The following is a 288358-nucleotide window of genomic DNA, read 5'->3' as shown; positions in this document are numbered from 1 at the left end:
ATTTGGTAAAATTCAATGGGGTCTCAGGATTAGTTACTATTATTAATGTTAATTTCCTGATTTTGATTATTGTATTGTGACTATGAAATAGAATGTCCTATACAAACCTCTGAACTATTTGGGGGCAATGGGGCATCAGGTTAGCAACTTACTCCCAAAGTGAAAGTCACTCAGTTGTGTCCGACTCTTGCAACCCCATGGACTGTAGCCCACCAGGCTCCTCTGTCCGTGGAATTTTTCAGGCAAGAGTACTGGAGTAGAAACTAGAGTTTCCTACTCCAATACTCCCAAATGGTTTAAGATAAAATGTTGTCTGCACTGTACTTTTAGTTTTCCTGTAAATTTCAGATCACTTTTTTAATTAATAAATTTTATTTTTTAGAGTAGGTTCACAGCAATGTTGAGCAGAAGGTACAGAAAGTTACCACATATACCCCTGTTCTCTTTCACACATGGGCAACATATCCCTCCTTTATCACCATCCCCCACAGAAGTGGTCCATTTTTTACAACTGATGAACCTCCTCAGACACATTATTATCACCGAGAGTCCATAGTTTACATTTCACTGTTCATTTGGCTTTGACAGATGGTATCCCTCATTATAGTCTCATAGAGAATAGTTTCACAGACCTAAAATTCCTCTGTGTTCCTACCTATTCATCCGTTTTAGCTTCACAACCCGTGGCAACCACTGATCTTTTTATGTATCTGTACTTTTGCCTTTTCTAGAATGTCATGTGGTTGGAATCATACAGCATGTAGCCTTTTCTAAATTCTTTCTGAATGAAGTTAAACTTGTCAAAAACTAGATGTCTTTCTCTAGAAGGGCACAGACTCCAGTGGCCAGTTTTTTCTGTCTCGTATAGAGTAGCATATAATAAGTAAAACTGTGACTATAGATATAAGTACATCATTTCCCACAGAAATCCAGGATAATCTGGGCCAGGTCTGTATTCCCTTACCTGTGCTGCCATCACCTGGTACAGTGTCACACGGCTCCCGTGTGACACAGAGCATCACGTTCCCAGGACCCTGCTGGCTAACTCAAATGGCAGAGAACACACCAGATCACTCGGTCCAAAGCCAAACTAGTGATTAGAAACAGGCACAGACCTTGATGGAGGTGAGGAAGAAGAATCAGTAAAACACTGGCCAATGGCTCTCCCTTTTTTAAGTAAATATTTTATTCTGAGGTCCTGGAGGCCTTATCCTGCCCACAAAGCTCACAGAAATCTCCCTATTCTCAGATCCCTTCTTTGGCTTGTGTCTGACTGGCCTTTGAATAAAGTAAGAAGTGCTGAAGCAGTTTCAGAATTTCAACTTACTTCACTAACTTTATCTTTAAAAACTAGGAGAGGACTTCCCTGGTGATGCAGGGGTTAAGATTCTGTGCTCCCAGTGCAGGGGCCTGGGTTTGATCCCTGGTCAGAGAACTAGATCCCACAAGCTGTAACTAAGAGTTCTCCAGCCGCAACTAAAGATTCATCAACAAAGATCGAAGATCCTGCATGTAGGAACTAAGACCTGATGCAGCCAAATAAATACATAAATATTTAGAAAAAAAAAAACCTAAGGAAGAAGCAAGAGGGGTTTTCAAAGTGTTCACATTTTGAAACTGTGTAGTCCAACTGGGATCAAAAACAGCATGATTTTCAAACTATTCCTGCACAGAGTAGTAAAATGAATGACGACACAGAAGGCACTCAGGTGCTACTGGTTCACAGTGAGCATTTCAGGGGTTTTCGGGAGCTGGCTGGATGCTCCTCTCAGGGGCAGGAGTATGGGGCCATATGAGCATCTCCTCAATGCAGAGTCTACTCCTTGAGTCCTGGGGGACACAGGCATGGTCCAGCTCAATGAGTAGTTCAGTCTTGTTGAATCTCTGGGTCAGCTGGGAACTGGCCAGTTTTAACTGGGCAGGGATGAATAGGTCTGATAACCCCAGCTGACCTTGATATATGTCTCAAGGTTACCTGGGGATGAGCTGACCTGTGCTGATCTGGGCAGTGCTGCCGACCTTGGCTAGATGTGCTCACGTGCCTTGGGGTCATCAGAGGGAGGGTGCATTGGGCTAGACTAACTCAATGTATCTCCGAGTCAGCTGGGAATAAGCTGATGTAGACTGGACCCTGCCGTGCACTGGGCTCTACTCTTACTGTTCCTCATCTTCCTCCTAGAATGGCAGAAAAGCCCAGTCACATCTTCCCTTGGCAACAGCAGAGGCAGAAGAACTCTTTGCATTTTAAGAAGTTTCCTCTGGCTGTGAGATAGCAACAACTGTTTTGATGGTCTTTTCTTTCCATAAAGTCTTCATCCTCAGGGAAACTGTTTGGAACTGGGATGTACAGTAAGAGCAGCTGTGGTTGCCCACCTCCTCTTTTTTCTACAGTTCCCTTCACCAGCTCCAAAACCACCATTGCTAGGATCTGCAGCGGCAAAATGCACACCCTGAACTCTTCCTCTTAGCACATAGAACTCCATTCGGAAACAAAGTTTTGAGTCTGGCTAGCAGAATTTATACCACATGTCTGCACCCTAACAAGGAGGAAAGTGGGGAAAGGAAAATGGTTCCACACTGAGAAGGCAGGATTTCTACTGTGAAGAATTGTGATTATGCAGACAGAATGATCAGAAGGTTTTGGGCAGCCATGAATTACAGATGCCCATTACAATTGTCATATTGGGTCATGTGACCTGGCTATTCAGGACATAACAGTTCATCTAAAGACTAAACATAAGGGAAATATTTACTCTTTGAAGTGGTTTATAGGACTCTAATAGGTACACCATGATAAACATAACCCTGTCTCAGGGAATCTGTGTAAGACATACAAAGAGATGAGCAGTTAGCAAACAGAGAAAAGTGAGGTTACAAGAACAGAGAGAGAGAAGAGCAGGGAACAGAGAGCCATACCACCAGCATCAGAGGTGATTTTTGCAGAAGCCATTGTGGTATTACCTGATTTGCCACAATGTCTGAACTAATGTTCTAATTCTAAATGGAGCCTGACATAATCACATCCCAAGAGAAAACATCTCTGAACACATCTCTCTGCTCCTGCAATCTGAAATGTGCAGTCTCCTGAACCCCTCCTCTCCAAGGTAGAGCAAATTCCAAGTGTCCCAATGGTTGCCCATTAGATTTGAGCTCCTAAGGGACCCATGTCAGGTTAATTTCATCCCAAAGCATCTACTATTTATGGCAAGTGCTCAGGAGATGTTTGTTGAAAATTGAACTGAGGGTGTAAGCTGTAAGTGCTGTACGATTCAGAATAGAAAGCAATCGCCCTTCAAAGGCCAGTGTTCGAGGTGCTCTGGGTTGGTCCTCTCACCAGAGATTCATTATCTGCTCTTCTCTGCCCCACTTTCTGTGCCTTAGAAGGATGACCTCCAAGGACCTCATGCCCTGTACTCCCTTATCCTGTGGCTTTCCCCTGGGAATTGCCAAGAGAAGCACTGCTCCTGATAGTGGGAGGGAGGGAAGAAGATATGGGAGCGTAGTGCCCACAACACTGCGGGGTTCTAGCAGAGGTCATGTTATGTTCTGGCCGCAACTACTGCCAAGTGGCCTCTCTCCATGGTTCCCTCCCTGGGTCTCTAGTGATACTGCTCACTTCCCTTGCCTTTCCAGACCTATGGTGGTAACAGCTCTCAGCTGTTGCTAATCCCTGGGAGCATCACCAGTATTTTGTTGTGTCCCTTAACTCTGCTCACGCCTCTGACAATAGTCCTTGCTTAAACTCTTTGGCTAAACCTGCTGAATGTGCCATTTCTTTCCAGCCAGCATGCTGACTGCAACATTATATTCATATTCTAGAAAGGAGGAGATAGTACTGTACTTGTTCCCAAGTAGTCTTACTGTTTGGAGACAGGTCAAGTTCACACAGAAAGAATGTGCAAAATAGCCTTTAATAAAAGTACTGGAGATACAGGAGTGACTCCTCTGTTTTCTTATATCAGTTTCCACTCCCCAAATTCTTTCATGGGACCCAGACCTCAACCTCTCCCCTCCCCAACCTCCTTATCAGAGAAGCCTCCTCTCCTATAGCTACAAAGTTTTTGTTTTTCATTCTCCCTTTCCCTGACTTCAGGAACCCATTGCTTCTGTGCCAAATGTCAGTTTTTTGACCTAGTCAAGTCCCTTGGGGTTTCCAACCCTGGAGACTCAAGACAGAAAAAGAAAAAAGAGAACTTAGTGGACTGCACTCAGGTTGTGGTATCTATAAGATAATCAGATCATCCATGGATATGGTTAAAAATCCTGTAGGTGTTTCCTGCACTTGCTAGAAGGTTTACTAAAGGGCTGGATGTCTTCTATAAGGCTAGCCTGACATGTATCTAACTCTGGGAGAGAAAGGGAAGAACTGGAGAGAGACCTCTATCCTACCACCCTAAAAACTATGTCTTCGAGGAAGCAGAACTTGAGCTTACCTTTAAGGGAGAAACAACATTAAACAACTGATAAGAAAGAGGGTATTTCAGAGAGTGGAGAAGGATGTGAGCAAAGAAGATATAAATGTGGCAATTGGGAAGAAATTAGTACACCACACATTGTTGTTTGATGTAAAGAAGTACCAATTTGGGAGGCCTTAAATGCCAGGACATGACTGAGCGACTTCACTTTCACTTTTCACTTTCATGCATTGGAGAAGGAAATGGCAACCCACTCCAGTGTTCTTGCCTGGAGAATCCCAGGGATGGGGGAGCCTGGTGGGCTGCCGTCTATGGGGTCACACAGAACCGGACACGACTGAAGTGACTTAGCAGCAGCAGCAGCAAATGCCAGGATAAAGGCTTTAAGGAGTCTTCTTAGCAAGAGACAGTATTTCAGAAGTCACATATAAAATAGATTGGAGGTATAGAGACAGGATGACCAGTTAGAAAATAAATGTAGTTATCCAGATGTGAGCTTATAAAGGCCTGTGCCAGGTAGTTGTCCTTGAAACATCACAAAGGAAGAAACTACACTTTGACTATGAGGTAGTGGTAGTTTAGTCAATAAGTTGTGTCCTACTCTTGGGACCCCATGGACTATAGCCCACCAAGCCCCTCTGTCCTTGGGATTTCCAAGGCCAAAACACTGCAGTTGGTTGCCATTTCCTTCTCCAGGGGATCTTCCCAGCCCAGGGATCGAAATTATGTCTCCTGCATTGCAGATTGATTCTTTACCGCTGAACTACCAGGGAAGCCTATTCAGAGGGTACAGGAGGTAGGAAAGGGAAAGTAGAACATAAAGATGACAAATTGTGGAATTGAGAGAGAGAGTATGATGGTGCAGAGGCAAAAACAGAAAACCTTCTAAGAGAGAGCTAGTTTTAGATGAAAATTTAATTAAGTTTTAGATACATTGCATTTAAGTATCGCCGTGACTCCCAGTAGAGATGGAAATGGAGGCATGAAACAAAAAGAGACAACTGAAGAGATGACTTGAAATCATAAAAGTAAGCAGCACCTCTGAGAAAGGCTTCGTATTAAATCAGGGCCCCAGGGCTAAACAGTAGGACATGCTGATCTTTAGGGAGTTAGAAGAGAAAATAAACTAAAGGAGTCAGTACAGAAACAATATGAAAACTGGACAGAGAAAAAGGTGGGGAAATGAAATAGCATAAGAAAAACATGGATGGAACTTCCCAGGTGGTCCAGTGGTTAAGACGCCACTCTTCCACTGCAGGGGGCACAGGTTCCATCCCTGGTCGGGAAACTAAGATCCTGCCTGCTGCAAGGTGTGGCCAAACAAAACCCCACAAAAACAAAAATAACAACAAGAAGAAAATCAAGGAATGATTCCAGAAAAGATACATTTGAATTGTATCACAGACATCTCAGCCTTTGCAGAAGGATCCTTCAAGATTGTTTTTTTCCTTCCAGGTTTTGAAAATAGAACAACAAGTTCAACAATATGAACAAGTTTTGTTAAATTAGGACTTCCAGTCAAAAATACTTCCCTGTAAGTGTTGATCTACACAATTGGATAGGATATAATCCTGAAGCCATTGGAAGGTATATTAGTAAAGATGTCTTTGGAGGCAGATAACAGGAAATCCAATTCAAATTAGCTTAACTAATATAACTGAAATCTTGTTGGTTAGTTTCCAGAAAAGACACTAGTTGGGCAGGCTTTATGTTGGTGCAAACTGAAGGAAAATACCATTTTCCTTCATTTCTCTTGGTTTACTCTATAGTCCACAAGCCAGCTATATCCTCACCCTGGTTTAGCAAAATCTACCTGTTTCTGTGTTTACATCTAAGATTACATCCTTCTCTCCTGGTGGCTCAGCAGTAAAATCTTTGGCTTGCAATGCAGGAGATGCGGGTGCCATCCTTGGATCGGGAAGATCCTCTGGAAAAGGAAATGGCAACCCACTACAGTATTCTCCTCTGAAAAATTCCATGGACAGAGAAGCCTGGCAGGCTACAGCCCAGGGGGTCACAAAAGTCAGACACAATTTAGCAACTAAACCACCACCACCCAAAAATCGCAGTATTTGTGTCATGCCTGAACCAGCCCCTGGGGCTAGGGGAAAGGCATAAATTGATTGACTTAGGTGATCATCACTGAACCAATCACACTTACCACTGCACATTGAAATAACACAGATTGACAGGTAATCAGTCATGAGCCCTCTGGATATGAGGGGTGTGGTCAATCTTGCTCAACTGCTGGGCAGGTTCCTAAGGTCAGAAGGCTTAAATGAATGTTAGGAAGACAACTAGGATTCCACAGATGAATACTGAATTTGTATGTGATTGGGCAAGTATCATTGGCTTAAACAAGGTAGAATTTCTCTCTCTCCCTGCTAAAAGTCTGGAACTTTGTACCACAAGCTTAGTCAGCAGCTCTGCTCCATAATCTCCTTGGGACCCAGAAGTCTCAAGCTAAAGAGCTCACCACCCTAATAACATTCCTAGGGTATAGGCTTAATCCTCATTATCCTAGGGAAGATCTCTGCCGCAGGCAGCAGCATAGAGGAAGTGACAAACAAAAATGGGCAAAGGGGCACATTTGAAGGAAGGTTTCTAGAAGCTGTCACACATGGCTACCTTAATCACATGACTATACCTACCTGCCAGCTGGGCTCCCTTGGTGGATCAGTGGTAAAGAATCTACTTGCAGTGCAGGAGACATGGGTTCCATCTGTGGGTGGGGAAGATCCCCTGAAGGAGAAAATGGCAACCCAGTCCAGTATTCTTGCCTTGTCCCAAGGACCAGGAGCCTGTCAGGCTACAGTCCAAGGGGTCGCAAGAGTCAGACACAACTTAGCGACTGAACTACCACTACCATGTGCCAACTAGGCTAGGAAATGAACTTTATTCTAGGTAGCCATTTTTCTGGTACTGTAGAATGAGGGGGAAATTAATGTGGGGGACAAACACCCTCTGCCACTCTGAAAAAATGAGATCTGCTAGGGTTGACTCAATGATCTCAGGCTAAGTAGTAAACTACTTGGGAAAGTTAGTTATCTATTTGTAATCTGGCAAACAGGACAGGAGTGAGATAAGAGAAAAATCCCAGTTCAGAGGGATGAAACAGTCATTCCTCCCAAGTCAGAGGAATGAAATAGTGAAAAGGAGTTTACATCCCATTTTTACCACCTAATAGTTGGGCAACCCTTAATAGGTTGCATAACCTCTAAAAGCCTGTGATCATATCTGTAAAATGGAGATAATATCATCTACTCTACAGAGCTAGGAAAAGATTGAGATAATAGTTTTTAAGGGCTTTGTAACACAAGGGTCCGTCTAGTCAAGGCTATGGTTTTTCCAGTGGTCATGTATGGATGTGAGAGTTGGACTGTGAAGAAAGCTGAGCCAAAGAATTGATGCTTTTGAACTGTGGTGTTGGAGAAGACTCTTGAGAGTCCCTTGGACTGCAAGGAGATCCAACCAGTCCATCCTAAAGGAGATCAGTCCTGAATATTCATCGGAAGGACTGATGTTGAAGCTGAAACTCCAATACTTTGGCCACCTGATGCTAAGAGCTGACTCATTTGAAAATACCCTGATGCTGGAAAAGATTGAAGGCAGGAGGAGAAGGGGACAACAGAGGATGAGATGGCTGGATGGCATCACTGACTCGATGGACATGGGTTTGGGTGGACTCTGGGAGTTGGTGATGGACAGGGAGGCCTGGCGTGCTATGGTTCATGGGGTTGCCAAGAGTTGGACATGACTGAGAGACTGAACTGAACTGAACTGAAGCAATAATGCTCATACAGATAAAAGTTTTTGTCTGCAAACAATAACTATTACTTATGACAAAGCCTACAATAGCATTGTTTATATTTAGGAATACATTAATTAAATGTATTTAATGAATTGAATGAATTAAATTTGCATTTGCTTTTTTTTTTTTTTTTTTTCCTTTTGGCCATGAAACAGGGCATGCAGGATCCTAGTTTCCCTGACCAGAGATAGAACCTATGCCCCCTGCAGAGTCTTAACCACTGAACTGCTGGGTAAGTCTCTGTGTTAGCTTTTTTAAGATCAGTTTTTCAATTCGAGAAGTGAGTTTTGTGACTAACTGAATTTTTAAAAATTTTTCACTGTATTTCTTTCCTGCTGGTCAAGTCTCATCTATCAGCTTGTTTGATGTATACCCAGAAAGCCGTTGAGCAAATATTCTCACCATGTAATAAAAAGCCCAAAATGAAAAACTTCAGATAAGAAAATTTGAGCCACAGTATTTATGACATTGATTTCTACCATAAAATGAATTTTTCAAATTATAATAAATTATATAAGTAGAGTCCCAAGTTTCACATATTCTCTCTTTTGCATACAGAATAGGAATGAGTTGAGAAAAAGTATCTCATTTGCTTTGTTTAATGTAATTCACAACTTATGTGGGAAGAGCAGTGGGGCTGGCCCGTTGGGACAGGCTCATTTCTACTACACAGTGGCCTCAATGGAGGGTGATGTGTCAGTCTGCTATTAGGTCAGGAGATTGATGGCAAACAGGATGGTTATGTAAGTAGACCAAACTAGTGGGAGCTAGACTTCTCAATGTGGAAAGGAAGAAAACTAGGCCTGGAAGAAGTGATCCCCTAGAAGTAATGAGCACTTCTAGCAGCCAAAGTGTAGCTTCTGAATATCTTTCTCCACTAAATTGATCCAAAACTCCTTGAAGAAATGGTTGAATTCGGGGCTAGGACAGGCAAAGTACAATATGTTCCTGGAACATCTTGTGGAACATAAAAATAAGGAAGTACTCAAAAATGATGATGAGTTATTAGAAAAGAGTCAAACTGCAGAGTTCCCGTTACTAAATCTGGGATGATTTAAACTTAAAATGAATGATGGTAGCAACAGATTATGACATTGGATAAAATAGGAATCCTGGGTCTATCCTGATATAAACATATATAAATAAATAAATGGGAATGAATAGAAGCTTTATTTTATAGTAGAACAGTGCAAAATAATGAATATAGAAGGAATGATGGAATTAGAATATCACCATTTGTCAGTCATTATAGTAATCACTTGTTTAGGGAAGAACCAACAATGGCCATTAAAACCAGGATACTTACATAATATCAAAGTAGCTCTTCATAAAATACTGCTTAATAACACATTAATTAACAAGTACAAGATGTTAATTTTACAATGAAGAAGTTTGGCAGACATTGTCTTAATGAATGATAATAGCCAACACTATTAGAAATGGGACAAATTAACATGTGTTCATTTGCCTCCTGATAATGCATTGAGAAGAATGTAGCATCATGCCTGTGGTACTTCTCCAAAAAGATGAATAATCTGAATCCAATCATAATAAGTAAAAGGCAAATTCAAACTGAGAGATGTTTTACAAAATAACTGGCCTATTCTCTTTTAAAAACTTGATATCATGAAAGACATGGAAAAACTGAGGAAATCCTCCAAGAAGGAGTCTAAAGGCATATAAAACTGGGTACAACACAGGATGATGGATGAGAAGGGATCTGGGATTAGAAGGGAACTTTAGGTACATTTGGAGAAGGCAATGGCACCCCTCTCCAGTACTCTTGCCTGGAAAATCCCATGGATGGAGGAGCCTGGTAGGCTGCAGTCCATGGGGTCTCTGAAAGTCAGACATGATTGAGCGACTTCAGTTTCACTTTTCACTTTCATGCATTGGAGAAGGAAATGGCAACCCACTCCAGTGTTCTTGCCTGGAGAATCCCAGGGACAGAGGAGCCTGGTGGGCTGCCATTCATGGGGTCGCACAGAGTTGGACACAACTGAAGTGACTTAGCAGCAGTAGGTACATTACTACTTTTGAATGCAGGCCATGGAGTGGATGGTAGTTTTGTATCAGTTTTAATTTCTTGATTTTTACTGGATTTACTATATATATAAAATAATTGAGAGAGAAAGAGATAAAAGAATAAGACAAACCAGCAAAATATTAACAGCTGACTAGAGAACCTGGGCAAAGGGCAAACTAAAATTTTTTGTTCTGGTCTTAACAAATTTCTGTAAGGTTGAAATGATTTTAGAGTAGTTATTTTGAAAAAACAAAATGTGTAATATAAAAATAATTAAATTTCAGTTCATGGAAAGTTATATTGGGCTTCTAGGAAGTAATAGCATAGTTTTTGAATCTTCTTAAAACCCTAATATAAACAGAGAAATTGGAAAGCAAAATTAAAAACCCATGGATAATGTTTACAACAAAACAAGATAATAAGATATTCCTACAAAATACAAAGTATACGCAGGTGGGGCCAAATCACCTAAAACTCAAGACCACAATATTAGAGTCTATGCAAGAGAATAAAGGGAATCAGTCAGATATTTGATGGACCAGAGAACTGGACAATCCCAAAGAAACAGGCATTTTGCTGGAAAATGAAATCTGAGAATAGCAACTGAAACTGGTTTTATCCATTCCAATAACAGACGAGTGCAACGAAGTCCTGGTAAGACCTGAAAGGGTGGCAACAGTCTCACCCATATGAATTCTCAGTGCTGACCAACAAAACCTCCCTTCCAGGACATAGCTCTGAGGAGAAACCTCTGGCTTTGGAATAAAAATTGATCAGGATAGTGACAATGATGATGAAGTAAAAAGATTCAGATAAAAATGGTTGAGGGGAACAGGGTCAGGAAATCCCAGAAAGCAGTCAAATTTTTTAAACATTACATAAACACAGGAAGAAGCACCACTGTCAGGTTAGATATTAATAGCTTTTTATTTTTTTTTAGTAATTGATGACAATATTAGTAATATTAAAATCAGTATTACTACTGGTATTCTGAGACAACTAGTATTGTTATTCTGGGACTGTTGTTGGTATTATGTTCAGTTCAGTTCAGTTGCTCAGTCATGTCCAACTCTTTGTGACACCATGGACTGCAGCATACCAGGCCTCCCTGTCCATCTCCAACTCCTGGAGTTTACTCAAACTCATGTCCATTGAGTTGGTTATGCCATCCAACCATCTCATCCTCTGTCATCCTCTTCTCCTCCTGCCTTCAATCTTTCCCAACACCAGGGTCTTTTCCAATGAGTCAGTTCTCAGCATCAGGTGGCCAAAGTCTTGGAGTTTCAGCTTCAGCATCAGTCCTTCCAATAAATATTCAGGACTGATTTCCTTTAGGATGGACTGGTTGGATCTCCTTGCAGTCCAAGGTGGGAAAAAGTAAATGAAAACTATGGAATATTCTAACTCTATCATCCCCTGTTACCTTGAGAATCAGGGTTCTTTGTGTGGAAGATAGAAGACACAGTTGTAATATAGAAGAGTTTTTCAGTTCATGGGGTCGCTAAGAGTCGGACACGACTGAGTGACTTCACTTTCACTTTTCACTTTCACGCTTTGGAGAAGGAAATAGCAACCTACTCCAGTGTTCTTGCCTGGAGAATCCCAGGGACGGGGGAGCCTGGTGGGATACCGTCTATGGGGTTGCACAGAGTCCGACACAACTGAAGCGACTTAGCAGCAGCAGCAGCAGCAGGCAAAAACTACGTTGTTCTGAATTTAAAATAGAAATATGAATGCAAATATGTAAGGTAATATATGTTTTACCAATGAGGCTTAGAAATAGCAACTACGTTGTGGTCTTGAAACATTTCCCATTCAAGAAACTAAGAGTCCATAGGAAAAAGGCTGATTCCAGGGTTTGAGGTCTAGGGCAGAAAATGGAACATCTTGACATACTAGCCAGCAAAAAAACTATTGAAAACTATTAGGATCTTGTTCAAGGAGCCAATTTGAAGATTTCCACAGTCAAACACTAGACAATTGGAGCTTCAAAAAGGAGGCATGCTAAGTCGCCTCCGACTTTTGTGACCCTATGGACTATAGCCTGCCAGGCTCCTCTGTCTACGGGATGCTCCAGGCAAGAATACTGGAGTGGGTTGCCATTTCCTCCTCCAGGAGATCTTCCCGACCCGGGGATCCAACCGGCAACTCCTGTGTCTGTTGCTTTGGCAGGCGAGTTCTTTAACACTAGCGCCACCTGGGAAACCCTGGAAAGAGGATAAGAGTTGGGAACTTCCCTGACAATCCAGTGGTTAGGACTCGGTACTTTCATTAAATGGGGCACAGGTTTGATCCCTGGCTGGGAAATTAGGATCCTACAAACTGTGAAGCACAGCCAAAATTAAAAAAAGAGAGAAAGAGAGAGGAGAGAGAGAAATGTTTGGTAGTTTAGTGGTTAAGACTCCACACTTCCAATGCAGGGGGCATGGGTTGAATCCCTGGTGGGGAACTAAGGTGCCACACTGTGCGGCCTTAAAAATAAATGGGCAAGAGTTGCAATAAACTGAAATCTCTTAAATGGGTTTAGGTTCATTATACTATTTTTAAAATCTCATTGAAAATTTAAAACCATAATAGAGAATCAATTCATTGTACCCAAAACTGGGGAAGTAAAAGGGAAGACTCAAACATTTGTCCTACCTTTTTCTGGAAAATCCATTCCATTGGATAACCAAATAGTATCAAAAGATGAAGGAAAGCATCTTATGATACAATCATGTATCTAAAGTAATATATGAAAGAAACATTGTAGAAGTAGAATATCATCCTTTTGATTACATGGAGGATTAATACAAGGAGTTCAACATTCATCTTACGGAATTCCAAAAAGAGGAAGAATAGATGGAATGAAATAAATAATAGAAGAGTATTTCCAAGCACTAAAGAAAGACAAGCCTTTAGATAATCTGCTAGATAGCACAGGGAGCACAGCCCAGTGCTCTGTGATGACCTAGAGGGGTGGGATCGGATGGGATGGGGAGGGAGGGGATATGTATATATCTATAACTGATTCACTTTGTTATATAGTAGAAACTAACACAACATTGTAAAGCTACTATATTCCAGTTAAAAAATAAATAAAAAATTTAAAAATATATCTTTTTTTTTTTTGCAACTCTCAACAAATTAATAAATCTAAACATTGAGTGGGGTTTCCCAGGTGGTGCTAGTGGTAAAGAACTCGCCTGACAAAGCAATAGACACCGGAGTTGCTGGTTCAGTTCCTGGGTTGGGAAGATCTCCTGGAGGAGGAAGTGGCAACCCGCTCCAGTATTCTTGCCCGGAGAATCCCACAGACAGAGGAGCCTGGTGGGCTACAGTCCATGGGGTCACAAAGAGTCAGACACGACTTAGTGATTGAGCATACATTATATGTCAAACAGACTGAGTTTATAACAGACAAAATATTAAGGAAAAGAAAGGATAGAGGAAGAACCCGCAGATTAAAAGAGATTAAAAAGACATAACAAGGTGGGGTTTTTCCCTTTTTAAATGAGAAAAACTAGACTATTGTGTAAAGGAATGCAAGAAAGGGACTTCCCTGGCGGTCCAGTGGTCCGCACTCCCAATGCAGGGGGCAATGAAAGATCATGCATGCCCCAGTGAAGTTCAAAGATCCTAAGTGCTGCAACTAAGACCCAGCACAGCCAAATAAATAAATATTTTTTGGAAATGCAAGAAAGAGATCACTATAAAAGTCAGAAGAATGATTATTTTGGAGGAAGAGAAGGGACTGTGAATTGCAAGTGGCACAGGAGATGACCAGAAAAGTTCTATTTCTTGACCTGGATGGTGGGTACAAGGTGTTTATCGTATAGTCACTAAGCTCTACTTTTTAAAAGTTATAGTGATCTACAGAGCTGAACCAACCTGGAAAAGGTAAGAAAAAATGTAAGTACAATAGATTTCATTGTCATGTAATTGATTATCACTGTGCATATGAGCTAGTGCAGGTCCATTTTTGTCTTCCAAAACTTAACCATATAAAATAAAACTAAGACTGATATAGAATCAGAAAACTTACAAACTAATACTATACATAAAATAGACAAGCAACAAGGATTTACTGTATAGCACAGGGAACTACACAGAAAAATACTCAAGAACTGTACAAAAAAGATCTTCATGACCCAGGTAATCACGATGCTGTGATCACTCACCCAGAGCCAGACATCCTGGAATGTGAAGTCAAGTGGCCTTAGAAAGCATCACTACGAACAAAGCTAGTGGAGGTGATGGAATTCCACTTGAGCTATTTCAAATCCTGAAAGATGATGCTGTGAAAGTACTGACCTCAATATGCCAGTAAATTTGGGAAATTCAGCAGTGGCCACAGGACTGGAAAAGGTCAGTTTTCATTCCAATCCCAAAGAAAGGCAACGCCGAAGAATGCTCAAACTACCGCACAATTGCACTCATCTCACACGCTAGTAAAGTAATGCTCAAAAGTCTCCAAGCCAGGCTTCAGCAATATGTGAACCGTGAACTTCCTGATGTTCAAGCTGGTTTTAGAAAAGGCAGAGGAACCAGAGATCAAATTGCCAACATCCGCTGGATCATGGAAAAAGCAAGAGAGTTCCAGAAAAACATCTATTTCTGCTTTATTGACTATGCCAAAGCCTTTGTGTGGATCACAATAAACTGTGGAAAATTCTGAAAGAGAGGGGAACACCAGACCACCTGACCTGCCTCTTGAGAAACCTATATGCAGGTCAGAAAGCAACAGTTAGAACTGGACATGGAACAACAGACTGGTTCCAAATAGGAAAAGAAGTATATCAAGGCTGTATATTGTCACCCTGCTTATTTAACTTATATGCAGAGTACATCATGAGAAACACTGGGATGGAAGAAGCACAAGCTGGAATCAAGATTGGCGGGAGAAATATCAATAACCTCAGATATGCAGATGACACCACCCTTATGGCAGAAAGTGAAGAGGAACTAAAAAGCCTCTTGATGAAAGTGAAAGAGGAGAGTGAAAAAGTTGGCTTAAAGCTCAACATTCAGAAAACGAAGATCATGGCATCTGGTCCCATCACTTCATGGGAAATAGATGGGGAAACAGTGGAAACAGTGTCAGACTTTATTTAGGGGGGCTCCAAAATCACTGCAGATGGTGATTGCAGCCATGAAATTAAAAGATGCTTACTCCTTGCAAGGAAAGTTAGGGCCAACCTAGATAGCATATTCAAAAGCAGAGACATTACTTTGCCAACAAAGGTCCATCTAGTCAAGGCTATGGTTTTTCCTGTGATCATGTATGGATGTGAGAGTTGGACTGTGAAGAAGGCTGAACGCTGAAGAATTGATGCTTTTGAACTGTGGTGTTGGAGAAGACTCTTGAGAGTCCCTTGGACTGCAAGGAGATCCAACCAGTCCATCCTGAAGGAGATCAGCCCTGGGATTTCTTTGGAAGGAATGATGCTAAAGCTGAAACTCCAATACTTTGGCCACCTCATGCGAAGAGTTGACTCATTGGAAAAGACCCTGATTCTGGGAGGGATTGGGGGCAGGAGGAGAAGGGGACGACAGAGGATGAGATGGCTGGATGGCATCACTGACTCGATGGATGTGAGTTTGAGTGAACTCCTGGATCTGGTGATGGACAGGGAGGCCTGGCGTGCTGCAATTCATGAGGTTGCAAAGAGTCGGACACGACTGAGTGACTGAACTGAACTGTACAGGGAACTACATTCAACATCTTACAATAACCTATAATGGAAAATAATCTGGAAATATATATATATATATAACTGCATGATTTTGCTCTGCATCTGAAACTAATACAATATTGTACATAAACTATAATTTTTAAAAAAGAATCATAGAACATACATTTAAAAACAAAAACTATACAAAGAGCTCTTACGGTTCAGTATTTTCTAAAACTGGCTTCCTTGGAAGGTACATTTCACAGAAGGTTAATAAGTGCTATCCTTCCTCTCCCCAAATAAAAAAGCTTAAATGGTCAAATAAGTCAGGAAAAATGGAGTTAAAGGGTTTCTTTTATTGTCTAATGTCTTAGGGGTTTTAATAAACCAGTGTGTAACTTGAAGCATTAAGAAGAAACTATAGTTGCATTATTTCCCAAACTTATTTTACCATAGTTTCTTTTCTTTTCTTCTCTAAGGACACAAATATTGCAACTTTATTAAATAGATTAATGCCTATCTCTAATAACAGCAAATAAAAATTTTATTATATTTATTGCTTCATAGTACCCTGTTCTCAATGAGATCAGGGACTTGGTTCTATTTATAACTTTTCCCAGTGCCTAAAACAGTGCCTGACACTCAATAGGTGCTCAAAACTACATATGAAAGAATGAATAATTTTTCAACATGGCAAACAGATAGGATTAAAGATCTATTTTGTAGAAAATCAAATTTATTGGTAGATTTTGTAGAAAATCTAAGAATTCTGGCCTGATGAACAGATCTGGTGTCATCTCAGGGATCTAATGTGCTTCTTTCCCATAACTGTTGCTTCCACCAATAAATTCACAGAGATGATTATTTAAAGAACTCTGTCATAATCAAATGCTAAGTCTTTTTATGAATAACATTTAAATTAACTGTTTCTAGATATTCACCTAAACTTTAATTTTATTGTCTTAACATTTGCCATTGCACCTTATGCCTCTGAGAAGGCAGTACATATCATAGTTAATTAAGATCACAGGCTTTGGAGTTAAGCTGTGACACCCCATTCTACTTATTTCCTTCTATTCTTACAGGAGGAAATTTTAGTACCACAACATACGCTGACATCATACTAGAAAAGGAACCAAAGATCGTCAGTTGAATTAACATATCAGCCACAGACTCTGCTGCAGTTGCTGTATTTCCATGCTGTTCTACTCTCCTATTTATTTCAGTTTGGCATTTTGACAGAAAAAAAAAAAATGATCTCATGAGTACAGCCTTGAACTAAAATTAGAGTACTATTTTTCATTCCAGTGCTACCTCTGATAAGCCCTATTACTAACGGAAAGTTATTTAACTTAAGCGCATTTATTCCTTCATGACAAAATTCTGATCTTCAGGGAAGCAGATAAGATGATAACAAATAGCTAATGTGCTATTTTTTTATCTCAGCATACTAAGGAAGCAGCAGGGTGTGGTGGAAACTATAGTGGGCTGGACGAAAATTTTGAATTCTAGTTGTGATATGTCACTAGATGGCCGGGTAGTCTTGTACACATTACTTAACCCCTGTGGGTGAGAATCTAGCTGCTAGATGATCTCTGGAATCCTTTCCAATTTCTGAAAAACAGTCTAAGATCCTAGTCATTACTTTGGGGATTACTATTGTGCATGTCTAAAACTTGTCTGTAAATTATCCCTTCTACTGTGTCATGCTGGGGTCTTTAAAATGACCAAAGGCTACCACCCCCTCTTCCCTGTCTTAATTCTGAGCCAATTGAGGAATAATATAGAGTCCAAGGCATTAGTGGCTGGGATGAGTCTAAATATCACTTTTATTATTAATAATGACTAGGGTGGATAATATGGCATCTATCCATAGGTAAATAAATGTCTTATAACTGAATCTCACAGTCTCTCTTATAATACAGTCTCACCCAGGTCCAGACATTGGATTATCCCTGGATGCTGCACAAAATCAGGTGTGAGTAAAATTTTTGGAATAGAAGAACAAAAGAAGGTGTGGACTCCCAAGAGAGTTTTTTGTAGATGTTCTTTACTAGGTTGAGGAAGTTCCTTTCTATTCCTGGTTTGTTTACTTTTTTTAAAGAAAAAATTATTTGTTTTTGATTGAAGGATAATTGCTTTACAATATTGTGTTGGTTTCTGCCATAGGTCAACATGAACCAGCCATAGGTATACAAATGTTCCCTCCCTCTTTAACCTCTCTCCCACCTCCCACCCTATTGAATGCTTTTAACATGAAGGGGCATTGGATTTTATCCAATGCTTTTTCTATATCTAGTGAAATAATTATATGGTTTTGTCCTTTATTCTACTGGTAAAGTATATTACATTAATTCACTTCAGGTATTAAACCAACTTTGCATTTCTGGAACAATAAATCTCTTGATTATGGTATATACTTCTTTTTACATATTCCTGGATTCAGTTTGCTAGTATTTTGCTGGGGATTTTTATGTCTCTATTCCTATGAGATATTGCTCTCTAATTTTCTTCTCTTGTGATGTTTTTGGTTTTAACATGGTAATATTGATCTCATAGAGTAAATTGGGAAGTGTTTCCTCCTCTTCTATATTTTAGAAGTGTTTGCAAAGCATTGGCATTAATTCTTTAAATGTTTCATAAAATTCACCAGTGAAACTAGCTGGGCCTGGATTAAGTTCTCTTTTAAAAGTATTCCAATTGATTAAGTCAGGGCTACTCAGGATAATCTCATTCTGCATTAATTTATAGTCAACTAACTAGGGATTTTAATTACAATTGCAAAATCTTTTCACAATAGCACCTAAGTTACATTTGATTGAATAACTGGGAGAAGGTGTATTTATGCTGCAAAATAGCTGCTTCTTCCCTTTTCTCCTCTGACTTGCAAGAAATCTGTCATCCACTTTAATGGGAAGCATACTAGAAAAGAAATTCTGGAGATTATAGTTCAGAGTAGTCAAGCTGACACATCATAGAGTCATCAGTTTCCAAACCCATAACTGCATCAGTATCATCGAGGACTTATTACAAAATACAGATTTGGGAGGACCATGTTCCAATCTACTGAATGAGAATCTCTAGAAAACTTTTGTCCTGTGTAGAGGATTTCAATGCAACCAATCCATATAGACTGGGATTTGTGAATCATTGCCTAATAATCAGTATAATATTGCAAGTAATAACTAACATATATTTAATGCATACTGTGCGCCATGTACCAGGTTGAGTACTTTCTATTAATACTCTCATATACTCTTTACAGGGCTTCCCAGGTGGCTCAGTGGGGAAAGAATCTGCCTGCAATGCAGGAGACGCAGGAGTGGCAGGTTCCATCCCCAGGTCAGGGAGATCCCCTGGAGGAGGGTATGGCAACCCACTTCAGTATTCTTGCTTGGAGAATCCCATGGACAAAGGAGCCTGGCAGGCTACAGTCCACAAAGAGCCAGACAGGCTACAGTCCACAGGGTCACAAAGAGCCAGGCATAACTGAAGTGACTGAGCACACACACATGCATGTACTGTTATTATTCTCATTTTATAAATGAGGAAACTAACATTTACATAGGTCAGGTTGTGTGCTTAAGGTCACATGGTGGTACATGAGCTTACAAAACAGGGGAACAGGTTTTCCTTTCTACCTCTAATCGCCAATTATAAACCAAGGACAAAGGACTGTGTTAAAGGACACCAAGGGAATTCAATCAGAAAAATCTAGAATATAGGAAATTCTACAAGACTAATGATTTGTTTTCTTCCAATAATTTTATTCAGTTCAGTTCAGTTCAGTCGCTCAGTCATGTTTGACTCTTTGTGACCCAGTGGACTGCAGCATGCCAGGCTTCCCCGTCCATCAACATCTCCCAGAGCTTGTTCAAACTCACGTCCATTGAGTCAGTGATGCCATCCAACCATCTCATCCTCTGTCGTCCCCTTCTCCTCCTGCCCTCAATCTTCACCCCCATCAGGGTCTTTTCTAATGAGTCAGTTCTTCGCATCAGGTGGCCAAAGTATTAGAGCTTCAGCTTCAACATCAGTCCTTCCAATGCATATTCAGGACTGATTTCCTTTAGGATGGACTGGTTTGATCTCCTTGCAGTCATAGAACAGAGAGGAAAGAGAGACTTATAGATCAACTCTGTCCCATAATACTTATGCAATGATGGAGAAGTTCTATATCTGCACTGGTGGCTCAGATGGTAAAGAATATCCTGCAATTTCTGAGACCTGGTTCCATCCCTGGGTTGGGAAGATCCCCTGGAGAAGGAAATGGCAATCTATTCCAGTATCCTTGCCTGGAGAATTCCATGGACAGAGGAGCCTGGTGGGCTACAGTCCATGGGATCGCAAAGAGTCAAACTTGACTGACTAACACACACACATACATCCATATAGCTATTTGGCACTTGAAATGTGGTGATTGCTACTGAGGAATGGAATTTTTACTTTTATTTAATTTTAATTAATTTATGTTCAAATTTAAACAGTCACATATGGCTAGGGGCTACCACATTGAACAGTTATAGATTAAAGAATGATTATAGAACAATTGTAGATTAAAGACAGGCCATCCAAATGCTATGTAGCCCTTATTTAGATCCTAAGTCAAACAAAATAATTGTAGAAAAATGATATAATTGGGGTAATGCACAATGACTGGATATTAGTTAAATTTAAAAATATGATAATGGTTTTATAGTTATGCTTTTTTAAAAAAGAGAAATGTTTAAGGATGGAAATACAATATCTGGAATTTGTTTTATAATATTGGGGAAAGAGGGTGGCACTGAATGGAGCATAGATGAACATCACTGAGCAAATGCCTGAGTACTGAAGCAGGGTGATGGGTACATCAGGGTATGAACCTCTTCTCTCAGTCTTAGAATATGTTTGAAATTTTCAATAATCAAAAAAATTTTTTAAGGTTTTTGAGTTATTCCCATGTTTTATCTCATCTAACCATCATAACTGTATTATAAAATAACTGAAATGCCTTTGTTTAACTGATGAAGAATCTCAGGCTCAGAGAGTCAGACAATTTGCCTGAGGTCACACAGCTAAATCAGAGGCCTGGACTCAACTCCAAGCAAACTCCTCCAAACCCCCATGTTATTCTACCACCCCATACTCTCTATGACAAGATATATAATCATCATGCATTGATTTATGGACGATAAAGTGAGCAGGATCAGAGAAACAAATTAAATGCTACTGCTCTCATTCAGAATGATATGTGAGCATGTGCTTCTCTAATTAGAAAGAGATTAATACCAACCATCAGCTGCTGTGAGTTTATTAGTGAGCACAGAGAGATGCATGCAACCAAGCAGGATTGATTTATAAGTTCCCAATGTGAAAGATAGGATCTATTAATTTTTTCTATATATATCATTGAAGATGACAGTAAAAGCAATTTAAGGCATTAAATACATCTTAAATACATTAATACATATGAGTTTCCCCTTTTCACCTGAGAGCTGAAGTCGACGGAAGGTCAGGAATCAGACAGAAGGAAAATGAAATGAAAAGCATAGATTTATGAAACAGTGAGTTCCAAGATTTAAATATTCAAAAGATAATACATAAGTCCTGATGTAGGACCTGACATAGCAAGGACTGATGCTCCAATACTTTGGCCACCTGATGGGAAGAGCTGACTCATTGGAAAAGACCCTGATGTTGGGAAAGATTGAGGACGGGTGGAGAAGGGGGTGACAAAGGACAAGATGGTTGGATGGCATCACTGACTCAATGGACATGAGTTTGAGCAAACTCTGGGAGATAGTAAAGGACAGGGAAGACCAACATGCTGCAGTCCATGGGGACGCAAAAAGTTGGACACGACAAATACTACTTGTAACCAAGAGCGCCCTCCAGTTTGCTGTAGAAAGGATAGGATTCTGAATGTCTTACTGAAAGGGTCTGGGAAGACTTTGTAAACTAGGGATGTCTTTCCATGTGTTTTGAGTGAAGATTTGTTTTCTTTCAACTCGCACTAAAGAAACAAAGACGAAAAAACCCACGTCTGGACAGATGGGCTTAAAGACCTTGCCACCTCCTAAAAACCATGAAATAGTAAAAAGCAAAATGATTTTCCTTGTGCAAGACTTCAACTTTTATAAAGTAGTTAGACTGTCTTCAAAGAAAACTTCACGCATAATTTTGAGGAATGAACATCTTGAGGCAAAAATACTTCATTTAGGAATATTTAGATAGAGAAAGAAAGCAACCTCCCCAGTCCCCCGCTCCTAGTGATAATGTGATAAAGTGTTGTTAGATTTTATATTGTTATGAAACAGTGTTTCACACACAAAAAAAGATTGAGTGTGTAAAATAAGAAAATGCCTCTGATTACTCCAGAAGAAGTAAAAATGTCATCAGTTTGTGTCAAAAAGCCATTCCTGATTTACTACATCTGATATATAGTCCTTGTTCACTCTGATTTATCGCTTATTTATACAGGACAGCTCAGCACATGTCACATCTGGTTATCCCACAGGTTTGTAGTTTTAGTTTATTTTTAGCTGGGATGGTATAAGAAAGTTTAGTGCCTTGAATGAGCTTACACTGCAAAAAGTTTTAAACTGAACTTTGTGACATCTAGAACTTTCCTGAAACATTATGACTGACCTGAAAAGGAAGAGAAAGTGAACACTACTCAAAAAAATTAAGATGAGGAAGAGAAGGGAAAGAAACATCAGTTCTGGAACCCTACAGATTAGCTATTCACCATGGACCTGGTACAGTTATTAATACTGCATTAGATAAGCCGGTTCTATGCAGTGAGCAAAAACCTTTCCATGAAAAATGTCGTTATTATATATCATGTTCAGCAGAGTTTTCAAATCACAGTTCTCTGAATTTAATTTAATTTTACTGTTAGCCCCTTAATATTTGTCGGGCAAGGAACTGTACAGTCTGGAAAGAATCATGATGCAGGGTTACCAAATTTCTGGACCATTAGCGCTATTCTTTTTTAATTTCATCATATAAAACAAAATGAAAAACAGCAAAAGTATATTTGAAAGTTAGCTGCAATAGCTACAAAAACTAAACATGACTAAAAAACCCACAAAAAGCCAGAAGACATATGGTACTGGCACAAAAACAGAAGTATAGACCAATGCAACAAGATAGAAAGCTCAGAGATAAACCCATGCACCTATGAGCATCTTATCTTTGACAAAGAAGGCAAGAATATATAATAGACAAAAGTCTGCCTCTTCAATAAGTGTTGCTGGGAAAGCTGAACAGCTACATCTAAAAGAATGAAACTAGAATACTACCTAACACCATACACAAAATTAAACCCAAAATATATTAAAGACTTAAATGTTAGGCCAGAAACTATAAAGCTCTTAGAGAAAGACATAGGCAGTACATTCCTTGACATAAATCACAGCAAGATCCTCTATGACCCACCTCCTAGAGTAATGGAAATAAGAACAAAAATAAACAAATGGGACCTAATTAAACTTAAAAGCTTTTGGACAGAAAAGGAAACTATAAACAAGGTGAAGAAGCAACCCTTAGAATGGGAAAAAATAATAGCAAATGAAACAACTGGCAAGGATTAATCTCTAAAATACTCAACAGCTCATACAGCTCAATACCAGAAAAAAGAACAACCTAATCAAAAAATGGGCAGAAGAACTAAGTAGATATTTCTCCAAAGAAGACATACAGATGGCTAATAAGCATATGAAAAGATGCTCAACATTGCTCATTATTAGAGCAATGCAAACCAAACCTACAATGAAGTATCAACTCACACTCACAGAATGGCCATCATCAAAAAATCTGGAAATAATACATTCTGGAGAGGGTGTGGAGAGAAGGGAACCCTCTTGCACTGTTGGTGGGGATGTGAATTGCTACAGCCACTATGGAGAACAGTGTGGAGATTCCCTAAAAAACTAGAAACAAAACTACCAAATGACCCAATAATCCCATTACTGGGCATATACCCAGAGGAAACCACAATTGAAAAAGACACATGTATCCCAAAGCTCACTGCAGCACTATTTACAATAGCTAGGACATGGAAGCAACCTAGATGGCCATCGACAGATGAATAGAAAAAGAAGCTGTGGTACATGTATACAATGGAATATTACTCACCATAAAAGGAATGCATTTGAATCAATTCTAATGAGATGGATGAACCCAGAGCCTATTATATGGAGTGAAGTAAGTCAGTAAGAGAAAAATATCGTACATTAACACATATTTATGGAATCTAGAAAGATGGTATGGATAAATCTATTTGCAGGGCAGCGAAGGAGATGCAGACATAGAGAACAGACTTGCGGACACAGTGAGGGAAGGAGAGGGTGAGACGCAAAGACAGAGTAGCATTTAAACATATGTATTACCATGTGTAAAACAGACAGCCAATGTGAATTTGCTATATAAAGCAAGGAGTTCAAATCAGGTGCTCTGTGACACCCTAGACCAGTAGAATGGGGTGGGATGGGGTGGGATGTGGTGGGAAGTGCGAGGGACGTTCAAGAGGGAGAGGACATATGTATGCCTATGCCTGATTCATGTTGATGTATGGCGGAAAACAACACAATATTGTAAAGCAATTATCCTTCAATTAAAAATAAATTAATTTGAAAAAGAAAGCCTACCCATTCCCTTCTCCAGGGGTTCTTCCTGACCCAGGGATCAAACTCAGGTGTCCTGCATTGCAGGCGAATTCTTTACCATTTAAGCCACCAGGGAAGCCCAGAAGACAAAAACTACCCTCTAAACATGACAACTCATACATAGACACAGAAGCTATAAGTCAGTAAGCTATAAGACAGCTGTAAGACAGTAGCTTGATAAAATATACTTCTATTAAAATTATACAACTCCAAAATAAAAATACCAGAGACAGAAAGGATATGGGTAAATAGGAACCTTCATTTACTGCCAGGGAAAATAGAAGTTGTATGATACAACCATTTGGAAGAAGAGTTTGACAGTATCTAGTTCTGCAGGGGTGTGGAAGTCAAAGCAGCAGTTTCACTTGGAGTCCGATGAACTAGAGAAATTCCCAGACATGTGCACAAGAAGATATATTCAATCCAGCACTGTTTTTACTAGAAGAAAAAAGAATCTAAATGTTTATTAATTTTAAGATAGAAAATAAAACTCACAAATATAATACTATTTAATAGGTAAAATGAATCAACTCAATCTATTAATACATGTATCAACACGGACAAATTTTGAAGTCATCCTGAAAACCACAATGAGCTGCAGAAGGATATGCACAGTATGTGCAATTTATATGAACTTTTCACAATTTTATAAACTTATATATATATATTTAAAAGAGATCTGTGAAAAAATAAAAGTATAGAAGTATGATGTTTAAGACGCTTGTCAAAATAACAGGTGTCTCCCTTGTTTATGATAAGCATAATTTGGGCTTATTTATATGTTTATTTTTGCCTGTGCTTGTGGGATCATATTTTCCAGACCAGGAATCAAAACTGGTCCTGGCAGTGAAAGTGCAGCATCCTAACCCCTGGATCACCAGGGAACTCCCCACAGGTTGTTTTAAAAATAAGCAATTAGATAGAAGTTTCAGAATATTTTCAAAAGACTAGAGATTATTCAGGTTTTTTTAAAACTGTCTTTTAATTCTTTCCGCAAAAATGTTCAGACATGAATACATTGGTTTCATTACTCTATTTATGAAATGCCTTCTTTTCATATATCCGAGTGAGTCTAAACACCCCAGCCTCCATAACCATTACCATTTATATAGTAGGCTTTGACCCCAATTAACATATGCTTCAAAGTGGTCAAGAAGAGTACTACGGCCATTTGAAAAGTGACCTCTCATGAGGTTAAAATAAATAATAGAATTATATAAATATATGCAATCATAACCTCATTTGAGGCAAGTTTGATGGGTAGATTCTTTGCTGTTCTTTATCAGCAACATTAACCAGAAGCCTGGCATATTTGTAAAAGGTTTCTCATGGGAACTTTGCAAGTCTTGCATGCTGCTTAGTCACTCAGTCATGTCCGACTCTTTGTGACCCCATGGCCTGTAGTCCACAAGGCTCCTCTGTCCAACGACTTCTCCAGGCAAGAAAACTGAAGTGGGTTGCCATTTCCTCCTCCAGGGGATCTTCCTGATCCAGGGATCGAACCCTTGTCTCCTGCATTGGCAGGCAGATTCTTTACCACTGAGCCACCTGGGAAGCCCTTTGCAAGCCCTGCTGTTGCAATATTGTGAAATTAATCTTAGAAAATATACTGCAGATCCCTGATGTGACTAACTTAAGAACAACTGTTGACAGTTTGTTATTGCTGTCCTTCCCCCTGCCCTTTTTTATTTAAATGACATAGGAAAATATTTAAAATTTTGGTGCACAAGAGAGGGTTTTCAAGTATATAAAGGGTCTTCAAAAATACGTGGACATCACCTTCAAGCTGACAATTACCTCTGGGGAGGGGTGGAGAGTTACAGGATCAGTGAGAATATAAAAAGAAGTTTTGATGTATCTGTGACATTTTATTCTTTTTGTTTTTAAAAGTGAAGCAAAACTGCAGAATGATAATATTTTAAAGCTAAATGGTGAGCATATAAGTGCTCATTATATAATTCTCTCATGTTTTCTATATGTTTGAAATGTTATACTTAAGAATGAAGAAAGAAAAAGAAAGGAAGGAAGGAATGCTGAAGGACAAATAAACTTGGAAAAATATATTCAAACCATGTGTGAGAAAAGGGTCTAGTTGACAAACCAATGAGGAAGACACATGACCCAAGAGAAAAACTGGCCAAAGACATGAATGGGAAATTTATAGGAAAATGGTGAATTTATAAAACAGCCTAAGTATATGTAGGTCTCTCCATGTGTGTTGTATGTGTTATACATGTATTAAATAAATGTATATCAAGAAAACAATTCTGATTTTCATTGTCATCTTGGTAAATTTCCTGCAGTTTCACAAAACACAGTGTTAGCAATGGTAAGTAGAAACTCTGTTTTTGAGAAGACTATGAATCAGTGTAATCATACTGGAGGGCAAATTTTGTAATGTACATTCCCTTTGAAAGAAGATTTCCATTTCTAGAATTTTTTATAGTTGCATAAATGCACAAAGACATTAGTATAAAGGTATTATTTATCAAAGCAAAAATTGAGGAAAAATTAATTTCTATCAGTGGAAGACATTAAATTGATGATTATATATTTATAGGTTATTCTGCATCAACAAATGAAGATATCCCCAATACAACATAAGATTAAAACAAGCAAATGGTGGAACACAATCCTATTTACATGAAAAGTAAACAAATGTCTGAAAGAAATGTAACAGTGATTATCTTCAGGGGATAAAATGAGGTTGGGGAATAGGAGAGAAATCTTTTGTTTCCTCTTAGACTTTTATTGTATCAGTTAGGACTCTATGGCTGCAAATGATAGAAAACCAAAACTCAAATTGTCCTTAAAAATGAATGAATTGAGGGAATTCCCGGTGGTCTTGTGCTTAAGCCTCAAGGTTTCAATGCTATGGGCCTGGGTTCTATTCCTACTCAGGAAACAAAGATCCCACAGCTGCATGGAGAGGCAGAAAAAGAAAAAAGAAAGAAATATACTGGCTCAATTTAACTAAAATGTCTGTGAGGAGTTTCAGTTCATTTTGAATCACGGCTCCAGTATCACTAGGATGATTTTCTGGGAGTTGACTTCATCTTTTGGATATGTAATTGATGCCATCTGGCGGCGTATACCTGATACTCTTGATGGTCCGGACGGCTTCTCTCAAACCAGCAACATAGTGGAGGGGACCAAAGGCAAAAGGGAATGCTTCACTTTTCCCAGAAGCCTCTCAGTTCAGTTCAGTCACTCAGTTGTGTCTAGCTCTTTTCAACCCCATGAACCGCAGCACGCCAGGCCTCCCTGTCCATCACCAACTCCCAGAGTCTACCCAAACCCATATCCATTGAGTCAGTGATGCCACCCAGCCATCTCATCCTCTGTCATCCCCTTCTCCTCCTGCCCCCAATCCCTCCCAGCATCAGAGTCTTTTCCAATGAGTCAGCTCTTCGTATGAGGTGGCCAAAGTATTGGAGTTTCAGCTTCAACATCAGACCTTCCAATAAACACCCAGGACTGATCTCCTTTAGAATGGACTGGTTGGATCTCCTTGCAGTCCAAGGGACTCTCAAGAGTCTTCTCCAACACCACAGTTCAAAAGCATCAATTCTTCGGCGCTCAGCTTTCTTCACAGTCCAACTCTTACATCCATACATGACCACTGGAAAAACTATAGCCTTGACTAGACAGACCTTTGTTGACAAAATAATGTCTCTACTTTTGAATATGCTATCTAGGTTGGTCATAACTTTCCTTCCAAGGAGTAAGCGTCTTTTAATTTCATGGCTGTAGTCATCATCTGCAGTGATTTTGGAGGCCCAAAAAATAAAGTCAGCCACTGTTTCCACTATTTCCCCATCTATTTGCCATGAAGTGATGGGACCGAATGCCATGATCTTAGTTTTCTGAGAAACCTCAACTAATGTCTTTTAGGGATCCATTCGTTCTGATTAGATTATTTTCCCATCCTTGAATCAGTCATCATCAATTGTGGTCATGGTTGTTGTTTTTTAGTCACTAAGTCATGTCTAACTCTTTGCAACCCCCTGGACTGCAGCACGCCAAGCTCTTCTGTCCTCCACTGTCTCCCAGAATTCAGTCAGTGATGCTATCTAACCGTCTCTTCCTCTATCGTGCCCTATTTCTCCTGCCCACAATCTTTCTCAGTGTCAGGGTCTTCTCCAATGAGTTGGCTCCTTGCATCAGGTGACCAAAGTATTGGAGCTTCAGCTTCAGTATCAGTCCTGCCAATTCAAGGGTGATTTCTTTTAGGATTGACTGGTTTGATCTTGCAGTCCAAGGGACTCTTAAGAGTCTTCTCCAGCACTACAATTTGAAAGCATGTGGTCATGGGCTTGGGGTCAATTCAAATACATGGAATTGGGTTTGGTGATTTCCCAAAAGAAAGAGGAATGCTGGCCAGAAAACAGCAGATTATCTACTATTGCTAGATAATGTTTTCCCTAGTGCACATAATTATCTATCTATCCATCCATCTGTCTGTCTATCTATCATCAGCTTACAGTCCTTTAGGGCCTAGACTCTGAGCTTTGCAGGAAGACACTTTCTGTGCCATTCATTATCCTGTCCTTTGGGTCTCAGATGAGTTCCTGGCACATGATGAGCTGTCAGAGAATATTTGTAGAATAAAAACAAAACAACTTCCCTTGCAATTTCACACTCTTACTAGTCATAGTCTATGAATTAGAAAAACTTTAGACACAGAATGAGCATCAATGAGATTATCTTCCATGATATCTTTAACCAAAATCATCAGAAGAGATGATGATGCAGTGAGAGATATGCAAGTTTTAGCAGAAATACTGATGGCTCTTTTAAATAGCTGCTGGTATTGCTTTTCTTTGGTAGAAATCATTCAATAGCTTATGTCATTTCATTATTTCCGAACTGTTGCAATAATGGTTAAACTCAGCAAATGAATCACTCTGTTTTCCACATAGGGGTTTAGAATCAGGCTAATTTATTTTAAGACTTTGTTTCCTCCTCTTTCCTTTTCTTTGATCCTCCTCTGGGTACACTCAGTGAGCCACTGAGAACTGCTTCTGCCTGTGTAACTTGCCATGTAATTAGTGTTGCCACCACATAATTAGTGTTGCCAGATTAAGTATAGGATGCTCAATAATATGTGAATTTCAGATAAACAATGAATTATTTTTAAACATGCTGCTGCTGCTGCTAAGTCACTTCAGTTGTGTCCGACTCTGTGCAACCCGATAGATGGCAGCCCACCAGGCTTCCCCGTCCCTGAGATTCTCCACGCAAGAACACTGGAGTGGGTTGCCATTTCCTTCTCCAATGCATGAAAGTGAAAATGAAGTCACTCAGTCGTGTCTGACTTCGAGACCCCATGGACTGCAACCTACCAGGCTCCTCCGTCCATGGAATTTTCCAGGCAAGAGTACTAGAGTGGGTTGCCATTGCTTTCTGACTTTAACCATGAGTGTGTTCCAAATACTGCATGGGATCAAATATTACATGGGGATATGCTGTTAAGTAGCTTCAGTCGTGTCTGACTCTGTGCAACCCCATAGACAGCAGCCCACCAGGCTCCCCCGTCCCTGGGATTCTCCAGGCAAGAACACTGGAGTGGGTTGCCATTTCCTTCTCCAACATGGGGATATACTGATCCTAAAAAATTAGTCAATGTTTACTAGAAATTCAGGGCTTCCCAGGTGGCTCAGCGGTAAAGAATCTGCCTGCCATTGCAGGGGATGAGGGTCTGATGCCTGGAGATGAAAATGGCAACCCACTCCAGTATTCTTGCCTGGGAAGTCCCATGGACAGAGGAGCATGGTAGGGTACAGGCCACTGGGTCACAAAAGAGTCAGACACCACTTAGCAATTATACAACAGCTAGAAATCCACCTTGAGCTTCTGGATTGTTATTTACTATGTATACTGCATGCTCAGTCACTCAGCTGTGTCCAACTCTTTGCGACCCCATGGACTGTAGCCCACCATGCTCCTCTGTCCGTGGGATTCTCCAGGCAAGAATACTGGAGTGGGTTGCCATTTCCTCCTCCAGGGGATCTTCCTGACCCAGGGATTGAACCTGTGTCTCCTGCATTTCTGCATCAGCAGGTAGCTTCTTTACCACTCAGCCACCAGCCAGCTTCCCTATAGCTATTTGCTATAGTTTCTTATTTTTATTTGCTAAATCTGCCAACCCTACATGTAATGTCACGTGTTTGTGAATACTTTCAGTTTGCCAGAGGATAAACCCCTGAGCTTTCTGAACTATAAAATACCTGGTTTGGGGATTTTTACTTTATATCTGCCTCTTTTACACTTTAAGAGAAAATGTAAAGCAAACCTCCGTGGAACCTCCACCCAGGTGAAGAAACATAGCAGAATGATGCCAAGACCTTTGAAGCTGTCTGTGTTGTTCTCTGCAGATGGCATCCTCCTCTTACCCCTCAAGGAGTAACCACTATGCTGAATTTTATAATCATGCTGGTACTTCTTTAGGTTTACCTACTTATGCATGTGTAAGTATGCATGTATACTTTTGTATACATAAACAATGTAGCTACTTATGTATACATAAACAACATAGCTTATTTTGACTATTTTTGAACTTTATATAAAAGTTTATATATTAAGTGATCTTTGTGACTTGTTTGGTTCGCCTAACTTTGTGTTGTGAGTTATCCATGTTGATGCATTTAGCTGTGCTTCCCTAATTCACCTTTCTGAATAATGTTCCAATATTTGAGTATATCCATGATTTGTCCATCCACTGTATTGTTAGGCTGTGGATGATCCAGTTTTAAACACAACTGACAGTTTTTAATGCAAAGATGGGCTCAATAAAGAACAGAAATGGTATGGACCTGACAGAAGCAGAAGATATTAAGAAGAGGTGGCAAGAATACACAGAAGATCTGTACAAAAAAGAGCTTCATGACCCAGTTAATCACGATGGTGTGATCACTCACCTAGAGCCAGACATCCCAGAATGTGAAGTTCAGTGGGCCTTAGGAAGCATCACTACAAACAAAGCTAGTGGAGGTGATGGAATTCCAGTTGAGCTATTTCAAATCCTATAAGATGATGCTGTGAAAGTGCTGGCCTCAATATGCCAACAAATTTGGAAAACTCAGCAGTGGCCACAAGACTGGAAAAGGTCAGTTTTCATTCCAATCCCAAAGAAAGGCAATGCCAAAGAATGCTCAAACTACCGCACAATTGCACTCATCTCACACGCTAGTAAAGTAATGCTCAAAATTCTCCAAGCCAGTCTTCAACAGTACATGAACCATGAACTTCCAGATGTTCAGCTGATTTTAGAAAAGGCAGAGGAACCAGAGATCAACTTGCCAACATCCGCTGGATCATGGAAAAAACAAGAGAGTTCCAGAAAAACATCTATTTCTGCTTTATTGACTATGCCAAAGCCTTTGACTGTGGGGATCACAATAAACTGTGGAAAATTCTGAAAGAGATGGGAACACCAGACGACCTGCCCTGCCTCTTGAGAAACCTATATGCAGGTCAAGAAGCAACAGTTAGAACTGGACATGGAACAACAGGCTGGTTCCAAATAGGAAAAGAAGTACGTCAGGTGTATATTGTCACCCTGCTTATTTAACTTATATGCAGAGTACATCATGAGAAACACTGGGATGGAAGAAGCACAAGCTGGAATCAAGATTGCAGGGAGAAATATCAACAACCTCAGATACGCAGATGACACCACCCTATGGCAGAAAATGAAGAAGAACTAATGAGCCTCTTGATGAAAGTGAAAGAGGAGAGTGAAAAAGTTGGCTTAAAGCTCAACATTCAGAAAACAAAGATCATGGCATCTGGTCTCATCACTTCATGGCAAATAGATGGGGAAACTGTGGAAACAGTGGTAGGCTTTATTTTGGGGGGCTCCAAAATCACTGCAGATGGTGACTGCAGCCATGAAATTAAAAGACGCTTACTCCTTGGAAGGAAAGTTATGACCAACCTAGACAGCATATTAAAAAGCAGATACATTACTTTGCCAACAAAAGTCTGTCTAGTTAAGGCTATGGTTTTTCCAGTGGTCACGTATGGATGTGAGAGTTGGACTATAAAGAAAGCTGAGCGATGAAGAATTGATGCTTTTGAACTGTGGTGTTGGAGAAGACTCTTGAGAGTCCCTTGGACTGCAAGGAGATCCAACCAGTCCATCCTAAAGGAGATCAGTCCTGGGTGTTTATTGGAAGGTCTGATGTTGAAGCCGAAATTCCAATACTTTGGCCACCTGATGCGAAGAGCTGACTCATTTGAAAAGACCCTGATGCTGGGAAAGATTGAAGGCATGAGGAGAAGGGGATGACAGAGGATGAGATAGTTAGATGGCATCACCGACTCAATGGACATGAGTTTGGGTAGGCTCCGGGAGTTGGTGATGGACAGGGAGGCCTGGCGTGCTATGGTTCATGGGGTCGCAAAGAGTTGGACAAGACTGAGTGACTGAACTGAACTTAACTGAATGTTCTAAGTTTCATAATGTTTTAAATTTATTGCAATAAATTAAAATATAACTATTATTAGTTTCATACTGTTTAGGGAAATTGTTATTACATAGCATTTCCTCTGAAATTTTTTGTTGTTGTGTTCAGATCAGATCAGTCGCTCAGTCGTGTCCGACTCTTTGCGACCCCATGAATCCCAGCATGCCAAGCCTCCCTGTCCATCACCAACTCCCGGAGTTCACTGAGACTCACGTCTATCGAGTCAGTGATGCCATCCAACCATCTCATCCTCTGTCGTCTCCTTCTCCCCTTGCCCCCAATCCCTCCCAGCATCAGAGTCTTTTCCAATGAGTTGTTGTGTTCAGTAATAGGGAAAACTTTAAGAAGGTTTATATAAAATGTGTTTCATTTATTATCACTTAAAACTTTTTATCAAGGTGTAGTATTCATGCAAGCTAAATTGCTTCAGTCATGTCCAACTCTTTGCAACCCTATGGACTGTAGCCTGCCAGGCTCTTCTGTCTATGGGATTCTCCAGGCATTAATACTAAAGTGGGTTGCCATGCCCTCCTCCAGGGGATCTTCTCAACCCAGGGATCGAACCCGGGTCTCTAACATCTCTTGCATTGGCAGGCAGGATCTTTATCACTAGTGCCACCTAGGAAGTCCAGGGTATAGTATACTGCTATTACTGCTAAGTCGCTTCAGTCGTGTCTGACTCTGTGTGACCCCATAGATGGCAGCCCACCAGGCTCCCCCGTCCCTGCGATTCTTCAGGCAAGAACACTGGAGTGGGTTGCCATTTCCTTCTCCAATGCATGAAAGTGAAAAGTGAAAGTGAAGTCGCTCAGTTGTGTCCGACCCTCAGCGACCCCATGGACTGCAGCCTTCCAGGCTCCTCCATCCATGGGATTTTCCAGGCAGGAGTACTGGAGCGGGGTGCCATTGCCTTCTCCGGGGTATAGTATACATATGGTAAAATGCACAAATCTTAGATATATAGCTTGATGAATTTTTACATATGTATATACCTGTGTAACTACAATTCTGATAAAGCTACAGAACATTTTTAACATCTTTTATTATGACTGTTTCACAGCTGTTTCTTGTTGCTACCTACAAGACAGTTGTCTGCCTAAATTTTTAGATACAGGCCTGATATGTCTGTGTGATGCTGATTTCTGGGCTTTTGGGTGCCACCACATGGTAAGTCTGCTGTACTGCAACTGATCCTTTGAAGAAGGACTCCCAACTATTAGTTTCCAAAATGAAAAATGATAATACAGATTCTGATGCAGCTAACAAAGAAGGTGAACTAATGCTCCTATTAAAGAAGAAAAAGAATTTATCTTCCAAAACGAGGATTTAAGATGAGGTAGATAATGACATCACACATATTTATAATTAAATTGAATATATAACTTTCTGCTTGTGTATTTGTGTCCGACTCTTTGTGACCCCATGGTCTGTAAGCTTGCCAGGCTCTACTATCCATTGAGTTTTCCAGGTAAGAATACTGGAGTGGGTTGCCATTTCCTACTCCAGGGGATCTTCCTGACCCAGGGATTAAACCCATGTCTCCTGCATTGGCAGGCAGATTCTTTACCACTGCGCCACCTGGGAAGCCCTTGTGTATTTGGCCTATAAATAAAAAATGACTTATTGCAAGTACTATCAGCTGCTAGTTGTAAAGTTCCTTAGAACTGGTAATGTACAGAAAGTATAAGAATAAAATTATATACAAGTAATTTACTCAAACCTTTGAACTTATTCACTTTTTAAAATTACTATACTATATTCTGACTACAGATTCTATAATTCCCCTTGGAATTATGCATTCTATAATGACTATATAACAGCAACATGTCTTAAAATGCATGCTGAAATTTTTGAAAACTCACTAGTGATACCTCATTAAAATAGCTCTTTCCAGTATTTCACATTTTCTAATAGTTTACATTTGTGGGGTAATAAAAGAACTCAAACAATGAGAATTTTAATGAATACTAAGGAAAAGTATACAGACGATAAATGATTTCGTGTACATATGTAATGCATGTTGGAGAATAAAGAAGGGAAGAGGAAAGTGGACAGACAGTGAACAATGTTTTATTCTTATAAATGTGGTGGTTATTAAGAATCTCTAGGAAAGATTTCAGGTCAAGGTGTAGACTGTGACACATGATTAACCCCATACCCATCCACCTGCCACGGGAACCTCAAGACAGATTTTTTTTTCCATGACAGATACTTTTTTAAAACACAAAACTATATCAGTAAAAAATGATTAGAGGATCATCAGTGTACCAGAAAATTTGAGGACTACCTGGAAAATAGAAAGCAAATGGTATTGAATTTTGTGAAAGAAATCAAAAGGGAATTAATTGTATCTTAGGACACCAAAAGCAAGCCAGGTTCTTTCTAAGAGGCTCAGCAGCAGCAAATTCTAAGAGAGGAGCTGTTTGTGAAGCAACCTTCAGGGCAATTCATGAAGGATGCTTTCTAGTGAGATTTTTGGGACCTCAGAGAAAAGTCAAAGTCGGATTTGTAGTAACTTCAGAATTTGGGCCAAAAAAGCATTAAACAAGATACTTTACTGTATCAAAGGGGAAATTTACAGTGGAGATATAAAATCTATGCACCAAAGATCATAGTATCAATATTCATAAAGCAAAAATCATAGATGATACAAGGAGAAATAAAAACACACAAGAAATAGAGGATCTAATTCACTTCTCTTACTCTCTGGCTGGACAAAATGTAAATAGTGCCTTCCAAGATCTAAGGGAAGATTTTATTAAGTTTAACTTTATTAAATAAGCATGAGGACAAAATAAATATATCTGGGAATTCAAAATTTACCATTCACATTCTATACATGAAAAAAAATTACTTGAAGAAGCGCTTCAGCACAAAAATAGAAATCCAAGGGATCAGGCTGTACAACATGGTGGCAACTAAGCAGAAACAGAAAAAATTAAGCAAAGATTTAAGCAGCACACTTTTAATGTCACAAGACTCAGTTTCTTTCTAAATCAGCCCAAGCCCAATATTTGGTTCACTATGAATAATGCTCATCAGCATTTGTGCTATCTATTAGTTTTTACTTTGGGGTATTAAACAATGCCCAAAGTACAGAAGGGTTAATGATTATATTACAGAGGTACAAATACATGTCATAAATCATGACAATTTAAAAATTATGTGGCAGGGGATAAATCTCAGGCAACACATTCAAGTATGTATGAAATATCACTTTATTGTCTACACTTTAATTGTTACCTCTTGAAAATACTCCCTTTCTCTTCCCACCTCCCCCATAAGCTCTGATTGATGGGAAAGGTAAACACAGACATTCTTAGGGTTTCTCTGACCTCCTGGGTCCCATCAAAGCACACAGCTACCAAAGCAGCAGAGAGAAGGGGGACCTTCCAGTCATTAGTCATCTGTACGTCCAGGTGATTGAGAGCCTCAGTAAGTGATTGTTTCCTATGCAGCCGGTCTCTGCTCCTTTGAGGTCCCATGTGTGGCATGGGATTCTTGGCGGAGGTTGGGATCCTGTGCTAGGGTCCTCCCTTCCCCAGATACCTGACACTGCTACCTCGTCTGAGCCTTGCCTGCTCCTCAACACTCCACCATGGAACAGGTTTGAGTCTCATACAGCTTATCACCACCACCCAACCCTCTTGGAGGGGGGAGAAGCCTCTCCCATCTCCCCCTTTTCCAGGTCAACATGCTGCCTGCCTCAAATCCTAAGCTCTTCAGTGAGCGTAAGCTTGTGGAATTAACAAAAGCCAGGACAAATTTTACAGGCTAATTCTGCTTCTCTCCCTGTCTTATACCTCCCCTGAAGTGATAAAATTCAGAGCCTGTTACTTGTTTGAATGGAGAAATGGGAAAGGGAAAATAGAATTATTCAGACACATATGAATACAACTAAGAAAAACTAAGAGGTAGATAAAGGTAGAAACAAGGGTATTAGTCTCATTTTTCATTGAGGGTACCCAAGCCATACTAAATTTGGTAAATCAAGACCTAAATATTTAAATATGTAATTTAAAGTAAATAAGGCAGCCACTGGAAAATAAAAATATAAAAAATAAGCAATAAAATCCAGAGATGAAAAAGTAGCTAGATCATGATAAATTCTTAATCTTACATAGTAGAATATCAATAGATTCTGTAAAATTTGAAGAAATATGAAGCAGAAACTGTTAACAGAGGTGATTTCTGAAAGTCAAATTAGGGGCTGAGGAGAAGTGATAGCCGGGAAGAGGAAGGAGACTTCTTTATTTTCATTTTAACTTTTAACTTTTAATTTTATGTAATGTAATTCTTTTCTAAAAAATTAGATTAACTAACAATAAATAAATAAGACTATGTTAAACTACCACCTGACTAATATTTATGAGATAAATTTAATAAAGAACTCACACACTAAAATATACCTTGGGTACTAGGACTTTACTCTAAAAATTTACTATTAAATTCCTTCCCATATTATGAACACAGGCCAAAATAGCCACACTGAGAAACAAATCTTCTTAGCTTTATACAGATGAACAAACAATTTACCCCAAAAGAAACACTTGGAAAACAATTAGAGGGAACACTAACACAAAATAACAAGAGTTACTATTAACAGAGCAATGTGAAGGAGCATGCAGTCTTTCAACGGAGGAAACCATTCAAATCATTCATTTACGTGATCAAAGTCACAAAAATGATTACATCCTTTGATCCAGTAAAACGATTTTAGAGAATATTTTCCAGCACTCTGTTAAATCACAGTTCGTATATATATTCTCTATCAATATAAATCACATGATATATTTAGTCACGAAATCTAAACTTCATATAACAAATACACATAATTCCTGAATAAAAGAAAGTATAAGATACAATAGTTGTTAAGCACATAGAGTCAGCATAGATGTCACAGGGCAAATTCCTTCAGGAACAGGGCAAATTCCTTCATGTCTAGCTCTCATTTTTCTTCTTTATAAAATTCTTACTTATCTACTGAATGCTATTGTCCAAAGAATGTATTATCAGTTCTCTTAGATACCAAACTTTCATCTGACATATTAATTGCAAGCGTTTCCCCATTGCAGGGCTTCCCTGGTGGCTCAGTGGTAAAGCATCTGCCTGCCAAGCAGGAGTCTTGAGTTCGATCCCTGGGTCAGGCAGATCCCCTGGAGAAGGAAATGGCAACCCATTCCAGTATTCTTGTCTGGAAAATTCCATGGACAGAGGAGTCTGGTGGGCTATAGTCCATGGGGTCACAAAAGAGTAGGACACAACTTAGTGACTAAACAACAACCACCCTATTTCATTTGTTTCCTTTTGTGCAACTATTTATTATGTATGTATATATATATGAATATATATTGTATATGTGTAGTATTTGAATTTTCTGTTTTGCCACCAATTGTTTCCTTTACTGTTTCTTGAATTTCTATTTTAGACAATTTTAAGGATTACTTTCCATTTATAGTTATTACAAAATACTGGCTACACTCCCCATGCTCTATGCTTGAATCTATCTTACACCCAATAGTTTGTATCTCGCACACCCCGACTCTTATGTTTCCCCTTCCCCCACAAAGGTAACCACTAGTTTTAACAGAGCAGTATCTCGAGTCTGCTTCTTTTTTGCCATATTCACTAGTTTGATTTTTTAAGATTCAACATGTGATATTATCACTGTTCCTATCATTTCTATGTTATTTGATCCTTTATTACTCAGTAATGCCCTATCTGAGATGCTCTCCTTAGAAGTGATCAGGAATTTGAATACACTGAAAGGGTCACATGTAGATGGAGATAGCAGTGATGGGAGTGACAGGTGGGGTGGGGGTGGGGTAAATGTATATATTTTGCACTATTTGACAGGTATTTTTACTTCTTTCAGTTTAAAAAAAATGGCTTTTAAAAAAATTATACCACTCTCCTCTAGCATTATAAAAACTAGGAAATAAAGAAACAATTTTGTGATATGAAAAAATTTGACCAAAAATTGACATTTTAAAAGGTGCTAATTTTAAAGGATTATTTATAACAGGAAACAAAATAGCTTAAATAGCTAATAAGAATAGAATGATTTGTAATGTATAAAACTTAATAAGTTATGCAGCAATTAATTAAACCATTTTCTTTTTAAGAAAGATGTGTTATTTTAAATAACTAAAAAATTGAACATTTAATCAGATCCTCAGGGACATAGATTCAGCTATTTGCACGGATTTTAAAGCTATTATTTATTGTACAAAAGCTATTATTATAACACTAGTTAGAAATTAAAATACAAGAAAAGTGCACACAATTTTGCATTTCCTTTCAGACTTTGTCAATGAAATTTGAAATCTTTGCAATCTGTCAGTTCTGTATTTACATATTTTCAGATATGATTTTGGAGATGTGTGCTTAAATTCTACAGAGCTTATTTTAAAAGTGTTTTTAATCATATTTTATGAGTTCACAGCACCATAAAAATGAAATATTTGTCAGTTTATATAAAGCATCTACAGATAAAATTTTCAATCAACCTATTAAGTGCATTTCTGTTATATTTTCTCAGACAGTTTCTGAGTAAAGAATTATCAATAAATTTTAATGATTGTGGGGAAAAAAAACAGCAATAACTAGAATAAGAAAAGTTTGAATGAGTCTTTTTTTTTTAAATTTCAAAATGGCATCTGGCGGAAAACACTGATCCAAAGCAATGGCTTACAGTGTAAAGAATAAAGTGAAATGTTACCCACCCTTACAGGCTACCCAGGTGGTGCCAGTGGTAAAGAATCTACCTGCCAATGCAGGAGATACAAGAGATGTGAGTTGGATCCCTGGTTTGGGAAGATCCCCTGGAGTAGGAAATGGCATCCCACTCCAATATTCTTGCTTGGAAAATTCCATGGGCAGAGGAACCTGCCAGGTCCCAGTCCATCGGGCTGCAAAGAGTCACACACAACAGCATAGTACCCACACTTAAGCAAGTAAGACTGATTGGGAAACATCTCTTATGCTTGTTTTCCAGAAAGACTTTGCCGGTTTATAGTTACAACCAAGGGTTTGTCCAGTGGTCATGTATGGATGTGAGCGTTGGACTGTGAAGAAAGCTGAGCCCCGAGGAATTGATGCTTTTGAACTGTGGTGTTGGAGAAGACTCTTGAGAGTCCCTTGGACTGCAAGGAGATCCAACCAGTCCATTCTGAAGATCAGCCCTGGGATTTCTTTGGAAGGAATGATGCTAAAGCTGAAACTCCAGTACTTTGACCACCTCATGCGAAGAGTTGACTCATTGGAAAAGATTCTGATGCTGGGAGGGATTGGGGGTAGGAGGAGAAGGGGACAACAGAGGATGAGATGGCTGGGTGGCATCACTGACTCGATGGACGTGAGTCTGAGTGAACTCCGGGAGTTGGTGATGGACAGGGAGGCCTGGCGTGCTGCGATTCATGGGGTCGCAAAACTGAGCAACTGAACTGAACTGAACTGAATGCCAATTTTGTCGTTCCTACTTATTTTTGATAGCAACGTGTCTTGCATTTTATTTCTCAGTATTATAATTAAAAGTGGTCTATGTTTTCGATGCTGGTAAAAAAGCAGTTGATCATTCCAAAGGAAAGGAGCTGTATCGCCTGGGGAGAAACGCTGTTTACATGGCCTTGGCCTCCAGCTGAACACATTTTTCAAAGTTCTGTTAGGAATATTCTAGTCTGATCACCTGTTTCTTTGGAAACTGCCAGTTACAAACCTCTTTTCTGAAGCTCTGGGTTGGAAATTGAGGTTGCTTCCCTCTATTGAAGTAACTCACAGGAGTGAGACATTCCATTCTCCTTGATATTTAAAATGGAGAAGTTTCTCAGAAACTATGACAGCATTTTCCAATAGAAATGTGATATGAGCCACATACACCATTTAAATATTTCTAATAGCCACATTGAAAAGAAACTGGTGAGTGGCAAGGCCTTGGTGGGACAAGCAGAGCTGTGCCTGCTCACAGACCAGCAGACCAGCAGTTGGCCTTACTCTCAGCCTGGGGCCTTGAAGCCAGAGGGCCACGAAGCCATGGGCCGTGCCCAGAGCGCCTAGCATGCAGGAGGTGGCCATTAGGCAGCATGGCTGCTGCCAGAATCATTTCTCCAGCATTCAGAGTATTATTATTTTGCGAATTTCAGGTGGGGGGAGGGTCTGGCTCGTGCTCAGGAGCATAGTCTTATCAGACTTTTGCAACCCTATGGACTGTAGCCTGTCAGGCTCCTCTGTCCATGGGGGCAGGGAAGGGATACTTTAAATATTTTTCAGTAAGGCCGGAGTCTCAAGTTTGGTCCACTGGCCCTGCAGAAAGAGACCCACTAAAAGGCCCCTCAGGCAATGGTACCAGTGGGCTGCCTGTAGAGTGGGAGTGCCAGGACTAGCCAGTGTCCTGCTTCGGGGCTATGGGGAGATGGGCAGGATCTCAGGCCAGCCTCCTCCAGCTTGTGGCACTTTTTGGCCTTTCCTGAGGAGCAGATGGGATTCTCCTATTCAGCAGCCCCCAGGTGTTCCATAGGGAAGCCCTGGAGTCAGCCTTTAAGCCAACAAGATGCACCTGGGCTTAAGCGGAAAAAACTTCGGAGCTGGAGAAGAGAGGCCTGGACCAGCCTGATGGGAATCCCCCCCACCACTTCCCCTCTGCAGCTGACCCCTAGGACTGTGCCCCAGGCGTGGAGTGACCAACTTGGCAGCTGTTCTTGTTTTAGCAATGAGACTGCCAGGTCCTTGGTTTCTGCCTTTAGCCTGGACCACAAGAAAGTGAGGCTCAAGGACCTCCCCCAGGCTGAAGCAGCCATCCTGGAAGCAATAAAGCTCTTTCTTGAAAGAAAATAAATAAAAAGAAACAGGTGAAATTAAGTTTAGTAATGTATTTTAACTCAATGGATCCACAGTTTATCTAAAATATTATTTCAACACAGAATCAATATAAAAAAATGTTAGACACCTTACTTTCTGTTTTTATACCAAGGCTTCAAATCCAGTATAGCAGATCTCTATTTTGATTTTAGATTTTCATTGAAATTTTGTTGTTGTTTAGTCACTAGGTCATGTCTGACTCTTTTTGACCCTATGGACGGTAGCCTGCCAGGCTCCTCTGTCCATGGGATTCTCCAGGCAAGAATACTGGAGTGGGTTGCCATGCCCTCCTCCAGGGGATTTTCTCGACCCAGGGATCAAGCTTACTCTCTTGGGGCTCTGCATTTCAGGCAGATTCTTTACCACTGAGCCACCAGGGAAACCCTAAGACCCAGTTCAGCCAAATAAATAAATAAAACTAAATATTTTTTTAAAAAAAAGAAGCCAAAGAGAAACTGTATGGTATGGTATTTTGAGAGGCAGCCTGGTATTCCAGAAAGAGCATAAACACTGAAGTCAGGGAGATGTGGATTCAAATCTATAGCCAAATAGTCAAGGCATTAAGAAGTAGTATCCCCAGTGGAGACACAGACATAGAGAACAGACATAGGGCACAGTGGGGGAAGGAGAGGGTGGGATGAATTGAGAGAGTAGCACGGAAACATATACCTTGCTAATGCTGCTGCTGTTAAGTCACTTCAGTCGTGTCCGACTCTGTGCAACCCCATAGACAGCAGCCCACCAGGCTCCTCTGTCCCTGGGATTCTCCAGGCAAGAATACTGGAGTGGGTTGCCATTTCCTTCTCCAAACCATATACCTTACCATACATAAAACACAATAGCCAATGGGAATTTGCTGTATGATGCTGGGAGCTCAAACCCAGTGCTCTGTGACAACCTAGAGGGGTTGGAGGTGGGAGGGAAGTTCAAGAGGGGGGGACATATGTATGCATATGACTGATTCACATTGATGTATGGCAGAAACTAACATGATATTGTAAAGCAATTATCCTTCAATTAAAAATAAAACACACAAAGAAGTGCTATTCCTTTAGATATGGGCCAGTAGTGGTTCTTTATAGTGGGGACTTAAGAAACCAGCTACCATATAGCAGTCCTGCTGATTCTGCAGTGTTCTTTCTTTAGATCAGAATTGGATTAATATGTACACATTCTTCATTCTGGAGAAGTTTTGTGAAAAATTTAAATAGCGTATATTCCCATGGGAGAGTATATGCATGAAATAGGGTCCAACTGTAATCCTAAGGTTTTTTTACACTCACTGAAAGGAACATTCTGATTTTGTCTATGCACTTCCTAAGTAAATTCATTTCCCCATTCAAGCTATGAGAAAATGTCATCAAATAGTCAATGCTAATGCTTTTTGCATGCTCATTGAAATATATTCACTTTTAGCACTCCGCTTACTATATTTTGAGCAATTTCATGGATTCTAAAACTTGAAGATCTTATTTTTAAACACTTATGATTACAAAACAATTTAGGTTCATTGCAAAAAAAAATAAAATAGGAAAATACATAACCAAAGAAGAAAATGAAAATGATCTATTCTCTAGACCTAAGAATTAGTAAAATTTTTATATTTCCTTCAAATGTTTTTTGTTTACTTTCTATGTGTGATCTGGAGGAGGTTACTGAAGGCAAAGTACTTACGCTCTCTGTATCTCAGTTTCCTAACCTTAACCACTTTATTACGTTCTTGTGAGGATTAAATGGGTAAACCGCTTTCAGGACAGTGTCTGGCACAAAAGAAAGAAAGTGAAAGTTACCCAGGCGTGTCTGACTCTTTGTGAGTGGACCATATAGTCCATGGAATTCTCCAGACCAGAATATTGGAGTGGATAACTGTTCCCTTCTCCAAGGGATCTTCCCAACCCAGGGATCGAACCCAGTGTTCCCGCTTGCAGGTGGATTCTTTACCAGAGCCACCAGGGAAGCCCAAGAATACTGGAGTGGGTGGCCTATCCCTTCTCCAGCAGATCCTCCCAACCCAGGAATCAAACAGGGGATTCCTGCATTGCGGGTGGATTTGTTACCAGCTGAGCTACAGGGAAGCAAGATTGTATTAACTATTAACAATTATTATAATTAGATATAAATATTTGTACTTTCTAAAACTGGATTAAAACAATGTTATAACTTGTATTCTGCTTTCTTTTAAAACATATTACTTTGATGGTACTTTCCCATTTCATTCAGTTTTTTTCCTTATGTGAGTATTTTTTAAAGCCTCATTGATAAGGTTATTGCTCCAGATAGAAGCAGAATCCTCTTCTTAGAAGAATGGAGGTTCTTATGGAGGGCACAATTCATCAGTATCCAACTGAGACTGTACTCATTTAAAAGTAAAACAAAACAAAACAAAACAATATCATTTAAAAAACTGAAAATAGCACAACATTCAGAGGTTATTAGTGTTCATTAAAATTTCAGTAATTTTAGTTTAGTCATTAATAGAAGGCATTCAATAAGCAGTTGCTGGTTAGCTGATTAAGTGATTGTTTAGATTAAAAAGTTGATTAAAACTCTATGGGGTCACAGAGCTTCTCTGGGTTTAATACAAGATATTCATTTACAAATTTACCATTTGAAAGAGGGCTTAAATTCACCATTAAAGAAACTATTGAAGACAAGAACTGTATCTTATTCATCTAGTTGTTGTTATGCTTAAATAGTACTAAGAGCTCGATGAATGTGGAATCAAACTCCGCAGAAAGAATTAAATATTAGATAACTAGTTATCTAAGTTAGGTTCTATAACTAATTTAAAAAATAGGTAAGTGAATAAATACAAATTAATGCTACAATTTGGTTAATTGTGGGTTCTATCCCACTGTCCCTCAACGCTTTATCATCTGCAAGTATACTAAAAACTGCTATATGAAATTGGAATAGAAAAGTCAATGCCCCACTTTTCAAAATATATAAACATATTGAGATCTTATAATCCCCAAGTCTCCAAATAATTATTGAACATGTCTAAGATTTGCAATCATTGTCCTATGCTTTTTTTTTCCTGGCCATGCCCCACTGTGTGTGGGATCTTAGTTCCCCAACCAGGGATTGAACCCAAGCCCTTGGCAGTGAAAGCACAAAGTCTTAACCATTGGACCACCAGGGAATTACCCTCTAAATTTTTCTATGTGGTTGTTTGGCTTTCACAGTTATGTTTTTTAGTGATTGCATAATAACCGTCACGTAGATTAGACTCTTAACTACCACATTCCTCTATTGTTGACATTTAAATAGCTTCCGGTTTTTCATTTTCAGGGAACTGGTGAATGTATTTAGGCATGATTTTGTGGTAAACCATCAGATGTGGCATTTTAGGGTCAAAAAGGCTCTGAAGATTTTGCGGCTCTTGGTACATACTGCCAAAATGCTTTTCCCCAAAATTATATTAATTTACAGTGTCACCAGTTAAAAATAATTCTCCATGCACATACCTGAATTCATTGTTTTAAATATGATCTTGGCCTAATTTCCCTGCCACATAGAAAACTACCAATTTATTTACAGCATTCCTTCTTCTATGCATATTCATTTACCCTAGAATACATACTAATAGAATTTTGATATATTTTTAAGTGGCACTGTGACTCTTTTCCACAACCTCTTGACAGTTTTTTATTTTAGGGTTTCTACAATTACAATAACTGCTTATTGATTAATTTTCAGCACTAAGTTACCATTCTGAATTTAGGTCAACATTATTTTACGTTGAATGTATCATAAGTGTTGCAAAGTTTAAGTTTATAGAAAGGACAAGAATTTTGCAGACTTGTACTTACTTAAAAATGTTTCTGAAACTGGGAAGAACGTGTCCTTCTGATGGCAAAAATCTCAGCTAAAAGAACTTGCTGCCTTGGCTAATTCCTAACTGTTAAGAAACTTATATTTCCAAAGGCCTCTATCAGAAGAGCCTAATAAGTAATTTTCAAAAAATAGCATAAATTGACTGCCACTTGTAAACATCATTTCCTTCTTTTTCCCGATTAAAAATACTTTAACAATAACATCAGGTTTTATGTATACAGACTTTGGAATTTTTGGAACATTTTCACATGTATTATTTTCATTTCATCCTTAACACAACTCTGGCAAGTATGTATGTAGATAGATATCATTCCTGTGGTTTACATGTGGGAGAACTAATGTTTTTAGCCACCATTTCCCCAAAATAAACATGAACATGTCTAAGATTTGGAATCATTGTCCTATGCTTTTTTTTTGGCCATGACCCATTGCGTGTGGAAATCTTAGTTCCCCAACCAGGGATTGAACCCAGGCTCTTGGCAGTGAAGGCATGGAATCCGGGTATGGTTTAAGACTGAAATCCAGCTTTAACTCTTGGCCAGGAATTTTCCATTTTACTGTAATGAAATGAGATGGTATTACACACCTGAACCCCTCTCCCCTGACTACATATGTACATTTTTCTTAAGTACTGAGATTGTTATGTTGTCTGAAAATATGATTATCCTGTTGATGTTGAAAGAGTAAAGCCACATCTCCATTTAGATTGCCTTCTCTGAATGAATCATCTCACATACCCCAGGAAGAAATGGCTCTTTTACCAGGAAACTAGAACTGTGCAGGAGTTCTCTAGAAAAGTACTCAAGTCTTGTCTAGGACTGTAGGAGCAGTCATGCTGGGTGGCGGGCTTAAATGATATGCCCCCAATACAAAGGGAGACAAGAAGGCAAAGATGGAAAAACTACGCAAGATCCCTTTATTTCTGGATTCCCTTGGGTCTGCTGCAAATGTTTGCCATGTCTGCAGCAAATCAGATTACCTCCTGTGCTTTGCACACTAGAAAACACCTAATCACAAGAAAATTATGGGGCTTCCTCCTGGAGCATCTACCTTTGCTGAAGAATTTTGAGGATAAAACACTAAATAAATTCAATATAGACTTCACAATTTAGGGGGGAAATGCATCAAGATGATTTTTTAAGGAAAAATATGAAAGTTTGACAATTTTAGAATGAAATGGACCACTTTGGGCTGCTTCTTCAGACCACTGGAGACTATGAACTCTCTGCTACCCTTGCGTCTATGCAACAGAAAATGTTTTAAGAAATACAGTATGACAGGCATTTTCCTTCATAATACCCTGGCATTTAAAATAAAGTCCTGTTTGAACATAAACCAGACTTGTTTCAGTTACAAGTAATCAATGGACTGACCATGTGGGCTAAAGATCCTAAAAAGTTGGTATATTTCAGAGAAATTTAGTTACTGCTATCACTTACAGTGGGAAAATTGTAGGGTTTTTATTTTATTTTTAGTAAGGAAAATGGCATTTTTTTATGCAAGCTTTCTTTCTTTTATTGAATTTACCATAAACTGAGTTGGAGGAGGAATCTGTTAGATGGAGCTTATCTGTAAAACCATTTGGGCCTGCTGTTTTCTTTATGGGAACATATGTAACCACAGTTTTCACTTCTTTAATTGGTTACAGGAATATTTAAGCTTTCTATTGAATATATTCATTAAGTTCTCAAAATTGGCATATTGGTCTTAATGGTATTCTCTTCTTGTCTTCTTAGAACTTTATCTGTAATTATGCTTTTCTGGAGAATGTTAAAACTGGCTTCCAATGAATTGTTCCTCCCTGTGTCCACTCTCCTTTGAACATGACTTTTCTACCCTTCCCATAAGATTGAACCTCCTTGAATCTGGGCTGGCCTTGTGACTTTGCTTTGACCAGTAGAATAAGGTAGAAGTGGCATTCTTGGACTTCAAAACCTAGATCTTAAGAGGTCTTCTACATTTGCTGAGAAGGAATTCAGCTGCCATGTACAGAAGTCCAAAATTGTCTGCTGGAGAAAGAGACCAAATGAAGAATGTGCTGGAGAATAAGAGAATAACCATGTAGAAAGAGTGGCTCCAGCTGATGGTCAGCAACAAGACCCCCACACAGGTGGGCAAGACCATCTTGAAGCCTCTTGCTCTATTAGGAAAGCAAGATGAGAGAATGAAAAGAGAGACTCTATCCATCCTTGCCAGCACCTAACCAAGCCATCCCAGCTGTAACCACAGACATGAAGCAAAGATGAACTTTCCCATGAATATCTGCTGGAATTCCTGATCCATGGGATCAAGAACAAGTAATATGGTTGTCATTGTATGCTACATATTTAAGGACAATTTGTTACACAGTAATAGATAATGTGTATCCTCATTCATGATAATATTTTTCTTTTTGAATTAGTTTTGCTAGAGTTTTATCTATTTTAATTTTTAAAAAGAATTAAGTTTTAACTTGGTTGATTTTAGACAGTAAAGAATCTGCCTCCAATGCAGGAGACCTGAGTTCAACCCCTGGGTCAGGAAGCTCCCCTAGAGAAAGCAATGGCGACCCACTCCAGTATTCTTGCCTGGAGAATCTCATGGACAGAGGCTACAGTCCATGGGGTCACAAAGAGTTGGACAAGACTGAGTGACTAACACTTTTGCTTTTTTTATGCGTGTCTCAACGCTGCTCTAGCCTGGTGAACAGAATCTTTTATTAGTCCACCATGATCTTCTCCATTCTTAACAATGTACCAGCTTTCTACTGGTTAGTTTTTGCATGACATAGTATATGTGGTGGTGGTGGTGGCAGTGTTTTGCTTTGTATGTCATAATGTACTAAAATGTTTTAGTTTTAAACTCCGAAATATGACCCAAGGCTTTTGCAGGGGGATCTTTTCCACAAACAGCCATACATACGAATTTTATTTATATGTGATATTGGACAATGTATTTAAAAAGTTAGAAAAGATTGGAGATACCACACACAAATTAGTTCAAGATGAATCACAGATCTAAGCATCAGAGCTAAAACTATCAAGTTTTGAGAAGAAAACATAGGAGAAAACTTTATGACCTTGTGTTAGGCAAACAGTTCTCAGAGAGGAAACAAAGCATTAAAGATAAAAGAAAAAATTTATAAATTAGACTTCATAAAATTTAAACCCTCTACTCACCAATGACACTAAGAAAATGTAAAGGCAACCAATAGAGCCAGGTTTCCTACTGTAAGGGTGGGAGATTACAGATAAGCAAGGGGAGGAGGCTAGAATGATCCATGTGGTGATGGATTAGAGTTGGAGACATCAGCATGAACTCATGATTAGCTTAATATATACAGATGCTTACATGTAGAAATACTTACAGATACATATATACATATGTTAGTCTAGACAGGTATATTCCTTCATTCTATCACCTGAGAAACTCCCTAGTAGCAAAGAGTATACCTACTGCCCAGATCTTGGTTTCTTGTACAATGCTCCAGTCAGAGGAAACAGTGTTCCTTAGAGAAATGGTTGATTCCAGCAGTGGGCAAGGAATATATAAGATGAACGTGGAGCATCTTATGGGCTTCCCAGTTGGCTCAGTGGTAAAGAATCCACCTGCCAATGCAAGAGATACAGGTTCAATCCCTGGGTCAGGAACATCCCCTGGAGAAGGAAATAGCAACCCACTCTAGTATTTTTGCCTGGAAAATCCCATGGACAGAGGAGCCTGATGAGCTACCGTCCACAAGAGTTGCACAGAGTCAGACATGACTGAGTGACTGAGTACACGTGCACAGGGCATCTTCTGGAGTCAGAAAGTAAAGTAATACTAAAACAAACAAAAACAGACAAACAACAGACAAAAACACTCAACGATGGGGACATGTTCCAAGTGATGGAGGACCAAACTGAAAAGGCTACCAATGGCTGAAATTATAACAATGTGAGCAACAAAATAAAGTATATAACCCAAAGCATAAAATAAATGACCACAAGCTCTAAGGTAAATGATTGCCTAAACAAATAATCGGAGAGAAGAGACAAATTTCCCATGTAGAACAGTTTCAAACAATTTATGTTCATAGTTTGTACTCAAGAAGCATAACTTCCCAGTCCTTAAATGTGGTCTGTTCATACTTCCTTCCAAGGAGTATAATATGGAAAGGGGGAAAGAGAATAACTTTACATTGGAGAAATCTGACAAGCACTACCTCAACCAAATAATCAAGGTTAACATTAACAGTAATAAGTCATGTAGATACTATATACTCACTGTGATATGATGTGAAAGGTACTTCACCTCTATGGTACTTTTCCCAAAGCCATAATCCCAGTCTAAGTATAGGAAAAACATCAGACAAATTCCTATTAAGGGTCATTCTACAAAATATCTGACCAGTACTCCTCAAGATTGTCAAGGTTACCAAAAATAAGGAAAAGTATGAGAAGCTGTTATAGTCTAAGAAGTCTAATGCAACGTGATGACCAAATGTAATATGGTATCTTGGAACAGAAAAAGACCAGTGGATAAAAACTAAGGATATCTGAATAAAATATGGACTTTAGTTAACAGACTTCAGTTAATAATAATGTATCAGTATCATTTCATTAATTGTAACAAATATACCATACTAGTATAATAGGGAGAAATGGATATGGGGCATATGAGAACTCACCTTACTATCTTTGTAATTTTTCTGTTAATATAAAGCTATTCTAAAATTAAAGGTTTGTTATTTTAAAAGGTTAACCTTTTAAAAAAAGGGAAAATTATTAAAAATACATGTATCTGAAAAAAGACTTGGACTCAGAATAGATAAAACTTCTATAATTGAATACTAAAAAGACAATTAAATTTTAAAAGTTAATCCTCAATTTTAAAAACATAGGCAAAAGACTTGAATAGGAATTTCAAAAAACAAGATGCAAAAGTACTCAATAAGCACATGAAAAAATGCTCATCATCATTAGTTATCGGGGAACTACAAAATGAGAATGAGATACCATTTTATACCCACTAGAAGGGTTAAAATTAAAAAGCGATAACTCAAAATATTGGCAAGCATGTGGAACAATGGGAGCTCTTAAACATCATTAGTGAGAGTGTAAAATGGTACAGAGGAACCAGAGATCAAATTGCCAACATCCACTGGATATGGAAAAAGCAAGAGAGTTCCAGAAAAACATCTATTTCTGCTGTATTGACTATGCCAAAGCCTTTGACTGTGAGGATCGCAATAAACTGTGGAAAATTCTGAAAGATATGGGAATACCAGACCACTTGACCTGCCTCTTGAGAAACCTATATGCAGGTCAGGAAGCAACAGTTAGAAGTGGACATGGAACAACAGACTGGTTCCAAATTGGAAAAGGAGTACGTCAAGGCTCTATATTGTCACCCTGCTTATTTAACTTCTATGCAGAGTACATCATGAGAAATGCTGGGCTGGAAGAAGCACAAGCCGGAATCAAGATTGGCGGGAGAAATATCAATAACCTCAGATATGCAGATGACACCACCCTTATGGCAGAAAGTGAAGAGGAACTCAAAAGCCTCTTGATGAAAGTGAAAGAGGAGAGTGAAAAAGTTGGCTTAAAGCTCAACATTCAGAAAACGAAGATCATGGCATCCGGTCCCATCACTTCATGGGAAATAGATGGGGAAACAGTGGAAACAGTGTCAGACTTTATTTAGGGGGGCTCCAAGATCACTGCAGATGGTGACTGCAGCCATGAAATTAAAAGACGCTTACTCCTTGGAAGGAAAGTTATGACCAACCTAGATAGCATATTCAAAAGCACAGACATTACTTTGCCAACAAAGGTCCGTCTAGTCAAGGCTATGGTTTTTCCTGTGGTCATGTATGGATGTGAGAGTTGGACTGTGAAGAAAGTTGAGTGCCGAAGAATTGATGCTTTTGAACTGTGGTGTTGGAGAAGAGTCTTGAGAGTCCCCTGGACTGCAAGGAGATCCAACCAGTCCATTCTAAAGGAGATCAGTCCTGGGTGTTCTTTGGAAGGACTGATGCTAAAGCTGAAACTCCAATACTTTGGCCACCTCATGTGAAGAGTTGACTCATCAGAAAAGACTCTGATGCTGGGAGGGATTGGGAGTGGGAGGGATTGGGAGCAGGAGTGGATTACAACCACTTTCGAAGACTGCTTGGCAATTTTTTATAAGTTAAGCATACCCAGAATGACCCAGACAGCACATCTGTATTTCCCCAAGAGAAATAAAACATATTCACAGACAGACTTGTACAAGAATGTTTATAGAAACTTTATTCATAATTAAAAGGTAGTCAAAGCAAACTTAAAAAAGAAAAATAAAGCTGGAGGCATCACACTCCTAGACTTGAAATTATACTACAAAGTTACAGTAATCAAAATAGTAAGGTACTAGCACAAAAACAGACACATAGATCAATGGAACAGAATAGAGAGCCCAGAAACAAATCCATGCTTATATGGTGAATTAATTTATAAGGGAGGCAAGAATGGGGAGTGTAGAACAATAATGGGGAAATAATAGTCTCAATAAACAGTGTTGGGAAAAGTGGACAACCTCTTGCAAAAAAATGAAATTGGGCCACTTTTTTACACCATATAAGAAAATAAACTCAGAATGGGACTCACCTGGTGGTACAGTGGTTAAGATTCTATGCTTCCAACCCAGGGGGTACAGGTTTGATTCCTGGTCAGGGAGCTAAGATTCCACATGCCACATGATGTGGCCAAAACATAGAAATAAATAAATAAACTTAGAATGGATTAAAGATTTCAATGTAAAACCTGAAACCACAAAACTCCTAGAAGAAAACACAGGTAGTAACCTTTTTGACTTTCTTCTTAGCAATGTTTTTTGAATATGTCTTCTCAGGCAAGGTTAATAAAAACAAAAATAAATAAAGGGGACCTCATCAAACTAAAAATCTGTAGAGTGAAAGAAACCAACAAAACAAAACAGCAACCTAATGAATGGGAGAAGATACTTGCAAAAGATAAACCAAAATGGGATTGATAGCCAAAATATATAAAGGAATCACAACTCAACATCAAAAAAACAAATAACCTGATTAAACAAGAAGATATGAATAGATATTTTCCCAAAGAAGACATACAGATGACCAATAGGCACATGAAAAGGTGTTTAGCACCCCCATCATCTGGGACATACAAATCAAAAGCACAGAGAACTACTTCCTTACACCTGTTGGAATGGCTATTATCAAAAGTATAAGAAATAACAAGTGTTGGCAAGTATGCAGAGAATAGGGACCCCTTTTGCATCATTAGTTGAAATGTAAATTATTGCAGTCACTATGGAAAACTGTACCAAGTTTCCTCAAAAAACTAAAAATAGACTACCATATGATCTCACAATTTCACTTCTGGGTATTCATTTGAAGAAAATGAAAACATAATTTGAAATGACAGGTATGCCTATGTTTGCTGTTGTTAGTCACTAAATCATGTCTGACTCCTTGCAATCCCATGGACTGTAGTCTGTCAGGCTCCTCTTTCCATGGGATTTTTCCAGGCAAGAATACTGGAGCGGGTTGCCATTTCCTTCTCCAGGGATCTTCCTGACCCAGGGACGGAACTCGTATCTCCTGCTTGGCGGGTGGATACTTCACCACTGAGCCACCAGGGAAGCCCTACCACTATGTCCACTGCAATATGTAGCTAATTTATAATAGCCAAGATATGGAAGCAACCTAAATGTCCATTGATGGTTGAGTGGGTATAGTAAGGTGTGGTATACATATGTACAATGGAATATTACTCAACCATTAAAAAGGAATGAAATCTTGCCATTTGTGGCAACATGGATGGACAATATGCCAAGTTAAATTAATCAGACAGAAAAACAAATAACATACAATTTCATTTATATGTGTAATCTAAAAAAACAAAACAAGTGAATAAACAAAACAGAAACAGACTCATAAATACAGAGAACAAACTGTTGGTTGTTAGGAGAGGGAGTGGGGGTAATGGACCACATTGGTGAAAGGGATTAAGAGGTACAAATTTTCAACTATAAAACAAACATCACAGACTATAGTAAATAATAACAATGTTGTATGGTGATTGATGGTAGCTGGATTTATTGTAGTGATCATTCCATAATGTATAAAATATTGAGTCACTATGCTGTTCACTTGAAACTATGTTAATTATAACTCAGTATTTTTAAAAATTCCACATTTATATTTCTCTAAGATAAATAAAGCATGCCCACAAAAAGACTTGTACAAGATTGTTTACAGCCACTTTATTCATAATAGCTGAAAACTGGAACAATCCAAATATCCATCAACAGGAGAATGGATGGCAAATTATTCAATGGAACACTTCAGTTTAGTTCAGTCACTCAGTCGTGTCCGACTCTTTGTGACCCCACTGACTGCTGCACTCCAGGCCTCCCCACCCATCACCAACTCCTGGAGTTTACTCAAATTTATGTCCATTACGTTGGTGATGCCATCCAACCACCTCATCCTCTGTCGTCCCCTTCTCTTCCCGCCTTTACTCTTTCCCAGCATCAGGGTCTTTTCAAATGAGTCAGCTCTTCGCATCAGGTGGCCAAAGTATTGGAGCTTCAGCTTCAGTATCAGTCCTTCCAATGGATATTCAGGGCTGATTTCCTTTAGGATGGCCTGGTTGGATCTCCTTGCAGTCTAAGGGACTCTCAAGTCTTCTCTGACACCACAGTTCAAAAGCATCAATTCTTCGGCGCTCAGCTTTCTTTAGAGTCCAACTTTCTCATCCATACATGACTACTGGAAAAACAATAGCTTTGACTAGATGGACCTTTGTTGGCAAAGTAATGTCTGTGCTTTTGAATATGCTGTCTAGGTTGGTCATATCTTTTCTTCCAAGGAGCAAGCATCTTTTAATTTCATGGCTGTAGTCACCATCTGCAGTGATTTTGGAGCCCCCCCCCAAAATAAAATCTGTCACTGTTTCCACAGTTTCCCCATCTATTTGCCATGAAGTGATTTGAAGAAAGTAGGGAAAACCACTAGACCATTCAGATATGACCTAAATCAAATCCCTTATGATTATACAGTGGAAGTGAGAAATAGATTTAAGGGCCTAGATCTGATAGATAGAGTGCCTGATGAACTATGGAATGAGGTTCCTGACATTGTACAGGACACAGGGATCAAGACCATCCCCATGGAAAAGAAATGCAAAAAAGCAAAATGGCTGTCTGGGGAGGCCTTACAAATAGCTGTGAAAAGAAGAGAAGCGAAAAGCAAAGGGAAAAAGGGAAGATATACACATCTGAATGCAGAGTTCCAAAGAACAGCAAGAAGAGATAAGAAAGCCTTCTTCAGTGATCAATGCAAAGAAATAGAGGAAAACAACAGAATGGGAAAGACTAGGGATCTCTTCAAGAAAATCAGAGATACCAAAGGAATATTTCATGCAGAGATGGGCTCGATAAAGGACAGAAATGGTATGGACCTAACAGAAGCAGAAGATATGAAGAAGAAATGGCAAGAATACACAGAAGAATTGTACAAAAAAGATCTTCACGACCCAGATAATCACGATGGTGTGATCACTGACCTAGAGCCGGACATCCGGGAATGTGAAGTTAAGTGGGCCTTAGAAAGCATCACTACGAACAAAGCTAGTGGAGGTGATGGTATTCCAGTTGAGCTATTCCAAATCCTGAAAGATGATACTGTGAAAGTGCTACACTCAATATGCCAGCAAATTTGGAAAACTCAGCAGTGGCCACAGGACTGGAAAAGGTCAGTTTTCATTCCAATCCCAAAGAAAGGCAATGCCAAAGAATGCTCAAACTACCGCACAATTGCACTCATCTCACACGCTAGTAAAGAAATGCTCAAAAGTCTCCAAGCCAGGCTTCAGCAATATGTGAACCGTGAACTTCCTGATGTTCAAGCTGGTTTTAGAAAAGGCAGAGGAACCAGAGATCAAATTGCCAACATCCGCTGGATCATAGAAAAAGCAAGAGAGTTCCAGAAAAACATCTATTTCTGCTTTATTGACTATGCCAAAGCCTTTGACTGTGTGGATCACAATAAACTGTGGAAAATTCTGAAAGAGAGGGGAATACCAGACCACCTGATCTGCCTCTTGAGAAATTTGTATGCAGGTCAGGAAACAACAGTTAGAAGTGGACATGGAACAACAGACTGGTTCCAAATAGGAAAAGGAGTTCGTCAAGGCTGTATCTTGTCACCCTGTTTATTTAACTTATATGCAGAGTACATCAAACGCTGGACTGGAAGAAACACAAGCTGGAATCAAGATTGCCGGGAGAAATATCAATCACCTCAGATATGCAGATGACACCACCCTTATGCAAAAAGTGAAGAGGAACTAAAAAGCCTCTTGATGAAAGTGAAAGTGGAAAGTGAAAAAGTCGGCTTAAAGCTCAACATTCAGAAAACGAAGATCATGGCATCCGGTCCCATCACTTCATGGGAAATAGATGGGGAAACAGTGGAAACAGTGTCAGACTTTATTTTCTGGGGCTCCAAAATCACTGCAGATGGTGACTGCAGCCATGAAATTAAAAGACGCTTACTCCTTGGAAGGAAAGTTATGACCAACCTAGATAGCATATTCAAAAGCAGAGACATTATTTTGCCAACAAAGGTCCATCTAGTCAAGGCTATGGTTTTTCCTGTGATCATGTATGGATGTGAGAGTTGGACTGTGAAGAAGGCTGAGCGCTGAAGAATTGATGCTTTTGAACTGTGGTGTTGGAGAAGACTCTTGAGAGTCCCTTGGACTGCAAGGAGATCTAACCAGTCCATCCTAAAGGAGATCAGTCCTGGGTGTTCATTGGAAGGACTGATATTGAAGCTGAAACTCCAATACTTTGGCTACCTGATGCGAAGAGCTGACTCATTTGAAAAGACTCTGATGCTGGGAAAGACTGAGGGCAGGAGGAGAAAGGGACGACAGAGGATGAGATGGTTGGATGGCATCACTGACTCAGTGGACATGAGTTTGGGTAAACTCTGGGAGTTGTTGATGGACAGGGAGGACTGGTGTGCTGTGGTTCATGGGGTTGCAAAGAGTCAGCCATGACTGAGGAACTGAAATGATACTGATACTGAGATGAGTGCAATTGTGCGGTAGTTTGAGCATTCTTTGGCATTGCCTTTCTTTGGGATTGGAATGAAAACTGACCTTTTCCAGTCCTGTGGCCACTGCTGAGTTTTCCAAATTAGCTGGCATACTGGGTGCACCACTTGCACAGCATCATCTTTTAGGTTTTGAAATAGCTCAACTGGAATTCCATCATATCACTAGTTTGTTCCTAGTGATGCTTCCTAAGGCCCACTTGACTTCACATTCCAGGACGTCTGGCTCTAGGTGAGTGATCATACCATCGTATTCAGCAATAAAAACAACAGGGCTGATTCATGCAAAGGTAAGGATGGATCTTGCAAACAATACACTGAGAGAAAGGCAAACAGGAGAGTACCTACCACTCCTATTTTTAAAGTGACAGAAATCAAAAGAGTGAGCACCTAAACGCTGGGAGATTTAGAATGGGGCTTGAGGAACTCAAAAGTTATGAAAATGCTCTCATATCCTGACTGGGTGGTGGTTACACAGCTGATTACATTTAGCAAAACTCATCAGATTATACACTCAAAAAACCTATGCTTCTGAATGTAATTACTTTATATCTATTTTTTAATGTAGATGAGAAAAAAAAGACAAGTAACAAGTAATAAAACTAATCATGATTTAACGAGCAATTTGGTGCGATAATAAAACTTCCTTTAAAACTTTAAGCGAAGAAAATATTTCATTAAGTTCAGCTGATTTATGTAATTAAACAAGGACATTAAAAAGTCCTGCAAATAAAAAACAACAACAAAAAGCCCTGCAAACTCTGACGCCCTTCTCCTTCATCCTGTCCTTTCTCTGATACCAGCGAGGGCCAGGTAGCTGCCGAGCGGACGCAAGCGTAGCCCACGGTCAACCACCGGCCACTCCCGCTCCTAGCCGGCCCAGACCTTCCACCGCTCCGCCCTTCGTCAATATAGCATCCCGGACACGCCCAAAGAGCCCGCTCACACCTACCCTTTGAATGGTCCGTTAACCTTTCAATCAATTCAAATACGGCAAGGAGCGAGCTAATAGCGCGCCTCGTCGAGGGGAAGAGGCGGGCACTTTTACCGGAAGTGTTGGTTAAAATACCTCCAATCAGCGGCTCTGTGCGGGAAGTTTGAATTTTGTCGATTCTTGCTGTAGACGTTCCTTCTTCGGAGGCGCGGTGGTCTTCCAGGACCAGAGAGTTCCTTTTAGTTTGGTTGAAGTTTAACGCTAGAAACTGCCTCAGGTAGGTAGTTGCTGGGTAGCTGGAGGAGGACACGGTTGGCTTCTTTCTAGAAGTTATAAAAGGGTCCGAGGACTGGCGGCAACGCTCTGAACTTCGCCTGGGGGAAGCTTCTTCTAGGACCTCATTACCTCTCCTTCCGGAAGCTGTTGACTCAGTCCTCCGGAAGAGTTAATATTTTTTGAGAAGACCTGTGTAGCAGCAGCATTTCGCCACCGGGGTGTAATTGGCATTTGGCCCCAACTATATTCCAGTAGCTCCTTACAGATTATGTGACAACTAAAAACGCTTGGGTTGACAATCCCTAGGCAAGCAAGACTAAGTAAGGCGTTCTAGACTTTCAGGCTGGAAGAAACTCCAGTCAAGGGTAGAGAACTTAAATGTGTGTGAAGAGCCGGGCTGCGGGGCTGGGGATTTCAGCTCCACTACCTTTTAACAGTGCTTATGTGGGCAGTTAATTTACCTCATCTGTATAAGGGTAGTTATACTACCTTTTAGGATTTAGATGATAATAAAATATGCCTTCAGTGTTAGCCCTTTCTCGCTTTGCTGTGTACAATACAGTGCTATGCCGTATTTTAAATAACTAATACATAATTTTAATTTTTTCTTTAATAACTGCTTAATATTGTTGCAGGAAAAGCCAATTTTGACTCCAGGTTGGAACTGTTTCTTTGACTTGCTTTTCCGTTGCTTTTGTTATTATATATAATCATACAGAATGGCCTGCCTCAGAGAATCCTACCCCTCTGCTTGACTTTTAAACTAAAATGCCTTTGTTCAGAACCCTAGACATTAGTGTGCCATCTTCTTGGTCAGCTCTGGGGAATAAAGTCCTTGCCTCTACACTTCGTCTCCCCTTCATTGGCCTGCTGTGCAGCAAGGAGAGCAAGTGTTCCATAGTATTTGTGAGAAGTGGTAAAAAAAAATAGTAGAGGAGAGTTCTTGATAAAAAGCACAGTTCTTTATCACTTCCTCTGGACCCTTAAAGGAGAATGTTTTTAGCATTCAGTTCAGTCGCTCAGTCCTGTCGGACTCTTTGTGACCCCATGGACTGCATCTTGTGAGGTTTTTCTGTCCATCACCAACTCCTGGAGCTTGCTCAAACTCATGTCCATCGAGTTAGTGATACTGTCCGACCATCTCATCCTCTGTCGTTCGCTTCTCCTGCCTTCAATCTTTCCCAGCATCAGGGTGTTTTCTAATGAGTCATTCAGGTCAGATGAATTCTCATATTTTATACTCTGTTGATTGCTTGAAATAGCATTTTAATTTGCCTCACTTCTTATGCAGATTTTTATGTGCAGTTTTCTAGGGTACTTTCTTTGTTATTCTTGTTGAAGAGCACTGTGTGCTTATGTATTTTTAAAATTCCTAGTGACAGACGTTCCATCCTTCCCTCCCCCCCCGTTTTCTTTTAAATTGGCAAGACTCTTTGGAGAATTGGTCCTTTTTCTCCAGTTTGGCTTAGTTGTTCTCTCCACTAGTTGTTTAGGTGAGGCTCTTAGATTTTCCAGTTTCCTTTATTCTCTTCCTCAGTTGGAGCCTGGTAGGCTACAGTTGATGGGGTCTCAAAAAGTCTGACAGGACTGAGTGACTTCACTTTCACTTTCATTTGGATCCACAGTTTCTTAGAACCCATGACATCATCTTTCTTGTTCTCTCTTGTTTTACTTCAATACATTCTCAGGGATCTTTCTAAGAAAAGAGTATATGCCAAATAAACTATATGACTTCTTGTATGGCTAAAAGAATTTTATTCTGTCTCACCAAAGCAAGCATATGGTTATCCTTCTAATCATTATGGTACTTCTGGAAACCCTTTTTTCTCAATCTCATATTTGACTGCCTATTTATCTTCTCTAACTATATAATATGCATCTTGTGGGTTTTTTTTTTTTTTTTTTGTCTTCTGGTTGAGAAAAAGTGCCAGGCTGCCTGCATTCATCATCGGATCAGATCAGATCAGTCGCTCAGTCGTGTCCAACTCTTTTCGACCCCATGAATCACAGCATGCCAGGCCTCCCTGTCCATCACCATCTCCTGGAGTTCACTCAAACTCACGTCCATCGAGTTGATGATGCCATCCAGCCATCTCATCCTCTGTTGTCCCCTTCTCCTCTTGCCCCCAATGCCTCCCAGCATCAGAGTCTTTTCCAGTGAGTCAACTCTTTGCATGAGGTGGCCAAAGTACTGGAGTTTCAGCTTTAGCATCATTCCTTCCAAAGAAATCCCAGGGCTGATCTCCTTCAGAATGGACTGGTTGGATCTCCTTGCAGTCTAAGGGACTCTCAAGAGTCTTCTCCAACACCACAGTTCAAAAGCATCAATTCTTCGGCGCTCAGCCGCCTTCACAGTCCAACTCTCACATCCATACATGACCACTGGAAAAACCATAGCCTTGACTAGACGGACCTTTGTTGGCAAAGTAATGTCTCTGCTTTTGAATATGCTATCTAGGTTGGTCATAACTTTCCTTCCAAGGAGTAAGCGTCTTTTAATTTCATGGCTGCAGTCACCATCTGCAGTGATTTTGGAGCCCAAAAAAATAAAGTCTGACACTGTTTCCACTGTTTCCCCGTCTATTTCCCATGAAGTGATGGGACCAGATGCCATGATCTTAGTTTTCTGAATGTTGAGCTTTAAGCCAACTTTTTCACTCTCCACTTTCACTTTCATCAAGAGGCTTTTGAGTTCCTCTTCACTTTCTGCCATAAGGGTGGTGTCATCTGCATATCTGAGGTGATTGATATTTCTCCCGGCAATCTTGATTCCAGCTTGTGTTTCTTCCAGTCCAGCGTTTCTCATGATGTACCCTGCATATAAGTTAAATAAACAGGGTGACAAGATACAGCCTTGACGAACTCCTTTTCCTATTTGGAACCAGTCTGTTGTTCCATGTCCACTTCTAACTGTTGTTTCCTGACCTGCATACAAATTTCTCAAGAGGCAGATCAGGTGGTCTGGTATTCCCCTCTCTTTCAGAATTTTCCACAGTTTATTGTGATCCACACAGTCAAAGGCTTTGGCATAGTCAATAAAGCAGAAATAGATGTTTTTCTGGAACTTTCTTGCTTTTTCTATGATCCAGCGGATGTTGGCAATTTGATCTCTGGTTCCTCTGCCTTTTCTAAAACCAGCTTGAACATCAGGAAGTTCACGGTTCACATATTGCTGAAGCCTGGCTTGGAGAATTTTGAGCATTCATCATCAGGGGAAGGTTAAGGCAACTATTCTGTATACTGTCCTTCACTTACTTTTCCCTATTTTCACCTTTACTTCATACATTTTGCAGTGTTCTCTATGGTAAGCCTAGAATCTCTTGTTTATATTCCAGACCTTGGCTTCCTGGACTTCACTTCACCTGTCAAACAGGTTCCTATTCAGAACCCCAAAATAGTTTGTAGTATCTTCTCTTTTGATAACTTTCTTCCCACTCTTAACTCACATGTATATTCCATTTTGTATTTTAACATTTTTATTTCAGAAAGCTCTGAAGTGGTGTAGGAAGTGAACTGGAATCTTAAGTTTTTAAAATATAAAATGAAATTCCACGTAAGTTGGTCTTTCTCTCTTTTTCCTGACAGGATGTCTTCATCACATTTTGCCAGTCGGCACAGAAAGGATTTAAGTACTGACATGATTAGAACTAAAATTGCTCATAGAAAATCACTGTCTCAGAAAGAAAACAGACATAAGGAATATGAACGAAATAGACACTTTGGTTTGAAAGATGTCAACATTCCAACCTTGGAAAGTAGAAGTCTTCTTGAATTAGATGAGACATCTCAAGAGCTTGTTCCAGAAAAGGCCAGTATCAAGCCAAGTAAGTAGAGGTTGATTGTAATTTCAAGTGTTTTGAAGAGTAATATCTGAGAGTATTATTACCTCAGAAAAGTGGTTTAATATCTGAGGTTTAAAAAAACCCTGACCAGAAGAATGGAGTTTTGAAATAACATTCTAAATAACTGTGTTTTCTACAATTGCTGCTGCTGCTAAGTCACATCAGTCGTGTCCGACTCTGTGCGACCCCATAGACGGCAGCCCACCAGGCTCCCCCCTCCCTGGGATTCTCCAGGCAAGAACACTGGAGTGGGTTGCCATTTCCTTCTCCAATGCATGAAAGTGAAAAGTGAAAGTGAAGTCGCTCAGCTGTGTCTGACTCTTCTCGACCCCATGGACTGCAGCCTACCAGGCTCCTCCGTCCATGGGATTTTCCAGGCAAGAGTACTGGAGTGGGTTGCCATGGCCTTCTCCGTTTCTACAATTAAGTACTTCCTATTTCAAGCAAAGACTGAACGTCCCTATCTAGGCTAATGCCATTCACCTATGGAGTATTATAACATTTTTTACCTATATGGCCTTATAGGAATCCTAATTTCTTACTTCTAGAGCTTAGGTAAGATAAACATTAACAAGATAAGTTAATAAGGGTTATATAAAAATATAACCGATGAGAATTTGCATGCTGCAACTAAAAAAATATGGATATACTTGATTGAAGTATCCAAAAGGTAAGGATACTAAATCAAAGTATTCATCCCTGTAGTTTGCCTAGATGGATTTAGGGTGGTTAGGAGGGGAAGAACCAATTCAAAAAGAAAGGAATGATCTCAGCAAAAGATAAAGATAATAAAAATGAGTGTTAGAAGGCAAGGGATACTATAGAATAGAAGGAAGAGAACTGGAAAGTGTCATGCATTTGCAGAATGAGTCATTGGACTCCTATTTAGTTGTGTTTATATAGCAGGTACTAGGAGCTAGATTGCAGTGAAACAAAGCAAAGATAAAGTTTGAAGAAATGGCAGAGAGAGATAAAGTCTTAGAAGTTTTATAGAGAAATGAGATGTCACATTGTTCTAAGTGTTCACTGCTTCAGTTTTTATCATTTTTCCAGAACCAGTGTAATGTTTGACACGCACGAGACACTCAACATATAAAGGTTAATTGCTTCTGTAATAGGGAGGGGTGGCCTAAAACTATTTCTTCTAGATTTGTCATTTTTGTGATTCTAAAAGAAAGTGAGAGAAAAGAATTGGATTAATATATTGTAGCGTTTTTGTTTTTGAGATGAAGTGATGGTTTATGTTTGAAGATCAAAGAAAGTGGGTTGGTCGTTGAGGGGGGATAGAGTAAAGAATAACATCTGTTAGGAGTTCAGAGGAAATGAAAACTGGGTCATAGAACTGAATAAGATGGACTTTGAAGAAAACTGACATTTTCTGTGAGAAGAGGTGATGTTATTGCCTTCTGAGTTGTCTCTTTGCTTCTACTCGGACCCTCTCAAACACTTCATTCCTCGGCCAAAATCTTTCAAATTAAATTTAACTTTGTCAGTGTGCTATTAAAGTGTTTTTTATTCCTCATTTGCAAAGGCCTAGAGGTAGGAGCCAGAGAAGGCAATGGCAACACTCCAGTACTCTTGCCTGGAGAATCCCATGGGCGGAGGAGCCTGGTAGGCTGCAGTCCACGGGGTCACAAAGAGTTGGACACGACTGAACTACTTCACTTTCACTTTTCACTTTCATGCATTGGAGAAGGAAATGGCAACCCACTCCAGTGTTCTTGCCTGTAGAATCCCAGGGAGCGAGGAGCCTGGTGGGCTGCCGTCTGTGGGGTTGCACAGAGTCAGACACGACTGAAGCGACTTAGCAGCAGCAGCAGAGGTAGGGATGAGCCAGGTGTGTTCCAGAGAAGGTGAATAAGGAAGCATGGCTGGAGAAAGCAAGCAAGTTCCCATAGAGCCCTGAGGGCCATCATTATAAGGACATTGGCTTTTACTCTGAAATATGAAATGTTTAATGGATTAAAGAATGTTTCTCTGATTTACGATTTAAAGGCATCTCTTTGGCTACTGTGTTGAGAATAGATTGTGGGGTGGCAAGCATAGCCACAGAGAGACCAGCTTGAAGACTGTTGCAATAATTTAGTACATGGTTGACCACAGTGGCGAAAGTGTGAAAGTGTTAGTCTCTCAGTCATGTCCAACTCTTGGCGACCCCATGGACTATAACTCATTAGGCTCCTCTGTCCTTGGAATTCTCCAGGCAAGAATACTGGAGTGGGTTGCCATTTCCTTCTCCAGGTATCTTCCGACCCAGGGATTGAACCTGGGTCTCCTGCATTGCAGGCAGATTCTTTACCGTCTGAGCCACCAGGGAAGCCAGAGTGGTAGCAGCAAAAATAGTTGGTTGAATTCTGGATGTATTTTGAGGGTTGAACCAATATGATTTCTAAATGGATTCAATGTAGGGGTTGATGAAGAAAGAGAAGTCAAGGGAACTTCCCTGGAGGTTCAATGGTTCAAACTCCACTCTTCCACTGCAGGGGGTAAGGGTTTGATCCCTGGTAAGGGAACTAAGATCCCACATGCTGAGTGGCCAAAAAGTTAAATAAATAAATATAGATGAGTAAGAAAGAGGAATCAAGATGATTCCAAAGTTTTTGGCCTGAGCACCTAAAAATATGCAGTGGCCATTTACTAAATTGTAAAGGACTGGGGGAGTGGTAAGGTTAGAGTTCAGTGTTAGATGTAAAAGAGGAGATTTTGAAAAGGTAGTTGGATATCCAAGATGAGTTCAGAGGAGAAGTCTGAGCTAGATAAATAAATTCAGGTGTTGCCAACTTATACATGGTCTTTTGGTTTTTTAAATATTTATTTGTTTGGCAGTGCCGAGTCTTACTTATAGCACTCAATCTTCAATCTTCCTTGGGGCATGAGAGATCTTAGCTGTGGCATGTATACAGGATCTAGTTCCCTGATCAAGGTTCAAACCTGCATCCCCTGCATTGTAGGACAGATTCTTAACCACTGGAGTGCTAGGAAATACCATGGAATTTTTTTTCCTGAATATTTTCCATATGCAGTTGGATGAATCTGTGGATGTGGAACCCAGGAATATGGAGAGTCGACTGTAGAAAGGAAAGAAGTAGCATGCATTTTGTGTGCTGTTCCAGCCATATTCATTTGTGCATTGCAGGTGGAAAGTTGACATAGAGAGGCCTTTAATTGGAATTGGGATTTTGCCAGAGTGAGAGAGGGGCCAAAAAGTTGAAGTAGTGATTATGATGATAAATCATGGACTCTAAATTGGATATGAAAACACTTGATGTGAGGGAGGTGAAAGACAGTGAAAATATGATCGTAGATCAGGAGCATGTAGGTACGTCCTGGTGGAGCCAAAGAATTGTTGGAAAGATAAGATATGGTAATCAGAGAATGGATTTCTTGAAATTGGGCTTATGAAGGACATATAGTATTCATCGGTAATAATGAGGTCTCAAGTGCCTGGTTATCTCATGAATGAATACAGGTGTGACAGGAAATTGGTCCTCTGAGCCCTTGAAGTTTCTGGCAGGGCCTGGGTTGATCAGACCTCTCTCTCTTTGGCTGGTTAGTTGCATTTGACCACAAGCAGTGTGGTCTGTGAATGTTATTTTATGTGTGCCATGACACGAGAAAGGTTGAAGTACTAGTATGGGTGTGATCATGGGAATGGGTACCTGAGATACAGTGGAAGAAAGATCACTGGAAGAAAGAACACCTAAGAATCGAGAAGCTAGGGTACTGGATGAGTCATCAAGATTTGTGCAAGAACAGTGATGGAGACAATGACAGTGAGCCACGAGCTAAAGCCTTCAAGGAAGGAGAAACAAACATGGAAGAGATACTGGGTTAGATCTGATGACACAAAATGTAAAGCTGGGATCTTTAAATGAAGAAGAAATAATCAGAAACCAACAATGAGGTCATCTCTCCTCTTCAGGTGCAGTGATACTCTAGTGTGGGAGAAAAAACAGTCAGCCTCATGAGAGGACAACAAGGGAAGCAGTGACTTCAGGGGAGAGCCAGGTTTCAGTTCAATCAAGAGCTGAGGGGAACCTTCAGAGAAGTCAAAGATAAAGGGGTTTGTTGGTGACTGACCACTTGATCATCTGTGTTTTTGCATATTCTGTACTCTGCCTGGGGTTTTCTTTTATTTAACAATTTTATCAAGGTCCAATTTATATACTATAAATTTCCCTCATTTTAAGTATATACCTTTTTGTAGTAAATTTATTCAGTTATGCAGTTATGTATGGATTATTTTTAATCCTTATCCAGGGGACAAACACTTACTTATTCCTCTGAACCCTTTTTAGGTATGCTGTGTTAAGGAAGCATTTCCTGATCTCTCCAGATAGCTGTTGTACTGATTCTTTTTAATGGGCATTCTCTTTTTTAAAACTGTGTTCCCTTGAGCCCCTCAAGGGCAGACATTTTCTTACTTATTCTTCCTACTAAAAATGTCTCACACATGGTAGCCACTTATATTTTTCATATAAAAATGTTTCAACAAACATTATTGTATTAAATAAGCATTATATTGTAAGACACTTCATAGTTTAAAGAAACATAAGATTTATGTAGAAAACCTAAATTGAGCTAAACTGACAGGGAGCCTAAATATCAAAAGAAAGAAATAGTATTAGTTACCCCAAAATTCAGTGGCTTAAAACAATAAGTGTTTATTAATTTACACAGTTTTTGTGGGTCAGGAATTTAAGTGCAGCTTGGCTAGATGGTTCTGGAGACTGCAGTCAGGATGTTATGCAGGATGCATCTGAGGGCTTGACTGAGACTGGAGATCTACTTCTACATACTGTTTGATTATTGTAAAGGATTCACTTCTGAAGTGACTCATCCATGTGACCAGCAGGTCGATGCTGGCTTTTGGCAGGAGGCCTTAGTTCTTTGTCACATGGACATCTCTATGGGGCTTCCTGAGTCTCCTAACAGTTCCACGTGGCCACTGGCATCCCCCCAGAGCAAGTGATCTAAGAGTGTATGCGTATGTGCTAAGTTGCCTCGGTTGTGTCTGTTTGTGACCCTGTGGACTGGAGACTCCTGTGTCCATGGGGATTCTCCAGGCAAGAACGCTGCAGTGTGTTGCCATGCCCTCCTTCAGGGGATCTTCCCAACCCAGGATCTAACCTGCATAGTCATGGAGTTGTTCTCCATCATTTCCACAGTACTTTCTTGGTCACACAGGTCGGCCCTATTCAGATGGCAGGGATGACACAAGACATGACTGCCAGGAGGTGAGAATCACTGGACGTTAGCTTGGAGTCTGGTATCATAGAAGTTAATTAATTTAAAAGTGAACTAATACATCCCTAGACATAGCAAGCAATCAGATATTTGAACAAGTGAAGTCAAAAGAAATAGGAATATTAAAACAGAGGTGGAAATAAATTGAAGTGCTAAGGAATTAACAAGAAGTTACTAAAAGCACTTCTTAGCAACAGTTGAAGTTAGAAGTTAAGATATTTGCCTAACTTTCTATCTGAAATATTTTATATACTGTTTTTTCTTTTTTCCTACTTAGAGTCAACAAAAACTGTTGTCTTTGATCAACGAAAACAGATGCTCCAAAAATACAAAGAAGAAAAACAACTTCAAAAATTGAAAGAGCAGAGAGAGAAAACTAAACGAGGAGTATTTAAAGTGGGTCTTTATAAACCTGATATGCCTTGTTTTCTTTTCTCAAACCAGAATGCTATGAAAGCTGAGCCAAAAAAGGTTAGTATCCTAACTTGATACAGAGAAATAGTTGCTTTTAACTGGTATTTTCTTTAAGAGATTAGATGACTAAAATAATCATTTCCCTGAGTCCCCTAGTTGATAGGGGTGGGAATGACATAATAGTAACACTGAAGATGAAAACAGAGTCTCTTGATGTAACTGCTGGTAGGTTGAGATTGGATAAAACCAGGGGAGAGATTGGAAAAAACCTGGTAGAGTCAGGCTAAACAGTGAATGCTGTGCCAGAGTATTTGGTGTTTACCTTATAGGATATGCAGAGTTAAGGGAGGCTTATAAATGAGATTGTACCATTATCAAACTAATATTCAGGAAGATTACCTTGCCTTAAGGATTATAGTCTAGAAAGGCAAGCTTTTATAGATGGAAAGACCAGTTGTGAATCATATATTATGACTATTCTCTATACATAGATTAGGTGAAAAGAGATAAGTGGACTGGGCCATTGGTTTAAAAACAAGAAATAGGTTTAAGACATCTTTTTTCCTGAGATATAATTGACATTAATTTCAGGTGTGCAACATAATGAGTCATTATTTGTATAAGTTATAAGATGACCACGGTAATTAGTCTAGTTAACATCTATCACCACACATAGTTAAACAAATTTTTTTCTCGTGATGAGAACATTTAAGGTCTACTCCTGACAATGTTCAAACGTACAGTATAGTATTATTAACTGTTGTCACCATGCTGAATACTATATTCCCAGGACTGACTTATTTTTAAAACTCGAAGTTTGTACTTTTTGACTATATTCACCCTTTTTGCCCAACCTGCACCTCTGGCAACCACCAGTCTGGTTTTTGTTTGTTTTTTTAAGTTTAGTTTAATTTATTTGGCTGCACTGGGTCTTTAGTTATGGCATATGCAGGGTTGTTGATCTTTGTTGTGGCATGTGGGATCTTTAGTTGTGATATTCCAAGTCTTACCGGTAGCATGCCAGATCTAGTTCCCCGACCAGGGATCGCACCTGGGCCCTCTCCATTGGGAACACAGAGTCTTAGCCACTGCACCCTCAGGGAAGTCCCCTACCAGTCTGTCCTTTATTTAGGAGGTTGGGTTTTTTATTATTATTTGTTTAAACTTCCAAATATAAGTAAGGTCATATGGTATTTGTCTTTCTCTGGCTTATTTGTTTAAACTTCCAAATATAAGTAAGATCATACGGTATTTGTCTTTGTCTGACTTATTTCACTTAGCATAATGCCCTCAATGTCCATTCATGTTGTCACAAAAGGCAACATTTCCTTCTTTTTTCATGGCTGAATAATAATAAAAACACACACAAATGGACTATTAGTTTCTTTATTCACTCATCCATTGATGGACACTTGGCTATTATAAATAATGCTGCAGTGTACATGGGGGTACATATATCTTTTTGAGTCAGTGTTTTCATTTTCTTTGGATAAGTACCCAGAATTGGAAATGCTGGATCATATGATAGTTCTAGTTTTAATTTTTTGAGGATCTTCCATACTGTTTTCCATACAGGCTGCACCAATTTACATTAACAACAGTGTAGTAGGGCTCCCTTTTCTCCATATCCTCACCAACGCTTATTATTTCTTGTCTTTTTGATAATGGCCTTTCTAACAGGTGTCATGTAAGACATCTTAAGAGATAAATTTGACAGGACTGGTGACCTCAAGTAAGTAGTGAGGGGTAAAGGAAGTTGAAGAGTTAAAGATGACTGTTCTGAAGATAATAGTTTGAGCAATAATACAAGTTTTATAAAAGGCTCTAGGTTTGTCCACCTCAGTTCAACTAACTCAAATTCCTGTTTATTTTATGATTGAGTAATATTTCATTGTATGTAGGTACCATAACTTCTTAATCCATTCATTGTCAATGGACATCTAGGTTGCTTTCATGTCCTGGCTGTTGTAATTAAGTGCTTCAGTGAATACTGGGGTACATGTGTCTTTCTGAATTATAGTTTTCTCAGGGTATATGCCCATTAAGGGGATTGCTAGAAAAATAATACGGATGAACCTATTTTCAGGGCAGGAATAGAGATGCAGATGCAGAGAACAGACTGTGGATACAGCAGGGGAAAAGGGGGGATGAATTGAGAGAGGAGCATTGCAATATATACATTACCATGTGTGAAATAGATAGCTAGTAGGAGGTTGCTGTGTAACACAGGGAGCCAGCCTGGTGCTTGGTGAAAACTAGGGGCTGGACGGGAGAGTGGGGTGGGAGGGAGGCTTAAGAGGAAGGGGATATGCATATACATATAGCTGATTCATGTTGTATGGCAGAAACCAACACAGCAATGTAAAGCAGTTACCTTCCGATTAAAAATAAATTTTAAAGAAAGAATGTATGGGAAAACATAATATTACAAACTTTGCTACTGCTAATAGAGATGAGGAAGGCAGGAAAAGGAATAAGCGTAAGTGGGTGAATATTAATAACCTTTCAAAAAAATCCTATTTGGAAATCAGGCTAGAGATTCATACTAAGATGTGGATTTAGGATGTGATATTAGGAGTTTAAGTTGTAGGACTAAATGAAACCACTCCAGTAAGAATATGTACAATTATCTGAGTGAGGTCTAGAGAACAGGTTCAAGTGGGCAGCGATAGGTTGAAAAGGACTGATCAAATGGCAAGAGAATAAATGCTAAAGGGAGGGGTGATGTAAAGAGAATAATGAGTAAGTCAAGGATGAAGTTTGACATATACCCCAGTGTTCATTGCAGCACTATTTACAATAGGCACGACGCAACTTAGATGTCCATTGACAGATAAAGAAAATGTGGTACATGTATATACAATGAAATATTACTCAGCCATAAAAAGGGGTAGATTTGAGTCAGTGGTAGTGAGGTAACAAGAGCCTGTTATACAGAATGAAGTAAGTCAGAAAGAGAAAACATATATTAATGCATTTATATGGAATCTAGAAAAATGGTACTGATGAACCTGTTTGCTGGGCAGAATTGGAGACACAGATGTAGAGAACAGACTTGTGGACGCAGCAGGGGAAGGAGAGGCTGGGATGAATTGAGAAAGTAGCATTGACATATATACACTGTCACGTGTGAAACAGATAGCTGGTGGGGAGTTGCTGTATAACCCAGGGAGCCCAGCCAGGCGTGCTGTGATGACCTAGAGGGAGTGGCATGGGGGCAGAGAAGGGAGGCTCACGAGGGAGAGGAGATATATATATATGTGTATATATAATTAGGGTTGTTGTATGGCAGAAACCAACAACATTTGAAAGCAATTTTTCCTCCAATTAAAAAGTAAATTTAAAACTTAAACAAAAAAAGATGAAATTTGAACAGATCAGTTGGACTGTAGATTAGGTAGTCGTTGGTGGTTTGCAATTTAAAGATACATATAAATAAACTCATTGACTATATACTCATTCCTGATTTAAGTAAGAATTGAACAATATAAAGCCCCAAGATACTGCTGCTTTTTTAGGCCTCATGAATCTCAATAATTCATTTGACAGATCTTTGATTATTTACTCTGTATGATCTTAGGATAATGTAGAAGAGACCAAAATTAATAGAATGTAGTGCAAGTGGAAAGATATAGATAAATATGTTCTATATATTAGAGGAAGGAGAGACTGTTTGCATTGGAGGAACATCAGAGAGGACATCTTGGAAGGGATTAGATTCAAGCTGTCTTTTCAAGAATATATAGGATGCCATTCATTGGTCTACACCGTAAACAACTTTTAAAATATGATAAGAAATATTGTGTTAAATAGTATGATTCAGTGAGGAGTCAATAATTGTTCTTCATTTTGTTCAGGCAATAGCCATTGCTGAATTTTAATCCCTTTAAGTACTGTTAAGAAAAGCCTAATTTCTTTAGCACTAGGTTTTCATTGAGATTTGGAGAAGAAAAATGACTTCTCATCTAGAGAAGTCTGATTATGCTTCTTAAGAAATTTTATAGAGTTGATAAATACCTTATAATTTTTTAATCAGCCTTTCTCCTCAATTTTTCCCACACTTTTTGATCAGGTCTCCATTTTCTTACTGACAATGAACAGCTGTGTAATCATGAGATTTGAAGGCAAATTGTCAAAGCTAGGGAAGTAAGCTGTACAGTATCTTTTCATAAACAGAAAAAAAAAGATCCTAATACTCAAGTTTATTCATCTGTGTGCTCAGTCGCTCAGCTGTGTGCGACTCTTTATGACCCCATGGATTGTCGTCCTCCAGGCTCCTCTGTCCATGGAATTTTCCAGACAAGAACACTGGAGCAGGTTGCCATTTCCTACTCCAGGGAGTCTTCCCAGTTTGTTCATCTACCCCATTCCAAATATGTCCAGCTAATCATACTAATGAGGATCCTAATAACTTGGAAAATATGCTTTGAAATTTCTTCTCTTTCCTCATTGAAAAATATGAGTAAGTTTTGAAGCTATTAAATTAAACATATTTTAAATCAAACCAGAACCAGAAAAAAAAACAGTAATTTAGGGAGTTCCCTGGCAGTCCAGTGGTTAGAACTCAGTGCTTTCACTGCTGGAGCTGGTGAAATACAATCTCTTTTCAGGGAGCTAAGTTCCTGCAAGCTGTGCAGCATGGCCAAAAAACCCCACAAAAGTTAAAACAAAACAGTAAGTTAGCAAGTATCTTTTAGCTGTAAATGATTAATATAAAAATATAAATTTAAAATATAAATATTTTTTATTTATAACTTTAAAATGAGAACTTTGGACTTCCCTGGCAGTCCAGGGATTAAGACTCCGATCTTCCAATTCAGGAGGTGAGGGTTTGACCCCTGGTCAGGGAACTAAGATCCCACATGGCATGCTGTGCAGCCGCTCAAAAATAAATATATAAAACGGGAGCTTTATTTCATGAGACATGGAAATAAATTTTGCACTTTATTTAATATATTTTTTAAACTTTATCTTCTTTTGACTATTTTAAGGATGTTCCATCTTCTGTACGGATTACAAGGTCAAAGGCCAGAAACCAAATGGAGCTGACTAAGGTATAGTTGGTAGTTTAGTAGGTCACTGTTACTAAAATGACAAACTGTACTTTTTTTTCTGAGTAAGTAAATTTATTTTTAATTTAATATCAGCTTTAAGCAATAATGATTATTTTACCAGAGTTAATAATACCAAAATAGATGCTACTATATGATGACATAGCAGATTTGGCTATATGCCAAGGAAACAGTCGCTTAAAATATTTTGCACAGATGTCCTTTATGAGATCTATACTAAACTCTGACACATTCTTTTTTATTTACTGGGCTTTTATTATGTATCCCATGTCACCGTAAAGCACAAATAGAAATATAAAGCACATGCTATGCTATGCTAAGTCACTTCAGTCGTGTCCAACTCTGTGCGACCCCATAGACGGCAGCCCACCAGGCTCCCCCGTCCCTGGGATTCTCCAGGCAAGAACACTGGAGTGGGTTGCCATTTCCTTCTCCAATGCATGAAAGTGAAAAGTGAAAGTGAAGTCACTCAGTCGTGTCCGACTCTAGCGACCCCATGGACTGCAGCCTACCAGGCTCCTCCTTCCATGGTATTTTCTAGGCAAAAGTACTGGAGTGGGGTGCCATTGCCTTCTCCGATAAAGCACATAGGGTGAGTTTTATAAATTTTTTAAGGGTCTTCAAAACACTGCTATGGATAAAGTTACTAGGAGGATTACTAAAGTCAAGTGGTCAGGGAGAAAAGTAGTGTGCTTCTTTGTCAGGTGAGGAAGCTGTAGTTAACTGAATTTGAGTGACTGTCACATTCCTCTAGGCTCTAGGATATAATAGTGAAGAAAACAAACAAAATTTCCTGTTTTCAAGGACTCTACATAAGAGATAGTGTTAAAAAAAAAAAAAAGAACCATGTAGTGTGTCAGATGGTCAAAAGTATGGGGGAGATGAAAGAAAGAATGGAGATGGAGAGTTTTGGAGTAGCTGTAGGGGAGAATTTTGATCATGCCTCACTGAGTTGGTGGCAGTTTAAATGCAGTCTTTCAAGAAGTAGATGAGTGAGTTGTGGGGAAGAGCTGTCTTCCAGGGGAGGAATTTTCTAGATAAAAAGATACCTGTTGTGTTTAAGGAGTCTCAGAAGATTATAGTCAGTTATTTTTTTAATGGTTTTTCTAAATTCTGGGATTCTGAAAAAGTTTGTTAGGAAATTTATGTAATGGAAAACTTGTTTCTTCATCTCATTTAGGGTAGTGGATTTTTTGCTGGTTCGTTTACAGTATCAGATTTCAAATGTCAGTTTACACCTTAAAAATGTGGTGGTTTGGTTCATTATGCAGTTAAATCACCTAATTTATACCTTATCTTTTAAATAGAGTGGTAATGGGATTGATGTTCGAGCAATCCGACCTGGTCAAAGACAGACTTCTGAGAAGAAAGTGTTGGACAAAGAGAAAAAAGGTAGAAGTATTAGCAATTTTTGTAAGTTCTGATATTGCCACAATAATTTAAAACCACCAAAAGCGTTCGGTTTTATTTTTTTTCCCGCAGCTGTACAACCTGTAATGCTGCCGGTGAGAATGACTCGATCATCTACTCAAGCAGCAAAGCAGATTGTCAAAGAAATCCCGTCTACAGCAGCAAGAAAGCCAGAGTCAAGGGCTGTTAATGGTAAGAACAATTTCTTGATCAGTGACTGAACTAGGATTATGTTGTGATCCTTGAGGGTTTTTGTGTTCAGTTTTTAAGATCATTATATACTTCTTTGAATAGGACAGAAGGAAATGGGAGATTCTAACTCTTGAAGACAGGTTTTGTGCCCCGATATCCTGTCAGCACACAGTGGATGCTCAAATGTTGAAATTTTTCAAAGTGAAAAATTAATAGCCCCAATAAATTACAGTCCATCCATTTGGTGGATTGAAGTGTAATTATTTAAGAACAAGGTGTGAAAAAACACTTAATGACATGGTTAATGATATTAAGTGGGCGAAGAGAAACAGGTAAAACCCTGAACAGTATGATTGAAATTCTATAATGAAATATGTATGTGAATGTGAACTTTGGAAAAACATATTCTGAAGTGTCAACAGTGATTACCACTGAAGTAATGTAAACTTTAGAAAAATTTTTGGTTTTGTGCTTTTTATAATTTTTTCTAATTTTCTATAGTAAATATGTATTTTATATTTAGAGGCAAAAGGTAAAATACCTTAACACCTTTTGTTTTCTTTTGTTTTGTTTTGAAAACAGATGGCCTATACGTGAAACAGGAAATTTCATCTGTTTTTATCCTATTTTCTAATATGATTTTTAATCATAATGTCCCTTAAACTGTACATTTCTATTAAGCCTTTTTTCCTTTCCCAAATTACCTAGTACTTTTTTTTTTTGACTTGTACTTTTAATGCAGCATTTTTTTATCTAGTCAAAATGGGTGTCTTATTTCACTTTTATTTTAGATAATGAAGCAGACAGAAAAGCACCAAATCAAGGAAAACCTGCCAAAAAGATAGGAACAAAACCTGACAAGGTAGAGTATAAACATCTGTTTATCTCTAGATACTTTGAAAATCTCATTGCTACTTTCATAAAATGGAAATTAAGCATATAGAACTGCTTCAAGAAGTTGACTCGCCATGTGTCTTAAAACCTCCTGAACCATAAAGAAGCATCAGGAGGCTTTACTTGTTGTTTTTCAGGTGTCTTATCCTCAGAGTTTTATAGTTAGAGAAAGCATAATTTGGTTAACAGGAAATAGAGAAAAGTGATAGAAACACAGCTGACAGAAACCTTCATGTCTAAGAGAGGATGGAGTTGGGTGAACTGTATTGACTCTGAATTCAGTTAGGCCTGAGTCTGAATATTGTCCTATTAGCTATATAACCTTGGGCAAGTTATGAATTTGTTTTCCCATCTCCAACACATAATACCTACATAAGAGTAGTTTTAAGAACTAAGTACTCTAATGTTTCTGACAGTGTCTAGTGTAGTACCTTATAGGGTCTATAGAAAAGAGTCACCATTTTGAGGCCCCAGTGCCTTGGTTTATAATCAGTGCTATGGTTCCTTAACCTTAAAAAAGAAAGTTATACCGAAGTAAAGAAATGTGGCTATGTTGTACAGCAGAAACTAATACAACATTGTAAAGTAATTATACTCCAGTTAAAAATTAAAAAAAAAAAAAGAAATGTGGCTAGATTTTTAACTGAAAATTAAAAATCAGAAATGTAAAATCCTCTAAAAATTTTGCTTGTATGGGTGAGTGAAATGTGTAAAGGTTGTCAAAAGTTACAAACTTCCAGTTACAAAGTAAGTATGGTCTGGGGATGTAATAAGCAACATGGTGACTGTGGTTAATAATACTGTGTTGTATATTTGAAAGTTGCTAAGAGGATATAGGTCATAAGATTCTCATCATAAGAAAAGAAATTGTAACTATGGTGACAGATGTTCATAGGCTTATTACGTAGATCACTTTGCAATACATACAAATGTCAAATCATTATGTTGCATGCCTAAAACTAGTATCAGTTTTTTTTTTTTTTTTTAACAAAAAACCAAATAATTAAATTGACAAAATAAGCTTCACATTATATTTGGTTAATCTCACTGTGTCACACTGAAAAATATTTTTCTCATCAGTTCAGTTGAGTTGCTCAGTCGTATCCAACTCTTTGCGACCCCATGAATTGCAGCACACCAGGCCTCTCTGTCCATCACCAACTCCCGGAGTTCACTGAGACTCACGTCCATCGAGTCAGTGATGCCATCCAGCCATCTCATCCTCTGGCGTCCCCTTCTCCTCCTGCCCCCAATCCCTCCCAGCATCAGAATCTTTTCCAATGAGTCAGCTCTTTGCATGAAGTGGCCAAAGTACTGGAGTTTCAGCTTCAGCATCATTCCCTCCAAAGAAATCTGAAGGCTGATCTCCTTCAGAATGGACTGGTTGGATCTCCTTGCAGGCCAAGGGACTCTCAAGAGTCTTCTCCAACACCACAGTTCAAAAGCATCAATTCTTCGGCGCTCAGCCTTCTTCACAGTCCAACTCTCACATCCATACATGACGACAGGAAAAACCATAGCCTTGACTAGACGGACCTTTGTTGGCAAAGTAATGTCTCTGCTTTTGAATATGCTATCTAGGTTGGTCATAACTTTCCTTCCAAGGAGTAAGCGTCTTTGAATTTCATGGCTGAAATCACCATCTGCAGTGATTTTGGAGCCCCCAAAAATAAAGTCTGACACTGTTTCCACTGTTTCCCCATCTATTTCCCATGAAGTGATGGGACTGGATGCCATGATCTTAGTTTTCTTAATGTGGAGCTTTAAGCTAACTTTTTCACCCTCCACTTTCACTTTCATCAAGAGGCTTTTGAGTTCCTCTTCACTTTCTGCCATAAGGGTGGTATCATCAGCATATCTGAGGTTATTGATATTTCTCCCGGCAATCTTGATTCCAGTTTGTGTTTCTTCCAGTCCAGCGTTTCTCACGATGTACTCTGCATAGAAGTTAAATAAGCAGGGTGACAAGATACAGATCTGATAGAGTGCTTGATGAACTATGGAATGAGGTTCGTGACATTGTACAGGAGACAGGGATCCAGACCATCCCCATGGAAAAGAAATGCAGAAAAGCAAAATGGCTGTCTGGGGAGGCCTTACAAAGAGCTGTGAAAAGAAGAGAAGCGAAAAGCAAAGGAGAAAAGGAAAAATATAAACATCTGAATGCAGAGTTCCAAAGAATAGCAAGAAGAGATAAGAAAGCCTTCCTCAGCGATCAATGCAAAGAAATAGAGGAAAACAACAGAATGGGAAAGACTAGAGATCTCTTCAAGAAAATTAGAGATACCAAGGGAACATTTCATGCAAAGATGGGCTCAATAAAGGACAGAAATGGTATGGACCTAACAGAAGCAGAAGATATTAAGAAGAGGTGGCAAGAATACATAGAAGAACTGTACAAAAAAGATCTTCATGATCCAGATAATCACGATGGTGTGATCACTGACCTAGAGCCAGACATCCGGGAATGTGAAGTCCAGTGGGCCTTAGAAAGCATCACTACGAACAAAGCTAGTGGAGGTGATGGAATTCCAGTGGAGCTATTTCAAATCCTGAAAGATGATGCTGCGATTTTTCTCATAGGATAAGTTTATTTATAATCAAGGTTATTGTAAAAGAGGATTTGTTACTTGACAATAATAGTCTTCCAATAAACACTGGATTTCTGATTCTCAAATCATTGTAATTATCCACATAATTTAAATTAAAAAATGGGTATTTGTCAGTTGGGTAATTTTTCCACCTTAATTTTCATATATCTTAATTTGCCGTAATACCTAAAACCTATTATTTACTCTTTTTAATGAGGATTGGTTCTCTCTCTCTGGATCCTAACAATGGTTTAGTTAGCTGGTCTACTGATTTCATATTTACATTTAACTGTATTTATTTTTCTTTCTTAAATTATATTCATGGGACACATATCTCAAGTCTAGTATTTTCAGACCTGTAAAAATTGGCTTGACTATATCCCCAGGAGAGAAGTTCTCACTCTTTTCTGTTTCCTTCCATCCAGGTCATTTCTTTTAAAGTTGATAATGAAGAAAATACTTTGGATTCACAAACCAGTGCCACAAATGGAATGAATCCAGATGGAGTCTTATCAAAAATGGAAAATGTATCTAAGACAAACAGTGCAAAAATGAAAGGGAAAAATTCCTTTGCACCCAAAGATTTTATATTTCAGCCATTAGATGGTCTGAAGACCTATCAAGTAACACCTATGACTCCCAGAAGTGCCAATGCTTTCTTGACACCCAGTTATACCTGGACCCCGTTAAACACAGAAGTGTAAGTATTTAAAGTTAATAATGAATTCTTTGCTAAGATGGTTAACAATCACCTTTCTTAGATTTGGCATGTGCTTTTTAAAGGTTAATGTTTAGTTAGTAAATTATGTTAATTATAAATCATGAAAGTTTGGTCTTTTAAAAAAATTCTTCAGAAGGGTACAGTAATGTACTAGACAGTTTTACTATTTCCTATACATTGTTTTTATCTGTATTTTCATGGTACTCTTTGTGGCGTTTTTTTGCTTTTAATAGGTGATCTTTTTATAAAGACTTAGAAATAAATTTTTAGAAGAAAGAAACTGTAATACTGTAGCTCAGAAATGGTGGGGTTTTTTGTCTTTTTGCTAAGTGTTACTTTAGAAAAATTACTTCTAAAGACAAAAATAATTAACTTGCAAAGTGAGGGAAAATCAGTTGGAATCTTTAATAGAAACAGCATGGTTGTTTTGCAAAGACTGGCTGGTAGCAAATTTACTAGAAACTGCTCAGCAGCATGCAAGACTATAGAGTGCTTATGTTCCATGAAGAGATCTTTATAATCTTTGGATCTCGTAAGTAGTAAAGACAGACATTCCCACTATAGGTGTTTAAATATGTCCAGAAAAGACACATTTAAAAAAATTAGAAACATATTTCTATTTAATCCCAGATTTTTTAAAAGCAACATCATTTTGAAATCCTTCATATGATGCTTATGTTTTAAGAAGTATATATTTACTATTGTTTTTAGTGATAAGACTGAAGCAACAAAAGAAATCTTGGCACAAAAATGTAAAACTTTCTCTGCCAAAACAGTACCTCAAGATTCAAGTAAATCACAGTGTCCTTTGGGTTCTTTAACAGTTTGGAATAAAGGTATTAAATTTTAATTAATTTTTTACTTGCTTTTCTGAATTGTGATTTATCAGGTTTATTAGGCCCTTTTCAACATATAGCCCAGGAATGTGATCTCAGGGTCAGGAAAGATGTGAAGACATGGGGAAAGATATCTGGAGAGAGAAAGAGTTGGAATGAGGAGTATAGACTGAGAAATAAATGTAACTTTGAAGAGATGAATATTGGGAGGCACTTTAGAGATACGTGGTGAATGGAATCTTTAAGTCAGAGATAAAATTTGAAAATTCACATTGGAATAATTGGAAAATTTAAACAGATTTGTCTTGTGGGGAACATCATTTTGTGAGTGGCTGCTTTGAAATTTATATGTAATGTTTTCTTTATAGAACATGTCTCAAATAAAAATGAAACTACTAATGAAAATTCATATGGCCTTTCAGGAAAGGAAGAAGTCCCATCACTTGAAGTAAATGAAGATCAGCTTTCTCAGCCACAACATGATGTGCCGTATTTCAGGTTTGTCCATTTGTTCCTAGTATAAGAATTTTGTATTCATGTGTAGACAATTAAAACCAAGATTAAACTATTTTTAGCCTGAATGTAATAGATGAATTGGGGGAAACTGAATTCCGGTGATTTTCATTTATCTTTTAAATTTAAATTTTTTTTTTTTTCACTAACTAGTTCCCAATTCAAAAGGTAGTAAAAGATACAAGTGAGGAGTCTTTTTCCCAAATCTGTCTCATAGAGGGGATAGTTCAAACCTTCCACAGAGGCAAGTGTTATTCATTTCTTGTGAATACTTCCAGAGTTAGATAATGCATATGTAGAATAACAAACATATTTTTTCTTTTTTTTTAATATAAACAATAGCATGCTGTTTTGTTTCATGTAATGTTAACTGTAACAGACATTCCATTTTAGTACTTAAAGAGCTTTCTTATGTTATTTTGAGTATGTGTTTTCTAAAGGCCGCACTGCTGCTGCTGCTGCTAAGTCGCCTCAGTGGTGTCTCTGTGTGACCCCTTAGATGGCAGCCCACCAGGCTCCCTGGGATTCTCCAGGCAAGAACACTGGAGTGGGTTGCCATTTCCTTCTCCAATGCATGAAAGTGAAAAGTGAAAGTGAAGTCGTTCGTTGTGTCCGACTCTTAGCGACCCCATGGACTGTGGCCCACCAGGCTCCTCCATCCATGGGATTTTCCAGGCAAGAGTACTGGAGTGGGGTGCCATTGCCTTCTCCAAAGGCCGCACAGTATCCAATAATATGGATATACCACAATTTACTGAATAAGTCCCTGTTGCTGATTATTTACATTGGGTTCAATCTAGTACTATTATAATCAAGGTTGCAGAGAACAACCTTATATATATTTCAGTTCTCTCATGTGCAAATATATGAGGACCTCAGTTTGCATCCCCTCCAGCGTGGTATGGGAGTTCCTATTTTCTCATACCTCCTCACCCTCTAAAGAATCAAATTAAAGTTTATTTTAAAAAAAAGAATAGGAGGCTCAGTGGCCCGTCAACTTATGAGATAGGATTATGTTTCTCTAACTCTGAATTGAAAATTAAGTTCCTGTTTGGGGAACTTCAACATGTCACCAAATGCCGTGGAAACATATCAGAGGCGTGCATTTTGAGAAAGGCCTTTATATTCTACATCATACAGAAAATTATTGTATCTTACAATTTTTGAATGAATATAGCAAGAAAATTCCCATACCATTTCCAGTACAATATTAACAATTTTTGAACTTTACCAATCAACTAAATAAAAATATTACCTTACTCTAGTTTTATTTATTTTTTATTTATTTTTCCTTTTTTTGGCATGAGATCTTAGTTCCCTGACCAGGGATCAAACCATCAGAGTCTTGAGCACTGAGATGCCAGGCAATTCCCTTTACTCTTGTTAATATTCATTCCTCCTCTCATGAATGAGTATCTTTTTATATGTTTGGGAACCACTTCAGTTGTTTTTAGAGTATAATGTTTTGGTATTGTAAGATCTTTTAGAGGTTAACTAGTTTACTATATTGTTCAGCTGAGACATTGAGATGATAAGCAATTTACCCAATTAAATAATGTCAGATCTAAGTCGAGTCTCCTTTCTCATTTATTAAGCTGTTCTCTGTTGCCATTGATTTAAACAGCTAAATTTGTCTTCTAAGAAAAACTATCCTCAGTTTTCCTGCTCAGATGTTTTTGTAAAGAAACATACTGCTGCTGCTGCTGCTGCTAAGTCGCTTCAGTCGTGTCCGACTGTGTGACCCCAGGGTTTCTTAACCTTGGCGCTATTGACATTTTAGGCTGCATAATTTCTGTTGTGGGGTCTTCTGCATTATAGGTTGTTTTGTAGCATCCCTGGCCAGCAGCACTCCTCTATTTCATGATAACCAAAAATTATTCTAGAGAGTGCCAAATGCTGCCTGGTAGGAAAAATTGACCCCACTTGAGAATGTCACTGTCTTTCGATAAGCAAAGCCAAGGAGAATCTGTAAGCCTTTATCACTGTAATTTGGGACTTACAGTTTTTAGCTTCATCTGACTCACTCTTGGCAATTGGGTTCATCATAGTTCCATGGAAAATAACCAAGAGCAGAACTAAGGAATGTCTGATTCTTTCTGCTCAGGGGTTGAAAAATAAGAACAGAAATAACTGGAAATATTAGCTTGAAAAATGGGCTCTTAGCATTAACCATCCACTTAAGTTTTAGGTGTATAAGGATGGACATGGAATATCAATATATATTCATGGATTTTGATATATCTCAGTTCATAAAACAACTAAGCATCAGCTCTGGGAAATCACTGTTGTGTAAGTGTCATAGTGCTAATGTGTATCATCATTGTAGAAATATTCTCCGGTCAGAAACTGAGAAGTTAACTTCACACTGCCTTGAGTGGGACAGGAAACTTGACTTGGACATTCCAGATGATGGTGAGGGAACACTTATATTTTTTTAATGTCTTTGCTTTGTTTATTTTAATATGGTTGCATTTACCTGAAACATAAAAATCTAGTGTTGTCCAACTTTATAGTTTCATTGTTATTCAAAATAGCAAGAATTTTCCATATGACATGTATGTTCACTAATATCTCTGTGCTAAAATGGTACCTAACTTAAAAGATGTAAGTAGTTAGAATATTGACTATCATTCCTGAGAGTTAGACATTTGCCAATTTTATTATTAAAATTTTTTTACTATGATTCCATGAATGACAACTATGTCTGATATTGCTTAATTATACAAAAATATTTTCTGAATGAAGATTACTTAAATCAATATGGGTCAAATTTTGTGAAAATTCCATAATCTTGCCTATTCAGGAAAGCTGTTTAGAAAAAAAAGTCATTTGTGTGCTGCCAGCTCAAAGTCCTTAGATATTGATGTACAGTAAGTTGTTTAAGGTTTAATTCTTATAAAATACAAGGAGAGGTAGAATGCTTTGCTGTGTAGGTGTTGAGTATGAGAATGTATGTTGCTAATTTTTAGCAGGATTTGAAACAGATAGTAAATGCTCTATATTTGTATGACAAAGTTTTGTAGTAGATATTTTTTGTTTTGCTATAAAGTAAGAATTTGATTCTATAACTAGGATATTTAGAATGAGGTCATCTTATCAGCTGATTGGATTGAAATAAAGATCTTGTTTCATCCTTCAACTTTTAAAAACCTTGTATTTCCTCTAGCTAAAGATCTTATTCGCACAGCAGTTGGTCAAACAAGACTCCTTATGAAAGAAAGGTTTAAACAGTTTGAAGGACTGGTGGACAATTGTGAATATAAACGAGGTGAAAAGGAGACTACCTGTACAGATCTGGATGGATTTTGGGATATGGTTAGTTTTCAGGTATGTGGTCAAATATTTTGAATATATTAACTTTGAGTCTTTTTTTTTTAATGAGTTAACCGTAATATGTGCTCAGTTGGTGGATTTGGGATATGGTTAGTTTTCAGGTATGTGGTCAAATATTTTGAATATATTAACTTTGAGTCTTTTTTTTTTTAATGAGTTAACTGTAATATGTTCTCAGTTGGTAAGTAGTGTCTGACTCTTTGCAACCCCATGGACTGCGGCCTGCCAGGCTCCTCTGTCCGTGGTATTTCCCAGGCAAGAATACTGCAGTGGGTTGCCATTTCCTCCTCTCGAGGATCTTCTTGACCCAAGAATCAAACCCAAGTCTCCTACAGCTCCTGCATTGCAGGCAGATTTTTTACAACTGAGCCACTGGAGAAGCCCTTAACAGTAATATAAAAGGGTTGGTAGTAGCTTCTGGGACTAACTTGGTTGCTCAGTGGTTAAGTATCCACCTGCCAGTGCAGGAGACATGGATTCAGTCCTTGATCTGGGAAGATCCCACATGCCTTGGAGCAACTAAGCCCATGTGCCACAACTATTGAGCCTGTGCCCTAGAGCCTGGGAGCCCCAACTACGTGCCCAAACTTCTGAAGCCCTTCTGCCTTAGAGCCCATGAACCTCAACAAGAGAAGCCACTGCAATGAGAAGCCTGCACACCACAACTGGAGAGTAGCCTCTGCTTGCCACAACTAGAGAAAAACCTGTGTGGCAATGAGGATCCAGCACAGCCAAAAATAAATAAAGTTAAGAAAAAAGAAAAGTAGCTTCTTATGTACCTGTAATATTATTGGGTTGGTGCAAACATAATTGTGGTTTTTCCGTTGTTGAAATTTGCTGTTTGATATCGGAATACATTCTTAATAAATATGGTTAAGTTAGACATCATTTTTAATGCACATTTCTCACTTTATGTTTTTTGCTGACTTATTACTTGCTGTTTATTTTATATTTATTCTGGACTATGGAGATGATGTTTGACAAAAGGCGAATTTGAGCGATTTCTTTTTTATTCAAATTCAAAATGGGTCGTAAAACAGTGGACACAACTCGCAACATCAACAATGCATTTGGCCCCAGGAACTGCTAATGAATGTATAGTGCAGTGGTGGTTCAAGAAGTTTTGCAAAGGAGACAGAGCCTTGAAGATGAGGAGCACAGTGGCCAGCCGTTAGAAGTTGACAAGAACCAAATGAGAGCAATCATCAAAGCTGATTCTCTTAAAACTACAGGAGAAGTTGCTGAAGAACTCAGTGATGACCGTTCTATGGCTGTTTGAAGCACATTGGAAAGGTGAAAAAGCTCAATAAGTGGGTGCCTCAATAGCTGACCACAAATCAAAAATATCATCGTTTTTAAGTGTTGTCTTCTCTTAGAATTCTATGCAATGATGAACCATTTCTCAACCAGACTGTGACATGCAACCAAAAGTGGATTTTATACAACTGGTGATGACCGGCTCAGTGGTTGGAACAAGAAGTTGCAAAGCACTTCCCAAAGCCAGACTCGCACATGGTCACTGTTTGGTGGTCTGCTGCTGGTCTGATCCACTACAGCTTTCTGAATCCTGGCGAAACCATTACATCTGAGAAGTATGCTCAGCAAATTGATGAGATGCACCAAAAACGGCAATGCCTGCAGCTGTCATTGGTCAACAGAAAGGGCCCAGTTCTTCTCCACAACAATGCCCGACCATACATTGCACAACCAGTGCTTTAGAAGTTGAACAAATTGGGCTATGGAATTTTGCCTCATCCACCATATTTGCCTGACTTCAGTAGTCATCTACGGGTGTGAGAGTTGAACCATAAAGAAGGCTGAATGTTGAAGAATTTCAAACTGTGGTACTAGAGAAGACTTTTGAGAGTCCCTCGAACAGCAAGAAGATCAAACCAGTCAATTCTAAAGGAAATCAACACTGAATATTCATTGGAAGGACTGATGCTGAAGCTGAAACTCCAATACTTTGGCCACCTTGTGGTGGCCAAAGAGCCGACTTAATAGAAAAGACCCTGATGCTGGGAAAGATTGAAGGCAGGAAGAGAAGGGGAGACTAGAGGATGAGATGGTTGGATGGCATCACCGACTCAATGGACATGAGTTTGAGCAAGCTCAGAGAGATGGTGAAGGACAGAGAAGCCTGGTGTTCTGCAGTCCATGGGGATGCAAAGAGTCGGACATGACCTAGCAACTGAACAACAAGCATATTCACCCAACCTCTTGCCAACCAACTACTACTTCTTCAAGCATCTTGACAACTTTTTGCAGGGAAAATGCTTCCACAATCATCAGAATGCAGAAAATGCTTTGCAAGGGTTCATCAAATCCCAAAGCACATATTTTTATGCTACAGGAATAAGCAAACTTATTTCTTGTTGGCAAAAATGTGTTGATTGTAATGGTTCCTATTTTGATTAATAAAGATGTGTTTGAGCTAGTTATAATGATTTAAAATTCACAGTCTGAAGCCACACTTTTGCACCAACCTAATAAATGAGATGTTAGTACCTTTGTAAACTGTAAAGTGCTGTCAAAATGTGATGACCGATTTCTTCTCCCCCTATAATCAGTATTTTCTATTTGGGTTGGAAATTGAGTTATATTCAACAGTTGAATAATCTGTAATGCTTCTACATGTGAGAAAATGAAATCTGTTCTTTAGTAGTTGAGTTCATCTAGCAGTTACTGAGTTCCTGTATGTGCTAGACATTGTACTAGGAGTTGATAAAATAAGGCACATTTTCTGCCCCAGAGGAATTCCAATCTAATGTAAAAAGTGCTATAAGAGAGGGAATCACTAGGAAGATTAGTAAAGGCATGGGAGGAGATGATAGTTTCCAGCTTCTTGGGCATGTTTTAGTAATAAGTATATAAAAAGCCATTTCAAGAACCTATAGCCAACAACTATTAGACATTGCAAGAAAGCCTCAAACCTGAAAGAAAGAAGCCAAGAAAAACATAAGAAAGGTATTTGGATGGAGGAAGTGGACCAATCTAGGAGGTATAGTATCCAAATAATAGGGATTCTAGAAAAAGAGTACAGAAAAACTGGGAAATCAGTGAAGTGGTTTAAAAATTTCCTCAGAACTGGAGGACATGAATTCCAGATTGAAGGTGCCTATTGGGTGCCCAGCACTGTGAATCAGAATAGACCCACACCAGCGCACTTCTTTAAGTGTAACTATATAACTCTTGTGATGAAGAGAAAACTCTAGAAGCTTCCAGAGAGAAAACAAGTTTCATATTAAGGGTCAAAGATCAGAATAGCCTTGGATTTCTCCACTGCAACATTTAAAACTGGGAAAACAATGCCCTCAAAATTCTAAGGGAAATAATTTCCCAACCTGGAGTTCTGTAGCCAACCAATCAAGTGGATGGGCATTCTCCAAGCACAACAGTCTCAGATACTACCTCTGAAGCACTCTTTTTCAGGAAGCTAAATGAGAAAGTATCTCAGAAAAATGAGGGAGTGAACCAAGAATGGGGTAGAAGATGAGTTTGATCCCCAGAAAGAGACCAAGAGAATTGAGGCCAGGGGGAGCCAAGAATGTGTGCAGCAAGCTTATGAAGTAGCAGTTCCCAGCAGAGCAGGCGGCCTCGGGCTCCTCCAGACCTAATTCTGGAAAGTGAAACTGAGTAAAATACTTGATTTGTTTTTTAAATTGCATTAAGAGGAGATTTATGGAGAAGGCAATGGCACCCCACTCCAATACTCTTGCCTGGAAAATCCCATGGACGGAGGAGCCTGGGGGGCTGCAGTCCATGGGGTCGCTAAGAGTCGGACACGACTGAGTGACTTTCACTTTCACTTTTCACTTTCATGCATTGGAGAAGGAAATGGCAACCCACTCCAGTATTCTTGCCTGGAGAATCCCAGAGCCTAGGGAGCCTGATGAGCTGCTGTCTATGGGGTCGCACAGAGTCAGACACGACTGAAACAACTTAGCAGCAGCAGCAAGAGGAGATTTATACTTACTGTGCAGAGTTTCGGAGAAAGCAATGGCACCCCACTCCAGTACTCTTGCCTGGAGAATCCCATGGATGGAGGAGCCTGGTAGGCTGCAGTCCATGGGGTTGCTAAAAGTTGGACACGACTGAGCAACTTCACTTTCACTTTTCACTTTCATGCATTGGAGAAGGAAATGGCAACCCACTCCAGTGTTCTTGCCTGGAGAATCCCAGGGAGGGGGGAGCCTGGTGGGCTGCCGTCTATGGGTTTGCACAGAGTCAGACACGACTGAAGTGACTTAGCAGCAACAGCAGCAGCAGAGTTTAGAATGAATCAATGATAGATATCATACATGAACAACTAAGCAAGTAAAAAGCAAAACAAGGGGACTTCCCTGGTGGTCCAGTGGCTGGGACTCTGTGCTCCCAATGCAGGGGGCCCAGGTTTGGTCCCTCGTTGGGGAGATACATCCCTCATGCCACAGCTAGGTGTTTGCATGCCACAGCTAAAGATCTACTTGCTGCAGTGAAGGTCCTGTGTGCTGCAACTGAGATGCAGTGCAGCCAAATAAATAAATAATAATAAGTATTAAAACACAAGTCTAGAGAAAAAAATGAGTAAAGGAACATAATTGTCTCAATAACTATATGACTCAGATGTGAATTGTGTTTTGTTCTTTTTTTTTTTTTAATGTGGGCCATTTTTAAAGTCTTTTTTGAATTTATTACAGTATTGCTTCTGTTTTATGTTTTGGTTTTTTGGCTATGGGATATGTGGGATCTAAGCTCCCAGGCCAGGGATCAAACCCACACCCCCTGCATTGGAAGGCGAAGTCCTAACCTTTGGACTGCCAGGGGAGTCCTATGAATAGTGTTTATGTAATCATACTGAAAGCATTACTTTGTGACCAGTTTTTATATATCTGACAATTTTCACGTTGATAAGTTGGTTCACTAGTATACTGCAATGGCGATCAATTAATTTTGTTTCCTAGTATTGTTATTAATTTATAGGTTTAAAGATACTGGATGTGTTTTCATTGTTTATAGTTATCATCTTTATTGATGCTCATTTCTCAACTTTGGCCATTGGGAGCCTCTTCAACAAATTGGCTGTTGGGACCTTTTTTTTTAAAGAGTTGTATTGAAGTATAATCTACATATCATAAAATTAGCCCGTTTCAAGTGTTCGGTTCAATGATTTTCAATAAATGTACAGAGTTGTACAACCATCACCGTGATCCAAATTTAGAACATTTTTATTATTTAAACATTTTTTATTTGGCCTTACCACTCAGCATGTGGGATCTTAGACCCCTGTACAGGGATTGAACCCAGGCCCCAGCAGTGAAAGCACTGGGTCCTAACTATTGGACCACCAGGGAATTCCCAAGAATACTTTTATCACCACAAAAAGGTCCTCTTTGCCGATCTGCAAATCAATCCACATTCCCACTCCTAGTCCCCAGGCAACCACTAATCTTGCTGTCTTTGTAGATTTGCCTTTTGTGAACATTTCATATTAAGTAGACTAATACAGTACGTGGTCTTTTGTATGTGACTTTTCACTTAGCATGACGTTTTTGAGGTTCATCCATGTTGTAGATTGTATCTGAACTTTAACCAACTGTTGGATGTTTGGATTGTTTCCACTCTTTGGTGATTATGAAGTCATGATGAATATTCATATATTGTGTGGATTTATGTTTTTATCTATCTCAGGTAGATATGTGGAATATTGCTGGATCATATAGTAAATTTATGTTTAACTTTTAAAGAAACTGCCAAACTATTTCCCAAAGTGATTACAGCATTTTTCTTACCAGCAATTGGTGTGTTCCTTTTTTACCATATTCATACTTGTTATTGTCTGTGGTTTTTAGAATAACCATCCTAGTGGGTGAGAAGTTTCCCATTATATAATAGTTTTGATCTGTGTGTCCCTAATGATAATGATGTTAAGCATCTTTTCATGTGCTTATTAGCTGTTCATATTTTTTTTGGCAAAATATCTAGTGAAATATTTTGCCCATTTTTACATTGGTTTGCCTTTATTATGGAGTGGTAGGTGTTTTCAATATATCATGGACACAAGTCCTTTATCAGAAGTATTATTTGCAAATATTTTCTCCCAATTTGTGGCTTGTCTTGTAATTTTCTAAATAATTTCTTTTGAAGTGCAGATATTTTTAATTTTGATGAAGTTCAATTTATCAATTTTTTCTTTTATGTTGTGATAATATCTAAGAACTCTTTTTGCTTAACCACAAATCACAAAGATTGTTTTCTTCTGTTTTTTTCTAAAAGTGTTATAGTTTTAGCTCTTACAGCTAGGTCTTGGAGCCATTTGGAATTTTTGGTGTGTGTATGGTGTAGGTAAAAGTCTAAATTCATCTATTTTCTTGAGGATATAAAATTTTCCCAGTACTGTTTCTTAAAAGACTGTCTTTTCTTCATTGAACTGCAGTGGCACCTTGTTGAAAATCAGTAATCATAAAGGTAATCCTGAGTCATTTTGACATTTAAATTTTTCTTTGAGAGAGAGGTTGAGAGTACTTATGAATATAAATACATAGTCAGGGCACTTGAAGCAAATTTACCAAACTGTTGACAGTGGGTACCTCTTTGGAGGAGATTGGAAATATCAAAAGGATGGGGATATTACTTTTAATTTTTTAAAGTGAGATTGTGAGAAGGCAAACCACAGACTAGAAGAAAAATATTTGCAAATTATATATCTGATGTTTGATACAGACATATCTGCATCAAAATATACAAAGAATCCTTAAAACCACCTTTAAAGTGGTTTTAAAGTGGAGAAAAGACCTGAGCAGACACCTTGCCAAAGAAGATATACAGATGGCAAATAAGCATTTGAAAAGATAAAGCTCAGCATCATAGATCACTAAGGAAATGCCAGTTAAAACTACAATGAGGTGCCACTGCATGCCTATGAGAATGGCAAAAATCCAAACCACTGACAGCATCAGGAACTCTAACTCATTGCTGGTGGGAGTGCAAAATGGTACAGCCACTTTGGAAGGCAGTTTGGCAGTTTCTCACAGAGCTAGGTACGCTCTTATCATATAATCCATGATTGAAAACATATGTCTGCACAAAAACGTGTACACAGATGTTTATAACGTCTTTATTCATAACTGCCAAAACTTGGAAGCAGCTAAGATGTCCTTCAGTAAGAGAATGGATAAATAAACTGTAAAAAAGAGAGAGAAAGATTGTGTTCAGATTGTGTAATGTAGGAAACAAAAACATTTAGGATATCTTTCTTAGCATTTTAGTGATCAAAAATAATTTAGGAGAGTTATTCATATATGACATCCATTATGCAGATTTTGGAGGTTTATAAGACAAAAAATAACAATAAACAATTTTACCATAAGAATTTTTTACTTGAATACTAAGTTGAGAATGATTTAGTCTAATTTTATGTTGCCATTCTCAATTTTTTTTAAGCTTCAGTTTATTAGTTTGTAATTTTAATGTGGTTTTTCATTGATCTGATAAACTTGTGCTTTATTTATTAACAGATAGAAGATGTAAACCAAAAATTCAGCAATCTGACCAAACTTGAGGAATCTGGATGGCAAAACAATAACAATACAAGCAAAAAAGTTTTTCGGGTAAGTCTGTGGGTTTCTAATATAGACTCTTCTACTCTAAAGAATTTTTATTTTCCAGCTTCAGAAACATTTAGCTTCAGATTTTTTTTATCATTTTATAAAATAAGTCTATTGCTTACAATGTCCTGATTGTCTTTGAAGAAAGAATAAGGAAATGAACAACACGAAATTCAGGATGATTGTTTCTGGAGGGAGGAATGACAGTGGCTGTGATGGAATTGGGGCACCCCAGGAGCTTCTGAGGTGCTTAACAGTGTGTATGTGTTATTCTTTAAATTGTGTTTATACATAGTAGAAGTAAATACTTTATAGAATCCTTAGTATAGATGTTGTTCCAAGTACTTAACATGTTTTAACTCATTTAATCATCAACAATCCTGTTGAGGTGGTACTGTTATCTGGGATGTGAGGCCCAGAATAGATTAAGTTACTTGCCCAAGGTGGAGCTAGGTTTCAGGCCAGACTTGCTCATTCCAGAATCCCTGTTTTTATCCAGTACAGTGGATTGTGTGTCTCTTTTGAGTGATACATTTCAAAATGAAAGAATTTTAAATAGAAAAGAGGAACAATGACTCTTTAGAATGTCTGTCTTCTTCCCTACATTTTATTTTGTAAAATTTCCTATTACTTCTCTCTGAGAAATTCACTTTATCATGATAGATTCCATTGTTATATATTTGTAGGTTTTTTTCCCCTAATAATGTTTATTTATTTATTTGGCTGTAATGGGTCTTCACTGCTCTGTGAACTTTTCTCTAGTTGCGGTGAGTGGGGCACTACTCCGGTTGCAGTCTGCTGGTTTCTTTGTTGCAGAGCACAGGCTCTAGGGTATGTGGGTGGGCTTCAGTAGTTGTGGCACATGGTCTCAATAGTGGTGGCTTCCAGGCTCTAGAGCACAGGCTCGATAGTGTGGCGCACAAGCATAGTTACTCCATGGCATGTGGGATTGTCCTGGATCAGAGGTCGAACCTGTGTCTCCTCCGTTGGCAGGCGGATTCTTTACCACTGAGCCCCAGGGAGGCCTTCTAGTAATGTTTTAAACTCGTTGGTTCAGATGGGCACTTTTCAAACCTCCAGTTTTCCTTTCGGATTTTAGAAAAATGCCTGTGGTTATAAAATTAGGCTTCCAGATTGGTACTTTATTATGCTGTGTAATCCAGATAAAAATCTGTTTTGACTCCTTAGGAATTTAAGATGTTAGAGTATTAAAGAAAGCTTTTAATAAAATTATTTTGCTAATTGTTATGACAAGGACTCTAAGGACACTGACAAAATTAAACAAATGAGTTTTAAATATACTAAACAGTGAAGGATGCTTGAACATTTGGAAGCTACTGTGGATATTTCTTATTGAGTACTTAGTCCTGGAAACATCAATATCATCAGTGATGCAAATAATGGCTGTAGCAATATGGCAGAGCCTTGTAATTCTGCATTTTATCACCAGGTGTCTCTCTCCTCCTACTTTATTTATAAGCTACTATTAAGCTATGGAACAAATAAGATTTATCTTTTACCTATACTTTGATACTGTTCCCTTCTGATTCCTATTTATTGACTTCTCATTCTATCACTTAGCCTTATTTTCTACCTTTCCCTCTTTTTTCCATCTGTTTTTAGATATATTTAAGTGTCTTATCTTTGTTTACATTAGAAAAAACAAAAATAACTAAACCAATGAGGGCCATATCTCCCTCTAGTTATTTGTACCTTCCCTTTCTCATTCCCATTCCTTTCTTCCCAGTCACAAAGTTCTCTATACTCTGTCTTTACTGTTTTGATTCCCATTTACCTCTCCAACTCAAAAATTCAGCTTCACCCTCTCCAGGCCTCTACAACAGTTATAACCAAGGTTATTGACCCACTGGTTCTGCAGTTAGTAGACAGTTAATTATAAAATCTAGTCCCTCTGCATTATTACATATAGTCTACTTCCTCTTTCTTGAAATTATATTCTACTGATCTTCCTCCTACCTCTATATCCATTCTTCGGTCATGTTTGCAAGTTTCTGTTTCCACTTGTCCCTTAAGTATTTATGATACTCAAGTTTCTACTTCAGCTCTCTTCCCTCCTTCCTTTCTTCATGTGCAGTTGTATCCACCCTGCAATGATTCCCAAATCTATATTTCAAACCACACTTACTGCTGACACAGTAATACTTTAAGTATTAAGTATTAAGGTATATATAAGCTATATATCCCAAACTGAAATCATCTGCACACACACTGATGTTTCCCTGTTCCAGAGAATGGTGGTACCATCCCTCCAGGGGCCCAAGATGGAAACCTGGTTATCTTCTGTGATCTGTTCTGGTTTTCACCACTTCACCATTGCATTTCTAAGAGATTGCTAAGTCCTCTCAATTCTTCCTCTTAAACATCTCTTGAATCTGTTTACTTTTTTCCATTTTTTTCCCCTCCTTAACCTCAACTACTGGCATCTTTTCCCAGTGTCACTGCGGAAGTCTCCTTCCTAACTGGCTCGTCACCCTCCAGCCTGTTCTCCAGGCTGGACAGAGTGAGTGACCTTTCTAAAAGGCAAATTCGGTAATGCTAACCTCCTGCTTAAAAATCATAGGTAATCTCTATTCTTTCATCCTCTGCGTAAATGGCCACACGTGAAGGATTCTGATGAGCTGTGCTCACCTCATGCCAACTCCTCTGTGCTTTTTCACTTCTGGTTTTGCAAACATGCTATTCTTTCTGCCTATCCCTTTCCTTACCCCATCTTATAGCTCACCTATCTCTGATTTCAGCTTAAGTGTGACTTCCTAAAAGCCTTTCTTGGTGCCTCTGAAGGTTGATTAATTCATAAATTGAGCCCTCTGAATTTAGTTTTAACATGACATTTATTCTTCTCAGTGTCTTTATCTAGCTCTTCTACCATGAGGCTGAGAGCTCTTTGAAAGCAGGAACTTGGTCCGTTAACTTTTGGCCCCAGCATTTTAGCACATACTGGGAGCTTGATAAGTATATATTGAACATGTTAAATATTTTACATATGCTTTATTCGTTTTTCTTATAAATAATAATGTGTAGAAGTATTAATTGCTCAGTCATGTCCAACTTTTTGTGATCCCATGGACTGTAGCCCGCCAGGCTCCTCTGTCCATCGAATTCTCCAAGCAAGAGTACTGGAGTGGATAGCCATTCCTTTCTCCAGAAGATATTCCCAACCCAGGGGTCAAACCTGGATCTTCTGCATTGCAGGCAGATTCTTTAGATGGTAATGAGTAGCTTTAATAAATGTTATAATTTCTCTTCACAGAAAAAAGTTGTCTCAGGTATAGCAAGTAAACCCAAACAGGATGATGGTGGAAGAATTGCTGCTAGAAATCGCCTTGCTGCCATAAAAAATGCAATGAGAGAGAGAATTAAGCAGGAGGAACAGGCTGAGGCAGCAACCTCTGTAATGCCAAAGGAAGTGGATAAAATAGTGTTTGATGCTGGATTTTTCAGAATTGAAAGTCCCATTAAATCATTCTCAGGTTAGTTTTTTCTGCTGAGACTACTTAAGGGAAATACTTGGGTTGGATGGACACTTGTGTAAGAGTTGAAAAACAGTTTTCATGTGAAGATTTATGTGTTCCAAATAGCTTATGGAAGATAAGTTTGGTTTCATTTTCATTTGGAGTGAAAATTTTCCTCCAATGTTTTTGAAATGTAATGAAAGTACCAATTCCCTGATTTAAAAATACTGCCATGTAACCAGCTCTTAATACTTTAGGAAGTCATTCTTTCTTATGATTTTCTAACTCTGGTTGTGTTTTTCAGTACCTGTTTTTCATAGGCTATCTTTATTAGTTTGAATTTATTTACTTAGATTGAAATTAAATATAAGCCATAAATGAGAGGTCATAGTTGAAGTAATCTGTTCCTTAAATCTTGGTAGACACTTCTATTAATGCTTTAAGTGCTAGATGTTTATTTCCAAGGAGAAACAGACCAAGTCCTCTTTAAGTACTAATTAGCAGAAAGGATTTTTTTTTTTTTTCCCTATTATCTTACTGTGTCCGCTAGGAAGATTTCTGACAATAAATTTGAGTTGCTATCTAATATTTACTTTCAAATGTAAATTTATCACCAAGTATTTTATAACCTCCCAGTCAATTTAGGTATCACACCTAGTGTGTGGTTTTGATATGTTTCCTTTATTCTAATCAGCTATGCTCCCTGGATGCCCAGGAATTGCCTCACTGCTAATGACATGGCTCCTTGTTACTTACTTTCCAAGGATCCTAGTAGTTTGCAGGACTCTGGGTTCACTGCTGTATGTTCTTTCATGTCCCATCTTGGCACTTATGATTAGAGAGATCAAGGTTTTTGACCAAAATTTATCTTTTTGAAATTGAGTTTTAATTATAGAACACATAGGTTATATGAGGTTTGTTATAAAACAGAAGTCCCCCAAAAAGCCCCTATTTGTTATGTCCTCAAGGCCACCACTTCAGTGCTTAGAGGAATCTTTGGGTATTATTTATGGCCTTTTCTAAATAAAGTGTAGATTTTTTTCTTGAATTATTTCTTTGATATACTTTCCTTGGTTCTCTCCGATCTTTCTTCCAGAAGCATATATCTTTCTCCTTGTAGTAGACTATCATTCTTTCCTGTACTTGTCATTTTCTTCTACTTCCTGAATTTCTTCAACTTTCCTGTTGACAATGTTTTTAATTCCTAAGAGCTCTTTATCATTCTTTGGATGTTCCGTTTTATAACATTCTGTACTTGTTTCTTAAGTGTGTTGTCTTATCTTTCTGCAGACATTAATGATAACTTTTATGTATTCTTCTCCTGGAGAGTCAATATTTGTCCCAAAATACTCTTATCTGTTGGGTTTGGTTTCTGTCTCTTGTATCAGAGGCTTCCCTTGGGTGTCTAATGGTGGTTCACTGCCTGCTCACGGCTATGAGCAGGGCTCTGCACGGCAGCACATGGGTGGTAGGGTCTTTACTCTGGGATGATTTAGCTGCATTGTTATGCTGTATTTAAGTCTTTTTTCATGGGCTAGTCAGATTCTCAGACTCTTAGTGACCCACTTTCACTTTTCACTTTCATGCATTGGAGAAGGAAATGGCAGACCACTCCAGTGTTCTTGCCTGGAGAATCCCAGGGACGGTGGAGCCTGATGGGATGCTGTCCATTGGGTCGCACAGAGTCGGACACAACTGAAGCGACTTAGCAGCAACCGCAGTCAGATTCTCCAGAGATCTTTCCAACCTGCTGCCTGGAGGGTGTAATTCTGGCTGCCAGTCTTTCAGGAGCTACATGGAGGGAGGAAAACTGAGTGTATCAACAGTTTTAAAAATACTCATTTCAATCCCCCCTTTTCCATATAGTACTCATCTTTCAATTGTATCCCCTAAACCAGAGACCCTCTATTTCAACTTTTTTGGGGAAATAAGCCTCTAGTTTTTTTTTTTTATCTTGATGGTGGGAGGGGATTTTTCAAAGCTGCCCAGCTGTGCATAATGAGGAAAGGAGTCTGGACTCTTAATTGTTTTTTAAACTGACTTTGAACCAATCTTCCTGTTTTTACCTCCGCTCCTAATGATTCTTGACGCCACCAATTCTTTTTGAGGAGTACTGTGGTATAAACTGGGCTGATTCACATCTTTCCTGACTGGTGGCTTAGGATTTATTTTCTCAGGTTTACTAGGAAATACACTACTCATCCATCTGTATTGCACTTCGAAAATTTCCTGAGTTTTGTTGTCTCTTTGTTTCGTCTGTCCTTGAAAATTATATTACAAATTTTAAAAGTCACTGACCTTAAAAAAAGAGGATGCTTTGTCCTTGTAGTGTTCTCCCTTTTAAGATCATCTCTTTACTGTTTATAGTAGTGAAATGTTAAGAGGAAGCCGTTAGTGTGTGTGTTCAGTATCATCTTTAACTGAAAGTCTCAGACATTTGACTTTAACAAACATTATTTTATAGGAGAAAGAGGCTAGTTGGTAGGGGAATAGGAAGAATTGGCACTGTCTCTCTAACTATAGTGAAAAATGAATGAAAGAGCTTTTTGGTATTGAGATGATTTCTTTCATCTTCTAGGACTTTCTTCTGAATGTCTTTCTCAAAGACTTAAAACACCTCAGTCTGTCAGCAAAACTGTGTCTGAGACCAGGGCTGAGATGGGCCTTATAAGACAAACTACATCACCAGAGAATCCTGGTCCTCAGGGTGCCAAAAGTGAACATGTTGATAAGACTTTGATTTCATATATTCCTGGAAACAGGTATTTCTTTAATGTGTTATAACTAAGAGTTTAACAGATGTAGACATTAAATACCATTTCCAATTGTTAACCTGTTAAGTATGCAACACATATATTTTTAAATTTCACAATGACCATAACATATAGGCAATATTTCTATTTTATAAAGGAGGAAATTAAGGCTTCAGATTTCAGATTTGGAAATGGTCATATTAAGAAGAAAAGAAACAATATAGTGTTCTTTGGTGCTAAACAGTGTAATGTTCTTTTGTATGCAGTTTTGGTACTTGACACATCTGAGCTCAAAACCAGTCATATGATATACTATGAAACTTCAGGTCAAGTTTAATTAACTCAGCTTCAGTTTCATCATGTATAAAGTAGTGCTGTTATGTCCCTGCAGGGTCATTAAGAGGTACGCACTTTTGTACCAGCCTTTATGGAAAGTACCTTGGGAATCCTGACTTGACAGATGGCAGAGCAGACAAGGGGGAGCTAATATGTACTGAACAATTATTATGGGCTGGACATGGTTCTAGGTTCCTATCACATAGTATCTCATTCAGTCCTCAAAACAACCAAATAGGGTACTAAATCCCCATTTTTCAAAAATGAGAAAATTTGGAAAGTGAGTAAGTTAGCCAAATTCATCTTGAGAAACACCCTATAACTTGAAATGGGAGAAACAAATGAAAGTTTTTCTTCGTAAGTATTTCATGGAACAAGTTGTAAAATTTCTAGTTTTTAATGTAAGCCACAGTATATTTAGCATTTATGGCAGTTAAAATACTTTAGATGCTTTAAAAATCTGTGGATTATAAGATACCAATTTATTGTCATTTCTTATCCTGCAGTTCATTTTCTTGTACTAAGAAGATCCAAAATTGTATTTAAGTGATATTACAAGTGCTGTTTAGGACTTCTCTTTACTTTTTAATTTCTAAAAATAGTCTCAAAAGAGCCTTTTTACAAACAACTTTGTACAATGAAGGCAAAGTGAAGCTGAAAACCAGAAAAATAGAGTATACTTAAAAAAAAACTCCAAGAGATTGAGACAGATGTTTCTAATAAAATGTGAGTTAAGAACTTCAGGATTTGAATGTTTTGTGCTGTAGCTAACAAGTAAATGTAGCCAACTCCAGCTATACAATACTTGCATGTTGCTTCCATCCCCTAGAAGTAAGCTTTAGCTTACCCTTCCCTAGTATGTGGCTCTGGATTTGGCTGAGGTTCAAAAGATTTCCAATAGACTGATGAGCATGGTCAAAGGCTTGCAAGCATTCTGGGGAAAATGTATTTGGTTTCTAAGGCCATCCTGTAGTAGCTATCATCCAAAACTAATCTATTTGGATCAGGCCTGATCTTAGATGAGGGCCCAACTCTGACCCATAAAGGATAGTCTCAAAACAAGTCAAGACAGCAATATGTTTAATTTTCTGAGTACAGTGCTTCTTTTTTTCTTTTTTAGGAACAGCATAGGAGAAGATGCTAAGTGTCTTGGATTACAAGATTTAATTGAAATAAACCATGTAAGTCCTGTTCCGATACATTAGGTAGCCCAGGATGTTATCTATTTGTATCAATATATATAGTAACTCCATAAACAACCCCCAGAATTTCCACTGGAAATTTTAATCAGTCATATGAAATGATAGTTCTTATTTCAAAGACCTTTGGCTTGTTTGAGACCATAGTGCCAATTTGTATTTCAGCTTACATCAAGATTATTTTTGTAAATAAAGTTTTATTGTACTACAGCCACTGTCATTCATTTATGTATTTGGCTGCTTTCAAAACACAATGATTGAGTGTTCAGTGTTTGTGGCAGAGTCTGGCTTACAAAGCCTAAAATATTTATAGTTGACTCTTGAACAGAGGGCTTTCCAGGTGGTGTGGTGGTAAAGAATCTGGAGACTTGGGTTCTAGCCCTGGATCGAGAAGATTCTTTGGAGTAGGAAATGGCAACTGAACTCCAGTATTCTTGCCTAGAGAATTCCATGGACAGAGGAGACTGGCAGGCTGCAGTCCTTGGGGTCACAAAGAGTTGGATACAGCTGAGCACACATACACTTGAACGACAGCAGGAGGGGTGTGCCATCCCTCTGCACAGTTGAAAATCCACATAAAACTTACGTTGGCCCACTCCTTATACTTGGTTCTTCCATGTTAGTAGTTTCGCATCTGTGGATTCAACAACTGCAGATCCTATAGTATTTACCACTGAACAGATTCTAAGTGGACCCTTGCAGTTCAAATACGTATTGTTCAAGAGTCCATCATACACCTGACCCTTCACATAGAATGTTTGTCAATCTCTGAACCGGGATATTGGTACTTGCTGAGAAACTTTCCTTCAGTTATACTATTGCTGTAATATTATCTGATCTCATTGTTCAAGAAGCAAGATAGTAGGATGGATTTATAGTGTTCTTTAGCTTGTGCTCAGAATGTCATCACTCTATTATTATTTTAAATAGTGACAAGACTTTTTATGTTTATTTAACTTTTGGGTAATTAAATGTAAAAATCATTTTTACTTCCAGGGTATAAATAAAATAAACTTTGAGATAGATTGTTTATCTAGTGAAAGAATGAATTCAGCTCTCCATGCTGGCAAAGTAGCAGATGATATTAATACTAACAAAAAGGAAGAAATTTCAGATATTGTGGAAGGAATGGAACTAAATTCAGTTACAACACAGGATGTTTTGATGATTAGCCCTGAAAAAAATATACAATCACAAAATAACATCTCATGGGAAGAAGAAACGAAAACTTCTCAGCCAGGTAAGGTCTTTTTAATGCATTTAAATAAGATTTCGTTAAATAAATGAACTTGTCCTAAAGTATAGATTATTGTAAACACTTCCGGATATAGTTTCCAAGAATAAAGGTGGAGAAACTGGACACTTGCTGTAAATATCTAATGAGAATTAGTTCTCATTGTGGTACCCCACTCTCTACCCCAAATCTTTTGAGACAGACTTGTTAAAAATCAACAACAGATACTAATCCACGTTGGATGGCAGGAGCACTTTTGATTAGACCTTACTATCTGGGGTCCTTTGTTGTTTGTGAAGGCTCAGAATTAGAAAAATTCCCTTAAACTTTTTTTAGTTCTCTTCTTTTCCATCAAAGAACCTCAAACCTTTCTTTAAAATGTCCTTTTTTCTGCCCTAATACCTTTTCTTACCTATTTTGTTGCGATTGTTCTTCAATAGGAAATGGCTCTTGTGTTTATGTTATAATGTAATGTGTGATGGTTTCACCTCCTGTTTTTACCTGTTACCCTATGGTGCTGTTCTGGTTGGGGCCTAAGGTAAAATAAACATTATGACATTGAGCAGACACTTAATGCACTTCTGCTATGTTCTTATAGCGTCTTTTGGGTACCTTTAAATTACAAGCATGAGATTTATTTAGAGAAGACTTAGTATACTGAAATTAAGGATGAGAATTTTACAAAGAAATTTAACTACATTTAAAAAGATATTATAGCATAAGATGGCGCATATTTTTCTTCGCCTTTGATATTTGGAAGTTTTCATATCTTTTAAGTCTGTCCATTTCTAACAACCCTTAACTGCAAGAATATTCTTTAAAAAGTTAAAAATTCTTTTTTTTTTTTTTTTCAGTATTATGTGATAATAAAAGTCTCACTACTGAATGCCATCTTCTTGATTCAGTAAGTTTTCAATTTATTTGAAAAGTTCTTTGTATTTTAGATATGTTTTATAAAATGAGTGTTATTTTTCAGTTTATATGCACAGTTTAAAATGTACATCCTGTCACTATTTACTCTGAAGTCCTTTTTTGTTCATTTTTTTCTCAAAATGGGAAAAATTTTTTCATATACTTTATAGTATGCTTTAGTATTAAACTGAAGATTTAATTCTTTTTACGGTTTATGTATCAAATTTGTTGTGACAGATTGGTTGAATACTTGAATATCTAGTATGCTCAGTATTTCTCAGTGATGCAAGAAAAAGATAATGCAAGATTTATACCCTTTTAAAGTGTATAGTTGAGAAGAAAATGTCTATCCTATCTTCAGTCATCAATGCTTATTTTCATTGTAATTCTTTTAGATTGCTATTTTTATGTCCTGTTATTTTATTTGGAAGCCCCCCGACCTTTACTTTTTAGTGACCTCTTGCCTCTAAGTCTACTCCAAACATTTGCCTGTCTGTGAAGCCTTCCTGTAAAAGCTCTCACCTCTCACATGTTTCTCTGTAGACAAAGGCATACAGTACATGCAGTACACACATTTAATCTCTTTTTGAGAGTTTAATATGAATAAACTATTGCATTCGTAAAACATATGATGCTTTCAGGAATCTATTTCCCTTATTAACTGTAAGCTTCTCTTTGGGCAGAGAAACTGATTCCTATTCCCGGATGCTGGCACTGAACAGTAGGACATAAATGGAAGAGTCTCTCTTGCCTACTGAGTGTCTGCAGCGTTGGTTTTCAGCCATACTCCCGGATATTTTTATTTCAGTGATCTGGTTTTGGATGTTCACCAGGCAATTTATGTAGCCAGGGTCAGCAACTCTGGTTTACAGCCTTACCTTGAAATTTTCCAGGAACAATTGTTAAAATGAGTCAGGGAATGGGCTTTTTTTGCTAATCTTCAATCTCAGAATATAAAAAATTCATTAAGGCAAATGTAGGATAAAACAGCAACAATTTTTGTTAGTCTCACAAAGCCTGACAAATGCTTGGCTTTCTTAAGCCACTAATTCCTTAAGGACCTCTGACTATGTTGACTTTTATTATCTTTCAAAGCTGACTTCTCCATATTCAGCCTCTGGGCTCGCTGCATCTCAGGAGCAGAATGGTTCCTGTGACATGCGCTGTTCATTCTTGGTTTCAGCCTTCTTTACTCAGAGGCTGACACCTCGGCGGACAGGGATTTCAGCATGAGGCCAGTTTATAGAACCCTGATTTAATCTCGTCCCCAGTTCTCAACTCTAAATGATTGGTTCTGATAATATATGATATTATAAATAAGTCTAGAAGTTAATCATAACATTCTGTTTTTGATATATTATTAGTAATATAATTAAAATTGCTTCACAGTTATACATTTTCTTGTTGATAAATCTTAGTATCTTATAACTTAGTCTCCATGTGAGTTATTTTCCATTCCCATAAATATTAGGATTTATATTCTAGGATTTTTTTTAATAGGTATACCTTTAGACTCACATTATTACCAGCTCTGTGCATAATTTAAACCTGAAGTAGGGCTTGAGGGAGAACAAAGAGAAGGATCCTGGCAGGATCACACCAGTAAAAGATCTGTTAATTACAATGATGTGGACTAGGATGTGTGGAATCTGCATAAGTGGCCTCAGTTTTATTCTTCCTGCATATGTTACTGAAGTCTGTCACCTTTTAAGGCATGTATTCCTTTTTAAAAAATTTTATTTTTTTTTACTTTATTTTTAACTGGAGGATAATTGCTTTCCAATGTTGTGTTGGTTTCTGCCACACAAAAGCATGAATCAGCCATAAGTATACATATGTCCTTTCCTTCTTGAATCTCCCCCTCACCTCCCACCACATCCCACCCCTCCAGGTTGTCACAGAACACCAGGTTGAGCTCCCTGGGTTATGCAGCAACTTCCCACTAGCGAGCTGTTTTATATGTGATAATCTGTGTTTCAGTACTTCTCAATTTGTCCCACCCTCTCCCTCCTCCACTGTATCCAGAAGTCTGTTGTCTATGTCTGCATCTCTGTTCCTGCCTTGCAAATAGGTTCATCAGTACCATTTTTTTAGGTTCCATATATCAGGTATATATTCCTAATATACTTTTCAATTAAAAAAAAAACTATATTTTGAAATTAGATCCATGGGGGGAAGCATAACATTATGTTACTACGAATTTTATCATTGTGTACAAAAAATGTCATTTATATTATTAATTAATCCACTACTAATTTGAAAGATTGAACACTCACTTGGTAAAACTCTTGATACTTACTTTAGTGGCTTCTCTAAATTTCTTCTCTAGCCAGGCCTAAACTACAGTAATACATTCATTCAGGTGGAGAGAAGACATCAAGAACAGACCAGACACATTTCCTTTGGTGGTAACCTGATTTCCTTTTCACCTCTGAGGCCTCTCAGTGGAGAACAACCAGAAGAATTTTAAATTTAAAAATAAATCCAGACATTTTTCTTCATGTTATCAGTGCTATGTTCTTAGAATATTGAAAAGTTGAAGAGTGTTTGTGTTCACTGCTGTTCAAGCCACTTGTAGACTGTTGGCCCTCCTTAGGTGGATGCAGAACCTGTGGATACTGAGGGCCTGCTGTTAAGAGATGTAAGCATCCTTGAATTTTGGTATCTGTGTGTGTGTGAGGAGAGGGGGTGATCCTGGGATCAATCCAGCCACCCGTCTCAGGATTCTGAGGAATGATTGTGTAATATTTTAATATTCAGTGTTCATCAAAGTGTATTTTAGATATGATACTATTTCTCAAGGGGAGTGGGGATATGCTGTATATTAACCAATGCAGAATAAAAATGTACTGTGCCTTGCCTCTCTTGTTTAAAATGTATAAGCTTAAGTTAAGTATACCTACTCAGAGCTTACTAACATTCTTCAGTTTAATTGAAATATAATGTTAAACTTTGACAAATATTTGCATTCTTTTATACTTTATTCTTAATTTGAACTCTTAAATTTGTTGATATTGAACAGCTTGCATATTGCATTTTCAGGGTATGTTGAGTTTCTTTAGATATCAATCAGTATATTTGAAATACTTTCTCCTTTATAAAACTCTTGACTATAGGATTGTAGAAGACAGGGCCATCAGTACAACAGAGCACTAAGATGACTCATAGTAGCGAAAGCTTGCCATCAGACCTGGGGCCAGTTATTTCTGTTTGCAAATGAGGTGAGTGTTGGAGGTATTCACCAAACAAGCAGCAACTTTATGGATAATTCTTTAAGATGAGGGCCTTCCAAACAAGAAAGGAAAAGCACATCCACTTTTGTTAGAGGAAGTTGTGTTGGGCTTGTAGAAAAGACAGTATTATCAAAGTTGGGAGTTTTCTAAGGGTCCAGGGCCATGAACATGTAAAAGAGATGAGTACAGAGCAACCCTAGACTTAGAACATATACAAAGCAATATGTAATATAACAATAAGATAATATTTGCCCTCAAGGATAGAGTCAGTGTGTGCATGCTCAGTTGTGTCTAACTCTTTGCAACCCTGTGGACTGAAGCCTGCCAGGCTCCTCTGTCCATGAGATTTTCCAGGCAAGAATACTGGAGTGGGTTGCCATTGATAAAGTAGATGAGAATAAAACAGTATCAGTCAGTAAACATGATTTTTTTTTAGGTTTAATAAGATGTACTGTTGAATCACTTAGAAAACTTTTGGCTGTTAAGTAACAATGCAGTGAACTCCAATTGGCTTAACAATAAGGAAGTTCATTATTATAATGTTGTCATGGTGATTTCAGGCACTTTACAGTCAACAGCTCAATGATGCATCAAGGTCTAACATCTGTTCACAGTTCATTCTGGCGTCCTTGGTGTCAGCATCTCTAACGCTGGGTCCTTTGGGGTGATAAGATGGCTGCTAGTGGTACTCAGAGCTATGTCCTTCCCTTTAGTTTGGTTAGGCCAACTAATGCCACATCTCCATCTGCATCTCATTTGGGGTTTACTTAATAAGGATTCCCTGTTTTACCTGGGATTATACCTGGGTAAAACCAGGACTGTTAGGTAGCAGGGAATGAGTCAGGTAGGCAGCCATCAATATGCCCTACAACTAGATGGAGTGTCCTTGGGCTACTGGATTCTAGACTTACGAGGTATTAAGAAAACCTTTAAAGACAAAATGAAAGAAAACTGGGTAGAACCAGAGCTTTTCCAAAAATGAAAAAAGAAATGGGATGAAGTGAAAATATGAAGGCCTGTCCCCCTCTTAACAATGCTAAAGGATCATCCCAGCTCAGAGTCCCTGTAGGGTAGACTGAGGCGTGGATGCTCCACTTCTCTCTCTGCCCAGTCGTGTACATTCTTGTCTTCACAGCTGTTGAGAGAAAGAGCATATACTCCCTCATAAACCTCCTGCATTCTGATCTCTGCAGGAGATCATGGTTGAGAAGATGGTACTGTAGAAACAGCAACAGATCAAATAATATTTTGGTTTTCTATAAAATGAAGTGGTCTGAGCATATCCTAGTTTTGAAATTATATTAATCTTTGACCCTCCTGGTAATGAAGAAGGTTAGAAAGGCATGGTTGATAGAGCATTGACAATGGGATTTTCAAATAAAAACCTACTTTTTTCCTTCTACAAATCGAGATTTCATAAAACCAAAAGAACCCATAGGAAGATCGATATTGGTATAAATTAATGATTTGAAACCGTGAAGTATAGTTTAGAGGATAAAATAGTTACAAGAAGTCCAAAAGGTCATATGTATGTAAACTTTGCTTTTCTTATTTCCTGAATATGTTTCCTTAAGTAAGACAGTAGGAGAATGGTTTTTTTTTTGTAGTATCTATTGGTTTTTACCAAACTCTAGAAGAGAGAGGTTAATTTTGTGGTAGTATTTACTCCTGATTTCTTTTTAAAAATATAGTTTCAAATATTGGAAACTGGGAGACTCTAATGCAGTATTAACATTGCCACATATTTCTTTTTCCTTTAAGTCCATTGTGTATTATCAACAATAAATTGCCCCAATTAAATTACATATAAAGACAAGTAACTCTTAGAATATTTATTAAATCAGTGATTTACAAGAAGGACATTGATCAATAAAGGTAAAATTTTTCACTCAACATGAACCTTTTAAATGTGTAAGGTTTACGTTCAAATTCATTTCTTTAAAAAAGTATCTGCCCATTTAAGATTATATCATAGTGTGCGAAGCACTGGTCAGAGTTATGTCACCAGAAATTCCCAGCGTGCTGATTTCCCCGAAATTTTTCACCCGATGATTGTACTGCAACAAGTGAGCATCATTGACTGCAACCTTGAAATGGTCAGGTTCAACCAGCACTTGTATCTGAAATGGCACATACACAAAACTGTTAGAAATGCCCATTCCTTTTAAAACCAGTCTGGCCTAACCTCAGGGTGTCTAAAATTTCATCTTTCTGATCACTTGTTAGAACTAATCAAAGTCAGAAATGCTAACTTTCTAGAAAAAAATAAATTCCAAATTATTCAAAGATTTAAATGGAACAAAATGATAAATTGTTAAAAGGATATATAATTGAAGCCACAGAGGAAAAGATTAATCATTCCTCTACATAAAAACTTAAAGCTTTTGTATGGTCTCAAACACTGAAAGAAAAATTAAAAATAAATGCTAAAGTAGGAATTCTCTGTTTAGAGAAGTGAATGTTATGAAGATGGATAATAACCAGTTTTGGCAAGAGTAAGAGAAACATAATCTACCAGTAGTTAGAGGATGCATTAATTCTAACATCATTTTGGAAGCAGCACTTTGGCAATATCTTCATCTTAATTTTAAACATATATATATTTTGAATAAAATTACTCTTCTAGGAAGCAAAGATGTATTAGGATAGTTATCACAGTATTTTAGTAAAATAAATAAAGCTTTCCAGGTTTTGTCTGTTTGTAATATTTCCATACTCCAAATTTTCATCAGTAGGGTACTGGTTGAGTTACTGCATATCTAAACAATGAAGTATTATTAGGTGACAATGTTCTGAGAAGGAAAGATGTCCACCAAATGTAGAATATAGACCCTGTTAGTCCCTGTCCCTGAGGAGCTGATGGTCTAGCTGTTTTATTGCCCACTGTATAGTCAACCCTAACCCAACATTGTGGACCTAATATTTGTTGAAGCCATGCTTAAAAATAAAAAATGTGTTGCTTGTCATAAGAAAACACTGGAAAGATAACTCAAGTTGTAACTTTTGTGAGGATGGGAGAAGGGTAAAGGATGGAGGACTTTTTAGTAAAAAAAAAAAAAATCTAAATTTTTCTTTTCATAAACAAGCATGAATTAATTTTAGAGTTTACAAAATTTAGTTTTGATTGCCATGCTAACCATGCAGTTTTAAGGAATGAAATCTCAGCACAACTATATCATAAAGACTTTTTAGGGGACTTCCCTGGCAAGTAGTTAAGACTCCTTGCTTCCACTGCAGGGGGAGCAGATTTGCCCCACAGGCCTCACATTACAGCCAAAAAAAGAGAGATTTTCTGCCTTTTAAATTAAAGATGCTATGTTTCTCATTTCCAGAAAATCAGTTTAGGGTTGACAAAACTCAGAGGGCTGGTAACAGGGACAATGGTGAGGTGCCTAAATGGAGTTGAGGAATGTGCCACTATTTCTGAGACCATTCCCCTGGGATGGGGAGCAGATGTACTAGTTAGGTGTCCCAGGACAACTGATGAAAATTAATTTCCAGTGTGTTGTGGTTTAAGCTTGATTCCCCATGAGAAATATACATTGTCAACATATAATAGCAATAACTTACTTTGAAAGGTTTACCACTTTCAAATGGGAAAACCATTTGTCTTTCTTCCTTTCCCCAGTTATTATTCAGCTTTGAATTGCAAACAATGACTCTCCTGTTGTCCTCATTGAAGCGTGGGTTAAAGTGGAAGGCGACATCATTCCCTCTCTTGAAATCTAAAGCAAGTCTGTTTTAAGTCAAAAGTCAGAGTTAGTAAAATGATTCGAGTTGTACATTTGTATCAAGTGAAGAACATATACTTTTCTAAAGAGCAAGTCATTTATAAAGTACAGGAAAATTTTCTAAACAGAAAGCAAATAAACCATAGAATGGGTTCAAACTGGAAAGTACACTGGGCCAAGTCCAGTAATTCTACCTCATGTGTGGGATGTGTGTTCCAAGACCCACAGTGGATGGCTGAAACCACGAATAGTATTGAACCAAATTATCTGTCCAACTATACACACATACTTTTTCCTATAAAGTTTAATTTATAAACTAGGTACAGTAAGAGATTAACAACTAATAAAATAGAAAAACTATAGCAATATATTGCAAAAGTCATGGTCTCTCTCTCTCAAAATATTGTATACATTTAATACCTTTCCCATCTGAATTAAACATTTATGCACTGGGGTCATAATTTCTACAGTTTGAGATATGACAAAAAAAAAAAAAGCATGAGTTTCGTTTTCCTTTCTCACAATTTCATGGGCAAAGGATTTGTACTTACTGTAGATCTTAGCAACCTCAGTGTATAATTGTTTTCTTTCCTTATTGAGTACTGACCCCTTTTCACTTCAAGAGAGCCCTTTACAGCTTCTCTTTGGCATATGTGAATTGCCAGCATCACTGCCCTTGCTTTTGGGGCCGTTATTATGTAAAATAAGGGCCATGTGGACACAGCACTGGGGTACCATGACAGTGGATCTGATAACTAATAGACCAGATATGCAGCAGAAGGGATGGTTTCACAGCCTGGGCAGGATGGGGCTGGACAGCATGAGATTTCACCATGCTGTGTACAATGTTGGCAACTTAAAACTTATGAGTTGTTTGTTTCTGGAATTTTCCATTTAATATTTTCAGACTGTGATTGACCTTGGGTAACTGAGACTGTGGAAAGCAAAACCTCAGATTAGGGGCAGTACTATATTCGACATACTACCACAGTATCCCACGGTAAACAAGACAATACGTGCTGAGTTTTTAGCCTTGTCTTTGGTTATATCCTATTTACCTGTATTTCCCTTTTTACTATCTCTACATATAAACATGATCAAGGTTTCCTTGCAGAGGTTTGGGGCCACTTTGAGGGCACTTTATACCTGACATTATGGAAATACGGCTACCTCTTTCCTGCCCTGACAGGTTACTTTCAATCCCTGTTAAAAGTAAACCAGTCACATAAAGTACTATCAAATCCCTGGCTTCCTCATAGTTAACTGGAAAACCTGGTCCTAAAACAGCAAGAATGATATAACATAGTTAATGTTCAGTATCCTGTTGCTGAGTTGTAAAGTCATAATAATAAATGTGTTAAATATTCTGTGATGTGAAGTGGAATTAATGGAAGTGCTGGATAAACTTTCTATCCTGATCTCTCTCCTTGGATGTTAATACAAACACAAGTTCTCTGGCTGTTAAAGCACTACACTTTGCACACGGTTTCTCAAAAGTGTGCTCCCCAGAGCACTAATATCAGAAGCAGCTGGTCCTGTTAAAAAAGCAGCTCTTGTTTTAAAGCAAGGTCTGCATTCTAGACCTATTAACAATGATCCTTTGGGTGTTTTCATTCACCCAGTAACAGATACACACACCCATCAATGATTAAATTCACAGAAAAAGAACCATATAGTCAAATGGCAGTAGAACTTGTATTTGACTTAATATGCAATGCGTGTACTTTCTCAGCAGTGAAAAGGTAATTGTCATCTCTACCACTTCCAGGATTTTTCTTCTTTCATGCGATTCCTCACATAGATTTTGCAGCTCAAAGCAATACATTTCTCAGTTTACTACCGCTCTAATCATTTCAACCAAAATTGGTTTTAACCTACCACAGTCTCTAACCTTTCTAGTGGTGGTGGTGGTGGTTTAGTTCATAAGTCATGTTAGACTCTTTGTGACCCCATGGACTGTAGCCTGCCAGGCTCCTCTGTCCATGGGATTTCCCAGGCAAGAATACTGGAGTAGGTAGCCATTTCCTCCTCCAGGAGATCTTCCTGACTCAGGATTAGAGCCCGTGTCTCCTGTGTGGCAGGCAGATTCTTTACCACTGAGCCACCTGGGAAGCCCAACCTTTCTAGTGTGATAGTCCTAAGTAAAGCAAAGATGGCATTGTGGTTCTGCTTAACAGCAGCTGCCTCAGGAGAGCCGATATTACCTAATCATGAGTGCTGCCTGCACAGGATCAGGGCTCTGGGTCCTGTGTTATTTTGGGAGGCAAGGTGGATGAGGATACAGGCAGAAGATATATTGAGTATATGTTTTGTAACTTGCTGTGAGACCAGTTTGACTGTGTAGGGAAGTACTGTGCTGAGAGAAGCTGTCTAGGCTGTGTGGAAGGAAGAGCTAGCTTAAGATAGTGACTACCACGTAGAACAAGAGGAGGCTGGCTGGAGGTGGAGTGAACTGGTTGGCTGAATGTAAAATGATCCGATCAGAACTTGTCCACCTCCTGGTAACAGAGGAGGTTGCTCCCGCTGATTCACCAGGATCAGAGTGACAGGTACTCACAGAGGCTATTTACAGAATTAAATAAACCTGTGTACACAGCTTGGCGAAGGAAATGGCAATCCACTCCAGTGTTCTTGCCTGGAGAATCCCAGGGACAGAGGAGCCTGGTGGGCTGCCATCTCTGGAGTCACACAGAGTCGGACACGACTAAAGTGACGCAGCAGCAGCAGCAGTGTACACAGCTTGAATTTCTACCTTTTGTGTATTGTCTATAAGACCCAGAAACAGATTAATTAATGGCTGTAGGAGCTTTAATGGTACCACCAACCTCAAGGACAGACATACTGAACACCTTCAGGATATATGTAAATATAACCAGTGGTGATAACCAGAGTCTGGTGTCCCAAGGCAGCTGTAAATCAGCATGGATTTTCTGAATTGAACTCAAAATCTTAGCCCCTTCTAGTTCACCTCAACCAAAGCAGTACCAATGGTGAAGACTGATTTATTTTGACCAATTACTTTGTCAAGTTAAAACTTTAACTTGTAAAGTTTTTTCAAACCTTTTAAGTAAATAGTGTCTATTCAGATCACTGGGGTTCCCCACCTTGTCACTTATCACCTGTAGACCAGGCCAATAGTATGAACACGGAAAAGGCAACCAAGCTCACAAATCTGAGAGTGTATCATGACCGTCACAGCTACAGGGAGATTGTACCAATATGAGGACAGGAGGTATAATATTTAAGCTCTCAGATCAACTAGGCATCTTTTTCTTTTTGACCCAAGACTTAGCAAGGGATTTGTCCTCTTGGTGAGATTGATTACAGATCACCCTTTATTCCAAAATCAATCAATATGTTAGACTTGCTAATTTTGCTCTTTACCTGTTCGCATTGGGCTTTACTGTACCCAGGATTGTTATCAGCATGCGAGGCCTGATTCCTCCAGGAAAAGGCAGGTCATAAGGCACATTCTGAGAATTAAAAAATGCATATATATCAATAAAGAGTCATGTTCCGGGGGACTTTCCTGGCAGCCCAGTGGTTAAGATGCTATGCTTTTGCTGCAGGGGGTGTGAGTTCAGCCTAGTTCACCCCAGTCAGTGAACTAAGATCCCACATGCCATGCAGCTACCCAATCTCCACCCCCCTCCAAAAAGAGAGTCATGTTTTCTTGAGGGAAGAAAGAAAAAGACATTGCTAGAGTTCAACCACTATTAATATATGTGAATAACATGTAACCCTACTTTAAGCCATCTTTCAGACTCTCAGGCCACCTTGTCCAGGGCCTGAAGAGCAATGGCTCCCTACACAACTACAACAATCAAGAAAAAGGCCATCAGTTAATTAGTGCCAAAGACAATATGTTCCCTTCTGGAGACTGTATCGCTCATGATAAGGACCATCCTAATCTATAACTCATCCATGGAGCCTGTGTTTTGGAAAGGCTTAAGCTAGACCTTGCAATCATTTCTGTGCCACCCTTAAGATCCTTGTCATATGACATGTTCATCCCGGAGCTCTGCTCCCTGCAGGCAAACACCGTGGCACCTTCCCGGCCTCTGAGGTGCTCTGATGTTTAATTCACACACGCCCCGTGTGGTGCTTTGAAGGTGGCAGGTACTCAATGTTTGTCGAATGGGAACTTTCCAGTTAATACCTTCCCCAGGTCATTCGACAAATATTTACTGACCGTCTATGTTCAAGGCGTTATAAATATTTCCACTGCTCTATCTTGGCTTCTTCTGTTTTTCCTTTAAGATTGTTTCCCCCTGGGTTCAACCATTGCCCAAGTCTTTTTCTCTCTAGCTCTGATCTGATCTGTTTTAGTCTTGTGCTTCTTCCCATCTGGCTTTGCTACTGGTGCCACAAATCCAACCAGTGTGAACTGCAGTGGTCTCCCCTGCCTCTCCCCGATCTGATCCCCTTCCTGAGTTCCTGGTTTGGGCTGACCCTTGGCTGGCATTCTCCTTGTCCAGCCTTGAAAAGCCAGAGTCGTTTCTTGACTCTTTGTTGTTGGTGTTTAGTCACGGAGTCATGTCTGACTCTTTGACGACCCCATGGACTGTAACCTGTCACGCTCCTCTCTCCATGGGATTTCCTAGGCAAGAAGACTGGAGTAGATTACCATTTCCTTCTCCAGAGGACCTTCCTCACCCAGGGATCGAACCCGTGCCTCCTGAATTGGCAGGTGGATTTTTCACCACTGTTAAAGTGCTGTACTCAATATGTCAGAAAATTTGGAAAAGTAAGCAATGACCACAGGACTGGAAAAGGAACGTTTTCATCCCAATTCCAAAGAAAGGTAATGCCAAAGAATGTTCAAACTACCATACAATTGTACTCTTTTCACATGCTAGCAAGGAAATGCTCAAAATCCTTCAAGCTAGACTTCAACAGTATGTGAGCTAAGAACTTCCAGATGTATAAGCTGAATTTAGAAAAGAGGAACAAGAAGTCAAATTGCCAACATCTGTGAATCATAGAAAATGCAAGAGGATTCCAGAAAAATGTCCACTTCTGCTTCATTTGACTACGTGAAAGCCTTTGACTGTGGATCACAACAAATGAAAATCCTTAAAGAGATGGGAATACCAGGCTACCTTACCTGCCTTCTGAGCAATCTGCATTTAGGTCAAGAAGCAACACAATGAACTGGTTCAAAATTGCAAAAGAACTGGTTCAAAATTGCAAGAGGAGTATGTCAACGCTGCATATTGTGACCCTGCTTATTTAACTTCTGTACAGAGTACATCATGTGAAATGCTGGACTGAATGAAGATTGTTAGGCGAAATATCAACAACCTCAGATATATAGATGATACCACTCTAATGGCAGAGAGTGAAGAGGAACTAAAGAGCCTCTTGATAAGGATGAGAGAGGAGAGTGAAAAAGCTGGCTAAAACTCAACAATCAAAAAAACTAAATCATGGCATCTGGTCCCATCACTTCATGGCAAATAGATGAGGAAAAAGTGGGAAACGCAGATTTTATTTTCTTGGACTCCAAAATCACTGCAGATAGTGACTGCAGTCACAAAATCAGAAGACCCTTGCTCTTTGGAAGAAAAGCTATGACAAACCTAGACAGTGTATTAAAAAGCAGAGACATCACTTTGATTCCAAAGGTCTGTATAGTCAAAGCTGTGGTTTTTACAGTAGTCATATACAAATGTAAGAGTTGGACCATAAAGAAAGCTGAGCACCAAAGAATTGATGCTTTTTAATTTTTGGTGCTGGAGAAGACTCTTGAGAGTCCCTTGGACAGCAAGGAGACCAAACCAGTCAATCCTAAAGAAAATCAACCCTGAATATTCATTGGAAGGACTGATGCTGAAGCTGACATTCCAGTACTTTGGCCACCTGATGTGAAGAGCTTACTCATTAGAAAAGACCCTGATGCTGGGAAAGACTGACGGCAGGAGGAGAAGGGGGTGACAAGGGATGAGATGGTTGGATGGCATCAACAACTCAATGAACATGAGTTTGAGAAAACCCCAAGAGATAGGGAAGGACAGGGAAGCCTGGTGTGCTGCAGTCCATGGGGTCACCGAGAATCAGACTCGACTTAGCGACTGAACAAAAACAAGACTTAACCACTAGATTCTGGGGTTCCTGCTCTTTAATCTCTTTCCCACTGCCTCTTCCTTCCAGAATTTCCATATTCCTGTCTCAACTGACTACCTGTATGTGGTCCAGGTCCTGCACATCACCTCTCATGCGCCTAATGCTGTCTCTCTGCTCTCCTCTAAGCTGACCAGTAAGCAGAGCAAATACTCCCTGTGCCATCACACTCTTGAAAGGGGCTGATCTCACACTGCTATTGAACTCTTTTCTCATAGCTAGACTGCTTCAAGATGTGTCTGGAGCCCCCAGAGTTGGGTTTTATGGTTAGAATTCATTTATTAAAATGAATTTTAATATAAATGAAAATTCAATCCTTAGATCACAAAATTATCTTTAGAAGGTTTTTAAAAACCAGATTACTGTGGTTGCCCCAAATTTCCCCTCTCTGACCATGGGAAGGTTGTATAACCCTGCCCTATTTCCTTATTTGCAAAGTGGCGATAATAACAGTATCTTACAGGGTGCTTATGGAGTTGAATGAGAGCATCCATGTCGAAGCACACAGCTGACACATGTTATATATTCAGTGTTTATCAGTAATAACAGCCATTACCATGATCTTGATTTATGTTAAAGCTGCTTTACAGATGCCTTCAAAACACACATTGGCTTCCCTTTAAACTAACAGTACATACACTAAACACCGGAAACGAATTTTTCTATTGGACCAACATACACTGTGCCTGGTCCTTGCAAAATGGCTCTAAGCAGTCAGTTTCAAGCTTCAGGTCTCCTGAAGCCTGATGACACTACCGCTCCAGACAATTACCATTTTCCTTCTTTCTTTTTTTTTTTAATATTTATTTATTTGGCTGTGCTGGGTCTTAGTTGTGGCATGTGGGATCCAGTTCCCTGATCAGGGGTCGAACCCAGGCCCCCTGCACTGGGAGCACGGAGTCTTAGCCACTGGACTGCTAGGGAAGTCCCAGCCGTGTTCTTTATTAACGTGGTCCTGATCACGTTGAAGTTTACTAAATGATTCACTCCATCTTACCAGTGGTCCGGAAGGGATGCCGTAGGGACCGGCAGCAGGGTAGGCTCCAGGAGCACTTGGCTGTGCCGGAGGTGGGTAGGCCCCAGGTCCGGGGTAGGCACTCGGTGCAGTTGGCCCAGGATAAGCAGGTGCTGTTGGGCCAGGGTAGGCCCCAGGAGGTCCCTGTCCAGGGTAGGCCCCAGGAGGTCCCTGTCCAGGGTAGGCCCCAGGAGGTCCTTGTCCAGGGTAGGGGCCAGGAGGGGCCTGTCCAGGGTAGGCCCCAGAATAGGCCACTCCTGGGTAGCCTCCTGCCCCAGCAGGCTGGTTTCCCCATGAACCAGGCCAACCTTGGGGGTTTGGTTTTCCAGACCCAGATAAGGCATCATTAAGCTGGAAAAAGAGACATTAAAAAAATTATAGGATGAAAAACAATCACAACAGAATTTTCAGGAATATGTGATCTAAGAACGAGAGGGATGTGGTGAAGATATGAAATTCATATCAATAAAGTTTTTCCTACCTTTTAGTTTTGAGTTCCTAAGACTAAAATTTGACTATGGTATTACACATGCTTTATCACTTTACTCTTGCCTCCCATCATCTCAGATCATTGAGGGTTGCCTTTTTGTAATTTGCAAAAGTCAGGAGCTAGCCATTCTCTATGTAAAAGCACATACTTTCTAACTGACATGAAAAAAAAAAAAATCACAAAACTCAGTATACTCTTGGGCTGCAAAACCTGCCACCGAGCTGGTCCTGGTTGCGCTGGCCTTCGCTTTGCAGGATGTCTACTGCACTTTGGGTTCGCCAGGTAAGTTACCACTTGGTGGCATCCAGGCTAGTACCAGAGAGGCTGCCTTGTACACAGGGAGAAGCCTGCGATGTGGAGTCAGAAGGTTTGGTTTAAAATTCAGTGCCATCCATCAAGAAATCCAGTGTTATCCATCAAGAGCTCCAGAATTTCAGAGCCATCATGTCACCTGTTTCGGACTTAGTGTATTTGCTTGTAAAATGGGGATAATGATCTATTTCATACGATGGTTGTGACAAACAAGTGAGGCAGCGTTTGGGACGGCTCTTTACAGACTGCGAGACCGTGCCAGTGTTGGACTGTGTCCTTTCTCTCCAGGAAGAGACTGCTTTCTCCCTGCCTGTTTTATACAGTATTTAGCACACTGCCAGGTGGTACATGGAAGAGGTCCAGTAAAGACTTCTACGTTGACCGAATATGATCTGCCAGGATTGTCTTTGATGCATTGGGAACACAACCCTAGATCTGGTGTTGGGGCAACACAGTGAGGCTGTGAAGGGAGCCCATGTGGCCTGGGGGAGGGAGAGAGAAACAGAGGGCTCTGTGATGATGGAAAGCAAACTGGATTTAGAAAACAAACCTGAGCAGAGCTCGTGGCTCTAGGTGACGTGTCAGTCCATTAGGAAATTTGGGAATACATAAGCATACTAATAGGAATTTGTTTTGGCTGCTTCTTACTCCAGCATTTGGGAAGGGAGAAGGAGTTGAGGGCACTTTAGGATTAAAAAAAGTCTGGTTGCTCAGAATGAACCACACTGCCCTTTGCTCAGCTGGCTTCTCAGCTCCCACCGGCAGAATCCATCAGCTTCTGTCCTAGGCCTTTGGTAAAAGGGTTACTGTTAGTGAGGCCTCTCTCTGCCTGGCTTTCTTCCCAAACCTGTTGCTGCAAAAACAAGACTCCACCTAACAAGCCCTCATTGGATAGATGAGGCCAGAGGAAGCCACGTGGTGGGAGAGTTAAACAGGAAACTTGAGTGGTTAAAAAACAAACAAAAAAACCCTCATCCTGCATGAATGTATATATATTAAGGTAGGAAAACAGACATAAAACACTTACCGAAAAACCGTCTGCCATTTTCCTGAAAGGAGAAAAAAAAACAGGGGTTATCATTTGATCTTAAAAGATTTCACTGGTTTCTGTATGAACATCACAAACAGCTCATTGCACAGGTCAAGTACAGGCATTCTCTAAACACAAGTCCATTCTCCAAATATGCCAAAATCAATGGTGGGGAACCACAAAAATGTCTCAAAGGGTGAATGTCTCCACCTGAATCACCAGGCCCTATTTAACTCATAGCTGAACTCTAATCACACTATTTTGTGGCTGAATCCTGGAAGTAACAGGCTATACAGTGCAAGTGGCAGAGCAGGAAGTACAGTACTCTGCCGTTTCCTAGGTAACAAATGTAAACAGTCCTGGTTTGTCTTTGGTTCTCCTTCACCTACCTTCCTGTGCTTTTTTTTTCCACCACCACATAAAAAGTGTTCATCAAATGAATCTTGCCCACCTCTCCTCAGGTTCCCACTAATAGCCCCACACCCTCTTCCGGGTTTTAGAAAGAGGCCATTGGTTCTTCCTCCTAGTGTTTGAAAGACAGTCTCTGCCTTACCCACCCCAGTGCCCAAGACATAGCTGCTACTGCCCACTTATTTCTTCATTTGCACAAATGTGTGCCTGTTCTGCGCCAGGCCATAGGCGGGCTCAGGTCTGGGTTTGAAGATGGAATTGGCTAAGATGTATCATCAAAGGGTCCAGAGGCCAGAAAGGGTCACAAGTAATGGGTGCTATGAGCCAGAATATGTGCTACAGGAAGTCACAACTGGAAAGAAGACTTCTAACAGGGACAGTGTTGAGCGAAACGTTGAAAGAAAGGTGAGACTGGGGATATGAAGCAATAGCGAAGAAAGGCGAGCACAAGATGTACTGTTTTTTTTTTTTTTAAGGTGTTTGTTATTCCACATGAAAATATGTGGCAGTATAACAAACCAAGGTTTAAAAAAAAAATGTCAGACAATTTGGAGGAAAATATTTTGGGGTAGGATGCTACCAAAGAGGGCTGGCCTTGCCCAAAGCTGCCTCAGTGGGTGGCCATGAGTCCATCATTCCTGCTTCTCTGGCTCCTCCCTCAGTGCCAGTTCCCAACAAACAAGATGTTCTACACTTGCTCCCGGAGCTGGTGCTCTGGCGATGAGGAGAGGAGGGCAGCTTGGGACTCCTCAGGCCTGGGTTATTTTCTCCACCCAGAATCACCTGTGCTATGGTCAAAGTTACCTGGATCTTCAATAATCAGAATCTTTTTCCTTAAGTTGTCTACATGTGTGTGCTGAGTCACTTCAGTCATGTCGGACTCTTTGCTACCCTATGGACCATAGCCCACCAGGCTCCTCTGTCCTTAGGATTCTCTAGGCAAGAAAACGAGTGGGTTGCCATGCCCTCCTGCAGGGGATCTTCCTGACCCAGGGATCAAACCCACATCTCTTACATCTCCTGCACTGGCTGGTGGGTTCTTCACCACCAGCACCACCTGGGAAGCCGTAAGGTGCCTACTTGTTGAAGTTATTCAATTATTCTAAGAAATGATCCCTTAAATGGTGGCTACTTGATAGGTCCTAAAAATACAAAATACTAGACTTTTTGGTAAAACAAAAGCAGACAAAAAGTCCTCCTAGAACTTAATGTATGCTTCACTTATACACCAGATATTTTATCTTACTCTGCTGTTACTTATAATACAGTTCAATATTACCTTCTATTAATTTTTTATTTTTGCACATCTCTTTTTAAATCTGGACATTCTCAAACATATTTGGATACACTCAGGTTATCACTGTGCCCATCTTCCAACTTGGAAACTGCAAGTGATCTAATTGGGAAGTCACAGTGACTTTCCCAGGGCTTGTTTCACTGCGTTTAGTATATAATATTCGACTCTTTAACGCAAAAGTTGGTTCTCCTCTATACCCTTCCCCAAAAGACTGCCACTGCCTAGAGAAGTGTGCTGCTACCACAGGGGGAACTTAAGAGTTGTTACAGGGACTTCCTTGGCCATCCCGTGGTTAAGGCTTCCGCTTCCAATACAGGGGGAGCAGGTCTGATCCCTGGTTGGGGAACTAAGATCCCACATGCCTGGTGGCCAAAAAACCAAAACATAAAATAATATTGTAACAAATTCAATAAAGATTTTTAAAAGAGTGTAAAGAGTTCTTACAGAAAAGGGAAAGAAAGGACTTTTTTTTTTTTTTTTGGCTATGCCGTGAGGCATGTGGGATCTTAGTTCCCCAACCAGGGATGGAACCCATACCCCCTGCAGTAGAAGCACAGAGTCTTAACCACTGGACTGCCAGTGAAGTCGTTTGAAAGGATATTTCTTAAGTCAAGAGCTTTGGATGCCAGAAAGAAACAATTTTGGACTTCATAATAGGCAGAAAGTTTAGTTCTTTTGATTACACAAACTCTTCCATTCCTGAGCAACATAGCAATGACTTAGCAATAACTTTTTAAGTGTTTTGACTTCTTTTAAATATCCCCATTGTGCTGGAGCTTATCCCTGACCTCAGCATCACTGACATTTCAGGTGGGATACTTCGCAGGGACGGGCTCTTCTATGCATCATGTGCATCCCCGGCTTCAACACACAAGACGACAGCGGCAAACCCCCTCCCCCCATGCCTGCACTGTGATAACCTAGAATGTCTCACGATGTTTCGAAATAACCCTGGGGAAGCAAAAGGATGGCAAAATTGTGTCTGGTTTGAGAACCACTGGCCTGAGCTAATGAGGATATGTATCCTCAGATAAAAGTACCCATTCAGGTCAATAAAAAACAGAAAGGCAGTTTCAGTTGTTAAAACTAGTTAAAGCTGTACCTCTGGCCTCATAAAGTGTCATTAATATGTGTGCTTAGTTGCTCAGTCATGTCCTACTCTTTGCGACCCCATGGACTGTAGCCCACCAGGCTCTTCTGTCCATGGGGATTCTCCAGGCAAGAATACTGGAGTGGGTTGCCACTCGCTCCTCCAGGGGATCTTCCCAACCCAGGGATCAAACGCAGGTCTCCCACATTACAGGCTGAGCCACCAGGGAAGCCCATCTTATTAATATAAATCCAGTTAAACTTAGATATGTTTAAAGGCTGATCACAACCAGAAACTCATGCGAAGACAGCTAGCCCAAAATGTAACATTTATTCTTTTCCAAGTCTCTGTTCAAACATATTCAGTTTATTTTGGATTGGAGTGGAGTGGGTTGCGGTCTCCCTCTCCAGCGGGTTTTTTGACCCAGGGATTGAACCTGGGTCTCCTGTATTGCAGGCAGATCCTTTACCATCTGAGCCACCTGGGAAGCCCCATTTTCCAGCTAGACCAAAACAACTGGAGAAGCCAAGCAGACCCCACTCTGTTTCCGCTGTGTTTCAGGTAACACCAAGGGGGACGGTTTGGGTTGTGCTCTGACACATGAGAAGCCCATTAGAACAATGACACCCCGTATCTGTGTGATGTTTTCAGTTTATAAAGCACTTTCACACACCTTTCTTATTTTGATTCTGATAATAATCTTATGAGATTGACAGGGAAAAGTTAACATCCTTACTTCAGAGGTGAGGAAACTGAGTCTCAGAGAGTTAACATGGTGGCCCAGAGTCATTCTGTCATTGGCAGGCAGGGACCTGAGTCCAAACGCCCTGACTCCTAAGTCTGACTGATTTTATACTAGTAGCAAACCTCACACTTTGACATTTTAAAGTATAGTCCTTTGGAAGTATTAGTTACTTCATTTAGAAATTAATTCTCTGGCTTACTCATTTGGAACTGCATAAACATGCTGAAATTGTAAACAAAAAAAGAGATCACGTTTTTGTCAGAAACTAGCTGGGTGACTCATGCAGCGTGCAGTGATACTGAATATAAGGATGCCATTCTGCACAGTCACTTTGCTAATTATAACCACATTTAAACTGATAAAGCTTGCTTTCCTAAAAGTTGGGTATGCATTGTTTTGATTATATCAACTCCCAACCATCAGCGCTCTGATGGAAAGGTTTCTAACCAATGTTCTTTTTAAATCAAGGTTAGCAACCTTAGAACGTAAAAGGAGAACCAAAAAACAATTTTAAAAAATCTATTTGGATAAACATCTTCCTACTTGCCTGGAAAATTTCTTTCTTTTTAGATGAGTAGCCTATATAAAGAGACAATCAAATGTTAAAAAGAAAAGGGGGAAAAAAAAACTTCCCACTGTACAGATACTATAGGTATGTGAACTCTGGCATTCCCAGAATCAGAGAATTTTGAAGTCAGATAAGAAACACCACATCAAAGGCAAAAACATTTAAAAAATACTATCTGAATCGTCACATTTGGAAAAACCTACAGGAATTAGTTCAGTATCACTTTGGAACAAGGAATTTAAACATGAGTCAGAATGCAGGCCACTTTTAATCTGCTGTTAATTGCAGCTTTGCCCTTTAATAAAGAGTTGCTATCCACTGTACTATGTTATTCTAGACCCATGTAGCAATTAATTCAGTTGCCTGGATTCCCAGGAGGACTTCTGAAATTTCTGCCCACAAAGGGCCCCAACTTTTATAAAAGCTGTAAAGGAAGTAAATCATAAACTATTTCCTCAGAACCCCAAGCACTGCCCACACTCCTCTCCAAAGAACACAGGAGAGGCGGGCTACTTTCTGGTCTTACTGAAACATGGAACAAGGCTTCAAAAATGCTTATTTGCAAAGCCAAATTCAGAGATGCTAGTTAGGATAAAGGAAACTGGTCCTTTCCTAGGATTTCTTTTTCATCACAGTTCCTCAGCCATAAGGAAGTTAAAGTTACTTTGTACCTCTCAGTTACTGATTTTTTTTTTTTTCCCCATATGGAAAAGCTGAATATCAGTCAAGAGAGAACACATGATACTTAGTCAGCGGCAAACTGGAATTACTGCCCTGGCAGGCTTACCACTCAGAATTTAATGAGAAGAATTCATTCAGGCACCAGACACAAAATGTTAACTAGCTGTCCTCAGCAGAAGCCTCTGTCCCAAACTAACAGGAAAGAGAGGCTAAGTTTTTGATCAGTTACCATGAGTCTCAGGTACAAGAAGTTTACAAGCCAACTGGTATTTTAGGTAACATAAGCACCTCAAATTTTATTATATGAACATAGATCTCTACTAGGGATAACATTTAGAGTCTGACTGAAGAGAGTTCTAGGCAAACAGTATCTATAGGTGAGACCAATAACGGCCTTTTGAACTCACTAGCAATAAGTAATGGAGAAGGCAATGGCACCCCACTCCAGTGTTCTTGCCTGGAGAATCCCAGGGACGGGGGAGCCTGGTGGGCTGCGGTCTATGGGGTTGCACAGAGTCGGACATGACTGAAGCGACTTAGCAGCAGCAGCAATAAGTAAAAAGTCTTTTTATAAAGCTCTTCTGTGTATTTGTAGCATAGCAAAATATCATTGACTAAAGACCTGTCAACAGAGCGAGACTAGCCTACTACATTTTAAAAAATGAGCTGGGGTCAATCTATCAAACAGTGCTCCTCCTCTTCTGCTTCTTATGTAACTTGGTGAGGCATCCACCTAATATTTCTAAGCTCAAAACATTCAAGACCCGTCATCAAACTTCTCCCCAGAATATGGAGACAATGCTGATTTTAAGCAAAAGCCCCCCACATGATTAATTTAGGCAGCTCCAATTTCCCATAGATTAAGGGTGAGGCACAGTCATCAAAGGGATGGATGACACGACTCTAGGGATTCAAAGACAATGTCTAAAAAGGACATTCTTGTGGGACAATGAATTTTATTACTGAACTTTTATGGAAACACAATTTCCTAGCATGAAAGATCAACTTTGTAAACTTGGGGCAAGTGAATCAGAATTTTGGAAGTTGGTGAAAATTTTTTCTCATGCTCTGTGCCAAGTGGTCAATTCTTATTGCCACCGTTTTCTGCAGAACAAAATGAGCCTCTCTTCCATTCCTTTTCCAGAATCCTAGAAACAGACAGGGTCACTGAAGTCAAACCGTCCTCATTGTCCAGCAACCCAACTCCCAGGAGTCACTTTACAAATATTCCAGGTATCTGAAATCAGGATCGCTAAGGGCAGGGCATGAAGCCTAAGGCAAAACCTCAACCCCAGTGTCCCAGAGCTCCTACTCTTCAAAGCGCAGGCATGTTTGTGCTTTGATATGAGCAACTCACAATTTAGAATATATTCTCAAACATGTTTTAAAAGCAACCCCTCCCCACCTCAACTAGGGCTCTGCACACTCGGACCAACATTCAATTCTGCCACACCCCACACGTCCCCAGCACAGGTCTGAGATCGTTAATGCTCAAATCTGGACTGGGATTTGCCAAAACTGAGGGTGTGCGGTCTTTGCCAAGCCAGGCACATGCCCACTCAGCCTTGGGGCAGCACCATTTTCTGCGAGGTCAGCATGCAGAGAGCGGCTGCAGCCCCGGACTGTTGACCTGTAGCAGAACACATCCCCATCCCACAGCCAAGCTAAGAGGCGAGGAACCGCCCACAGAGTGCCGGGGCAGTCTCCACCGTGGACGGAGGCAGGGGCACCTGGTTCCTCCCGCCCAGCTGAAGCAGGCAGCTGGGAGGATGCGCGCGCGCCCACCACTCACCACGGGCCACCTGGGGCGCGGGGCGCGAAGCCCGGGCTGAGCCTCCCAGTCGCCACAGAGGGTGACACACCCGTCCATCGCGAAGAAATTAAGGTGAGTTTTTTTAAGTCGTTGCTAACTTTCCTCGAGTCTCAGACTCCTCTTTTGAGGGCTCGAAGCCAAGGAACCTGGGCCCAGAACGCGCGGTTCCCCGGGGAAGCCAAGCCCCGATCTCCGGCTCCCGCCCAGCCCGGCAAAGGGGGCCGCGCACCGAGCAGCGCCCGGGCACCCTGGCCTTGCAGCAGGCGGGTGTGCACTCCCGTCCCGGCGCCCCCGCCACTTACCCGACGCCTCTGCACTGGCTCGCGCGTCGCGGGGGAGGCTCGGGCAGAGGCGGTGTGGTCCTGCCGGGGCGGCGGCCGGCTCTGCGCCTCAAATACGCCCGGCCCGGCACGCCTCTCCCGGGGCGGGGCCGCCACCCCGGCCGCCCTCGGCCTCTCCGTGCGAACTAGGCTGGGCGAGTCCTGGCCCCGCTGGATACCCGGGCGCCCAGGCGCCGCGGATCCAGGACGCAGAGGAGACGCCTGACTCAGGACGGCGGTGGGTGGGACCCGCGGCCTCCATCCCTTCAACGTCCAGTCGGTCCCCTCCGCAGCCGCCAGAGGTGGGGTTCACCGCCCTCTCCTTAGATTCACCTGCTAAGGCCTCAGACCAAGACAGGGAGAGTCTGCGAAGCTTTTAGTGACGGGGAGGGTCCTGTCACGTTTTCTGAGATGCTGGGTGAGAAGCTCCGTATCTTGTTTTATTCCCCTTCTGCACTGTGATGTGGGTGCACACCTCTCAGACCAGGAGCCCTAGATTGTTTTGCTGTTTGCTTCCCACTTCCTCCTCAACATCTGCACTGTGTTTGGTAGGTCCTCAGTAAACTGGTTAAATTTGTTTAGTAAATGAATGATTAAAATAGTGAATCACTTCCTAGGAAGTCTGTTTTCTCAAAGATTGGAAAGAGTCCTGATGGAGGGGAGAGTTAAATACAAATGTACCTTTGAGAAAGGTAGGAAAAAAATAAAGCTATGACCTTAAGAAGGGCTTGGCTGGTAGCTCAGCTGGTAAAGAATCCACCTGCAATGCACGAGGCCCCGGTTTGATTCCTGGGTGGGGAAGACTCGTGAAGGGATAGGTTACCACTCCAGTATTCTTGGGCTTCCCTGGTGGCTCAGAATAAAGTAAGAATAAAATAAAGTAAAATAAAGAATCCGCCTGCAATGCGGGAGACCTAGGTTTGATCTCTGGGTTGGGAAGATCCCCTGAAGGAGGGCATGGCAACCCACTCCAGTATTCTTGCCTGGAGAATCCCCATGGACATAGGCGCCTGGGCTGCAGTCCGTGTGATCACAAAGAGTCTGACCTGACTCAGCAACTAAGCACAGTACAACATGTCTCTAAGAAAGATTGTTACAAGTAGTGATGTTTCCAAGAGAAGTGGTGTTTGTCGGTTGCATTTCACTGGGTAATAGCTGAGTGAAATGACTAAGGATGTCTTAGATACATATGTTTTTTAATTCAAATAGCCACTCACAAAAGTTAACACACAGACATAGAAAATAAATTTATGATTATCAACATGATAGTGAGAGGAAAGAACAAATTAGTAATTTGGGATTAACAGATACATACTCCTAGACAAATAAGATATAAATAATAGACAAATAACAAGGACCTACTGTGTAGCACAGGGAACTATATTGAGTATCTTGTAATACCTATAATGGAAAAGAATCTGAAAAATAATGTGTGACTGAATCACTTTGCTGTATGCCTGAAATATTGTAAATCAACAATACTTCAATTTTAAAAATGAACTCAAAATGGATTAGAGACCTAAATGTATGACCTGAAACTATAAAGCTCCTAGAAGAAAACAGAGAAAGAGCTCCTTGACATTGATTTTAGCAATAATCATTTGGATATGACACCAAAAGCACAAGCATTAAAAGCTTAAAGTAAACAAGTGGGACCTACATCAGACTAAACAGCTTCTGCACAGCAAAGGAAACCATCAACAAAATAAAAAGGCAGCCTACAGAATTGGAAAAAATATTTGCAAATCATATATCCAAATAAGAGTCTAATATCCAAAATATATAAGGAACTCATTCATACAACTCAATTGCAAAAAAAAAAAAAAAAAAATGGGCAGAGGAACCAAATGTTTCCAAAGAAGATATACAAATGGCCAACAGGTGCTCAGTGTCATGAAAAGGTGCTCAGTGTCACTAATTGTCAGGGAAATGCAAATCAAAAACACAATGAAATATCACCTTATGCCTGTTACAATGGCTACTGTCCAAAGACAAGAGATAAGTGTTGGAGAGAATGTAGAGAAAAGAGAACCTTTGTGTACCATTGGTAGGAATGTAAATTGGTGCATCCATTGTGGAAATGGTTTTGAAGTTCCTCAAAAACTTAAAACCAGAACTACCATATGACCCATATGGTATGTACTTCTGGGTACATATCCAAAGGAAATGAGATCACTATCTTGAAGAGATATCTGCTCCGCCATGCTCATTGCAGAATTATGTGTAATAGCCAAGACCTGGAAACAACCCAAGTGTCCACTGATGGATGAACAAGATAAAGAAAATGAGAGCTTTGTATCTATGGCCTTGTGCTGTGCTCTGCTTAGTCGCTTCAGTCATTCCTGACTCTTTGTGACCCTATGCAGCATAGCCTACTAGGATCCTCTATCCATGGGATTCTCCAGGCAAGAATTCTAGAGTGGATTGCCATGTCCTCCTCCAGGGGATCTTCCTGATCCAGGGATCGAACCCGAGTGTCTTATATCTCCTGCATTGGTGGGCAGGTTCTTTACCACTAGTGCCGCTCGGGAAGCCCATCTACAGCTATATACTATGTCTGTATCTGTACACATTCACACACACACACACATGTTGACTTAAAAAAAATGCACAACGTGAGAGTTGCAAGTTAAGTTTTATTTGGGGCAATGTGGGGGCTGCAGCCCAGGAGACAGCACCTCGGATAGCTCTGAGAAACTCTTCCAAGGAGATGAGTGGAAGGACAGCATATGTGATTTTGGTAAAAGGGGGAGTACATGCAGTCAAGCGCATTTATTTTTTTAGAAAGTTTCTGTTGGTCTCATGAAGCTTCTGCTAGTCATGAGAAACAGTCATCACCATGAAGGATTTTAGTGCTTTTCTAGATATGAGGTGATACATGAATTGGACTCATAAAATCAGCTCCTGAGAATAACCATCTGAAGACCTGTCCTGCCAGTTTCCAGGAGCACAAAGTGCCTCCCTCCAGCTCTCCACCCTGAACTCCTTCAGCGGGGTGTTGGAGGTCAGCAGCTAACAGCAGCATATGATTTAATTCTTGTAGCAATAGATGGCAAGTGCCCATGGAAAGTGCCAATTTGTGGTTAACATACACAATGAAATATTATTCAGTCATTAAAATGGCAGGAAGGAAATCCTGCCATTTGTGACAGCATGGATGAAACCTAAGGGCATTAGGCTCAGTGAAGTAAATCAGAAAAAAACAAATACCAAAATAATCTCACTTATATATGGAGTCTAAAAGTCAAGCTCATAGAAACAGAAATGTAGAAACATAATTTCGTTGCCAGAGGTTAGGAGATGAGAGAAGTGGGGAGACGTTGGTCAAAGAGCATAAACTTCCAGTTAGTTACAAGATGAATAAATTCTGGGATCTAATGTATAGTATGGTGATTATAGTTAACAATACTACAGTTAACAAGGGCTTCCCTTGTGGCTCAGCTGGTAAAGAATCTGCCTGCAATGTGGGAGACCTGGGTTCAATCCCTGGGTTGGGAAGATCCCCTGGAGAAAGGAAAAGCTACCCCCTCTAGTATTCTGGCCTGGACAATTCCAAACTGTATAGTCCATGGAGTTCCAAAGAGTCGGACATGACTGAGCGACTTAAAAAAAAAAAAAAGTTAACAATACTTGGAAGTTGCTAAGACAGTAGATCTTAAGTATTCTCATCACATACACACAAAAGTAACTGTGAGTGATGGATATGGAAACTATTGTGGTAATTGTTTCATATATATGTATATATATTTATTATATACAGATATATCTCATTTTATATGTATGTATAACCAAAGTTTCAGATAATGTTGAATTGGCCAAAATCATTCAAATGGACTTTTTGGCCAGCCCAATATTAACAGCTACTATTCATCAAGCACTTATTATGTGCTTTTGTATTTTTTGTTTTTTATATTTATTTATTTGGCTGCATTGTGTCTTTAGTTGAGGCATGCGAACTCTTAGCTGTGGCATGAGGGATCTAGTTCCCTGACCAGGGATCAAACCTGGGCCCCCTGAATTGGCAGCATGGAGTCTTAGCCACTGGACCACCAGAGAAGTCCCTGTTTATTTCTGTTTATTGTTGGTTCCCTCTGACTTTCTTTTACTTCCTTCCCTGACTGCACAGTTCTTTGCTGTATGAATGATGAATCCAAGAGGGATATAATAGGCACTCAGTATTTGCTAAGTAAATAAATTCATAGTGTGGGCCCTGGAGAAAAATCCTGAGGCTGTTTGATTTGATTACTTTCAATGCTTTTCACTTGTAGTTAACTATTTAATGCCTCTTAAAATGATTAAAAATTTAAGAATGAAGCACTCAATACGTTGTGTATGCTTCCTAATAGGTTTGCTATGTTTGTAAAATACAAAAAATGAAAAACAAAAAATTGTTAAAATGTCTTTTCTCCGGGGAACTAAAAGCTGACCACTTATTTCAGATAAATAAACCTATTCTCAAAACAACTCCACAACTCAGTGATGAAGCAGTTATTAGCCAACTCTTTAGTACATTTTTACAGGAAAGTTAAATTATGTATATCTACTCCTGCGGGCAGGAACCCCTAAGAAGAAATGGAGTAGCCATCATGGTCAACAAAAGAGTTCGAAATGCAGTACTTGGATGCAGTCTCAAAAACAACAGAATGATCTCTGTTCGTTTCCAAAGCAAACCATTCAATATCACAATAATCCAAGTCTATGCCCCAAACAGTAACGCTGAAGAAGCTGAAAGTGAATGGTTCTTTGAAGACCTACAATACCTTTTAGAACTAACACCCCAAAAAGATGTCCTTTTCATTATAGGGGACTGGAATGCAAAAGTAGGAAGTCAAGAAACACCTGGAGTAACAGGCAAATGTGGCCTTGGAATACGGAATGAAGCAGGGCAAAGACTAATAGCGTTTTGCCAAGAAAATGCACTGGTCATAACAAACACCCTCTTCCAACAACACAAGAGAAGACTCTACACATGGACATCACCAGATGGTCAACACCAAAATCAGTTTGATTATATTCTTTGCAGCCAAAGATGGAGAAGCTCTATACAGTCAGCAAAAACAAGACCAGGAGCTGACTATGGCTCAGATCATGAACTCCTTATTGCCAAATTCAGACTTAAATTGAAGAAAGTAGGGAAAACCACGAGACCATTCAGGTATGACCTAAATCAAATCCCTTATGATTATATAGCGTAAGTGAGAAATAGATTTAAGGGCCTAGATCTGATAGATAGAGTGCCTGATGAACTATGGAATGAGGTTCGTGACATTGTACAGGAGACAGGGCTCAAGACCATCCCCATGGAAAAGAAATACAAAAAAGCAAAATGGCTGGGAAGACCTTACAAATAGCTGTGAAAGGAAGAGAAATGAAAAGCAAAGGAGAAAAGGAAAGATATAAGCATCTGAATGCAGAGTTCCAAAGAATAGCAAGAAGAGATAAGAAAGCCTTCCTCAGCGATCAATGCAGAGAAATAGAGGAAAACAACAGAATGGGAAAGACTAGAGATCTCTTCAAGAAAATTAGAGATACCAAGGGAACATCTCATGCAAAGATGGGCTCGATAAAGGACAGAAATGGTATGGACCTAACAGAAGCAGAAGATATTAAGAAGAGGTGGCAAGAATACACAGAAGAACTGTACAAAAAAGATCTTCATGACCCAAGATAATCATGATGGTGTGATCACTGACCTAGAGCCAGACATCCTGGAATGTGAAGTCCAGTGGGCCTTAGAAAGCATCACTACGAACAAAGCTAGTGGAGGTGATGGAATTCCAGTGGAGCTATTTCAAATCCTGAAAGATGATGCTGTGAAAGTGCTGCACTCAATATGCCAGCAAATTTGGAAAACTCAGCAGTGGCCACAGGACTGGAAAAGGTCAGTTTTCATTCCAATCCCAAAGAAAGGCAGTGCCAAAGAATGCTCAAACTACCGCACAATTGCACTCATCTCACACGCTAGTGAAGTAATGCTCAAAATTCTCCAAGCCAGGCTTCAGCAAAATGTGAACCATGAACTTCCTGATGTTTAAGCTGGTTTTAGAAAAGGCAGAGGAACCAGAGATCAAATTGCCAACATCCGCTGGATCATGGAAAAAGCAAGGGAGTTCCAGAAAAACATCTATTTCTGCTTTATTGACTATGCCAAAGCCTTTGACTGTGTGGATCACAATAAACTGTGGAAAATTCTGAAAGAGATGGGAATACCAGACCACCTGATTTGCCTTTTGAGAAACCTATATGCAGGTCAGGAAGCAACAGTTAGAACTGGACATGGAACAACAGACTGGTTCCAAATAGGAAAAGGAGTTCGTCAAGGCTGTATATTGTCATCCTGCTTATGTAACTTCTGTGCAGAGTACATCATGAGAAACGCTGGACTGGAAGAAGCACAAGCTGGAATCAAGATTGGCGGGAGAAAGATCAATAACCTCAGATATGCAGATGACACCACCTTTATGGCAGAAAGTGAAGAGGAACTCAAAAGCCTCTTGATGAGGGTGAAAGAAGAGAGTGAAAAAGTTGGCTTAAAGCTCCACATTCAGAAAACTAAGATCATGGCATCTGGTCCCATCACTTCATGGGAAATAGATGGGGAAACAGGGGAAACAGTGTCAGACTTTATTTTTTGGGGCTCCAAAATCACTGCAGATGGTGACCGCAGCCATGAAATTAAAAGACGCTTACTCCTTGGAAGGAAAGTTATGACCAACCTAGATAGCATATTCAAAAGCAGAGACATTACTTTGCCAACAAAGGTCCATCTAGTCAAGGCTATGGTTTTTTCAGTGGTCATGTATGGATGTGAGAGTTGGACTGTGAAGAAAGCTGAGCACTGAAGAATTGATGCTTTTGAACTGTGGTGTTGAAGAAGACTCTTGAGAGTCCCTTGGACTGCAAGGAGATCCAACCAGTCCATTCTGAAGGAGATCAGTCCTGGGCTTTCTTTGGAATGATGCTAAAGCTGAAACTCCAGTACTTTGGCCACCTCATGTGAAGAGTTGACTCATTGGAAAAGACTCTGATGCTGGGAGGGATTGGGGGCAGGAGGAGAAGGGGACGACAGAGGATGAGATGGCTGGATGGCATCACTGACTTGATGGACATGAGTCTCAGTGAACTCAGGGAGTTGGTGATGGACAGGGAGGCCTGGTGTGCTGCGATTCGTGGGGTTGCAAAGAGTCGGACACGACTGAGTGACTAAACTGAACTGAACTAGTGGTTGGTACTGTTCTTGCATTGCTGGCCGCTTAGGTTTACACATAGAAGTCACTGTATGCTGGGGATTGTTTATGAAAATAGACCCCTTCTCTGAAGAGGGTACCTGGCAACCAATTTACGCAACAGAATAATTCATGGTAAATGACTCATCTATGAGTATTCAAAAGGAGTTACCCATAGGAATGACCTTCGCCTCTTCAGAAAATGCTGTAAATCTTAAGACTTTGAGTCATGAGGCCACAGGGCCAGGAGTGGCATTGCTTAAAGGGCTAACCTCTGGTAATAAGAAAAAGGGATGGCCAACTGGTTGTTATGGAGACAAGGGATGAGTCACCCTCTTGTCTTTCTTTCCAGTGATCTTCCGGGATAGATACAGCTCATGCCCTTGCTACTTAGTGGGCTTGCTTATGCTAATCATGTGCTAAGAAATCTTTTTGGCTTCACTTCCTTAATTGCACATCCCCATGCAACACTCTTTGGTATCAGATTCATGCCCCTTAAGCTAACAGAAGGGCTTTGCTATGATCCAGGTGTGTCTAGGAATTTATAATTTGTACACATGCAATAAATGGCTTAGTAGTACCCAACCCAAAGCCTATAAAACTCTTCCAAGATAAGTGTGTAAAGCAATCTAATAACATTGATAAAAACACCATTGAGTAACTTCTGTATACAAATCACTATGTTATTTGAAATAAGGGGTAAGCCCAGCATTAGCCCTCAAGCAATAGTTTTGCTGATTTCTACTGATAACAGATTTTTAGGACCTTGATATGAAAGCAAGGACCCTGGGAGAGGCATGTCACCAGGATGGAGAGGAGGAGCTTTGAGGAAGCTGGTGGCATGCCAGAAGATCCAGAGGGCATCTGGACAAGGGGAACTTTTGTTAGAGAGTGCCAGGAGAGAGTAGCAGATGAAGAGGAGAGCAAAGAGTGAATTTCCTAGGGTGAGTAGAGAAGAGAGAATAAAATAAGTGGAGGAGAAAGCAGAACCAAATTTTAATAGGAAAATAGAACTGGGGACTTCTCTGGCAGTCCAGTAGTTAAGATTCTGTGCTTGCAATGCATGGGGTGAGAGTTTGATCCCTGGTCAAACTGACTTATGGCCCAGCCAAAAATAAAAGTAGAATTGGAGAGGACTATAGAGAGGATAAGACTTCCCTGGTGGCTCAGACGGTAAAGCATCTGTCTACAATGCGGGAGACCCGGGTTTGATCCCTGGGTCAGGAAGATCCCCTGGAGAAGGAAATGGCAATCCACTCTAGTACTATTGCCTGGAAAATCCCATGGACAGAGGAGCCTGGTAGGCTACAGTCCATGGGGTCACAAAGAGTCAGACATGACTGAGTGACTTCACTCTCATTCACATAGAGAGGACAGTAGGAAAATTATGGACAAATAAAAAGTGTGAGTGAGCTGAAACAAGGCAGAAAAGAATTGATGAAAAACTACCCAGAAACCAGCATGACCCTGGGGCCAAATAAGGAAAGAATGTCTGACAAAAGATGAAGCTCTTATGAGACATAAACAAAAATATGTTGATCATAAGTATAGGCAACAGAATGCAGGAAAGCCAGATAAGGGAAAACAAACAGATCTTTCCAGTTTTCATATTTGGACCCTGGGGAATCCATGGCAAGTTTGGCAAATCTGTGTCCAAGGGGTATTAACGTACAAGTGACAAGTGAGAAGTGGAGTTGGGCACTGGGACATTTGGTCTGTCTCATGCCAATAACTGGATTCTGAACTTGGAATTTTGTGGAACATGTGGCTGCCAGATGGAGGGACTGAGGGGCTACTAGTGTTATGAGGAACAAAATACATCCTGTGAAGCAGAGAAATTTCCAGATCCAGGACAAAGTGATTGTGTCTGTGTGTGCTATTTCAATTCCTGGTTGTTTGCACATACTCCCTTCATTTTAGAGGTATTTAATGGGAGTCTAATATATGCCTCAACCATTTTGCAAAATTCAAGTCTTGAGGGAGTTCTTCAAAGCCTGATAATCAAGTGAGAAGGGATCAGTGGCAGTGACAAGCTCAGTGCTGGTTTGCAAGGTCCCCTGTTATACCCTAAGTAGAACTCCTCAGGAGTACAGTGGAAGCCGTAGCCTTCTTTGAAGGGAGACCCCACCCCTTCTTGGATGGGAAAGACAGTATCACCAGCAAAAAGGTCTCCTGGCACCACAGCAGGTAGAAAGGGCCTTCTCCAGCTTGTATCGGCCTGGCCATCTCAGTGATGCCTGCCCTGGAGCCTGACACTAGGCCTGGCTTCTTCCCAGCTACCACCCAAACCCCCATGCCTGCCACAGCCACTTCTCTCGATAACTGGGCTTCTGGAACATCCAGCAGGCCCTGTCACAGCTGCTGCCATTATTGTTGAGAAAGCCAGAACGAGGGTCTGTGCATCAACCACTATCTGAACTGCCTCTTTACTTACTGATTTTTTTTTTTTTTTCCCTTTTTGGCTGCACAAGCCTTTCATTGCAGTGCGCAGGCTTATTTGCTCCATGACATGTGGGATCTTAGTTCTCCCACGAGGGATCAAACCCTCATCCCTTGCACTGGAAGCTAAATTCTTAACCAGTGGACTACCAGGGAAGTCCCTCTAAGCTGCCTCTTTGAGGAAGCATCAAACTAGGAAAAGGATAGAGAATATATTCACTTGCTAGGGCTACTGAGACAAAGTTCTACAGGCTTGGTGGCTTCAACCACCCAGATGTATTTTCTCACAGTTCAGGAGGCTGGAAGTCTGAGATCAAGGTGTCAGCAGGGCTGGTTTCTTCTCAGCCTCTGTCCGTGGCTTGCAAATGGCCACTTTCTCCCTGTGGCCTCACATGGTCTTTCCTCTATACATATTTTTGTCCAAATTTCCTCTTCTTATAAGGACATCAGACTTCCCTGGTGGCTCAGATGGTAAAGCATCTGCCTACAATGTGGGAGACCTGGGTTCAATCCCTGGGTTGGAAAAATCCTCTGGAGAAGGAAATGGCAACCCACTACAGTACTCTTGCCTGGAAAATCCCATGGATGGAGGAACATGGTAGGCTACAGTCCATGGGGTCACAAAGAGTCGGACAGGACTAAGCGACTTCACTTTTATAAGGACATCAGTATATTGAATTAGGGCCCACCCTAATGACTTAATTTTAACCCTCTTTAAAGACCTTGTCTCTAAATACAGTCACATTCTGAGGTACAGGGTGTTAGAACTTCAACACATGGATTTGGAGGACACAATTCAGTTCACAACAGAGAAAGAATGGGAAGGAGTGGGGAGGGGGTGACCGTTATTTCAGCTGGTGTGATCAGGGATCCTGTCTCCAGGGAGGTGATAACTGAGCTGAGATGTAAACAATGAGGAGGGACCAGCATGAACAGCTGAGAGCAGCAGCAGGGACAGGTGACAGGGCAGACACCTACTTGGCGTCTTCTCTGGCCCATTTCTCTCAGAAGCCCCTTCCCGGCATCTGAGCAGGAGAGGCTCCCAGCAGCCATGTTGGCACCACCTCTCACCCCACAGGAGTCGATGGAATCAGGAGCAAACTCGAAACAAGCTGAGCGTTTGGATTCTGTCACCTGGGAGCTTGCACGTGGGCCTCTGAGAGACTGTCAGTCAGTCGGTACACGTGGCTGCATCTGTACCATGTGAACTCGGGAGCCACACGAAGTGAAGAGCAGAGAAAGCTGAAGAGATGAATCAAGAAGCCTCAAGGAGAGAAGAGACAAGACACACAGAGCATTCTGACATATTTAAATGTCTGGTTCCAGGCCTTTTCAGAGCCCAAGTCTCATTTCTGCATTTGGATTTTATGGGTCACTCTTGCCCACCACCCCTAACAGCCCACCTTAAAAAAACATCCTTTTTCTGCTTAGGTTTGCTAAAGCTGATTTCTGTCATTTGCCATCAAGGAGCCCTAATATAGAACCCAGGCCCTTGTAGGACTTCACTGAAGTCCATGTAACTTGTGAATGGCTGGGTCATCTGTGTGTGCGTGCATGCTACTTAAGATCTGAACCAGAAAAGAAAAGAGAAAAAAAAAAAAAAAAAATTGAGGGAGTGGTTGGGATTTTGGGCTTTCACCACCATGGCCTGGGTTCAGTCCCCGTGTGGGGAACTGAGATCTTGCAAGCTACGTAGCACAGCCAAAAAGAATAAAGAAAGACTTGAATCAGAGAGAACTGGCTTTCAGTGTTGTTGCCATAGCTACCGCTATGTGACTCATGTTCCAGGATTTCTACACTGAATCTTAACACTGTCCATCCACAACTCAGGGACCTAGGAGAACCCCGCTCTTGGGAAGTCTTTTCTGGGAACTTGGCATTGGGCAATACCTTCTCTACTAGGTGGTCTGTCCACTGTCAGCCCCATCTTGCTTAAATCCACAATTTTCTGATCTTTGTCCCCAACAATCACTCATGAGTGCTGGCCTCTACCTTGCTGCATTCTCCAGGATGTCATTCTGCTCCTCACGTGCTCCTCGGTGGATTCTATCCTCTTCTTCCTCCCCAAATCATACACACACCCCCCCAAGTCATGCAAACCCCTCTCCCCACACCGCAGAATCACATAGGCTTGCTTAACATGGATTTCCCTCAGCCTGTTGCTAACACTGGAGCGCTTGAAACACTCCCTGGGTGTGTCTTCTCCAACCTGCTGGTCTGTTAGGTTAGGAGAAATGGAGAGGAGGAAACCAGCTGGAAAGCATGTCAGCCGCTATAGATAAGCATCGCCTCCACAGAGCTACTGCGCTTTCAGTGCAAACAGAACTCTGGACACTGCCAAGCCCGAGGCAGGGTGGGGTGGAGCAGGATTGACGGACTCCCACCGGGAGATCAGTCCAATCTGCATACAGGCACCATGCTGTGCACATTTTCATCGCATCTGTTGGTCAGCAAGTGTAAATATCTCCATGGAATGAACTGGGAGATCTGTTTTGTGTAGAAAATAGGAGAATATGGAGGAAGATTCCCTCCTCTGCACATTTGAAGGGCATGCCATGTGCTCTGAACCCACAAGGGCAGAACCAAGGTCATAAATCTCAAAGAGAAGCTGAGAGGCACACAGGTAAACTGAGAGGTTGTTTACTGTGGAAATCTATTGCCTAGAAAAGTACATTCTGAATCATACCCAGAGCATGAGGCAGGGATAAGTGGTAAGTACTTTTCAGAGGAGGCCCTTTTCTTTCTAATCCAGGTTGTAAATCAGAGCTCTCCAAACCTCTTGTTATCATTAGCTGTCAGATTAGAGCTGGATTGACAAGCTCCTGATATCATGATCATGGGACCCTGAGAACTACTTGCCCATGATCCCAGCAAGAGTAAAAGTCAATGGCCTTACAGTCCAATAGGAATTGGTCTTACAGCCCAATTTCTGTTTGGGCTAAATCTAGCATAGAATTGGAGGTGGGGGTGGAATTGGGCCATGGAAAGTGAAGTTCATGTTTATAGAGTTGAAAATGAGTACTCTAACATTTAAGTTAATAAAAGCCCTTTCTGGGGGCAAGGGAAAAGTCAGAGCATGGTAATTGATTCCTGGTGATATACTATCATAAAAGTAAGAACAAATGTACCTGCTACTAGTATAAGATTCCAATAGATTAACTGTTATTTATTATCTCCCTGTAGGTAAACCACAGATTCCACTATAATCATTATCACTAGAAAAGAAAGAAAGTGAAGTCACTCAGTCATGTCCGACTCATTGCGACCCCATAAACTGTAGCTCACCAGCTCCTCCATCCGTGGGATTTTCCAGGCAAGGGTACTGGAGTGGGTTGCCATTTCCTTCTCCAGGGGATCTTTCTGACCCAGGGATTGAACACGGCTCTCCCACATTGTAGGCAGATGCTTCACTGTCTGAGCCACCAGGGATGTCCACCTGGTGCCCATTTGGCCTCTGCCAATTCATTTCTTCCTTCAATCATCATGTTGTCATTCAGACATAATTATGTCTACTATTCTCCAGACACCATGGTAGAAGAGGACATAAAAGTAAATAAGACACCCTGCCATCCAGTTCTAAACTTTCTTGCATGAACCTTTCCTGTTCAAGGGAAGCCCCCAACTGGGTCAGGAGCCCCCAGCTACTGGGTCAGGCACACACATAATAAACTAAGTACAGGGACTTCCTTGGCGGGCCAGTGGTTAAGACTCTGCATGTCCACTGCACAGGGCGTGGGTTCCATCCCTGGCTGGGGAACTAAGATCTTACACTCTGTGCTCAGCCAAACAAAAAACCCCAACTAGGTACTATACACTGTGATAACCGCTGGAGTAGAGGAGTATGACACGTTGTAGGGGAGGGCAGAGCAAAGAACAATGTATTCTTCCTGGGAGTGGGAAAAGGTGGAGCAGGGCCAATGGAGACAGCTCGACCAAAGTCACTGAGGGTAGGTGTGCCCGGCGTGGTAGCAGTGATAGGGGTCAAGGTTTAATTGGGTTTATTACCTGCCAAGAGCCAGGTAGGATTGTTCTTCTCATCTTGCTGATGAGGACACTGAAACACAGAGTCAAATAACACAGAGTCAAATAGCTCAGGGTCACACAACCATGGCAGAACTGAAGTCTGAAACCAGGGCAGGTTGGTCTCAAGTCTATGCAGTGAACCACAATGCTATACCATCTGCTCTGGGAGGTACTGGGCACATGGTGAAAGGTGTGCTGCAGTCAGATTCTAAATGGCCTTTAATGCCATATGCTTTATCCTAGGGTGAGGGAGCCTTTCCAAACAGGCATGAATAAATAATAAATAAACAGACATAGATGTTTGCTTTGGGGGGATAAAACAAGGGCTGGATGACTGATGAAGAAGAGAGAGACTGAAAGGAGGCAACCCACAGAGACTATTGTAATACTTTAAAGAGAATATCCAGACAGAGCAGGGGTAATGGGAACAGGAGACGGTTATCTCATTAAATCACCGAGGAAGGCTTGGAGCTTGATGTCAAATACCTGGCACGCGTGCCACCACTTGAAGCAGAGCTGATACTGATCACTGTACTTTTTCTTGGTGAGGTCACATGCGGCCTCAGCATCCTTCTCAACACAGTGGTGCTCCAGACACCGACTGCTAATTGGTTAGAGTTGGCACCTTAGATGAAACCTGTTCGCCATCCCTGTTGGTATAGATATTCTAGATGTGGAATTCAGTGGAAGACAGAGGCCTGGAAAGTGAATGGCATCTCCCAGCTTGTACAGAAGACAGAGGAGGCTGAGGATGGAACCCTGGGAATACCAGTCACTCAGCTGTGTAAGGAGAGCACTGCCCGGTAGGGAAGAATGCTGCCAGGTGGAGACAGTCAGGTGTGTTAGGTACTGGGAGAGTCTGAGGGCCACAGTGAAGCTGCCATAAGGGTTCCTAATGGGGGGAATCCTCACTGCCAGTCTGGAGAGGATAGTTCAGTAGTGTGGGGTGACCAGGAACCAACTTACATGGTTTGGCAGCTGAAAAGAAGGTGAAGAATATAGAACTATTCTGTCATGATGCTTAGAGGCAGGGTTAAAGGGAAGAACCACAGCATGTTGCTGACAGGAAAGGAGGTGAACAGGATGAGACTGATGTTGGAGAAAGGAAAGCAGCTGGGATACAAGGAGGCAAAAGGGACGAAATAAGAACAAGGAGGATGTCTTCTTGGAAAGATAAACACTTATCACAGAGTGTAATTTACCACTGTAGGCTTTCCAGGGGGTGCAGTGGTAAAGAATCTGCTTGTCAATGCAGGAGATGCAAGAGATACGGGTTTGATCCCTGGGTCAGTAAGATCCCCTGGAAGAGGAAACGGCAACCCACTTCAGTATTCTTGCCTGGAAAATTCCACGAACAGAGGAGCCTGGCAGGCTACAACTCATGAGGTCACCAGGAAAACACCAGGCACTGAATGAACACATGTTGAATAAAGTGACTAAATAGTTGAATGGCATCCCCTTTTCTTAGACATAAAGGAAGGAGTAATTAGGACTAATGTTCTTGATAGCAGTGGGTGGAGAAAATAATTTTTAACTGATGATAAATGTGGTGAAGGGACTTCGTTGGTGGTTCAGTGACTAAGACTCTGTGCTCCCAATGCAGGGGACCTGGATCAGGGAGCTAGATCCCACACACAGCAACTAAGAGTTTGCATGCCACTACCAAAAAATCCTGCATGTCACAATGAAGATCAAAGCTCCTTTGTGGCAACTAAGACCTAACACAGCCAAATAAATAAAAAGAAGGTAGTGAAGAGTGAAGGTGTGAGCAGAGAAAGTGGTGGGCTAGTAAGGTCAAATCCACCAGAATTCGTGTAAAAACTATACAGAATTTCCACTCTTAAAGTCAAAGAAAGGAAGGCAACAGTCAATATTTCCTTTCGAAACACACACTGAAAGTCATGTGACTAAGGGTTTCTAGTAAGTGATTAATGCTGGATATGGTACTTCCTTTATACTTTTATTTTAAGAGATAACACCCAAGACAAACACAGAGTAACCAGCTCTGTCTTCTAGACTTTTGCTGATGTGCAGAAGCTTTCTAAAATAAATAGAAGTACACTAGTTTTACAAATTTAAGTGTGATCGAGTATGGGGAAATGTTTCTTCCACTTGTCTTTTTTTTCCCCTTGGGAACTAAAAAAAAAAAAAGTTTTAAAAAAATGTTTTCCCTTTGCCATAGCCTGTGAGAAAACAAAAATTACATAGCTGTTTGCCAAAAAACACAGTTCTGGCAGCCACATGATCATATTTGTACCTCTTTATAATTAAGATGAGGCTTGAAAAAATACTTTTATTCCTTTAATGATACTATAGAGTCTAGGTTATTCTTTCTGCTCTTTCTCATCTGCTTATATGATTTTTCTGAAGGGTAGGCACTTTTACAGATCAATGATTTCCAGGTTACTAAGAACTTTAGACAGCTCTCTCTAACCATGTCATTCCATGTCGCACTTCTTGAAGAGACAGAACCCGTTTATATGGGGACTCTACCGATGGATTGCCAACTCCTTAATTCTCTCCAAACAGATGTGAGATTCTTAGATCTGAGCAAGGAAAATCCAACAAGGTTTTGACTCAGAGGTCAGTTGGCCTTGTAGTAGCCCCCAGAGTGGGTTTTGCAGAGCTGGAGAAAAGGCAGACTCAGACATCCCAAGGATATGGGTCCTTCTGACCATCGTTCTCTAAAGCCTAAATCTTACAGAGTAGACGTGTTAATGTTTTGGGTTAGGTTCCTTTGGCTTTTTTAAAAAGAGGGTACTGCTGCTGCTAAGTCACTTCAGTCGTGTCCGACTCTGTGCAACCCCACAGACGGCAGCCCACCAGGCTCCCCCATCCCTGGGATTCTCCAGGCAAGAACACTGGAGTGGGTTGCCATTTCCTTCTCCAATGCATGAAAGTGAAAAGTGAAAGTGAAGTCGCTCAATCGTGTCCAACTCTTCACGACCCCATGAACTACAGCCTACCAGGCTCCTCTGTCCATGGGATTTTCCAGGCAAGAGTACTGGAGTGGGGTGCCATTGCCTTCTCTGAAAGAGGGTGCTGGTGTTTCCTTGTTTGATCACAATGGCATCAAGTCATGTGCTTCTGTGTTTGGACATCAGGGTACCTCCTATTCCTGGCTAAGTGGGTTTAGAGGCAGGTGTCACGTGCCCAAGCAAAAGAATCTCTGGGGAACCCCTGCTTTTCCTGTTGCTGCAGATGATTGTGTCCAAACATTTAGAAATAGGGCGTCCTCACAGCGTAAGTGCTTGTGAGGAAGTCATAGATAGAACTCAAGCCAAGTAGCATGATTTATTGGGTGAGTTGGCAGTAAAGGTTCTCACGATCCAGGAGACTGGCTTCAGACAAGGACAGAAAGATCCTTACATCTGGGTGGAGCCCCTCAGGACAGCTCAAAGCTCCAGGCTGGACTTGAATCAAAGGAAGCCTCTGCATCGAATGGAAACAGTGGAGAGTCTGATGTTAGTCAAAGCAATAATGAGCTGTGGTTCAGTCCTCTCTGCATCAGGACCTGGTAGGGAACAAAGTGGGAGGCCTGGGGAGTTAGGGGCAAAAGATCCAGTCCTCATATTCACAAAGAGCCTCAAATTTGGACTTCTGCCCTACCTACAAATGAGGTTATGAATTCAGACACAAAATTGTAGTTACAAGAGGGAAAAAAGATAGTATTCATCATATAATTTTAATTTCAAAAACACATTAAAATATAGTATGGTTTTGAAATTTTGCTTAGCCTTTTGTTTATTTTTTTAAATAGGAGCCTCAAAAGGGCTTCCCTGGTAGCTCAGCTGGTAAAGAATCCACCTGCCATGTGGGAGACCTGGGTTTGATCCCTAAGTTGGGGAAGATCCCCTGGAGGACGGCATGGCAACTCACTGCAGTATTCTTGCCTGGAGAATCCCCATGGACAAAGGAGGTGGGCTACAGACCATGGGGTCACAAAGAGTTGGACACGACTGAGCAACTAAGCACAGCACAGCACTGGAGCCTCAGAAGCGCAATAAACCTGTCTTCCCTCTGCTTTCCTGTTAGCAGAGGGGCATTTAGGAAATAAATGTTTTTTAGTGAGTAAATTTATTTGGCTGTGCAGGGTCTTAGTTGCAGTGTGTGAGATCTAGCTCCCCAACCCGGGTCAGAGTCTTGGCCACTGGACCACCAGGGAAATCCCATAATAAGTATTGACTGAATAACTCGGAGCCAGGGAGTATGAATAATACATGGTTATGGAGAGTTTACCAAGAAAAACAATTCTACACCCTTTTCCTGGCTGTCGGCGTTCCCTGTTCACCCCCAGGGTGGCTAGCTCCCACCTCATGGGGGCCCCACGCAGAGCCCGCAGCGCCCACACAGAGCCCTCAGCACCCACACATTCTCAGCTTCCTCCAATCCTGGCTGCTCCTTGAGTGGCTCCTCCCCTCTCCTGAACACCTTGGGCACATGAAAACAGAACATGAAAACACATGAAAAGAGACAGGTTTCTCCCCCTGCCTGAGGGGAAACAAATCTCACGGTGATGTCCAGTTCAGGTTTTGCTGCAGAGCCGAGCTCTCTCTGCCCACCCCACCCCCACCCCAAGGCCTTGGGATGAAAGACAGCACCAACGCTCATTTCTCCATTAGCTGTTCACACACACCATCAGTCGTGGAAGCCACACCTGAAGCCTTTCATCTAGAAATGTGTTGTTTAATCGCCAAGTCATGCCTGACTCTTTTGCAACCCCATGGACTGTTGGGGTTCCTCTGTCCATGGGATTTCCCAGGTAAAAATACTGGGGTGGGTTGCCATTTCCTCTTCCAGGGGATCTTCTCTACCCAGGGATTGAACCTGTGTCTCCTGCATCTCCTGCATTGGCAGGTGGATTCTTTACCACTGAGCCACCTGGGAAACTCATTTAGAAATTGCAACCTCATGAACTGCACCCTCTGTCCATGGAATTCCCCAGGCAGTAATAGTGGAGTGGGTTGCCATTCCCTTTTCCAGGGAATATTTTTGACCCAGGGACTGAACTTGGTCTCCCTCATTGCAGGCAGATTCTTTACCATCTGTGCCACCAGGGAAGCCCAGATTAATGAATTCAGAGTATCAGTATAATCAGTCACAGAGCTTTAGTATTTGAGCTCTTTCAGCTAAACAGTATAAGGCCCAGGACACCAAGAATCACGAGTGCAGACAAACAGGCAGCAATTATCTGTGGGGTGACAGGAATGATGATCTCTTTTCAATTTGATTCAACAAATATTTATCAGTTCAGTTCAGTTCAGTCGCTCAGTCATGTCGGACTCTTTGCAACCCCATGAATTGCAGCACGCCAGGCCTCCCTGTCCATCACCAACTTCTGGAGTTCACTCAGACTCACGTCCATCGAGTCAGTGATGCCATCCAGCCATCTCATCCTCTGTCGTCCCCTTCTCCTCTTGCCCCCAATCCCTCCCAGCATCAGAGTCTTTTTCCAATGAGTCAACTCTTTGTATGAGGTGGCCAAAGTACTGGAGTTTCAGCTTTAGCATCATTCCTTCCAAAGAAATCCCAGGGCTAATCTCCTTCAGAATGGACTGGTTGGATCTCCTTGCAGTCCAAGGGACTCTCAAGAGTCTTCTCCAACACCACAGTTCAAAAGCATCAATTCTTCAGCGCTCAGCCTTCTTCACAGTCCAACTCTCACATCCATACATGACCACAGGAAAAACCATAGCCTTGACTAGATGGACCTTTGTTGGCAAAGTAATGTCTCTGCTTTTCAATATGCTATCTAGGTTGGTCATAACTTTCCTTCCAAGGAGTAAGCGTCTTTTAATTTCATGACTGCAGTCACCATCTGCAGTGATTTTGGAGCCCCAAAAAATAAAGTCTGACACTGTTTCCACTGTTTCCCCATCTATTTCCCATGAAGTGATGGGACCGGATGCCATGATCTTTGTTTTCTGAATGTTGAGCTTTAAGCCAACTTTTCCACCCTCCACTTTCACTTTTATCAAGAGGCTTTTTAGTTCCTCTTCACTTTCTGCTGTAAGGGTGGTGTCATCTGCATATCTGAGGTTATTGATCTTTCTCCCGCCAATCTTGATTCCAGCTTGTGCTTCTTCCAGTCCAGCATTTCTCATGATGTACTCTGCATATACGTTAAATAAACAGGGTGACAACATACAGCCTTGACATACTCCTTTTCCTATTTGGAATCAGTCTGTTGTTCCATGTCCAGTTCTAACTGTTGCTTCCTGACCTGCATACAGATTTCTCAAGAGGCAGGTCAAGTGGTCTGGTATTCCCCTCTCTTTCAGAATTTTCCACAGTTTATTGTGATCCACACAGTCAAAGGCTTTGGTATAGTCAGTAAAGCAGAAATAGATGTTTTTCCGGAACTCTCTTGCTTTTTCCATGATCCAGTGGATGTTAGCAATCTGATCTCTGGTTCCTCTGCCTTTTCTAAAACCAGTTTGAACATCAGGAAGTTCACGGTTCATGTATTGCTGAAGCCTGGCTTGGAGAATTTTGAGCATTACTTTACTAGTGTGTGAGATGAGTGCAATTGTGCAGTAGTTTGAGCATTCTTTGGCATTGCCTTTCTTTGGATAAGCACTATGCCAGGTTTCAGGAGGAGAGAGAATCTGCTTCTTGTCCTCAGAGACCTTGGAAGCAGTTGGGTGTCATTCAGACTTCAGGCTTGGGAGTCAGATAGATCAATATGCAACACTGCTTGGCAAAGAAACTGTCTTATGCGTTTGAGTAAAGGGTATGGTTCCTAAGGATCTGAGTAAAGGGTATGGTTCCTAAGCTCTGCTCTCAGCAGCCCTGTCAAGGACCAGCCCCCTAGCCCTGAGTCCTCATCCTGGCTGGGCCCCTGCACTGTGTTGCCAGAGTTGGCAGAAGCCAGGCACCTTCTTGTCCCTCTGCTCGAGTCGGCTTCTTATAACTTGTCAATATATTCCATCTGCTCTCCAGAATGCTTATCTGTGGCCAGAGCTGAACCTCCATGGTGGTGCCTGCCTGAATTTATAGGATCCATCCATGACCTGGCCTCTCATGAGACCACCTTCATCTGGGCTATGTCAGTTTTACTACTGAAATAACCTCTGTTGCCCCAGCTCCAAGTAGATCAGTTTTCTTAAACCTCACCTTTAGCTATATCACCTGTTCAGAAACTCTCAGTGACTCCCCGTGACCTCTAAATTAAGATGAAATCTCAGCCTGAGAGCCTGAGTTTGGCATAATCTCACCTACCCTACTTCTTTAGTTTCATCTTCCCATCTGTGTGTAACATACCAGGCTGAGTGGCTTCACCCTCAGTACACTAATTGAATTGCTTAAGTATTTTCTAACCTTTTATTCCTATGTCCTTTGCCTTTGCTGAACTTTGATGGGATTTCAACATAGGAGAATAGAGATGGAGGACGATGGCTAAATGGAGCAATGGGAAACGATGACACAGGTATAGGAAGTGTGCAAAGACCACAGAGGAGATATGTTTGGTGACTGGATAGTGGGCACATACACTCCCAGAATCATAGCCCTTAAAGAGGAAGCTAAATGCATCATCTGATCTACCCCTGGCCTTCATGCTGGGGAAATATTGTTGTTCCTCTTCTCTATATTAGATCACTAAAGCTCAGAGAGGTAAAAATGACATAAATGCTTAGACCGACAAATCAAGGTCATCGTATCAAAGCCTTTAAATGCCAGGTTAAACAACCTGTACTGACTTCAGTCAATGATGGGGACTGTTGACAACTTTCACTGGGGTAGTGACACGATTAAATCTGTTGTGGGGGCAGTACTTTCAAACTGTGAGATATGATCTGTTAGTGGGTCACAAAGTCAATTTCATGAGTCTCATGATAAAAAAAAAAAAGCAGAGTGCAATGGTTCTTTCTGTGTTTTGTATGTGTGTACTGCGGAGAAGGCAATGGCACCCCACTCCAGTACTTTTGCCTGGAAAATCCCATGGAAGGTGGAGCCTGGTAGGCTGCAGTCCATGGGGTCGCTAGAGTCGGACACGACTGAGTGACTTCACTTTCACTTTTCACTTTCATGCACTGGGGAAGGAAATGGCAACCCACTCCAGTGTTCTTGCCTGGAGAATTCCAGGGATGGGGAAGCATGGTGGGCTGCTGTCTATGGGGTCGCACAGATTCGGACACAACTGAAGCGACTTAGCATGTGTGTACTGGGTAGTAAAGTAAAATATGTTTCCTACTGTGAGTCACGGCCAAAAAATTTTGAAAGCCCCAGAGTTAGGAAGATTAATCTGACAATAAATCATAGGCTGAATGAAGGGTGCAGAGGAGGAAACTGAAGCCTAGGAATCTAGCTAGGATGCTCTCTCCCCAGCCCAAGTGGGCAGTAAGAAGAATCTGAATGGAAAGGAGAAGCCATGGGAAAGGAGATGAGGGGGAGGACATGAGGTATTCTGTGGGGGTAGGAATGTAGAGTCTCAGGACGTTGGATTGTGGGGGCTCAGGGAGAGGGAAGAACCAGTCACACTTGAATGCTTGGGAAAATGCTGGTGCCCAAAGCCAAGGATGGGGAGCAAGTCGGAAGAAGGGGCTGGTTTGAGGACCAGCACAAAAGACTGATGGAAAGATACACAACCACCATCAGTACTGGATCAGTCAGGGCCCCAGTAGGGGAAGGACTCCACTAACACGGTTTCAATGTAGAGACCGAAGGAAGGGAGGATTTCCAGAGCTGTGGGCAGGCTTAAGGGCACCAACCTGGGTTGATGAGATGCCCAGAGATTAACCACGGTAGGAAGCTCTGCCTCTCTGATTCTGCTGGACACCAATCCTATAGGGCAGCACTCCCAACTTCTACTCTTCCATCCCTGAAACATGCACCTGACTGCCACTTGGTTTGTCACTATCATTATTCCTACTGCTACTATTATTTCTAGCTTTACCATCACAACTGGCAAATGTTTATTGAACCCTTACCCTGTGCCAGGGTCTTTACATGCTTGATACTTTGGGGGGGCCTGCCATGCAACATGTGGGATCCTAATTCCCTGACCAGGGATCAAACCCACCACCCCTGCATCTGAAAAGTGGAGTCCTTAACCACTGCACCACCAGGGAAGTCCCTAAATGCATGATTTCATTTAATCATGTTATGTGTTCTTTCTGTCAGTAGTTCAACTTTACAGATAAAGGAGTAGAAACTCAGGGACATTTAAAAAGCTTGCCTTACCACACAGATAATAAGTGACGAAGCTAAAGTAATGAAAGCAGGCAGTCTGATTTCTTGACCAGTCTTCATCCCTGAAATGCATTCCTAATTCTTGAGAAATAGAAGACAACAAAGGGAGCAAATGATGGGGCAGTTAACCACAGCAAGACTTAGAATAAGTCAGTAGTGATGTGAGACTTTAAATTTTATACAAGAGGAACCAGGCATCTTGTGGTTCCGCTTTCCTAATTCTTTTTCAAAGCTCTAGTGGGACTTGTCAGTCTAGGCTTTATCTAGAATATCATCCTCCCACTCACCCACTACCCACAGAGTCAGCTGCTAGAGTCGTGATCTCCAGTTGAAGCTGGGGGGGGGGGGGGGGCGGGGCGGGGATTGGTTTGCCCTAGTTGCCTGGCCATGGACACTGCAACCTCTTTCCAAACCTCCTTCTCAGTCTTCCTTCTGGATAGGGCCTCTTAGTTGCCCCTTGACCACCTTCTCTGCAATTGCTTGCGTCACGTGCAGGTTGGGAGCCCCATGATTCTTCTCAGGGCCTGGAGCCGCTACACTGATTGTAGAGTTGTCCCCTTCTGCTCCTTCTGCCCTCTTCCACTGCCCATCTTGGAAGTGCTGCCTTTTCCAACGATCTAGTTCACATCCCTATGCAGGGTGCCTGAGGTGTGTGTTATCTGACCAAGTGGTAAGGCTCTGTCTAGCCTAAGTCCACATTCACACAGTCCAAGCAACCCTGTGAGCCTCATTTTACTCCTTGGAAGAAATGTTATGACCAACCTAGATGGCATATTCAAAAGCGGAGACATTACTTTACCAACAAAGGTCCATATAGTCAAGGCTATGGTTTTTCCAGTAGTCATGTACGGATATGAGAGTTGGACTATAAAGAAAGCTGAACGCCAAAAAATTGATGCTTTTGAACTGTGGTGTTGGAGAAGACTTTTGAGAGTCCCATGGACTGCAAGGAGATCCAACCAATCCATCCTAAAGGAAATCAGTCCTGAATATTCATTGAAAGGATTAATGTTGAAACTGAAACTCCAATACTTTCACTATCTGATTCTCTGGTGGCTCAGATGGTAAAGCGTCTGCCTGCAATGCAGGAGACCTGGGTTCTATCTCTGGGTCAGGAAGATCCCCTGGAGAAGGTAATGGCAATCAACTCCAGTACTCTTGCCTGGAGAATTCCATGGACAAAGGAGCCTGGTGGGCTACAGTCCATGGGGTCGCAAAGAGTCAGACACGACTGAGTGACTTCACATTCACACATCTGATGTGAAGAACTGACTCATTGGAAAAGACTCTGATGCTGGGAAAGATTAAAGGCAGGAGGAGAGGGGGACAACAGAGGATGAGATGGTTGAGTGGCATCACCAACTCAGGAGGCCCTATCCAGAAGGAAGACTGAGAAGGAGGTTTGGAAAGACGTTGCAGTGTCCATGGCCAGGCAACTAGGGCAAACCAATTCCACCCCCAGCTTCAACTGGAGATCACGACTCTAGCAGCTGACTCAGTGGGTAGTGGGTGAGTGGGTGACGGGGACGTCGGCATTCCTTTCGAGATGAAGCAGGGGAATCGACCCAAATCTCAAGTTGAGGAGGGGAAAACGGGGCTCTTCTTGAGTTGTGGCAGGAAATTGAGTGTTCCTCTCAAGGAGGGACGGGTATCTCGGGAAGCTTATGAGATGGCTGGATGGCATCACTGACTCAATGGACATGAGTTTGAATAAACTCTAGGAGTTGGTGATGGACAGGGAGGCCTGGCATGCTGCAGACCTGGGGTCACAAAGAGTTGGACATGACTGAGCGACTGAACTGAACTGAACTGAATTGAAGTGGCCCCCGCCAAAATCCCGGGACCAGTCTGTCTGTCTGCCTTCCCCCTGAACCTCCAGCTGTCCACCACCCTGTACATCAGTACACTCTGGACCTCTCACAATGCCCTCTTCTCACATATGAAGGGCTCAATACCCTGCTCAGCTCGCTAATCTGAGAGGCCTGTGGAAGATTGAGCAGGGCTCCCCCAGCTCACGCCTGTAGCCTCGTGCTCCCTCCAGGCTGCCTTCTGATGACTCACTGCCCTCACACTTGTGCCTTCCCTCCCCTCTTTATTTCAGGAAATGACTTTTGAAAATGATCTCTCCACCTTCTCTCCTTGTAAATTGGATTAACTGCACCGGGTCTTAGTGGTAGCATGTGGAATCTAGTTCCCTGACCAGGGATCAAACCCAGGCCCCCTGCATTGGCAGTGTAGAGTCTTAACCACTAGACCATCGGGGAGGTCCCCCTCATTTTTTAAACAGTAGAAAAATACATACAGAGAATAAGAACAACAATCTCTGATGCTGTTAGTAACACACATGGACACATAGGCACACATGAGTGCGTGCATGTGCACACACACGTATATACACTCTCCAAAGAAACTTTTAAAAACCAGGTTTATAGGGAAAGGGACTGTGGGCTCTCCTGGTGAAGGCAGTAGAACGTTAACTACCTTGTTTCCATTGCTACCACAGATAAAGAAATTGCTTTGAACTGGAGAGGAAAAGAATAAGGCAGTCCAGAAGAATGTAAGCCTGAGATAAACTGCATGTCAAGAAGGAAAATTCAGCTACTTTAACAGCTCAGTCTCTATGTCCAGACAAATTATGTCCTAGGATGCTGGTTGCAAACTTTTTAGTATTAGAACTTTTTCAGACAAATCTTATATAAACTCTAATTTTTAAAAAAATGTTTAAATAATTTTTGTATACGTTTTAAGTTAAAACGTATTTAGCATTCACTTCTTATAAAGTTAATCTATGAGGAAAAATGACTGTCTTGATGAATTCCAAATTTGGAACAATTAATTTAGGTAAAACCATTGCAATCTTCTGTGCATTTAATTTACTTTTATATTATTTTAGTCACAAAGAGTAAACAAATATTTTAAAAAAAAAATAATAAGGGACTTCCCTGGTGGTCCAATGGTTTAAAATCTGCCTTGCAATCCAGGGGACATGGGTTCAATCCCTGGTCAAGGATCTGAGATCCCACATGCCTTAGGACAGCCTGTGTGCCAAAACTAACATCCAACACAACCAAATAAATAAAATACTAAACACACACACAACAGCTTGCCTAGTCACTTGTATGTTCTTTAAACTGATCCAGAAGTTTGAAAAATGGAATACCAGAACACTTAAAAATTTCCAAATAATCCTAATTAATACTATTGAATTTCTTATTTTGGATGCAAAAGTCAGACATGAACTACCCAACATCTTTTATAAGCAGTAGAGCCATGTGGCAGGTTGCGCATTCACTTGTGAAAGCCTCCTGAAGCCTGACAAGAACATGGACCAAATAAATAGACGCTTCGGAGCATGGTGTGACTGCATGCTGTGTTTTGGAGAACTTCATCACAGGAACAGTAAAAGGCCAGTGCAGATCCATAACTTTCCTAACTGATGGCACACGACTAACTGATCCATGGTGACAGAGTCAGATAGTGATGGGAGAAGGCTGCCAGTGACCTGAAAGGGCATACGTGGGGCCTTCCCTGGTGGTGCAGTGAATAGTAATCCACCTGCCAATGCAGGGGACATGGGTTCAATCCCTGGTCCGGGAAGACTGCACATCTGCAGAGCAACTAAGTCTGTGCACCACAGCTATTGATCTCTCGTGATGCAACTGCTGAAGCCCGTGCAACTAGAACCCATGCTCCGCAACAAGAGACACCACCGCAGGGAGAAGCTTGCAAGCTGAAGCTGGAGAGTAGCCCCGCTTGCTGCAACTAGAGAAAGCTCACATGCAGCAATGAAGACCCATCTCAACAACAACAAAAATAATTAATTAATAAAATCAAAAGAAAGGGCATAAAGGGATTCTAGAGTGCTGGACGTTGTCTATATCTTGAGATGGGTGGTGATTATATGGAGTATGAGCTAAATACTTAAGAATTGTGCGTTTGACTGTAGGTAAATTATACTGCAAAGCCTTATTAGCTGAAAGAGAGGGAGAAGAGAGAGAGAAGCAGGGAGGGCCCAAGAAACTCTGTCCCAAGATTTGTTTAAAAACCTGTGAGCAAAAATGCTTTCCATTGGGTTAGGATCTGGTAGCTAACATGGCTGCATGTTTGTCTTTTTAATTATAGTTTTAAAAATGGTTTTAAATACATGTTAAAAATGAAATCCAAAAAAAACCCAAAAACAAAACGAAATCCAAGTATATTTAAATACAAAATTTAAATATAGCTAGAAAGTGAAATTCAAATCAAATTCAAATAACCAGTGACTTCACCTTTCTTTTTCCTCAGCCCAGCTTGGGAAGTGAGAGAAAACTAGCCAAAGGCAAAGAGGCAGAAAGCAGGAATTTCCTGGTTGTCCAGTGGTTAGGACTTAGCACTTTCATAGCCAAGGGCCTGGGTTCAATCCCTGGTCTGGGTACTAAGACCCCACGAGTCTCATGGAGTGACCAAAAAAAAAAAAAAGAAGTCAGAAAGCACCTCTCATCCTTTGATCATGAGAGTGAAAATGTGTCTCATGTTTCTCATAGCTTATTAAATGCCAGGTTCAAAATGTCCTATTGAGGAGGCGGTATCCACACGGGAGATGGGTGTGGCCATCACATCAGTGTGTTAACCTCAGCATTCTAGGCTTCTGTCGGCTCCTACCCTTTCATCTGTCAGAAATATTTCCTTGGAAGGATGAGCACTCAAGTCTGGTCTTAGGGCCATGTGTCCCCGCTTCAGGTCATTGCCCGCAAGAAGTGGTTTTAAGCTATGAAGAAAACAAATTAGGTCTGCCTCAGTTTCTCTGTGTGAACCTTTGGGTTCCAGCAGACCTGCTTCTCAGATGTACTGGATTTTCATCTTCCAGTTTCAGAAATCTGAACTAATTTTTTTATGCCTTGGAAGCAAATCTCGGTTTCAAAGCACTCCTCTCTGCCAGGTACTCGGGGTATGAAGGGCTACATTCTGCTTTGGAAAACGCTGTCCAGGTTGGGGTTCAAGACCAAGAGTGGTTAGAGCTGGAGGCCACAGGCTGGTAAGAGATTTATTTACCAAGTCTTCCCCAAGAGAGGTCGCTTCTCAGTCTTTTGCCCTTTTTGTAAGTAAGGTTTCAGGCCCTCCCTCTGCCTGAGCCTTCATATCCCAAAAGGTATTTGCCTTTCTAGAAGCCTCTTCTTTCACATCAGCCATGGGCTAATCTGATCTTGTACAGTTCTGACAGGCTCTGCTCACCTTTTTCCTTCATTCTCACAGACCTCTGGGTGTCTTTGTGAACTGGCCTTGAAAAAGTTTTACAGACTCCACAGTCTAGATTTTCTCTGCCAATTCTCTGTTTGCTTGTTATGTTGCAAGAATGCGACCCAACAGCCTCCACACCCCATGACTCAGCCTCTGTCTAATGAGCGGTGTGTTCCGGGCCTTCCTGGGCCAGCATCTCCTCTAATGAAGGCCAGGTGCTGCCCAGGCCGCCAGTGCCTGAGCCAAGGTGGGAGTCAGAAACACTCCCCACAGGTGGGCAGAGGGAAAGGGACGGTGAATTCCAGTTTGTTCTACTCCCTATCACTGAAGCCACTCTTGGCCCTTCCCCAGCACAGCCTGGGAGGTGCAAATTAAGGGTTAAGAAGAACTTTCGTTGTGAGATCCATTTTGAAGGGGACTGGCAGAGGGCTATTTCTCTCTCTCTTTTCTTTTAAATAAATTCTTATTGCTTTGTAGTGTTATGTTAGTTTCTGCAGTACAGCAAATTGAATCAGTTATACATATACATATATCCCCTCTTTTTTAGATTTCCTTCCCATTTAGGTCACCACAGAGCACTGAGGAGATTTTCCTGTGCTATATAGTAGGTTGGCATTAGTTATCTAATACACAGTAGTGTGTATGTAAATCCCCATCTTCCAGTTTATCACAGCCCCCTTTTCCCTTAGTACCCATAAGTTTGTTCTCTACATCTGTGTCTCTATTTCTGCTTTGCAGTTAAGTTCACCTGTATCATTTTTCTGAATTCCACATATAAGTGATATTGTATGATAGTTGTTTTTCTCTTTCTGGCTTACTTCACTCTCTGTGACAGTCTCTACGTCTATGGAGACTCCTCAAAAAACTAAAAATAGACCCACCATATGACCCAGAAATCTCACACCTGGGCATATACCCAGAGAAAATGATAATTCAAAAAGATACATGTACCCCAGTATTCTTTGCAGCACTATTTACAATAGCTAGAACGTGGAAGCAACCTAAATGTCCATTGGCAGAGGATGGATAGAGAAGATAGAGCACATATACATGATGGAATATTCAGTTCAGTTCTGTCGCTCAGTCATGTCCAGCTCTTTGCGACCCCATGGACTGCAGCAGGCCAGGCCTCCCTGTCCATCACCAGCTCCCGGAGTTTACTCAAACTCATGTCCATTGAGTCGGTGATGCCATCCAGCCATCTCATCCTGTCATCCCCTTCTCCTCCCGCCTTCAATCTTTCCCAGCATCAGGGTCTTTTCAAATGAGTCAGCTCTTTGCATTAGGTGGCCAAAGTATTAGAGTTTCAGTTTCAACATCAATCCTTTCAATGAATATTCAGGACTGATCTCCTTTAGGATGGATTGGTTGGGTCTCCTTGCAGTCCAAGGGACTCTCAAGAGTCTTCTCCAACACCACAGTTCAAAAGCATCAATTTTTTGGTGCTCAGCTTTCTTTATAGTCCAACTCTCACATCCATACATGACTACTGGAAAAACCATAGCCTTGACTATATGGGCCTTTGTTGGCAAAGTAATGTCTCTGCTTTTTAATATGCTGTCTAGGCTGGTCATAACTTTTCTTCCAAGGAGTAAGCGTCTTTGAATTTCATGGCTGCAGTCACCATCGGCAGTGATTTTGGAGCCCAGAAAAATAAAGCCTGCCATTGTTTCCACAGTTTCCCCATCCCCATGAAGTGATGCCATGACCAGATGCCATGATCTTAGTTTTCTGAATGTTGAGATTTAGCCAACTTTTTCACTTTCCTCTTTCACTTTCATTAAGAGTCTCTTTAATTCTTCTTCTCTTTCTGTCGTAAGTGTGGTGTCACCTGCATTACTCAGCCATAAAAAGAAATGAACTTGTGGCTAATTGCATAGTGGCCACCTCTAACTATGGGACAGGCAGTTGATGTCCACTTAGGATTTGTGTGAAGAAGCCTATCTTATTTTCAGCTAATTTGTCTTTGATTTGTGGGGCATTAAATTTTCTGGGGAAAAAAAAACAACATATGACTGTTAAGCTTTGGGGGGCAAACCAGAGAAAATCATATAATTAGCAGCTCAAAGATTCTCAGAATCTGTGTCCAGAAAAAGAAAGAGATGACCGAGAAAAAGAAATCACTGTGCTCTAGAGCTGTGGCAGAAGGCCAGACAGGATAATGGCCACAGAAAAGAGATGAATGAATTCAGTTTAAACATATGCCTCTCTTTGGAAAGGAATTGCTTAGGGAAAGCTTATTCATTAATTACTACTCCTACTAAATGGGAAAACTAACTGATTTTACCTTAAATTCTTTTAATGGTAAACTCTTTGTATCAGATTTTTTAAAATTCAGGCCTCCTTGCAAAAATGCAAACACATTTCTGTCTCTGGATGGACTGTAACAAAAGCAGAAGGCTTAAAAATAGTTTTATGAAAAGAGATGAAATCTGAGCACAGTTCATACATTTACCAATGATTTTTCTGTTTGCTGCCAGTTATCTATGAATCATCTGACACAAAACGGTTGGTAGGCTGCTGGAAGGACGTGATGGGCTCTGTCAAGAACTGCACCCTAGTTTGTGGTCAAGTCGGAGACAGAATTTACGTAATACGAGTTTCAGCCAACTAATCCTACCCCACAGGGTGGCTACCCTTCCCCTCCTGAAGGCCCTGGAATGGCCATACCTTGAGCTGGCTCCCGCCCCAGCAGGAAACACAGGTCTCCGGGCCCCTAGTGCCAGAGTGTTGCCTGGTTCCTGACCACACCCATAGATTTGTTTGCTTTCATTTGTTTTGGGGAGGATTTTTAATTTATTTTTAAAAAAATTTTCATTGAAGTATAGTGTTGATTACAATGTTGAGTTAATTTCTTAAAAAAAAAAACTTAAAAAATGATTTATTTCTTTTTGGCTGTGCTGGGCCTTCGTTGCTGTGTGGGCTTTTCTCTAGTTGTGGAGAGTGAGGGCTACTCTCTAGTTGCGGTGGGCAGGCTTCTCTTCACAGTGACTTCTCTTGTTGCAGAGCACAGGCTCCAGGGCATGGGCTCAGTAGTTGTAGTGTACGGGGTTAGTTGCTCTGTGGCATACGGGATCTTCCTGGATCAGGGATTGAGCCTGTGTCTACTGCATTGACAGGTGGATTCTTTACCACTGAGCCACTAGAGAAGCTCTGTTGTGCTAATTTCTGCTGTACAGCAAAGTGAGTCTGTTACTGTTGTTCATTCGCCCAGTCATGTCCAATTCTTTGCGACCCCATGGACTACAGCACGCCAGGTCTCCCTGTCCTCCACCATCTCCCGGAGTTTGCCCAAGTTCATGTCCATTGAACCAGTGATGCTATTCAACCATCTCATCTTCTGCTGCCCTCTTCTCCTTTTGCCTTCAATTTTTCCCAGCATCAGGCTCTTTTCCAGTGAGCCACCTCTTCACATCAAGTGGCCAAAGTATAGGAATGTCAGCTTCAGCATCAGTCCTTCCAATGAATATTCAGGGTTGATTTCCTTTAAGGTTGACTGGTTGATCTCCTTGCTGTCCAAGGGACTCTCAAGAGTCTTCTCCAGCATCACAATTCAAAAGCATCCATTCCTTGGCTCTCAGCCTTATTTATGGTTCAGCTCTCACATCTGTACATGACTACTGGAAAAATCGTAGTTTTGACTATGTGGACCTTTGTCAGCAAAGTGGTGTCTGGTTTTTAATATACTGTCCAGGTTTGTCATAGCTTTCCTTCCAAGGAGCAAGCATCTTTTAATTTCATGACTGCAGTCACCATCTGCAGTGATTTTGGAGCGCAAGAAAATAGTCTATCACTGTTTCCATTGTTTCCCCATCTATTTGCCATGAAATGATGAAACCAGATGCCATTATCTTAGTTTTTTGAATGTTGAATTTTAAGCCAGCTTTTCACTCTCCTCCTTCACCCTCATCAAGAAGCTTTTTAGTTCCTTTTTGCTTTCTGCCATTAGAATGGTATCATCTGCATATCTGAGGTTATTGATATTTCTCATGGCAGTCTTGATTCCAGCTTGTAACTCATCCAGCCTGGCATTTCGCATGATGTTCTCTGTATATATCCAGTATTTTGGTCATCTGATGAGAACAGCTGACTCACTGGAAAAGTCTCTGATGCTGGGAAAGTTTGAGAGCAGAAGGAGAAGAGGGTGTCAGAGGACGAGATGGCTGGATGCCATTACTGATGCAGTGGACATCAACTTGGGCATACTTCGGTAGATGATGAGGGACAGAGACGACTGGAGTGCTGCAGTCCATGGGGTCACAAAGAGTCAAAAAGAATTGGGCAACTGAACAAAAACCACTCTGCATGTAAGTTAAATTAACAGGGTGACAATATACAGCCTTGTTGTACTCCTTTCACAATTTTGAACCAGTCAGTTGTTCCATGTAAAGTTCTAACTGTTGCTTCTTGACCTGCATTCAGGTTTCTCTGGAGGCAGGTAAGCTGGTCTTGTATTCCCATCTCTTTAAGAAAATTTCCAGTTTGTTGTGATTCACACAATCAAAGGCTTTTGCGTAGTCAATGAAACAGAAGTAGTTGTTTTTCTGAAATTCCCTTGCTTTCTCTATGATCCAGCAAATGTTGGCAATTTGATGTCTGGTTACTCTGCCTTTTCTAAATCCAGCTTGTATATCTGGAAATTCTCAGTTCAAGTACTGCTGAAGCCTAGCTTTAAGGATTTTGAGCATAACCTTACTAGCATGGGGAATGAGCACAACTGTCCAATAGTTTGAATATTCTTTAGCACCGCCCTTCCATGGAATTGGGATGAAAACTGACCTTTTCCAGTACTGTGGCCACTGCTAGGTTTTCCAAATTTGCTGACATATTGAGTGCAGCACTTTAACACCATCATTGTGGTGTTATTTTAAATAGTATTTTGGTGTTTAAAATGGTATTCTAAATAGCTCAGCTGGAATTCCATCACTTCCACTAGCTTTGTTGGTAGTAATGCTTCCTAAGGCCCACTTGACTTCACACTCCAAGATGCCTGGCTCTAGATGAGTGATAACTCCATCATGGTTATCTGAGTCATCAAGACCTTTTTTGTGGAGTTCTTCTGTGTATTCTTACCACTTCTTAATCTCTTCTGCCTGTGTTAAGTCTTCTGTCCTTTATCCTGCCCATCCTTGAATGAAATGTTCCTTTGATATCTCCAATTTTCTTGAAGAGATCATTAGTCTTTCCCATTCTATTGTTTTCCTGTATTTCTTTGCATTGCTCATTTAAGAAGGCCTTCTTATCTTGCTATTCTCTGGAACTCTCATTCAGTTAGGTGTATCTTTCCCTTTCTCCCTTGTTTTTTGCTTCTCTTCTTTTCTCAGCCATTTGTAAAGCCTTCTCAGACTACCACTTTGCCTTCTTGCATTTCTTTTTCTTTGGGATGATTTTGGTCACTGCCTCCTGTACAATGTTGCAAACATTTGTCTATAGTTCTTCAGGTACTGTCTATCAGATCTCATCCTTTGAGTCTATTCATCACCTCCACTATATAATTGTAAGGGATTTGATGTAGATCATACTTGAATGGCCTAGTGGTTTGCCCTACTTTCTTCAGTTTAAGCCTGAATTTTTCTGTAAGGAGGTGATGATCTGAGCCACAGTCAGTTCCAGGTCTTGTTTTTGCTGACTACATAGAGCTTCTCCATCTTTGGCTGCAAATAATGTAATCAATCTGATTTCAGTATTGACCATTTAGTGATGTCTATTTGTACAGTCGTATCTTGTGTTGCTGGAAAAAGGTGTTCCCTACGACCAGTGCCTTCTCTTGGCAAAACCCAGTTAGCCTTTGGCCTTCTTTGTTTTGTAATCCAATGCCAAACTTGCCTGTTACTCCGGGTATCTCTAGACACTCTACTTTTGCATTCCAATCTGCTATGATGAAAAGGACATCTTTTTTTGTGTTAGTTCTAGAAGGTCTGGAAGATCTTCATAGAATTAGTCAACTTCAGCTTCTTTGGCATCAATGGTTGGAGCATAGACTTGGATTACTGTGATGTTGAATGGTTTGCCTTGGAAATGAACTGAGATCACTCTGTCATTTTTGAGATTGCACCCAAGGACTGCATTTCTACTCCTTTGTTGATTATGAGGGCTACTCCATTTTTTCTATGGGATTCTTTTCCACAGTAGTAGATATAATGGTTATCTGAATTAAATTTGTGCATTCCTGTCCATTTTAGTTCACTTATTCCTAAGATGTTGATGTTCACTCTTGGCATTTCTTGCATGACCATGTCCAATTTACCTTGATTCATGGACCTAACATTCCAGGTTCCTATGCAGTATTGTTCTTTACAGCATCGGATTTTACTTACCACCAGAAACATCCATTGCTGAGTGTCATTTCCGCTTTGGCGCAGCTGCTTCATTCTTTCTGGAGCTATTAGTAATTGTCCTCTGCTCTTCCCCAGTAGCATATTGGACACCTTCCAACCTGAGAGGCTTATCTTCTGGTGTCATATCTTTTTGCCTTTTTATACTATTCATGGGGTTCTCATGGCAACAATACTGGAATGGGTTGCCGTGAGTCAACTCTTCACATCAGGTGGCCAAAGTATTGGAACTTCAGCTTCAGTCCTTCCATTGAATATTCAGTCCTTCCATTGAATATCCAGGATTAATTTCCTTTAGGATTGACTGGTTTGATCTCCTTGCAGTCTAAGGGACTCTAGGAGTCTTCTCCAACACCACAGTTCAAAAGCATCAATTCTTCAGCATTCAGCTTTCTTTATGGTCCAACTCTCACATCCATACATGACTACTGAAAAAAAACATACCTTTGACTATACAGACCTTTCTCAGCAAAATAATGTCTCTGCATTTTTTTTAATTAAAAAAAAATTTTTAATTCAAAAAAAATTTTAATTATTTGTTTCAATTGGAGGCTAATTCCTTTACAATATTGTAGTGGTTTTTGCCATACATTGACATGAATCAGCCATGGGTGTACATGTATCCCCCGTCCTGAACCCTCTCCCACCTCCCTCCCCACTATCTAGGTTGGTCATAGCTTTTCTTCCAAGGAGCAAGCGTCTTTTAATTTCATGGCTGCAGTCACCATCTGCAGTGATTTTGGAGCCCAAGAAAATAAAGCATTCCACTGTTTCCATTGTTTCCCCATCTATTTGTCATAAGTGATAGGATCAGATGCCATGATCTTAGTTTTTTGAATGTTGCATTTTAAGCCAGCTTTTTCACTCTCCTCTTTCACGTTCATCAAGAAGCTCTTTAGTTCCTCTTTGTTTTCTGCCATAAGAAGTATGTCATCTGCATATCTGAGGGTATTGATATTTCTCCTGGCAATCTTGATTCCAGCTTGTGCTTCATCCAGCCAGGCATTTCGCATGATGTATTCTGCATATAAGTTAAATAAGCAGGGTGACAATATACAGCCTTAACGTACTCCTTTCGCCATTTGGAACCAGTCTGTTGTTCCATGTCCGGTTCTAGCTGTTTCTTCTTGATCTGCATACAGATTTCTCAGGAGGCAGATAAAGTGGTCTGGTATTCTCATCTCTTCAAGAATTTTTCAGTTTGGTGTGATAAAATCACTGCAGATGGTGACTGCAGCCATGAAATTAAAAGACGCTTCCTCCTTGGAAGAAAAGTTACGACCAACCTAGATAGCATATTCAAAAGCAGAGACATTACTTTGCCAACAAAGGTTCGTCTAGTCAAGGCTATGGTTTTTCCAGTGGTCATGTATGGATGTGAGAGTTGGACTGTGAAGAAGGCTGAGCGCCGAAGAATTGATGCTTTTGAACTGTGGTGTTGGAGAAGACTCTTGAGAGTCCCTTGGACTGCAAGGAGATCCAACCAGTCCATTCTGAAGGAGATCAGTCCTGGGATTTCTTTGGAAGGAATGATGCTAAAGCTGAAACTCCAGTACTTTGGCCACCTCATGCAAAGAGTTGACTCATTGGAAAAGACCCTGATGCTGGGAGGGATTGAGGGCAGGAGGAGAAGGGGACGACAGAGAATGAGATGGCTGGATGGTATCACTGACTCGATGGACATGAGTCTGAGTGAACTCCGGGAGTTGGTGATGGACAGGGAGGCCTGGCGTGCTGCGATTCATGGGGTCGCAAAGAGTCGGACATGACTGAGTGACTGAACTGAACAGAGTCAAAGGCTTTAGCAAAGTCAGTGAAGCAGAGTAGATGTTTTTCTGGAATTCTCCTGCTTTTTCTATGATCCAACAGATGTTGGCAATTTGATCTCTGCTTCCTCTGCCTTTTTCTAAATCCAGCTTGAACATCTGGAAGTTCTCGGTTCACATACTGTTGAAGCCTGGCTTGGAGAATTTTGAGCATTACTTTGCTATCATGTGAAACGAGTGCAGTTGTGTGGTAGTTTGAACATTCTTTGGCATTGCCCTTCTTTGGGACTAGAATGAAAACTGACGTTTTCCAGTCCTGTGGTCACTGCTTAGTTTTCCAAATTTGTTGGCATCTTGAGTACAACACTCTAACAGCATCAGTTTTTATGATTTGAAATAGCTCAGCTGGAATACCATAGCCTCCACTAGCTGCTGGATCATATGGCTGCTGGATCATTTTTAGTTTTTTGAGGAACATCCATAGTGTTTTCCATAGTGGCTGCACCAATTTTCATTCTTACCAATGGTGTACAAAGGTTCTCTTTTCTCCACATCCTCTTCAGCATTGATTATTTGCAGACTTTTTAATGATGGCCATTCTGACCAGTGTGAGGTGGTACCTCATCATAGTTTTGATTTGCTTTTCTCTAATAATTAGCAATGATGAGCATCTTTTCCTGTGCTTGTTGGCCATCTGTATGTCTTCTTTGGAGAAATTTCTATTTAAGTCTTCTGCCCATTTTTTGATTGGGTTGTTTTTTGTTGTTATTGAATTGTATGAGTTGTTTTTATATTTTGGAAATTAGACCCTTATCAGTAACATGATTTGCAAATAGTTTCTCCCATTCCATAGGTTGTCATTCCATTTTGTTTATGGTTTCCTTTGATGTACAAAAACTTATAAGCTTAATTAGATCCCATTTGTTTATTTTTTGCTTTTATTTCTATTGCCTTGGAAGATTGACCTAAGAAAACATTGGTACAATTTATGTCAGAGAATGTTTTGCCTATGTTCTCTTCTAGACATTTTATGGTGTCTTGTATTTAAGTCTTCAAGCCATTTTGAGTTTATTTTTGTATATGGCATGAGGTTGTGTTCTAGCTTCATTGATTTACATGCACCTGTCCAAATTTCCCAGCACCACTTGCTGAAGAGGAAATTTTTGTTTTGATAAAATTTCAGTTTTACAGAAAAATTGCAAGAAGAGTACAAGGAGCTACAATCTTTGATCCATTTGTTTGCATTTTTGTCTTATTTACATTCTGGTTCATGTTCTCTCTTGCTCTCTCTCCCCCCATTTTAAAAAGCAAGTTGGAGACGTGGTGTCCCTTTACTCCTAAATACTGCAGTGTGCATTTTCCAACAAGATGTTCTCCTACTGAGCACAGTTCAGTGAACACAATCAGGAAATCAAGCACTAACAGTACTACTATCAGAGAAGGAAATGGCAACCCACTCCACTATTCTTGCCTGGAGAATCCCATGGCCAGGGAAGCCTGGTGGGCTGCTGTCCATGGGGCTGCACAGAGTTGGACATGACTGAAGCGACTTGGCAGCTGCAGCAGCAGCAGCAGCAGCAGCAGCAGCAGCAGCAGCAGCAGTATTAGTATCTGTTTCATCAATTGTTCCCAAAATATCCTTACTTTCCCCCTCCCCCTGAGTCCAGGATTACATCCAAGATAATGTACAAAATTTAGTTGTCAATCTATTTATTTTCCTTTATTTTGGAACATTACTTCAGCTTTTCTTTTTGTGTCTTGACCTTAATATTTTAAAAGAGTATGAGCCAGTTATTTTGTAGAACATCTTTCAATCTGGGTTTGTTTCATATTTCCTCATGATTAGATTCAAGTTATACATTTTTGACAGGAATATCACAGAATTAGTGGTGTGTCCTTTCCCAGTATTCCAATCCCAGATACATGATATTAAATATTGGTTTATACCAATATAGCAATGTTATGGCTCAATGACCTGAAGTGGTTTCTGCTACTGTGAAGTTATTATTTTTTTCCTTTGTAATCAGTAAGTAAGTGAGGAGCATACTTTGCAACTCTGTAAACTATTCTGTCTTTTTGTCAGACTTTTACCTATCAGTTTTCTACCTCAATGAGGGCCCCATTAAGCAGGGCTCTGAGTCCTTTCAACATGATTCTTTGAGTATTTCTTTGGGGCTTCCCAGTTGGCTCAGTGGTAAAGAATCTGTCTGCCAATACAGGAAACACAGGAGATGCAGGTTTGATCCCTGGGTCGGGAAGATCCCCTAGAGGAGGGAATGGCAATCCACTCCAGTATTCTTGCCTGGAGAATTCCATGGACAGAGGAGCCTGACACACTGCAGTCCATGGGGTCACAAAGAGTTGGACACGACTGAACAGTCATGCTTGTTGGCTACCTTACCTTTGTCATTTTGGTGTTCTGTCATATTTGTTCATTTACTTATTACTTTATTTATTTGTTTGTTTGGCTGGTCTTAGCTGCTGCACATGGGATCTTTGTCATGTCACTTGAGATCTTTCATTGAGGGAATGGACTGTCTGGTTGTGGCGCCTGGACTTGTTTGCTCCATGCTCCATGGCATGTGTGATTAGTTCTCTGATCAGGGATCAGACACACAGTCCCTGCATTGCAGGGTGGATTCTTAACCACTGGACCACCAGGGAAATCCCCATGTATTGATTTATCAAACCTGCGTCCCCTGCATTGAAAGGCATGTTCTTAACCACTGGAGTACTAGGGAAGTCCCTTAATATTATTTATTCTAATGTGAGATTATATCAGATTGGGCCAATGGGAGCCCCACTCAGCTGCCTTCTGAGTCCTTTCAACATGATTCTTTGAGTATTTCTTTACTTTTTGGCTCAGTTCTAGGCTCATCCTTTACTTTTCCTGTCCTCAACCCTGGAGTAAGTCACTTCTCAAGGATTCCTGGTTCCTTCATTGGGGAATGGTATTTAGAAACCAAGATCTGGGAGTTAAATTATTTGTTCCTACTGTATCATTTCTTTTAGTCCCTTTTAGCAGACAGAAATAGATTTTCTTACCTATATATAAACACAGAAATAGAGGCATAGATATATATTAGAAATATAGTGTGTGTGTGTGTGTGTGTGTATATATATATATATAGAGAGAGAGAGAGAGAGAGATATTAGACATAGATATATAGTTATACTGATAACCCCAGTTCCAATGCAAAAAACGCCTTTTCTGTATCTGTAATTTTTTTCCCCAACAGCTGGAAGTCTATCTCCCATTTACCTCATGCCCAAGAATATACAGATTGTGGTTTTAGAATTGCTAATTCCTAGCACTGCTAAAAGTAAACCTAATTAGGGTTTGATTTGTTTACAATTTTTTAGGTAAAAGTTGCTGCTGCTGCTGCTGCTAAGTTGCTTCAGTTGTGTCCGACTCTGTGCGACTCCAGAGACGGCAGCCCACCAGGCTCCCCCGTCCCTGGGATTCTCCAGGCAAGAATACTGGAGTGGATTGCCATTTCCTTCTCCAATGCATGAAAGTGAAAAGTGAAAGTGAAGTTGCTCAGTCGTGTCCAACTCCTAGAGACCCCATGGACTGTAGCCTACTAGGCCCCTCCATCCATGGGATTTTCCAGGCAAGAGTACTGGAGTAGGGTGCCATTGCCTTCTCCGAGGTAAAAGTTACATACACTGAAATGAACAAATCCTAAGTATGCAGTTCAACAGCTTTTGACAAATAGGTACGCCCATGGAACCCACACTTCTTTCAATAATGGTACAATCATCTCTATGTGCTCAGAAAGTTCCGTCAAGTTTCTTCCCAATTAGTCCTCCCACCACCTGAGGCAACCAGTGTTCCTGCATTTTGCTTAGTCTGAAGACATCAGCTGATTCCTGCATTTTGCTTAGTCTGAGGACATTAGCCTCTTGGTTTTGAGCCCCTGTCTTTATCCTGTGCTCTTCTCCCGCTCTGAGTCTCATGCCACCTCAGTGCCTGGACTGAGAGGTTCTTGTATGTGCTCTTCCTTAGCAGTCCCTCTAGTCTTTCAATTTCTTGGTGCCAATGAATCTGCCGCTTCTGTGGAGTAGATGCTGATTCAGTTCCTGCACTAATTTATATTCTTCATTCCTTCTGGATTTTTGACCTTGCTCCAAAGGATGTCTGGCCTGGAATGTGTTTCCAGGACAATACAATTTATGAATGATAGTTTCAATAAAAGGCTCCACACCCCACACTTGGCAATATATCTCCCTGGCTGATCCTGCTCGATGCCTGGATTCTTAGGCACACCTATTCCTCTGTTCCTAAATCTTGCTTCCTTATTCCAGTTGGGTGACAGTCACAGTTCTCCCTTCACAGTGACAGCCAGAGCCAACAGCTGGTGAGGCTTTTCTCACAAGGGTACCTTGTGAGCATGACTGTGATAGACAGAAACCACGTATCCTGTGGGTGTTTAGTAAATGTGAAACTGCTTAGCCCACCACTAAGACATGGCAACTGGCCAGAGTCAGGGGCATAGTCAGAGAAGGTGGATGGACCCTGTGCACCCTGTAAATGTGTAATGAATAACTCCCTTTCAGTAGTACTCAGCCTAGCCAGATCTATAGTGTGTAGGATGGAAACTAAGGTGAGGCCCCAGAACCAGAAAGTCACACTTGTATTAATATTAAGCAAACAGTGAGGCTGTAATAGCTCATTTTCCAGGCTCCCTAATGAAAAGAGTTAGTGTGATACAATCATAAGGGCTTCTGAAAAGGCTCTTTCACATGAAGGTACTTAGCTCCACCCTTCATGTTGGCCCTTGATTATATTAGCAGTTTAATAAGCAGTTGCTTGTTTGGATTTTTGTGTGCTTGGATTTCCCCAAGCAGGGCTAGAAGCTTCTTGAGGGAGATGACAGTGTTGTGCATTTTTCTGTTTTCCTCTTGCCTCAGCACCAGCTCCTGGTCAGGTGACAGGATGTGTTCAGTAGATACTTCTGTATTGAACTGAGTCTTCTTAGTGTTTTGTTGAAAGTTTTAGTATCATTTTCGTTTTGAAGGATTTGTTAACAAAAGAAACCACTTGTTACACACACAATAAGCAATTTCAATATCTAACAGGGGATTATTTGACCTAATCTCAATATACAGTCATTAAAAGAAAATAAATAGAAATAATAGAGAGAGGTAATAGTGTGTACATCACCAAATTGGGCTGAAACCTACATTCAGAATTTAGTAGCACTGAGAACAGCAGTCTGGAGTCCCAGTTGGGAAAGGGTGGGTCCCAGGCAACGTGTCTACCCCATGCGTGAAACTATAGGTTGCCGCTTTGGGGGCTGCCACTTATAAGCTCAGGTTGCAAACTGATATCATCATTAGTTTGTGTGCAAAACTGCAGCTCTGGTTTAACTGTTACAATGCTGTTTATTTAACCTTGTGAGTTATAAGACTTCTTAGACCCCAGGGGGCTGGTCAGGCCTCCAGGAGCTTAAGGATTCCTAGTCCTACTCCCTTGCTTATCTAAGTGTCACCTGACTTGTTGGTAATGATTGGTATGCTTGCAGACAGGCATGTAGTCCAGGCAAGGTCCAGGCAAGGTCAGAAGTCCGTCAGAGGCCTGCTCCTCTACTTCTGAAACCTGAACAAGACTACCTCCATTTTAATTTCCCTAACTTGACTTAGTCACCTTCGTGAGGTCTTCTTTCCAGTGTATCCCAGTTCCCAGTGTAGTATCAAGCACAGAATAGGCATTCAGATTGGCTGAATAAATCATGAGCTAATTCCATTAAAGTTGTTACTGAATCAAAGTATCATTCCTTTTAGGAGTCTTCATTTTTTGGAGAGGACAACAATGAAGGGGCAAATGCTTAATAACTCAAGTGGAAGTAATCTCATAGTGGAATTACAGGATAGCATAAAGGGGTCATTATATTCTGCTGATGGACCCCTTTTGCTGCTTATCTTTCTTGAGTTTTCTCTCCTATTCAATTTTTATTTGATTCTTTTGGCCATCAGCAAATTGACTGTCACAGCTTCTTCTAAGGGGCCTTGTAGACACCAGAATCTCCTAGTGGTAAAACTTCTAAAGCTTTCTGCTTTTATCCCTGCTAGCAGAGAAGGCAATGGCACCCCACTCCAGTACTCTTGCCTGGAAAATCCCATGGACGGAGGAGCCTGGTAGGCTGCAGTCCATGGGGTCACTAAGAGTCAGACACGACTGAGCGACTTCACTTTGACTTTTCACTTTCATGCATTGGAGGAGGAAATGGCAACCCACTCCAGTGTTCTTGCCTGGAGAATCCCAGGGACGGGGGAGCCTGGTGGGCTGCTGTCTATGGGGTCGCACAGAGTCGGACACGACTGAAGCGACTTAGCAGCAGCAGCAGCAGCAACACTGTAGAGGTTGACACCAACAGGCAGGCAGCCAGTGGCTCTGTAGAGCTGTATCCCCTTCTCGTCGGGTGACATACATTCTGGGCCTTGGTTCCAACTCTTTTGCTCTACATCTGCCATGCCTACCAGTGCTGACCTGACCTCATTCAAGCTCATGTGTCTTACTGAGATGATCTTAATTCTCTGCTTCCTAATGAGTCTACCTGCGGCTGGTTCTGATAAGATGGAAAGTGATTTGGCCCTCATCTCAAATTTATGGTTAGCCTCCTACTGGGTCCACTACGCAACCCTCTAGTCATTATATGCAGGACAAGGCCAGGGAAACAGGCCATTCAGAACCCCATGTAGAACTCTAACTAGATGAGCTGGACTGGGCCACAACTGAAGTGGGCAGTTTCATTTTGATCCAGTCAATGGTTTTCTGTCAGCCTTGGCTTCAAGTAGAGTCATCTGGGAAAACTTAAAAAAATTCTCATGTCCAGGCCCCATCTCCTGAGCTTCTGATTTAGTTAGATTGGGATATAGCTCAGTTGGTAAAGAATCCCCCTGCAATGCTGGAGACCCCGCTTCGATTCCTGGGTCAGGAAGATCCTCTGGAGAAGGGATTGGCTACCCACTCCAATATTCTTGGGCTGCCCTTGTGGCTCAGCTGGTAAAGAATCCGCTTGCAATGTGGGAGACCTGGGTTTGATCCCTGGGTTGGGAAGATCCCCTGGAGAAGGCAAAGGCTACCCACTCCAGTATTCTGGCCTAGGGAATTCCATGGATCTTATAGGCCATGAGGTCACAAAGAGTCTGACACGACTGAGTGACTTTCACTCACTCACTCAAAGGCCTGAACATGTTTATTCTTTCTTATGATGAGCTTTTATATAAGTGCTATTGTAACAAAAAAAAAGGCCATCACTAGTACATTTGAATTTATTATTAAAAATTTTTGTTATAAATTTTGATTGTTGTGCAGTGTTCCATGGAGCACATGTGTTGTACCAATCACCTGCCATTGTTGACCATTTAGTTTGTTTTCAAGTTTTAACTATTATCAAAAGGAAACATAATGAAAGCAATCTTCCTATGCATTTTCCTATTTGAGGCATTTTGTATTTCATTAGAAGAAATTCCCAGAAGTTTTATTACTGGATAAAATAGTATGAAAATATTTTAGACTCTTGATATTGCCCAATTGCTCTTTGAAAGGCTCTTAACCAATTTGCACTCATTCCAGAATGGATGAAAATTTCCATTTTACCCAGCATGGGCCACTTGCTAATGTAACAAAGCATTTATTCTTTATTTCAATGTGTGTGTCTATATTTGAGGCTTATATTTTAAGAAAACCTCCCCAAGAGAACAGCAGTAGTCTTGACTAAAAGTTGGCCAAGCGCTGAGTCCCTTTTCTTTGGCCCCTGGAGAGCTTGTGCTCTGATGGCAAAGGCCCAGGAAAAGAACCCCAAGGAAATATGCACTAAAGAAAAGAGGCCTCTCTGCTAAGGCCTCAGGCCAAATGGGCACCTCCTAGGGAGGGGCCCTTCTCCTCCGCCTGCCTTGGGTTGGAAGTGACCCAAAGAGAACCGAAAGCACATGACTCCAAAGAGAAAAAACAGGAGAAAAATCTGTTATGCATATCCAGGAGCTGGGAGTCTCTGCCAAAATTCTGGGTGAATCTACTCCCCAGTCCTTGATTCTGACTCATAGAAGCCTCTGGCTGTGCTGACCACTCCCAGCAGATCTGCCTCCTTCATACCCCACCCCTGTAGCCTTGGCTTTTTTATTATTTTTTTTAAATTGATGCTACGTATTTATCTTTTCTTTGGCTGCATGAGATCTTAGTTGCAACATGCAGAATCTTCGTTGTCATGCAGGATCCTTCTCTTCGGGGCACAGACTCTCTAGATGTGGCACACAGGCTTAGTTGCTCTGTGGCATGTAGGATCTTAGTTTTCTGACCAGGGATCGAACCCATGTGCCCTGTATTACAAGGCAGATTCTTCACCACTGGACTACCATGGAAGTCCCCGCCCTGGCTTTCTAGATTATTTTTTTTTTAATCGCTAAAGAGCTACTGCTGCTGCTGCTGCTAAGTTGCTTCAGTAGTGTCCGACTCTGTGCCACCCCATAGACAGCAGCCCACCAGGCTCCCCCGTCCCTGGGTGTTGGGGGCCGGAGTAAGGTACTCCGCCCGTGACAAAGGTCATGAGGAAGGAGGCTCGACATATGCAAAGGTGGGATCGAGCCTCAGGAGTCCCCCTGGAAATCCTCGAGCATCTACCCCCATAACCAGAGCCTGCCTACTTTACTACTTTGTGCTCTCACCTACATCTCTGACTTTACGGGGGGCTGTCCCCCACCACCTCTTTCGGAGAAGGAGTTAACTTAGAGCTCCAGTTAATAAAAACTTCTGGGCGTGACAAGAGTGTTTTAACCTACAAACTCCTCTGAAGGTTCTCTGGCCTGCCTGACAGGCTTGTCTGGCCACATGTGATTGCTCACAGCCTCCCAACTGTGAGAGGCATGAGATGCTTTAAACCTTCTAAAAACAGGTTCCTTAGAAAAGTTAGAAAACTATTAGTATAAATATAATGGGCTGACTAGAAATCGTATTGGTGAAGGGTTTTTCATTTGTTGAGCCAATGTTTGTTGCTGAGACTCCACATCCCCTGCCCTTACACACATTAATGAATATATAGAAGAAATAAGTTTTAACCTTTGATATTAATCACATTAGACCTTAGGCTAAGTAAATTCTTTCCTTAACTAAAACCCACTATACCCTCACCCTATAGGAATGTAACTTTATTTGGGTGGTGTCTGTTTTAAGAATAATCACCCCTGGAGAAATAAGTGTCCTGGTTGACTAACTGTTGTCACAAGGAGAGGGTCATAAATTGTCAGTAGGCCCCCTGGCCAGAAGATGATGTAACACCCCTAAGACCTCTGTATACATTTGTATGAAGCACCTGACTTTGATAAAAGTCAGGACTGCTGACCCCGCGTGACTTTTGCATAACATCTCAGTGTATAAAAGTAGACCACGGAAAATAAAGAATTGGGATCAGTTTCTCGAAATACTGGTCTCCCCATGTCGCTCTCTCTCTCACTCGAGCTGAGTCTCCATCTGGAGCGCGGAACCCGCCATGCTTACTAATTATGCCTGGGCTTCTAAGATCCGACCCGGGAGGCCTCAGTGTCTCCTCTCCTTCAGGAGAATGGAAGGACGCCTGCGGCCTACATAAGTGGTGCAAACTCCTTGTCTTGAAGTTTTATTGGTCTCCCGCGTAAACCAAGCTACTCAGCGTCTTTTCTCCACTGAATTTTCCTACTGAGCTATCCTCATTCTATTACTCTTTATATCTTTGATAAAATATTTAAATAAATAGGTTGCTGACGCCGTCCCCGCTTCCAATACCCTGGATCAGCTGGGGCTGGACCCCAGCACCTGGGATTCTCCAGGCAAGAACACTGGAGTGGGTTGCCATTTCCTTCTCCAATGCATGAAAGTGAAAAGTGAAAGTGAAGTCGATCAGTCGTGTCCGACTCTTAGTGACCCCATGGACTGCAGCCTACCAGGCTCCTCCGTCCATGGGATTTTCCAGGCAAGAGTACTGGAGTGGGGTGCCATTGCCTTCTCCGAAAGAGCTACTGGTACAGCATAAATAATAAAAACAGAAATGCCAAATTTGGAACGCTCCCCCTCATCTACTTCAATTCCCTTTCCTAGATGTAACCTGGTGAATGTGCATTCTTCTAGATCATTTACCAATACTGGCATATGGGAGACTATGGGGGTGAGCATACAGGATTTTTAAAATATATACATGGAATCATGCTTTATGTAGTTGTCTCCAGCTTGCCTTTATCATTTAACATTAAAGTGTAGACCGTTTTCTGTGTTAGTTAACGTAGACCTGCCTCGTTCTTTTTCACGGCTGCATGATAACCCATTGTGTGTAACGATAGCATCATTTAACACATTGTGCCATTGGATGCTTTGCCTGCTTCTCATTTTTCTCTGTGATGACAATGCTGCAGTGAATTCCTTTGGGTCCATGTTGCTGTGTCATCTACTGACTTTGAGTGTTGCCACTGCCAGAAAACTCCTGGCTCCAACTGTTCATACCCCAGGGTATCTCTGCTCCTCCGGGACTCATTTAGACCCTGGAGGAGCACCACCAGGCTCAGTCCTGACCTCTGCTCTCGCCCTGTTGTTTTGCTGCTGTAGTCGCAGTACACCTTATGGCCCAACTTCCAGAGTCCTGACAACCCCACCACATCAAAGTGAAAGTGTTGGTCATTCAGTTTTGTCCAACTCTTTGCAACCCCATGAACTTTAGCCCACCAGGCTCCTCTGTTCATGGAAGTCGCCAGATAAGAATACTGGAGTGGGTTGCCATTCCCTTCTCCAGGAGATCTTCCCAACCCGGGGATTGAACCTGGCTCTGCCGCATTGCAGGTGGATTCTTTACCATCTGAGCCACCAGGGAAGCCCACCACATCATGGAAAGGTGCAAAAAGTACAGCTAGTGTCCCTCTGACTATTGGGAGGGAAAAAGAAGGCCTGCTTCTCCAAATGCAATCAAGCTGGAGGAGGTATCAAAGTGGTTTTTAAGATTTCCACTCTTACCTCCTGAGATGGAGTGAGAGTCCGAAACAGCAGTAATCATCGACATAGGAGACAGAAGCAGCTGAAGTGGTGTGAGAAACTCTCCAAAGCAGCAGAGGGAGCCAGGGTGTGTGCCTGTGTGTGCCTGTGTGTGCCTGTGTGTGTGTGTGTGTGTGTGTGTGGCCCTTGACCAAATGTCCTCGGCCCATGGATGAAGATAGCCAATCCTTGATCTAACATGTTGTTGTACTTTTGTCCTTTAAGATTTTCAAGCCTCCTCATCCTGTTAGAAGCAATAAGGGCTGATGAGAAGCAGGCTGTACTCTGGGAAACAGGAAATCTGGTTCCATTTATGAGTTCATCAGGCCCTGCCGTGGAATTTTGAACAGCTTCAGTTTTCTGCCCTGTGTTTTGTGTTTTGAGACTCTCTTGTCTAGAGGTGCCGTCTGCATCTTTGGGATGCAGGGGTTAGATTTCTTGTTTTGTTTTCCCTGCAAGGTAGTGCTAGTGTTAAAAGTGAGACAGGCAGGGAAGCTTTGCCATTTGGAGATGTTTGCTGTGTTTGACTTACCCTGGTTGCATGTCTCCTTCTTTTTTCACTTTCTGGACACCCAGAATGAACATATGTTTGTAGTAGTGGAGGCTGGGGATGAACTTCCTGTGTGGCAGCCCTCCTGAAATGTATTTTTGCATGCACAAACCCAAAGGCAGATGTTGACCTGCTCTCTCAACCCTTCGAGAACTCTCTGGGGAATGGTGATGTGGTCACTGTTGGAGTAGAGCAACAAACAAGTCTGCTTTAATCAGGGATGAGCCACATTTGAGCACTAGTAAAGTTGCTCATGGAAAAGTTATTTAACTTTTTATATACAGCTTGGTGAATTTGTGCAAATTGACACATCTGTCCCACTCAGATAACTACTACCTAGGCCCAGAAGTAGAACATTATCGGCACTCCAGTGGACCCGTGTCCCCGTCCCAGTTACTAGTAGTGGTTTAACCACTAATGTGTCCGACTCTTTGCAATCCCATGGACTGTAGCCCGCCAGGCTCCTCTGTCCATGGAATCAAGCCCGGGTCTCCTGCATTGCAGGAAGATTCTTTACCATCTGAGCTAACAGGGAAGCCCAAACCTTTCACTATTTTATATTAATTTTGCTGTTTTGAACTTTATATAATTTGTGAAATTTTTTACATTTTGCATAAATCGTGTTCATTTATTCTCATTACCACATGGAATTCATGATAGAAATATACCGCAGTCTACTTATCCATTCTGTGTTGGTTGGAGTTGGGGTTGGTTTCCCTTTGGGGCCAGTTCACGTTATTCTGCTCTGAACAGTATTGCATGTACTTTCGGTGCCTGTGTGCATGCGTTTCTGCTGTATACATTCCTACAAGTGGAATTGCTGGGTCATGGGGTTTGCATACATTCAGCTTTTAATAGACCTTGGAAACAGCAGTGCTGAGGGTTAGGAATGTAGTTTTGATAGGGGACAGAGCACAGGGCTAAGATCAGGCCCCAGGCATCTAGTCCCCTCCCAGGCTTAAATTATATGGAGCCAGAGCAAATCATTCACCCTCTGTGTTTCCTCAGCTGTAAAGTGGAAATAATCAGTACCTGCTCTGTTCCTTGCTGTGGGTGGGAAAGCCCTCTCTGCAAACTCTCAAGTTGCATGAATGGAAGCTGTCATTAACATGGAAGCAGGGGAAGGAGGCTTTTAATTATTAATGAGAACTAAAGAACAACTATACTTATGTGAATTTCCATTTCCAATTAAAAATCCAGAGATTAGATTAACTGCTCTGCTAGGCTGAGTGGTTTTGCCAGAGGGGCCTGTAGTATTATTCTCTCAAACCCAGACACAGAGAGTAACCTCCCAAGCCTGCCTCCTCTGTATCTTACCAGAAGATTCCTTACCTGCTTGGAGGCCCAGTGATTTAGTCGCTAAGTCGTGTCCAACTCTTTGCAACGCCATGGACTGTAGCCCACCAGGCTCCTCTGTTCATTGAATTCTCCAGGCAAGAATACTGGATGGGTTGCCATTTCCTTCTCCAGGGGGTCTTCTCCACCAAGGGATCGAATCGAATCTGGGTCCCCTGCAGTGCAGGTGGATTCTTTACCAACTAAGTCATGGGGTCTTCCCATTTCTTCCTCTCGGTCCCCAAACGCCTCAGCTTCCTCCTTTTCTCTACATCAGCCTGGATTTTCGTTTAGTGTGGTTCTGCCTAACTGCACCAGGGAAGCGAAAGGACATGTGCATTCTATGTCCTCTTGCATTATTGAACCTCAAGTTTGAGTGATGACAGGGAGGTGCTTTGGTCTCACAGTGAAACTAAAAGTTTACAGGCATTTATTCTATCAAGGTGGTGCTATGCTAACTCAGGGGCTGTAAAAAATAATAATTAATTGGAAGTCATGTCAAAACCTCTTCCATCCTATTGGTTCCCAAGCAGATAGTCACACAAGTAGGTGGCAGTGCCCTCTTCTGGCCAAAGCCAGACTTGCATGGCTGTGGCTAAGGGGAGACGCTTGTGACTGGGGTGCGGGGGCTGGTCGTCCACTTGGGAGCAGGCACATCTCAGGGTTAGTCTTGTGATAGTGGATCACATTTGGGAATCCACCCTCCCTTTCCTCTTCAAAAAGGAAAGATCACAACTATGATAGTTAATTTTATGTGTGGTTAACATTTAAATCGGTACTTTTCTACTCTTATAGTGTGAGTGGGCCTTTATCCTTACGAGCAAATACTGAGGTTTCCCAAAGAAATTCTGCTTCATGGCCACAACAAAGAAACTCTGTGTTTCTAGTCTAAAGATTTTAAATTCAATACTACAACATTAAAACTTTTCCCTGAATTTTCAGCCTGCCCTACAAATTCCAGACTTGTCAGAGCCCACAGTGATGTGAGCCAAATCCTTAAAATAAAACTATGTGTGTGTGTGTGTGCACAGTTGACCCTTGAATAATGTGGAGTTTGAAAAGTAAAAGTGTTAGTGGCTCAGTCGTGTCTGATTCTTTGCAACCTCATGCCTGTACCCTCCAGACTCCTCCATCCATGGAATTCTCCAAGCAAAAGTACTGGAGTGGATTGCCGTTTTCTTCTCCAAGGGATCGAACCCAGGTCTCCTACACTGCAGTCAGATTGTTTACTGTCTGAGCCACCAGGGAAGATTAAACCATTATTATGTCACTAAAGTAAGTTCAATAAATCTTGATAAGTATTTGAAACAGCAAAATTATTCTTTAAAGTCCTTAATATGAGGCTTCCATAAAATTTAATCTTCATCATACAACTTATCATCAATCAACAGTTGTTTGCCTTCTGACAATTTAGAAAAACTTTCACAAGATTATTTAATTGGTCAAAATCTGTTATTTTTTTCTTAATAGTGAAACTTTTATACTTGGAATTAGCCAGCTGGACTCAGCTTAGATGATCCCAATTTTGCAGGCAACATCCAAAGCACCACAGGAGCCAGTCAAACGCATGCCTTCTCCTCCCCATTAGGCCTGACCAAGGTGTTGACCTTGGTGTTGACACCGATGTCAGTGTCGTAGAGCTTCTTCACATCCTGTTTCATGTGGTGCCTGTTGGCCTTGACATCCACAAGTGAACACCAGTGAGCTGCTGTCTTCTGTTTCCTTCACAGCTGATTTGGTGGTGAGGGGGAACTTGATGACATAGTGGTCAAGCTTGTTTCTCCTAGGGGCGCTCTTCCAAGGATATTTGGGCTGTCTCCTGAGCTGCAGTGTTTTGGGCCTTAGGAAGGTGAGTTATGTCCAGATCTTTTTTTTGTGTGGCTGTGGGCACCTTTCAACACTGCTTTCTTAGCCTTCGAAGCCTTTGCTTTGGCTTCGGCTTTGGAGCAGCAGGGGCTTGCTTCCTTGCCCTCAGCGCCATCTTCGAGCAGTCAAGATCTGTTTATTTGTTTGTTTTTTTTTTAATTGGAGGATAATTGCTTTACAATGTTGTGTTGATTTCTGACATACATCAACATGAATCAGCCATAGGTGTACATATGTCCCTTACATTTTGAACCTCTCTCCCACCTCCCACCCCTCTCAGTTGTCACAGAGCCCTGAGTTTGAGCTCACTGCATCATATAGCAAATTCCCACCAGCTACTCTCTCAACTCATCCCACCCTCTACTTCACCCACTGTCTCCACAAGTCTGTTCTCTATGTCTGCATCTCTATTCAGTTCAGTTCAGTCACTCAGTCATGTCTGACTCTTTGCAACCCCAGGGACTGCAGCATGCCAGGCTTCCCTGTCCATCACCAACTCCCAGAGCTTGCTCAAACTCATGTCCGTCCGAGTTGGTGATGCCATCCAACCATCTCATCCTCTGTTGTCCCCTTCTCCTCCTGCCTTCAACCTTTTCCAGCATCAAGGTCTTTTCCAGTGGGTCAGTTCTGCACATCCAGTGGCCAAAGTATTGGAGTTTCAGCTTCAGCATCAGTCCTTTCAATGAATATACAGGACTGATTTCCTTTAGGATTGACTGGTTTGATCTCCTTGCAGTACAAGACTCTCAAGAGTCTTCACCAATACCACAGTTCAAAAGCATCCAATTCTCCTGTGCTCAGCTTTCTTTATAGTCCAACTCTCACATCCATACACAACTACTGGAGAAACCATAGCTTTGACTAGACGGACCTTTGTTGGCAAAGTCACGTCTCTGCTTTTTAATATGCTATCTAAGTTGGTCATAGCTTTTCTTCCAAGGAGCAAGCGTCTTTTAATTTCATGGCTGCAGCCACCATCTGCAGCATTTCTCTTGCTGCCCTGCAAAGAGGTTCATCAGTACCATTTTTATAGATTCCATATATATTCTTAATGTATATTTGTTTTTCTCTTTCTGATTTACTTCACTCTGTATAACAGTCTGTAGTTCATCCACCTCATTGAAACTGACTCAAATGTGTTCCTTTTTATGGCTGAGTAATGTTCCATTGTATATATGTACACAGCCTCTTTATCCATTCATCTGTCGATGGACATCTAGGTTGCCTCCATGTCCTAGCTATTGTAAACAGTGCTGCCATGAACACTGAGGTACAAGTGTCTTTTCCAATTATGGTTTTCTCAGGGTTTATGCCCAGTTAGTGGGATTGCTGAGTCATATGGTAGTCTTAATTCTAGTTTTTAAGGAATGCCCATACTGTTCTCCATAGTGGCTGTGTCAGTGTACATTCCCTCAACAGTGCAAGAGGATTCCCTTTTCTCCACACCCTCTCCAGAATTTGTAGATTTTTTGATGATGGCCATTCTGACTGGTAAGACCTGTTTTTAAAGTTAGCCCAATGGTTATATTTAGGTGGAGGGATTTTGATTTATATATATAATATATATATGTATATATATTGTATATATATTTATATACAATATACATATACATATATGTATATATATATGTATATATATTGTGCTTCCTTCAGTGATTCATCAGAAGGACCCATGAGACCTAGTAGCAGGTTATACTCACGAGATTTATGATAGCAAAGGTTCAGAGCAAAAGCATCAGGAGGAAGATATGTATTAATGGGATCCAGAGAGAGTCAACCCAGGCTTCCAATGTCCTTGTCTGAGGTCACACAGGAGTACTCTTTCTCTCACTGTTGACTATGGACTCATCTGTGAACTGTCTTTGCCACTAGAAGCCTTATGAATCTCAGAGTCCAAAGTTTTTATGGGAGCTGGTCACATAGGTATATCCTGTTATGCAACCAACCATGACAAGGCAAACTCAGGACCCTAACAATGAAACCAGGTGCAGACTGTCGATTTTTATGTTTGTGCAAAGCAACCTGACAAGCAGGTAATGATATGGTCCATTGCTCCAGGTGTATATAACACACCCATCAATCACTAACAGAAAGAACACTCTAAGGCCACATTCCCAGTGGTTGGGTAAGGGTTAATCACGGGTCCCTTGAATACAGGTAGTGAGTAGGCAACCAGACCTGCTGAGTTAACTCTTTCCTCACAGTCTGTATTTCCTTAAATGTCTATGATTAACCTCTATTATTTAATCAGAAAAGTAACTATTAATATAAAGGCATCCATAGTTAATGATTTTCCTTTTTAGTCATTTAATGATGCTGCTTTGAGATCTCAGTACCTTTCCCTGTAGTCAGCAGAGCTGCTGAGAGAAGTAAAGTTACCCTACTAGACACTTCCTGGATGGCCAGCAAAGCCTTCATACTCTGGGTAAACCATAATAACAGGCTGGGACAGAGCACAGGAGACCTAGAGGGAACCACAGCAATACCTAGTTCAACTTCCCCACCTTAGAGATGAGGCAGTGGGAATACTAAGCAATGAAAGGATTCGCCCAAGGTTCTAATCTTAGGTCTTTCAATTAAAAACCTATCTTCATATTCCTGAAATGGGAAAAGGCCATGTTTGATCAGTTGCTTCCAATTAACTTGGGCAGAACTGAAGGAGCCCTGCCTGAACTAATTGTGTATGGTCCAGTCTCCTTTGGTCTACATAGAGGCTTCCCATCCTTTCCCACCAGCCCCTCCCTTCTCCAGTGGCCCTACAGAAGCACCAGGACTCTGTATCTAGAGCCTTGCCCATGTTATTGGGCCGGTGGTCTGGCTTGGAACCTTGGAAGAGCTTAGTTTCAGCTTTCCTAAAATTTCTCTTTTTTTCCCCGTCAGTGACTCTGCTGTAGTTGGGAGATGGTATCTGTGGTGGCATCTGTCTCTCCGTGAGTGCGTGCTTAGTCACTCAGTCATGTCCAACTCTGACCTCATGGACTATAGCCTGCCAGGCTCCTCTATCCATGGAATACTCCAGGTAGGAATACTGGAGTGGGTTGCCATTTCCTCCTTCAGGGGAATCTTTCCAACCCAGGGATTGAACCTGCGTCTCCTGCATTGGCAGGTGGATTCTTTACCACTGAGCCACCTGGGAAGCCCATCTGCCTCACCACTGGGCTGCAAATTCCTTGAAGGCCTCTTGGAATCATGGTATCCAGAGGGTATGATTGTAGGTAGTGAAGTCAAGTAGAGAAGGCAATGGCACCCCACTCCAGTACTCTTGCCTGGAAAATCCCATGGACGGGGGAGCCTGGTGAGCTGCAGTCTATGGGGTCGCACAGAGTCGGACACGACTGAAGCGACTTAGCAGCAGCAGCAGTGAAGTCAAGGGTTTGAGTTCTGACTTAGCATCTCCTGGTTTATGTAATCTGAGTGAGTTACTTAATGGAAATAATACTGCCTCCCTTATAAAGTTACTGGGAACTAGTAACTTAATTAGCATAATGTTTACCATTCTAAAATGTTCAATGAAAAGTGAAAGTGAAATTGCTCAGTCATGTCCGACTCTTTGTAACCCCATGGACTATAGCCCACCAGGTTCGTCCGTCCATGGGATTTTTCAGGCAAGAATACTGGAGTGGGTTGCCCTTTCCTTCTCCAGGAGATCTTCCCAACTTAGGGATTGAACCTGGGTCTCCCACATTGCAGGCAGATGCTTTACCGTCTGAGCCACCAGGGAAGTCCAAAATGTTCAATCAATGTTGGCTATTATTTTTTTAATAGGTATTACATTTATTTTGGCTCACTCTATTCTCTGATCTTTTTAAACAGTTTTATTGAAGTAATTAAGAGGTAACATACACTGTATATATTTAAAGTATATAATGTTATAAGTTTTAACATGTACACATCTATGAAACCATAATCAAGTTAATGAATAATACATCCATAATCTCCCAGAGTTTCCTTATATCTTTTTTCAATTTAAAATACTTTATTGCTAAAAAATGCTAACGTTCATCTGAGCCTTCAACAAACTGTCATCTTGCTGGTGGAAGGTCTTTCCTTATATCTTTTTGTAATCCATTTATTTGTCCTCAGGCAATCACTACTCTCTTTCTCTGTGGATTAGCTTCCATTCCTTCAGTTCAGTTCAGTCGCTCAGTCATGTCCAACTCTTTGCGACCCCATGAATCACAGCACGCCAGGCCTCCCTGTCCATCACCAACTCCCGGAGTTCACCCAGACTCACATCCATGGAGTCAGTGATACCATCCAGCCATCTCATCCTCTGTCGTCCCCTTCTCCTCCTGCCCCCAGTCCCTCCCAGCATCAGGGTCTTTTCCAATGAGTCAACTCTTCGCATAAGGTGGCCAAAGTACTGGAGTTTCAGCTTTAGCATCATTCCTTCCAAAGAAAGCCCAGGACTGATCTCCTTCAGAATGGACTGGTTGGATCTCCTTGCAGTCCAAGGGACTGTCAAGAGTCTTCTCCAACACCACAGTTCAAAAGCATCAATTCTTCAGCGCTCAGCCTTCTTCACAGTCCAACTCTCACATCCATACATGACCACAGGAAAAACCATAGCCTTGACTAGACAGACCTTTGTTGGCAAAGTAATGTCTTTGCTTTTGAATATGCTATCTAGGTTGGTCATAACTTTTCTTCCAAGAAGTAAGCGTCTTTTAATTTCATGGCTGTAGTCACCATCTGCAGTGATTTTGGAGCCCCCAAAAAATAAAGTCTGACACTGTTTCCACTGTTTCTCCATCTATTTCCCATGAAGTGATGGGACTGGATGCCATGATCTTCGTTTTCTGAATGTGGAGCTTTAAGCCAACTTTTTCATTCTCCTCTTTCACTTTCATCAAGAGGCTTTTGAATTCCTCTTCACTTTCTGCCATAAAGGTGGTGTCATCTGCATATCTGAGGTTATTGACATTTCTCCCAGCAATCCTGATTCCAGCTTGTGCTTCTTCTAGTCCAGCGTTTCTCATGATGTACTCTGCATAGAAGTTAAATAAGCAGGGTGACAATATACAGCCTTGACATACTCCTTTTCCTGTTTGGAACCAGTCTGTTGTTCCATGTCCAGTTCTAACTGTTGCTTCCTGACCTGCATACAGATTTCTCAAGAGGCAGGTCAGGTGGTCTGGTATTCCCATCTCTTTCAAAATTTTCCACAGTTTATTGTGATCCACACAGTCAAAGGCTTTGGCATAGTCAATAAAGCAGAAATAGATGTTTTTCTGGAACTCCCTTGCTTTTTCCATGATCCAGCGGATGTTGGCAATTTGATCTCTGGTTCCTCTGCCTTTTCTAAAACCAGCTTGAACATCAGGAAGTTCACAGTTCACGTATTGCTGAAGCCTGGCTTGGAGAATTTTGAGCATTACTTCACTAGCGTGTGAGATGAGTGCAATTGTGCGGTAGTTTGAGCATTCTTTGGCACTGCCTTTCTTTGGGATTGGAATGAAAACTAACCTTTTCCAGTCCTGTGGCCACTGCTGAGTTTTCCAGATTTGCTGGCATATTGAGTGCAGCACTTTCACAGCATCATCTTTCAGGATTTGAAATAGCTCAACTGGAATTCCATCACCTCCACTAGCTTTGTTCGTAGTGATGCTTTCTAAGGCCCACTGGACTTCACATTCCAGGATGTCTGGCTCTAGGTCAGTGATCACACCATCATGATTATCTGGGTCGTGAAGATCTTTTTTGTACAGTTCTTCTGTGTATTCTTGCCACCTCTTCTTAATATCTTCTGCTTCTGTTAGGTCCATACCATTTCTGTCCTTTATCGAGCCCATCTTTGCATGAGATGTTCCCTTGGTATCTCTAATTTTCTTGAAGAGATCTCTAGTCTTTCCCATTCTGTTGTTTTCCTCTCTTTCTTTGCATTGATTGCTGAAGAAGGCTTTCTTATCTCTTCTTGCTATTCTTTGGAACTCTGCATTCAGATGCTTATATCTTTCCTTTTCTCCTTTGCTTTTTGCTTCTCTTCTTTTAACAGCTTTTGTAAGGCCTCCCCAGACAGCCATTTTGCTTTTTTGCATTTCTTTTCCATGGGGATGGTCTTGATCCCTGTCTCCTGTACAATGTCACGAACCTCATTCCATAGTTCATCAGGCACTCTATCTATCAGATCTAGGCCCTTAAATCTATTTCTCACTTCCACTGTATAATCATAAGGGATTTGATTTAGGTCATACCTGAATGGTCTAGTGGTTTTCCCTACTTTCTTCAATTTAAGTCTGAATTTGGCAATAAGGAGTTCATGGTCTGAGCCACAGTCAGCTCCTGGTCTTGTTTTTGCTGACTGTATAGAGCTTCTCCATCTTTGGCTGCAAAGAATATAATCAAACTGATTTTGGTGTTGACCATCTGGTGATGTCTCTTCTCTTATGTTGTTGGAAGAGGGTGTTTGTTATGACCAGTGCATTTTCTTGGCAAAACTCTATTAGTTTTTGCCCTGCTTCATTCCATATTCCAAGGCCAAATTTGCCTGTTACTCCAGGTGTTTCTTGACTTCCTACTTTTGCATTCCAGTCCCCTATAATCAAAAGGACATCTTTTTTGGGTGTTAGTTCTAAAAGGTCTTGTAGGTCTTCATAGAACCGTTCAGCTTCAGCTTCTTCGGCATTACTGGTTGGGGCATAGACTTGGATTACTGTGATATTGAATGGTTTACAGAGATCATTCTATTGTTTTTGAGATTGCATCCAAGTACTGCATTTTGGACTCTTTTGTTGACCATGATGGCTACTCCATTTGTTCTGAGGGATTCCTGCCTGCAGTAGTAGATATAATGGTCATCTGAGTTAAATTCACCCATTCCAGTCCATTTCAGTTTGCTGATTCCTAGAATGTCGACATTCACTCTTGCCATCTCTTGTTTGACCACTTCCAATTTGCCTTGATTCATGGACCTGACATTCCAGGTTCCTACAATATTGCTCTTTACAGCATCGGACCTTGCTTCTGTCACCAGTCACGTCCACAGCTGGGTATTCTTTTTGCTTTGGCTCCATCCCTTCATTCTTTCTGGAGTTATTTCTCCCCTGATCTACAGTAGCATATTGGGCACCTACTGACCTGGGGAGTTCCTCTTTCAGTATCCTATCATTTTGCCTTTTCATACTGTTCATGGGGTTCTCAAGGCAAGATACTGAAGTGGTTTGCCATTCCCTTCTCCAGTGGACCACATTCTGTCAGACCTCTCCACCATGACCTGCCCATCTTGGGTTGCCCCACGGGCATGGCTTAGTTTCATTCCATTCCTTAGAATTGTATATAACTAAAATCATATAGTGTGTACTATTCTTTTGGGTTCTTTCACTCAGCATCATTTTGAGTTTCATCCAGGCTCTTGAGTGTATCAGTTGCTCAGTAATTCTCCTCTGTTGAATTTATCAAATGCTAAGTAGATATACCACAATTTGTTTATGTGTTCACCTCCTGATGGACATTTGGGTTGTTTCTGGTTTTAAAATATTAGAAATAAAGCTTCTGTGAACATTTGTTTATAAGTCTTTGTATGGGCACATACTTAAATTTCTCCTGGGAGTAGAATGGATAGATCATAAGGTAGGTAAAGATTAATTTTTTTAAAGAAACTGCCAAATTATTTTCCAAGTGTTTGTACATTTTGCGTTCTCCTCAGTAGCATATGAGAGGTCCAGTTGATCCACATCATTGACAACAGTTGGTATGATCAGTCTTTTTAATTTTGGATATTCTAATATCCAAGATTAGATACCACAAAGAGTGGTATCTCTTTGTGATTTTTAATTTTGATTTCCCTAATGACTAATGATGTCAAGTGTTTTAAAGTATGCTTTTTTTTTTTTGCCATCCATGTATCTTTTTGATGAATTATCTGTTCAGATTATTTGCTCAATTTAAAAATTTTTTTATTTTTTAATTCTCTTTTTTTTTTTTTTCTTTTTTAAATCATGAAAGTACGGTAACACATGTACAGGAGACTTGGTATTTGCACTGTTTCATTGGGGTTTTTGTTTTCTTATTTTTGAGTTTTGAGACTTTAAAATTCTTAAAGAAATCCAATTTATTAGTTTTTTTATTTTAGGGATCATGCTTTTGGTATTCTAATCCAAGGTCACAAAGATTTTCTCCTATACTTTCTTCTAGAGGTTTTACAGTTTTACGTTTTACGTTTAAGTCTGCAAATGTTAAGCTAACTTTTGTATATGGTGCGAGACATAAATCAGCATAGTTTTCATCCTCCCTGGTAGCCAGGATTCCAGGACTGTTAGGATAGTCCTTTCTCTACTAAATCACTTTACATGTTTGTTGAAATATCAATTTACCGTATATGTGAGGTCCATTTCCACACTCTGTTTCCCCCCCAGTGATCTATCTTCATGCCAACACTAGACTGTCTTGATTACTGTGTCTTTTCCAAAGTCATTTAGCTATTCTAGGTCTTCTTCATTTTCAAATAAAATTTAGAATAAGTTTGTCAATTTTTACACAAAACCCTGCTGGGGCTTTGAGTAGAATAGCTTTATATGTAAATTCAAGAAGAACTGACATCTTAACAATACTGTCTTCTGGACCATAGAGTATCTACTCGTTTGTTGAGGTCTCCTTTAATTTTTCTTAGCTGTTTTGTACTGATCGTTTTCGGTGTGCAGGACTTGGACTTCTTCTGTCACTTTCATTGCTGTATATTTGACATTTTTGGAACTAGAGTAAATGGTATGATTTTTTTTTTTTTTTTTTTTGCCATGCTGCAGGAGAAGGAAATGGCAACCTGCTCCAGTGTTCTTGCCTGGAGAATCCCAGGGACGGGGGAGCCTGGTGGGCTGCCCTCTATGCGGTCACACAGAGTCGGACACGACTGAGGCGACTTAGCAGCAGCAGCCGCAGCAGCAGGATCTTAATTCCCTGACCAGGGACTGAATTCAGGCATATGGCAACGAAGGTGCTGGGTCCTAGCACTGGACTGCCAGAAAAGTTCCAAAATGGTATGTTTTTTATTTCAATTTTCAATTGTTTGCTAATATAATGAAATTCAGTTGATTTTTTATATATTGAACTTGTATCCAGCAGTCATGCTAACTCAATTATTACTTTAGAAGCTCTTTTTGTAGACTCCATAGGATTTTCTTCATTGACAACCATGTCCCCTGAATAGACAGTTTTACTACTTCCTTTTCAATCTGATTGTGTTTTGTTTCTTTTTCTTGCCTTATTATACTGGCTTGAACTAGAACAGTGTTAAATAGAAGTGGTGAAAGCAGACATCCTTCCCTTATTCCTGATTTTAGAGGGAAAACCTTCAGTCTCTTATCATTTAGTATGATGTTATCTGTACATGCCCTAAAACAGATTGAGGGAGTTCCCTTCTATTCCTAGTCTACTAGGAGGTTTTTTTTTTTTCCCCTTTTAACCAAGAATCGATGTTGGATTTTGCCAGGTGATTTTCTGCATCTATGGATACAATTTAGACTTTTTCTTTTATAGTCCTTAATATGGTGAATTATATAGATTGATATATATAAATAATAGCTTTACTAAGATATAATTCATAGAGCATAAAGTTAACCCTTTTAGAAGGTATAATTCTGTGGATTTTACTGTATTTAGAGTTGTGCATCCATTACCACAATCAAAATTCCATAACATTTTCATTCCCCCAAAGAGAAACTCTGTACCTACTAGGAGTCACCCTGATTTTCCCCACTATCCTCAGGCCCTGGCAATCACCTATCTACTTCTATGGTTTTGCTAATTCTGGACATTTCGTATAAATGGAATCATACTCAATATGGTCTTTTGTGACTGGCTTCTTTGATTTGGCATGTTTTCAAGGTTTATCTATGTTATAGCATATGTCAATATTTCATTCCTTTTTAGGTCTGAATATTTTATGGTATGCATATACCATATTTTATTTATCTATTTATCAGTTGATGAATCTGGATTGTTTCCACATTTTGGCTATCATGGCTATGAACATTTGTGTACAAGTGTTTGTGTTAACATGTTTTCATTTTTCTTGAGTATATACCCAAGGAGTAGGATTACTGGATCATATAGTGACTCCGGTTTAACCTTTGAAGAAATTGCCAGGCTGTTTTCCAAAGTGGCGGTACCATAATGGAAAGGTTTTATTGTTGTTGTTTTTATATTTCTGGGTTGCTGGGTCTTTGCTGTGTGCGGGCTTTCTCTAGTTGCTGTGGGCGGTGTGGGCGCGGCTACTCTCCAGTTGTGGTGCGCAAGGCTTCTCATTGCAGTAGCCTCTGTTGTTTAGCACAGGCTCTAGGTGCATGGGCTTCAGTAGTTGGGACACCATGGGTCTGGTTGCCCCTCGGCATGTGGGATCCTCCCAGACCAGGGATCAAACCTATGTCCCCTGCATTGGCAGGTGGATTCTTAACCACTGGACCACCAGGGAAATCCCACAATGAGAAGGTTTTACATTACAACTTCAATTTCCTTAAAAGATAGTACTATTTAGATTATTATTTCTTCTTGAGTGAGGATTGATAGTTTATGTTTTCCAAGGAATTTGTCACTTTCATCTAAGTTGTTGAGTTTATTGGCACATGGAAGTGAAAATTGCTTAGTCGTGTATGACTCTTTGTGACCCCAGACTCTGCAGTCCATGGAATTCTCCAGGCTAGAATACTGGAGTGGGTAGCCTTTCCCTTCTCCAGGGGATCTTCCCAACCCAGGGATCGAACCCAGGTCTCCTGCATTGTGAGTGGATTCTTTACCAGCTGAGCCACAAGGGCAGCCCAAGAACACTGGAGTGCGTAGCCCATCCCTTCGCCAGTGGATCTTCCCGACCCCGGAATCGAACCAGGGTCTCCTGCATTGCAGGCAGATTCTTTACCAACTGAGCTATGAGGGAAGCCCTTATTGGCATAAAGTTGTTAATATTTCCTTATTCTTCTTTTAGAAACTGCAGAATGTATGGAAATGTCATCTCTCATTCTGATAATTTGTATTTCCTTTTTTTCCTTATTCTGGTAATTTGATACTGGTAATTTGTATTTCCTTTTTTCCCCCCTGATCAGCCTGAAAGTGTTAGTCACTCAGTCATGTCTGACTTTTTGCGATTTCATGGACTGTAGCTCTCCAGGCTCCACTGTCCACGGGATTCTCTAGGCAACAATACTGGAGTGGGTTGCCATTCCCTTCTCCAGGGACTGTGTAGATCACAATAAACTGTGGAAAATTCTGAAAGAGATGGGAATACCAGACCACCTGATCTGCCTCTTGAGAAATTTGTATGCAGGTCAGGAAGCAACAGTTAGAACTGGACATGGAACAACAGACTGGTGCCAAATAGGAAAAGGAGTACATCAAGGCTGTATATTGTCACCCTGTTTATTTAACTTATATGCAGAGTACATCATGAGAAACGCTGGACTGGGAGAAACACAAGTTGGAATCAAGATTGCCAGGAGAAATATAAATAACCTCAGATATGCAGATGACACCCCCTTATGGCAGAAAGTGAAGAGGAACTCAAAAGCCTCTTGATGAAAGTGAAAGTGGAGAGTGAAAAAGTTGGCTTAAAGCTCAACATTCAGAAAACGAAGATCATGGCATCCGGTCCCACCACTTCATGGGAAATAGATGGGGAAACAGTGGAAACAGTGTCAGACTTTATTTTTGGGGGCTCCAAAATCACTGCAGATGGTGACTGCAGCCATGAAATTCAAAGACGCTTACTCCTTGGAAGGAATGTTATGACCAACCTAGATAGCATATTGAAAAGCAGAGACATTACTTTGCCAACAAAGGTCCGTCTAGTCAAGGCTATGGTTTTTCCTGTTGTCATGTATGGATGTGAGAGTTGGACTGTGAAGAAGGCTGAGCGCCGAAGAATTGATGCTTTTGAACTGTGGTGTTGGAGAAGACTCTTGAGAGTCCCTTGGACTGCAAGGAGATCCAACCAGTCCATTCTGAAGGAGATCAGCCCTGGGATTCTTTGGAAGGAATGATGCTAAAGCTGAAACTCCAGTACTTTGGCCACCTCATGTGAAGAGTTGACTCATTGGAAAAGACCCTGATGCTGGGAGGGATTGGGGGCAGGAGGAGAAGGGGACGCCAGAGGATGAGATGGCTGGATGGCATCACTGACTCCATGGACGTGAGTCTGGGTGAACTCCGGGAGTTGGTGATGGACAGGGAGTCCTGGCGTGCTGCGATACATGGAGTCGCAAAGAGTCGGACACGACTGCGCGACTGATCTGATCTGATCTGATCTCCAGGGGATCTTCCCAACCCAGGGATCAAACCTGGGTCTTCTGCATCACAGGTAAATTCTTTATTGTCTGAGTCACCAAGGAAGCCCCAATCTAGCCTAGGTTTATCAATGTCATTGATTAGATCAGCTAATTTTAAAAAATCTGTGTGTGTGTCACTCTGTTATGTGGAAAATTATCTTCATCTAATAACAGCCTCTAAATACACTACTAGACAAGCTGTCCCAGAATTCATGGAATATAAAAGATCACACACCAAAATGAAATGTTTGGATTACAAAGTTTATTAAATAGTCAATGTAAAGCATAATATGAGAAATGGGTTAGAAAGAAATCTGTGGCAAGATAGGAAAATTGGGGTTGCCCCCAAGTGAGCTGACCAAATTATGCAATCAAGGATTTCTCTAATTTCTCCTTTGGAATAAACCCAGGGATGGACAGCCCATTCCCCAATCAGCACAGTGCTGACAATGATTCTTCCACTAGATGGCTTATCAAGTGTGGCAAAGTCAGGCACTTTGAAGTATATTAAGATTATAAAAAGAAGACTGCCTCTTACACCAGGCTGGGAAAATATTAGTTTAATGGGACCTCAGAAAACCCAGACCTCTATGAAAAGGCTCTCCCTGATATGGTTACCCTAAAGACTTGAAACTGAGTTTATTGGAGTCTCTGCATTTGTCAGTGGGAACACGGCTGACTTAATCTAGTAGACAAACCCGGGGGGAAGGGAGTAGAGCCAATCACAAGCCTTCCACACTGTGTGTGTGCTCCGTTTCACATCCTCTACCACATGGCGCTTCTCTCATAGCTCAGCTGGTAAAGAATCCACCTGCAATGCAGGAGACCCTGCTTCAATTCCTGGGTTGGGAAGATCCCCTGGAGAAGGGAAAGGCTACCCACTCCAGTATTCTGGCCTGGAGAATTCCACGGACTCTATAGCCCATGGGGTTGCAAAGAGTTGGACATGACTGAGCAACTTTCACCATCCACATGGAGGCAAGTACCCCCACTGCTGGCCCTCCCTCCTGCACACAAGGGTTGCCTACTTGGCCCTCTTATATTGTCTTCCTGTTACCCTTCTCCCAATTTGTCTCCTGCCAAAGTCCTACTCATCCTTCAGATGGCAGTTCAAATGTCGTTTCCTCTGGCAAGCTTTACTTGACTCCTACATATTAAGTGATACTTTCCTCCCCATCATTTATCACAAGTGTGAAAGTGAAAGTTGCTCAGTTGTGCCTGACCCTTTGTGAACCCGTGGACTAAAGAGTCCATGGAATTCTCCAGGCCAGAATAGTGGGGTGGGTAGCCTTTCCCTTTTCCAGGGGGTATTCCCAACCCAGGGATAGAACCCAGGTCTCCCACATTGCAGGTGGATTCTTTACCAGCTGAGCCACAAGGGAAGCCCCTATCACAAGTGTAATTAAATTATTTAGTAGTTGTCTCTTCCACTAACTTGTGAGCTATGTGAGAGCAGAAACTGACTAGTTAGTTCATTATTAAATTACTAACATTTGGCAGAGTCAGTGGTTAATAAAAATAACAGTTGAATGAAAAACTCTTGGTGCTGATATATTTTTGCTCATTTAAGTTAGGGCTGTTCTGTCTGCCTTCGTCTTTTCAATTCCCTTTATCCAAGGCTCAGATCCTCTCACACACATTCCAAAAAATGACCCTCTTATCTATTCCCTGATCCAAGTAGTAACTGGCATCACTGTATATGGGCTAACATCTCTCATGTAATTTGGAGCAAAGGAACCTTGGAAAAGCAGGGCTCTCTGTTTAAAAATGAGGTGTTCAGAGTTCCGAGTGGCCCGAGGCTCTGGAATGAATAGGTCTTGTGTACTCCCAAAGCCCAGCAAGAAGGAATGGTGTAGCTGTGGGCAGCCATGAAGTGAGTTGTGTTCCTAGGTATGCTGCTGCTGTCACTGGGAGTAATGCTGGGAAAGCTGTTCCAGGGTGGGGCTGGCTGTTCTCTGCAATGTTGGGAACACAGGCTCCTCAGTGGTAGAATAGCTACACTCGACCTGTTTCAGTCACTTCCTCTCAGAGTACTTGCCTGCCTCTCATCCCACCAGAAACTCACTCATACACTCCTTAGCCCACCCCAAAGTCAGCTGCTTTGAAACTGAGTAAAGACGGTAAAGAATCTGCCTACAATGCAGGAGACTGGGGTTCAATCCCTGGGTGGGGAAGATCCCCTGGAGAATGAAATAGCAACTCACGCCAGTATTCTTGCCTGGGAATCCCATGGACAGAGAAGCCTGGCGGGTACAGTTCGTGGGATTTCAAAGAGTCGGACACAACTGAGCAACGACCACGTTTACATGGGTGTGATTAGGAAACTGTGGCTGGAGCAAAGGAGCTGGAGGTAAGGACTGTCTCCCTCTTGTATTCTTTCTCTTTTTTCTGCATTGGATCTTCACTGTGGTGTGTAGGCTTTCTCTTGTTGTAGAGCATGGGCTCAGTCAGGTTGCAGGATGTCGGCCTCTCCAGTTGCCTTGAGCTGGGTTATTGCCCCGTGGCACATGGGATCTAATTCCCCACCAGGGATTGAACCTGCATCCCCTGCATTGGAAGGCACATTCTTAACTACCAGGGAATGTCCCAGGCCTTTTCCTGAAGTGCCAGATGCCTTGAATGGAGACCTGCATCACAGAGGGGAAAGAATGCAGCCAGGGGCACTCACAGAGCCGAATTTTACCCTGGGACTCAATGGGATAATGCAATTCAAGCCCTTCGGAGACTGTAGTGCTCAAAACATGGTAGCTATTTAACTATTAGGTGCTCCCTGGGTCTTCTCAGAGTCACCTGCGCCTCCTGCATCTGGACCATCACACTGGATGAAAACAGCCTGTTTACTTTTCTCTTTCCTCTGCTAGACTGTAACATGTAGAAAAAGTGCCTTCCAGGTTCCATGATCCGTTCATATTTGTTGAGTGCCTATGACATCAAGCAGTAAGTTCTTTACCTGGATTACTTCATTTAATTCTTAAAACCCTGTGGAGGTAGGAATTATTGTTATCATCCAATGTGATATATCTTGTTCTAGTCACTAAATTGTGTCCAACAGTTTTGCAACCCTGTGGGCTGTAGCCCGCCAGGCTCCTCTAGACAGTGTATTAAAAAGGAGAGACATTACTTTGCTGACAAAGGTCTGGCTGGTCAAAGCTATGGTTTTTCCAGTAGTCATGTATGGATATGAGAATTGGGCTATAAAGAAATCTTGAGTGCTGAATAATTGATGCTTTTGAACTGTGGTGCTGGAGAAGACTCTAGAGAGTCCCTTGGACTGCAAGGAGAGCAAACTAGTCAATCCTAAAGGAAATCAGTCCTGGTGTTCATTGGAAGGACTGATTCTGAAGCTGAAACTCCAATACCTTGGCCATCTGATGCGAAGAACTGACTCCTTGGAAAAGACCCTGATGCTGGGAAAGATTGAGGGCAGGAGGAGAAGGGGACAACAGGGGATGAGATGCTTGCATGGCATCACCAACTCGATGGACATGAGTTTGAGTAAGCTCTGAAGTTGGTGATGGACAAGCCTGGCATGCTGCAGTCCAGGCAGTTGCAAAGAGTCAGACATGACTGAACAACTGAACTGAACTAAACTAAGGCTCCTCTGTCCATGGCATTTCCCGGGTAAGAATACTGGAGTGGGTTGCCATTTCCTTCCTTAGGGGATCTTCCTGACCCAAGAATTGAACTTGGATCTCCTGCATCTCCAGCACTGGCAGGCAAATTCTTTACCACTGAGCCACCAGTAAGTGGTATATATGACTGGTCAGGTTCCAGAACCTGTGCTCTTTACGCAGTGCGAATACCACCTCATCCTCACTCTAAGTATGTTTTCCTCACTTTTCTCCATTTATCCCACCACCACCATGGAACATATCCTCCCAATCATCTCCTCCTGTGTGTGGGGACTGTCTTTAGGATTCTCTTTGTACTAACCTAACCCAATGCCTTGTATAATCGGATGCTTTACAATCACTTCTCCACTTGCCTCACGCTGGGTTTAGGTACCTGTTATGCTTTCACTAGACTGAGTGGACCACCGGACACTCTATGCTTTTGTGGGGTTTTTTGGCCACACTACAGCATATAGGATCTTAGTTCCTTGACCAGGGATCAAACCTCTGCCCTCTGCAGTGGAAAAGTAGCGACCTAACCACTGGACCACCAGGGAATTCCTGTGCTTTTGTGTTCTAATGACAACCATCTGTTTCCTAAAGCAACTGAGATTTTGTTATTAGGAAAAAATAAAACATTGACACTAGGTATGACCGTATGCTACTGATACATATCTGAATTCTGGCCCTTCTACCTTTCTCAGAGAGTCTGTGTGAAACTGGGGTTTCCTTTCAGTATTACGTGCTCAGGCTCCATATGCTTTAGCATATAAATTGTACATCCCAAAGAGTATTACATATCTTTGGTGCCAAATAAAATAGAATGAATACTCATGTATAGCCGTCACCCCTATCAATAGAACAGTATCAGACTCTATCAAGTCCTTCATGTACACATCTCAATTGCCTCTCCTTCCAACCCTCCCCCTGGTAAACGCTAATATGCTTTTCATTAAACAGAGTATGAGTTGCTTGAGAGCAATAATTTTCTAACCAATAAGTCAGATGTGACCCCCACATACTTTGTGATGAAAGGTACTAGCAGCAAACGGATATTCAAACTTGAAGTATTTTGAGGTTTCACTTTCTATTCAAACATTTCATCAGATGTTTTCGTGAGCTGTTTCCAGTTCTAACTTCACCACCACTGCGGCATAATAATGCACCAAGCACAGATGTGTCAACTAAATTGTGGTCAATGTGAAAAATTTATTTTTGCCACAGCGGGGGACATGTGCTTTTATGACAATGCTGTCAGAATGCTAAGCTAGGAAGATGCTGCAGGTGGTGAAGATCAGTATTCAAACCGCTCGTGTACCAGTACACCACCACCAAGGAGAAATGGTTTCCTCAACTCCAAGAACTTTGCCATGTAACCATGTGAGAAGACTTGAGAACTTGGTTGTGGCAGCAGACATTCTACTAACAGCTTGATGAAGACTAGTGTGGTAACACCTGAAGCCCTAAATCCTTACAGGAGAGCCACCAGTTTTGGTAGTCAGTGTGCCTCAAATAGCAAAAAATGGAAAACTATTACTCCTGCCAACTGTTACTATTACTTCAGATATTTCTGAAGTGGTTTAACACATTTTCATCATCTTGCCACTAATGTACCCTATGATAATTTCACTGTTCCCTCCCCTCCACTATCATTGTGAATTAGAAACACTCATATCAGCCCAGGACTGGAGATGAAATGCAATTCTGCCAGAGGTTTGCTGATGTTTGTATGCAGCAGCTAAAGAGCCCCTGAAATTGGACATAGTTTTCAGCATCACTCAGTTTGTGACAGGATTAAGTTAGGAAAGAACTTGGAGCTTTAAGGGAAATTGCTTCCAGAACGGGGTGGGGAAAAAAGACATCTGAGGCTATGAGGCAGAAACCTTTGGACAGATGCCCAGAAAAGTAGGAAGCCTATTCCCATCTCTCCTCAATATCTAGCATCTCTATTTAAAAAAGGCACAGCTTCCTGGTCTAGGATCAGAATGTGCTCTTTTTGTTGGGAATTTTTTGAAGGCAATTGTGGCTGCAATTGAGATATTGTTCTTTACTTTAATAAGATACAGTGTAAGTGGCACTCTAGATAATATATGTGAAGGAAAGGTCAATTCTATGCTGAAACATGTTTTTTTTAGGATGATTTTTTAATCTCAGGAAACAAACATGGAAAATCTCCATTTGCATTCCAGTAGTCAAGATAACCAAATAATTTATCCTTAAATCCAGACCCTTTTGAGAATGCAAGGAGTGTGCTATTAATAATTACACCTGGGCAACATACACCAGAGTTGTCTCAGGCAAACTGGCACGTATGACCACTTATAATGCATCCTTTGTGTTTAATAAACATACCATCACACTGTGTACATTTTAGCCTTCCTTCAAGTGTGACTGATTCTGATTTTACCAAGGTCTTTTAATTTCCCTGACTTCCCTGGTGGCTCAGACTGTAAAGTGTCTGCCTACAATGCAGGAGACCTGGGTTCAATCCCTGGGTAGGAAAGATCCCCTCAAGAAGGAAATGGCAACCCACTCCAACATTCTTGCCTCAAAAATCCCATGGATGGAGGAACCTAGTAGGCAATAGTCCATGGGGTCTCAGAGTCGGACACAACTGAGCAACTTTTATTTTTTCTTAGTTGCATGTGAGACCTAATTCCCTGACCAGGGATCGAACCCAGGCCCCCTGCATGGGAGCGGTCTTAGCCATTGAACCACCAGAGAAGTCCTGACAATCTGATTTTTTTAAAAAAAGCATTTATACAGATACTGTATATTATTAGATGTGTAATCTTTTAGTTATGTTAATACACTAAATAGAATCATTTGGCTAGAGGTAAGAATGTTCCATTTTTCCCTCTTGGTACTTTGGGTACTTTGAGCATTATCATCTGTTTTACAGATAAGGTAAATCAGCACAGGAGGCTAGTCAATTGCACCAAATCACACTGCCAGGCTGAGCTCAAGGCTAAAAGCTCTGTGCATGAATCCCCAGCAATTGTGCTGCTCACTGAATCATGAACAGCTGCACTCTAGAATTTGATCAGATTTCTATTACAGACTCACCAGAGGTGGAGACTTATTACCACCTTTCAGATGAAAAGTTTTGTGAGGTTTGTAAACAGGCTTTTCTTAGTTCAGGTCAATTGTCTTCATTCCCCTTCTATTAACAGGCCAAGATCCAGTCCTGATCGTTAGTCCTGTAGTTTGGTCTTTTTTTGTAAAGATTTCTTTGGGCATTCAAGAAGGGATCCAGGTATTCATTAAGTTTAGCACTTGGGATTTTTCTGTGTTGCAGTAACTAAGCAACAGTTAAGCTGTTTTAACTTAGCATGTCCTGTATTGGCAAGTTTAAAAAAGAACCGTCAGGCCATACTTGGCAGAACCTCCCTCGGACTCTCCCACCCGCTGTACAGTTCCTGTACATCTTGGCTGCTCATCTACTACTAACAGAGACCTCTTTTGTCTCAGCCACTCTGACAGCCTTGTCCAAGCCTTTGCCGCTTGGGGGCAGCTGGATAACCAGTGTCTTCAATAATCGGTAGGGCTGACACTAGTGATTCGATCATCCAAAACCTTTTGTTAACAATTCTCACATCCGTATTTAACCTACTTTAAAATGCTACACCTCTGAGGATTATGTTTATGAAAATACAACTCAGTAAGTTAGCCGTTTAAGAACTGTGCTTATTTACCAAACTGCAAGGATATATATACATTTCAAACACTAGCTTTTTAAAGTATCTGATGAAACGCATTCAATGACATAAACTGTGTGAAAGGTATGAGAGTGAAAGTTAGTCACCCAGTTGTGTCTGACTCTTTGCAACCCATGGACTATAGCCTTCCTGGCTTCTCTGGCCATGGAATCCTCCAGACAAGAATAGTGGATTGGGTTGCCATTTCCTTCTCCAGGGTTCTCCTTCTCCTTCTGCCATTTCCTTGACCTGGGGATCAAACCCAGGTCTCCTGCATTGCAGGCAGATTCTTTACCAACTGAGCCGCTAGGGAAGCCTATGTGAAAGGTTTGCTATGTAACACTCAATGTTATATGGATTTGACTTCCTAGGTATACAATTTTGGAAGCAGTGCTACAGCACTAAGCCAACCATGGCAGACACATGTAAGATGGAGAAGCTGTTCTTAGGAAAGCTGCATTTTGAAGCAAAGCAGAGCAGAGTAGGGAGAAGGCAATGGCACCCCACTCCAGTACTCTTGCCTGGAAAATCCCACGGACGGAGGAGCCTCGTAGGCTGCAGTCCGTGGGGTCGCTAGGAGTCGGACACAACTTGAGAGACTTCACTTTCACGCATTGGAGAAGGCAATGGCAACCCACTCCAGTGTTCTTGCCTGGAGAATCCCAGGGACGGGTGAGCCTGGTGGGCTGCCGTCTCTGGGGTCGCACAGAGTCGGACACGACTGAAGCGACTTAGCAGCAGCAGCAGCAGAGCAGTAAAACTGCTATTGGTTACACCTGATTGTACTCAGTTCCATAACATACCAAGTTAGGCGATCTTTACCTCTTAGCTGTAGTTTCATTATCTATAAAATCGAAACTAAAAACTGACCTTTAGGTTTGTTGTAACTTTAAATTCCAGGTGTTAAGAATTCAGTGGTCCAAAGTATATAAAATGTACATTAGAGCTATCATTATCAGCTCCCAGGAAATGAAACTGGATAAGTAGGACAATACATGAAGCTTAGTTTGGCCTCTTTATCTAAAAAGTTAACCAGTTGAGTGTCTTCCTAACTCCCCACAGCTTTGGAATCTACTCAGTGGTGTCTTAAGGGGACAAGAACAGGTCACGATGTCCACTGAAAAAGGCAGAGGTCTAGACTGATAATCAAGGAACTGCATATATAAAGGTATCTGGTACTGGGTATGAGCAAGGTATAATCTAGTGGACACTCTTAAGTCTTGATGCCATTCTCATGTAATTAGACCTTGGGGTTTACTTAACCTCTTTTAAAGATATTCTTACTCCTAAAAAAGGCTTTTTATCTGTCTTACAAAGCAAAAGCTTTTCTTGTGTGACACTAACACTTTAAGCATAGCTTAGAAATCTAGATGGAGATTCTACTGTAATCTGATCCCAGGTAATCTCAACTAGGAGATGTGGTCATCTAAAATAGCTTTAAAAATTTAAAAGTAGCCAAACTTTCTGTTCCTTCAAACACCTTATCTGTGTTATGAACCAAATTGTGCCCCCTTATTCCCCCTAATCCATGCTTAAGTCATAAGCTGCAATGTAATGGTTTATAGAGATGGGACCTTTACTTAAAGTGGGATTAGTATCCATTTAAGAGACAACTGAGAGCTTTCTTCTCTATGTGGGAGCAAACAGTGAGGAGCTGCCAGCCAGGAAGAGGCTCCCATCGAGTAACCGAATTAGCGGGCATCTTGATCACAGACTTCCTAATCTCCAGAACCCTAAGAATTTCTCGTTTGAGCCATCCAGTCTATGATCCTTTGTTACAGCAGCCCAAACTGACCTATAGTGGAATTGTGGAGCTGCTTTAGGGAAAGCAGAGAGGAACTAAGCTGAACCTGCTTTGTGTCTTCATTCCTGGAATCCCAGAGAATTAACACAAAAACCTGCCCCCATGAGAATAATCTTCAGATGCTGTAGGAACAAACTCCAGGAGGAGGACCAAATTCTCTTCCGGTATTAGAATTCTATTGCACTGCCTTGTCTAAAGTGTGCTTATATTAATAGTTAGGATTCTACTTTACTTTAGAGATCTGTTGCAAAGGGACTAGTGCTAACTTTTAACATGGTGATTAAAAAAAAGAAACTGCGTGTGTCAGATATCCAGGCAAGAACGTGTTTGCCAAAGGAATTTCATTTCATGATGGGAAAACCTCCCAGCCCTGCTCCAGAGTGGTCTTATATTTCACTACCTATTTCACAGCTCCACTTTAAGTGGGTCCTTTTAGGAGATATGAGTTAAGACATCAAATGCAAATTTAAAAAAAAATTTCTTTTTGGTCCAAAGCAAAAAGCAGAAATCCTTTTCAAAAATAGAATATACCACAAATTATTTCACTCATTTATAGCCCCACTCATACTCGGTTTCAAGAAATGCTAGCAAATCCTCTGTGGACAGAGAACAGCAACTATATGCCAAGTTGAACAATGTGACCCTTACTGCAGGCACAGCAGTATCTTTTGTAGAGGAAAGGAGGGGTGTGTGGCAGCAGGGGCAGATAGGGAAGGCTCCCTGATTTCATGTGCACAGATAACCTGGTTACAAAGAATAGGCCAGCTTTAAAGGGAGGAGAGGAGATCCTCATGAGGGACACTGCGTTGCTGAAAGATGGGTTTGTGGAGGAGGCATTGTTCCCACGGAGCCTTCGTGAATGCAGGTCACATTGGGGGTTGGGGGGCAGGTGTCCCCTCAGGCTATTTTTCTTCTTTATGACAACAAATTTGTAGTTAATTAGGTTCTGGACTTTTTCTGGGAAGCCCAGAATTGGGCCTAAAGATTAAAATAAGTGAAAAAACTGCGAAACCATGAAAATACATTAAAAAAAAAAGTTTTCAGGTATAATACACAAAAGCAAACAAGTTTATCTTAAAAAATATCAAGTATCACATCCATAGACTATCCCTAATTATAATTACGTCTTAAAGCAACATTTGTCTTTGTTTACAAATACAGCAGCAGGTGATAAAACCTAACATCTCCAACGGATTGCTTACAGTTTATAATACAAACAAATGTATATGTGGCAAATCACATTTTAGGCAGTTTAACTTAAAATGCATAGACAATTACATACATTAAATTTGTCATTATTAAATCAGTGAAAAAAATTACAATATCAAGGAAAAAATACAAAACCTTTATAGAGCACACATAAGAAGTCAAGTTTACTTAATGGCAACAAATCAGGATCTGCTTATCAGTGGCAGGCAGTGAAAGTGCCTTTATCCAGGGGAAAACTGAAGAGGCAAAACATCCCGTTACTTTGTGTGCTTGAATAGTTGCATCAACAAACACTACAGTCTTGAAAAGCATTTTCTTACTTAAAAAAAAAAAAAAAAAAAAAAAGGTATTCCATACTTTGTTCTTTAAATGCCCAAAGCCTAGTCCAAAACTTCCACCAGCAGGAATGCTAAAATGCTTATCCAGGGAGCTAATACTGGGTGTACTCATCGAACCTGTAATGCCTGCCTCTACCTAGGCTAGCCTCTGGAGGGCATCCTCTTCATCTCCGTATCTCTGGCATCTGACAAAAGCACCTGGATTATGGACATTGAAGTGTCTGCTGAATGAATGCGGTCTTCAGAGGCTTTCTATTGCCAGAAGCTTGCATGGCCATTTCTTTAATACCAATTATTTTATTGGCAATTTTTTACCTGGCAGAATTCTGAAATTAAAAAGAACAGTGCCTGTCCTCAACACTAAATATTGCTCTATTAAGATAAAATTATAGTCTTCCCTGAAAGCCACCCACCACTTTCTATGCATAGTACAGTGGATCAGTGTGATCCATCTGAATTAAGCCTTATGCTTTTCAAAAACTTGAACACTTGAAGGTCTGTGCTTAGGTTTAATTTCCAAGGTTTATAAACCAGGCATTTTACAAATCTAGCACTAGATTATTCAGGGTGAGAAAGGAAGACACTGGCACGAATCTCTTAGAAGTGTAGGCAACTGACTGATTTGCAAGCTAGGCACAGGATTTTAACTGAAACTTGAGTAGAGCTATGTTGATATACACGAAGTTCCAAAAGCTGTACATCTGAGTACAATAGGTAGCACTAATAACTGTGAGGTAAAAATACCAGGGGCAAAACCGACCTGTTTCCTAGAAAATATTCCAATATCCCATTGTAGCGGTGTGATAGACCACCCCCTTTCTACTCTGCCCCTTTATTATTCTCTGTCCATGGAATTCTCCAGGCAGGAATAATGGAATGGGTAGCCATTCCCTTTTCCAGGGGATCTTCCTGACCCAGGGATCGAATCTGTCCATTACTGTCTGAGCCACCCTTATTATTCTCTACTGAAAACAGTAAGCAGTAAAACTAACAAAGGAAGGAGGCCCTTTAGTAATTAAAAAATGCACTTATTCCTGAATAATCAATATATTATTTTACAGAAAACAGGGCTATGCAGTCAGAGCTGTAAACAGCCATCTTCAAAAGCATTAAGCAGAGTCTAGTAAGACAAGCCAAGGCATTGTAAGCACTTCTTTAAGGAGCCTTGATTTTTGAGGACTCTGTGTATGAGTGAGGACCCAAGGTCTGATTTTGAATTTCTGTCACCTTTAGGCTCAACAATTTCAAAACCTAAGATCCTAACTCCAGACATACTATTCCTCAACACATCTCAACTATCTCCATCAAATTTATCTTAAAATTTCTGCTCTGAAAGTCCAAATGCCAGTATATTTACTGCATACTCCCTTAAGGCCAGACATACTTTCTAACAAGCAGCCTGTTCCACAAACCAATCTTGGCCTAGCATAGTTTGTTTTAAAAGCAACGTTCCCTAGTAAAGACAAAAAACCTTCTTAGATGCTTTCTTCCATGTCACCCTTGAAACAACTTCTGCTTTTCTTAACTCCACCCTGAACCTAAAAATACCTGCTGGCCCAGAATACCCTTAAGAATTGAGATGTCCCTCCCCCAAGTGGAGAAATTCTATTTCCTTCAATTCTGATTCATTAAAAAAATTTCCCCAAGTATCAGTTGGAAAACCCTTGAAAAGCCAGTTTTAAAATGGCAGTACCATCTACGGCATGCTGGGCAGTGTGGGTCGCAGCAGTTAATGTAAGGGGTAGTAGTTCCAAATCTTGTATTCATGGCCCTTCAAATCCTTTAGCATAAGATTTTCTCTCATAATAATAAAGAGATTCCACGATTAGATTCCCAAACTTGCTACCTCTTCTTCTTGTAGTCAAACATTATCCTCTCTAGTGTTAAATATTTTATCTAAAGCCAGAGCTGTCAACTTATCCCAAGGTAGGACAACGAAAATAACCAAAAGGAGAGAGATCTTTGTTGCCATCTCACTTTTCCTATCATCCTTCCAAAATTAGCTAATATTATGATATTCACTGATAATTTAAGCTATGATACCTTCTAAGGCTACTGCCTTACAAATTGAAGGCTAGAACAGATTTCAAGAGTACTGTAGATAGCTGCCACTTGTCCCTGCAAAGAAGTGAAAGAAAAAGACTGTGCCACTATGAAAAAGCGAACATTCCCCAGTCTGAAAATACCTAAACAAATTAGTTTCAATTCTGAAAGCTTGACTCTATCATTTACTTAAGGGAGGCCTAAATACTGTTGGTTACTCTAGAAAGTTGACAATCTTGCTTTCTTAAAAGGAGGTAGCTAACAAACCATTAAACTGGCAGCATTTGGCATTCTTGACATTTTAACTATGAGAGAGATAAAACCACCAAATATTTTCTTTCTAAGCAAAAGTAAGAGCTCCTGCATAAATCTCTCATATATTGGTCAAGAAAGTCACAAATACATTTTAGTAACCTAATGGATACATTCAAAATTTCAAAATGTTATTGACAAGTAACACGGTCAGTTCTATCCCAAATCTAAAAATATGATTTAAAGATAAGGTGCCAAAAAGCTATTTTGAAGGTTACAAACAACACTTATTTTTAAGTAACACAGTCACACTACTTTAAACTCAATTGTAGAGATCTATACTTTATGATTATGCTCAGTGTTAGAGCTAGAGAATAATTTTTGGGTGGCACTCATTCTTCTACCTATTTACCAGTCTTACTGTCAACAAATACAGAACTGAACTGTTAACCATAAGCACTTTACAAACAGATCCAGGAAAACTATGCGAGACACAATGACATAGCTTAACCAGACTCTGAAAGACATTAACATATTTCGATCACACTTCTACAAAGAGCAGTCATGTCTGTATGACTGAGGTTCTCTAAACTAACTTCTGTGTTTGTGATAGAGCCCTAGAGTAGGCCAGTTTTCAGTATCAGGGAGCAAGGGGACTACAGGAAGGGCCCCATAGAAGAGTGTTTTGTGGGAATGCAAATTACTTATTACTATGAAGTAGTTCCCAGGGTCTCCTCCAATTTGAGGTTCCAGACAAAGGAGAGAATTATTTCCTCCTTGAGCTCTTCCCAAAGCAATATAGACAGTTCAATCTATTCTAAAACAATACAAAGAGATCACCAATTCTCTAAGAATATAATTTACATTTACACGTCGGCCTGCATTAAAAAGAAACAAGTTTCCACAAAGGGCATATTTTAGAGCTGTATGACCCATCTGGCTAAAAATAAAACATATCAGTGGAACTAAAAACGAAGGAAAAGTTTTTACTAAAAGCTCAAGGATAAAAATGAACTCAACATCTGACAGTAATCACCAACAGTTTTAAAATGTATATCCAAAATATAACCTCAGAAGGACCAGGTTTATTTATCCTGTAGAAAGAACAGCTCAAGATGTTGAGAAGCATCATTTGTTTAAATTATGACAATGTGATTGTTTTCAAAGTGTGTTTATTTAGGGGAAAAAGTGATTATATAAGTGTTTAGTTTCATAATTTAAACAAATTGAAAAGTTTGTTTTAAACAAATTGTAGCAAAGAGCTATTCAATATACGTAATTACTTTAACTTTCCATAAAAACCAAATAAAAATCACATTTGAATGATTTCCATTTCCATTTTTATCTGATTGTATCCATCAGATGTACTATACATCCAAGCACAAGAGGCAGACATCTTCTGAGAGGTGCAAGAGTTGTTCTTTCATGAATGCCCTCTAAGAATAGGGAAACAGCAATTTTTAGATATGCATTCATGTGCATATATCTATGTACTTCAAAAAGCAAAGCGTCATCTCTTCATCCATTGTTAACTTAATGGTAAGACTGCAACAGAAAAAAGAAAAAGTAAACTTCTAGATTTTGTAAACGGAGTTTATTAACTCCTTGCTGTGACTTAAACTTATTGCTTAATAAATCCAAACAGCAAATCATCACTTATTCTGGCATACACTTTACTAAAATATTTAAAACCATATATATATATATGGCAAAAAGTTATACTAATTAAAAGTTTCAGGGACACTTTATTAAGATTAATCGGTTGTGATTAATTTGGTTGGAGATCTAATTAGTCCTTTTAAGAATAAACAGATTTTGTTTTCCCCTATGGAGAATGGGACTTGGCTCAATTCATAGGGGAACAAGGTGCTTTTCTACTTGGTCATATGCCCAAGACAGGGTCCTCAACTAAGATGTCAACCCTACTCCAGCTTGGCTGACAGCAGAGCACACAGCATTACATATAACTGGCGATGCAGCAGAGTGGTATAACCTTGAGCTCAGTACTGTGAAGGATCTAACATAACCCTGGCTGAGAAACACGACAGCTGCATGAAAGATGGGCAACGTTACACATTCATGGCTCTGGATTCTCTAAAAATCTACCTCTATATCTAGCCAGACTGGGAGAGATGACTTTCATTGAACTTTGTGCTTTGGTTTGATGCTATTAAAACAGTACTGAGAGAAGTTAAAAAAAAAAAAGTCCAATGAAACACATCTCTCAGTTTACTTCAAGGATGCTGTTGAGGATACCACTTATTACATTACAAATGATTTGAGGGATATCTGAGGAATTTCTGTATTTTTAATGCCAGGAATACCTATGCTTTCATGCTTTTAAATGCTTTATCTAAATTTGTCTGAAGCTTGAAATTGACTTATTTTATATAACACCCCTTAAAAAAAGGTTTAATAGCTTTCTAATTGTCCATCCAAAACTGGAGACAGTTTTTCAGCTCATGGGACTATTACTGCATGTTAATAACAAATTAAACACTCACATGGGGGCCACCAGGCATCGGTGGAGCACCAGAAGGTCCTGAAGGCACTTGAAAAGGATTATTGGGAGTGGGATAGAGTCCTGGTGTGGGATATGATCCTGCAGGGGCAGGATATGGCGCTGGTGGTCCCCAGGCTCCTGGTGGCACGGTGCCCCAAGGAACAGGTGGGGCCGCCCCTGGTGCCTGGGGAGGAGGAGGAGCGGGGTATGGCCCTGGAGATGGATATGGCATATTGGGGGTGGGATACTGCCCTCCCATTCCTGGTGCCCAGGGTCCCGAAGACATGGATCCCCATGGACCTAAAGGACCAGCTGCAGCTGGATCTGTGGGTGCACCATATGGTCTTGGAAGCTCAGGAAAGGGCATATTTGGTGTAGGATATGGCCCAGTGGGGCCAGGGCCTGGATAAGGACCCCCAGGTGGGGGGCATGAGGGTCCAGAAGGAGGAAAGGGAGCCGGGGGTCCTGGAGGCGGTCCGGTGGGAGGCACGGAGGGGTACATCCCTGTTGGCGTTGGTCCAAAAGGCACGGGGGAGGGTGTTGCACTTGGCGGGAGTCCAGATGGCACAGCAGGTGGAGCACTTGGGTTATTCCAGGGGTTGGAACCTGGCCAGCCTTGAGGAGGTTGGCCGGGTTTTGTATTGCTCACAGCAGAGGTTTTGGCAGGGGAGTTTTCAGGTAGCGCATCTGCCAACTGGAATACAAAACAAGCATGTCTTATTGATCGTATTCAGGGACAAGCAATGCCATACATGATTATCAACCCATGAAGGATGGTAAGCTATAAGGTCAGGAATTCTTCAAAAGCCAAGCTGTTCCATTTATAAACCACCTCATTTAATACAAAATTTAGGAGTTTCCTTGAATATCAGCTTTACAATGCAAATTCCTCAGAGAAGGTCAAGTTTTCTAAATACAACTGATCAACACAGTGTGAACTGAATCCTGGCTTTTCCTCAAACGAGTGACATAACCTCTCTGAGCCTTGGTTTCCTCATTTTCAAAACAACAGTTTAGGGTTAACCTGAGGCCTAAATGAGATAACTCACTCCATGCACTTAACACAGTGCCTGGTATATAATTATCAATAAATGTTGGCTATAATTAACACTATCAGGTTAAAAGAAAACAGAAGCCTTTAAAAAATTATACTTAAAGATTCATAAAGAAATAAATACTACAGAATGCATTTTCGAATATTATAGCTAAATAAAGACAAATCATCCATCAAAATCACATGCTAAAAAAAAAAAAAAAAAAAAATGAAGAATCACAAAAAGCATTTCTTTTAAATTGGAAGACTTAGGGCCCACAGTTAGGACCATGTCTTTTTTTCTAAGAGCTGAAAAACTTATGAAGAATAAATGCATCAACTTACCGAAAATTCATCAGACATTTTCCTAAAAACAAAACCAAAACAAAACAAAAAAAGAAGGAATATTTCAAAACCAGTTTTATACGTCATTTTCAATGACAGGTTAAAGATTGGCATCTTGTTTTAACTTACATCTGATTATTAATTAAGTGGAAAGTAGAGCATTATTTAAATTTAATACCCCATTTAGACTTCTTTTTCTGTAAATATGCTTGGACCACTTTCCTCAATTTTTATAACTCCAGTATAATTAACTTTCAATGAAATGCCCAGATTAGTGCTCAGGTCAACAAGCTCTGACAGCTGTATTTGCCCCTGTAACCATCCAAAATACACAACATTTCCCTTACTCCATAAAATTTACTCATGCTATTTCCCAATTAATTCCTAAAAAAGCAATCACTTTCTTAGTTTTCACTTGTTCCTTGATTTCATATAATCAGAATACTACAGTATGTACTTTTTTTGCATTTGATCATTTTACTAATAGTACATCTTTTTTTTTAATGCTTTTTAAGACATTAAGGGTATTAGATGACACAAAAAAATTCATCTACGCTTTCTAATAGTATTTATATAGTTTAACTTGTTTAAAAATCTTCTGTTTTTCTTTCAAACAATAATTACTGAGTAATCTGTCTTTTCTTAACTGACCCAACAAGCCACCTTTAACACATTCTACAGCTGCTATTGATAACAAACACTGAAAAATCTATCTACCATGCTAAGTGCTTCAGGTGCATAATCTCACAAATAGATGCAGATTCTATTACCACTCCCAGTTTACAGCTGAGAAAAGGAAGCTTAGCAAGTTCACTTGTTTCAAGTCACAGAGCTAGTGACAAACACTGAGATTCAAACCCAGGTATAGATTGATTCCAAAACCACCAGGCCACAGAGCCTCCAGCATTTCCCAAAGGTCCTGTGAACATTATTCTACTGATCCACAGTATAACATTCCATCTTATTAGGGCAGCTTTATACTTTTAAACAAATTTTATGACCTACTATTACTATTTTTTCAGGTTTTCCTGACTATTGTCATGCTTATTTTTTCTAAGTCACTTTGTGAAACAAACAAAAAATCCCAACAGCACAATGAGAAAACATAATTAAATTTACAGATGTAGGGGACATTTGATAATATTTAAAATATAAAAATATTATCATTTGAGAAACAAGGTATATCATCCTGGTTCCCATCACTGTCATTTATTATCACTCAATAGTTTTTAAAAATCAAGACTCCTATACATTTTTTGTGAGTTAGATTTCTAAATGGTAAACTTTTTTTCATGGTTGTAAATTGGGTCTTCCATTATGTTTTCTAATTGGTTGGTTGTTCATATACGGGAAAAGCCTTTTAAATTTTAGTGAATTACTTTTGTAAGCAGTGACATTACTGAATTATTTCTGAAAGTCTCTCAGTTGATTCTCTGGAATCTGCAGATAAAGAATTATGCCATTAGCGAAAAATAATTTTACCATCTCTTTGCAATGTTTATACCCTTTTTCTCTTTTGCATAAGCTAGAATTTAAACAATAAAATGTTAAATAAGATAGTGTGAACACAGTAGTCTTCCCAACTCTCCTGGTAATGCTTATAATGTTTAAATATGATTCTCATTTTTAGTTTTGAGATTTTAAAAAATTACAGTAAGGAAAGCTTCTATTTATGCCTATTTTTGCTAGATTTGGTCCCTTTTTTTTTTTGCTAGCTTAAAAAAAACACCACTGAATTTCTTCAGATTTTTTGGGCATCTAATGATTTGATCTCACAGTTTTTCTCTCTGCCCCACCAATACACAATATTGAGCCATTTACAGAGTTTTAGTTCGTGTGGTATGGTTATTATGCGGAATGATAAAGAAAATGAACAGGAAGCCTGCAGTCACAGCAGCTATAACCTTGTTCTTAAATTCATAAGATTAAAAAACACATCATGAATGTATAGCAAATATATTTATCCATTTATTTCCATGTTAAGGTTTTATACTAAAAAGTAACATCACACAATAGTAGATTCTTAGGACAAACACATGAAAAAAAGTTTATCAATGCACAAGTTTCAAGCCTACCTAAGACTAACATTCTTTTCACACAGGGTGAGCCATTTCGAAACAGAAAGTGGTTCTGTATCAAAGTTCACATTAATTCTGGAGCAAAAAACCTAATTAAGCAACCCATTCAATTTCACCTGGTCTTACATTTCAGGTTTTTACAATTACTCATTTCCTTCTTAGTTTTTGAAAAACTGTGGTTAATTAATCATAGCATGACATTAAAATCTAACTCTGGCTTTCAAAAGTTTAAATTCAACATCAAATCCTGGAAGACAGAGGAAATAATAAAGCCTTGACCAAAGGGATTAGAAATAGAGGTCACTTCCTGTTTTACAGCATTGCACTGTAAAGCAACTTGTTTTCCATGCCCAAACAGTATTCATATTAATTGGAAACATTCCAATTTACTATTTGGGGAATACTTTCACCATAAAATGGTTAAAAAAATAGAGCTGGACATCAGTACTCCAATCTAGAATACAATCCAATAGAATGGACATCGAGTATACTTGCAAAAAAAAAACAACCAACAAACCACTGGATTGCCAGGAAACCCCCCCAAACCCTAGATTTTCCAGAGGGGGAAAAAAAAAAAAACAACCCTCCAAAACACATGGATTATGCTAATTAAAATGAGTCCAATGTGATCTTGAACTACAAAAAAAAAGTTTATAATCAAGGAAGACTTTTTCATTTTGGAAAAATCTAAAGCTGTCACTTCCAAAAGTTCCCATTAACTCTTTATGGCAATACACATCATGTGTAAAATTTTTTTTTTAATTTTTCATTGTATTTCTGAAGAGCAATTTTAAAACAGAGGAGTACATAATTTCTTTCAACTAGCATTAGAAACATAAAACATTTCTGTAACACATATGGCCTTTAGAATAAAGATAGTAATTCAATCATGGGGGAGTTTTAAAAAGTTGAACCCCATAAATTACTGGTATTGGACAAGGAATATTTCAAAGGGCCATCAAACTGTAGGAGTCAAAAACAGTATGGGACTACACAGTTAGGAAACCCGGACACCAAATTTTTTGTCTCAATCTTTTGACAAAGACAGTGTTTAGCCAGAGACCATTTTTCTCATCAACAAAACAGTTACAATTCCTGACTACTTCACAGATAAGTAAAATATCTAAAAATCTACAGTTATAAACAAGATATTTATTAAGAGTCACTAAGTGAAATCACAGAGAAGGTAATGGCACCCCACTCCAGTGTTCTTGCCTGGAGAATCCCAGGGACGGGGGAGCCTGGTAGGCTGCCCTCTATGGGGTCGCACAGAGTAGGGCACAACTGAAGCGACTTAGCAGCAGTACCAGCAGCAAGCGAAATCAGGATTTTTGCATTGACTTGTTTAGTATGGGGAGAGGATACTGGTAATACATTGTACCGAAAATATAAATTTTGAATGAACATTTTTATGTGATAGTTTCTAGTATTGGCATTTATTAGATAACACTGTTTTACATTTGGACAACTCAAGAAATTGGGATCTGCATGTTTTTGAACATTTTAAATTACTTAAAAAAATATGTAATTAAAAAAAATAACTTTTCAACAAGCTCCTGTCAGTCCTGTTTTCTACACTCATACTTTTTGGAACCTAAGTGCCTGGTACTGCACTGGGCCTTGGGGAAATGAATAGTCTTACATGGAATAAACACTTAACAGCAGTTCACAGTCTGGTGGAGAACTACCATTTAAACAGTAGGCTACCTGGGGCAAGTGCAGGGCACTATGGGAACACCTTGAAGAGCTCCTAAAGGTATCAAAGGAGGAATCCTGAGGAGTCCTGTCTTTGCAGTGTGGGAGAACAAAAAGACCTGGGGTAGGTCCTAGGGAAAGGAGCAGTTTCTGCAAAAGCTGGGGCGGGGGCGGGCAAGAGATCTGGGGGATGTATAAGCAGTTCAGACTGGCTGCAATGAAGAAAGGGGAGGAATACGAAAGCTTCACCCAGAGAGTCTCTAGACCAAAGTTTGACCATCTCAGAGACAGCACACCTCAATCTGTTACTTCAACTATAATAATGGGCCCTTAAGGTCAGAACTAAATGGGACTGGTAAATCAAGTGCCTAGAAAATAAACATACCACCTTCTCTTCCTCGGTGTACGGGCATACTGTATATAGTTAAAACAGTGCAAGCCTGGGGAGGGGGGTCGGAGGGAAGTTCAAGGAGGGGACATATGTGTATACCTATGGCTAGTACAGGCTGATGTACGGCAAAAACCAACTCAATATTGTAAAGCAATTATCCTTCAGTTAAAAAAGCATTAAAAAATAAAGGCGTGCACACTGTAAGTATTTCAAACCAGGTAATGCTGCAGTTCACTGGTGGGCTCTGGACAAGCCAAGCTGTGCAAACCCCAGAGGTGAAAGTTGACAGTAGGAGCCACCTCACAGATTTGCTGTGAGACTTACACAATAAATCTCCTGGTCACTGTCTGGCAGGTAGCAAAAACTCAATAGATGTCAGCTTTTACAAATTGCTATGATAGGTTCGTAAACTTTTACCTGCAGTTCTCAATTCAGAAACCTCTAGAAATGAAAGTGTTCGCAAGTTTGACATAAAACTTACTTGGTGGACTTCCCTGGTGGCTCAGACGGTAAAGCGTCTGTTTACAAAGTGGGAGAGCTGGGTTCGATCCCTGGGTCGGGAAGATCCCCTGGAGAAGGAAATGGCAACCCACTCCAGTACTATTGCCTGGAAAATCCTGGACAGAGGAGCCTGGTAGGCTACAGTCCATGGGGTCGCAAAGAGTCGGACACGACTGAGCGACTTTTCATCGCTGCACAAATATTAATGCTGGATTGGGGACGCTGCCCCGACTCCGCTGGTGTGATCTCTCGTCTTTGCACCTTATCGGCTTTCTAAAATCTAAAGATAAAATTTTTAAGATTTCTGAATTCCAAAACACACTGGTCCCAAGGATTTCAGTTAAGGGGCTGTCTCTGGGACTCTGTTCCTCGTGGAGAGAGGAAAAGGGACATTCCAGTACACACAACTCAAGTTTCTGAAACAAACTAGCTTTGAATAGAAAGTTCAGAGACACCAGTATTGAGAAAAATGTCTATTTCTCCTGCCCAAAGAACACTATTCCCGAACAAAGAACTTCTGAAAGATTTCTGAAGGGTACCTTCGTCTTTAATGGAGGGTTCTTTTTCAAAACAAACTCACAGCCATCAAGTGTACGAGCGTGTATTTCTTCAGTAACAACCCTATAAAAATTTTTTTCTTCTTCTGTCAGATGAGTATGCTTCCATGCTTCAACATTACAATCCCCATTTATTAGAAGCACTACTCTTGATTTTCAGAAGAAAACGGTCCAAAGCCACCAGGCGCTCCTAAATCCTAAAATAAGGGAGCATTACAGAACTCAACACTTCTCAGTTTGTCATGGATATTAATCTAAGTATCTGCTAGGAACTCCTCTAGAAAATGACGACCAAAAAAAAAATAAAATGATGAGCAAAACCTCATATTGCGAATAATCTTAAACTAGCACCAAAGACTCCTACAAGACTCTTTCAGCCTTCCTCTCCCTTTCATTAGCAATTAATGAGTGGGGGAGGGAGTCGGGGCCAAGGGGCGCAAGGCGGGCAGCCCTTCGGAGCTCAGCGAACAAAAGGAGTCCGGGATTAACCGGAGCGAACCGGCCTCCGAGCGGGTCGCGCCCGCCCGGGAAAGGGTGGGGGAGGGGCCAGGCCCGCTCCCCGCCCCGCCCCCCGAGCCAGGCCTGACGTCACCCGCCGAGAAATCCATCGGTACGACGTCACCCGCCCCCGACGCCTTCTCCTTGGGGGGCTAGCGGGCGGACTGCCCACAGCCGAGAAGAAAACCACGGGGAGACGCTCTTAGCCCCCGCCCCACCAAAGAGGCATCTGAGGCACCTCTGTTACTGTCCCCGCGTCCCGCTTGGGCGGGCTCCCTCGCTCTCCTCCATGACCCCCTAGCGCCGAGGCAGCCTCACCCGGCAAGATCCGAACTCGCAGCAAGATCTAGAAGCGGCGATGGGTCCGAGAGAACTGGGTGCTTAAGAACCGAGCGTAGCCCGACCGACGGCAGCGGAGACGGAGACGGAGGCGGCAGCAGCACCAGCAGCGCGCGGCTCCTCCTGGCGCCGGAACAGGAAGCGCCGTGCTCGGAACGCGCTGCCCCCACCCGGCTCCGCCTCCCCACTGGTCGGCGGAGCCCGGCCGCGCGCGCCCTCCTCAGGGCCCCGGTGGCACTGCGGCCAGCCCGTCCACGACTGCTCGGCTGTTTTTCTCTCAGTGGGGGGAAGGAAAGCTCCCTGGTTTCCCGGAGTTCTGAGCAGTTTAGAGGAAACGCCAGTGGCGGGTTGCGTTCTGGCAGCCTGGCGGAAATTGTCTCCTGGAGAGGCTTGAAAGCAAGTTCTGGATTCCCTATACTTGGGGTATTTAGAGTTAGGCCTCGAAGCTGGCTAGGTGTGAATGCCTTCTAAACCGGGGCACGGATCCGTTGGCCAAAATTGTGGAGAGCTAAAGCAACAGTGGTCGCAAAGAGTCGGACACTACTGAGCGACTGAACTGAACTGAAAGCAACAGTGCAGAAAAGTGAAGACGTTTGCAAATGGCTTGACAAATTGATATTAACAAAAGGAATGGATATCTTTGCAGGTTTTTTCTAATCAATATTTTTTTCTCCCCGTAGTTCAGTTTTGAACCTTTACCTACCTACTCTGTGACAGACCTCAAAGGATTGACACATGACCGCAGCGGTCAGGGAATGTGCTAGCTAACAATGAAGATGTCATAATTACGTGTTGTGCAAAATATACATATATAACACGTACATATGTTTTAGTGTAAAAATTAAAACGTATGCAGTGTTCTTAGATTTTATTTTCACTTGCTGTTAGTGGATTGCTGGGTGGACGTTTTACTATTAGCTTCTTAAACGAAGACTTTTCTGGGTTTATTCCACAGCACACGTAATTCCCATACTGAAAAATGAGTGATAGAGAATCTTCAAATAATACCTAAGCCTGGGGAAAGGGAAAGAGGAGAGTGAAAAATTTGGCCTGAAGCTCAACGTTCAGAAAACTAAGATCATGGCATCTGGTCCCATCACTTCATGGCAAATAGATGGGGAAACAGTGGCAGATGTCTTTTTTTTTTTTGGCTCCAAAATCACTGTAGATGGTGACTGCAGCCATGAAATTAAAAGATGCTTACTCCTTGGAAGCAAAGTTATGACCAACCTAGACAGCATATTAAAAAGCAGAGACATTACTTTGCCAACAAAGGTCTGTCTAGTCAAGACTATGGTTTTTCCAGTAGTCATATATGGATGTGAGAGTTGGACTGTAAAGAAAGCTGAGCGCAGAATTGATGCTTTTGAACTGTGGTGTTGGAGAAGATTCTTGAGAGTCCCTTGGAGACTCAAGAGCAAGGAGATCAAACCAGTCAATTCTAAAGGAGATCAGTCCTGGGTGTTCACTGGAAGGACTGATGTTGAAGCTGAAACGCTAATACTTTGGCCACCTGATGTGAAGAGCTGACTCATTTGAAAAGATCCTGATGCTGGGAAAGATTGAGGGCAGGAGGAGAAGGGGACGACAGAAGATGGATGGTTGGATGTCATCACCAACTCAATGGACATGAGTTTGGGTAAACTCCGGGAGTTGGTGATGGGCAGGGAGGCCTGGCGTGCTGTAGTCCATGGGGTCGCAGTCAGACATGACTGAGTGACTGAACTGAACTGAAGCCTGGGGAAGACACATCTTTGGATAGGGCCAGTGGTCTATGGAAAAGGATACTAGTGTGACCTACTTTATCCTCATAGAAGGCTGCGACTCAGCAGTGCCCTGCGGAGTCATAGGAATTCAGAAGGAACCGTAAGTCAGCAAAATAGTGCTAAAATGTTTTTGATGTTTTGCTTATCATAGGCGTCATTGTCGGAGAAGGCGGTGGCACCCCACTCCAATACTCTTGCCTGGAAAATCCCATGGGTGGAGGAGCCTGGTGGGCTGCAGTCCATAGGGTCACTAGGAGTCGGACACTGAGCGACTTCACTTTCACTTTCATGCACTGGAGAAGGAAATGGCAACCCACTCCAGTGTTATTGCCTGGAGGATCCCAGGGACAGGGGAGCCTGGTGGGCTGCCGTCTCTGGGGTCGCACAGAGTTGGACACGACTGAAGCGACTTAGCAGCAGCAGGGGTCATTGTGCATTAATCCTGAATTTTAAAGTCACCCAAAAGTTATTTTCATTACTGGGTTTATGGTCAAAAAAATTTATGCCCACATTTAAGTGCCTCACTCTAGTCCTGATCATGTGTGTCCTGATCATGAGTGACCAACAGCCTTCAGCTTTTCCCATATTTCCAGTCAATAACTGAGCACAGTGGGAATTATCAAATTAGCCCATTCCTGTCCCATGTTGGCTCCAACAGGCAACCTGTTGGGAACTAAATCCACAGCCTGGCCTTTTCAGAACTGCACTGCCCACCCTACCCAGTGCTTCCTTGAATTTCTTTTACAGATGTCAGACCTGCAATGTGGTACAAAGACTTCACCACCTTTCCCTGCTTTCTTTCTTATTCTTTGTGTGTGTGTAAGCAGAGTTATAACGACTGGACCACCAGTTAAGTCCCATTCCCCTTTATTCTTCAAAGGTGTCCATTGCCCTTCAATACATCTCTTGTACATTTAATCACATTTTGACATGTTTCTGGAAGACCTAAAATGACACACTAAAGAACTGAAAGGAAAATGTGTAATACAGATTTAAAAATTTCTCCAAGTTGAACGTGTCAGGTAAGGATATGCAGTAGTGTTTTGAAAACAGACTACAAAGCCTTTGGATTTTATATATGAGGTTTTAATTAATAAGAAATGAAAATGTATTCAGATCAATTTATTTGAACTCACATCCAAGAAGAAACATTCAACTTCAGGATTAGAAATAAAAAGGGAAACACTCTACTTTTTAGGTAAGGGGTGGATCATACAAGGCTGATTGATGAGTACTAACAGCTTTGTGAAGTTACTACTTAAACTCTGTATATTCAAGTATATATCTAGTTCATACTTGGTTTATACAGAATTTATCCAATTCTAGCAAAGTCAGCATAATTTAAGTAAACCTCCTTGAGTTTTATACTTGTCTGAAAGCTTAAATTTGATTATAACTATGGCAAAAGTGATTATCTTTTCTTCCTGCAAATGTAATCAACTTTTAAAATAACTTAGGCAAACATCAATTTTACATAAACCTTATTAAGAGTAGGAGGAAATTGCAACTGTTCATCTAATTGCAGAGTCTAAACCATAAATTCAAATTGTACCATTATCTTTATTGTCAAATCAAGTCAAGAAGGCCTTTACAGACTAAAAGAAATGAATGTGAATCTGCAGGGTTCTCTAAGGGGAAACTCTGAAAACCTGTCATCACGTTAGTACTTGACAGCTATACAGAAATATTTTCAAGTATGCTCCAAGGGTCACCTCTTGGACCATAAAGAATTAACCTGCAGGAAGTCAAGTGACATCTATTATCATCTATATTTTATGTGCTAGGAAATTAAAGAGAGAATTGAGTAATGTATTCAAAATTAAAAAGTAAAAAAGACTGTCTTTATTTGAAATAGGAGTCATGTGCCTTAAATTCCTTTTCATTGGATTATATCCATTAGTCTACATTTTTATTTAGAAGCCATAGTTACTTCCGTTTTGTCTCCACTATCTTCATGTGTTAATAGTACACTTTTGTAGTGTTGCTTATTTCTAGACCATTAAAAGAGTAAAACCCCTTGTGCTTTCTGTCCATTCTTCAGAAGTAAAAATGAATGTAAAACTGTCTATGTAAAATGAAGATTGTAAACATTTTTTTTCCCCAAAGTAGAAACAATAATCTGCTTGACTTAAAATCTTTTATTCATTTGGGCATTAAATTACCTAAGCACAATCTACTTTAAACATTGTTTCCCTTGTGTTGCCTCAGGGAATGTTGTATAATTAAGTCCACTTCCTGTGAAATTTCCTCTACCAAAATGAATGTATAATCTATTTGACTCTGATTATAGCTAAAAGTGACAAAAAAGATTTTTAATGAAAACTAAGAGTCTAAGAGTTAGGTCTCAAGATTTTTGTTTCATAGGAAGGAAGCTCTCTATTACATGGATCTATAAAATGATCCAAATTTCAGAGAGACAGGAAGCTGATAACTTGATTTATCTTCTTAATGGCTTTGGCTCATGAATAAATGATAATGGTTTGTTTTTTATAAAAAGAAATGGAATTTGTATAATGAATCCTATTTGCCACATTTGCTCTACTTTTTAAAAAGGATTTCTAATTACTTAGACATTCTTTATATTATTTACAATAAGAAGTCAAAACTTTAACTGAAAGCCATTTTTTGACCACAGTTTGCCATTAGCTAAAATTCAGGAAAGAACACAAGTCTGATCACCAAATCAATAAATCTAGCCACAGGCTGACTAAAAGCTTCCTTTAATCTTCTTCCTATTAGGTCTTCCTTTAAATTAAACCATTCCATGAATTATTTAAGTGAATGGCACAGTTATAGAAAGATCAGATATAATTCTTCATACAAAAATGCTCAGGTAACCTAAAAAAATCCATTCAGCATGTTTCGGGAAGTACAGTATGAATCAAGATGCTGTAGCTTAAAAAAAGGGGAGGCGGGCTTGGGGGTACTCTTGAAAGCTTCAGAGAGAAATAGAAAAATCAAGTTTGTTTCCTGGTTAGTGCAGGATGATTCCCAAAGCGCATTTAAGTGTCTGGTCCAGACTAGCTATTAGCGATTAAGTAGTTCCCTTTCACTGTCAAGGCTTTCCCCTGAGGTGATGCCTAAATTCTTAATTTTAATATTTTATCGTTTCTTTTAGCCCCATCCGCTCTCACCAGTAAGCACTACATTTCCACCATGCTGAATGCTTTCTCAACTCTGAAATTTACACTTTTCAAATGCTCAGTGTTCAACTTAGCTATAAAATTTATATTTATATATCTCCCCACATTGTTCCTCTCAAAATTTATACTCATTTACTTACACATAATTCCAGTAAGTATATTTTTAATGAGTTAATTTCTGAATGCTGAATGCTCTTTCAAATGTGTCCTCAAAAAGTCACTGAGAAAGACTTAACCTTTCTAAATTCCAATCGCTTCATGCTCTAAAGAATTCTTACTCTTCTTTTCCCTTCATGGTAATCAATTCCCTTCTCAAATCTTACATTTCTACTTTCCCGATTTCTTTTCACTGTAGCAAATACCAAAGGAAAAAATACAAACTGTTTCAGAGTAAATGAGTCTCTTTCCTGCTCTCATTTATTAGATCATCTGCTTCAAGGCTATATAAATGGCAGTATTTTGAAAATGTTAACAGCTATCAATACCTTGAAGTTGAAAAAATAAGAAAGCAGAGAAAATATATCACAAGCAACCAGTTTGAATATATGAAAGGCTACTTAGATCTTGATTTTCATATAAATACTAATTTTTACCATTATAAAAGACAGCATATTTTCTTTTTCTTTATAAAATTACCTTTAACAGAATATTCATTAGCTAATCATTCCTTAGGTTTTTCTGTATTGATAAAAAGTTATCTTTAAAAGAAAAATATTTAAAACAATATTGTTTCATAGAAACAGAAAGTCTCAATATCAAATTCTGATAAAAAACTATAATTATGGGTAGAGTCTAACCATACTGTTAATTTTCTTCACCAAAGATGGATGTTTAGGAAGCATTATATTGGTAAATAAGATAAGCTTCTCAGTGATCTACAAAAGCGCCACAAGAAAGATGAGGTAGTATGAGACTGTCCAACTTTTGTAAAAGGGAAATATCATCTTTAGAAGAGATATTTATCCTGACACTGATGTTGTTATCCTGAGCCTCATCACTGCTGAGAGAGGTGCTATTTTAGTAGCTAACCCTCACTGGAACCAAGACAATCTTGAGATCACTTGAGAAAAAAAGATGCTAGAAGATAATGGTAAGAGATTTTCTTGTTCAATTTTGTGATAACTGCTAAAAACTTATTTTAAAGCAATTAATTTTAAATGCCATCTTTATGTTAACAGCAGAACTGTAGGAAAGGGAAATGCTACTTCGACATAAAAGCAATACTTAAGAAACATCTAACTGGGAAATTTGAGTCAAATTTCTTTCAATCCAGGTAGAAACAGCTTCCTACTAGATAAACTAGCATCAAGAGATCAATTTACTATATTAAAAATGCTAATTTGTACAAAGGGGTAGACAACTCACCAGAAGAAGTAACTGTCTAGGAAATTTATTATTGATTCTTTAAAAAAGAAAAGTTAAATAGGCTATCACTTCATTTATATTATATTGGGATAATGTTTTCTAAAAAATGCTTCTCTGTTCTTGAGATGCTAAACTTAAAAATATTATACCCAGTGCCCAGTATTGTTCAGTATGGCATAAGCAATATAGCTCTCAAAATGTTTTCCTTTTTCTGAAGCCATACTAAAGATATGTTAGTTCTGAAAATAGGAATAGTTACCTGAAATCTGAAGATCAAAACCAGTATTAAGTTCCCTGAATACTAAGCTCCATGTTTACTTCTTGAATCCTTATTCAAGCTCAAGTCAAAATAATGGAAAACTACTTAGGTCTCTTTGGTTACCAATGGAAATTTGTGGCTGTTTATAAACTGTGGCATCTCTCCAAAGTAACAGGCTCAGTTTCTAAAAAAGAGCTAAGCAGAAGCAACAGTTCACAAGTCAATACAGAAAAAACCCCAGTTGCTTTATTATTTAGTAATTACTAGTTACTAATAGTAGTATCATTATTTTTAAAGCTTCCAGTGAGAAGGGAATAATACTTATGTTCTGAAGATGGTAACTCTTCCAAGTTTGAGAGAAAGATCTATTCAAGGAATAATAAATGACCATGCCACATTACAGAAGAATAAATTCACCTCTAAGATATCATGTCCTCATTTGATTCTTACTGACCTGATTAATCAAATTTAGTAATTCAGCTTTACAATTAATATTTAAAATGAAAACACATCAAGTTTGATTTGAAGCCATTTTGTTAACTTTTAACATCCCTATTAGTAAATTACAACACACACAGCTTTACCGAAGGCTTTTAAAACAAATGAAAGGATGATGTGGAAACTATATCTTATGTTAGGAATGCCAATGACATAGGTTAACAAAGCGTTTTATATGTTATATATAGGAAAAGAAACAATTATTTTTAAAGAAAAGTATGAAATACAGATTATTTAAATGTGTTTGCAATGCCTACAAACTTCAAATATCCCTGGATCATATTTAAGTTACAATTAAGAAAAGAAAAAAATTAAGTATACAATCTACATGGTAAAAACAAAAACCAAACCTGGTCAAAAATATCCATTAACCCCTAGTGTGTAACCATTATTATTGTTCAACAATTACTGTATCCTAATAAAAATAAACTGATCTGCAAGTAAAATTTAGGGCAGAAGTTTATTTTGGACTTCAACTGCCCTTGTAGAAAAATTCAAAGTGGTATAATAATAAAAATAAAGTATTAAATGAAAATACATATATAACCACTCCCTTGTTCCTACCCTTTTTCTAGCATTGTTGTTCTGGTGCATCAATCCTGAGTACTCTAACTTTTGATTTATAGTGATATTCCTTCAGATATAATTTCATGGAAGAAGGAATTGGAAGGGCATCAATGCCATCGTAAGTTGTACAGTTACAAATAACTGTTCTGCATATATGCTGCAGGGAAAAGGGGAAAGTCCGAATTAAAGGAGTGGATAAAAGTGGTTCGAAGAACATACAGGCACTCGGGTCCTTGTAATGCTCTAGGAGCCCAGTAATGTCAGGCGAATGGAAGACACAAGGATCATGTGCATCAAAGCTAAAGTTGTGATTCCACTGTTCAATTCTAGCGTGAAGAGAACGACTATAGCGTCTAAAACTAACAGAGAATAAATAGTCTTCCTGTGCTGAATCTCGCAGTAAAAAGGTGCCTTCTGGTTTTCCTTCTAGTAGAGCTTCAGCTGCATATTTATCCATAACACCCCAGTAACATGGATTATTATTGATCTGAAGGAGGTCTGGTACAAGACAGTGGACATAATCAATCTGAGTATGGTACTTGGGAGGTGTTTCCAGTTGCAGGATTTCTTCATCAATTTCCCATTTGGGTTTGTTTCTTTTCCGGGAACTTGTGCAAAGTGTTATAATTTCATCATCTGAATCCATGTCACTATCTTCTATGCTGTTATTTGAAGCCAGGTTCACTATAGAGTCAGTCCCAGGACCACCTCTACCCGAAGAATTGTTACTGGTTATGACACAGGGCTGAACACTGGTATGTGAGAAGCAGCTGACCTCTTCCATGTTTCTTCGTTGTTTTAGCTGACCATCCCTCAATTCGCTCTGAGACAAGTCTGTGCTTACCCATTCATCTGATTTGGGACTTATAGGAGCAGTGTGTCGTTTAATAAAATGCCACCTAAAGGCTAAATCTGATCGAGGTGGGAACGGACACTTATCTAACATGAGTTCACTGATATGAATTTTTCTTTTAGATGGAAGCCCTGAAGAATGCCGACTACTACAATTCTTTATTGGAAAACACTGCCCCACAGCATCTTGCAGTTTCTGTTTAAGAGATCGGCCTAAAAATCTATGCCCACAGGAATGATCTAAATCCAACTCGATAGATGAACAGCTGTGCTTCCTTTCTTGGCTCCTTAAAGGAACTTCAGTTTTCTCGATAGCACTCACTGTTTCAGCATCTGAACAACTTTCACTCTTTTTTGACCAAGATAACTTCTTTCCACTCCACACATAACCATCCTTTCTGTCAGCACTTCGACTCCGGCTAGTTTTGGGCCTTACATCTACATTTTTACTATTACTTTCACTATTTTCTGCCATTTTAACAAACTGTCCACAAATTCCAGTGTTATAAAGAATGCTTTTTCAATTTTTCCAGTAGAATATTTCTTCTGGGTACTTTCTGGATGTATCTAAGGAAAAAAAATAAAGATCATTAATTGTCATTAACATTGCATAGTTTATATATCAAGTCCCAATTATATACAAGATGAAAAGGGATAATACACTTTTTTTTGGTTTTTTAAAAATTAATTTATTTTAATTGGAGGCTAATTACTTTATAATATTGTAGTGGTTTTTGCCATAGATAATTAATATATTTTTCAAAAAAGTACTGGAAATGTTGGAAGGCAGTTCCAAGATACTTTGTTCTCATTTAAATAAACTACTTTACCATATACTAATAATTCTATAGTGCCATTGAGTCAAGAATCTGGGTTTCTTTCCCATAGCTACTTTTCAATGTGAATCAAAAAAGCTAAGCATCCTGTCAGCCAAAATATATGTCTGAAATGTTAACAATTTCTGGTTTATTTTTTAATTTCACAGCAGACCAGGGAATTCTTTGTCAGAGATGAGAAAACTATGAGCTGGTATTTAACTATCACTACCCTCCTGGGTTCGATCCCTAGGTTGGGAACCTGAAGAATTCCATGGACTCTACAGTCCATGGGATTGCAAAGAGTCAGACATAACTAAGCAACTTTCACTTTCACCCTCCTTGTAGGCTTCCTCAGTGGCTCAGTGGTAAAGAATCTGTCTGCAGTGTAGGAGACACGGGTTCAATCCCTGGGTCAGGAAGATCCCCTGGAGAAGGAAATGGCAACCTGCTTCAGTATTCTTGTTGGGAAAGCCCACAGACAGAGGAAGCTGGGAGGCTAAGCCCACAGAATCACAAGAGTCAGACATGACTGACTTAGTGACTAGACAACAACAACAACCTTCCTTCTCTCTCGTTTTCTTTTTTTTTCTTTCGTTTTCTTTTCTACTGATTGAAAATATGAACAATTTTAAGTTATAAAAGCTGTTAAGAATTTATTAAATAAATAATCAGCACTGAACAGTAGAAACGTCATGCAAGAATTCCCAACGTAATTTTTGTCAACTCATTTAAATATTTGGTCAATTTCACTATTAGTCTACATGGTGTGTGGAAAATTTGGAATTGGATAAAAATTTGTTATTTTACACACACACATACACACACACACACTTATATATTCTTCCTGATAATTTCAAAAAAACAAAGTTCTATAGGGCAATGCCTTTCCTATGAAATTGGGTAGATAGCCTAAAATTTATAATGTAAACAAATTTTTAAAATTAATAGTAATGATTGGTCATAGATAAAAACTACTTAGCTATTATTAGATGGAATAAGATTTAAGTCCAAGTTTGGGGGGAGGGATTTTATAATCTCAAATATTTTATAAATGGATATTGAATTTTATAATTAAGAAAATCGGTTGTACTCAATATTCTCAACCATCCCAACAGTTAAGTAATGTTGAGAGCTACCAGAATCCATTTTCATAGCAGTAGAGTTTGAAATAAGCATCTGCAATGGCAAATATGATTGGGACGTGCTTAAAAGTATGAACTAATGATAAAGGCTTGCCATATAAAGTTGTTGTTGTTGTTTAATCGCTAAGTTGTGTTTTACTCTTTGCAACCCCATGGACTGTAGCCTGCTATGGTATTTTCCAGGCAAGAATACTGGAGTGGGTTGCCATTTTCTTCGTCAGAGGATCTTCCTGACCCAGGGATTGAACCTGCACCTCCTGCGTTGGCCGGCAGATTCTTTACCACAGAATCACCAGGGAAGCCCTTGTCATATGAAGTACCTGATTACTAAACAAAGAATAGCATCAGGTGATTATACTTATTGTTTTGATTTAGTGAGCTCACTGGTACATAATCATTTAAAATTCACAGAGAAAAAATATTTTAAAATCTAAATTTGAAAGAAACATCATCACTTAGTATACCAAATTATATTTAACAGTATGCTTTGGTTGTTCATTGACTAAATTCCACTGAACAAAAATAAACAGGCAGAAGCTACAGAGTACGCTGAAGAATATGAAGTCATTGATCAGAAAAGTCTCTTATTACTAAGAGCTTACACTTATACTTTTCAAGATTAAAAAAATTAAATAAGCGCCCCAAGCAGATATTTTTTTGTTAATATTACATACTTTCAACTTTTTTATTCAATGTGATAATGTGAAAAGTATATTACGTAAAATTTAAAATATCTAGTGTTTTTATTTACTTTAAAAATATCAAAGAGCAGATTATTAATTCTAAGGTCAACTTTACTCCACTGCATATAAACATGCTCATCTTCCTGTTATCAGAGCTAATTCCACACCTCTGCTCTTGACGACATTCCCACCTTTACCAGGGTCTGCTTTCATCACTCTCTTCAAAAACAACCAAGTCTCCTACAAACTCTTTTGGTGATTCCAATACTTTCTTTAGTTATAATTACTGCTATCCATATTAAATTTCTAAATGAATAGCTGATTTCCCCTCAAAAAGAAAATAGCTTTGGTTTTTTTCTAATTATAAAAGAAATAATGATGCAGTTTAAAAATGGCTAAGTGAAAATCTTTTTGCTCCACTTTTCTCTCAGAAATCAGCCCAAAACAAGGGAAAATGAGCAATAAAAACACAAATCTCATCTTCAATGAAACTATCATGTATCTATAACCTGAGTGACAAAATACAAGGACAGAAAACAGAGGAGCAATGACTGACTCAGCAGTGGAGAGGTTGGTGACACCAGGCACAGAGGCAATGTTAATGAGAAGACAACAGAGCAGGCAAAGTCCAGGACACTCAGAGGCACCAGATTCTACAGAAAGTATGTATGGAGAACAGTTCAGAAAAATGGGGAGCAGGTTGAAAATTTGTGTTAGGGCAGTTAGATCTCTCTGGTTCTTACTCTCATACTTAGAGGAGATAGGATTTTATTATTTGGAGAAATTGAACCAGAAAGGCTCAAGACTTTGGATACCAGACATAGTAAGGATAGATGGGAGGCCTGGGACTAAAATCAGAAAGTTCCCTGCTCCATTCTTCCATCCAACTTCCAGAATTCCAGTGGTCAAACTTACACCTCCCTAATAAGAGATTGGACAGTACTAAACTGGAGAAACAGAATAACCAAAGAGAAAAGATCTATAGATTCTGGTAACTGGAAATCCTCCAATAAAAAGCTGGAGGGACACCCAGGCATTCTGTGAGGCTCATCCATCCATAAGCCATGCCTGCTTACTTGTACTTTCAGACAGCATTGTTGTGCTTCATTTACTCTAGATTATGATAGGTTACTAGACTTTTGAGGAAAGCCTTTAAAATAAACAAATTACTAAAACACAAAGAACTTGGAGGGAAAAAGTAACCATGAAAGTAATGAGAAATAAAATAGATTTTGTACTAGCCATATGACCTTAAAATCTCAGTTTCTTCATCTATAAAATGGAGACACTGATGCTATATATTTCATTAGGCTAGTAGGAATTAAAAGAAATAAGGTATGTAAAATACATATGTAGCTCAGATTCTAAATGGAGCAAGTATACAATAAAGGTTAACATTTCTTTTTTAAAAAAGAAACAGATATTACATATGTTGTTTTATTATAGCACCCAAGACAGTTTTATAGAAATAGTTCATAAGTAAAGAAATCACTGAAATACCTCTGTCTCTAGCCCAGTGCTAACTATAGTTTATGAGCACATATAACTTTCAGGATGATAGCTAACCTTTCAAAATAAAAAAGGATTAATAAGCTAGACATTGCTAAAACTCAACAGACTATGAAGCTAAGAACAATTTGACGTTTTCCACCAGAGACCTGACTTCCAGCCTCACTCAAAACAAGTTTAAATGCTAACAAAACAGATTTATTTTGGCAAGGCTTACCAACCTGTACATAATAGGAGTAATCAATTAAGTATCTCTGGATTTTAGGTTAACTGTTCTTACATATACTATTGCTACAGGTATCCAAAAAATAAAGTGAAAAATACCATTGTCCTAGATGAATTTTCCATACCTGCACTTAAAGAGTTAATGCACAGAAAATCTTCTGACTGGTTATCTTTTGGTATCTAAGCACTATAGCCTTATATAAATTTTACATAGCTATTCTTTTGACAGATGACTCAGTTCATGCTTCAGAAGTTCCACTTTTTATAAACTTATGGAAAAAAATATATTTGGTAAAATATACCATATCAATGGGTTTCCCTTGTAGCTCAGTGGGTAAAGAATCTGGCCCGTAGTGCAGGAGACCTGGGTTTGGTTCTTGGGTCGGGAAGATCCCCTGCAGAAGGAAATGGCAACCCACTCCAGTATCCTTGCCTAGAAAATCTCACGGACACAGGAGCCTGGTGGGCTGCAGTCCATAGGGTCGCAAAGAGTTGGGCACGGCTGAGTGACTAAAACTTACTTACTTACCATATTGATATATTGGCCAGAATGCCACTTAATGTTGTAGTCTTCAAAGTAGGAAGAAAATTTAACTTGTATTTATACTTGTCTAAAAATTAGAAAACTCTATTAATATTGAATATATGATTGGCAATGTTCCCATTACTCATTGTGAGATGGGTACTTGTCTGATGAGGTGCTTTCTGGGGGGGAGGAGTGGGAGCTCCAAAAAGCTAAGTACTTGATGGCAACCCTCTCCATTTCTTTGTGCACTTTTAGTGGATCACAACTGCTTCCGTGTTGTTGGAATACCTTTGTGGATTATATTATCTTACATAAGAGAATCTTTACAATATTTGTGAATAGACATGACCATGGAAATTCTATTAACACAAAGTTTGCTAGTTATCTCAGGGCAGAGTTCCATCACTCAGTTGTTTCCAACTCTTTGTGACCCCATGGACAGCAGCATGCCAGGCTTCCCTGTCCTTCACCATCTCCCAGAGCTTGCTCAAACTCATGTCCACTAAGTCAGTGATACCATCCAACCATCTTGTCCTCTGTCATCCCCTTTTCCTCCTGCCTTCAATCTTTCCCAGCATCAGGGTCTTTTCTAATGAGTTGGCTTTTTTTTTCATCAGGTGGCCAAGTAGTGGAACTTCAGCTTCAGCATCAGTTCTTCCAATGAATATCCAGGACTTATTTCCTTTAGGAATGACTGGTTTGATCTCCTTGCAGTACAAGAGACTCTCAAGAGTCTTTTCCAACGCCACAGTTCAAAAGCATCAATTCATCGGCGTTCAGCCTTTTTGTGGTTCAGCTCTAACATCCATACATGACTACTGGAAAAACCATAGCTTTGAATAGATGCACCTTTGTTGGCAGAGTGATGGCTCTTCTTTTTAATACTCTATCTAGGTTTGTCATAGCTTTTCTTCCAAGGAGCAAGCATCTTTGAGTTCCATGGCTGCAGTCACCATCTGTGGTGATTTTGGAGCCCAAGAAAATAAAGTGTGTCTCTGTCTGTGCTCTTTCCCCATCTATTTGCCATGAAGTGATGAGACTGGATGCCATGATCTTATTTTTTTGAATATTGAGTTTTAAGCCAGCTTTTTCACTCTCCTCTTTCACCTTCATTAAGAAGCTCTTTAGTTCTTTGCTTTCTGCCACAAGAGTGGTATCATCTGCGTATCTGAGGTTGTTGCTATTTCTCCCAGCAGTCTTGATTCTGGCTTGTGCTTCCTCCAGCTCGGCATTTTGCATGATGTACTCTGCATATAAGTTAAATAAGCAGGGTGACAACACATAGCCTTGACATACTCCTTTCCCAATTTTGAATCAGTCTGTTCCATGTCCAGTTCTAACTTGCTTCTTGACCTGCAAACAGATTTCTCAGGAGGCAGGTAAAGTGGTCTGATATTCCCATCTCTTTAAGAATTTCCCACAGTTTAGTTGCTAATATTATAAGACAAGTTATATATTTTTCTTTTTCAAAATGACAAGTGTTCTTAGTTTGATGACCTTTATTGGGATAATAAGCAGCTCTGAGAAGTTACTTAACAGATACATTAAAAAAAAAGGCAAGACAAAATATTTAACTGGCTATTTATGGTTTAGGTAACATCAGAATTACTACTGAGAAAGTAACTGCTTTAAAAAAAAAGGCTATGGAGAAAGCTTTTTAGAAAAAGAAGATATTCAGAATTCCCTTCACTATTACATGATTTTGTTACAATGAGATAAAAATGTATATAAACTCTTGCATCTTTACACTTAAAACACATGGCAGAAGATCTAATCTCTTCTGAAAGTTGCATTAAACCAAAATGCACAATATTAAAAAATTCAATTACATTTCTCTCAATAAAAATAACATTAATTTTTAGTGAAAAAAATTTATTTTTAAAGAGTAAAAATGAGTTTTAAAAAAACGTTCTGGTGTCTTGCCAAACGTTTGTCTATACACATAAAGTCTGAGTGTTAAAAAACAGTGTAAGGTTCTGAATCTTAATGAGTCCCCTCAACCCTATCATTAATAGTTGGAGTTTTACATAAACTTTGTAAAAATGAAGTAGAAGATGAGATACAAAGTGAAAAAAAGAAGTGGCTTTACAACCATTTTTATGTAGTATAGAAATCAAAGATGATATCTTGAAAAATGTTGACAAATCAACAGTCTTTCTTAGTAACTGCGAAGAAACTTTTCTTTTTTTAAGAGAGTCAAAGAATTACTTGGGAGAAGGTTGCTTTGACTCTTGATTCAATAATTTTTTATGAAGGCATCTAAGTTACAATACCTTGGGGACTACACAGTGACATTTTTAAAATTATTTCTTCTTAATGAGGAAGTGGCAAGTGTCTAAAGTAAGTTTATATAAAAGCCTTTTTCAAGAAATCAAGTTCCCAGATTCACTAGCCATTTGATCCCAGGTTCTACAATCAACTGCACAGATAGCGATAAAAGATTGAATACCCAAAGTGACCATCCTAGACTAACAACAGATTTAAATGACATTTAGTTAGTTCTCTTGAATAAGGCTGGAAAGATGATTTTAATTCAAATTTCCATTGAAAACTGTTGTAAAAGTTAGTAAATAAAGGGTTAAACCTCATTTATCTAGAAACTTCATTTGTATTCTCTATGATGTTAGATAACAGAGGATTATTGTATATATTAATTAGTCATTGAACTACTATGTCCACAATGCTGATGTCTATTTAAGACCAGAATTCATGTAAGTATTAAATTTGACCTTATAAAGAATAATTTACTATACTATATAAAGAATTCCCAGATAAATTATTATTCTGGTAGTAATTTCCTTATTAAATCTATTATTCCAAAGTTTACCTGCTATTATGTGTCCCAAAACTCCTTGAATGCATTCTGATCATAGTCCATGATATTTAAATTGGATTCTGTGGGTCAGAGTCCTTGATATTTGATCATAGGCTAATATTTGTGTTGGATTCTAAGGAAACACTTAAGAGTCCACAAATGGAATATACTGGATAGTATATGACAGATAAATTCCTCAGAATGTTAATCAAAAAACATGAAAAATGTTTTTTTCAAATGTTTAAGAGAGAAACATCTGAACTATAAGTGTTTTTTCCTCATTACCAAAGCAATATAGGTTCATTTTCCAGTAAATATTTTAAAGTACCTCTTTTTCAATGCTAACAAGCCATGGCTCAGGGGACTTAACTGATTTGGAAAAAGAGAAAACAAAACACAAATAAACACACACTGATTGGCACCACTATACCCTTTCTTCCCTTCTCCAAACATTCTTCACTTAATTTCCTACATTTTGCTTATACCAGTGTTCCCCAATCTGAACTTCTGTGTACACTAGTGCTAAAAGGTATTAATACGTGTTCTATAGAATTGGAAGTTTCATTATCAAACTAGTTTGGAAATCACTTCCCCACTGAAAGATAGCAAAAGGTTCCAAGAGGTCCTTTGGTTAAGAAACCTGATTAGGCCACAGTTTCCTATACTTAACTCAAAGTAAACCCTTTTTGTGGAACAAACTGTGGAAGAAACATTAACTTGGGCTAAGATTAAAATGAAGGTACATTATGGTATGCAAGCTAAAGAGAAATGTCTAGGACCTGTCACTGAAGAGGGTTAATTTAGGGTGAAGAGGGAACAGGAAACTAAAGGCTGGCACTACAAACTTCTAAAAGCACAAGAACCTTAACAGAATTTTAGAAATCAGAATGCTTAAGATACTTGATTGTGACTCTCAGAGAATAAATTGGATTCTACAGATATATTTTTTTCCTTTCAATTTATAATTCTTTAATTATAAAAATAATATATGCATATTTTAAAATATAGGAAACATTCAGGAAAGTTCAAAAAGGAGGGGAAAAGACTGTAATTCAATTACCTAGAAGCAATCAATTTAGACATTTTGGCCAATTTCCTTGCAGTCTTTCTTCCTATGAGTGTAATTTGGTCTAAGAGAAAGTTTTTAAGTTTTAAAGGTCCCTAAAAAATTAACAATCTAGTTTTTGACTATATCATATTTAAAAATGAAGCATGGTGCAGATGAAATAGCATGACTTGCTAAATCATTAAACATGATCTAAAATTCAGACTCTGTCACTTACTAGCTGTCTCTCCTGAGTTTTAAAATCTCATTCAGCTTCAGTGTTCACATTATTAAATCTGGATAATGCCAGCTGCCTCATGTTTTTACTGCCAGGGTTAAAATGTATGAAAATAGCATACATTGAGCTTAATGAGAATATGTATTACATTCTGCAATATGTTATGTTTTCTCAGAACCTTCCATGTAGAATGAGCTAATTTCAAAAAATAAGAGCTAGGAAAGTGGCAATAAGGAAAAAGAATGAAAGGAAACACAGGCTACATAAAAGGCTAGAAAATCCACACAAAAACATATCTCAAAAATCTGAGGCTGAGGATGCTTCATCATTTCTGAAATATCATAAAGCTCTTTCTATTACTCCTGATATTAAACATGCTCTTTTTAAAAAAGTTTTAAAGTTTCAAGTTCTTGAAAAATATTATGGGTGTAAATAATGAAACTTAATTATAAAAAATCTGTAGTTTCTTACAAGCTTAATAAATCAATTTCAACAGAAATAGTAGGCAAAGTTTTTTTCTTTTAACTGATCATAGATTCTTCTTTTCATGGCTTTATGATAATTATATATGCTTACATTTAAGCCTAGGTAACAAGTTTTACATACAAACTAGTATAATGTTATTCTAGACTTAAAATTGCCTTCATATTCTGATAAAACTAAATTCTAAGTTTTATGGCAACAGTTATGACTTGGAGAGCCAGTCTGGCAGACTACTTGGATCAGAAGTAAAAGATCTATTTCTAGTTCTGACACATGGTTAGGTGTGTGACTTCTGACAACTCATCACCTTACTGAGCCTTGATATTTTTTTATTGATAAAACAATGATTATATCTATTTTGCGGTGGTAAGGATCCACTGTCATTGTAACAACACAGGAGTCAAATACTAGCTGTCCTTAGCCAGTGGAATTGGGTAGGTTGAGAGAAGGTCTTTCACTGTATTCACTTTAATACCTTAAAAGTTTATACATATGCAAGTATTATTTACCCCCAAAATAAATTAAATAGGCTGGTAAGTTTGACACTTTCAGAGATACAAACATCTTCAGATTTCTAAACTGTCTTAATATTTTTTTTACTCTGTTCTCAGTTTTGTTATTACTCTCTTCTTCTAACCTTATCTTTCATAAGATTAATAATTTTTATATCTAATACATATTTTATTAAAAAAGGAATTTTAAACATTCCTCCCATAAGGCAATATTGATAAGCCTCCTGGATAAACTAAGATTATGTGATATTATTATTTATATAGGTAATACTGCCACAGTAGAATGGTAATATACTCATGTTTTCTTAGCCTATTGTCCTTGAGAACAACAATATTTGTGAACCTAAGGGTAGTATCAATGGTCACCACAGAGCAAAGCTAACTAACCTTCACTGCAGCTGAAGCTGCGACCTTGGCATCATTTACAGTGAGTTCATTTAGCTATTCACTCCTATGAGACATGCACTGCTATGATAAATTCATTTGGAAAACTCTGACAGCCACATCAGTGGCAGACAACAGCACTGGTTTCTTTTTTAAAATCTACATTATCTTAAATCACCAGGCAATGTTTACTAAGATTCAAGTTATACACATTTCATCACCACACCATTGTCTTGTATGTATTAGCTGAATGTTTGTTTCCCTCAACAACATCATGAATTAATTGAAGACGTTAAAATTCTTTTTAAAATTTGACTGAAAAATGGAAATGTGACAACACATTGGCAAAAGCAAGAATACACCTTTTAATGTTCAAAAAAATTTACTGAATAGTGATTCAAACAACTCCATTTTGAATGAACCATTAAATGCCCACCCAAAGTACCCCATTAATAACACAAGACAATTTACTTTTATACATTCATGAGTATCTTCTATCTACTATAACAATTCTATGGAAATAGATGTCATCTTCATTTTAGAGATGAGGAATCTGACGTTCAGAAAAAGTAAAGAAGCATATTCAAGGTCACACAACGAGTAACTGTGAGAGTCAAAATTAAAATCTAGGTTTGTTCAGCTTTAAGGCCCAAGCTTATTCCATACATGTTAAATCTGTAAAAAAACAAAGCAAAACATATACATATACACATTTTTCTTTAACCTATGAATCAAATGGCTTGATTGCTAAGGCAGAGTTAAAGGAGAGAAGCGCGAACACCATTCATAGTTTTAAAGTCACATGGTGTTACAGATTTTATAGTTAGAGCATTTGATACCTACAAAGCTTGTTCCAAATTTGCAGATTCTTCTTATGCTGAGCTCTGAAAAGTACTACACTGAAATATATTATCGGACTTCGTCTCGAACCCCATAGTCAATGCAATGATATTTACTTGGATTAAAAAAAAAAACACCACAAACTAGAAATCGTTCTATCTAAACAATGAAACATCTCCGGACAAAAATTAAGTCACTCGGAAAGAATCATCTCAGGAATCTTTTGCTCTTGTGTAAAAACAATAGGTTGGTTATTTCCCCACAAATCCCAAGTTCTTTTCAGCCAATCACTCTTCATTTGGAGCCTTAGTACTTAAAGCAACACCTTACACAATGCCAACGCGGTAAGAACAATACCACGGTTTGTCTAAATGTGTTTGCAACTTTCCCCAATGAAACTAGACTGAAAAACAATGGGGAAAACTCGACAAAGGAAAAACGTTTCACTTATGTCATAATCAAAATCCGACTGAGATTAGAAGGTGGGTACCACAAAAAAATATCAGTTGTGAAGGTTTTCATGAGAGATCGGTCTCCCAACATGGAGATCGTGAAGATCCAACCAAAGCATAAATTTAATGGCCAAGACCTTAGCAAAGACTGCAAGGATCCAATGAAGTATTCAACAATACACTTTAGCTCTTCTTTTATAGATATAAAAGAAGATATGCACTTCATTGAACTTTAGGTGGAGTCTGAATAGGGAAACACGAATTACTTCAAGGGACACATGTACAATGTCCTATAGAACGAGCATTAATGTACCAGCCGCACCTCCAGGAATCGTGAACTGAGATTAAGTCTTCTCCCCTTCACCGCTATAGAAATGACAAGATGAAGGCGTCGAGGATGCCAAGATTAAAGGCTTGAAAAGGGTCTCGTCTTCCTTCTCTTTAAAGAACAAGCCCAGACATTTCATTCTCTAGCCCGGTCCCAAGGAGGGGCTGGACCCGTTCAGGGACCCGGATATGGCTGCCAGTGAGGAGCGCCAGCAAAGTAGAAGCAGACCCCGAGAGGGCAAGGCCAAGCAGAAACCACCCTTCCCCCACTCACCTCTCGGAACGCAGTTTAACAGGGGCTATCCTTGTAACTGCCGCCATCACCACCGCCATCACTCTGGGTATTCGCTGAGGTGGAGAAGGGAGGCCCAGCCACTCCGGCACCTCATGTAAGTCCTACGAGGCGATTGTCGGTCTGCAAGCCCCCATCCTGAGGTGCCGGGTTCTCATCGCAGACATCGCACTCACCGCCTCCACCTGCTCCGCCGGCACCGCCACCACTTCCGTGTTCGGCTCCCTCCCTTTCTTCCTCACTCCCCCAGCAACCGGCTTTTTCCCGAGCGGCGTGCGCGCCGCTGACGCCACCGCCCGGCGTCCCGGGTCTGGACCGCGCTGGGAGTGGGCGGGCCAGCGCAGGCGCAGTGTGGGACCACGCCGAGCGCGGGAAGCGCCGGCGCCGGCGCTCGCTCCCCCGTCCCTTTCCTCGGCTGTGGAGGTTCGGTCCTCTAGGTGAGTCTCCCCTCGCTGGCCTCGTCCGTGCGGCCCATCGAAGACAAGCGTGTTCTCTTCCTGCCTATGTCGGACGGACCCTTCGCTATATCCTATTTGCGCCCCTCGGGTGGGGGTAAGGGGCTGCCGAGGGCGTGTCCCGCAGAAGACTGACCTCCCTTCTTTACGATCAGCCCCCGGCTTTCTTGTCCTTTAAAATAATACTAACTTTTATAAAACATTTTCAGATAAGTAAAGGAAAAAATGCCTACCACACAGAAGCCCATGAGATACGGACACACAGAGGGACACACAGATGTCTGTTTTGATGATTCTGGGAGGTAAGGTACTTTGAGAACCAAAAACGAGGTTTCAGGTGTGAATATTCGTTATTATTCTTTGTCATGTAACTAGTGCTGCGTAAAATGGCTCATCCACATAGAAATAAGGTTGAAATGCAAAATGGCACATGTGTCGTCCATAGATTTACTGTTTCATTCAGCCCAGCATGGTTTTAGTATATCAAGAAAGCTAAGGAGTGTGAAATCTTACTTCCAGAGGAATTGGAAAGATACGAGCTTTCCCCCACATTCCCCTTTATGCCTCTCACATTATTAGTTATTTTGCCAGAATGCTAGCTGCCTGATTGTCAAATTTAGTGTTTAATTCAAACTTTTTGGAGGGCCTTTTGTGATACTCTTTGCTTTTTAAAACTGTTTGAAACTTTTTGATAGGCTTCCCCCGCCCCAACGTATTTCCTCTGCTTGATTCCTAATTTGTGATATTTTGTCAGGATTATTCAAGTCCCTTGGAGGGGTATAATCCTAATTAACAGTCTACACTCGGAATAGGAAAGAGTTTTACTTGAGCCAAACTAAAGACTATAGCCCGGGAGACACAGATTAAAGAAGCACTTGAATTGTGTTCTGTTGAACTACAAAATGAAGGAGACTTATAACAGCACAAATTGCAAAATTGCATGAGTAGTTTGTCAGAATTATGATTGGTGTGGGCAAGAAGTAAGGGTGCTTGTTAAGTAAGGATTAGTTGGAGTCCAGTATGATTGTATAGTTATAAGGTTGCAGTTGGCAGCTGCTAGCAGATACTGTTTTGAGAACAGCTGGTGATATCCTTGAATCTGATACAGTTCAGAAAATTCAAATTCTCAGCAATTCAGGAATGTATTTGAAACCATATCCACAATGGCCACCCAGCTCTAATTTGAATGCCTGAGTTACAATTAGTCCATTTTAATTTTTCAACATATTCTTTTTTTAATCGGTTAAAGCAGGTGTACAGTGTATATTTGACAGGCCATAAGGCAGGTTGGCAGTGGCACCCCACTCCAGTACTCTTGCCTGGAAAATCCCGTGGACGGAGGAGCCTGGTAGGCGGCAGTCCATGGGGTCACTAAGAGTCGGACACTGAGCGACTTCACTTTCACTTTTCACTTTCATGCATTGGAGAAGGAAATGGCAACCCACTCCAGTGTTCTTGCCTGGAGAATCCCAGGGACGGGGGAGCCTGGTGGGCTGCCGTCTGTGGGGTCACACAGAGTCGGACATGACTGAAGTGACTTAGCAGCAAGGCAGGTTGATATAAGTAGTATGGAGTTTAAGTTAAATCATGTATAAGCCACAGTGTTTTCCCCATATCTCACTGTGTGAATATCTCTCGCATCTTCCCTTTTAGCTTTCTGAATTCCTATGCAGCACTGTCCAGTTGTGTGGCTTCTGCTGTCACTCCTGTATTGGTTGATTCACTGAGAAAATATTGCATGTCTACTCCACTGGGTGCTAGAGATAAAATAGTGCAAACAAAGCACAGTCTTTTCCCTCATTGACCTTAAAGTCTTTGTAGATTGACAGAAACAGAATACAAATTAATTGCAAAAAATACATTTAGAATTACAGTTAGAGTTATTAAGTGATATGTGCAGTAATAAGCATATAGGAGGGGAAAGTTGGCCTAGTTTCAGAAGGGAGGGATCTCTGAGGAAGTACTTCTTGAGATGAGATCTGAAGACTGAGTAGGCATTAAGAAGGATAAAGAGATGGATGATGGTGGCAGTGGGGTGGTGATATTGGCATTCCAGGGAGAGGGAACACTGAAAAGTTCCAGTGGGGTTAATTCCACAGCGTTTTTGAAAGTCAAAGTGAAAGTTGCTCAGTCGCATCTGACTCTTTGTGACCCCATGGACTATACAGTCCATGGAATTCTCCAGGCCAGAATACTGGAGTGGGTAGCCTTTCCCTTCTCCAGGGCATCTTCCTAACCCAGGGATCGAACCCAGGTCTCCCGCATTGCAGGCAAATTCTTTATCAGCTGAGCCACAAGGGAAGCCCAAGAATGCTAGAGTGGGTAGCCTTTCCCTTCTCCAGCAGATCTTCCCAACCTAGGAATTGAACCTGGTCTCCTGCATTGCAGGCGGATTCAACTGAGCTATCGGGGAAGCCCACTACGTTTTTATTAAAGGAGTGAAAGAAAGCTAGCCATGCTAAAGTGTTGCAGAGATTGATGAGAGTTGAATTTGTGAGGGTATTGAGTAGGCATCCGGTTCAAGGCCTTCTGGGCTTTTTATTAAGGAATCTAATTTTTATCCTAAAAGCAGTAGGAAGGTATTAAATATTTGAAGCAAAGAAATGTGATCTGTCTCATTTTTGAAAAGATACATACAGGATGAAATGGAAAAGGAGCAGAAGTGGATACAGAGAGACTGTTAGGAGATATCTGTATTAGTTCCATTGAGTGTGATGGAAGCTTGGACTAGAGTAGACATGGGTATAGAGAAAAGAGAATGCATTCAGGAGATATTTAAAAGGTAAAATCATCAGACTGGATCAAATACTAAGGATGAAGGAGAGGGAAGTGTTTGGGATAAACTGCGTTTCTGGATGTTTGGGGAAGTAATTGGCTATTCAGAAATAACGCAAAACATATTTGAAACGGAGGTTGTGAAGTGGAGAGTGTGAGTTTGCATTTGAACCTAATTAGTGTAAGATTTCTTTGAGAAATCCAGCTGGAGATTTAGTACTTCCCTCAGTTGTGTCCAACTCTTTGCGACCCCATGGACTGTAACCTGCCAGGCTTCTCTATCCTGGAATTTTTCCAGGCAAGAATACTGGAGTGGGTTGCAGTTTCATTTTTCAGGGGATCTTCCCGACCCAGGGATCAAGTCTGTGTCTTCTGCATCTCCTGCATTGACAGGTGGATTCTTAACCCCATTGCCACCTGGCAGTTAGATAAATGGGTCTAAAGCTCTGAGAAGAAACCTGAGGTTGAGATAGAAATCTGCATCTTTAGGTGATAGCTCTTGGAATTCAGAATTGTGGTCCTGACTGGAAATCTCAGTGTGGGGATTGTCAATACGTAAATGATATTTAACGCTATAAACTTGGATGAGATCACCTTGGAAAGGAGTCGGTTTTTTTTTTAATTATGAGACTATGATAATACATTTACAGCAGACTTGGAAAATACAGAACAAAATAACATAGTTCCTCTATGTATTACAGTTATTTTTTTAAGTAGATAAATTAAGATTTTAGTTGGATTTTCAATATCAAACTCTCAAAAAATAATAGGATGAATAGACAGAAAAGTAGAAGTATATAGTAGACCTGAAAAGCACTTTGAACCAATTCAACATAAGTTAAGATTTATACTATTTTCACACAACAGCAGGATACAAATTCTATTCAAATTCACATAGACTGTAAACTGGAGACACAGGAACATATCCAGGGACATAAAACAAGGTACAAAAATTACATGGTCTGAAGTTTTCAAATCGTATGGAGTCTGTTCTCATCACTGTGGGATTATGTTAGAAGTCATATCAAAAGATATTTGAAAATAACCCGCATATTTTCGAGTGCAATGTGGCATTTACCAAGAAAGACCTTTGACTTAAGCCATTGAAAGCCTCAATAAAGTTAAAAGACTGAAAAAAACACAAGAGGGTGATTACAGAGAAGAAAGCATTTAAATGAGAAGTTAATATCAAAAATACTTAAAAAACCCCGTGTATTTGGAAATTGTCCACTTTTAAATGATGGGTGTATCTAAGAGGCCATAATAAGGAAAATTAGAAAATATTTATAAGAGTACAAATGAAAAGAGAATTTATCAGAATTTGTTGCACGTAGCTGAAGCTGTTCAACGCAACTAAATACAATGTAGAATCTTGAATAAGGCATGAAAACAAATAATGGACACTAGCATAAAATTTTGTGAAATTTGAACAAAATTTGTGCTTTATAATACTATGTCACATGTTATTTATTTATTTTTTTTACAACATAGTATGTCTTTATATTCTCAGAATTGGATTAGAAGTTTCAAGCCTCATTCAGAATTTTTTTTTAAATCACTGAGATAATAAGCTTTATAGACTTTTTCCACTAATACTAGATGCTAGAGTAAATGGAACTATATCAAAGTTTTGAGTGAATATAAATTAGAAATCTAGCATTCTATACATACTTAGTCAAACAAGTGGAATCAAAATGTCATAAATTTTTAGACAAAAATTCATAAGTTTTCTAATATATATATTATACATACTACATATATATATAGGTATACAAATACTACATTTGATAAAGGTTTGAGAAAGAACAACAACCAAAAAAAGAGAAATTAGAAATCATAAATGAAATGGGAGTACTGAATATGAATTAGAAAAAGTAAAGGATGGAGGTCCCGGCTGGAAATCTCAATGTGGGAGTTGACAATATGTAAATGATATTTAATGCTGTGAACTTGGATGGAATCATCTAGGGAGGGAGTGAATGTATTTTTTTTTAAGAGATTGTAGGTCTAAGCCCTGGGCACTCCAGAATATTAGGATAGGAAGAAGGAGAAGGAGGTGTAGCCAAAGAGATAAGAAGGGATTGCAAGAAAAGTAGAAAATCAAGAGACAAGAATGGTATCAGTAAGCCAAATAAATATTTTAAGGAGGAGGAAATACACTATGGCAAATTCTGCTGGTGGGTCAATTTGAGAGTATTTTCATTTGTTTTGTTTTTTAATGGAGTGGTAAGAATAAAAGCTTTGTTACAATGATTTAGGAGAATAGAAAAGGATTGGAGTTTATGAGGATGATACTTAAAGAATAAGAGTAGTGGAATAGGAATGTGAAGTCAGGAAAGGTGATCTTTTAAGGTGAGAAAGATTACAGCATATGTTTCAGTGGAGAGGACCCAAAAGAGGGTTAAGCCAATATTAGAATAAAAAGAAGGAGACTGGCTATGGTCTTTGAGTGGAAGAGAGGCACTATGGTAGAGTAAAAAGCAGTAGGGATTGGCCAGAGATAGGAGCACGGTCAGTTTTATAAATAGAGGAAAGGAGCACCTAGAATGAATGTGGAGAACATGTGGATAATTTCTGTAGACTGTTTCTGTTTTCTGAGTGAAATAGGAAAGTCATTAGTTGAGAATGGATAGGAGGTAGAGGTTTGAAGAAAGAGGAGTAGATATGAGATAGATGGTTAGTAGAGAAGGTAAGTTGAATGAACTAGGGAAATGTAATTGGATTACAGGGCAGCACTAAAGGCCTAATTCAAATTAATAGTTACGAATTTAGATTGGGATGAAATAATCTAGTTCTGTGTTTCCTTCAGTTCTATTTAGTTCTGTAAGTGCAAATTTATTAATAGGCAGTGAGTTGGATGTTTAACCAGGGTTGGGGTTTTTTTTGGGTAGACAAAGTGAAAGCCAAAGGATTTATTTGAGTGTAACACAAAGAATTCATTTTAGTGACAATGTGAATCTGAACTAGATTAGGAGGTATGTGAGAATTTGAAGGAATGAGAAACAGTGGAAAGGTACTTTCATTAGGTTGTAGATAGACTTGTGATAGAATTTAAAAATTGTTGGAGTTAGGATATTAAGGGTATAAGGTGAAACAATAAGTGATTAAGATGCTTGAAACAGATTATGAACCAATTGCAGTGTTGATAAAGACAAAATTTGAGTCTGACATGGGATAGAGGACAAGATCAAGTATCAGGAGGTTTCATCTACATGGATATTGAAAATACAGAATTGCAGTAGGAATAGTGTTAGAGAATAATAAGGAGCCTTCTGCTAAAAATCGTTAGGGAACAAGGGATTTCTCTTGAAGAATTTGTAGCTGGTCTGATGACAGTTTCAGGCTTTTTTTTTTTCCCTGAGAGTAGGGTGTGGCGATAGAATGGACGGGGTAATAACGTGGGGTCCCAGAGGGATGGATATAGAAAAGAAGTCAGCCACCACTTAAGAGGGCTGAAGAGGAAGCAGTGTTCTCAGAGGAATGTTCAGAAAAAAGCTGATTTTGCTGGTGCCTGACCATGACTCTCATGAGGCCCACTGGAAGGGTTAGGAAGGGGTGGTTAGATTAGGGAAAGAGCATTGCTGTGGGAGAGAGGATAAAGGTGTGATAGAATTAGTCCTTTGCTTAAAAACTTATTGTGGATTTCTTCATTTATCATCTAACCTAGGACACCTTTGAGAATGGGAAGAAGGGTTTCAAAATAAAGTACAGTTTTTTTTAATTAATTAGTGATTGGCAAATTGTTCTTTTTAATAGATCTGTAACATACTACTATTCAAAAACTTTCAAGACAATTTTTTTGTAAAAAAGTTGGTGACAAAACATTAAAAATTTTTTTATCAGTTAACACCTGTTGTCTTTGAAAAGAGGTGTTATGTTATATCAAGAAAGGGTTGGAGAGGGAGAGATGGATTATCAGTGGTTGTCTTGCAGATTTACCTAAATGTTGAGGTGAGAACTCTGTTCACGGCACTTGTTACACCACAAACAAGATCATGGCAGAAACTGAAAGGGAAAAGAAGTCTGTCAAATTCACCAATTTTGATACAACTAGTACTAATGTGTTTTAAAGTGAAAAATTAGGACATATTTTAATGCAACTAATACTAATATATTTTAAAGCAAAAAAATAGGATAAATGCCAAATCAGCTGGGTGCATAAATCAAGAATGTCCAGGGCAAACTGGGACTTATAGTCCTCTTATTTATTTCTTATAGAACCAAATCCAGACTCCTTACTCTGGTGTTAAAGTCAATCTGCTTTTTTCCCCCTCAGTTTCCTGGCATGCCTGCTCCATGTAAACTCCCCTGTGCTTTACTAATTTCTTATTTTGATTAATGTAGTATTGTCTGTTTGAAACTGTCCTTTTTACCAATCTCAGCATATCCAGTCCTACCTGTCCTTTTCTTATGAACCCTTCTGACTTTCCAAGTGGAAATTAATTTTTTTCTTCTGAACATCCATAGTTTTGTTTTTATTTTTGGCTGTGCTGGGTCTTCATTGCTGTGTGGGCTTTTCTCCGGTTGTTACAAGTAGGAGCTACTCTAGTTGTGGTGCACAGGCTTCTCATTGTGGAGCCCTCTTGTTGAGGAGCATGGGCTTCAGTATGCTCAGTATGAACTCAGTAGAGTGGCACTCCTGGGCTCTGGAGCACAGGCTCAGTAGTTGTAGTGCATGGGCTTAGTTGCTCTGCTGCATGTGGGTTCCTCCTAGATCAGGGATCAAACCTGTGTCTCCTGCATTGGTAGGTGGCTTCTTTACCACTGAGCCACCAGGGAAGCCTCCATCCATAGTTTTTTATATGACTACTCTTTGCCATTTACCATTTTATTTTTGTATTTTATTTACTGTTGTGTCTAGAGAGGACATAACAAATGAATAACAGCACTCAGAAAATAAGATTTGAGAGATGACAGATAGCCACTTGAATAATCAGCTTTGGATAATTGAGCTTTTGCATTCATCCATTTATTCATTCAACATTTATCAAAGCTTCTGTCATAGACTGCTTTGTGCTGTAGGCACAATGGTAAGCAAAGTAGACCTGGTCCCTGTCCCTGTTGTTACAGAGATTACATGTTTCACTTTTCTTACATTATTGCAGATATCTAAATAATTTTATGCCAAGGAGAAACTGTAGAGAACATAAACTTACATTTATTTTATAGAATGAGAAGTTAACCGTCCTTGTTATCGAGGTTAATGTATATAAAATAAGGAAACATTGGCTGTTACCTTGATTTAATTAAAAAAGAGATAAAGTAACATTCCAAAAAAATTAATAAACCTAAAACTGGGTGACTTTTTAATGAGTGTGTTTCCTTCACAGCTGTATTGTAACTTGTGGAAGTGATGGTGATGTGAGGATTTGGGAAGATTTGGATGATGATGACCCTAAGTCCATTAATGTTGGAGAAAAAGCATATTCATGTGCTTTAAAGGTATTAAAAACAATTACAGCAATTGATATGAAATGACACTGCCATGTGATGTTTGGATGAAAAATATTTTTATAGAAGTTCTGAATGCAGATACATTTTTTATTATGAAATAATATTTTAAAATGTGTAATAATGCCATAATTTGCCTAACATTTTTACAGGTAAAATCTGAGTGGTTTATAAAAGGTGATTAATGGATAGTGACAGTGAGCCAGTTAAAATATAAGCAAGAAATTATACCTTATCTTTAGAGTTTTAAATGTTCCTGTTTTCCTTTGAAAATTAACAATATATTTTCAAAATTTTAGCTCACTAACTTGAGAAATTGTACTGGAAAAAAGGACTGTTTCATTAACTTCAAGATACAGACTTATTTCGTATTTCTAATGTTTTATTTAAAGTAAATATGGGAATGAGATATAGGTTCCTTGGAGAATGGAGCTATGTTTTCAGAAGGACTTTGCAAACTAAGTATCTGAGTTTTTATTTTTAATGAATTTTGAGTTAAGTGTATTGTATTTGGATAGAAAAAAGAATCTTTCTGTAGAATTCATATATTTTTCAAACCTAGACTCATTAAGGTAGATGAGATGGTCTTATTTACATATTCTTTTTTAAGTAGTCATATAGGATAGAAAATATCTTCCCAGGAGAAAAATATAAATGACTGTTGTACATTAAATATGAGCTAAATCATAGCAAGGTTATGCCCAAAATCCTTCAAGCTAGGCTTTGACAGTATATGAACCGAGAACTTCCAGATGTGTATAAACTGGGTTTTGAAGAGGCAGAGGAGCCAGAGATCAAATTGCCAACACTTGTTGGATCATGGAGAAAACAAGGGAGTTCAGAAAGGCATCTACTTCTGCTTCATTGACTACACTAATGACTTTGACTGTGTGGATAACAGCAATCTGGAAAATTCCTAAAGAGTTGGGAATACCAGACCACCTTACCTGTCTACTCAGAAACTTGTATGCAAGTCAAGAAGCAACAGTTAGAGCCAGACATGGAACAACTGGTTCGAAATTAGGAAAGGAGTACAAGGCTATATATTGTCACCCTGCTTAAACTTCCATGAAGAGTATATCATGCGAAATGCTGGGTTGGATGAATCCCAAGCTGGGATCAAGATTGCCGGAAGAAATATCAACAGCCTCAGATAAGCAGGATGCAGATCATACAACTTTAATGGCAGAAAGTGAAAAGAAACTAAAGAGCTCTTGATGAGTGTGATAGAGGAGATTGAAAAAACTGGCTTGAAACTCAACACTAAAGAAACTTAAGATCGTGGCATCTGGTCCCATCACTTCATGACAAATGGAAGTGGAAAAAGTGGAAGCAGTGACAAATTTTCTTTTCTTGGGCTCCAAAATCACTGCAATGGTGACTGCAGCCATGAAATTAAAAGATGCTTTTGCTTGTGGAAGGAAAACTATGATAAACCTAAAGAGCATATTCAAAAACAGGCATATAATCAAAGGTCCATAGAGTCAAAGCTATGATTTTTCCAATAGCCATGTACTAATGTGAGAGTTGGACCATAAAGAAGACTGAACACTGAAGAACTGATGCTTTAAAATTATGATCTGCAGAAGACTTGAGGGTCCCTTGGACTATAAAGAGATCAAATCAGTCAATCCTAAAGGAAATCAATCCTGAATAGTCAATGGAAGAACTGATGCTGAAGCTAAAACTCCTATACTTTGGCCACCTGATGCAAAGAGTGGACTCATTGGAAAAGACCCTGATGCTGGGCAAGATTGACAGCAAAAGGAGAGGGGGATGGCAGAGGATGAGATGGTTAGATAGCCTCACGAAGTTGGTGGACATGAATTTGAGCAGTGCAAACTCTGGGAGATAGTGGAGGACAGAGAAGCCTCGTGTGCTGCAATCCATGGGGTCGCAAAGAGTCAGACAGAGCTTAGGGACTGAGCATCAACATCATTCGGCCCACTAGACGTCCCATGTTAAGTGCTAAAATGTTTGGCTTTAGGAATGGAATTTATAGTATAGGGTTGGCCGTGTAGGGTTGGCCTCAGAGTTCATTCTGGTTTTCCATAATGAGACAAAATCAGTCCTGATGTGGTGAAGCCACAGAGTGCAGGCCATGTTCTACCTAGCTCATGGCTCTTGTGGGGAGAGGAATTCCTCATGGAAATAACAGAAATCACTCAAGGCTTGTGGCAAAGAGAGTTTATTGAAAAGGAGCAGAGAGAGTTTCTGACGTAGACATCAGAAGGAGGTAGAGAAAATACCCTTGTCATCAGTTTGAGCAGAGCGTTACATACTTTTAATTAGTCACCAAGAATAAATCAAAAAACGTTTTCAAGGTTGTAAAAGCTCTATTGGACCTTTTTCCCCCCATAACATACTCTTGAGATAACACCAGCACAGGATTAGCTAGGGGGGATGTATTCCTACAACATGTCCTTGGGCTAGATATATTTTCACTGTGTAAGTCTTGAGGGAAAAACAGGTTCTCAGACAAGATATGTGGTTACCATTATAATCATTAACATGGAGTTAAAAAAAGAAGAAAAAAACATACACATGAGCAAGATGTATTGTTTGTGGAGTCTATGTGACTAGATGCTTTAAGGCAAAAGAATGTATAGAATGTTGGTCTTCTCCTCCTCCTTGAGGGTCCTTGGACTCCCTATAAACCCGCCTAAGCTTTAGCTGTCTCAATAACGTAAATAAAAGCCTGAATGAACTTTTTGGTAACCCAATACTTCAATGAAAAGATGTTTCCAAATAGCCATGCAAAGTTGACAGTTTTGCAATGTATTTCATTTAAAGCATAATTGGTTATAAGGAAAATATAATTAGGTGCTTTAATTGAGAACAAAGCAGAAAAAGAGTACCACCCTCAAAATAGTAAAAGTGGGATATATCAATGTATCTGTGAGTAGTTAACTATTGTTAGTAATTGCTTAGTATTTTTTTTTTTTTTACAGTGTCTTTTTTACATTTTACAGTGTCCTTTTTTTCTCTGGGAAAATCAAAGCTCAGAGGAAGGTCAGATGGCTAGTAAGGAACACAATGGGCCCAAGTCATCCTTTACTGGGGTTCCTTCCTTCCTATGTACCAAGAAAAAGAATAGTCTTGACCTGATCCAGAACACAGCTCTGATCCTTTGAATGGTTTCTTTTTTTTCTTTCATTTTTACTAGTTGACATTATATACTGGTAGTGAGTTGATTTCCTAATAGATTTGTTTGAAAATGACTTCAGAGCAAGGCCTTTATTCCGGCCTTGCAAGGGAGTTAGTGTAGTTATGTATTTTAACATTTTCACATGAATAGAGGGCTAGTTAAAGTTGTGTTAAAGAACTACCAAGATTCTTTACTGGAGATAACTGAGGATGCTTAGTATTCTACAAAGAAATCTGTCTGCAAAGTAAAGAATAGGCAGGTTGCAGAATTTCTGCCCATGCACATAAATAAATAGTTGGTGTTTTAACAGTTTGGCCAAAGAACACTTTGCACCATCAGTGTTGTGTTGAGTTGGTTATAGTTTTTTGTTAATTCTCTTCTTGTTTTCACATTTAAATTATTGTTAGCTTATCTTCAACATTATCAATTTAGTTTATTGTGGGTTTTTAATTATATACAGTAGTTGCAAACAGGCATAAACAGTATTTTTCACCAGTGTTCCAGTAATTGAACTCAGAGGTGTTTATCACAGTTCAAATTTGAATTGGCTGTACCGTTGTTTGAACAGATGGATACATCTCCCCAAATACTGCTGTATGGTAACTTGCCATTGTATTACCAGGTTCTTTTCCCATTAGAATGGGAGCAGATGCTGCAGATAAGCTGAGAGGTCCTAAGTATGCAAATATGGCTAAGACCTATTGCTGTAGGATAAAGTAAGTTCATTAACAAACTTGAGTCTTTTGGCAGTTATTATTTAATATAAATTAAAAAATTGACCATATGATATTTTAAATTGTGTGTGGGGTTGGTAGACTATGAGTCACCCATCAGGACTTAATTCTTCCTGGATAAGTAATAAAAATTAAGGTGGTAGGGCAGATCCTTAACCTTTTATGATTCTTAGCTAAAAGCTCTGCAGAACAACAGTGTCTGCTGATCATATTCAGATCCTAAAATTTTCTATGTATACAGGTGTTTTTATAATACTAAATAAACACTACACTTCCATTACAGGGGACCTGGGTTCAGTGCCTAGTTAGGGAACTAAGATCCTGCCTGCTACGTGGCGTGCTTTAAAAAAAGGGAGCAGTGAATTCTGCATTTAGACTTCACCCTGTTCCAAAAAGACATCTGATGTTTGTTTTCCGGAAGCAGGGCAGCACTGATAGTGTGTCCATTGTGCTGTTCCCTCATTGAGACTGGCTATGTTTTCTTTCAGAGTCTCTTTTTTTGTGACATTTGGGAATCCATGAAACACTGTTTAATTATTTTTCTTGGCAGAAGTACAAGAAAAATCAGAGGCTAAAAGTTGGGCTGATGAAGGGGGAATTAAATTTTCTAAAGACAGCAAATAAGTTTTTCTCACCAATAGCTATTTCAGAAAAGTTGTACATTGAGTGACTATTTTTCTCTTAACATGGATTACATTTGTAAATTTTTTGTTGTTGTTGTTGTTTTTTACAGGATATTTAACTACCGAGGGACTCCCAATTAATTCATTTTTACCAGTGTTTCTTTTATTTTTCTTTTAGAATGGAAAATTGGTCACTGCAGTATCTAACAATACTATTCAAGTGCACACATTTCCTGAAGGAATTCCGGATGGAATATTGACTCGCTTCACCACAAATGCAAACCATGTGGTCTTTAATGGGGATGGTACAAAAATTGCTGCTGGATCTAGGTAAGGCTCTTTGGTATCAGAAAATGAAATAATACTAGAACAAAATGGCCTCATTCATTGGACTCAGGGTAACATTTTCAGGACTCTGGTCCTTCTTTGTTGTTGTTACTTAATTATTATATTTTAGTCTTTTTTTCTGGTAAAGGTTTTTGATAAACTTGTGCTTCTTTGTGAATTGAGGTATATTGCTTTGTTGACAGCCTACTAAGTAAATATTGGAAAAGACTGAAGAAAGATGATAGTTGGATATAAAATTTAAAAAATTATTTTAGGTAGAACCTACACTGTACAGTTAGGATTTTTGTTTCTCTTGATGCTTATTTGTCATAGGAAGAAAGTGTAATTGGTGAATTGCTGAGTTGGAGTAAAAGGCCTAGTGCCTTTTTTTTTTTTAAAGATTTACTTAATTTTTTGGCTATCGTGGGTCTTTGTTGCAGAACACCGGTTTTCTCTGGTTGTGGCAAGCAGGGGCGGCTGTTTGTTGGGATGTGTGTACTTCTCATCGTGGCGGCTTCTTTTGTTGCAGAGCGTGGGCTCTAGGGCGAGTGGGCTTTAGTAGTTCGGTGTGGGTAGTTGTGGCTCGAGGGCTTAATTGCTGCACAGCATTTGAGATCTTTCCAGACCAGGGGTCAGACCAGTGTCCTTTGCATTGCAAGGCAGATTCTTAACCACTGGACCACGAGAGCAGTGCTGGCATAGTGCCTTTAAAAGTGATTATTACCGTAATTAGATTAGCAAATAATAGAAGCTTAAGATTTAACTAAGGAAGCCACTTCCTAAAAGTATTTGTATTTAACATATAGGAAACCTTGAGTTATGTTTTATAGCATCTTTATAGAGCAGAAGGAGAAGGCAGTGGCAACCCACTCCAGTACTCTTGCCTGGAAAATCCCGTGGACGGAGGAGCCTGATAGGCTGCAGTCCATGGGGTCTCGAAGAGTCGGACACGACTGAGCGACTTCACTTTCATGCACTGGAGAAGGAAATGGCAACCCACTCCAGTGTTCTTGCCTGGAGAATTCCAGGGACGGGAGAGCCTGGTGGACTGCCGTCTATGGGGTCGCACAGAGTCGGACACGACTGAAGCAACTTAGCAGCAGCAGCATAGAGCAAAACTAAAAGATAAGTTATTAGATATGCATGCCAGATTTCACATGTTGCTACAAAGAAATGATGGCATTTACTCTTGTGTTTTTTGAAATATTTGGGTCATAGCTTTTGAGAGCCTTTTGCATTGACATTTATTGATATACATTACTCTTTTTGTTCTTAGTGACTTTCTAGTCAAAATTGTGGATGTGATGGATTGCAGCCAACAGAAAACATTTCGAGGACATGATGCCCCTGTTTTAAGTCTTTCCTTTGACCCTAAGAACATCTTTCTGGTAATCATTTTTTCTCCTCTTTTTGCATTTTTTGGTGAATATGTTTAAAGCTGTAAGAAAATTAGCATAAAATTTCATGCAATTGATATAAGCCTGTTTGAACCAGTTTCCATATAGTATTATGGCTCTAACTTATAGAGAAATCTATTGTTTTATTCCTGCAGGCATCATCTAGTTGTGATGGATCTGTCAAAGTGTGGCAAATTTCAGATCAGGTAAACTCATCAATTTGAATTTAAAACTGTTTGCCTATTTGTTCATGTATTGGGTGTTACATAATGTATTATTGGGCCAAATTAGTAATTCTTTTCCTTCATAGTTCATTTCTCTTCAGTAGCATAAAATACTGGTTTTGTGATTGAATTCCACAGTAATCTATTCAAAAATAAATATGTTGAAGACTAATTGATTTTGTACCCAATCACAAAGGAAATTATAGATTTATATTTCATTTTTAGGTTTGGTAAGTCAGTAAGGGAAATTTGATCATTATATATTTACAAACTAATTACCATATTTTGGTCCCTAGATGTTGGGGATTCAAAAATAAGACATGGGCCACACTTGATTTGGAGAGTCGCACAATTTATTCTAACCCAGCCTGATAGTAGTTTTAAAAGACGTATGAAGAAAATGCTTTCTGGATCGGCAGAAGGAACAATTAATTCTTCCTGAGGCAATCAGAGGAGGCTTGGCATTTGTGGGGATGATGTGGCTGATGAGAAAAACATCCCCTACAGATATACTTCAGCTCATAGCCACAGTCCCTTCCCTCATGTTTGAACTATTTAAAAGAATTGATTTTGACAGCTTGACATTTTACAGTAGATCTCTCAAGTTTCTTTTCATAATTACTTTAAGATTTTAATGTATTGGGTGTTTTTGTTTGTGTTTATTCAGTGAGTATATTGTTTGCTTCTTCTACATAGGAAATACTCTTATTGAGTTAATTATTTAAGACTCGTGCACTTTGTAATTCTGAAAAACTTAAAGGAACTTAGGTAAATCGAATACTGTATTATAATTAGGTTAAAGTGAATTAAGTTGCTTTTTTCTGAGTGATATATCAGTTTGAAGAAACCACTTATTAAATGTATTTAGTGCTGCTTATCTTTTGGGGAGAGTTTTCATAAAGGGAAACATTTTTATTTTGCATTTTATTTTGCATTTTTATTTATTTAAAATGATTATTTTTCAGTCAGAAGACTTAGATTTTCCTGTTTTTTTTTTTTTTTTAATCAGACATGTCCTATTAGTTGGCCATTGCTACAAAAATGCAATGATGTGGTAAATGCAAAATCAATCTGCAGACTTGCTTGGCAGCCAAAAAGTGGGAAGGTGAGTGACTCTTATTTTTCAACCTTTGTTTTATTTATATGTTTTGGTCCTTGTTGTCTTTGAGTGTAAGAATAGTTTTTTTAATTGTAACTATTTCATTTATTCTATCAATTTTAGAGCTAAAAGCCAATTAATCATTATTAAAAAGTTTTAAGAAACATTTCAACTTTTGTCTTTTTTTCTATTTTTTTTCCCTTTATTTTTCTAAATGAAACTATGGAAACAGTCTTGTTATGTCAACTTTTACTACTAGTGTTTAACATTTTGGGGATACTTGCTGATACAGTTAGACAATGGAAGGATATGAGACATTTGAAAGAAGAGAAGGAGAATGTATACAAGAAAATGCTTGTATCTCAAGAAAATCAACTGAGGGAAAAATATTACAGATATGAAAATTCAGTCAGGTAGTTGGAAGCAAAATTATGAAACCAGTAACAGTCCTGTATACAAACAGCAGCCATTTAGAAAATATGGTGGGAAAAGATAAAATAACTTGGAGTAAACTCCAAAAAATGTGTAAAAGCCAAATAAAGAGAAACATGCTACCCAGAAGAGTAAAAGAAAACTTTAGAAAAAAATTTATCCCATTCTTTTTTCTAAGTTACTTATTTATTGAGGAATAGGTGATTTACAATGTTATGTTAGTATCAGATGTACAATAGTGATTCAGAATTTTTGTAGATTGTATTCCATTTAAAGTTACATAGAATATTGGCCGCATCCCCTGTGCAATATATCCTTTGAGCTTATTTATTTTATACAATATAGTTTGTACTTCTTAATCTCTAGCCCCTCTTTTGCACTTCGCCTCTCTTCTCAGTGGTAACCACTAATTTGTTCTATTTATCTGTGAGTCTGTTTCTGTTTTATTTATTCATTTTATTTACTTATTTTATTTTTTAAATTCCAGATGTAAGTAATAACATACAGTATTTGCCTTTCTCTGACTTATTTCACTAAGCATAATACCTCCAGGTTTATCCATGTTGTTGCAAATGAAAATATTTAGAAAAGTACATTAAAAAATATATCCCATTATTTGAAATGAATTTTTGATATTATTATATCAGTTATTCGGAGAAGGCAATGGCACCCCACTCCAGTACTCTTGCCTGGAAAATCCCATGGACGGAGGAGCCTGGTAGACTGCAGTCCATGGGGTCGCTAAGAGTTGGACACGACTGAGTGACTTCACTTTCACTTTTCACTTTCATGCATTGGAGAAGGAAATGGCAACCCACTCCAGTGTTCTTGCCTGGAGAATCCCAGGGACAGGGGAGCCTGGTGGGCTGCCGTCTATGGAGTCGCACAGAGTCGGACACGACTGAAGTGACTTAGCAGCAGCAGCATATCAGTTATTACTTAAGTTATTTATAGTCTTGAAAACATTCAATATAAAATATCAGTAAGATGTTTAGGGGGACCAAAGAACTTATTCTAAAGCCATATGGAAAACTAAAAGTTTTGAAAAAGAAAAGTGGTGAAATCTAGTTAAATCAAATATATAATGTGCTATGGAAATCAAAAGTTTGCTGCTTACTTATGAGTAGATATCTATTAAACAGAGAGGTAGATCAAGCATATGTGGGAAGTTAGTATATTATAAAGGTGAAGAAAAGGAGATTTAATAAAGGTACTGGCAAAAGGCATAAATACCAGGAGGTGAGAATTACTGAGAACCACCTTGAGGCCTTCCTATCACATGGTGAATCTCATTATATAAATATTTGCTGTATTGTTTTTCAAATTCTCTGTGTATGTGAAAATTTTGAGAAAAAATTTATAAGTTTGGTAATATAAAAAAAAATATTTCAGTGGCAAAGGACAAATGTAAACTGAGAGCTTGAAATAATATGATAGAATTCATTTCTTTGATAGTCAAAGAGTTCTTATAAATCAGTAAGATCCCAATAAAAAGATGAACAAGGACATTAGCAGACAGTGTATAGAAAAAGATACACAAATGGCTTTTACATATGAAAATACATGCAGCCTTTCATACTAAGGACTTCCCTAGTAGGTCAGATGGTAAAGAATGTGTCTGCAACGCAGGAGACCTAGGTTTGATCCCTGGGTTAGAAGGTCTCCTGGAGAAGGGAATGGCGACCCACTCCAATTCTTGCCTAGAAAATTCTCAAGACAGAGGAGCCTGGTGGGCTACAGTCCATGGGGTTGCAAAGACTTGGACAGGATTGAGCAACTAACACTTGCTTTCATACTGAAAGAAATACAAATTGATCATCTGTTTTTCATTTGTCTGATTCTCAAACTTCAAAAGGTTGATATAAACTGTGTGGAAGAGTATATGGCAGTTTTTATTGGAATGCATGACCAATAGAACTAGTTCTAGGATATATTCTATAGGTACATTTGCACATATGCACTATGTATCATGTACGGCAAAAATGTCTTATCATTATGTGTAGTAGCAAAAGATTGTAAACATCCTAAATGTTCTTTAATAGAGAACTAGTCAAATTGTGGTGTTTATTCCTGGGAGTGGGATACGCTGCAACTGTTAGAATGAGGTATATCTGTGTCTTCACAGGGAATAATCAATCTTTAGAAATACTAAAAACATCAGGCTATAGAGCTGTAGATACAGATAGTAGATAGAATGCTGTTTATTGTTTCTATTTGCATATATGTACATAGTGCATTCTTGTATAGACTGTGCTTAAGTTCTTTGCTTTTGGGAAGTAGAAATAGGATTTAGGGATTAGAGAGACTTACTTTTCAATGTATACCCTTTAGTGTCATGTAAACTTTGATGAGTACATTCAGCATTAAAGTGATAGTTGAAAAATCTGGTATGTATTTTTCTTTGCTTATGAAACAACAAAATTTTAAAAACAATACTTTTTTTGGTAAGTGTGAAAAGAATATGTCATTTTCTACTAATCTATTTCTTTGGAAGAATACGTAGGAAGATAAGTTTCCTTTTTCTAAGATACACAAAGTATTGTGGCTCTTTTCTTTCCTTCCAACAAATGAGATGAATTAAAAAAATTTGTTTGTTTGGCCACACATTGTGGCCTGTGAAACTAGGACCAAGGGTTAAACTTGAGCCCCTGCGGTGGGAGCACAGCGTCTCAACCACTGGACCACCAGGAAAGTCCAGGATGAAGTTCTAGATCCAAAGTGCTTATATACCTTAAGAAATGGTATTAAAAATACGAGTATTATAAGTGCTTTGTTTTTCAGTACCAGCAGTTGAGTGATCATCACCCATTCTTTGCTCATTAGGATTTTAAGTAACCTTCTGAGTTTGGTTATTTGCCAATTAAAATATAGCTTTGCTCTTATTTGGATGAATTTTCTGCTTTTTTTCCTCTTTAAACCTAACTTTTATTTAAATCATTTATCTTTCCTAATAGTTACTGGCAGTTCCTGTGGAAAAATCTGTTAAGCTATATAAAAGAGAAACTTGGAGTAACCAGTTTGATCTTTCAGATGATGTCATCTCTCAGGTAGGTTTTGTAAGTGATAACTTTCAAGAGGCTAACGGGAATATTTACTGCATACTTTGCTTTAATACAATTACAGTTAAATATTGTTGGACATGGAGAAGAACTCCATCTTCTGCCCCTCAGCCTTTCTACATTTAGCCAATAATTGGACAGTAGATAAGTCTTTGTTAGGTCCTATTTGACCATTCTCCTTTGTGAAACTTGATAAGAAAATCTTTTAATTTGTAAGAAGTCAAATGCCTAGCATAGTATTAGAATAGGTAACTCTCACATTATTAGTAGTAAGCATTTATTGTTAAGTGAACTTCACTGAGACTTGTTTATTAGACCCTGGAATTTTAGAACAGGAAAGGTTGTTGGTCTGTGTGTGTGTCTCTCTCTCACCCCCTTTTCTCTCATTCTACCCATTTTGCAGTTAGGAAACAGAGGCCCAGTAGGTCAGCAATTATGCTTCTGTGACTCACTTCACTTCCTAGTTCTTCATCTTGATGACTGCTAAGAGGATAACTTGTGTTCTCTTTCCAGGATAAAAGCATTTCTTAGACTCTATTTTTAAAAGTGTGCTAGTGTAATTTTCTGATGATAAACAAACTAGTAGCCGCTATTCCTTTGTTAAATATTACTGGAAAAGAACATTAAAAAATAAGTAAACTTTGTCTTGCCATTTGTGTATCAGATTTAAATAAAAATTGGATATAATAAGGATTATAAAATTTTGAATTTGGTAATAAAATGAGTTTTTTTGTTTCAAATTATATAAAATAGTTATTTATTATTGTTTTTCTTTACTAGACACTGAATATAGTAACCTGGTCTCCTTGTGGACAGTATTTAGCTGCAGGGAGTATTAATGGTTTAATTATAATTTGGAATGTGGAAACCAAAAATTGCATTGAAAGGTATGATTCAGTAAATCTTTTGTCTCTTTTTTGCTTATTTCTATTAGATTTTTGTTTTATTATTAAACATTTCAAATTTGTGTTTATTAGATTGTTAAAATGCACACTAATAGATACGTTTATCAAAACTTTGCTAAATAAAATTTATCTACAGAAATGGATAGCTTATAATTTTATTTTATTTTTTTTATTTTTTATTTTTTGATAGCTTATAATTTTCTTGACAAGGTTTTAAGAGCTTACATTTTAATTTTTAGGGTGAAACATGAGAAAGGTTATGCAATTTGTGGCCTGTCATGGCATCCTACTTGTGGTCAAATAGCTTATACTGATGCAGAAGGAAATCTGGGACTCCTGGAGAATGTTTGTGACCCCAGTGGGAAGATGTCAAACAGTAAGGTAATAAGTAATAGGGTCGAACAGTTTCTTCAGTCTTTCTGTGGTCGTATGAGTTTGGGAAACACTGCAAACCAGGTTACTTTCTTTGAAAATTATAATTTATGTTTTTAGATGTTCAGTAATGCTCTATCACAGAACTGTTTAAACTTGTTTTATCCTCATGTTTCACAAACACATTTTCCTAAGGAACTCTTTTCCCCTCCATATAATGTCCATTAATATTCCATGGCTCTCCAAGAAATGCCTTTGTGAAATACTGCTTTAGTATTCTTGTGTTCTAGGAATTTTTAGTTAAATGTTTTATAGATGAAAATTAGAGTTAATAGCTGTAATTTAGTTTAACCTAAAGTTTTTCTGTCCTGAATTAGAGTTATCTCAGAGCTTGTTTTATGTATGCTCAAATACCTGATACCTGAAAGCCCCATTAAAACTACTGAATTTTATTTTTTTATGTTTATTTATTTATTTTGGGCTATGCTGGGTCATTTGTGCTTTCTCTAGTTGCAGCGAGTGGGGGCTACTCTCCAGCTGTGGTACATAGACTTCTCGTTGTGGTGGCTTCTGCTGCGGAGCACAGGCTCTAGATGCACAGGCTCAGTAGTTAACGGATTTCTGGCCTAGTTGCCCCATGGCATGTGGGATTTTCCCAGAACAGGAACTGAACCCAATCCGCAGTGAAACCCAACCCAACCCAATTGAACCCAATCAAACCCAGTCCAATTCTTAACCGATGGACCACCAGGGAAATCCCAACAATTTTTTTAAGTGCATGATCTCATAAAGAAGATAGTTGAAATGATGATAGTTAAAAAGTAAAAAATCTGGAAGTTGAAAAATAGGACAATTAGAAACTAGATTGAACTTCTCAAAAAGCTGAGTCCTAAGACTGCTGCAATGGGGGTCAGCTGAGGTGCCATTTAGTTTGCTTGGCTTAGTCCCCAAAATTCAGAATTTGGTAGCCCTAGGTACAGTCAGCAAAAATAAGACCAGGAGCTGACTGTGGCTCAAATCATGAACTCCTTATTGCCAAATTCAGACTTAAATTGAAGAAAGTAGGGAAAACCACTAGACCATACAGGTATGACCTAAATCAAATCCCTTATGATTATACAGTGGAAGTGAGAAATAGATTTAAGGGCCTAGATCTGATAGATAGAGTGCCTGATGAACTATGGAATGAGGTTCCTGACATTGTACAGGAGACAGGGATCAAGACCATCCCCATGGGAAAGAAATGCAAAAAAGCAAAATGGCTGTCTGGGGAGGCCTTACAAATAGCTTTGAAAAGAAGAGAAGCGAAAAGCAAAGGAGCAAAGGAAAGATATAAGCATTTGAATGCAGAGTTCCAAAGAATAACAAGAAGAGATAAGAAAGCCTTCCTCAGCGATCAATGCAAAGAAATAGAGGAAAACAACAGAATGGGAAAGACGAGAGACCTCCTCAAGACAATTAGAGATACCAAGGGAACATTTCATGCAAAGATGGGCTCGATTAAGGACAGAAATGGTATGGACCTAACAGAAGCAGAAGATATTAAGAAGAGGTGGCAAGAATACACAGAAGAACTGCACAAAAAAGATCTTCATGACCCAGATAATCACGATGGTGTGATCACTGACCTAGAGCCAGACATCCTGGAATGTGAAGTTAAGTGGACCTTAGAAAGCATCACTATGAACAAAGCTAGTGGAGGTGATGGAATTCCAGTGGAGCTCTTTCAAATCCTGAAAGATGATGCTGTGAAAGTGCTGCGCTCAATATGCCAGCACATTTGGAAAACTCAGCAGTGGTCACAGGACTGGAAAAGGTTAGTTTTCATTCCAATCCCAAAGAAAGGCAATGCCAAAGAATGCTCAAACTACCGCACAATTGCACTCATCTCACATGCTAGGAAAGTAATACTCAAAATTCTCCAAGCCAGGCTTCTGCATTATGTGAACCGTGAACTTCCTGATGTTCAAGCTGGTTTTAGAAAAGGCAGAGGAACCAGAGATCAAATTGCTAACATCTGCTGGATCATGGAAAAAGCAAGAGAGTTCCAGAAAAGCACCTATTGCTGCTTTATTGATACGCCAAAGCCTTTGACTGTGTGGATCACAATAAACTGTGGAAAATTCTGAAAGAGATGGGAATACCAGACCACCAGATCTGCCTCTTGAGAAATCTGTATGCAGGTCGGGAAACAACAGTTAGAACTGGACATGGAACAACAGACTGGTTCCAAATAGGAAAAGAAGTACGTCAAGGCTGTATATTGTCACCCTGCTTATTTAACTTCGATGCAGAATACATCATGAGAAACGCTGGACTGGAAGAAACACAAGCTGGAATCAAGATTGCCGGGAGAAATATCAATAACCTTAGATATGCAGGTGACACCACCCTTATGGCAGAAAGTGAAGAGGAACTAAAAAGCCTCTTGATGAAAGTGAAAGTGGAGAATGAAAAAGTTGGCTTAAAGCTCAACATTCAGAAAACGAAGATCATGGCATCCTGTCCCATCACTTCATGGGAAATAGATGGGGAAACAGTGGAAACAGTGTCAGACTTTATTATTCTGGGCTCCAAAATCACTGCAGATGGTGACTGCAGCCATGAAATTAAAGGACGCTTACTCCTTGGAAGGAAAGTTATGACCAAACTAGATAGCATATTGAAAAGCAGAGACATTACTTTGCCAACAAAGGTCCGTCTAGTCAAGGCTATGGTTTTTCCTATGGTCATATATGGATGTGAGAGTTGGACTGTGAAGAAGGCTGAGCGCCAAAGAATTGATGCTTTTGAACTGTGGTGTTGGAGAAGACTCTTGAGAGTCCCTTGGACTGCAAGGAGATCCAACCAGTCCATTCTGAAGGAGATCAGCCCTGGGATTTCTTTAGAAGGAATGATGCTAAAGCTGAAACTCCAGTACTTTGGCCACCTCATGCAAAGAGTTGACTCATTGGAAAAGACTCTGACGCTGGGAGGGATTGGGGGCAGGAGGAGAAGGGGACGACAGAGGATGAGATGGCTGGATGGCATCACTGACTCAATGGACGTGAGTCTGGGTGAACTCCGGGAGTTGGTGATGGACAGGGAGGCCTGGCGTGCTGCGATTCATGGGGTCGCAAAGAGTCGGACACGACTGAGCGACTGAACTGAGGTACGTAAAAGTGGAGCTGAAAACAGGAGGGTTCATTTAGTAAGCAAATAGATCCCTCCAGTCTCAGCAGCAGTGAGCACAGCTGGGTAATTGTCTTCCTTCAACCAGTGTACATTCTGGCAAAAAGCTGGAGACTCGTTCTCCAAGTAAGGTTACACTGGGTACCACTGAGTGGTGTTGGGTGAAGGGGAAAAACTGTTCTGAAAAATAATACATGAAAGTGTATATACTTGAACATTCAAATTTCCAGCTCACTTTTCATACTTGGCTCCCAGAGCATTGTCAGCCAGTCTTACACTTTTCAAGCAGGAGATTGGAAGATCTTTGGGGGAATCTCTGTAGGGAAAAAGACCGAAACAGAGAGAAGAATTTTATTTTCTGATGTATGGTTGACATACAGTATTATGTAAGTTACAGGTATATAACATAATGATTCCCAATTTTTAAATGATGTACTCCATTTATAGTTATTATAAAATACTGGCTATGTTTCGTGCTGTACAGCATATCCTTGTAGCTTATTTTTTCCTGAATAGCTTTATTGAAGTACAGTTGATACAAAGTAAACTGCACATACTTGAAATGTATAATTAGGTAAATTTTGAAACCATAACTATAATCAAGATAGTGAACAAACTCATCATCTGTTTTTATATTAAACCTGTAACACTGACTATATGTATGTATAACATTGATAAAAACAAAAAGTAAATTGAGAAATAATTTTTAGTTCAACAAGGTCCTATTGTGTAGCACAGGCAACCTATGATAAACCATAATGGAAAAGAATATGAAAAAGAATACACATATGTATAACTGAATCAGCTGAAATTAACACTGTAAATCAACTGTTCTTCAATAAAATTTTAAAGAATTAAAAAAAAATTTAGTTTGTCACCTCTTATAAAACCTTAGCTCTTCTATTTAGACTTGGCTTCTCTCTCCTTTTTGCTTTTGTTCCTCACAGCACATATTTCTGTTACAACACCTCTAGCACTGAGTGGCCCTCTCCACAAGGAAAAGATTAAAATCCTCATTTTTGATAACAAAGCTAAAAGCAAATTTATTACCAACTTGAGTATGTAAACATTTAGGACTATGGATAAAATAGTTAAATATCTTCTTTTAGCATTTAGTTATTTAATTATTCAGTCATATGAACTCAGAAATATTTTTCCTGTTCTCTCATTTTTTAAATATCAACTTTCTAGAACACATTTATATGCATTTCCACCTAACAGATTTGTGATACAGTCCCTTTTAAATCCATTAATGGTGTTCTTACTAGACTTTTATTCCAAGCTGTAAGTTTTTCCTTTGACTTAACATTGTATGGTTTTTATTCATTCTGTATTAATAACTGTGATCTTTACAGCATAACTGTTTACTGCTCACTTTTTAAAGTGATTTCAAAAATTTTTTACAGTGACATTCAGTACTTGCAATATATTCATATTCCTAGGAATCAATGATTAATGTTGAATTTAATTGCCACTTTTGTTTTTCTGTTGGTTCTGTTTACTTCTGTAAGCATCAAAAAATTTCCAAAAATATCCCCAGAACAAGCTTTAACTGAGATCATTTAAACATCTTACCTAGGCAGTATCTTGTTCAGAAAGAAAATAAAGAGAGAATATCTTATAGTGAGAGACTTTGCAAGGACTCAGGTGACTTCTTTTCTGGATAATGATTGTGAAGAATAAAATCTTGCTTTATATTTGGATATACACATGTATTCTTTATGTGTCTGTCTTATACTGCCACCTTATCTATAGACTATAAGGCATTTAAAGTAAGGACTAGGTCTTTCATAATGTAAATAGCAGTCCTAATAAATATATTTGTCAATTATTTTTACCACGGCATTTGCTTACTCAGTAGAGTTTATAGGTACATGTTAAAAGGTTGCCTTTTGAGTAATTGTGTTTATCTAAATAGTTCACTAATACTTTCTTATTTGTATTAATTTGTTCAAGGTGTCTAGCAGAGTAGAAAAGGATTATAATGATCTTTTTGATGGAGATGATACAAGTAATGTCGGTGACTGTCTAAATGACAATGCAGTCAAAACTCACACTTTTTCAAAGGGGATTGTAAATGATGAGGAAGATGATGATGACCTTATGCTGGCTTCAGGTCGTCCTAGACAGCGAAGTCACATCCTCGAAGATGATGAAAACTCAGTTGGTATGAGTTGACTTTGTGAATGTGATAATCCATCCTGTTGATCAATATTTTCCATTTTTTATTAAAACTATTATTCAAAGTCAGTATTGAGCTGGTAAGTAAAGAGTACATCAAAGGCTGTATATTGTCACCCTGTTTATTTAATTTATATGCAGAGTGCATCATGAGAAATGCTGGACTGGATGAAGCACAAACAAATCAAAATTGCCATGAGAAATACCAATAACTTCAGATACGCAGATGACACCACCCTTATGGCAGAAAGCAAAGAAGAACTAAAGAGCCTCTTGATGAAAGTGAAAGAGGAGAGGGAAAAAGCTTGCTTAAAACTCAGCATTCAGAAAACTAAGATCATGGCATCTAGTCCCATCACTTCATGGCAAATAGATGGGGAAACAATGGAAACAGTGAGAGACTTTTTTCGGGGGGTTCCAAAATCACTGCAGATGGTGACTGCAGCCATGAAATTAAAAGACGCTTGCTCCTTGGAAGAAAAGCTGTGACCAACCTACACAGCATATTAAAAAGCAGAGACATTACTTTGCCGACAAAGGTCTGTCTAGTCAAAGCTATGGTTTTTCCAGTGGTCATGTATGGATGTGAGAGTTGGACTATAAAGAAAGCTGAGTGCCGAAGAATTGATGCTTTTGAACTGTGGTGTTCAAGAAGACTCTTGAGAGTCCCTTAGACTGCAGGGAGATCCAACCAGTCCATCCTAAAGGAAATTAGTCCTGAATATTCATTGGAAGGACTGATGCTGAAGCTGAAGCTCCAATACTTCAGCCACCTGATGCGAAGAACTGACTCATTTGAAAGGACCCTGATGCTGGAAAAGATTGAAGGCAGGAGAAGGGGACGACAGAGGATGAGATGGTTGGATGGCATTGCCGACTCAATGGACATGAGTTTGAATAAATTGCAGGAGTTGGTGATGGACGGGGAGGGGGCCTGGTGTGCTGCAGTACATGGGGTCACAAAGAGTTGGATATGACTGAGCAACTGAACTGAACTGATGATTGAGTTGGTAAAGTGTTGCCATGCTATTAAATACATACGTTGAAAAACATTTCATCCTAAAAAAAAAATGATCTAAAGCTTCTGCTTTAGCAATCTAGAAAAAGAGGAAATTGAATCCCAAGCAAGCAGAAGGAAGGAAATAATAACAGGCTACAACATGGATAAACCTTGAAAACATTATGCTAAGTGAAAGAAGCCAGTCACAAAGCTATAAATTACATCATTCCATTCGTGTACAATGTTCAGAACAGAGAAATCTGTGGAGACAAAGTAAATTAGTGGTTGCATAAGGATCAATAGAGAAGTAGAGAGTCATAGCTAAGAGGTACAGGGTTTCATTTTGAGGTGAGGAAAATGCTTTAAAATTGTGCTGATGGTTGCACATTTCTATGAATATACCAAAAACCATGAAATTGTACACTTTAAATGGGTCAATTATATGGCATGTCAGTTATATCTCAATAAAGCTGTTAAATTTTTTTTTGAAGAGTAGAAGTCAATGAAATTGACGACCAAAAGGTATTTGTTGTTGTTCAACCACTAAGTTGTGCCCAACTCTTTGTGACCTCATGGACTGCAGCATGCCAGGCTTCCTTGTCCTTCACTGTCTCCTGGAGTTTGCTCAAATTCATGTCCATTGAGTCGATGATGCCATCCAACCATCTCATCCTCTGTCGCCCTCTTCTCCTCCTGCCCTCCATCTTTCCCAGCATCATCATCTTTTCCAGTGAGTTGGCTGTTCACATCAGGTGGTCAAGGTATTTAGAGCTTCAGCTTCAGCAATAGTCCTTCCAATAAATATTCAGTGTTGACTTCCTTTAGGATTATCTGGTTTGATTTCCTTGCTATCCAAGGGACTGTCATGAGTCTTCTCCAGCACCAAAAATTCGAAAGCATCAATTCTTTGACACTCAGCTTTCTTTATGGTCCAACTCACACATCTGTACGTGACTACTGGAAAAACCATAGCTTTGACTATACACACCTTTGTCAGCAAAGTAATGTCTTTGCTTTTTAATATGCTGTCTAGGTTGGTCATAGCTTTTCTTCCAAGAAGCGAGCCTCTTTTCATTTTGTGGCTGTAGTCACTGTCCGTAGTGATTTTGGGGCCCAAGAAAATAAAATCTATCACTGTTACTCCACTTTTTGCCCTTCTAGTAGCCATGAAGTGATGGAACCAGATGCCATGATCTAAGTTTTTTGAATGTTGAGATTTAAGCCAGTTTTTTCATTCTCCTCAGGAGGCTCTTTAGTTCCACTTCACTTGCTGCCTTAAGGGTGGTATCATCTGTATATCTGATGTTACTGCTATTTCTCCCAGCCATCTTGATTCCAGCTTGTGCTTCTTCCAGTCCAGCGTTTTGCATGATGTACATAAATAAGCAGAGTAACAAAATACAGCCTCGACATACTCCTTTCCCAATTTGGAACCAGTCCATTGTTCGTGTCTGGTTCTAACTGTTGCTTCTTGACCCACATATAGGTTTCTCAGGAGAGAGTTAAGGTGGTCTGGTACTCCCATCTCTTAAGAATTTTCCACAGTTAGTTGTGATCCGCACAGTCAAAGGGTTTAGCATACTCAATGAAGCAGAAGTAGATTTTTTGGAATTCTCTTGCTTTTTGTATGATCCAGCAGATGTTGGCAATTTGATCTCTGGTTCCTCTGACTTTTCCAAATCCAGTTTGTACATCTGCAAGTTCTCAGTTCATGTACTATTCAAGCCTAGCTTGAAGGATTTTGAGCATTACTGTGCTAGCATTAAACCAAAAGCTAATTCTTTGAAAAGGTCAATAAAACTGATACATCTCTATCCTGAGTGATCAAGAAATAAAGATGCAAATGATTGATGTAAGTAGTGAAGGTGTATCATCATTGTGTATCCCATAGACCTTCACTATCCAATATGATGGCCACTAGCCCCTTGTGGCTACTGAGCACTGAAAATGTGGCTAGTTCAAATTGAGATGTGTTGTGATTATTAAATGTGACAAGATTTTGAAGACAGTACAAAAAAGAGAATGTAAAATATCTGGCCATTTTTTACATTGAGTACCTGTTGAAATTATATTTTAAATACAGTATGTTATTAAAATTAATTACACCTGTGTCTTTTACTATTTAAAATATGGCTGTTAGAAAATCTTAAATTACATTTATAACTCACATTATATTTCTCTAAGCACTGCTATTAACAAATGTTTAATAACAACATTATGAACAACTTTGTGCTTATAAATTCAACATCTTAAATGAAATGGACAGGTTCTTTTTTTATTATTTGCCTGTTTTTGTGTATGCTGAGTCTTTGTTGCTGAGAGGGCTTTTCTTTAGTTGTGGTGGGGGCTTCTCCTCGTAGTGGCTTCTCTTGTTGTGGAGCATGGGCTCTAGGGCATGCAGGTTTCAGTAGTTGAGGCATGTGGGCTCAGTAGCTGCAGTTCCTGGGCTCTAGAGCTCAGGCTCAATGGTTGTGGTGCATAGGCTTAGTTGCCCGGCAGCATATGGGATCTTGCCAGATCAGGGATTGAACCTGTTTCTCCTGCCTCGGCAAGCAAATTCTTTACCACTGAGCCACCAGGGAAGCCGGAAATGGACAAATTCTTTGACAGGCACAAACTACCAAGCTAACTCAAGAAATAGGTGACCTGAATAGTTTGGTATCTGTTTAAGATATTGAGATTATAATTAAGAGCCTTTAAATAAATGATTATTACAACTTACATGCTAAAATTAACACATTTGAACATTACCAAGTAAAATGCCAATGTTCATGGTAAATTGTGCTACATTTAAAGCATGTAGGATTTATAGTATAGCACTCCTCAGATGTTTGGTCTCAGGAACTCATTACATTCTTAAACTTTTTGAGGATCCCAAAGAAAATTGTTTGCCGAGTTATGTTTATTGTTGTTTACTGAGAAATTTTTAAAATATTCACTTTAACAACAAACTCATTATATGTAAACATAGTACTTTTTATGAAAATAAAATAGTTAGAAAAGTGGTGTTACTTTACTCTTTTGCAAATCTTAGCATAGAAGACAGCTAGCTGAATTCCCTCACATGCTTCAAGACTCAGTCTACTGCCATACATTAGTTTTGTTTGAAGTATGTGAAGAAAATTTAGCCTCACACAATATATTGTTTGAAAAGGGAGAAGTATTTTTAATAGTCTGTTGAAATAACTACAGATATTCCTCTTTGATGCTTTACCAAAACGCAGCAAGTGATAGTTTCTTAAAGATTTCTTGCAATGCGGAATCTGAAAATTTGCTGTTAAACTTTCCAACTCTCTTACTATGTTAAAATCCATTGGTCTAACTTGAGCTTTGAATGGATCTTTTACCGTGTTTGATTCTGTCACAGATGCATTGGTAATTTGGAAAATGCTGGTTTATTGAGCTTTGCAGACCTTCTTGATACTGGCACGTTATCTAGAATATTTGTTAGTATCATCACCAATCTCGTCAGAAGTTTTTAAATATTACAGAGCGGTCAAGTTCATGGTGGCAGATACAGGTTTTTCATTATTCTGATTTTCACTTGAAAGCTCAAATTTTATCATTAACCACAAATTCTGTCAGTTATTTTTTTAAATGACCACTTCATTTTTAAGAAGACGTTTACCACATTCCTGAGTTTGTATAACTGTAGTTTATCTGGCATTCTTTTAGGTAAAAATGCTGTTACATGAAAAATTAGTTCAGCTTACAGCTCAACAAATGCTTTTATTTTTTTTGAGATAGTCATCCCAATTCTGTATACACATTTCCCATTTTAACCCAGAGAACATTTTTTAAAAGTCTATGCAAAACTCAAAATTTAATAAAATTAATATTTTTACTATTTTTACTACAGTTGGTTAACAATACATTGACTACTAATACAGATTGGTGCCACTGACTTACTTCATGCTAAGGTACCAACAGTTTAACCCTCTGACGTTTGAACTATTACCACAGATACTAACACAGTGAAAGAGGCAAATAGCATGTTAGTATTATTAAATATGATTGGACATGGTTAGTAGATTTCATAATATTTTTCCAAGATAGCTGGTATTTATGATTCTCTAATTATAATCCTTTGTTTTCTAGATGTTACAATGCTAAAAATTGGTTCTAGTCTTTTCAAAGAAGAGGAAGATGATCAGGGAGGCAGCATTCACAATCTACCAGTTGTAACATCCCAGAGGCCATTTTATGATGGTCCTATGCCAACTCCCCGGCAAAAGCCATTCCAATCAGGTTCTACACCCTTGCATCTCACTCACAGATTCATGGTAAGCCGTGGGTCTACATGTAACTTTAAAGTAGTTTTATCTCACTTTAACATTTTATCTTATTATAGTTAATTTTGTTTGGTAAAAAATATTTTTTAAAAACCTTCATTAACCTGGAGCACTTTGGTTGCTTATAGTTTTATGGTTGATTTATTTTATGGTTAACTAACAGTTTTAATCTTATTTCAACCTAATTTTTGATAATTGGGTTAAATAAAATTCTGCTTCACAAAATGACATATAATGAACATAAGTAAATGTGACTGTATATCTTGCAGTGTCTCTTGACTATGCTTCCAACTTTTATTTCTCATGTTAGTTTTATATAGAAGATTGTACGGATTCTAAAAGACTAGTTAGAAGGCGTTTTTTGGGAAGTATAATATAGTATCAGAAGGTGATAAGTACTATTAAAAAATTGTCTGCCCCTTTAACCCATGCTACGGGAATTTTTGCTCCACAGGTGTAGAGATTTTTCTGTTTATTGATAGCACTTAGAACAAGGTATGGCACAGTAGGCACTTAATATATATTTATAGATAAACAACTACATTAACTTTTTGTCTTAACTTTAAGAGCTAAAAAAGTTTAATATGTTTATTTGTGACTGCTTGAGTTTTTCCACTGAGGACTTGAACAGTTGTCCTTTTTGAATGGTATGGTCCTGGCATAAATTTATAGATAAATATTAAAGGTGATGTTTTATTTAAAAATAAAAACTTTTTATTGTCTCATCAGTAGTCATCATCAGGTGGTAGATCTTAATTTTTCTAATATTGTCAGGTACTTTATTTAATAGTTATATTTGTGGTAGAATAAAGGAAACACTAGGGCTTAGGGGGAGCCAGTAGTGTACATGAGTGGAATACAGGTTTTCAAATGGTATCAATTTATGCTGCCTTATAATATATATATTTATGCCATGACTATAAACCAGTTGCTTGGTTTATAGTCAAAAAAGTATGGGCCAAAAAAGTATGCAGTCATTTATATCCATATTTGTAAATAAACTTTAGAAACGTTTCCTTTGAGGAATTTAATGGTTCAACTGTTCAAAGGCCAATTGTAAAATATTTTTTATGAAAGTAATATACTTTAAAAATATTAAGTAAAATACCACATTTACTAATAAATAAGTATGTATGTACCTTTTCATGAGGAAAAGAATAATTAGTAATTGTTGCTCTGATGCTCAAGTATCTACTGTTACCTGAAAGTGGTTGCTTCCATAACTTAATCCCTTATACAGACTACATTATTTGTTAATTTGTAGTATTTTAGCCTGCTGATTCTAAGAACTTTAATCTTTCTCACTTGTATTTAACCTTAACATGTTTGTAGGTGTGGAACTCTATTGGAATTATTCGCTGCTATAATGATGAGCAAGACAATGCCATAGATGTGGAATTCCATGATACTTCTATACACCATGCAACACACTTATTAAACACTTTTAATTACACAGTAGCAGATCTTTCCCATGAAGCTGTTTTGTTGGCATGTGAAAGCACTGATGAACTAGCAAGGTAAATTCAAGATATTTAGGAGAACTTCATTACTGTTGAACTTTGAAATTTAGTACATAAAGTTGTAAGACAAAAAACAAAATTATACATCTTTTGTAGTATGGAATTTCAGGAAGAAACGTTTAGTACAAATACAATACACCTATAATACCTCAGAACGTATGTCTGATTTTGCCTGATTGTCCCCTTCTTTCATAATAATACACATATTAATTGTAAACAAGCAAGTTTAAGTAGTACAGAATTTTTAGAAAATGAAAATTGCCTGAAGAAGTCTTCTCTCAAATATAATTACTCTTAACAATTAACAGTTAGTCTAATTCCAGCCTTGAACAACTGCTGATCTGGGTTTTGTCACCGTAGATTAGATCTGCGACTTCTCTTTTAAAAAAGGGAGGAGGGAACACATTGAAAAATTTTTTAAGTACTATTTGTCATTTTGACTTTCTGACTTAATATACTTCAGACTTCTTAGGTATGTTAGTAGGTAGGTAGGGTAAGTAGGTAGATATGGAGACAAGAAAATTGAGATGGAAAAGCGATGGATGCAGAATCTGTATTTTTTTAAAAGAAGAAAGCATTTTATTCAGCTTTGTTATTTCAGCCAGCTTGCCCTCTCCTGTTGATTTTTTTCAGCTGATCATGGTGCTTATTATACATTTGATCCTAGATTTTACTAACTCCCAGGTTATTTGAAATTAAAATCCTTCTGACTGATACTTTAGCTCCTTGCTGCTCAATGTATGGTCCACAAACTACGGGCATGGTCACCTGGGAGCATGTTGAAAACACAGAATCACAGACCCAACTCCATACCTTCTGAGTCAGAATTTGCATTTTAACAAGATCCTCAGGTGGAAGAGTATGCATTAAAGCCTGAGAAATACCAGATTGGGTCATTTTAATATTTTAATTGGTTTCCTAATTTACACAATGTAAAATCAACTCAGTACTTGATTTTTGAATTAAATCAGTTTACTAAAATAAATCACTGTTGACTCAGTGTCTAACTCAGAATATCTTACATTATTAGAACATCTATTTCCATGTGCAGGTTTTTTTAATTGAAATATAGTTGTTTTACAATATTATGTTAGTTTCTGCTATATAGCAAAGTGATTCAGTTATATATGCATTCTTTTTTATGTTCTTCCCCATCATGGTTTATCATAGAATATTGAATGGAGTTCTGTATGCTATTCATTTGGGCCTCATTGTTCATTCAGTCCTATATATGTACTAGTTTGCATCTGCTAACCTTAGACTCGCAATCCTCCCCCACTGCTCCTCCCCCTGCAGTTCTTCCTTCCCCCTTGGCTCCATGTGCAATTTTGATTTCAGATTGTTAGGATTGTTACGATTTCCTGATTGACGATTGTTCTTTTTGTTTTCCTAGATACATTATTTCACAGTCTTAGACAATATAATCCTTTTATTTTGTTCTTAATTTTTTATTGAAGTATAGTTGATTACAATGCTGCATTAATTTCTGCTGTATAGCAGTGATTCAGTTGTACATATATATTCTTTTCCATTATAGTTTATCACTGGATATTGAATATAGTTCCCTCTGCTATACACTAGGAACTTGTTTACCCATCCTACATATACATTACTTTGCGTCTGCTAATTCTGAACTCCCAATCCTTTCCCCCTTCCCCACTTGGCAGCCACAAGTCTGCTCTCTATGTCTGTGAGTCTGTTTCTGTTTTGTAGATATGTTCATTTTTGTCAGGGCTTCTCACTCCAGTATTCTGGAGAATTCCATGGACAGAGGAGCCTGTCGGGCTACAATCCATGGAGTCACAGAGTCGGACAGGACTGAGTGACTGACCCCTCACCTCATTTCTGTCATATTTTAGATTCCACATATAAGTGATATCATATGGTATTTTGTCTTTTCTTTATTTACTTAGGTTAATTTTTTTTGGCTGTGCCCACGTGGCTTGTGGCATCTTAGTTCCTCGATCTGGGATTGAACCCACACCCTTGGCAGTGAAAGCAAGGGGTCCTAACCACTGGACTGCCAGGGAATAATTCCCATCCCCCTTTATTTTAAATTTGAATTTAAAATTACTATTCAGGAAATCAGTATTGCCTCTGATTCTAAATACTATGACATCTACATTCTGAAGCTTAGGTTTCATAACAACTTACATGTATATATAGACGCAAAAGTAAAAAGACTGGAAGCACAAATCAAATTGTTAGCAGTGGTTGGTAATCTCCCTGGTGCGATAATATTTAATTTTTTTTCTCTTTATTCTCCCATATTAAAGGTTTTGTTTTTGTCCTCAGCAATGAGAGCACTCTTGCTGATCATTTTGATGCTTCCTTTCTTTTTAAAAATATAGTCATGATTTTTATGTGTGTGTGTAACCTTGAATCATGTTCTGCTGATTTTATCCTGGGTTTTTTTCCATTTAACATGTTGTGAACATTTTCCTGTATCTTTGAATATTCTTTAATAACATGACTGTTAATAGTTTTAACATAGTACATTTTAAGGATATTTCATAATTACTTTCTTAAAGCTGTTTTGTTTATAAACGGTTGTTTTTTGTGTATATTATACAGCATATAAAGATGCCGTTATTTGTGTATAATAGAAAAATAAACTTTGATTTTGTTATTGTTTATCAAAAATAAACTATTTGATTTTATTCTATTTGTTATAATAGAAAAATAAACTATTTGACTTTGTTACTTGATTTTGAGTATCATGCTTTTTATATATATATATATATATATAATATCAAATGTGAAAGTTTGATTGTTTTTGTCTTGTTTTAATTTTTAGCAAGCTTCACTGCCTGCACCTTAGTTCTTGGGATTCAAGCAAAGAGTGGATAGTAGACATGCCTCCGAATGAAGATATTGAAGCCATATGTCTTGGTCAGGGATGGGCTGCTGCTGCCACTAGCTCCTTGCTTCTTCGCTTGTTTACCATTGGAGGTGTTCAAAAAGAGGTCTTCAGTCTCCCTGGGCCTATTGTGTCAATGGCTGGACATGGAGAACAGCTTGTCATTGTTTATCACAGAGGTAGATTTTTTTCTAGTATTTTATATTCTTTTGTATTCTTCATATTCTATCTTTAGTACCCATCATTGTGCTAAGACTGGTCTTAATAGGTTACTGATCTGGATTAATTTTATGACTCACAAGTAAAAAAATACAGTTTGAGAAACTACCCTGAGTTATTTCATTAAGACCCATGGCTTTAGTACATCTCTGTGTTCATGACCGTAAGTTAGTATCATCAACCCTACTCCCTTCTTATATCTGCAGACTTACATATCCAGTTGTCAACTTGAAATCTCTGTGTAGAGTTTTGACACACCTCAAACTTAACTTGGTCACAGTAAAGCCTCTGGGCTTTTTTTCCCCTCCGAACTTGCTCCTTCGTTTTTTGATCTTGATAAATGGCGTACTGCCAGTATTCAAGGCAGAAATGTAAGAGTTATCTTTGATTCTTCTCTTCCCTCACACCCCTAGCATCACTTCTGTCAGCAAAGTCATATCATGTCAGTGCACACAACACGTTCCACACCTCCACTAAAACCTCAGTCCAAATGAGACATCGTCTCTTAGGTGTTACGGTAACCTCTGACTAGCTTTTCATCTTCAGTTCTTACTGTTAATTTTTTAAAAACATAAATCCAGTCACTTCCCTCTTCTGCACAGATTCCTCTAATGATTTTCTGTTGCTTTAGAATAAAACTCAAACTTGTTGTCACGGGTGGCCAAGTCCTACATGAACTGACCTTTGCCTGCCTCTTCAGCCTCATCTCTTACTATGTTTTCTCTTGTCAGTGATTCTGGCCCTACTGACTTCTTTGTGTTCTTCAAAATCACCATGTTTGTTCCATTGGGCCCTTTTCATTAACTGTCCCCTATCTACTATAGTGCTCCTCCTCTTACCATTTGGATGGCCAGCTCCAACTTGCAAATCGTATCTCAGTTTAAATTTCACTTTTTCCAAGGGCCACCTTTGTCCAGTCTAAAGTAGCCACTCAGTCTGACCCTCTGTGTCACATTAGTATTTTAATCCTCAATGATGACACTTAGTATTTTCTTTCTTTTTTAAATTGGTTTTTCCTCTCCTACCTGAATATGAATTTCATGAGAACACTGACTTTGTCTTATTTACATTGTAGCCTCAGTACTTGGTACAAAGAAAGCTCTCTGTAAATACTTTTTGAGTATTTACAGTTATATTCTTGAGAATTACCACTTATAAATCTCAATTCTTGAGAATTACTACATACATTACCACTTTATGTAAAGTTCTCATTTATGTAACATACTGTTCTAATGCCTTATTGGTGCCTCAGATAAAAAGATTATCTATAAAAAGTACTGCTAATTAATCTAGGAATTTATCACAAAATAACCTAAATTCACAGAAAATAGATTAATTATTATAACTATAATTAACCATTGATACCTGACTTATATTTACATTTTCTCACTAGGTACAGGATTTGATGGGGATCAGTGCCTTGGAGTTCAACTGCTAGAGCTAGGGAAAAAGAAAAAACAAATTTTGCATGGTGATCCTCTTCCTCTTACAAGGAAATCCTATCTTGTATGGGTTGGATTTTCAGCTGAAGGCAAGATAAATTTATTTATATTAAAGATATTTTTCAAGAAGAAAATTGTTGTTCATTATTTTATTCCTAATTAATTTGTTTAAAGATAATTTGTCTGTATTTTATGTTTAAAGTACTTTATTTTAATATGTTAACAGAACTGAAAACTAGGGTTTCCAGGGAAGGTAGCTGCTGTTTTATGTACAAGATGTCTTCTTCTGATTAGAAAACTTACTAAGAGGGAAATAAATTTTTCTGAAAGTTTATTAGCTAGTAAAGAGGAGATACAAGTACCTGTTCAAATTTTGGCTTTTCTAGCAGAGTCTACGTGGAAATCAGGAATTTTCTATTGCTGCATTGTTCACTACAGTAACCACCAGCCAAATGTGGCTGCTGAGCACTTGAAAAGTGGCTAATCTGAGTTGAGATGTGCTATAACTATAAAATACTTTGCAAATTTGGAAGGCTTAGTATGGAAAAAAGGATGTAAAAAATTTCAGTAATTCTTTTACGTTGATTACATGATAAAATGATAGTATTGGATATTAGATTGAATAAAAATATTATTAAAATTGCCTTCACATTTTTCCCCCTTTTCTCATGTGGCACTAAGAAATTACAAATTATATTTGTGGCTCACATATTTCTACTGAACAGTGTCCTGTTGCAGACCCAGTAGTGGGTTATGACAGACGTTTGAAGGACACTAAGGAGTGCCTTATTTTAAGGCACCTGTCAACCCTGTCTTCTGGCTTAAATATTTCTATTCTTGGGGATTCATCATCGGAAACTCCAGTTTGTTTTTAAAAATCCAACCATTTCTGAATGTGTTTTCTATTGAGATATTAGTCACTTATGCTATAGTAATGTGACCATTAATAACTTCCATTTTTATTGGTTTGGTTTTTTCTTCCAATTACCTATCAGATCTAGACCCTGAGGAAACTGCTAGTAAGAGGGATGTGAAGTCTCAGATAAAAAAAAGGATATTTCGGAAATGTACCGTGCATTTCCTGAAATGGGGGCAGAGTAGGTGGGGAAACAGGGATGCTTACTTGTTCCCTAGGTAAGTTTAGGAAGAGAGCAGTGGGGAACTGTTGGAAATAGAACAGTGACGAGACCAGGAGAGAGGGGGAAGAAGAATACTAAAGACGCATTTCTCTATATCATCACCTTGCATCAGGTTCTGCTCATATTTCCAAGTCTCTCTCGACTAAGGAATCATCAGATTCAAGTTTTAACTTCTTTCCTGAAATTGGCTTTTTTAAAAACTGCTGTATTCCAGCAGGTGGCATAGTTTTCACTGAATTCATCAGGGTTTTTTTTTTTTCCCCCTCTTTAAGTCATATCACTTGCAGATTTTTTTTTCCTTTTTGTTCAGTTAAGTCTTACTCTGTGGTTAATGAAATGTTATGGGAAATAATCTTGGATTATTTGCCCTTTTGGTTTTTTTGGAGGGGGTGTTTGTTTTCATTTTGAATTGAAGGTTAAGTGATCGGTGTGTATTTTTGAAAAAAAGATTTATTTAACAAATACATAGCTATGATTCCAGGTGATTTGTTTTTCTGTTGGTATATAGGTACCCCATGTTATGTGGATTCAGAAGGCATTGTTCGAATGCTTAACAGAGGACTTGGTCATACATGGACTCCTGTATGTAACACAAGAGAACACTGTAAAGGAAAATCTGATCACTACTGGGTGGTTGGTATCCATGAAAATCCCCAGCAGCTGAGGTGGGCTATTAGAAAATGCTCAGTTGACTCTTTTTAAAAGTACTTTGAAATTCTTTGTATTGTGCCTATCCTGTCAACTTAGTTAATTTATTTGTTTTCCCTAGTCACTAAATTAAGAATTTCTTTATATTCACTATGAAGTTTTCAACCAATTGCTTGACTTAGAGCTTATTGAACAAAATAGAAATTAAGGGACTTCCCTGGTGGTCAGTGGTTAAGACTCGGAGCTCCCAGTGCAGGGAGCACAGGTTCAACCTTAGGTCGGGGAGCTAAGAATTGGGAGTACATACATTAAAAGAGTATTCTACGTATATAAAGCACTATGATGAATGAATATTTTTTAATTATAAATTACATAAGTACTCATCCTGATGGGCATGTATAAGTGCCTTACATATCTTGTCAGAAAAGTCCTTGCCAACTGAACTATTAACACAAGGCATAGCAGAGCAGATAGATATACATTATAACCTTTTTACAATGATAGTGCATCTTCTGCTTCACTGTCACTAATATCTAATAATAAACACTTAACCTGTATTGGACATTTCATCATCTTTTTCTCTTATATGACACTTTCTACCAATAGTTACCAAGTATTTCCAAACTGAGGAATGAAAGTGAATATGCTTTATCACCTTTTTATCTTAAGGGTAATCTGTTTTCTAATATGGATCCTGTGACAAGTATTTATGCCACAATTTCTATATTTTGAAAGTGGACATTTTGCTAAGGAAAAATCTGAAAGGAGCTGATTTCACTTAGTGATTGTTCATTTAGTAAAGCTGATGTAGGGAGGGATTTTTGTAGTAATTGAAATATGTAGAGGGATAGTTTTTTTAGTTAATCAGGCCTGAAGTAGTTTTTTGTTTGTTTATTATAATATTTATATATTTATTTCGTGGTGTCAGCTCTTAATTGTGGCACATATGATCTTCAGACTTCTTTGCATTATGCAGGATTAGTGGCAGCATGTGGGGTCTAATTCCCTGACCAGGGATTGAATCCATGCATTGGGAGCACAGAGTCTTAGCCACTGGACCGCCAGTTGTTCAGTCACTCAGTTGTGTCCAACTCTTTGCAACCCATGGACTGCAGCATGTCAGCCTTTCCTGTCTTTCACCATCTCCTGGAGCTTGCTCAAACTCATATCCATTGAGTCAGTGATGCCATCCAACCATTTCATCCTGTTGTCCCCTTCTCCTTCTCCCTTCAGTCTTTACCAGCATCAGGGTCTTTTCCAGTGAAGTCCCCTAAAGTACTTTTTTAAAAGGGAAATTTGGAATAATGTTATTCCAAGTTAACGGACTTTTGGAAAATTTATAATGTAGCAGTTTTTATGATATTTTTAAAAAGTTTTTATGGTGAGACTCTTTCTTTTCTGACAGGTGTATTCCTTGCAAAGGTTCTCGATTTCCTCCCACCCTTCCACGCCCTGCTGTAGCTGTTTTGTCCTTTAAGCTTCCTTACTGTCAGACTGCCACAGAGAAAGGACAGATGGAGGTATGCACAAATCTTATCTTGACACTCAGTTTGATGATACCTGCCTATAATACAGGCATTTAAAATTATTCTGATGACTTTTGTTCTGTATTCCTTTCTTTATAATTAAATAATAGCAGCAGCTGGGAGGGAGGAGGTCTTGTGAACCTCAGGGTACCCGGTTGCCATCTCTGCTTCCAGGGACTGTGTCTAAGAGATAAATGGGTATGACCATTAGGGCCTCACTAGGTAAGGCACTCACTGTCAGGCTTGGACAAGTTGTTAAGAGGATGTGCCTCCTTGAATTTTGTACCCTAGGCACCAGGCTTGCCTAATTTTAGTTCTAGCCCTGAGTCATTGATATCTTGGAACTGGTAATTCTAAACAAGAAACAAATCAGCTTTTACAAATCTAGTTTAACAAGTTCTCTGAGCATTAACCATGATAACTAAGAATCTTTAAAATGCTCTGCAGTTGACCCTTGAAGAACATGGGCTTGAACTGTGGGGGTCCATTTGTACATGGGTTTTTTCAATAGTAAATACTACAGTACTACATGATCCAAGGTTGGTTGAATCTGAGGATACTGAACCTCTGATTATGGAGCAACAGCATATAAGGAGGGCTGACTATAAATTACTTGGAGATTTTCAATTACACAGAGGGTAGGTGCTTCTGCCTGCTACATTGTTCAAGAGTCACTGTATTCCACCCCCTGTTTTCAAGTACAGAAGATAAAGTCAAACCATAGTATTACATTACAATTTGAATTGCAAAGTAAGCTGTAGAAAGGAATGTTTCAGAAAATATTTTATTCAGAAACTGCTGTCATATGATAAATATTTAACTCTTGCCTGATAGTCAGCTGATAGTTGACCCTAAGCAGTTGTTCCACTTTTGCAGGAACAGTATTGGCGTTCAGTTATATTTCACAACCACCTTGATTATTTAGCAAAAAATGGTTATGAATATGAAGAGAGCGCTAAAAATCAAGCAACAAAAGAACAACAGGAACTTTTACTGAAAATGCTTGCGGTGAGTAAAATAAATACAGTGGGGAAAATGTTTTCTCTAGGTTGAATATGTTAATGGTATATGAATTAGCAGTTTTCACAACCTACAATTCTTAAGCTGTATCTGGTGGTATTGGTATTTTTCTCCCTTAAAAATACCAGTTTCCCAGTTGATGTTGCAGTTAAAATATTAAAGATACTACCTCAGAACACAGGAAGAAATGAACTGTTTTGGTGCTGACTCCGTTTTTATTTTTGCCCACTGGTCTGTACTGTAACAGGCCCTGTAGGTAATTTGGATGCTTGTTCATAAAGTTTGAGAAGTGGCTCCAGCTCCTGCTCTTATCATATGCAATGGATAAAGTTTGAGTGTAGACTTTTAGATCTCCAAGGCTGAATGAGCGGTCTTAAGAATTTTGATCAGGCTTTTAGAAAGCCTGTCTTTTGTTATCCTCTTAGGCAGCTGTGTGTAGTAAAAGTTTGTAGCCAGTGACCAGGTTTGATACCCTGGATATTTAAGTTCATTTATCTTTAAAGATAAAAGAACTTTTTGAAAGATAAAGTTCTTAAGTTTGTATTCTCGTTGTAGGTTGGTTTATGAGGAGGAATATAATGTAATTTTTTCTCTGCTCTTCTTGTACTAGACTATAAACCCCTTGAGGGCCATGACCATGTCTCGTTCTCTGCCATTTACCAGGCACTGACAGTGTCTAATACACAGTAGACCTCAGTATTTCCTCAGAGAGTAAATGGCCCAGACTTTTCGTTTCATTTTAAGGTTGAGAAAAAGAGTTCTGAGGGAAAAGTGATATCTAAGTCCATAGAACTGATTGTAACTTCAGTCTCCAAAAGGTGGTGGTATTCACCATGTCACCTCAATGTAACACTGCCTTGAGTTTAGTATTAAAGAAATTTAATTAGTTTACTGTAGAGAAAGTTTTGTTCCATTTACAAAGTCCCATTTGTATACCAACATGAACTAGTAACCTTTTTATTTCCTACAACACAGGTAAGGAAACCTGTTTGAGTTATTCATGCTTTAGTCCTAGAGGAGCTTTTACCCTGGAGTACAGTGTTCCTCAGCAGGGTGGTCATAGCACTCTGTTAGTTCTTTAGTATTCCTGTCCCCTGGCAAATGCCCATAGTTCCACCTAGTTACTAGGAAACTATACTACTTTCATTTCCAAATGCCTCCTGAGGCAGCGTACCATCCAGACTGAGAGGTACTATTTATAGATAAGTGATTCTGGAAAACTTGAGAAGGATGTGCAAGTAAATATCTAAAGCGTCTGCTGATGAATCAGATTTGACATGTTAAGTAACAAGATAATACTTCCATGAGTTGTGAGACTTTTAGTTGTCTTCAAAGTACTCATTTTCCTCATGTTGTAAATACTTCAGTTGCCTTACTTTGAGTTGTTAAAATTCATACCAGAAGAAAGTCCATGTTCTGTGAGAGATGATAAATGAGTATTCTTCATTTTATATTGCAAGTATAAAAAATATAGCAAGAAAAAGGAGGTTGCTTGCTAATTTAGAAATTGTATAACTGTTTCTAGTAGTTAGAGATCATGGACAATCATACTTAGAAAACTAATGGGTAAATCTACTCGCCCACCCAAATTCACTTGGTAGCTTTTGTGTGCCACTTCTGGACAAAGTAATAACAAACAAATCATTTACAATCTATTCTTTCTTTCAATTTGCTACCCTGTTTGGTGACTGCAGGTGGTGGAATGGGTGGGAAACCATTTTTTAATTTTAAATAAATCCCTTACTCTTCTTGCAATTTATAATTTGAAATGTTATGTCATATTTCATTATTGAGTGTAAAAGTCACTTACGAAAAAATGCTGCCAATTAAACTGACTCACCATCAATTGTAAGATGCTTTCAACTTCAAGAGATACTAAAATGTGTAAAAATGTACATCTTAAAATCAGAGATACAGTCTCAAGAAAACTGTTTGTTCTACCAGGAGTATCTTTCTTTTATTTTTCAAAAAGTTTTACATAACATAATTTATCCCCTCCCATCCTTTTTTCCTTTAGCTTTCCTGTAAACTGGAGCGGGAATTTCGTTGTGTGGAACTTGCTGGTCTAATGACTCAAAATGCTGTGAATTTAGCCATTAAGTATGCTTCTCGTTCTCGGAGATTAATACTGGCCCAAAGACTTGGTGAACTGGCTGTAGAGAAGGCAGCAGAATTGGCAGCCACCCAAGCTGAGGAAGAGGAAGAAGAAGATTTCAGGAAAAAGTTGAATGTTGGGTAAGAAATACTCAAGTTGTTTGAGTTTTACTATCCTGCAATATTGACCTGGTCTTTTCATTGCTCTTTATTGAATAATATTACTCTTTTTTAGTTATAGTAATACTTCTACAGAGTGGAGTCAGCCAAGGCTCAGAAATCAAGTTGAAGAAGATACGGAGGATAATGGAGAAGCTGATAATACAGAAGAAAATACAGAAATACACAAACATGGTAAAATACATTTTAAAGGCAGTTTAAAGATGAGAAGTGTCATTTGTGTGACTTCCTTCATTTTACTTGGCTGAGGGAAATTGAATACCCATACATTTTCAAGGTGTCTTTTTGTCTGACTGTTGATTACAGAAGATTCCTTTATATTCCCATTTACACTGTATTGTTTTAATTATTCTATAGGACAGAACCCATTTTTCAAAAGTGCAGATTCCTCTGATATGCCAGCTCTTAAGTCAGGTAAGACATTTTTGATTTTGTAAATATGAAGGAAATTTTGAAGTAATCCTTAAAGTGCTACATCTACTCAAATACCCCTTACTCTTCAGGGCCTATTTTGTTGTAGTTGTTATTTTCAATCAGAAGTGTTAGTGAAACTGTGTTTATTTAACAGATACTTACTAAATGCCTATTGTGTGTCAGGTATTTGACTAGAGGGAAGATACAGAAGTGAAGTGGATGTGCATATTTGATCCCTGCATAAACCTTATACCAGTTGGCTTTTAAAAGTATATACATACATTATTCTGATTTTGAAAATATACTTCTACATGTGTACAGATTATTAAAAGAGCATATAACAGATGACTGTAATCTAGTCAGTGGGGGGGGGATAGTTGGGACCCCAAGGAGCGCCTCGTGGAATGTTTAAAGCGGAGATCTCAAGGAGGAATGAGGCAGCCAGGCAAAGGTAGATGGGAGCAGAAGAGAATCATGTGGGCTTAAGGGACAGCATGTATGAACTTTGAAGAGTGGTTCACAGAGGACAGAGAGCAAAGAGAAATCGGTGCTGGATGGTTTTGGAGCGGTGAACAGGAACCAAACCATGCAGATCCATGTAGGCCATGGTAAGGACTTTGACCTTTATTTTGGGGTTGCCGGGAGGCTGTTGCAGGTTTTAATCAGGAGCATATATGGCACACTGTGCAGAGGAGGGTTGTGTATAAGGAGGCTACTGATGTAGTCCCAAGTGAGATTGATAGTGACCTAGAGTGGGGTGGTGGTAATTGTTGAAGAAAGGGAGGAATTGAAGAGACATTTCTGAAAGTAATGTAGAGGGTATGGAAGTTCAGGGTGTGGAGAATGGCTGTCAGTTTCTGGCTTGAGTACTTGAGTGAGTGATGGTGCCATTTACTGAGTCAGGAGTAGGGAAATGTATCTTTAGATAGGAGGATGATGAAATTACTATGGGCTGTTTGGGTCAAGAGCTCGGGAAAGTAGTATCTCTGGGATGCAGATATAGAAGTTAAGATTGTTGATGTGAGTATAACAGTTTAAACCACAGGTATGTGTAAGTGAGCACTGGGGAGGATCAAAGTGAGGAGAAAGTGAGCTTAGGCTTAGGGAATCCCCAACATTTATACATCAGGTAGAGGAAGAGGAGGAGGAACCATCAAAAGAAAATGAGAACAGAGAGGAAGGAGGTAAGCCAGGGAATGCATTATCTCAGAAGTCAGTGGGGAGATACTCTCAAAAAGAAAGGAACCCTTGGCTGTGTGGAATGTTGTTGAGAGGTCAAATAAGGTGTTGGCTGGAAAAGGTCCACCAGTTTGGGCTACATAGAGTTTATTGAGTTCTTAGAAAGAATAGATCCTGCAGGATGGTAGGGCTGGAAGCCATGTTTTGGTTGGAGGAGCATATGAATAGTGAGGGAATGGGAATAGCTGTGTAGACAGCTCTTGAGAAATTTGACTGCTTAGGAGATGTGAGACAGAATTATATGAGGGGTGAGGGTTGTGTGTGGCAGAGAATGTGTTTTCTATTTGTTTCTTTAAGTTAGGAAACTTAAGAAGCCAATGAAGAAGGAAAAGTCAAAGATGATGCATGTAGCCATTAATTCAGTTTCTTGAAAAGCAGGAATGGGAATTTCTTGAAAAGCAGTTTCTTGAAAAGCAGGGGTGGAATCTAGAGCACTTGTAGAGGAATTAACAATTAGCTAAAATAAGGCACCATTCTTCCTTGGTAATGTGAGAAAAGAGTAGATCTCTACATACTGTATTTGTGTAAATATATTGCATAGTGGCAACTTGGAATAGCTCTCATCATCTAATAGCTTTTATTTTGTCTTAACAGTAGGACAGAGGTCACATATAGTTATTAATAGTTTTAAAGTTGCAAAGTACAGTATTTTCATATAATACAGATTAAAATATTCATCATTATTGTAGAAGTCAAAAGTCTTCTCAGTTTTACGACTATTAAGTGAGGGTTTCTTTCTTATGAAAGGTGCAGTTACCTCTAGCAGCCAAGGACGAATAAACCCCTTCAAGGTAAACTCTTTCCAGTGATGTTTTCTATTACTTAAATACATTTCCATACAGAGAGAGATTTCCAAACTACCAGATGACCCTCCCCAGACTTAGAGGCATTAAAGACTGCAGCAGATTAAATTTTAAAATATTTAAGTAAGTAAATATTTTAAAATAAAAATGAAAGCAGCACTAGTTCATACTTGGACCGAGAATTTTATTTTCTACTTATCTTCTAAGAACCTACAGTTTTGAAAGGTACTCCCTATTTTTCTTGGGGATGTGGTATTTGGGAATATGTGCATCAGTCTGGATTATACCAAATGTATTCAGTTCTAAAGGTTAGACTACAATATAAACCTAATAGAAATTTAAAGGAAAAACAAATCTCTTGGGTTTTTTTCCTTCTTTAAGCTTTATGAAATGCTAATACTAGTTTGCTCTTTAGGTATCGGGCAATTCCAAAGAGCCAGCCATTTCAGTGAGTTCAGGACGTTCAACTAATATTTTAGACACTATGAACAAATCATCTAAGAAATCTACTGCACTTAATCGAGCTACAGATAATGAAAAGTCTCCAGTTATAAAGCCCTTGATTCCAAAGCCAAAACCTAAGCAGGTATGATTTCAGCTGCCTTCATCTACAGTAAACAGCTCGTGGTCTCTTTGTCTTACTTTAGTTTTGTTCACTTTTTCAGGTATGAGACAGGAGGCTCTGGTTGTTCATAACTGATAGTGTAGTAAGATCAGTGGTTCTCAATTCTAATTTTGCTTTGAAATCACTTTTTTAAAATATTAATACTTTAAATCATATTATACAGCTGCCAGATATTTAAGAAAGTATTAAAAATGCTCCCAATTAAACCAAGCCAGTGATTTTTGAAAGAGATGTGTATTAGCATTTGTTTAGAAGAGACTCAGAGAGCCCCAGTCATTCCTGCCTCCTGGTCCTCATGACCTTGTGCAGCCCCTCCCCTCAAGTGTGATGGGATTACCCAGTAACTGTGACAATGTGATGAGATGTCCCTTCCATGATTGTATTACTATTAATGTATAGACCCAGGCCAGGGACTCAGGCATGTGTCTATATTTTTTTCATTTCCTAGACAGTTCTGATGCCTGTCCCTGTTTAATGACAGCTAGCTTAGTAGCTGGCCCTAATCTTTCCTGTTCTGTATTCTGAGTTTTCCTCCCAGATTTTCTCCTGGTTTTGATAATTTTATCCCAGATTTGTCATCAGTAAAATAGGTAAACTAATTTGAGGTATAGTTTTTTGGAAGTTTTGTATGCATGTGTATAAATATTTACTTTCAACAGAAAACCTTAGGACTTACATGTTAGTGTAAGAATTCTAAATAATAATAGATATTTTTCCACATTTTTCCAAATTTGCTCATAACATACAGAGTCATGCTAGATTTTGTTGCAGTATTCACATGTTTTTTTTCACAGGCATCTGCAGCATCCTTTTTCCAGAAAAGAACTTCCCAAGCTGACAGGACTGAGGAAGTAAAAGAAGAAAATCCTAAAAATTCATCATCTGAAACCCCAGCTGTGTGTCCTCAAAACACTGAAAACCAAAGGTCAGTACATAGAAAAATTTAGTATTCTCAAGATGCAATATTCCAATAAAAGGCACATAGAAGTAGCCATACAAAATTATGTGGCCCTGTTATTCATTAATATAAATAATACATTGGCACAGGTAGTGGGCATTCTGAAATCATGTAATTTTAGGGAAGCCACAAATATTGATTAGTATCTATTTACATTACTTATTAAAGTATGCTTTGATAAACTATCTGTGTTTTAAATTATGGACACATTTTACTGGGATACTATATTTTTTAATTAGTTCATTTTTTGTTTTTAAATAATATAGTTATATGGGAGAAACACAGTCAAAAGATACAAAAAGATGTGTGGTGAAGAGTAAATCTTTTTCCTATCCACTCAGTTCCCTGTGCACAAATACTCACTGCACAAATTTCTTCTATAGCCTTCTAGAATTATTCTATGCATTTTTTTTAGTTTACAAAAATGATAGTATGTACATTGTTCTGTGCCTTATTTTTTTCACTTAAGAGCAGGTTTTGCAGATCATTCCTTATTACTACATGAAGAGTTTCTTTAATCTTTTTACATTCATTGAATGGCTGTACCATAATTTATTTAGTTCTCTGAAAGTGGACAGAAAGTCATTGCTGGTTTTTTGCTGGTACAAATAGTAGTACAATTAATAACTTTATATGAATATTATATACATATAGCTGTAAGATCGGAGAAGGCAATGGCACCCCACTCCAGTACTCTTGCCTGGAAAATCCCATGGACGTGGAGCCTGGTAGGCTGCAGTCCATGGGGTCGCTAAGAGTCAGGCACGACTGAGCGACTTCACTTTCACTTTTCATTTTCATACATTGGAGAAGGAAATGGTAACCCACTCCAGTACTCTTGCCTGGAGAATCCCAGGGACGGAAGAGCCTGGTGGGCTGCCTTCTATGGAGTTGCACAGAGTCAGACACAACTGAAGCAACTTAGCAGCAGCAGCAGCAGCCGCTGTAAGGTGGATTCCTGTATGGTTCAAGCTAATGTACACTTACAATTTTGAAAGATAGTGCAAAATTGCTCTGCATGGATGTTTGTATCATTTTATACACCCCCAGCAATACGAGAGTCCCTGTTTGTCCACCAACTCATTATGTTACCAAATTTATTGATCTCTTGTATGCTAGATTTATTTGAAATACGTCAGCTATACTGAAAAAGTCACTATTTCAGTTTTTAAAATTTATTTATTTTTGGCTGCATTGGGTCTTTGTTGTGGTGCACAGGCTTCTCATTGCAATGGCTTCTCTTGTTGCAGTGGGCTCTAGAGCGTGTGGGCTTTAGCGGTTGCAGTGTGTGGGTGGGCTCACTAGTTGCAGTTGTCTGGCAGCATGTGGAATCTTCCCTGAGCAGGGACTGAATCTGAATCCCCTGTATTGATAGGAGGATTCTTAACCACTGGACCACCAGAAAAGTCTCACCATTTCATTTCTGAGTTTATGAATTTCATGTAACTGTATCTCATGTTCAATTGCTCAGTCATGTCCAACTCTTTGCAACCCCATGGACTGCAGCACGCCAGGCCTCCCTCTCCATCGCCAACTCCCAGAGTTTACTCAAACTCATGTCCGTTGAGTCGGTGATGCCATCAACCATCTCCTCCTCTGTCGTCCCCTTCTCTTGCCTTCAATCTTTCTCAGCATCAGGGTCTTTTCAAATGAGTCAGTTCTTCGCATCAGGTGGCCAAAGCCTTGGAGCTTCAGCTTCAGCATCAGTCCTTCCAATGAATATTCAGGGCTGATTTCCTTTAAGATTGACTGGTTGGATCTCCTTGCAGTCCAAGGGACTCTCAAGAGTCTTCTCCAACACCACAGTTCAAAAGCATCAATTCTTCGGTGCTCAGCTTTCTTTATAGTCCAACTCTCACATCTCGTGTTAACCAATTTAATTTGACAGGGTAGCTGTAGTTTTTTTTTTTTTTTTTTTTGTCCTGAATTTAATTTAGCTATTAAACAGTGAAATTTTTATTTAAGAAGATTAAATTTTTTATACTTTCAACAACCTATACAGAAGAAAAGTGATCAGTAAATGTTAAAATATTTGTGTTAAATCTTCAAGTGTGACCTAAAAAACAGTTTGTGTCAGAACTGAAATCTAGTAACATTGACGTGTATGCTGTGTCCATGCTTTACATAATGGTAGAAGAACTGACCTAGGCTCCCAGGTCAGCTGTGCTAGCAGGAGAAAGGAGCTTGAGAGAAATCATGAAGATTTCAGATAGCTGGTTTAGGGAATGGAGAAAGGCTACCAAGAATTCATGGAAGGGTTTTATTGGACTAGAGGGGCTAAGGAAGATTGGAGACCTTGAGCCTGTCAATATTCATTAAAGAGTGCTTGGAAAATATAAATGTGCTTGGAAAATATAAATGTGAATAATCCCTTTGAATTGATCTTACAAAGAATTTCTTTCAACTCATTATTCCTGCAGTCTCTAGGCAGTTTTAAGTAATATGTAATTATGAATATTAACAAGTGTAATTAATTGTGTCTGTCTTACATTATATATAGGTATGCAAAGACTAATGGTTAATTACTAACCTGAAAAATCATAAAGCACTCCAGAACTATCTTAAGTATAAAACTTTTTTTGCATAATTGCTATTTTAGGCCTAAGACCGGGTTCCAGATGTGGCTGGAAGAAAACAGAAGTAATATTTTGTCTGACAATCCTGACTTTTCAGATGAAGCAGACATAATAAAAGAAGGAATGGTTCGATTTAAAGTACTGTCATCTGAAGAAAGGAAGGTAAGAATAATTGTACTGAGATTGAGACTTTAGTGAATTCCTGGCTTTTAAAAATTCTTATAGAAAATGCTTTTTTTCTGTGTTTTAAAACTGAATACACTCAAACTCTTGGTGGAGAGGAGATGCAACAAACGAAATGTCAGTTTTGACATCTGCTGCTGCTGCTAAGTCACTTCAGTCGTGTCCGACTCTGTGTGACCCCATAGACGGCAGCCCACCAGGCTCCCCCGTCCCTGGGATTGTCCAGGCAAGAACACTGGAGTGGGTTGCCATTTCCTTCTCCAATGCATGAAAGTGAAAAGTCAAAGTGAAGTCGCTCAGTCGTGTCCGACTCTTAGCGACCCCATGGACTACAGCCCACCAGGCTCCTCCATCCATGGGATTTTCCAGGCAAGAGTACTGGAGTGGGGTGCCATCGCCTTCTCCATTTGACATCTAGATCTATATAATAATTATTTAGTGTTGATGGTTAATTTTTTGGCAGATATACTACCTACATCTGTATAAGTTTCTGCATATTGTAAGTTAGGGGAATAGCCCAAGAAAAAGTACATTGCTTTTAAGTCAGAATCAAATAAAATTAGTAAGTACAACTGGAATTAATTCACATTTTTGGACAACTGCTTTAGAGCCCTTGTAAGCAGAATTTCTTAAAATACTATTTACTTCCACATTGAATACTAAATAAGAATACTGCTTTGTGAGGAAACAATCGGTGTTCTGTTCTAGCCTTTCATGTGGAAATTAGGACAGGTGACTTGTACCTGTTGCTTCTTAGGTCATTCTCTGCCATGTAGAAAAAGGCTAGGAGCAGCTTTCTTTTACAAGGGGAAGGAATGTGTATGTTGTATCAAATCTCAGACTTACCTTCCCCAGGGATGACAAGGGTACAGCAATGGGTACCTTGTGACATAGATACTTACCTTGATAAACTGGTTTTACAAAATAAAGGTATTGCAAAATGAGGAAACTAGAAACTAGTCTAACCACCTCTAACCTTCTTTAGAATCTCATTAGCATCTTTGTGTGTCTCGTTTTTTGTGAGCATTTATAAAAGGATAAAAATTCTAAAGTATTAAATAAAATGGCATCTGAATGAATAAGACCATAAGCTGAAACTGTCAGCTTATGCAGGAAAAGAGGAAGAGACATGGCAAAACTTGTGGTCATGTTTTTGAATACTTAAAATGTAATCATCATTTTTAGTGTAAACCTTAATCCAGTCTGTTAACGTGAAAAATTCTACAGGTCACATGTACCCTTTTCAACAATAATGACTGGGAAGGAAAATAAAGTAGGAGGAGGAGGAACTGTTAGAGATTAAAAGAGGTTTAAGAAATAAATGGAGTGAGTGAACCCTGTTAGGTTCTCGCTTACTGAATAGAAACCAATCCCAAAAGAACATATACCATATGTAATATTTGTGATATGACAAAGTGATGGGGGTGAAGATCAGAGTACTGATTGCCAGGGGATGGAGCCTGGGAGAGGAATAGGGCAGGGCAGCATGAGGGATACTTGTGCTTGTGGAACTGTTCTATATCCTGAATGTGGTGGTAAATACACAGCCTACGGTAGAATTACACACACACACACACACACACACACACACAAATGAGTTGGAATAAAAAGAGGGTTTTATCGATGTCAATATCCTAGCTGTAATAGTACGGTATAGTTTTGCAAGATGCAACCGTCGAGGGAAACAGGGGAGTAAAGGGGACACAGGGGCTTTCTGTATTATTTCCTATAACTGCATGGAATCTCTAATACAACTGAATCTCTACTAATCTCAAAATAAAAGGTTTCTTTTTTAAACAGTACCTGTAGTTATAATGGTTAATGGTAAATATGGTTAAATACAAGCAGAGTTTAGATTGAAATACTATAGTTAGAATGTAAATTTTTTAATGTGCCCTGCAATTAAATAATAAGCAATTTATTTTTCAAAAAAATGAGAACCCTTAATGATTAGCTTCGCAATTCAAGTGCTAATTATGCTGCTTTACTGCATAATGTTTCCTGTAAAATGTAATCTTTTCTCTTCGAATATTTTTACAAAGGCATGGGCTGCCAAGGCCAAAGGAGGAACTGCAAGTGATGGAGCTGAAGAAAAGAAGCGAAAACGTGTGGTCGATGAAAGTCAGGAAACTGAAAACCAGGAAGAAAAAATGAAGAATTTGAATTTACCTAAAAAGCAAAAACCTTTAGATCTTTCTACGAATCAGAAACTGTCAGCTTTTGCTTTTAAGCAGGAATAGAGTAAGGAGGTAAATTTAGAACTTAGGAAAGTAATGGATCTTTGGTGAATCTAGACCTTTAAAAAAATCTGTAGGAAGCTCTTTAAGTATTTTTGAAAGAGTTTAAAGATTGCTGTTTGTCTTTATAAGATAATCCAGTAATTATATTGGTGCAGGTAGCGGGGCATCTGTAAAAACTATCGTCTCTGCAGACTGCTCTGCCCCCAAATGGAGGGCCATTCAGAAGCATGACCATGGCCACTGACTGGAGGCCACTGTCATGTCCCATTGCAGGCTGGATTGATTTTGTTTCTTACCTTCAAAATCATCAAAGCCAAGGTCTTAAAACCTCTGAGCATTGAAGCCCCTTCTAGAGTGTTCCTTGTTTGGTAAATATCACATATTGGGAAGTACTACAAAAGTCCTCTTCCAAAGTGTGTTACTATAGACTGCTCTTATGTCTATACTGGACCCAGGGGACCATATTTTTTTTCATATGGGCCCTAAACATGTAAATAATTTTGTAGATGAGACCTTTGTTTTGGAAATTTCTTCATATATTACTTTTATTTGTTTGTATTGCCTGTTTTTTTTTTTTTTTTAATAAAACTTACATTTTCATGTTTAGTTTAATATGGTCTTCACATTGTATTTCCATGAAATGGAAGTGTTTCTAGAAAATATATTTTATGTTTATTACCATAATTTTCACTACCCCCATCTTGTTTCTATTGTTGTTCAGTCACTAAGTCATGTCCGACTCTGCAACGCCATGGACTGTAGCCTACCAGGTTCCTCCATCCATGGGATTTTCCAGGCAAGAATATTGGAGTGGGTTGCCATTTCCTTCTCCAGGAGATCTTCCCCACCCAAGGGTTGAACCTTGGTCTCCCGCGTTATAGGCACACACTTTACTGTCTGAGCCACTAGGGAAGCTCATTTGTAACAGTGTTACAAACCTCCATCCATAGTACTTCAGGCACTCTGTTTACCAAATCGAATCCCTTGAATCTGTTCATCACCTCCACTGTATAAATCATAACGGATTTGATTTAGGTCATACCTGAATAGCCTAATGGGTTTCCCTATTTTTTTTAATTTGAGCCTGAATTTTGCAGTGAGGCACTCAGGATCTGAGCCATAGTCAGCTCCAGGTCTTGTTGTTGCTGACTGTGTAGAGCTTCTCCATCTTTGGCTGCACAGAATATGAAAGAAAGTGAAAGTGTTGGTCGCTCAGTCATGTCTGACTTTTTGCGACCCCATGGACTGTATAGCCCACCAAGCTTCTCTGTCCATGGAATTCTCCAGGCCTGAGTGAGTTGCCATTTCCTTCTCTAGGGGATCTTGCTGACCCAGGGAATTAGCCCAGGTCTCCCACATTGCAAACAGATTCTTTACCATCTGAGCCACCTAATTTCAGTATTGACCATCTAGTGATATCTGTGTAGAGTCGACTCTTGGGTTGTTGGAAAAGAGTGTTTGCTATGACCAGCGTGTTCTCTTGACAAAACTCTGTTAGCCTTTGCTGTGCTTCATTTTGTATTCCAAGGCCAAACTTGCATGTTACTCCGGGTATCTCTTGATTTCCTACTTTTGCATTCCTCTCCCCTATGATGAAAAGGACATATATTTTTGGTGTTAGTTCTAGAAGGTCTTGTAGGTTTTCATACAACTGGTCAACTTCAGCTTCTTTGGACACCTTCTAACCTGGGGAGCTTATCTTCTGGTGTCACATCTTTTTGCCTTTTCATACTGTCCATGAGGTTCTTGTGGCAAGAATACTGGAGTAGGTTACCATTTCCTCCTCCAGTAGACCATGTTTTGTCAGAACTTTTCACTGTGACCTGTCCATCTTGGGTAGCCCTGTACAGCATGGCTCATAGCTTCATTGAATTACGCAAGCCCCTTCACCCTCATCCTGTTACACATTAAACACACAAAGGTATTGAAGATACTATTTTGATAATATTGAAGCTCAGCATATGCTCCTGGTAAACTACTCTGGTTATCAGCGTCAGCAGTACTTTATTGAGCAAATCTTTGAAGCCTTGATAAGAGAGTAATTGAAGACTGAGAAAGTGTTTAACTCCTCTTTTGTTTTGAACAAACAAGATTTAATTAAGTAGTTCATACATTTTTTTGGTTAGTATTCTAAGCAGAGCTTAATACAAGTGAGCCACTTTATGAGGGACAGTACAGGGGTACTCTGGGGTAGGAAGATAGTAATAAAATCAAGTGATTCAAAATTGAGGGTAGTTTTAGGTTGGAAGGGACAAAATATGTTGAAATTTTAGATGTGTAGTGGCCAAAGGATATTTCTTGTTTCAAGATTGGAAGACAGCATTTCTGATTTTTTATGTAGGAGCTGGTATTGAAAGGCATTGTAACACAGGTTAGGAGCACAGATTTCAAAGCCATACAGACTACCTGAGTTCAAAGGCTCACTGTAATACCTACCAGCTAAAAAACCTTGGGCAAGTCGTAGCCTTTGTCCATTCACCTGTAAAATGGGTATATTAATAATATGTAATTTAAAGGTTGTTAAGAGAATTAAATGAGGTAAAAGCACTTACCTGGCACATTGTAGTGTTTTAGATACTTATCAGCTATTGTTACTATGTTGTTGGCTAGTTAAATCTTGCTTTGTCATTAAGTTTGATTCTGAATTAATTATGAATTAATGTTGGTTTCAAGATCCTTAAGTAAAAATTTTTTATATTACTTTGGAAAGCATGCTTATAGATAGGTATTTTGTTTTTACTTCTCCAACTTGCTTTTTATCACAGTGTATAATACTTAAGGATATTATACACTTGAGTGTTATATTTCAAATCCTTGAGTTTTATATTTCAAATCCATAGGAACCTGATGATACCAAGAATTTGCAAAAAAATTTTTTCTTTTTTCATTGTTTTTTGGGTGATGCCTCATGGCATGCAGGATCTTAGTTCCCCATCCAGGGTTTAAACCTGTGCCCCCTTCAGTGAAAGTGTTGAGACTTAACCACTGGACAGCCAGGGAAGTCCCTGTAAAAGGTTGGTCTACATTTGTTTGGTTGAAGGAGAGTTTTTGTATTGACCTAGTTTAACTTAAAAATCCTGAATATTCGTTGGAAGGACTGATGCTGAAGCTGAAGCTCCAGTACTTTGGCCACCTGATGTGAAGAACTGACTCATTGGAAAAGACCCTGATGTTGGGAAAGATTGAAGGCAGGAGGAGAAGGGGACGACAGAGGATGAGATGGCTGGATGGCATCACTGACTCCATGGACATGAGTTTGAGTACTCTCCGGGAGTTGGTAATAGACAGGGAAGCCTGGAGTACTGCAGTCCATGGGGTCGCAAAGAGTCAGACATGACTGAGAGACTGAACTGAACTGAACTTAAAAATCAGAACTCATAAATGAAGAAATATCATCCCTATCTCATTTCTAAATAATATTAAACTTTTAAGGAAAAAATCTTTTCAGAGAATTGGAACTTAATGGTAAGAAAATACAAATGGAAATAAATATATTAGCCATCATCATGATACCAGTACTGTTGCCTATTTTGAGCTTATGTTCTGTAGAAAGTGGTCTTATGCTCAGTTTCATTCTTCAGTAGAAAAAGCTTCTCAAAGAGCTTATTTTATAACTTTATATTCAAAAAGTCATCTAATTATCCCAGAGAGCAAGTGAGTGAGTACTGGGTTATGCCTACCAACTGTGGGGACAGTGGTAATCTACAACCACTCTAAATGCAGCAGCCTGAGGTAAGCCACTCTGCCTACTCCCTACCATGGAGCAGATCCCTTTAGACAAAAGGATGAGACCCATCTATGTAGAAAGTGTCTTATTCAGTGACTGGTTGTCTTAGGGGCTCTTTTGATTTTCCAGCTATTTTATAATGGAAGTATGTAATTTTCCCCCCAGGTGTTTATTTTTAAATTTTTTAAACCTACAGAAAATTTCAAAGAGTACAGCAAACATACATATACCCTTTATCTAGATTGACTTATTGTTGACATTTTGCCATAAATGCTTTGTAAAACAGGGTTTTCCTGAACCATTTGAAATACGCAACATGACACTTCACCCCTTGGTACTTCAATATATATCCAATAAAGATATTCTTCTACATAACCACAATATCATTATTATAACAGAAATTTAAGAGAAGAATATTATTGCCTAACATGCATTTCATACTAAAATTTCACCCAAAGTGCCCATTAGGCTTTTCCCCCTCAGATCTAGGATCAATCAAAAGTATTGCATTGTATTTAGTTATTAGTAGTACATACTTTAGTTATTAGTATTACATACTAATAAAGAATGAGGAAGAACATCACTCCCAATTCTAATACCCACAGGTGACCACTGGTAAATGTGTATGTCATTAGGTTTTTTTTCTGTATATATATTCTTTTTTTATTGTTTTCACATAGGTGTGCAGTCCAAATTCACACTCGACAGAGGGTTAAAGGAAAAATACAACAGCCCGAGCCTATAGTTTAAAGTGCAGCCTTTTGCTGGTAGTATTCCTGTAATTAAAACCAGTTTCTACCTACTCAGGAACTGTGTCATAAAGAGCAAAAACTGGTGGAGTGGAAGGTAAACATACTGGAGTCAAAAAGCCAAAAGTTGGTTCTTTGAAAGACTGATACATTAGAAAAAAATCAGACGAGATAAATCATTATACAAAGAGAAAAGCATAAATAAGTAATATTAGAAGTGAAAAGGAAATTATTAACAACAAAATCTACAGATTTTTTTTTAAA

General features: G+C 39.5%; 5 protein-coding genes and 1 long non-coding RNA gene across 11 annotated transcripts; 3 read left to right on the top strand and 3 right to left on the bottom strand.

Annotated features, from left to right (window-relative positions):
* Positions 1-57901: 57901 nt before the first annotated feature.
* On the top strand, positions 57902-103103 carry DLGAP5 (DLG associated protein 5). Of its 3 annotated transcripts, none has more exons than XM_019968957.2 (19): positions 57902-58042; positions 61627-61865; positions 67408-67601; positions 72536-72598; positions 73924-74008; positions 74099-74218; positions 75010-75080; positions 78129-78403; positions 79136-79260; positions 79683-79758; positions 82100-82185; positions 82940-83100; positions 90603-90695; positions 93964-94183; positions 96744-96927; positions 98375-98435; positions 99450-99693; positions 100542-100591; positions 102929-103103. In XM_019968957.2, exons 2-19 carry the CDS (start codon positions 61628-61630, stop codon positions 103067-103069), a joined length of 2487 nt encoding a protein of 828 aa, XP_019824516.2. In that variant the 5' UTR covers positions 57902-58042; position 61627; the 3' UTR covers positions 103070-103103. The 3 variants fall into 3 exon arrangements, with proteins under 3 accessions (XP_019824516.2, XP_070653732.1, XP_070653731.1); XM_070797631.1 differs by having other exon boundaries at positions 79629-79758; positions 102962-103103; XM_070797630.1 differs by having other exon boundaries at positions 79629-79758.
* A 2546-nt stretch (positions 103104-105649) lies between these two features.
* LGALS3 (galectin 3) lies at positions 105650-123576 on the bottom strand. The gene is made up of 6 exons (XM_019968958.2): positions 123441-123576; positions 116531-116552; positions 114684-115052; positions 110948-111036; positions 107403-107568; positions 105650-105952 (listed from the first exon to the last, which is right to left on the bottom strand). The coding sequence occupies exons 2-6, from the start codon at positions 116546-116548 to the stop codon at positions 105797-105799; spliced, it is 798 nt and encodes a 265-aa protein (XP_019824517.2). The 5' UTR covers positions 116549-116552; positions 123441-123576; the 3' UTR covers positions 105650-105796.
* On the top strand, positions 122769-206180 carry LOC139185304 (uncharacterized). The gene is made up of 3 exons (XR_011568923.1): positions 122769-123210; positions 173661-173812; positions 183145-206180. It is a non-coding gene; the product is annotated as an uncharacterized lncRNA (long non-coding RNA).
* MAPK1IP1L (mitogen-activated protein kinase 1 interacting protein 1 like) lies at positions 196812-209664 on the bottom strand. 3 transcript variants are annotated; one of them, XM_070797633.1, is made up of 5 exons: positions 209526-209664; positions 208692-208906; positions 203488-203509; positions 202111-202803; positions 196812-201151 (listed from the first exon to the last, which is right to left on the bottom strand). In XM_070797633.1, the coding sequence occupies exons 3-5, from the start codon at positions 203503-203505 to the stop codon at positions 201140-201142; spliced, it is 723 nt and encodes a 240-aa protein (XP_070653734.1). In that variant the 5' UTR covers positions 203506-203509; positions 208692-208906; positions 209526-209664; the 3' UTR covers positions 196812-201139. The 3 variants fall into 3 exon arrangements, with proteins under 3 accessions (XP_070653734.1, XP_070653733.1, XP_019824515.1); XM_070797632.1 differs by lacking the exon at positions 208692-208906 and adding an exon at positions 204867-204927; XM_019968956.2 differs by lacking the exon at positions 208692-208906 and having other exon boundaries at positions 209526-209657.
* A 2712-nt stretch (positions 209665-212376) lies between these two features.
* On the bottom strand, positions 212377-230534 carry SOCS4 (suppressor of cytokine signaling 4). The gene is made up of 2 exons (XM_019968955.2): positions 230270-230534; positions 212377-218563 (listed from the first exon to the last, which is right to left on the bottom strand). The coding sequence occupies exon 2, from the start codon at positions 218469-218471 to the stop codon at positions 217149-217151; it is 1323 nt and encodes a 440-aa protein (XP_019824514.1). The 5' UTR covers positions 218472-218563; positions 230270-230534; the 3' UTR covers positions 212377-217148.
* Positions 230535-230601: 67 nt separating this feature from the next.
* On the top strand, positions 230602-284232 carry WDHD1 (WD repeat and HMG-box DNA binding protein 1). Of its 2 annotated transcripts, none has more exons than XM_019968954.2 (26): positions 230602-230724; positions 230952-231044; positions 238848-238959; positions 243652-243803; positions 245077-245188; positions 245353-245403; positions 246431-246526; positions 249907-249999; positions 250792-250898; positions 251156-251297; positions 256527-256626; positions 261739-261923; positions 263265-263449; positions 266250-266491; positions 267925-268062; positions 269621-269777; positions 271166-271280; positions 272163-272294; positions 274324-274541; positions 274636-274754; positions 274938-274994; positions 276981-277024; positions 277452-277622; positions 278456-278586; positions 281219-281357; positions 283421-284232. In XM_019968954.2, exons 2-26 carry the CDS (start codon positions 230968-230970, stop codon positions 283616-283618), a joined length of 3273 nt encoding a protein of 1090 aa, XP_019824513.2. In that variant the 5' UTR covers positions 230602-230724; positions 230952-230967; the 3' UTR covers positions 283619-284232. The 2 variants fall into 2 exon arrangements, with proteins under 2 accessions (XP_019824513.2, XP_019824512.2); XM_019968953.2 differs by having other exon boundaries at positions 256416-256626.
* Positions 284233-288358: the final 4126 nt, after the last annotated feature.

Source organism: Bos indicus, chromosome 10 (genome assembly GCF_029378745.1).
Source record: "Bos indicus isolate NIAB-ARS_2022 breed Sahiwal x Tharparkar chromosome 10, NIAB-ARS_B.indTharparkar_mat_pri_1.0, whole genome shotgun sequence".
In the NCBI taxonomy this organism is placed as follows: Eukaryota; Metazoa; Chordata; class Mammalia; order Artiodactyla; family Bovidae; genus Bos; species Bos indicus.
Note: the sequence above shows the minus strand (reverse complement) of the source record. Positions and strands in the feature narration are given on the sequence as shown.

What these genes read in the sequence shown, in the direction of transcription:
- WDHD1 (XM_019968953.2), top strand. Translation starts at nt 230,968, where the DNA reads ATGCCTACCACACAGAAGCCCATGAGATACGGACACACAGAGGGACAC. An exon ending in ACCCTAAGAACATCTTTCTG is followed by an intron (nt 245,189 to 245,352) that starts GTAATCATTTTT and finishes TTATTCCTGCAG; the next exon opens with GCATCATCTAGTTGTGATGG. An exon ending in TTTTACTGAAAATGCTTGCG is followed by an intron (nt 272,295 to 274,323) that starts GTGAGTAAAATA and finishes TTTTTCCTTTAG; the next exon opens with CTTTCCTGTAAACTGGAGCG.
- SOCS4 (XM_019968955.2), bottom strand. Translation starts at nt 218,471, where the DNA reads ATGGCAGAAAATAGTGAAAGTAATAGTAAAAATGTAGATGTAAGGCCC.
- DLGAP5 (XM_070797630.1), top strand. Translation starts at nt 61,628, where the DNA reads ATGTCTTCATCACATTTTGCCAGTCGGCACAGAAAGGATTTAAGTACT. An exon ending in TCCCATTAAATCATTCTCAG is followed by an intron (nt 94,184 to 96,743) that starts GTTAGTTTTTTC and finishes TTCATCTTCTAG; the next exon opens with GACTTTCTTCTGAATGTCTT. An exon ending in ATTTAATTGAAATAAACCAT is followed by an intron (nt 98,436 to 99,449) that starts GTAAGTCCTGTT and finishes TTTTACTTCCAG; the next exon opens with GGTATAAATAAAATAAACTT.
- LGALS3 (XM_019968958.2), bottom strand. An exon ending in GCATCCCTTCCGGACCACTG is followed by an intron (nt 111,037 to 114,683) that starts GTAAGATGGAGT and finishes TTTAATTCTCAG; the next exon opens with AATGTGCCTTATGACCTGCC. An exon ending in AAAGTGGTAAACCTTTCAAA is followed by an intron (nt 105,953 to 107,402) that starts GTAAGTTATTGC and finishes GTGCCATTTCAG; the next exon opens with ATACAAGTGCTGGTTGAACC.